Raw genomic sequence first — 288,358 nt, 5'->3', positions numbered from 1 at the left:
CAATAAAACTGTGAAGTAGGTTCTGTTAATATTCACATTTTCAAAGTTAAGAAATTAAAGCAGGAAACAGTGGTTTGAAATGTTACTAAAGAGACCAGTAGGGCACAGTCACTCACTAATCAGAACAGATGCTAGCTCCAGGATGACCTTCCTGGTATGTACAGAACCAGTGTTGCTGAAGAGGAATGTAAAGAAAGGGTGAATCAGTATTGTATTTAACAGCGAATGGCAGAAATTTCAAATAATAACATAAATAAAGAATTCTTTTTTTTTTATCCTCACCCGAGGACATTTTTCCATTTTTTGTTCAAATAGAGTGGGAAGGAGAGAGAAAGAGAAACATCGATGTGAAAGGGACACATCAAGTGGCTGCCACCTGCACAACCAGGGCCAGGGACAAACTGCAACTGAGGTACATGCCCTTAGTGGGAACCAAACCCAGGTCTCTCCGGGCCACAGGCCAATGCTCTAACCACCGAGCCAAATCAGCCAGGGCAAGGATTCATTTTTTTTTTCACACAACAATAACTCAAGGATTAGACTGACCTTGCATTGCATATGTCTTCACCATGATGTATCCATACTCTGTTTATCTTCTTGCTTTGCCCATGGCTGTTGTCCTCCTGATCACAGGATGGATACTGAATTTTCAAACATCAGGCCCAAGAGGGAAGAGGAAAAATAGTGAAGAGCAAGGGGTTAGAGAGATAGGTTTGTACCTTTTATAAAGTTGTTCTTGATTCCATCTCCTGAACACACTGACTAGTGATACCACCAGACCGCAAGTGCCGCCTGATGTGATACAGCACAAAGTATTTACACAGATCTATACATTATTTTTTATAATGCAGTGGGCCGATTTAACAGTGGGGTTGCCCCGATGCCACATGATGCACACACTTTAAGCAGAGACAGAAAGAGTTCTCGTGGCACCTGTAACAAAGAAAGATACTCCCACACAAGGTGGTAAGCCAGACACAGGCTGTGTAGGTTCTTTATCCCTTGGTAAGGAAGTGTTCCAGGCCCGAGGCCCATTCTTATGTGGCTGAGTGGGGGTAAAAAGACTGTGCCCCTGAGACTGCCATTCCCAATACTTCATATACTATTTTAATTTTTATTGTATGTGTTTTATGTTTGTGTGATTGGAAATTTTACCATTCTTGTCTTTTGTCAATTCTAAAGAAAAACAATGTTCTTATAGATCCTTTGTTATTGTCCCTCACCGTGGAAGATAGATTAGCGATGTTCTCTTGTCTTCACAGTCTTTGCTTTGATTGCTGGGACAATGTGTACTCAATGATAGTCTGAGCTGTGATAATAATATTAAATTGTAATGCTGGGTAAGAGGCCCTAGGCTTCTGTTGCTCCGACTGTAAAAGGAAGGCTTTAGGATGAATGATCACTCGTGACCCCCTCCATTTAAGTTAGCATTTGTTTTCATTAGCATTTGTTTTCTTTCATTTTCTAAGTGAGGGAACTCAATAGCATATAAAGATTAACATCTCAATATAATAATAAAAGCAAGGTAAATATTGATATCTGTTCTCTTGATATATTTGCCTAAGAAGATAGAATTTTTAAGGTTTACTTTTCCAAGTTACATCCAGATTTTGTTTGGAAGGCAAACTCAGGTATAGACGTTATGGACTAGCTTGCTTGCTTCCCAGAAGTGATGCACAGTATTAAAACTTTTGTATTCACAGACAAAGTAGGAAATGAAAAGGTGCTTTTTCCTTTTGGAATGAGTGACTATAAAGAGACAGCAAGCTGGAGATGAAAGGAAGACTCTATTAAGCGGTGGTAATGTCAGACTTCAATGCCTTTAAAAGTAAAATATACACAGACTTTGAATAAATCTGCCTGAGCAGCATCACCTATGAGCTCTAACAAATGCAGGTGGAGGACAAGTTTCCCATCCACAGTGTCTTTGCCTGCACTGAGATGATAATTAATGAAACACTGCTGGGCTGGAGATGTGTAAAGAGTGGATGGCAGCAGGATTCCCAAGGAGCTTTTGAATTGGAATTGAAGAGGATAAGTTCAAGCAGGGAGAGCAGAACAAATGCTTTAAGGATGAACAGAATTGCAGCTTTGAGCAGTGCTCCCTAGATATGGATTGCTAGGAAACCATGAAGAATGGAGTCATTCTTTTTGATCAACTCTTCAGGTTGCCTAAGTCTTAAACTGCAGACCCATGACTAACAACAGGCTAAGTGGATACACTAGAAACACATGGATTTAGACATGTAACATAGAATACAATAATAATTTCAACAGTATTAACCTCATGTCTCCTTTTGAACAACCTGTGATAAAAAAAATATTTACTTAATCAATTGCAAGATAAACACACATTCCTGAGACTTCACAAGTTTCTGTTATTAGAATCAACAATTTTAAACAAACAGTTGCATAGTTAGTCATTACAAATCATTCTTTTTACAGATAGTATATAGTAGGTTTCTCAATGTATTTTAACTGGGAAACCACCTATTAACTGATATATTTTATAATCTTGAATCAATTAAATAATATTTTTATGGTTTAGATTCCCACTTAATTGAGAATTATGTTTCTACATTTGCCTTAATTGACTATAATTTATTTATGTTGAAAATATAAAATAAGATTTATCATGAGCTTACTATGTACCACACACTGGACCAAGTACTTCATTATTATTTAATATGAAACCAATTTATTAAATACGTTCTGTATTTATTTCCATTGATATAATTGAAGAACCTGAGAGTGAAGGTAACTATTAGTAAATGGTAAAGCTGAGTCCTAATTCTACATCTCTATTTCCAAGATTAATTATCTTTTAGTATTTTATATACTGTATGAAAGCACCCACATCATGTCTTACAAACCCAGGAACTCCATTACTCACTGATTTTTGTCCACTTTATTAACTTGCAATACAAACAGATTTTAATCCTTAACCGATCAACATGAATTCAATGAGTTTCAACTAATTTTAGCATCCCTAACATATTCTGTGTTTGAATCTGCAATATTTATTCCACCCCAGTAGAAAATATGAACAAATCACTTTACACTTAGTCCTCTTGCCTGGACAGTGAAAGGAAAAGCAGGTGGGTTGGCCACTTTGAAGAAAGACATGAACACAGAAACATGAGATCATTCTACTCTCTTGTGAGCAACTTGCCTTAGAGTGAGGACAGTGGTGTGAATGAGAGAAAACGCTGGAGTCATTTAAGCCTCTGGATCTACTGACTCTGATTCCAGTCCTACTTATTAGCCTTTGTGAATTTATACTTTTAATATTGTTAAGCCAGCTTGAGTCAGTTTTCCTGTTATTTGCATATGAAAAGTAGGAGTAGTGAAAACTCAGGGTTGATCGTTATCAGGATAAAATTAGAATAAATTTGAAAACAAGGCAAAGATGTATAACTGGCTCTTTAAGAAAATAAAGAACCATTCTCAGTTTCAAAATGAAGACAGGAAGCCAGTTGTCATCAATACTGTTATGCAGTATAGATTCCTTAGTGGGGTGGGGTGAGACTTTGCCTAATGTTAAAGGTATAGAGGTGCATAGAGCTTGTTTTTGAGAGAGAACAGCAGAATGAACCCTTGATGTACTTTAAAATATATAATTTGTATTTATTTATTAGCTAGATTGTTGAGATAAAAAAGTCAATGACAAAGATGAATATGAGTTTCCTAGTTTAGATACCATTAACACTTATGTAGAGTCTTTCTGTGTGACTGTTATTCTAGGTTGTTACATATATTGACTCTATTAATTATCAAAAAGCCTTAAGTGATAATTATCATTATCTTCCTTTTAGAGATGATAAAACAGAGTCACTTGCCCAAGGCCATGTAGCTAGTGAATGGCAGAGGTAGGTTTAAAATCCATGTAGATAAATGTTAAGTGTGGGGCTTTGGGAAAAAGACTACATTATTGGGAAAAATAGAATGTCTGGAATTATTGGGTTTGAGATGATAATGAGGCTTCTAGATATCCAAGACCAGAGTTCAGGTGAATGAATGGTCAAGGCAATGAATAATCTTAGCACTTTTAGATTCCACGCCAGTGAACCATAAAAGCAGTAACCTATAAGATCATATCAATATGAAGAGTATTTTTCAAGACTATTCTTAGCAAGAATTCAAGCGACATACTGAATTAGTATTCTTTTTATTTATATTAGCAATATAAAGGGTACAGATTTTAAAACTACCAAAAACAACAACAACAACAACAACAACAACAACAAAAGTTGGTAGAAAAGTTGCTCTTACTTTGATGGTAATAAAAAAGAGTATTTCAAACAGGAATGGGGTTATTGTATAATTAACTTTTGCCACTCTATCTCACTATTATTTTATTTTTCTAACCAGTTTGGTAGAAATACCAAGCATTAAGATATGACCATATTTTACATATACTCAAGCAGCCCTCATTTTTCTTCCGGGTTTAGAAGTTGATCTATCCTGCTACAAATGATTCTCTTTTCTTCAATGATTACTGTACTTTTACGGACTTTCTTTAGATAAATAGTCACTTACAACGAGGGGAAGAGGTCAGGTATGTGATATATTATACTTCTGTATTTTATTCTGAGGTTTACTCAGATATATATGGTGGGAAAGGAGAAGGAAGTGCCTACAACCTTATGGGTGAAGAAAAATGCCTAGAGTTACGATGGATAAACATCATTTTTTACTTTATCAGTTGGAGACCTTTTAAAGTCTTCTTTTAGTATGATTAGTAAGATTATCAACCTATTATTGATTCAAATCTGAGTCTTATCTGATTCAATTAGACTATCAAATGGAAATCTAAGTTACTTGGCTTTGATTTAGTGAGAAAATCAGAGAAAGAAAGAAAAATAGGTCAGCATTTATCTGTTGTGGACCCATATTCTACACTGGCTGTATTACACTACCATTTTGATTTTAGAACCTATTTTCCCATATGCATATACACAAATAATATAAATATAAAGTAATGAGCTTTATCAAATGAAATGTATACAGTGCACATCATAATGTATACATGACCCAGGAGGAATGTCTAATCTTAAGACTAATGTTCTGTCCAGACAAAGTTGTTTCAAGATAAACTCTTCATGCTGTTTCCTTAGCATCAAGTCATTTCAGGAAAAGGTAGAGCTATTGAAGTTTAGTCCTAACCAACTAAAATATTTAAGCCATTACAAGATTATTATACAAATCTGATAAGTTAACATCACCAACCAATATTTAATTATTCTAGTTCCAACTTTAGATTAAATTAAAACAAGTAACTAAATAAAAAGAAGAATATATTATATAAAATATTATCTTTCTCTTTTATATCTTCCTCTTTCCCCCATATTAGAGTGGGGGTATTCCATTGTTACCAAGAACTAAGTTGAAAAGAACCCCAGTCATTCATTTGAATCAGACATCAGTTGCAAGTTAATATTTATGTGTTTTAGGAAAGGATGACTAATAAGCCTTACACTATAGCAAAATGAATACAAGAGATTATTTTTATCTGAGCATAAAAACAAATATGCAAGAAATAATTTTAAATGACATACCAGCTGCCCAGTTAAGCTAAATTGTAAAGAAAATAGTTGTAAAGTGTAATATTTGTTTAAAATCTTTGAGAGTATGTTCGGATGCAGCAAGAAGGATGTGCTCTTTCAAGGCTTTCGCTCTGCAGCATCCAGCAGAGCGATTCATGTCAAAGGGGAGCTAATGAACGTGTGTGAGAGAATGAATAAAAATGCTCTTATTGGAGAGAATATGACTTAGGTCATGTTTCTTTCCCTTGCACCCCCACTATCTGAAAATGTAGCCGAAGGCGATTCAATTTGCGTTTTATCTGAGGTAATGCACAGCTATACCTCCACTCCGGATGGGGAGGGGGCGCCAAAGGGGTGACTGAGGCCGAATTAGACTAATCAAGTTTCCGGTTCCATTTTTCCATTCCGCCTGAGGGGAAAGATGACACCTGCTTGTACAGCTTCAAAGTGTTGAAATCCTTTCTGCTTTCCTGTGGTTACTATGCATATTCTCTAGTGGGTTCGATGAGGGGAATGCATTATAGTTTTAAACCTTGATGGCCCATTAAGATGAATATGCACCTAATGAACTGAAAAATTACCAATGCTGCTTCCTCCCCCACTGTCATGGGGAACTAGCTGACCAAGTTTTCTTGTGTCTTCTGTGTTTTTAGACCAGTGACTATGAAATTTGGCCAAGGATCATTTTCAAGCACATATTTAGTGTATTATAAGCAATAAGTAATGCTTCAACTGATAGCAAAGAAAGAACAGTTTGTCTTTTAATAATGAATGCAGCAGTCTCATGCAATCTGGATATAAACGGGATAGTATAGACATAAAACCCAGTGAATATTATTTATAGGCCAAATGTACTCAATACTGTCAGTGATTTGCCACCCCAGTAAATATCCTTCACATATACACCTTACCAAAACATATAGAATATTTTGAAAAACAAGCAATTTTTGTCACCTCAGTAACATTTGTTGTTTATTTAAAAAAAAAAAAAAAAAAAAAAGCTATAAGAGCAATTTAGGCAATCTGAATTTAAAATATGTCCTTGATGCTTAGGTCAGGTGACATAGAATGAAGCAATTTCAGGGGACAACACCAAGAGCTGAAGCCAATTATATTTCAGTGTTATTCACTGATATTCCTACCTGCCAAGGTGGTGCAGCTCATTGTATTCACACTGTGATCTATGACCATGGATATGAAGCTCAATTTTTTCTTGAGAGAAATCTTCAGACAAACATTTCACAGAGCAAAACACAGAAAGGAACAAATGAAAAATATAACAAATATCATAAAATATATTCTTAAACAAGGCACTGTTATTCAAAGCAAAAGTTCAGCTTCTATGTAAAGACATTGTTGCAGGAAGCATGACAATATTAATTCTGAGAAAAGTTTACTCATAAATCTCTTGCTTTGAGTCAAAGTTGTATCTTTTTTATTTGCAGACTTTGAATATATAAAATGCAATTCTATTAAGTTAGGTATTATATTTTTAATTAAAATAATACAGTTGTTAAAAATGTATGTTAAATACTGAAATAGTTTTGTGTCCTTGCCACATGTATAATTTAATTCTTATTCAAGAATATTAATTTGTTGATCTCAAAGAGATAAATTAAAACTGATAATAGTTTATTTAAAATTGTGTTTAACTTCCAGTAAATGTCAGAGCAGAAGGCAAAATCTTAATTCAGGGGTCAGAGCTCATTCTTCTTTTAGACAAAAATATCAAAAATGTTGTTGTATATACATATAAAAATCTCATGTATATGGGATTATAAAAGCATGAAAAATAATGTGCTATTTCAATAATTTTGGAGTTAATATTTTCCAAGACTTTAAGTAATGCATGAGAGGCAATATTTTAGAATGTAATTACAACAAAAATGAAGATGAGACCTAACCATGAATTTTCAGTTGAATTAGTAAATGAGTTGAACTTTATATTTTCCTAAACCAAAATTTTTATGATGAAGTTTGGTGAATATAAGCACTTCAAATTACCAAAAATTTATGTAGAAATTTATTTAGCCCAAATTTAATATTTCCTAGATTTATGGAAATAAAACAAAATGAATATAACTTCAATAAAAATATGTGTCTTATTTTTATAGCCTGGGGCATCACTCCATATAAATTATTTATAACTTGTTGGAAATTATTCATACATTTACTCTTAGTATAATTTTCTTGCTACACAATAGCCTGGTGCTGTCACTTAATAGAGGTTTTCATCATTGTAAAGATTCCTGGTCAATTTTTTAATTTTTTTACTCACTGAGTTCTGTAATCACTATGGTTAAAATGAAAAAAACTTTTCTTCTTGACAATAATTCAAACTATTAACATTTTAGACACTATCTTAGTTGTCAGTAATTTCAAAATAAATCCAAAAATAACTAAGGTTCCTTTTTGGTCACTTAAAACATTTTTAAAAAGGTATTTTCTTGAGCATTTTTTTATTCATTCTTGGTTGTACAAAATTTTTATAATGATAAGCTGGTATTATTAAATCAACAACCATTTTTATCACATAAGAATATTATATTTGAAACTTAAATCATATACTCCACTTTTTAAAAAATTAGACACCTTTTCACTTTGATTTTATACTCAACACAAGAAATTTATCTGTATGCAATTTTTGGCTTCAAATTCCTTTTTATGACAATACAGTTTATGTTTGACAGAAAACAGATATCAATAGATATGAAAGACATTCAGACACATATATGAATATGTTCAAAAGACTTCTGGCGAATTTGCGAATGACAGATCCATAGAGTTGTCGAGAGACCACTGGCCATGCTGTGGGCAGTGATGAGCTCCCCTAGGAAATCTTCTCCAGTGTGTGTGAATGTAGTCATTGACATTTACTTCTGAATTTCATGGAATATTTTCTCAATTATGGATTGTATTAGCTATGACAAATAATATCTACTCTTATATATTAATTTTTATTAGCTCTTTGGTTGTTTTTATTTCTCATCCTAGCCTTTATAAGAAAAATGTTAGCCTGTATGAGATGTTTTGAGGAGCTGATATTGCTCTTGATTCAGAAAGTCCACTTCAGAGAAGGAAGCACCGGTCTTGGCATAGCCAATTTATAATAAACTTGTTAAAGCCATTAAGAGATGTGTGAAAGATTTGAGAAAATGTAACTGTATACCACTATCGCTGTGCTTGTCAGGGTAGTCCTTTATTTTTCCAAGTATAATTGATTTAGGATGTACATGAAGTCCTCCTATATGCCATTATCATAGGTCATATTTCAGTAATTGTTTCCATTTACTGAAATACCAGTAGAGACAAGATAGACAGTGACCCTTCCTATACTCTTTCATTAAAAAAATATTATTAGGAAAACACCAACTATAGTCTACCAGCAATTTGCATGGACTCCAAGCGTGGGAACATGTTGTATTTCATGCAAGTATATGAAGAAGTCACTGTAGTCTGCAGCGCTTGGAAGTGAGAGCAGGCGGAGGAACAGACACAGACAGTAAATGTTTGCTTGCTCTACACCAGAGGGAAAAAGCAGGATGAAACAACAGATTTTATACAATTACCTTACTCCTTTGAATTTTATTTATGCCTCGCACGCGCGCGCCTGTGTGTGTGTGTACGTGTGTGTGTGTGTGTGTAATTACATTTAGGGTATCTAAAATGCATGTGTGGAAAACCAATGTATTATGTGCAGAGTGAAATAAAAACTGGGAATATCAGTGATAAGTATAATACGCTTCATTTAATATTGTTCGCATAACAATGTAGTTGTATGTTTTCAATATAATGGGAAAAACCTCTACCAATTCTTTTTTTTTTAACGGTCAAAATTCTCTTTTAATGAACATTTGTAGACTATTCTGTTTTAGTTGGGTGAACAGAAACTTTTAGGCGGGACCTAAGTCTGATGTATTTTTGATTCTTTCATAGCTCTGCACATCTTTCAGTTACGGTGACACGATGAGGTCACCTTGCGTGGGTCCAGAGCTCCAGGCTTGTAATACTCTCTCCTCACGACTCTAAGTCACATCACCTACCAAGATTAGTTTTGAGACATGTGAAAGACAACTCTTAAGCCTACTTCTGGCATATTTTTCATCAATTTGTCCCCTCCCCAAAATTCCAGCAGGTAACGTGTGAAAGGAAAGGATATAGAAAGAATCACAAGGACATAGATTCAACCAGTGTGTGAGTGTGAGTCTTTGGGATTCCCCCACCCCAGCCCCAGCCCACCCTGCTGCCCCTCAGCGGGCTCTCAGGCTCCTGGTCCAAACCTCGGGAAGCAGCAGCGGAAAGCGCCCGGGCGCACGGGGGCGTGGGAGCTGCTTTCCGGTCCAGTCCTCTCTCTGCCCCCTTCTGTAGACAGCCAGGCGCAATTCCTTCTTGCCACGGAGAATTCTGCGTTTGGAACCAAAGCTGAGAGATCTGGTGCGTCCCCTCAGGGCTCCTGTCCCAGGACAGTCGCTGGGCTCTTTCATGCAGGGTGTCTTCTCTGGCCCCTGCGGCTCCGCTGTCACAGCCTGCGGTGACGTCTCCCAGGTAACCTAGAGCCCTTCATCCTTGCTCGGGCGAAGCTAACCAGCGGGCCCTGTTAGGGAAACGTTTGTTCTCACTGACAATGTATGAAACAGGTTAGCACACATGTTCTAAAACACTCGTGATACGTATTTTAATCCATCGCACTAGCAAAATATTTTCTGGAGTCATGGCGAACGATGATACAGAAAGGGCATTCATATGCGCACCAAACAATAGCCAATCTGTTGAACTTTATTAAAAACGGTTGGGCAAGAGATTTAAGAACGTATTGCTATCCTTTTCCATAATTCCCCATCCTAGAACGCATTCTAAGAAAGTAAATGAACATTCTACAAAATCTTGACACATAAAAATATGCATTTTACATTATTTGCAAACATATGGGTTGAGGGTCAACCATCAGATGTTCAACAAACGGGAATTAAGTAAATTCCAGTTAATGAGAATATTATTGCACTTGCTATACGCAAAACGGTTTTACAATACCATGGAGAAATTCTGTGTTATGATATTTACTAAAAAAAAACCCAAAAAACAGAATCAATAGTATACATGCATGTATACTACATATAGAATCTAGCTATTGAAACAGTACACAAATATTTAAAAGAAATAAACCAAAATATTGAAAATGGTTGGCTTTCCGTGATAGCAGTTATTTTCTGTTTCTACTTTTATTTGCATGGTTCAAATCTTCTAAAACTTCCCGTGAAATCCCAGCTGATCTTCGGGGCCGTCGCTTGCTGCAATAGAAGCACCAGGTGGGGCAAGCTGCTGGCTCTCCCTGTGTGCGTGCCTGGCCCTCGCTGTGCCTGGCCCTCTACGGATTCTTCACAGTCCTGTTTAATATCAGAGCGGCACTGATAGTCTCTGTGGTGTCATTCCGTGAGGAGAAAATGATGTTCAACAGGGATTAGAATCCAGGATTTTCTAACTCTGTCTGCAAAGTGAGTTCAATTGCATGCAGTGCCTCCGACATCCCGGTTAATTTGTAATGATTCCACTAAGTGCTGACTTGAAAAAAGCCTTCGATGACCACTAGCACTCTTTTTTCCCCAATGGCTCTCTACAAATCATCTCATCCACCACAGCACAAGGCTAGAAGCTAAAAAAACGAATACACCAGTAATTTCCTTTTGACAATGATTTGACACCCGGCTGATGGGAGTAGCTAACAGTATGACCTCCAGACTGTTAGCTCTGCTAAAAGAGATTCACTTGAAACACCCATGGGGTTATGGATTCCTGCTAATAGCAGCAAATAGAATGGATGATAAAATTATGACAGGGTAGAAATGCTTTCTCAATTAATTTCCCATCATGTTAAGGCCATTATCATTGGATGTCATCTAATACAATGCGAGGAAACTCTTTAGTACTTCTGAAAATTCCTTGGTTAGAACAATGTATAAAGGCAGGTAATAGCAAACCAGGCTCTTAGAACTGCTTACCTTCAAATAGAACTTTTATAATATTGATCTACAAACACTGTCAACTGAGTCTGGGTTAAAAGTTATGCATGTGGGAAGAGACAGAAATATGCACTTGTGGATGAGATAGACTTTAACATAAAATTTTAAAAACGCAAATGATAAATTAAGTTACTGGCTAAAGCAGCAAAAAAGGAGACATACATATAAGTGTAGTGCAGTGATGTGTTCTCTTAATAGTTTCTTATGGCTTTAGATAGTTCCACTTAGGCTGCTGTATTCTGATGAAAAAATGTAAGCAGAGAAAGAATATGCTTTATATTAGGTCATCTTCATTTACCAAACTGCTTGTACAAGTAGTATTACTCAGCACAGTACTTTACTTCTAAGACTAATTATGAAACCACACTAAAAATCTAATGTGACAAAAGGAGTTTTCTCTATATTAGGTAGGCAAATGAGAGCTATGATGAACAGGTAAGGTGTTATTTTATATACATAAATATGTAAAGCCAGGCTGATTAAGAAATTAACTCAAAACTTTAGGTATATAGTAATCTTCCTTCATCTGTGGGGAATATATTTCAAGACCCCCAGTAGATACCTGAAATTGCAGATAGTACTGAACATTATATATACTATTTCTTCTATGTCTATATACCTATGATAAAGCTTAATGTATAAATTATGTTCAGTAAGAGATTAACAACCAAAACCAACAATAAAATAGAACAATTGTAACAATGTATTGTAATAAAAGTTATGTGAATGGCTTTGGGGACATTATTGAGTATGATAAGGGTTATTTGAACACAAGCAGTGGGATACCATGACAGTTGATCTGATAACCAAGTTGGCTACTAAGTGACTAAGGGACAGGTAGCTACACAGTGTAAATACACTGGGTAAAGGAATGAGAATTCATCACTCTACTCAGAATGGCCAACAATTTAAATTTTATAAATTGTTTACATCTGGAATTTTTTATTTATTCTTTTTGGACCACAGTTGACCCCTTGTAACTAAAATCCTGGGAAGTAAAACCATGTATAAGGGGGCCTGCGTACATTAAGTTTTATCAAAGTGGTAAGGTGTTTTATTTTTCAACAAAAATGGAACTTGGTTAACTTCTAAAGCACAGATTATTTCTTCATCAGCAGCAGCACTTTTGTCATTGCTTATTTATATAGTATGAGTGTTGTGTTAGTATTTAGTAACAACCAAAATTGTATTTGTAGATGTCTTAAATGTCCAAATTGAATGTTATATCTAGTTAAGAACTAATTTAAATATCATTTTTATGGGTCAGTTTCATTTGAAATTCAAGAAATACTTATGCCTAGAATATACTTTATTTTTTTTAATGTCAGAGTTAGATAAAAACTGTAAAATGATTTTTGAAATAAAAAAATAAATGGCACAGATCCTGTGCAAATCATTTAAATAAGCCCTTGACACTATAGCATTCATCTAGTGCAAACAGTCTTGACTTTTTTCATTCTTCATATTGGGCTATCCACATATTTGTCACCCTCTCGTATCCCTAAAGAGATTATTATAAAATTTAATAGATCTCCTAAGAAATAACAATTATGATACTAACTGTATTTTTTCTTCTTACTTAAACTGGTATGTATATACAGGTGTCACTCAACCATAGTAACTGGAGCAGATAAATATACACGGGCTGACTGCATTTTACATATGCATTAATGCTATTCTAGCCGGCACTGTTATTTTAATAATATCCCCTCTACCTCCAGCTATTTTATAATTAATTTTTGTTTATACAACAATATTTGGTACTAAAAAAAAATTACAGATAATCTAAGCTAACTCAATATATTAACCAGAACTTCACATCTCAAAGAAAGCAATGTTATTTGACCCATGTTACTTAAGCTTGTTACTAACAGAAGAGACTAAATTCTTGATATATAATACAGTTGTGTTTCAGTTAAAATGTTGAACACTATTAAACCAACATAAACTATGCGAATTAATGTCTATACTTAAAGTATGTTGCATGTTTTATATTTCAATTTTTACATTAAGTTGTATCACTATATAATAAATTTTAACTCCTCTTTTTATAAAATTAATTAACTATTTTAATCATTTTCTCAGTTTTTACCATGTACATACTATGTTCTTCTAATATATGTTTAAATTTTGTATATATGTGGTTTCAGGATACCAAGTCCCCAAAAAGACAGATTCCTTGAAAAAGGTGTACATTGAAGACTCTTCTGGGAATTTCAAGCTAACAATAGTTAGGGCAATATTTTCTTGTAGAGAATTCAAAGAAAATATTAACACAATAGTAAGGTTCTTTCAGTTATAGATTAAATTTCTTACAGGAGAAACAGTAGCACAGAGATTAGGCAAGAAACATTGAATATCATGGACTGGAACAATGAGAAAATACCATTTAATATAGACTATGGGTGTATATGTGTTGAAGTGTGTGTGTGTGTTTGTGTGCATGTGTGTGTGAGTGTGTTTCTTGTGATGTTGTGCCTATAATTAAAAGAGGATCAGAGTGGCAAAATGAAATGATGTAATAAGTAAGATGGTCAGCACTAGAAATAGATAACACACTTGAATCCTACCTTTCTTATTTGCTAATTATAAAACTAACCAAATTGCTTTAAATCTCCAAATCTTGGTTAAATTATTTGCAAAACTGGGACAATAATTTTTTTTTTCAAATCTTTATTTTTGGATGTAAAATGTATTACAGATGTTCCACATTTTCCCCCCATTGACCCCCTCCTCCCCACTCCCGACCCCCTTCCACCTTTTCCCACACTATTGTCTGTGTCCATTGGTTATGCATATAAGTTCTTTGGTTTATTTCTTCCCATCCCCCCAACCCCTTTCCCTTTGAGGTTTGTCAGTCTAGCAATGAATTTGTGCTTCTTAATCCCTTCACCTTTTTCACCCATTCCCCCAACCCCCTTCGCAGCTGGCAACCAACAAAATGTTCTCTGTATCTATGAGAATGTTTCTGTTCTTCCTGTTCATTTTGTTTGTAGATTCCATTGTTGATAGATATGTATTCATTGCCATTTTGTTTGTCCATACATTTTATCTTTTTCTTCAAAAAGACCCTTCATCATTTCATATAATAATGGTTTGGTAGTGATGAACTCCTTTAACTTTTTCTTGTCTGGGAAAGTTTTTATATGTCCATCAATTCTAAATGACAGCTTTGCAGGATAGAGTAATTTTGGTTGTAGGTTCTTGGTTTTCATCACACTGAATATTTCTTGCCACTCCCTTCTGGCCTGCAAAGTTTCTTTTGAGAAATCAGCTGACAGCCTAATGGGAACTCCCTTGTAGGTAACTAGCTGCCTTTCTCTTGCTGCTTTTAAGATTCTCTCTTTGTCTTGAACCTTTTGCATTTTGATGATGATGTGTCTTGGTGTGTGCCTCTTGGGGTTCATCTTGTTTGGGACTCTCTGTGCTTCCTGGACTTGTATGTCTGTTTCCTTCACCAAGTTAGGAAAGTTTTCTGCCATTATTGTTTCAAACAGGTTTTCGATTTCTTGTTCTGTCTCTTCTCCTTCGGGCACCCCCAAGATGCGAATGTTGGCATGCTTGAAGTTGTCCCAGAGGCTCCTTACACTATCCTCATTTTTTTGGATTCTTTTTTCTTTTTGCTGTTCTGATTGGGGATTTTTTGCTTCCTTATGTTCCAAATTGATGGTTTGCTCCTTGGATTTACATACTCTATTATTGAAGCTGTGTAAATTATTCTTTATTTCAGTTAATGCCTCCTTTAATTCTAACTGTGTATCCATGATTTCTAACTGGTCCTTTTTTTATGCTCTTGAGGCCCTCCCTAAGTTCACTGAGGTTCTCACTAAGTTCATTGAGCATCCTTATAAGCAGTATTTTGAACTCAGTATCTGTTAGGTTGCTTATCTCCCTTTCGCTTAGTTCTTTTATTGGGGTTTTGTTCTGCTCTTTCATTTGAGACCTGTTTCTTTGTCTCCTCATTTTGGCTGCCTCCCTGTGTTTGTTTCTGTGTATTACTTAATGAGAGGTTATGGGGCTCGCTGAGACCCGATGCTGCTCGTTTGAAAGAATTTAGGAAAAACCTGAAGCAGGATCCAAGACCGGCCTATCCTATGGTTAAGCAAGTGGCAACAGCTTGGGTGGGCCTGAAAGTTGGGTGGGGCGGGGCAGGGCCTCAGGGAGTCAGCAGGGTGGGGCTACCAGTGTGAGCCAGGTTGCTGGAGTCCCAGATATGGCTTCTGTCTGCCGCCCCCGGGAAGGGCTCACCAAAGGAACAAAGGCCTCTTACAGCACGTTTGTCCCCGAGGAAGCCCCCTCTCCAGCCCTCGCTCCAGTGCCAAACAGCTCAGTTCTTCCCTGTATGTCTCTGGCGCCCCTCGAGCTGCCTCCCCTCCGAGCTTAGAGGGAGAGAGTCCGATAAGTCCGTGTGTGGGCCCTTTAAGGAGCTGCCTGGGGCTCCAGCCGCTTCAGCTTCCCTGAGCCTCAGTTCCCGCTGGTTTTTCCAGCCAGAAGTTATGGGGACTTCTCTTCCTGGCACTGGAACCCTGAGCGGGGCACCTGGTGTGGGACGGGGACCCCTCAGTCCTCAGGAAGGACCTTCCCAGCCGCGGGAGCCTCCTGATTTTTATCCACCACGCTTGGGTGTGGGACCAGCCCGTCTCGCCGCCGCCACCCCTCGCATCGCGCGCCGCCCGTCCTACCGGTCTGGATGTAGCTGCTTTTTTTTTTTTTAAATTCCGTAGTTGTACGACTTCCATTCAGCCTGATTTCAGGCGGTTTTGAATGATGGTTGTTCTGTAGTTTAGTTGTAACTTTGATGTGGTTGTGGGAGGACGCGATACCGCGTTTACCTACGCCGCCATCTTGACCGGAAGTCCTGGGACAATAATTTTTAATGCCATACATTCTATTATTATCTTCCCCCTCTCCACTGTGCAGTAACATATAGATCCTTGATCCCTGACTTGAGTTTGGGTATTGTGACAAGAGACATAACGCACAGAGGTTTTAGACATGGCCTGTGCAGTAAGAATTACCCTCTATTGTTCCCAATATCAACAGTAGAAAGAACATCCTCAAGTATCACTGGACCAGAGAAACTAGCAAAGTAATTAGAGAACACCTGCACCAAGTTGGTGAGAAAGTTCAGGGAATGAAAACAAGAGGCATGGAAATAAGGAAATAGCCAGTGAGGTGTAAGTACTTTAATGCTTTTGATTTGGGGCATATATTTGGAGTATTATTATTTTTGTCTCCATGCTATGTTGCATTTGATATTTACTATCTAATTCTTTCTTGACTTACTTTTCTATACTTGGGCTCTTGCAAAATGAAAAAAAAAAAGTCTCTATTGAATATATTTTCTCTGAGGGATTTACTTGTTTTTCTTCATGAGGAATCAAATTCTATCTCTTGACCATGTTGTCAATTATCTTATTGTAATATCCTTCCCAATACTTTTTTCTGAAATCCTTATCAATTTTATTTAACTTTCCTCTTATCCCATTAATTCCTGGCTGAGCATGTTCAGTGAAGCACAGCTATCATAGGTAGTAAACACTTGTCATTTTCTTCCTGCTGCAAGGAGTAATTAATTTACTATAGCTCTGATACATAAAGACTATTTTGGTTTTTAAAAAATCAATTAAAATTCTTTGATGTAAAAAGTAACCTTTAGCTGTTGTTATGTAGCCACTGTGGTCAACTATTAACAGGAAAATAGTAACAAATTTATGTATGCATAATTTAACAAAAGCTGGATTGAAAATACTACTTTCCAAATATCCATAACTCTGTTTATTTTATTTCATTTTAGGTAAGACATTGGTGTTATACCGATGAACATTTTCCTTTCTGTCAGATTTATAGATTCATTTATTTTTGTCATAAAGTTGGAAACATCAGAAAAAAAAATATCTAGAAGGTTGTATTGCATCACATTAAATTATTCTATAAAAATTTTAACTCTAGAATTATTTTTAAATTGTAAAACAATGATAGTAGATATAAAAAATTTACAGTAAAATATAGAACACATTTTCACTATATTTGCTATATTTTAATACATTAATTATCATAAACATATTTAATACATTTATAACATGTGGTCATACATTTAATTTATTTTATCATGTTTTCCACTTGGAACTCTCTATCTTCCCTACTGGAAAAGAAAAACTAAATGCTTAATTTCAGTGCCCTAAAACATTATGATATCCTGCATAAACCACCCATGTGAATTAGCATAATTGATAATCATGTTTAGGGAAATAGCCTATATTTAAACTCATTATCCAATATGTAAAATGAAACCTATAAAAAAGTTACCATAATTAGATTTGAGCATATTGGGGAGGAATCTAGAACAATATTAAAAAACAAAAAATTCATACTTCTCTGTGAAGCTACTGTGTTAGTGATTAATGAATGGATAATGAAGGATCTTCATGAGAGAGAGAGAAAAAAAAAAGTTGATTGATAACTCTGTGTTTTGTTTGTTTTATCCTCACCCGAAGACATTTTTCCATTTTTTGTTCAGACAGAGAAGGAGGGAGAGAGAGGAAGAGAGAGAGAGAGAGAGAGAGAGAGAGAGAGACATTGACGTGAAAGGGACACATCGAGTGGCTGCCACCCACACAACCCAACCAGGGTCAGGGACAAACTGCAACCGTGGTACATGCCCTTAGCGGGAACCGAACCCAGGTCTCTCTAGACCGTAGGCTGACACTCTTATCGCTGAGCCAAACTGGCCAGGCTGATAACTCTGTTTTAAGGCACAAAATATGAACCAATTTTAATCAATTACAACTAAATTCAGTCTTAAACCAGTTTTAATTGAAGATCAATCATACTGATAACAAATGGCACTTTCAAAAATTTAAGAATGAAGATGTGTGTGAAACTGTACATACAATGCCTCTGACTTCAGTAAGGTACCGTTCCAAAGGAAGAAACCACAAAGACTGATATTTCTTACTATAAAAATCCACAGAGATTTTGGACATACTTTAAATAAAGTATGTGACATTTTGTTTTGAGATTCGTTTTTATATATGCCACTCTCTCACATCAGCCTCTGAAATCCTGGAGAACAAATATTACACCTGGAATCTGGCACCACGCTTGCCTAGAGTAGGTAGTCAAGGAAGGTTTGTTGAACAGAAAACAAAATAGAATTATGCTTGGGTTTGATTCATGCTGGTTCTCTCACATCAAAACTTGACTAGCTCCATAAGGAGGAGGAGAAATAAGTTGGAAAATACATAGAGCTAAATATTGTAGATAGTTTCATTTTGTCTTCCTTTTTAGGCAGTTTATAATTGGAAGGATTTTGAGAGTAGGTTATCCTATTTTTAGAATAAGATGATCTGAAGGAAATAAAAAGCAAAAGAAAAAATGGAAAGAGAAGGTAGCTGAAAATAATATGAAGTGAGTTCTTTGAGTTTTCTCTTACTTGAATCAGTAATCAAGTTTAAACATTTCTCAAATTGGCATAGGGAGATTTTAGGTTTCTACAAGCATCTCAGACTTGTGCATGTAAAGAAGTAGACACAGGGTGCATGTAGAGAGAATAAGGTGAGATCTAGAAAGAAATGACACTGAGTTTCACAGCTAAAGCAAGTCTTTGCTTGATCGATAATCAGGTTGAAGATCTGAACACACAGGATTATTGATTCATAGAGGACAGACTTTTTGATTTTTCTGATGTATTTCATCATACATTATTTATAAAGGTCAAAGGTGTGGATACTTAAAGCCATTGCATCAGTTTTTCAGTTCCCGGGGGACAGGTGTGAAGTTTGCCATCCGGATACCACCATTCTGCGCTTGGCACTCATTGGAGGAGAACAAGCAGGCATGTTCCTGTGTTAGGTCACCTGGTTACAGGAGAGCTGGGACCACTGAAAGCAACACATTTGTAGTTAGCCTTGGATGGAAAAAAATGTTTGCCGAAGCCATAATTCCACCGCACCAAACTACTGCGTGCTCTTATTTTGAGTCAGGAAATTGTTCATTATTGATAAAGAAAGTAAACAATATGTTTGAATTATTCACCATCCTGTAATTCAAACTAGTTAACATGTGCATTTCCAACATCTTTTAAATCTATTTCATTTTTCACTTTTGCTCCCTGACTTTATGTCATTTGGCTAAGTACTTGACATGGTCTGCTTCATGTTTGCAAATAACTGTATGTGTATATGTGTATTTCAGATCCAGATGTTGGACATGAACTCTGCAGTCCTCTCTTGGGCTTGTACTGATGTTACTCTAGTGAATAATTTATCAAACAGAATCTTAGTTAAAAAATTGTTCTTGGTTTCCTCAGAGCTTTTATAGTTATCCTTTCAGGATATGTATAAATTACTTATATATAGTAAGTATATTACAAGATAGAATATAAATTACCCCCACATTAGTAATTTGTGAGTTGCCTGAGGACCAAAAACAGACGATTTTCTTCTTACTGAGCATGTATTCAGATGGATTAATTAGATTTACTCTTGTGTTAATTGGAACAGTTGCTGTAACTGAGTCATCACCAGGACAAAGGCTAAATGTAGTTGACCCTTGAACAACACAAGGGGCTAGTGGCGTGGGCCCTCGCACATTTAAAAATCTGCATATAACTTTTAATTCTAAAAAATATAACTACTAATAGCTTACTGTTGAATGGATAAAATATACTACATAAAATATACTGATAAAATATATTACATATTCCATGTATTATATACTATATTCTTATAAAAAAGTAAGCTAAAGAAAATAAAATGTCATTAAGAAAATTATAGAAAAGAGAAAACACATTTACAGTATTTATTGAAAAAATCCCAATGTAAATAGACCCCTGCAGTCCAAACCATGTTTTTCAAAGGTCAACTTCAGAGGCTTTGTGTTCTTAAGAAATTACAGATCTTTTGCTGTCGGAATTTGTGTTTATTTTAATTTTTAGTGACAGCGTATGTTGATCAATACAGGATTCTAAATAAAAATATTATTAGATATCTAGTATAATCTTTTTCTTTCCAGGAATCTAGTTATTTTTCTTAAAACACTTATTTTTAGCAAGAATTATGGCATTGGAACAATGATAAAAATTAAAATTAATGTAAAGCTGGAAACTAACAAATTAATACAATATTGACATATTGCTTTAGTCTTCTTTTTTTTTTTATGATTTGAAGTTTGAGATATTTCCTTGTTACTTCAAGTTCATACATGAAGAGTAATAAGCATTTTACTGCGACACAGTTGCACCATTATGATCTCAAAGAAAGTTTGCCTGTCTGAAAAAACTACTTGTCTTGAAGAAAAGTGCTATGAAATAAATAAAAAGCAATAAATAATACTGAACTTCAGTCTTCTTACCTAAAACTGGAATAATAATATTTATCACTTGCAAATTTAAGTGACAAGACTTCTTTAACTAAGGAACACTATCTTTGTATAGTTTTCTCTTTCTGTTGAATGCTAATGAATACATTATTTGTTATCAAATTATATTGTATTGTATTGTATTATGTATATTATATTATATTATAATGTTATATTCACAAAAGTTTAATCTAGGTTTTACTGTATACTCAATAAATGCCAGACATACAGAAGTGTAATTTCCGTTGTTCACAGATAATATGAGGTCTCAGAAAAGAAGGAGAAATGGATCCTTGTCTTAATTTTCTCATGTAGTATCTATGTCTCAATGCCAGGAAATTGTTTCTCATCTGAAACAGTACCCTCAAGGGCCTGCATCTTGTTTGACATAATAGAAGGTAATTCAGACTGCCCTTTGGGGGAACCCTCTGCAACTGGAAGCAAGCCAATGAGTCTGAAAGTTCCCTTGGGTTACCTGTGAGAAATGGCAACAGAAAAGTTTTACTTCTCCATTTTCCTAAGAGATAGGAGGTGTGAAAATTGATCTCCTTCTGCCAGTCATCACAGAGCTCATTCCCCACTTTCTTCAAAAGCTTAGAGTGGTTATCTCTCTCCCACCAACTCTTTGGGAATCTAATCAGAGGAATTAAGTAGATGTGTAGGATTTCAATGATAATTAAAAGAAAATTTTGATAGTAACTTCTGTGAAATAAAATTTTATCTATTATATGTTTGGTTATCTATTATATCTAGGCTTGGTTTGGATTGGTGTCTTTTGGATATATGAATTTTCTTGTTCCAGGGAATTAGCATATACAAGAATAGAATTTCAACTGCAGATAAAATCTATTTGCTAAACATATGGATTTAATTCTGATTAATCTTTATCCAGACAACCTTGCTTAAAATAAACCTTATCACAAAACCTAGATCATCATCAAACACTAAAATGAATGAGACTGAACAATCAATCAAGTTCAACGAATCGTTTTTAAAATACTGGTTTTACAACAATTTGTCATTTTTGTAATTTCAAATTAATGGTCTTAGGGGCTTCATATAATGGGAATATCTTATGAAATCCTTTCACAAGCCATAGAAGTACAGTGAAGTATCTGACAAAACTGATAGAAAATTTTGATGAATAGAGTATGTCAGCTTTATAAATTTCTTTTTATGTAAATATACACAGAAAACACCATAGTAATTAAATTTTTGATTTGTAAATAATACTGTCATTTAAAAAATAATGATTGACTATTAGATTCTATCTGATTTCTATGAATAATAGTTTGAATATTTATTTTCCTTCTGAAAAGTAGCAGAGGTACGTCTTGTGAACACACTGACATTTGCTTCGGTGTCTTTTCCTACAGAAATACTACTTTAATCCCTTCTTTTTTATCTCTCAGTTCTTTTATTGCAAGGAGACAGGTTACTGACAGAAAATGTAATCTGATACAGATCCTCAACTATTCATCAAGGTACAAAATTCAGGATTAACATTACTTGAAACTTACTAGTTGAGGCTAAAAATGCTTCTATCATGTTTGGATTTTTTTTATAATACTGCTCCAAATTCAGATCTCTGGAGCCAGATAAATTTGGCCTCTACTCATGAAATGCTAAGTAGTTTAATTGACTACACTTAAAACAACCATTTTAACAAAACAGGATAAGAAAATACAATAAAATATGAAACACACATCTGTAGTCAAAATTTAAAAGTTTCAACCAGCAATATGTCTCCCAACTTTCCCAAACTACTTGGTGCCAAAGGCCTCAGTGAGTTTTTGTTTATAACCATTTTAATTTCTCCAAAGGGGAAAATTATCATTAATCTTTAATTTACCATCTTGTGCATTTTTTAATAGAACACTTCAAACTTTTCTTAATGGAGAAAATTTACATGTTAATTTATATTCTCAATGCCTTAGGACAGGAAGAAGTGCAAATTAAGAATCAGAATGTTAGTTATGAAAGTGGTTTATGTAATCCAGACTTAGTTTACTGAACCATGAATTAAAGTTACTGGCTTATATTAAATACAGTATTAGACACTTTTTCCACCTCTTTAGTTTTATGCTAATATTATATATAATTCTAAAATTATTACCACTTATATGTACACATTATATTAACAAAAACCATAGGACATATTAGAATGAACCATATAAAGTGGCTGTGTTTGATGAAGAAAAATGATCAAATATTGACAATTTGGATACATGGTACAACTTAATACAAAAATAAATTATTGTAAGTATATATGGCTTTCTAACTTAAAAAAATATTTCACTGAGGCATTTTCTCCCTTATGAAAAACAATACTTATAGGTAAGTTTTTTGAACCCTTAGCCAGTACGAAATCCTCTCTGTGAATTAAGCATTTAATCCTTACCATAAAGCCTATTTGCTGGAAACATTTATTGGCTCCATTTTACAGATGAGGAGTGTGACACCCAGATCTTACACAAGTGTCCGAGATTATACACCAAAGAGGTGAGAACAGGAATCTGAACCTATTCAGTTGGGCTATAAGATCTGTATTCTCACTCACCATAGTGAAGACCATGCCCGTGGTAGAGTAGTCAGTTTTCCCACATGTTTGTTTTTAAAATGCAAATGTATCACAATGCAGTTGATATATTAGAAAATGATTCGGACATAATACAAATGTCAGGTTGTTTATGCATGATTTTAACTGAGAAACTCTAGGTAAGTGCAGAGCATGGCACTGCGCATAGCTAAACCAGCTCCGTAGGAATACACTGCACACACGCCCAGACACTGATCATCTACCTCTAAGGTTACAGCATTCCTTCCAGTTCCAGTTGGCCCTCTTTCCTTCACCACGTCATGATAACTAACAAGCTTCAACCCTTCCAATGACAACTACCACAGCAATCTCTAGGCTTTTTTCAAGGTAAAATGCCATATTCTTTATTTTTTGCAATTAAATTTATTGAGTGACATTGGTTAATGAAATTATATAGGTTTCAAGTGTATGATTCTATAATCCATCATCTGTATGTTGCATTGTGTGTTTGCCACCTAAAGTCAAACCTTATTCTGTCACCGTATATTTGATCCCCTTTACCCTTTACTGCCCTCCACCCTCCCTTCTTTCTGGTAACTACTGCACTGTTGTCTGTGTTTGTGACTTTTTATTTATTTGTTTTTCTTGTTTGTTCATTTGTTGTTTTTAGTTTTCTATCCCATGTATAAGTAAAATCATATGGTTCTTGACCTTTTCTGTCTGACTTACTTTGCTTAGAATGATATTTTCAAGATCCATCCACATTGTGGCAAGTGGCAGTATTTCATCTTTTCTTATGACTGAGTAGTATTCCATTATATATGTACCACATCGTGCTTATCCAATCATCTATGAAAGGACCCTTCAGTTGTTTCCAGTTCTTGGCCACCATGAATGATGCTGCAATGAACATAGGTGTGCATATATATTTGTGAATAAGTGTTTCAAATTTGGGGGTAGATACCCAGAAGAAGGGTTCCTGGATCATATGGTAACTCCATTAATTTTTTGAGGAACATCCATAGTGTTTTCCGTAGTGGTGTACCAGTTTACATTCCCACCAGCAGTGAATGAGGGTTCCCTTTTCTCCACAACCTCTCTAATATTTGTTATTTCTTGTCTTCTTGATAATAGCCATTATAACAGGTATGAAGTGATATGTCATTGTAGTTTTAAAGTTAAGTATATGAAGTTGAGCCTCCTTTCATATATCATAAAAGTATTTCTTAATTATTTAATAAGTATAAAATTGTACTATAATTTTTATGATTTTATGTCCACACCTTTTTTTCTCTTTTATTTGAAAGGTGTCACTAACTCCATTTTCCCCATAAAGCCTGTGATTTTTATTGGCTAACCTTGTATAGTGCTGTGATTAGTAGGAAAACATATGACCTATTATATTTAAATGACAGCATCCTATTTCATGATCAGAAGAATGAAAAGGTTATTTTCTTGATTTCACTTGAAGCAAGGTTTTAAAATCCATTTCAAATGCAGAAATATTTCTACTACTTCTGGCTGATCTTTATATATAAGAAGTAGTAAAGCTAAATTGACATATACAAATTAGAAATGTTATTTTTTTAATATTACATTTATAGCCTTATCTAATACCTTCTATATTGTCTATAAATTAGAATTCATAATTCTAGAAGCATAAAATTTTTATATTAAGAACAAAAGACTGGTATATAAAAATATTTTTTAAATTATTTTACTAGGTTTTTGAGAATACCTAAAAATTCCAATTTGGACTGTCAATACATTTTCTTTGTTTTAGTATAGATGATCACTGATTTTAGAAATTAGCTATTATATATTTGACCAGTATCTTGAGAAGTTGGCATATAATAAAGAATCAAAGTCTTTTTCTGGATGTTTGACTTGATGACTTTCAATTCCCATTTCTACCTCCTATCCTCTTGCTCCATTTCTGGGCCAGCCATTCTGAAGGCCCAGGAACTCCTCCTTTGGAAGTACTAGGAAATTCAAACTACTCAGGCCCTGGTCCACACATGGAAACCTTCACACGTGGGGCCTTAAGATGGGCTTATTGAAAATAGAGTATCGTGCTGGCAGGTGTTGCTCAGTGGTTAGAACATTGGCCCATGGACCAAAGGGTTGCGTTGCATGTTCATCTCCTGGTCAAGAGCACATACCTGGGTTGCAGGTTCAATCCCTGGCCCCAGTCAGGGTGCATGAGGGAGGCAACCAATCAATGTGTCTCTCTCACATTGATGCTTTTCTCTCTCTCCCTCCCTCCCTCCCTCCCTTCTACTTTCCATAAAAATCAATAGAAAAAAATATCCTTGGGTGAGGATTAACAAAAAAATAGAACATCAATTTAGAAACATAAAGAAGTGTCGGTCAGAAGAATACCTTGTACTTGGGGCAGGAGAATGTTGCAGTCACAGTTGTTAGGAAGTCTATTAAGGTGTATGTCAGATTGTGGCCAAGAACTTACTATCAATGCAAATTAAGACATGAAAATTTGTAAATACAGAACAATGAAAGAAAACCCTGTTATTTCTTTAGAGATCAAAATAACTCCAAAGCTCATCTGTGAACTGCGAAGGTAAACTGAGTCTAATTCTAATATATACCACATATATACATTCTATAAGTACATATGTGAAAATGGAAAAAGAAGGAAAGAAATGGAATGTAACAAGGGAATTGCCATAAATCAGCAGATAACTGATCAGTACAAACTTGTGCACCTAACTCAATGTATTCAATCAGAGTCTATTCCATTGCAATATAAAGATGATCCATTTGGAATAATAAAATATATGTTAAGCTGAGATAGCATATTTTCTCTGAATATTAGGGCTAAGAGAGAGAAAAGGATGGAGAAAGCTAACAAAAAATACCTTAAGCCATAGCATGACAAGTCTTTTGGTAGCAATACAATGAAAATAGGCTCAAAATATCAGCTGTTAGATTCAAGTTAGATGTTCACAATTAAATTATTAATATTCAAAACTAGGAAAATATTTTTGAGACTAGTTATCTCCTGGTTTCGAGAATATATGCTCATAGATGGTGTCTTAGAAATACATTTCAGTATTAGGTTTGTGTATTATACATTAAAATTGAATACCACTGGTTTGAATAAAATCTAATTCAAAATACTTACGACCAAATCTATGGCTAATCCAAAAGGATATTAATCATTGCCACTACATGACAGGCAAGTTGCAATCATTAGTAAGCCCACTTTGAATATGGTAAGTAAAGACAATACCACTTGAGTGTTTTGGAAACTCTTTACAGGACCAAACACTTGAACAGAAAGAACATTAGAATACTTCTTTACTTCTAGTGCCACTACTATGTTCAATTTGTTTTCTTAAAACTGGTATGACTTGGTAACTATCAGGATGTCTGAGTGTCAAGTGTATGAAAGTGATAATGACCCCTCTGAGTAGTTTCCAACACTACTTCTATTCCAAGAAAACCTATGTTTTGAGAAATTAGCATCTCATAATACCAAAGTTAATTCACTCAATAAATTTCCTTCTGTCCACAATATAGAATTTAAAAAAATAGCTTTAAAATAAATGAAGAACAAAGTTTTATTTTAGTGTTTGAGGCCAACTAAATGTGAATTAGCACAAATCAAATATTACAAATCACCCTCAATTTATTTTATCCAGTGTTATCTTTTTCTGAAACTCATTTATTTTCCAGTTGATGAATATTTCTAAAAATAGTACTTTTCCCCTTTGTTTCATTTTAGAGTGAAGTATTCAGAAACATACATGTTTCATATCTTGAAAAATATTTGAACCAGATAAAACTATAGTTAGGCTTGGAACAGCAAAAACTTAATGAGTAGAATGTTGTAATTTTTCCTTGTTCATTTGTTTTTATCAAGAATAATTTATTTTTTATTTAGCAAAGGGGATATATCACAAAAGCATTTCCCTTTTGATGATAATCTAGAGAGTAAGTGGTTTACCAGTTGTTCAATATTAGAATAAAAGAGGGGCTCCTTTTAATGTTTCTTTAAGCAAATTTGACTCAATCCTTAGTATGAGGAGCTACTTGAAAGGAAGAAAGTGGACTGGTATGTAGGTGCTACTTGATTTCTACACATAGTTCTCTCTAAATCACCTTTGTATGAAAAAATTATTATGAAATACTTTTTTTTTTTTTTTTTTTTAATCCTCACCTGAGGACATTTTCCCATTTTTTGTTCAGGTAAAGTGGGGGGGAGAGAGAGGAACAGAGAGAGAGAGAGAAACATCGATGTGAAGGGACACATGGAGTGGCTGCCACCCGCACAACCGACCAGGGCCGGGGACAAACTGCAACCGAGGTACGCGCCCTTAGCGGGAACTGAACCCGGGTGTCTCAGGACCGCAGGCCGACGCTCTAACCGCTGAGCCAAACCGGCCAGGGCTATGAAATACTTTTAAATAAATTTAAAAAAACATTGGGTATCTTCAACAGTAATTAGGTAATATGTAATACACCTTTCTGATTTTTTTGGTGTTTCTACACCTTTCACTGATTCTAAGCTTTACCACTTTGGAAAATGTGAATGAATGCTAGAAATGCAAATTATTCTTGTCCCTAGACATGCAAATGAATTTTGTCTCATAAAGTACCATTGATTTCCCTTCTCCTTTGTAGAAGATGCTTGCTTTGTATCTACTAAGTAAGTTCATTGTAGCAGTACTATTTCTTCCCCAGGTGTCTGCTGTTTGGGTGCTCCTTTGAACTGTTGTAACATCTTATTGGTCTTCCTGTTGATTAATGAGTTAAATAGATTCTCACACATGTATATTTTATATAAGCATGAGAATCAGGATTTTACCTATATTTTGTAAAATACCCTTTAACACCTTATATTTGAATCAAGTCTGTACCTGGTCCTCTTCCAATGCTTACATGTCAGAAGAACCAACATCCATTGTTTTGTTTTGTTTTTTTAAGGGGTTAATATCCAAAAAAAAATTTTAAGTTTTATTTTATTTAAAAAAATTTTTTTAATTTATTTTATTTTTGTTACAGATGTTTCTCCTTTTTACACCACTGATTCCCCGCTCCCCATCCCTCCATGCCCTGTTCCCGGCCCCGTTGTCCATGTCCATTGTTCAGGCACACATGCACACAAGTTCTGTGGTTTATCCCTCCCCCAAGACCACCCCCCTTCTGGGGAATGTCAGTCTGTACCCCACTTACATGTCTCTGGGACTACCCCATTCCTCAGATTGTTATGTTCGATATATTCCACAAATAAGTGAGATCATGTGATATTTTCTTTCTCTGTTTGGCTTATTTCACTTAGGATGATACTTTGTAGGTCCCTCGATGTTGTCTCAAAGGATAAAAGATCTCTCTTTCTTACAGCTGCATAGTACTCCATTGTGTATATGTACCACTGCATTTTTATCCATTTGTTTACTGAGGGACATTTGGGCTGTTTCCAGATTTTAGCTATTGTAAATAGTACTGCTACAAACATGGGGTACCTATATTCTTTCTGATTGGTGTTTCAGGCTTCTTAGGGTATATTTCTAGAAGTGGAATTACTGGGTCAAATGGAAGTTCAATTTTTAATTTTTGAGGTAACACCATATTGTTTTCCATGGTGGCTGCACCAGTCTGTATTCCCACCAGCAGTGTACTAGAGTCCCCTTTTCTCCACACCCTCGCTAACACTTGTTTGATGATTTGTTGATGGCAGCCATTCTGACAGGTGTGAGGTGATACCTCATTGTAGTTTTAATTTGCATCTCTCTGATGATTAGTGATATTGAGCATTTCTTCATATGTCTCTTTGCCATTTGTATGTCCTGTTTGGAGAGGTGCCTATTTAGTTCTTCTGCCCATTTTTTAAATTGGATTCTTTGTCTTACTTTTGTTGAGTTGTATGAGCACTCTACATATTTTGGAAATTAACACCTTATCTGATATATCATTAGCAGTTATGCTCTTCCATACATTAGGTGGTCTTTCCATTTTGATGATTGTTTCTTTTGCTGTGCAGAAGCTTTTGAGTTTGATGTAGTACCATGGGTTCATTTTCTTCTTTGTTTCTATTGCCTTAGGTGATGTATCAGTGAAAATTCTGCTGCGTATGATGTCTGAAATTTTGTGGCCTACATTATCTTCTAAGATTTTTATAGATTAATGAGCCACATTTAAGTCTTTTATCCATTTTAGTTTATTCTTGTGTATGGTGTAAGTTGATGGTCTCATTTCATTTTTTTTTTTTTTTTTTTTGCATGTAGTGGTCCAATTTTCCCAACACCATTTATTAAAGAGGCTGTCTTTACTCCACAGTATGCTCTTGCCACCTTTGTCAAATATTAATTGAGTATATTTCCTTGGGTCTATTTCTGGGTTTTCTGTTCTGTTCCACTGGTCCATATACCCGTTCTTGTGCCAGTACCAGGCTGTTTTGATTACAGTGCCTTTGTAGTATAACCTGATATCTGGTATTGTGATCCCACCTACTTTGTTCTTTTTTTTCAAGATTGCTGTGGCTATTAGGGGTCTTTTTTGGTTCCATATGAACTTTTGAAGTATTTGTTCTAGTTCTATGAAATATGTCATTGGTATTTTGATGGGGATTGCATTGAATCTATAGATTGCTTTGGGTAGTATGGACATTTTAATGATGTTAATTCTTCCAATCCATGAACAAGGTATGTGCTTCCGCTTTTTTATATTTTCCTCTGTTTCTTTTTTCAATGACATGTAGTTTTCTGTGAATAGGTCTTTTATTTCTTTGGTTAAGTTTATTCCTAGGTATCTTAATTTTTTTGCCGCAATGGTAAATGTGTTTGTTTTCTTAGTTTCTCTTTCTGTGAGTTCATCCTTGGTGTATAAGAATGTCATCGATTTCTTGACATTAATTTTGTATCCTGCTACTTTACCAAATGCATTTATTAAGTCTAGTAAATTTTTGATGGAGTCTTTAGAGTTTTCTATGTATAGTATTATGTCATCTGCGAATAATGACAGTTTCACTTCCTCCTTTCCAATTTGGATCCCTTTTATTTTTTCTTCCTGTTTGATTGCTGTGGCTAAGACTTCCAGTACTATGTTAAATAAGAATGGCGAAAGTGGGCATCCTTGTCTTGTTCCTGTTCTTAAGGGAAATGCTTTTAATTTTTGCCCATTGAGTATAATGTTGGCTGTAGGTCTTTCATATATGGCCTTTATTATGTCGAGATATGATCCCTCTATTTCCACATTGCTTAGCATTTTTGTCAGATATGGATGCTGAATTTTGTCGAAGGCTTTTAGGCATCTATTGATATTATCATGTGGTTTTTATTCTTCATTTTATTTATGTGGTGTATCACATTTATTGATTTGCAAATATTGTACCAGCCTTGCATCCCTGGGATGAATCCCACTTGGTCATGGTAAATAATTTTTCTGATGTATTGCTGGATTCGATTTGCTAGTATTTTGTTCAGGATTTTGGCATCTATATTCATCAGGGATATTGGCCTGTAGTTTTCTTACTTTGTAATGTCTTTTTCTGGTTTTGGAATTTGAATTATGCTGGCCTCAAAAATGAGTTTGGAAGTCTTCCTTCTTCTTGAATTTTTGAAATAGTTTGAGGAGAATGGGTGTTAGTTCTTCTATGAATATTCGGTAAAATTCCCCCATGAAGCCCTCCTGGCCTGGGCTTTTGTTTGCTGGGAGAGTCTTGATTACATTTTCAATTTCTTTTGTTGTTATCGTTCTGTTCAAGTTTTCTATCTCTCCCCGTCCAATTTTGGAAAACTATATGTTTCTAGAAATTTGTCCATTTCACTTAGATTGTCGAATTTGTTACCATATAATTGTTTGTAGTAGTTGTTAACGATCTTTTGTATTTCTGTGGTGTCAGTTGTTACTTCTCCTCTTGCATTTCTGATTTTGTGTATTTGGGTTCTCTCTCTTTGTTTCTTGGTGTCCATCAATCTCGTTTATCTTTTCGAAAAGCCAGCTCTTTGTTTCATTGATCCTTTGAATTGTTCTTTTGGTCTCTATGTCATTTATTTCTGGTCTGATCTTTACTATTTCTTTCTTTCTACTTGCTCTGGGATTTTCTTTTTGTTTGCTTTCTAGTTCTTTAAGTTGTGAGGTTAGATAGTCTATTAGAGATTTCTCTTGTTTCTTGAGGTAGGTCTGTAGTGCTATGAACTTCCCTCTCAGAAATGCTTTCACTGTATGCCATAGATTTTGAGTTGTTTCTTCATTTTCATTGGTTTCCTGGAATTTTTTAATTTCTTCCTTGATCTCCTCAGTAACCAAGTCATTGTTCAATAACATGCTATTTAGCCTCCATGTGTTCAAATGTCTTTGCATGTTCTTGTTGCAATTGATTTCTAGTTGCCTGCCATTGTGATCTGAGAAGATGCTTGATATGATTTTAATCTACTTGTACTTGTAGAGACTTAGTTTGTGACCGAACATGTGGTCCATCATTTAGAATGTCCCACGTGTACTTGAGAAGAATGTGAATTCTGTAGTTTTGGGGTGTAATTCTCTGTAGATATCTATTAAATCCATTTGGTCTAATGCTTCATTTAGAGTCTCTGTTTCCTTCCTAATTTTTTTGTCTAGAGGATCTATCCATTGATATCAACAGGGTGTTGAAGTCCCCTGCTATGATTGTACTGCTATCGATTTCTCCTTTGAATTCTTCCAGAAGATTTTTAATATATTTTGGTGGTCCTATATTGGGTGCATATATGTGTATCAAGGTTATATCTTCCTGTTGGATAGATCTTTTCAACATTATGTAGTGGCCTTCTTTGTCTCTAGTTATGGCCTTCATTTTGAAATCTACTTTATCAGATATGAATATTGCTACCCCAGCTTTTTTTTCCTTTCCATTTGCTTGGAAGATTTTTTTTCTATCCCTTCACTTTCAACCTATGTGAGTCTTTTGTTGTGAGGTGGGTCTCTTATAAACAACATATAGATGAGTCATGCTTTCTTATCCAATCAGCTACTCTGTTTCTTTTTATCGGGGCATTCAAGCCATTTACATTTTATGTGATTATTGATATGTACTTATTTATTGCCATTTTTGTTTAGTATGGTTCTATTTTTCTTCCTATTTCTCCTGCTAATTACAGTAGTCCTTTCAACATTTCTTGCAGTGCTGGTTTGGTGCTAATGTATTCCCTTAGCTTTTTGTTGTTGTTGTTGTTTTGTTGGAAAGCTGTTTATTTGACCTTCTATTTTTAATGATAACCTTGCTGGGTAGAGTAGTCTTGGATTCATATCCTTGTTTCTCATGACCTTGATTACTTCATACCACTCCCTTCTGGCCTGTAGTGTTTCTTGTGAGAAGTCAGATGAGAGCCTTATGGGATTTCCTTTGTAGGTAGCCTGTTGCTTATCTCTTGCTGCCTTCAGGATTGCCTGTTTGTCTTTATTTTTTGGCATTTTGATTACTATGTGTATTGGTGTGGGCCTGTTTGGGTTCTTCTTACTTGGGGCTCTCTGTGCTTCTTGAATTTGAATGCCTTCTTCCTTCACCAAATTAGGGAAGTTTTCTGACACCATTTCTTCGAATATATTCTCTAACCTTTGCTCATTTTCTTCTTCTTTGTGGACTCTTATGATGCGAATATTATTACATTTCTATTTGTCCCACAGTTCTCTTAAACTGTCTTCCTGTTTTTAAATTTTTTTTTTTGGTTTTCTGATTGGTTGATTTTTTTCTACCCTGTCTTCTAATTCACTGATCCTGTCCTTCGCTTCCTCTACTCTGCTGCGTAGACCTTCCAATGTTTTCTTTATTTCTGATATGTCATTCTTTATTTCTTCTTGGTGGTTTTTAATTTTCAAATGGTTGATTTTCAACATTTCTATGTCTTTACTCATGGTGCTCATGTCCTTACACATGCTGTTGATCTTCCTCAAGATCATGGCTCTGAATTCTAATTCTGTTAACTTGCTTAACTGCACCTCATTTATCTCATCTTCAGTAGAGATCTCTTGTTCTTTCATTTGGCTTTTGTTTCTATATTTCACCATATTGGCTATCACAGTGGGCTTTGGAGCCTGCCAAACATTCCTTGTGGGTGTTGGTGTTCTGCTGTTTGTGGCTCCCTCTCCTGGGTTTGGATGAGCCAGGGAGTACCCATGTTAAACACCACTGTCAAGTCTTACTTTTCTGGTTAGAGTTTCTAGCCTAGGAATGGTACGGTTATCCTTTAGCTTTTTGCCTGGAGGCTATCAGTAGTGGTTACTTGAAGAGTGTTGGGTTCTCAGTTGAATGAAAAACTCCCTCAGGTGTTCAGCACAAGGGGATTTCTTGAGGGTGGAGTAGTTGCTGGTTGTTAATGGGCCTCAATTTGCATTTCAATGTCCACCGGGTGGGGTTGAATCTGCCAGGGAGGGGCTGCTGCCTCTCCCCAGAGCCCTGGGAAGGAGTAAGATGACCGCTGTCCTGTGTCCCGCATCCTGAGTGTCCACAACTCAGCAAAATCTCTGAGCACCCTCCAAATCCTGAGTGTCCCCACACAGTTCCAGCCCAGACTGCCCTCCCTCTGCGGGAGCCCAAGATGAGTGGCTGTGGCTATGTTAGCTTCTGTCTCAGCTCTGCGCTGTGGAGCTGCTTGGGAGTTTAACCCGAGGGTGCTGCTAACAGCAAAGGCCACTGCTGTCAGTGGGCTACCAGCCCCCCTCTTGTGTCTTTGCAATCCTACCAGGATTGAGTCAGTGTCCCTGGTTATGTGGTCCTCCAAGATGCTTTTCTGTTGCTTTTTCCTGACGATCTGTCTTTATTTTAGTTGTAATTCCAGTTTGGTCCTGGGAGATGATCTGTGTAGCTTCCATTCACTCTGCTGCCATTTTGGAATCTCTACCATCCATTGTTTTACTAATGTGTGCATTCAGGAACTTTAAAGACATTTTCAGATCCTTCTTTATGTTATTCTACTCTCCTCACTCCATATTAAGTATATTTTCAAGTTCTTTCTTTGTAGGTCTCCTGTTCAAATACATTGAATTCTAATGAACAGTGTATCTAGGTTTCCGGCAGCATGCATGCATTTATATCCTGTCTTTTCATACCATACAATATCATTTAGAAACCTTTAAATGGATAATATTCCACATAGACATCTTCATATTCAATCAAATTCTAGGCTCAACATATTCTTTTTTGTTTTTCTTTTTAAAATCCTTTGCTAAGGATATTTTTCATTTATCTTCAGATAGAGTGGGAGGGAGAGAGAGAGAGAGAGAGAGAGAGAGAGAGAGAGAGAAATTAAAAAAAAAGACACCAATGTGAGAGAGACACATCTATTGGTTGCCTTCTGCATAACCCTGACCAGGCAGACCAAACCACAGGTACATGCCCTTGACAGAAATCGAACCTGAAACTCTTTGGTCTGCTGGCAGATGCTCTAACTGCTGAGCAAAACTGGCCAGGGCCATATTCTTTTTTCTAAATATCTCTTCCAATCATATATTTCGTTCATTTTCCACTGTTATTCTAGCTGAAGTATCAAAAAAGGTTGATTTGGACCACTCTAGGAGGAGATGGGTCAGCTGAGAGAAGAGAAGAAGTGAGTGTTAATTCTAGAGAAGACAGGCAGGCAAGGTGTGGTAAGGATTGCCATGGCATAAGGTCTTGCCTGTGGCACGACTGTTGTCTCCACTCTACTAGAATGTCATGTGCTTGTGCAGAGGTGCTTGGAGGACAACTGAAAAGAGAATCAGTAGAGTATCTAGCATTTGCTTGGAAGCGAACCATTCACTAATCCATCAGTTTTTGTGCTCCTGGACTATCACAACAAAAGCAAGGTGGGTTTTTGTTTTTTGTTTTTTTGTTGTTTTTTTTTTGTATACTGACACAAATATCCTTTATTTGATTACTTTGACAGAAACCAGCTCAACCAATACTCGGAACACAGTGGATTGCTGTCTATATTTGTCTCTGTTCTGAGGAGTAACCGAATGCATTATCCTGTGAGAAGCTCAAAGAAAAAAATTTAAAACACTCATAGAATTTTGCTGTGGAAGTTTTTGAAATGAGAAAATAAATTTTTAAAAAATTGAATTAAATTTGCTCTTCATGCAAATCCATATTTCCCTTCCTTGGCCTATTATTAAAAAACAGCTGCCACTAGCTCTCTGCTGCCCACGTGTCAGAATCTTCATCAGCAAATACTCCAGACCTTTCAAGCTCAGATTCTTCATCTCATGAAAAAGGAGAAGAAACAAGAAAGACTGGAAGAGTGGAGACTGAGGTGTTACATGATGATACCATATACCTTGAGTGTATCTTTTGATTAATGTACCTAGTCATGAAGTCCTTGTTATTCTTTTAAAATAGGTTTTTAAAAAATGTATTTGTGAGTTTTGTTTTGTTTTATTTTGTGTTTTCTTGCTTGTTGGGGAGAAACGAAAAATAAACCTTCCCTTATGTAGGTTTAGAAAAAGCTGACAGGCTTCTGCGATGGCTAAAATTTATAAATAATATCACTCAATAATATAATTGTGTTATTTGAAGGGAACTACCAATCCAGCAACATAGAGTATATTTAATGAATCAAGCAGACTCCTTGAAAACATTCCTTTAAATAGACAAAAATTTGAGTTTACACATTCATAAGAGATAGTTCATGATCATGTGTGGATAATTTTCCCAATCATTCACCACTTCTTGTCTCTGATTTTGAACAAGAAAAGTGCACATGTTATGAATTTAAAGTGAAAAACTTTCTGAGCAAAGCTATCAAGTGGAGAGGAATTGCAAGATCACAATTATAAGTTTCTTGGCTGATTAAGAAAGACAAGGTAGCAAAGTATCAGCTTTTGATTCATTGCCAGTAAATATTGTAAGGCAGGGCCTGCACTTGTGGTTCTACTAGTCTTTCCCTCTACGAGGCTGTTCAGGCAAGGGGAGTGAGTGGTGACCAAAATCCAATCTATGTTGTGTTTGCCAAGTCACGGATCCTGCTTAATGAATGTGTGGTCCTGGAAATGAGTAGACACTTTTTCTTTCATTTGTGCTCAGTCTCCCATCAGTCCTGTTTCAAGCTTAGCACTATGTTTTAAGGAGCACTCCTGAACTCCTGGGAAATAGATCCAGGTTAGTATCGATATCCTCAGAGGACTTCCTCTGAGAAAAGACTCAGATTAGTTTATGCTCTTTTAAAGCCAGATTGGTAACAGTGATGTTTAACTCAATTAGAGCAATTTTAAATTAAGTTTTAGCATGACATAGACTTTTAACTTTCTATAGGATTGGTGTTTCCTTAAATTCTGCATTTAGTTATGCATCTTTTTAATTATACTCACTAATGAATAAATTAGTTAGGTAGCCATGTTTTACTTGTGGTCAAAAATTATGCAGAGAAGTATGCACATAGCTGCATTCTTTTAGTTAGCATTGCCTGGACATCCCTGGTGCTGCTTGTTTGATGGACAATGAGGGAGCAGTACCTTTGGCTTACCATACCTGCCTTACAAGAATACAGAGTTGATACTGAAAATCCAACTCTATGCTATAGTAGCAATATGAGAAATATATAAAACTTCACAAGTTCTAGTAATTGTATTCTTTGCTTGAAAGTACTAATGAATTTCAAGCCTTAAAATAGAATAAAACATAAAAGTTGTGGTTTTCAAAAATGTAAAGAAATAAGAAATATTGCAAAATATCATGAAATTACTCAAACATTTGTTTTGAGTGTGTGCATGCTCATGCCTGAGCCTTGACTGATTAGGAACACTGTTTGTATGCAACTTTAGCATTAGAGGTGGCTTTCTGGACTGGTTTCAATGATTCTTCTCTTCTGGAGTCTACAGTCCGTCAGATAAGCACATTCAGTAGTGTTAGCTTTCATGCTTCCTTTTGAATATGCCTTCTTAACTCCAAGAGCGCCTTGCTACATAGATGTAAAAATGCATTGCTCATTATTTCATATTGCACAAGACTATTATTTAAGTAATTATTAGGCTGACTTTATCTGGAAGAAGGGAAGCTCAAATGCATGACTGGCTGTTGGCAGAAGTGCCAATTTAGATGAACCTTGTTCTCCTTGACCTTCTTCTCTTTCAATATCTGTTCTTTCCTCCTTCCCCTCCCTCTAAATGAGTCCTCATGTCAAGGTGATTCATCATTTCAGGCCTGCATAACAATATCATACTGTCTCAACACCGAAATGTTCCCACTTAGCATCGCACCTCTCCTGCTGCCCAGCGTAGACAGGCGTCTGCCTGACAGTCATCTCTGTAAGCCTGAGATATTTCTGCTAAGCAATAAACTAATCCTTGCTTGTGCCTACCAGCAAAATGTGCTCCTGCTAACACGTATTTTAATCATACCTTTTATAAATTGTACTCTTTTTTTTCACTAAATATTTCATTATACCAATGTTGGGGTTTTCATGTGTGAGAGAGACATTTTTTGAGCTTCTAGGATCAGACAGCATACTTAATTAACCATATAATTTTAGAGTTAATCTTAGAAGTGAAACACTCATCTGGGAGTCAAAGATTTGGCATCTGGTCGCAGCTCCAGCACCATGCACCTGTCAGATCTTGGAAAGGCACGGAAACCCTCTGATGTTCACACTCTCTATTTCTAAACTACCGAGAAAGTTGGAGCCAGCCATTTTTACAATCTACACTTTAGTAGCACTTCAGGTATTTCTTTATAAGTCTATAATTATATACTAGTCCATCTCTGTAAGAAGGGGATTTAATGTAGACTCATCATCATTTCAGTCCATTCAGCTCAATTCAAGGATCAAGGGATCACATGTTCAAATCCCATTTTTTAGGTAATCAGGATATTACAACATGCATATTTAAATGAAACAAAACAAAGCTCCGAAATGTTACAATGTCTTTCAAACGTGCATAGCTAGTAAATTTTAAATGATAAATAGGACTTGAGTGTTCTGATTCCTAATTCAACTGAGGTTAAAATGAAAATGTTATATTCTGGGGCAGTTTCTCTGCAAGAATTAACACATGAGCCTGCTTAATGATTTGTTAATGCCAAATCCTTCCACTATACAGAACATTCAGTAGTGCTCACTCTACTATAAGCAGTTGGCTATTGTGCTTGTGAAGTGCATTGTGGCTGCTCTTACCAGCATGTCCTGGCACTCAGACTCCCTTGAACAGATTCAGTGTTTGCCTGCACTAATTACAAAGAATTCTGTGCCCACAGAACATAACTTGCTCATTACTTTTATTCTCTTTATACTGGTTGAGGCCAAGATTAGGAGGGAGGGAGAGAGTGAGAGACGGACACCAAGAGACTGTCTCCAGGTAAATAAATAGTTGGGGGGGGGGGGCATAAGCTTTATAGAGGAATGAACAGTAATTAGAAAACCAAGCTGAGTCTGATCACTTCACAGTTGAAACATATAACAGCACCAGGAAAATCATTCTCTATATTTCTCCAAATGGGAAACTCCTTTTTCACCAATTTTATGAAAAACTGTAAAAGTCAGTGATTTCAAAAATGGGCTATAAGAATAAAAACAATACCCCTCTGTTTTAATTTTTGTTTTTCATACCTGGAACCACAGTTCACTTGATTCCACATATCATGGTACATTACTCCCATTGTTTCAGACAGCAGTCTTCTCTTAAATACTTATCGTACTGATGAAGTTTTTTGTTTCACTTTATCACCACTCCCTTCCCATCTTATAGGCAACCATACCAATATAGTTAATGACATATGTTTTTGGTCCATGATCTTGTAAAAGGTATATTATTTTGAGTATATAATGAATATACTTAAGTATATAGGTATACACTGAAGTGGCATTGTGTTATATATTATTCTATTTATTAATATGAATCATTATTATTTTATATGAAACTATTTTTTAGTTCTGCATATTATGCATATACCTAGTTCATTACCCTTTGACTGTGGCATGCTGGGCATCCCCCACATACAGGGTGGGACAGATGTAGATTTGATACAATAATTTAAAAATAATAATAATATAAGAATAAACTCTGTGTTTCATGTACTCACAGATATAAACCTACTTTTGCCTCATCCTGTGTTATCTATCCACTTCTCCGCACAGGGACACCTTGTTTCCATCTGTGTACCACCATGCACAAGACTGAAACAAATGTCCTTGTACATGCCCTTACAGACCATGGCGTAATTCATTTGGGAGTAAGAAGCCAGAGCCAAATGCTACCTGGTAGACTATGCATCTCCTTGCTTTGCCAACACCAATCCCACCTATATGGTGTGAAGCCCATGCCTCCAGACACACCTGACATTTTCCAACTTTCTAATTACAGATTACCTAAAAGGTGTAAATTGATCTGCCCTTATGTTAATTTTCATTAATATGAACAAATTTGAACATTTTAATATGCTTGTTTGTATGTTATATATGTTTTGTGTTAACTTTTTAGTTATAAATATAGATATATAAAATTATACAATTTAAATCTGTAATCCATGTAGGATCTAATTTTTATGTAATATTAAATGGGTATCTACTTTTATTTTTCTCCACACCACCAGCCATTCAGCAATCCATATTTCCCATTGATTTATGTTGCTCACTTAATGAAGTTTCTATAACACCATGGAAGTGAGCTCTTTACTTTCATGAATATTTTGTTCTTTTTTTTTCCACTGGAATTCCTTATCTTTGCCCTCCCAGGACCTTGTAGTGTTCTATCAGTATCCTCTAAAATATATTCAATTTGCTAATAAAATTTCAAGAAGCCAGGGCACTGGAAGAAAAACACCTGTGAATAGTTACCTGCTATAAATTGGGGGAGTTTCCTGGGTCTTAGCAGCTCCTAAACATGGCATCATTCATATAAATGTAAAATTACTTGTTCTCAGAGGATGTCTTGTTCGCTCCAAGCACCTTTTCAATATTTACTTCACTAGGTGGGAGTCATTCAAGCACCTTTACTTCTGACTTGTTTTTACAGTCACATATCTTCATATATATATATAAAAAAATTGAAAACATTGAATAGCACAAGAGAACAGCAGAAAAAGAACATGATTTGTATTTATATCACTATCCTTTGTTCAAAAAAAGTGGTGAAGATTATTTCAGTGTCGAAGAGATTGAGAGGACAGAGAACAGGGGAAAGAATGGTCTCATTCTCCTTTCTAACTGTGCTGGGTTCACCTTATCAGCCCAGCATCCGTGGCAGCAGGAGAGGTTTTATACGATGCTTCTCTTCACTATTTATAGAGGTGTGGTGCCTGGAGCATTTCATGATCATTTTTATTTGCAGCAGTCAACCCTCATTAGCCTACTTTCCTAGGACAATAGAATTATAAAATCACTATGTCAGTCTGCCCTATCCTTTTCCACTAATAACTTTTGATCCCAGAGGCTAATTTCAACCAGATCTGATAGAGTGGCAAAGGGCTTATCATTTCTGAAAAAACAAAGGCACTCCCAGAGAAGTATGACAACCCGCACACCTCCACCCAAGCACAGACCTAACAGAGGCAGGCTCAACGGAAAGGCCTGAAGTATGCAAATAGTTTTCACACAAATTTGCAGGGTAAGCTTGAAAATAACCTAATTTCAGTCAAGGATGTTCAATTGAAATAGTCTGTTGAAATAGATTTAGTAAAAATCAATCTAGCAAACGCATTGTTAGTTAAGAAATATAAAAATATTTTAGCATATTTTGTAAGCTACCTCAGTTTTCTCATTAGCTAAAATAGTATATTGTAAGTATTTTTATGTAAAATATGAAAAGAAGAGGAAATATAAAATCATAATTCATTCATTACTATTTTCATTTCAGAAACTACTAACTTTAAAAATCAGTAGTGACTACGAATCCGTCTCCCAACCACTTTTTCACATGTATTTACTCCTTTTCCCACCATGTTTTCCTTAAAAAAAATGTTTCTGTTTTAAAAGTTTTATGACTGTAGGTCTCTAATGAGTCCATTTGACAAATATTTTTCACATTTTCTTGTTTTTCTGAAATTTATTGTGAGGAATCACTTTTCACTGATCCTTTTTTTTTTTTTAATATTTACTCCCTAATTTCTGATATTTCTACATTCCTTCTTGCTCTGCTACTGTAATGAATTATTAGAAACTTATATTTGCACAGTAATCAATAATTTCCTTGTAAAACAATGGTATTTTAACCAAGACCACTTCTCCCATACAAAAACACTAATCGTAAGAAGTAATACTTTGAATTTGGTTTATATTTACTTTATGAATATACTTGCTTTAAATTATACTTTTTGTTTATGGAATAGGAGATGTTGACTGAATAAGGCCTATAGATGATCACTTCTCCATTTTACCTATATAATGGAGGTTGACATATTTACTAGCAAGGTATTGAGGCAATGTAATAGATATATAGATATATAAATATATATGCAAAATCTTCTCCTGGGGAGAACTGATGGAAATGGCTGGCCAGTTGAGTTACAGTTTCAAAGTTATCATAGCATGTCAGACAGCTAGAAGAGTCTCTAATGGGACCAGACGCCAAGAGAAGGTCATGAAACTGCTGAAACAGAATTCAACAAGAGTACAGAAGGGACACCTTCTCCACTAAAGACTGAGGTCTAATGGAACCTCAATTCTGTTTCTGCATCCTTTAAACCCACACTCTTTCTGACGGAAACTTCCTAACCCGGCATAGGAATGCCTTTGGGAGTGACTATGCTATAACACTGACATCCGTGTTACACATAAGCATGCTGATTTACGGATTCTTCCTTGCTCACAGAGCCCTGCGTCTCCATCAGGGAGTCACCCCAGGAGCGGAGGTATCAGCAACACAAGGAGAACAGCCTGAGTCATGGCAATTTGGCTTTCAGGAGTCCACCAGATAGTGTCGCTCTGCTCTGCCTCCACGAGAAGACAGGGACAGGGGCATTTCTTAGGAAGAACCAGAGTTTTTCATTTGTTTTTATTTTAAATTTGTAACCCCGAATCATCTCTACTAATAGTAATAGTAGTACAGCCCAACTTCAGGAATCATTTTATCAATAGGTGCAGAGGTGATAGATTTATCCAACTTTTATTGGCTAGGCAAGAATAACTACGCATTCTCTAGAATGCTTTTTTCCCCTCCCTCTTTCTCCTTCTCTCCCTTCTTTCCTCTCTTCCTCCCTCCTTCCTCCTTTCTTTTGGTTTGTGATTTTCTTTGACTTAAAAAGAAAATTCTCATAGAGGTAATCTAAGTTAGTTTGTCATATTTTCATAATATTTGAATTTTTACTATATATACCTGACTCTTCAACTAGATAGCATTGTTTTGTGTTTAAAAGTTTAAATAATGTATTATAATTTTACTAAGTTATTATCAAGTATCTTGTTTTAGGCCTCATTGTGTTGTTGTTGTTGTTTCACATTTCTGTGTTGCTGTATTTAGAGATAGTTTGTTTATTTTTACCTGTGATATTACATGACTTTAGTGAACAGTCATAATTTTTGTCAATATCCTTACTTAGAGACAATTAAGTGATCCATCCCTTCCTTCCTTCCTTCCTTCCTTCCTTCCTTCCTTCCTTCCTTCCTTCCTTCCTTCCTTCCTTCCTTCCTTCCTTCCTTCTTTCCTTCCCTCTCTCTCTTTACTACTACAACAAATGCAGCCATGAACGTTTTTGTACATATTTCCTTATACCTGGTGTCAGCAAGTTTCTCCAGGGTAGACATAGGGTGAAATTGCTTTGGCAGGGGTATATGAGTCTTCAAATTTCTAGGTATTGCTCAATTGCCTTTTAAAGTGACCTTAATAATTTAGACTCCTATTTTTCTTAATGTTATTAAATTATAAACACTCTTCCAGTTTTAGATATTGTTTTCATTATTAGAGCTAGCAATCTTTTCCAGTATTAATTGACCAGTTTTCTTTCTCAAGTTATATGTGCATATTCTTTTCTTTTCTTTTCTTTTCTTTTTTTCTTTATTGATTTTTTGAGAGAGAAGGGAGAGGGAGAGAAAGATAGAAACATCAATGAGAAAGAACATCTATTGGCTGTCTCCTGCATGCCCCCCCCCCCCCCCCGGGGATTGGCCCCACAACCTGGGCATGTGCCCTGACCAGGAATTGAACTGGTGACCTCTTGATGCATGGGTTGATGCTCAACCACTGAGCCACACCGGCTGGGCTCTTTTCTCTCTCTCTTTTTTAAAAAATCAGATTTTTGCTTTATAAAAATTATTTGTGGGATATATGTACATGTTCAAATAGCCCCCACAATAACCCATCTCCCCCAATATTCACATCCTTGAGTCGTCTCCTATACTGAATCATTGACACATGGTGGGTCCTATTCTGAGTATAGATCATAAAGGCTTTTATCTTTCACCTTAGTCTCTTGAAACACACCTCTTGGAGCTGTGAGCTGCCATGCAAGGATTCACACTGCTCTGAAACTGCCATGCTGGAAACACCAGGCAGAGAGACTATATGGAAATTTCCCCAAAATACATTAAGATGCCCATGGAACAAGGAACAGAAACAAATTATCCCTGGCCAGTACTGTCTATAGTGCAAATTAATGAATAAATTTAATGATTTTGTCACTTTAAATCTCTTTGTTTTGGGGTGATTTGTTAAATGACAATATATAAATCTATCTATCTATCATCTTTTCTCATCTTTGTAGCTATCTATTTATCTATCTACCTATATACATAAATACACATATATATCCCTGTTCTGGAAACTAATCTTTTATTATTTATATGGAATGCAAATTTCTTTTACTATATCATTTTTTTCACATTGTTGTTGTTTTTTCAAGTCTCACATAATGTTTTTATTTTACACACATGTGTGTGGTATTTTTTTCTTCATGGTTTTTTTTTTTTTTTTTTTTTAAACATAAATTCTCTTGCCCTGGCCAGTTTGTCTCAGTTGTCAGAGCATTGGCCCAAGGACCAGAGAGTCCGGGGTTCGGTTCCTGCTAAGGGCATGTACCTCGGTTGCAGTTTGTCCCCGGCCCTGGTTGGGGTCGTGTGGGTGACAACCACTCGATGTGCCTCTCCCATGTCAATGTTTCTCTCTCTCTCTCTTCCTCCCTCTCTCCCTCCTGTCCTATCTGAAGACAAATGCAAAAAAAAAAAAAAAAAAAGTCCTCAGGTGAAGATTAAAAAAAACATAAATTCTCTCTTATTCTAGTGATAAATAGATATAGAAGTTTTTCAGTTTTATATTTTACCTTTAGTGATTAACATTTATGGAAATTCTTTTTTTAGTATGGTGTGATTTAATTTTATCTTTTTGCATATGGATAAATAATTTTCCTAGCATGTTCATTAATTAACTCCCAGTTGTTGTTGTTGTTGTTTTTTTATATTGTCACTTTTTCTCTTGCCACTTGCATTATATATGAAACTGTTTGGGGCTCCTTATTTTATTTTGTTTTATTTGCTTGTCAATTTTGTAAATGTCACCAGCATTCTATTAATATGATTCTTATATTTGATAGTTATCTTCTTAGTTAATTCTTCGTGCTATCAGTTCTTTTCTTAAATATTTTCTAACAACTTAAGTATTTCTCTTACTCCAAGAGATTGGACAGTTAATCAACAGCTGTAAAAAAACTTAGGATTTTTTATTAGAAGTCTATTATTAATGATGGAGATGAATGGCATAGATGTTGTGTTTTCTAGTCTATGAAGATTCTTTGTTTAAATGGATCTTTACAACAGGGATATTTGAAAATATCAAGAATGAGGGAAGATTATATTTTATTTTCTTGAGATGCTGCTGCAAGACCATAAGTGTTGGACACTATTGTAGGCAATCCAGCACTAGGTGAAAAGGTGGACAGCATAATCCTCAAAGTCTCTTTTAATTTTAAATTTCTAGGTAGTAAAATGAGTTATACAGACTAATGTTTGAATGTTATTTCTAGCCCTTTCTAATTGTAAAACTTTAGGAAAATTGTTGCCTTTTTTTATTATCTGAAAATTGAGGTTGACCATACTTACTACAAAATATGCTTGGAACGATTAACCAAACACCCACTATAGTACCCATTTCTCAGCCATTCAACACATTTAGTTCTCTTTTGTATCTCAGTAATAATTTAAAATGCCCTAAGAGATGAAGGTGCTCTTTATAAAGTAATAATGGTCACAAAATTATTAATGATAACCTTAAATCAATGTGATAAACTATCAAAATCAGTTCTCAAATTTTACATTAAAATACATATGTTTCTGTCATCTCAAGAATAGATTAGTTCAAATTATTGCACAGGCATGCTTTCTGAGGGTTGAGGGGTCTTATTTCTAAAAAGGCCAGTTCAGACTACTTTTTTTTTTTTTTTATCCTCACCCGAGGACATTTTTGCACTTATCTTCAGATAGAGGAGGAGGGAAAGAGGGAGGAAGAGAGAGTGAAACATCGACGTGAGAGAGACACATCCAGTGGTTGCCACCCATACGACCCCAATTGGGGCCCAGGACAAACTGCAACCGAGGTATGTGCCCTTAATGGGAATCAAACCCCGGATTCTCTGGTGGGTGGGCTGACGCTCTAACCGCTAAGCCAAACTGGTGAGGGCCAGTTCAGACTACTTTTAAAGAGTTCTTGTCAAAAACTTCCTCTATGCAAACTCTGTGGGTTTAAAGTATGAGGTGATGTTAAAGTCCAGGAAAGTCTGTTTATCTCTTTTCTTTAGAAGCATTCTCTATCAACATATTTACAAAAATAAACAAAACAGCAACAAAGAAAAACATTTGCAAATCACTACAATGAATATAATGAATCTCTGGCAATTTTTTCTGCTTCAAGTGTGTCAAAAATCCAGAAAGAGGAAAATTAAAACCATTAGATCAATAAAATAGAATTTAGCAAGAGTTTATTGTATGTATTAAAACAGTTCCTGAATAGGGACCTTTTAAACAAAAACTGATAGAAAGCTCAGAGACATAACATTACAGGATGGCTTATAGAGTAAAAATGAGGACTTTTTAACCTTTGCAATGACTGGTTGTTTCAATGGGGTTTCCAGATGGCAGGGGATATGTTAAAAGTGATTATCTTATACAATTTTTAGAAAGGTTCTTTTATGATTATGAGAGAGATTTACAAGAAATAACCCTAGTTAAGTTTCAGTTATGTTCATAAAATAAGCTAGATGCAGTTTTGCTTGAATAGCTTAAATTTATAGAATTCTCAAGTCAGGTCTTCTTTTGTATTTAATTTTAACAAGTGCATCAGGCTTGTCACTTGTGCCAGAGCCATTTTCTTTACCTCTTTTCTCCTGCTGTCTCTTTCTCCATATCTCTGCCTCTTTGAAGAAAAGGACACAGGTAAGTATTCTCACACCAAAACTGCAAACACATTTCCAATCTATTTTCCAATGTGCAGGTTCTTCTATTACACTAAACATGTCTTGATGAACTGATTATTATTGGCATACAAAATCCTAAATTAGGTTGAAAATATTTTTGGCCATTTTCTTTTATTCTTAAATCCTCTTTTCTTTTTTGCTTTTTCTCCCCACTACCACCTTTTTTTCTGTCTCTCTAAAAGTTGGTTTCTATCCCAAAATTTATTTTCTCTCTGTTCAGACACTCACAGAGAGAAACATATACAAGAATGACATAAGTCCTGATTTAGCTTTGTGGGATTTACAGAGAAAACAAATTATACTTGGCTTTTCCACAGATGAGCTCACACTCTTCCATTTTTCCCATTAGAAATGAAAAGAAAAAGTTAGGGAAAGAATCCAAATCAGAACCTTTATCCCAATGCCAATAACTTAATTCCAACTCTTTTGCCTCTCCAAAGAATCCTTTCCTTCAAACTTCTCATCGTTGCTTTCTACTCAGAAACAAAAATACACAGAAACAGAGAGTCAAGAAGAAAGAACATAGCTAGATATTTTAAATCCATGACAATAGCTGTCAAAATATTTTATTTCATTTTAAGTTCATTATTGTGACTCCTTTTTATTGCAAATAAAAATAGAATAGGAGTTGTGCCACTTTGTGGTGTTAAAATCAGTATGTAAACCTAGTAAAAATCCCCAACAGCTTCTTATTACTTTTGGAATAGAATTCACACTCCTTACTATGAACTGCAAGGCCCTCCTGATGTTACTGAACACTTCCTGTCTTTCCACTCACTCTCCACATCCAGCACAAAGGCCCCCTTTGTTTCCTTGGACGTACTTCCCCTGTTCCTGCCTCAAAGCCACTTACTGTCACTCTGTCTAGAGCACAATACCCCCAGTACCCCCAGATCTTCACAAGGCTGGCTCCTACATATCAACTACTAAATATTCTCCTCATCTAACAGCCCACTCCCATGGAGACACTGCCATATTATTATTCTTTTATTTTCTTCAAAATATTTATCACTACTTGAACTAATCTATTTAATTATTTACTTGCTATTTTCTTTTTTTTTTTATCCTCGCCCGAGGACATTTTTCCATTTTTTGTTCAGGTAGAGTGGGAGGGAGAGAGAGGAACAGAGAGAGAGGAGAGAAACATCGATGTGAAGGGACACATCGAGTGGCTGCCACCCACACGACCAACCAGGGCCGGGGACAAACTGGAACCGAGATACGTGCCCTTAGCGGGAACCGAACCCGGGTCTCTCCAGACCGCAGGCCGATGCTCTAACCGCTGAGCCAAACCGGCCAGGGCTACTTGCAATTTTCTGTGTAACCCTACAGAATTTAAGTTTCCTGAGAGCAGGACATCAGTTACTTTTGTTCTCTTTGTTTATAACACTTAGGTGAGTTCTGTCATTATATAGGTTCTTTTTCTTTTTTTTTTTTAACTCATTTTAGAGAGAGAGGAAGGGGGAGAGAGAGAGGGAGACAAACATTGACTTGTTGTTCCACTTATTATTGCATTCATTGATTGATTCTTGTATGTGTTCTGACCAGGCACTGAACCCACAACCTTAGCATATCAGCACAACACTCTAACCAACTAAACTACCTGGCCAGGGCCTGTATCAGTTCTTGATAAGTATTTTTGAATGTATGATTGAATGAATACTTGCCTTTATTTATTTGTGTTCTTTATTGATTTTATATAGAGAGAAGGGAGAGGGACAGAGATAGAAACCCTGATGAGAGAGAACCTTGATTGGTTACCTCCTGCATGCCCCACACTGGGGATTTGGCTACAACCTGCGCATGTGCCCTGATCAGGAAGCGAACTGCCAACCTCTTGGTGCATGGGTCGATGCTCAACCAGTGAGCCACACCAACTGGGCTGAATACCTGCCTTTAATACAAGGGTGGCATTTTTAACACTGTCTGTAAAAGACACTAAGAAGCAAAATTTTTCATAAATAAGTTACATGTTCTTCCCACATATATTGGGTTATGTTAATAACCTGTTTCTTCCAGAAATGATATATTTACTCTTTCAAAAATTGATGTAAATGAAAAAGAAATTTTTTATTATGCTAATATCATTTAATTGAGTAAAATAATTATATAATTTTTATTTTTTAAATAAATTTTTATTGTATATATATTAATATGATTTATAAAGGAAAACGTGATGTTTTAACAATGATTAAAACAAAACCTAGGGGAGAAAAAAGAAAACTAGAGAACATGGAAATGTGAGTTGGTGATGATGGGGTGATTAAAAGTCTTGTTCTGCATTCTCAGCCAATGAAGAAACTTTTATCCCAACCCTGGCGTTTCTCAAAGGCCACTCAATGAGACATTCTCAAGTTGGTGTTTTCCAAGGCTTTACTCACAGGTCAGAGATTCTTGTTGCCATTTTGGTATCAGGTGTTTTACCCTCTTCCTCTTCCCAGTGGAAATTTAGGGGCTCTTAATGTAATTTGATGACAAATATATACTAACTTGCTAATAAGAGATGCTTAAGCCTGGCTGGTGTGCCTCAGGGAACTGAGCGTCGCCCCATGGACTGAAAGGTCCCGATTCAATTCCTGGGTTGTGGGCTCTGTTCCCAGTAGGAGGTGTGCAGGAGGCAGTCAATCAATGTTTTTCTCACATAGAAGTTTCTACCTCTCTCTCCCTTTCCTCTCTCTAAATAATCAATAGTAAAAATAAAAACAATAAAAGAATGTTTAACACAAAGCATTTTGTTCCAGGGTCCTTCCACTTAAGTTTACAATTTAAAAAGTGACATAGGTAAATGTCTCTAATGGTGGAAATATAAAAACAGCTGCAAGGGACAATTGTTTGTTCTTTCTTTATCCTCATGGACTGGGTAAGTTAGGGTATGCAAAGGCTCATGGGGCAACATGGTTTTCCTTTCGAATGATCTCTTATATTCTGTTCATTTGTTAATTTATCTGATAACTTGCTATCACTATTCTTCCTAATCTTTCTGTATGCAGTGTAAGAGAAGGAGAAAGTCACTAAACCTGAGAAAAATCACCCTTTACTAGGGAGAAAGCCATACAAACCCATTAAGAGTGCTTTTTTTTTTTTCTTTTTCTCATTTTCAGTTGGCTTTCCATTAGTTATGATTCAGTTGTTACATGCTTATATTAAATTTCTGTTACATATTTTCAAGTGGGTGAATGTACACAAATAATACTAGGTCAATTATATATGGTTTTAATAAGGAAATCAAGTTATTTGAGGTTCTCAGAGAATGTTGGTCTCCTAAAGGATCAACATCTTTGATATGATCTGACTTCCTGAGAACACTGGGTGACACAGAAAATCTTGGACATATTGCATAAACTTTGTTTTGGTGATATGACACGAGGGAAATGATAAATTAATGAAACTTAATGGAGTCTAATACTGATTTCAAGTTCTATGTTATTATTTAAAATAAATTTTCAAAGCTAATAGTTATAATGTATACATGTTGGATATATATTGTTTATATATACATATGAGTAGAAACATAAATGCCTAGTCAAGAGTATATCTGCACACTGCAGGCTCTTTAAATATGAGGAGATTTTGAAGAGAGACTTGTGACGCAGCTTGATAGAAAAGTTAACTAAAAGAAAAGCATAGCATTGTTGTCTATGTCCACTGGTTATGCATATGCATATAAGTTCTTTGGTTTATCACTTTCCACCCTCCCTCCACCCTCTTCCTCTGAGGTTTGTCAGTCTGATCCCTACTTCCATGTTTCTGGGTCTATTTTGTTCATCACCTTAATTTGTTCATTATATTCCACAAGTAAGTGAGATCATGTAGTATTTATCTTTTTCTGTTTGGCTTATTTCACTTAACATATTACTCTCAGGTTCCTCCATGTTGTCTCAAAAGATAAGAGATCTTTCTTTCTTACAGCTGCATAGTATTCCATTGTGTATATGTACCACAGCTTTTTTATCCACTCATCTATTGATGGACACTTGGGCTGTTTCCAGATCTTAACTATTGTACATAGTGCTGCTATAAACATAGGGGTACATATATTCTTTCTGATTGGTGCTTCAGGCTTCTTAGTGTATATTCCTAGAAGTGGGATCATGGGGTCAAATGGCAGTTTAATTTTTTTATTTTTTGAGGAAACTCCATAGTGTTTTCCATAGCGGCTGCACCAGTCTGCATTCCCACCAGCAGTGTACTAGGGTCCCCTTTTCTCCACACCCTCACCAGCATTTGTTTTTTGATGATTTGTTGATGGCAGCCATTCTGGCAGGTGTGAGGTGATGCCTCATAGTCGTTTTAATTTGCATCTCTGATGATTAGTGACGTTGAACACTTTTTCATGTCTCCAAACCAAAGAACTTATATGCATACACACATAACCAAAGGACACAGACAACAATGGGGGACGGGAGCGGGGATGAGGGTGTCAATGGGAGGAAAAAAGAGAAACACCTGTAACAAAAAGTAATTAAATAATTAATTAAAATAAATATTATGTCCACCAATACATAAATAAATAAAATAACCTTTGAAATGCAAAAAAAGGAAAGAAAAGCACAGTGAAGCATAGTGAGTATGGAAATGAGTAAGCAAATTAGCCTGAAGAAGTAGGAAAGCAGGTAGAACAACGGAAGTCCTGGAGCTGGGACGAGGTGGAGAGGTGGGTGGGGAGGAGGGTGGGAATTAAACTGTTCTCCGGTGTGTGGAAAAAGTGCATGCCATTTGTCCTGCCTAGGGAAGGGAAAAACCTGTAACTCAAAACAGGTCATTTGGCTAACAGGACTCTAGAGAAAGCCCAAGACAACCTTCTGAGCACCGAGCAGACAAAGGTAATTAAAAAATATATCATTTAGTAACAAGTGGGCTTGCAAAAGCAAATACAAAAGAAACCAACTTATACATAATTGAATATGTAGTTTTATCTACCAGCTGCTTCTTCCTAAAAAGAGCAATGTAGTTACATGCAAGACACACTGAATATAAATCGGTATTAAAAATTGATGTCCCTGCTATATACAGAGGTTAACTTTTTTCCCACTATAACAAGGAAGAATGTCTGCACATTTCAAATGCAGCCCAGCTTACTTTTCCCAGACAACTGCAACCTGACTATTCCAAGGTGCTTGATTTCCGGCACATTGTAATTATTTATCTTCCCCACTCAGGGTTAAATATACCTTAATGGATCTTAAATCTGCCCAACAAAGAGGCTGGCTTAGAGACTCATCTTACCCATGACATACAATTATTAATTAATGAGGTCAGTGGCATGCAGGGATTGCAGCTGATAAGTGTAATGAGGGAAAGAATTGCAGGCTGATTTATGCAGTGTAGAACAGGAAAGAGTCCTTTTTGTTAGAATCATCTAAATTTCCTGTTGCCAAACTAATTAAGTTAACTCTTTCTGTAGTTTAAGCAAATTGTGTTTGTGTCTTTCAGGTTGCGGCAATTTCCTTCTAGCAAATAAAATGCCTGTGTCTTTTCATTAAGAGCAATACGCTTCCTTCCTACAACAGTTAAATTCCATCCTGGCACCACGGTTTATCCTTTTCACTACTGGGTGGGGGTCAAGTAGAGGGTGCATTGTTAATCTTAGAGGCTTTAGTCAGTGCTGGCAGCCCGTAGTGACTGAGAAGCTCACAGAGAAATCTCTATAGGCTCCCAGTACACTTTCCAACCAAAGAAAAATGCCTTATGACAGAGTGACAATTAACTTAAACCTGCTTTTTCCCTTTTGGGACCTTCTTTCCACCAGAACATAGTCTGGTTATCTAATATTATCTGAGACTTTATTTGAGAATGTTCATCTCATGAGAGTATTCTTTTGAAGTTTGAGATCTTATTAAAACAAAGGATGTCTGATGACCTTAGCTTCAACCAACTGAACTATATCACAGAGCAGATGTGCAGAATCTCTTGGAGGAAAGATGTGTTTGGAAAACAAAACAAGAATCACAGTGTTTCAAGCTTAATATACTGACTTGTTTCCATTAGGGATATCACATTTGTCAGAATGCATTCTTCATATGAATATATAAGGTCTTCTGGTCCAACCACTGCTTCTAACCAGATGTATTGATTAAGAGTCTCACACTGGCTTTCCCTTTAGAAATAATTAGAGGAGTAATGTGGACTTAGCTAAGCCTCTGCTGAAACCTATGTTTGTGTTCTCCCCAACACAGGAATGGGGACAGGGAGCACCCTTATTGAGGCATGTTTCACTCACTTTCACCCTGTGCTTTTCAGTTAATTTGTCGCCCATTAAAATGTAAAATCATGGAGGTTAGAGATGGTCTACTTAATTTGTTTTGCATGGTAGCTTCCTTATATGCTATATATATTAGAAATTAAAAATCACTTGTTGATAATGTTGATAAAATAAAATGGAGTAGTCTCTGTAAATGTCCTGCTCCAAAAATATGCCTTTATAGATAGAACATTGAATAAAATAATTAATAGCAAAATTGTTTTTATTGACTCCTAGAATTCACTTTTTTTAGTCTAAATACTTGAAAATCTCATCTGTGATAGTTTCCTTCATCTTTCCTTTGGCCTATTACTCCTCTGTGTTTGTCTCTGAGGTCTGCTCCACCGTGAGTATTTCCACTTGTCTGTTCCAACAATCTCGAGATCTGTGATCTGGACCCAGGCAGAAACATTCTCAGGATATAAAAGCACCAGTGAACCCTTAGGTCTACCTTAGCTCTGTCTGTCCATTGTCTGTATTCCTGTGTTTCTATCTTCCTTCTCAGCAAAGGCATCCAGACATCTGATTTTTAAAAATACAATAGGAATCGGTGTGGTTGGAAATGGAGTAGAAGAATTGTCCTGAATTTGGAGTCTAAAATGTCACTTAACATCCCCAAATCAGCTTGGATAAGTTTATGACAATAGTTACCAATTTGTTTGCAGATTTTAAGTTAAGTAATATGCATATCTGAAGTCAAATGTCCTTTTTGACTAGCAAACAGTGTATACATAGTTTATTGATAAAAGCTCAGGCAAGATTATTTACACACATAAAAATCATTATTTGAAATGTAGACTATGAAAACTATAACATCATTTTAGAAAAATTCATCTAGTTAATCTTTAAAAGTCTGTGAGTGCCAAGTATCAGATACATAGGTTTCTTCAAAGTATCTTCTTTTCTCTCTCTTCTCCCAGGAGGCTTAATGTCAAGAACCGAAGTTGGCATGCTAAGTTGATTCAGCATGCAAGTTTCAGAAGTCTTTGTCTGTTGCCTTCACACAAGTTAACCTTATTGCAGTTCAGCTGATTAGAGTAAATGTCAAATGCAAATTAATTTTTGGCTAACCTACAAAACGTAATACAAAGTTGGTGCTAATTCTTTAGAAACAGATATAATTCTATAAGGCTGGCCCCAAGTCTTATTGGTGAATGAAATTCAATGTGGTTTTAACTTCTCTTCTTTCATGCTCTTTTCCAGTTTACTCTCATTATAACATCTGAGTCCAGCGTATGGAACTTTAAGTTATGCCCTGGGTGGAAGAAAACTTTGTCTTGGCACACCATCTTGGCTTATCCAGGGCAGGCTGCACTGCCAGTCTTAGTATGTCCTTTGTTACATCTCCATACAAACCTGAAGACCTATTTCCAGAAACTACCACACAGAGTGCTAATGTAAAACACGAAGCCCTTAATCTCTCTACTTTTCATTTTCAAATACTGGATAGAGCATGCAATTTCTAGGGAAGGAATAAAAGCCAGCCTCTGTTTTAATGTCAATGTTTCAGTTTGGAACTTGAGATGATCTTGTTCCATAATCAGTTAATTCTTAGCAATCTTTCTTTTCCACATTTAGACATTAAGCAATTCCATATTTTTCCTCCCCAAATAAATGATACTGTGTATAAAGACTGGCTCTGTTTTAGGGTAACACATAGAGCCTGCTACAGTGTTTTGCACATAGCAGATATCTGAAAAACAACTTTTTATTATCAACGAATAGATATCTACTCCAGTGTTTTGCACATACTAGATATCTGAAAAACAACTTTTTATTTTGTTGTGCTAACTTTCTCAAAAATATATATATGCTTTTCAATAGAGGCTTAGACTATCTAAACATTAATGAATGGCTTTGGTTAATATTCCAGTCATACTGCAAGTTTCTTCAAGAGATATCTTTAGACAAGGAGCAATTTTGTACATCTCAATCACAGCAGGGAGAGGTAACTGATTTCAAAATAAACTGTGCAAATGAGACATGTTTAAATAAACTGGCATTTAATTTTAGGGTTACAGTTACTTAAAAGGTAAAGAGTTATACATATCACTCAATAGTTATATCAACATGGACATATTATTTGATTAATTCTATCAAATTCCTAGTATGAGGGATTATATTATTTTCTCTTCTCCCCTTAGCTTTGTTTTTATACTTACCAAGCCTTTAATCAATAAGGCCCACCATATTATTGAAATCTTTGAAAAAATGTCCACACTATTGCTCAGCTATTGTTGTTCTGATCATGGTAGGCGTGAAAAAAGTACACAAGAGAGCAGAGAAACTTGTCACCTTAATGAAAAGCGACCTTCATGAAAGTGCTTCTCTCTTTGCTCATACTAAATTTGTTGGTAAAATCAACTGAGGCAAAATGCTATATATAATTTTCCTTGGAAGTTCTTTCATTTTATTTTCTTCTTTGTTCAAAAATAACAAAACAGTTTAGTTATTGGGCATATGCTAGTGAAGATTTATAAGTGCATTTTTTAAATGAATTTATTAGGGTGACGTTGGTTAATAAAATTATATAGGTTTAAGGTGTACAATTCTATAATACATCATCTGTATATTTTATTGTGTGCTCACCACCCAAATCATGTCTCTTTCCATCACCATTTATCCCCTCTTTACCCTCTCCTGCCTCCTTCACCTACATTGTCCTCTGCTAATGACCATACTATTGTCTATATATGAGGTGAGTTTTTGTTGTTGTTGTTAATCCCTTCACCTTTCTCACCCAACCCCCCTTACTTCTGATGGCTATGTGTCTGTTTCTGTTTTATTTGTTAGTTTATTTTGTTCATTAGATTCCACATATAAGTGAGATCATATGGTATTTGTCTTTCTCTGACTGGCTTATTTCACCTAGCATAATACTCTCCAGGTCCATCCATGCTATTACAAATAACAGATCTACCTAACACATAGGAAAAAACACAGAGGCAGCTGAAATAGGGAAACAAAGAAAGATGCCTCAAATGAACGAACAGGAGAAATCTCCAGAAAAAGAGCTAAATGAAATGGAGGCAAGCAATTTACCAGATATAAAATTCAAAACGATTGGTATAAGAATGATCAGAGAACTTAAAGGAAGAAGGGATGAAATTAATAAAAATTTATCCAAAGAGATAGTAAACATAAAAAAGGACATAGAAACCTTAAAAAAGAACTAGTCAGAAAGGAAGAATACACTAGAAGGAATACACAGTAGGTTGGATGCAGCAAGGGATCAAATCAGCAATTTGGAAGACAATGTAGAAGAGAAATAATAGATACATTTTAAAATACATAAATGAGTATTATAGGCCAATCAATTTTTAAAATTTTTGTTTGATTTTTTTAGGGAGAAAAGAAGGGAGAGAGAGATAGAAACATCAATGTGAGAGAGAGACATCGATCAGCTGCCTCCTGCTCACCCCGCAACCGGGGATTGAGCCCGCAACCCAGACATGTGCCCTGACCAGGAATGGAACTGGGACCTCTCAGTCCATGGGATGATGGTCAATCCACTCAGCCACACTGGCTGGGTGAAAGCCAATCAATTTCAGTAACAGGTTTAATATTTCTGAAAGTAATTACTGATTACCAATAACAAGTAGAGAATGACTATTATTTTATTGTTACTAACACAGTACTTTGTACTTATAGCTCTTTGTCTTCTTTTAATTTATGCCATTAAGAAGGATTTTAATGGTTCTCAACATTCACTCATTTAATCACTCAAAAAACGCGTTTCTTCAGTTCTTACAATGTGCCGGGCACTCTTCTTGGCACTGGAAGCCAAAGGAAAGCAAGAGAGGCAGGGCAGCGGGAAGAGGGGACTGTGAACTACAGTGTATTCACTAGCATGTCCTCCCTTAAGATGGAGTAGTTTTACACAAACTAGATATTGACACTAACACAAAAATATGACACACTTCACATTAAAACATATCTTGAACCTAACTTTTTTTTTTACATGTAAGTCATCAAATTAACTGATTGTTTAAATTGTGTATGAAAATGAATGTCAAAGGGATGGCACCTTAGTTTGGGAAAGGAATAAACGCACTATATACTCATCATATAATTGTGTTTTGAATTGGAAATTGTGATAAATATAAAATCCTAGTAAGTTATAAATTAAACAATGTGAGTTAAGCTGTTATAGAAACGCATACAAGCTGTTCTTAGCTTCATAAATCACTACTTTGGAATTGTGAACAGAATAACTAAATAGTGCATATTGATTTAAAACCGGGTCCTTTTTTGAAAGTTGAATTTTAATATATAAGCTTAACGATAATGAAAGATAAAAGGTAGTTTGCCAAATATAAGAAACTTTCCAAAGCAATTTTCTGGGCTAAGAATAGCTCCTGGTACCAAGCCCTTTGTACTAGGGATTCCTCTCACATCACCTCACAGCTGATCCCCAGACATGCTTTCACGCAGTGTCCATTTGCTTGATCTATAAATGACTAATTAGCTCTTGTTGTCCTTCTCTTCAATAACAATGACAACAACACACACACACATTTTTTTTTCCTGAAGATACCTAGAATTTCACTTAAATTGTTCATTGAATATAGCTTCAACTCTATTCCCACAGTACCACTTCTTTTTATAAATATTTAAATTTTCATATATAAAAGAGAGAGAGACCGAAAGACAGAAGGAAACAGAAAGGCAAAGAGAGAGAAAGTGTGTGCAGTTCAAAGATTTTCAAAGAGGATATTTATGATCTATGGCAATATTATGTATGCCTTGACATAAGGCAAACGTGGGAGGGCTTCAGAAGGCCTACCCGTGAGTTCTCTTCCCCATGGAAAAGACAGCCATGAAATGGATCAAGTGCAGTTCCCATTTATCTCTGAGTAGCAAGTTTCGGTTCACGGACAACTGGCAGAATTTTCAAACGAGCCAATCACATCCACCCACAGGAACCAGGGAGGAGCTCAACCTTTTGATACTACAAAGCTTGCCTCCCACAGCCTCTGAGTTTTCACTCTGTGTTGTTCTGTAGGGTTCCTCCTTTGATCCTTAAGTATATGACTAATAAACTGCTGCTGTCTATCTAATTTGTCTAGAGCTGGGTGTCATATGTTTGACCAACCCTATAATCCTAAGTGAGAATCCCTTTCTCACCAAGGGTGAACAGAAGGCAATAACACACTATTGCACCATGATATGCATAAGAATTTTAAATGTGATAAAGGCTGTCTCAAAAATCTGGGCATGAATATTTGGAAACAATCCACTTACGTTCTTACATCACACATAAAATACATTAAGGGATTACATGAGGGGAAAAGACATGTATAAAATTAGAAGAAACTAGTAACAAGCATTTTCAAATGTCTTGAGAAGAAAGAAGACTTTTAAGTGTAAGTGATAGAAGAAATAAAAAGACATGATTTTAAAATTTCTATATTTAAAAATGAATATAAATGAAGAGCAGTAGAGGGGATTTAAAAGGCATAATTTAAATTTATATACAGACGAAATAAAAATAAATAGAAAAATATTTGAACATTTGAGAAATTTTGGAATAAATTTTATAGCATAATGGATATTTTTTAAGGTATCTTGTGAATCAATAACAAAAAAACAAATGCCATAAAGAAAAAGCAGAAAATGTATGTGAATATAAAAGTCACAGTAAAATAATTATAACTGTTTTATAAATGTATAACTGTCTGGTTCATGAGTAATTAAATCTAGTATTTTCTCTAACAAGATTTCATTTTGCTTGCATGACCACCAGATTTTAAAAGTGAATATATATTTTTACTAGTTAGTCTAATGAGATAGAGAGTCTCCTAATGAGAATATGTGCTAAATCATTACAGAAAAATAATTTTACATATTAAACTTGAATATGTTCATACCATTTGATTGATTAATAAGGTACATGGACAAAAATAATGCAAAAAGATGTTTATCAGAGTATAATTTATGACAGTGAAACAATGGAAATAGTCTTATTTACAAAAAGGGTCTATTTGATACCATACTGAGATACATACAAATGATAGACCATTCAGGCATTAAAATTTATATTTTATGAATAATTTTGAATTCAGTAACGTTATATGTTATAAAAATTACTATAAGGAATTTTGTATGAACAACCTATTTTTTTTTTCTTTATTGATGATAGAGAGAGAGAGGAAGGGAGAGGGAGAGATAGAAACATCAATGAGAGAGAACATGGATTTGCACCCTCCTGCATGCCCCCATGTGGGGATCAGGCCCACAACCTGGGCATGTGCCCTGACTGGGAATCAAACCAGCGACCTCTTGGTGCATGGGTCAATGCTCAACCACTGAGCCAAACCAGCCAGGGCTAAACAACCTATTTTAACTATGATGATGAAATATATCCCTAGATAGAATATTGTTAAGAAATTACCAAAATTCTAACAGTTATTATGTCTAGATGGTACATTTGAGATATTGTTCATTATAATAATTTTTGCATGGTGTACTTTCTCCAGTGAACATGTATTATTACTATAGAAAAGCCAATTAGATAACCAATATCTATTTTTTGAATTAAAAAAAAATATATAGCATTGGGTCAATGATTCAGTAATTTTCAGGTGGTAGAAGATAGACAATATGACATTTACTTTGCCAAAGACAAATTAATTTGCTACAAATTAATTTGAGAACTGACAGAAGAAAGTCAATGAGCATAAACTATTCCAAGAAGTTTCTAAGTAAAAAGTAAAGAGATTTTCTTGAATTGTTTTCTTAAATTTTGCTTTTTTTTTTTTTTTGGTCTTGTTTTGTTTTATTTTTTGAATACAGAAGTGTTGAATAAGTTTCTAGGTAAATTAAAAGAGCCAAAGGAATAGAAGAACTTAAGATATTTCATGAAGCACAATTTTGGAGGAAGCAGAGCAAATCCAGAGCAAATGCACAAGTCAAAGATCAAAGCCTAAATGGAAGAATAAATGTTTTCTTCTTTTTTTTTTTTAAATAATATTTTTTTCTTTATTGATTCTAGAGAGAGAGGAAAGGAGAGGGAGAGAGAGATAGAAACATCGATGAGAGAGAACATGGATTGGCCACCTCCTGCATGCCCCCCACTAGGGATTTGGCCCACAACCTGGGAATGTGCATTGACCGGGAATTGAACCAGTGACCTCTTGGTGCCTGGGTCGACGCTCAACCACTGAGCCACACTGGGTGGGCTAAATGCTTTTTCTTAAGAAAAAAAAGATGAAGATGAATAAGATATAAATAAAATTTTCATTGATGAATAAGGATAAATAAACTGTGTGGGGGACACCCTCTACTTCATGTCAAACCCTCCAACTGTACAATCTCAGGTCATCATCACAGAGAGTGAGGAAGGTGGGGTGGGCAAAGGTCCCTCTAAGGACCTCAGATTTCAATAGGTGCTATTGGGATTGGAATAAGAGCTGCCTACTGGTTTATGAAAGGGTTGTGAAGGCCTAATTGACATGAGAATTAATGAAAGCCTTTGTCTTACAATCAACTTTTTCTTCATCACTATCTAGATATAAGGAGGGGTGCAGTGCCTACAGAAGGTTATTTTTAGACTTAGAGAATTTTCAAAGTGATTGTGTTAAAATTTCAAAGGCTGATGAAAATGTATTCAACATGTACACCTGAGATAAGGCTAGGTAGTGAGAGAAGTAACTCTAGAAGGAATTCAATACACTGCATATTGGAAAAGGCAGCCAAGGGTTGTGTGCCATGAGACAAAGGAAGAAATACCGTGAGAGCATGAGAGTGAGGGAGGAGGCGGTTCTTTCCTTGTCACTGGTTGCCTGAGGAGACAGACTCATTACCCAGCCTTCTTAACACTAGCACATACCCCCAAATCTGATATGTAGTCACGTTCTGAATGAATAATGATTTAAACATCCCCAGGTATATATTTAAGATATTCAGAAAAGTTCCCCATTTAAACCAGTTCTTTATATTAGGCAAAACTTGTTTTTCAACTGTTTAGATCTTATATTAGTAATTATTTTTCTTAATTAGCACCAAAGTTTTGAAAGTCTGCAATTATTATAAAATGGAAGATTATGTCTTTAGAAGAATTGGCCCTATTTACACTAGTGTTTATAACCTCAGTGCCCCGCAATATTTCTGAGTATTAAGTTTTATGACAGTAGTTCCTGAATGGGTGTCAGTCCTAAATCAAAACCTATTTATTGTTTCTATTACCAAGCCATTTTTTTTTACAGAAATCTTTATTACTTTAATTATCTGCAGTCAGTAAAATAATTTTGTCACATGTAGTAATTTCTTTAAAAAAAAAACAAATAAAATATGAGTGCAATTTAAGAGAATAAATGAAGGGAGAAATGTAATCTTTCTTCGATTAATATATCAAGTTTTATAAATCCAGTGATTTCTGAAAATGGGTATCTGTAAATGGTTTTTAAATGACCTAAAAATGTTATTTATAATGACTAAGGTCACATTTGGATTTAGATGCCAAATTTCTATATATGGGAAAGAACTCTTTACCCATGTACTTAATAAGATACTATTTAAATTTCTATTTCAGCAATCAAGAATTTATTAATGCGAAACAAGTCTTTGGAAAGTACTAAGAATGCATTGGTTGAGGCTGGGCTTTGGCTGAGAAATTTAAGAATTTGCCATTATGATACCAGTAAAAATTCATGCATACTATTTCCTTTTAGTAATGATCCTAGTGAATAATTCTATAAAAAAGGTCTGAGTTAACCCAAATCTTTACTGTTAGTGTAGGAATGTTAATAAAATTTTAATTAATCAATATGCCAATTGAGCATACTTATAAAAATTTAAAATAGATATTGAGGCTTGTATAAACATATGTATCCATGTAGGTGTGCATTTTCTTCTACATAGATTTTGTTTACATAGGTTTAAAATAGTATTCATGGTGACATTCAAAGTAATATTTCCCAACTGTTATGGACTTCATTGCTTGTATGATTAGCTTAAACAAATTCCATTTCACTTTATTTTTTAAATCTAAAGCTGCATATAGCTGAGCTATTGAAAATAGTAACTGTCATTTGTACATGATCTTTACGTAATTTTTACCTTTAATTATTATGTGACAACCCTTTAAGTGACTTGAACCAACTTAAAATTTGGGAACTCACATAGTCTACTCTATGCACAGAATCATATGTAACAAATCCCAGTGTAGGACTAAAAAGTAATTTTAAAACTGTTTTTAAAAGTTTTATTTTTCTAAGAATTTTAGAGAAAATTCACTTCATAGTTCACAATATTGCCTAATAAAAATGCTGTTTTTGTCTCCTCTGTGGCCTCCCTTTCCACTTTTAAAGCCCGATCTTGCTGTGAAGTTCTGTTTGTTATCCTTTGCCTCCTATCCACCTGTTCTCGGTCCAGTGTTTTGACTCAGAACCATCAGATACACACTGAAGACTGGCAAACTTTCTTTGGATTGGGATAGTAGTGGGGGAAAGAAGAGAATTTGAGTTAGTAAAGATAAAATAATTGGAAATGTGGATAGAGTGGAAAATTAGGGACAATCATCATATTAGACATTGAAATTCTCATTTTTCAGATTTGGAATCTGAAGTCAGAGAAATTGAATTACTTAACTAAGGTGAAACAAGAAGGATGTGAAGTCAGTGCTCTTTCACACTTTTTTTTAATCCCCCCTTATCATAGAGATCTTGGCTAGTCCTTTTTCAAAAAATATCATTAAAATAAGAAGAAAAATATTTTAAATAATCATATCCTGAAACTCCTTTACCTCTTCGAAACTTATTATACACAAATACACAGTTATACATAAGCACATATGTGCATATACACATCTTTCCATTTCTTTTTTTTTTCTTTATTGATTTTAGAGGGAGAGGTGGGAGAGGGAGAGAGAGATAGAAACATCAATAAGAGAGAACATCAATTGGCCACCTCCTGCAAGCCCCCCACTGGGGATTTGGCCCACACCCTGGGCATGTTCCCTGACTGAGAATCAAATTGTTGATCTCTTGGTGCATGGGTCGATGCTCAACCACTGAGCCACACCAACCGGGCCACATCTTTCCATTTCTATTGTTAATTAATTCTTTGCTATCAACCACAATAAAAAATGGAATGATATTTATTCTAGTGTCTGTGTTAACTCCATCACTGAACTTAATCCCTAACCCCTGAATATTTCTGAAAGACAGACAAAATAAAAGAAGAAAAGCCAGAAAGAGTCACATGGTAAGTAGATTTGTGGCAAAGACTGCTAATGTTCACGTATATCTCATTGATTTTGCTTCCTGCTTATATAACTGGGCTCTAGGTTCTGCCATTCCTTATAATCAGATGTGACCCTGTGCTGAATTTTGATTAATGAATTGTGAGTGAAGGTGACACATATCATTACCAGGACTGACTTTGTAATCTCCCATGTCCAATATCAGATGTCTTAACTATCTTCCAGCTGAATAGATGGGGCTTCAAGGATTCTGGGCTCCTAAATAAGCCCACAGAAAAATGTAAATAAAAAAATAATTATTCATTTTGATAAGCCACAGACAAATGAGAATTTTATAAATTAGTTAGGGTAGATAAAGCAGGTGTCCAAAAAACAGTGCTGACATGAAAATACAGAATAATATTTGGGAAGGATATTTAAGAAGAGAAAGGGTGGAAAAGAAAAATGTTCATCCTTTCTGTCTCTGTTCTTCCTCACTTTTTAAATAATATTTTCTTCAATTCCACTAATACATTCTTACTTCTTCACTTCAAATCTTTATGATGATGGCCTCAAAGTCTAATTAGTCTCTACCTTCTATTGTTTATGTTATCATTTAGCAATTTAAAGTTCTCATAAATATTGTTTGTTCACTGACAGTCCAACATGTAATAGCTGTAAGGTTATTAGAGAGAAGAATTGGCAGAATTTAGTTGACCAAAAGATATCAAGAAGATGGATTAGAAAATCTTGAAGGGAAAAGGGATCTGCTGGAGAGGTCTCTCCCAAAGAACATGGGAGCCCAAGAGGCCCTTGAAAATATAAAGACACAGGCAGGGACCGAGTCCAGTGAATGTATGAGGATCCAGACACTTACATTCAAGAAGAATATTGCAGAATGTGGGAGCTGACATGAGGTGAGAATTATGTTTCTATGTTCACCAGAAATAAAAGTATGACATAAAATGAAATAGTTTTTATATAAATACCATTATGAGCAGAGACTCAGAAAGCAGATCTAAACTTATATCACAGATTGCAAGACACATTTAGGCTAAGGATTAGCCTAAGAGTTTGACTACAGCCTATGTACACTTATGTCTCTTTAAAGACATAACAATTGAGACAAAACAAAACCCAACCAAATATTGACTTCACCTGAAAAACAAAATCAGGGGATATTTTCAACCTGCCTTAAGCATGGCCAACTCTCTTCTTCCACTTGTACTCTTTTGTAATAATAATATTATTAGCTAACAATTATTGAGTGTCTACAAGGAAGTAGGCATGGTAAACCATTCAAGGCTAGTCTTTTAGGATTAGAAAGCAGATTTAAAATATGGTTGCTGTGTACAAATTAATAAAAATATAATGTACTCAATAAAATGAGATGAAGTGTTGGTAGATTTTTAAAAATAAAATAATAATCTTTGAAAACCTGAAGTTTCTGGAAACATCTGACTTGGCCAATGGACTGATGAATCAAATTGAAGGAACAGATTCTGACAGGAGCCAACTGAAGCCTCATTGGTGGTGTCACACCTGCTCAGGAACACAGCCTTCCTTCCTTATGGTCAGAATTCAAAAAATTCCCAAATAGAGCAGTCAAGCACCCCATAGACTATTCCTCACAGTGTCTGGTACATGCTCAGGGGGGATTCATGCAGAAAGTGTTGGCACCACAAAATGTTACTGGGCTACATGAGGATTGGGCTTCCAGCCCAGTCACACTAAGTACCAGGAGGCAGGAAATGGGAACAGCTGGCAGCTGTTAGTCCACATGCATTATTCTCTCCCTCCTTTGCTCTTGGAGGATGAAAACAGTCTTCTTACATCTGGGACAGGCAATGCCATCACAGCTCATGTAGCCCTGTCAGGGGGCTACATCTGGAAGAATACAAATATCAACAGGGGTTTTCATCCAGAGACAGCTCAAAGCTGTCAAGTTAAAAATGAAGAGGGTACACAGGTATTCAAAGTACTCAACGAAGCATGTTTCTAGATTATATCCATTTTTGTTATCAGACATGGTGAAGCTTGAGAAACTCCTGTCCCACAATAAGACCTGATCATAAATATTGTATATTAGAAACTTCACTCTAATGCAAATTTCTTATTCTTTTACTTCTCCAGCATTAATATGATTCTTTTTTGAAGCATCTCACTTTACGTTTTTTACTTTTTTTAAATTATTTTTATTAATTTGTTTTTGTTACAGATGTTTCTCCTTTTCCCCACATTGACACCCTACTCCCCACTCCCCTAGCCCCTTCCCCAGCTTTGTTGTCTATGTTCGTTGGTTACGCATACATGCATATAAGTTCTGTGGTTTATCTCTTTAAAAAATTTTTTTCCTCATTGATTTTTAGAAAAAGAGGAAGGGAGAGGAAGAGAGAGATGGAACCATAAATGAGAGAGAATATTGATTGGCTGCCTCCTGCATGACCCCCACTGGGGATTTGGCCCACAACCTGGACATGTGCCCTGACTGAAAATCGAATTGGTGACCTCTTGGTGCATGGGTTGATGCTTAACCACTGAGCCACACCAAACAGGTGGTCATTCTTAATTTTAAGAAATGGCTTATTTTAAATAGATTTATTTGAACATTATTATACATACATATGTTAATATTACTCATTAATATGTGTGATTATTTGTTTAGAACAAAAGTGGATATATATAAGGCATGCATTTTATGTCCATCTGAAAAGTGGGGCTACTTCTAATTATATTAGAGTTTGATAAAATAATTACATGCTGTAAGCCTTTTAATCGGTCTTTGAAAATAATAATTTTTAAGTGTTGCATCTTTAAGCTGCCTATCTTTTCAGTATTCTGACAGATCTTGATCCATATCACAATCATTTTTCATAGTCTTTGCTTCTATCTTTTCTATTTTTAAGAAAATAAATTTTGATAAATGAGACTTATCCCCCAAATACTAAAACAAATTCAATTGTTATAGGTCTAAGGGCTCTTCAGTTTTTAAAATGTTCAGAGCCTTTCTCAGATTTATGAGCTAAAGATGTAACATTAATATTTGGGCATCTCTTACTTAGTCACTCATGTTTTCCTCTCTTTATTTCTATATTACTAAAGAAAATTGATGTTTTCTATTTCAAATAAAGAAACCACAAACATCTTAATCATTCAGGCATAAAATCTTAGCATCATAAACTTCATTTACTGCAGTCATTTCCATCACTCCAAAGTAATGGCTGGTAGATACAACAGACCCTATCTTGATAGTGCCTGTTAATACTCTGTAGATTATAAGGTAGGTATACCTGTCAGAATAGTCAATTGCAAGTAATAGAAAAGTAGCCACAACTGGCTGAAATATAAATATGATCTATTGGCATATATATCTTCAACTTCCAGAGGTAAGGAAGTTAGGGTAGTTTGGCCAAGGTTTCTACTTTATCTCTATAATTTTCTTGTTCCTTTTTTCTGTTGTAGGTTTTTTGTCTTCTTTTCTATTTTTATTTTTGCTCAGAGTGGCTATTCATACAGCAAGAAAATAGCTATACAATTTACAGTGTCACATACTCAAACCATAATACCCAGAAGGTGAAAGGATTTGTTTTCTCAGTGATTATATCAATATATTGTTCTGCCTTCTGATTAGTCTAGTTTAAGTCATATACCCATCTCTTAACAAACCACTGTGACTAGGTAAATGTCATACACTAATTGGCTAAGAACTGGGTTATATATCACTCCTGCTGATGTATCCTAGACAAAGTTTCAATTTTTTACCTGAGGGTGGGAAAATTTCATTTATCTCTAGATATACTCAATAAATGACTAAAGGTATGTTGATGCTCACCAGCCAAAGACCACCAGGGACACACATGCAGTCAAACAGTTATATGTTTCTTGCTGCATCAAGGGAGATTGCTCACCATGAAGAACCATGAGATGTCTTGGTAAAAGAGTGTTGAGAGAGGAATGTTATAGGAGCCAGGATTGTGTTTAGTGAATTTGGTAAGGTTTCAAGGAAGTAGGGGGCTCCTCTGGATTGAGTATTGTCGTAAAGCAGGGACATTTCAGTGATTGATATCTTAAAATTTTGTTATCTAGTAATGGCAGTGCATGAAGCTGCTTTTATTTTCTGGTGGAATGAATTCGGGGAGTTAATCACATAGTTTACTATATCCTACAAATTTGCAAGGGTATATATATTATATTTTATTAATTGTCTAAATCATCTCCACAATATTAAAATTGCTACATAAAGAGTAGGTGCTCAATTTACATTTATTGACTCATACTGAAACTTATTCTTTAGATGAATCAAGTAATCCTATAAAATTTTATGTGAATTATTTGAGATTTAGCCTGATAAAAAAAAACATCTGTTTTTTATAAAATGTTAACTTTGACATGATGTATAGACTTTATATATAATATAACATTTAGCTCCTCCCCAAAGCTAATATATATGTATTGTTTTCCTCATTCTGTGAATGAAGAAACAAGGTTGAATGAAGTCTAACACTAATTTATGTCAAGCAAATAGCATATGGCCATATCTGCATTTTTCCACTAGGTACCACTTTTTGTTTGTTTGTTTTTTAAGAAATATGCACTTAAAAATTCTGGATTTCCAGAAATCTGGTTTCACACAAGTTTTAGTAGCAGCAGAACACAAAACATATGATTTTCAAAATAACAACATTTGACTTTAGTATAATATTGGGAACTATATTCAATTCAGTGTTCTTGATGTGATGGGAAATATCATTCTACTAATCATCACTCATCTTCTCTACCATTGATGTATTACAATAGAGATCAAATCTATTTCATTATAAATAGAAAAACAAACAAAGCAGAACAAATGGGATATTATCTTTTGTTACCCAATATTGTAAACTACTGCATTTTTCATGACTATAGTCTCAATATTAATCTCTGAAGTTATTTTATGTATAAGTTTACTGTACTTATTTCTTTGGTTAATTCAATTGTATTGCAATGCAAATGGCATGTGTCAGGGTTGACCCTGTGATAACATAGTTTGTATTGGTTTTAATTTAGCCTTTGTGAATAAGTCTTTATAACATGAATGCTAAGGTGGAATCTGAGCTTTGCTGGGCAAATGAATACAAATGCACACAAGTCTTGGGAAATGGAGATGCTCTAAAATACAGGAATTTAAAATAAGAAAGTTTATTACTAGTCAGGTCATAAAATTGTTGAGATATTTTTGTTTTGCCAAAGATTGAGAATTATAGAAAAGAAAATGCTGCAGAACTCAGAGAAGAATTACCATAACTTTTTTTTCTTGCAGCATGCTATTTTTTGTTGAAATGTAGTGTAAACGTATTCATTCTCCTGTCCCTTATGATCAAGAAATGGTCTATGGTCAATATGGGAAAAGATCACTTTATTTTTAAACTTACCTTTATTGTTGAATGTATTTTTTCCCCATTGACCCCCTCCTCCCTAATCCTGCCCCCTTTCTGCCTTCCTCACATTGGTTATGTATATATGCATACAAGTTCTTTGATTTATCTCTTCCCTCCCTCCCCTCTTCCCTTTGAGGTTCATCACTTTAACAGCCTATTTCTACTTCTTAATTCCTTAATATTTTTCACCCATCTCCCCCAATCTCCTCCCATCTGGCAACCAACAAAAATTTCTCTCTATCTATGAGTCTGTTTTGTTCTGCTTATTCATTTGGTTTGTAGATTCAGTTGTTGATAAATATGTATTTATTGCCATTTTATTGTTCATATTTTTGTTCTTCTATTTCAAGAAGACCCTTTAACATTTTATATAACACTGATTTGGTGGTGGTGAACTCCTTTAGCTTTTTCTTGCCTGAGAAACTCTTTATATGGTCATCGATTCTAATTGATAGCTTTGCAGGATAGAGTAATGTTGGTAGTAGGTTGTCGCTTTTCATCACCTTGAATATCTCTGGCCACTCCTTTCTGACGTGCAGTTTCTTGTGAGAAATCAGTTGACAGTCTTATGGGAGCTCCTTTGTAGGTAACTAACTGCTTTTCTCTTGTTGCTTTTATGATTCTTTCTTTGTCTTTAACCTTTGGGATTTTGATGATGGTGTGTCTTGGTGTGGACCTCTTTGAGTTCATCTTGTTTGGGACTCTGTGCTTCCTGGACTTGTTTGTCTGTTTTCTTCACCAACTTAGGAAAGTTTTATGTCATTATTTTTTCAAATAGGTTTTCTTTCTTGCTCTCTTCTCTTCTCCTTTTGGCAACCCCATGATGTAAATGTTGGTACACTTGAAGTTGTCCTGGAGGCTCCTTACACTATCCTCATTTTTTTTTTATTCTTTTTTCTTTTTGCCATTCTGATTGTGTGTTCTTTTGCTTCCTTATATTTTAAATCGATGGTTTGATTCTTTGCTTCACCTACTCTACTATTGATACCCTGTAAATTATTCTTTATTTCAGTTAGTGCATCCTTCATTTCTGACTGGTCCTGTTTTATGTTGTAGATGTTTTCACTAAGTTCCTTGAAGTACTCACTAGTTCCTTGAGTATCCTTATAACCAGTGTCTTGAACTCTGCATCAGATTGATTGCTTATCTCCATTTTGTTTAGTTCTTTTCCTGGAGTTTAATTCTCTTCTTTCATTTGGGACATGTTTTTCTTTTGTCTCCTTATTTTGGTTGCTTCCTTGTGTTTGTTTCTATGCATTAAGTAGAGTTGCTATGTCTCCTAGGCTTTGTAGGGTGGCCTATTGTTGTAGGTGTCCTGTAGGGTCCAGTGGCTCAGCCTCCCTGATCACTGCAGCTGGGCCCTCAAGGTGCACCCCGAGTGTGGACTGTACACCCTTCTGTTGTAATTGAGTCTTGGTTGCTGTTGGCTGATCATGGGAGCGATTTACTCAGGCTGATCAGCTGAAAGGACTTGCTTTGCCCACTGACAACTGGCCTTGACTCCCTTGTAGGATCAGCAATGTTGTGGCCCAACACACAGAGCAAGACTTACTTCAGCAGGGCTCTGGTACTGACTGAGTCTGCTCATTGAGTGTGTCACTTGTGGAGGTAGTTGGGTGGTGGTACTTCTCTGTGGTCTGAAGCTGTCCACTGGATGTGCTGACTCTAGAGCAAAGTCAGCCACTGCCTGTGTTCTACCTGGAGCCACCAGGCATAAGCTACAAAGTGATCTGCCAATGGCTACTTCTTGTGCTGGGCTTGGAGGTGTCCAGGAAAAACCAAGTTGTGTACCAAAGCTGGCTGCTTCTAGTACCAGGCCTGGGACCACTTAATGAGAGGTATGGGGCTCACTGAGACCAGATGCTGCTTTTTTTGAGAGACTTTAGGAAATGCTGAAGCAGGATACAAGACAGGCCAATACTATGGTAAAGCTATTGGAAACAGCTTGGGGGGATCTGAAAGTTGGATGGGGTGGGGCCTCAGGGAATCATGAGGACAGGGGAAACAGTCTAAACCAGGTTGCTGGACTCCCAGTTGTAGCAGCCATCTGCCACGCCAGTGAAGAGCTCACCAAAGGAACAATGGCCTTTGTCAGCACGTCTGTCCAGGAGAAAGCTGCTCCTCCAGCTCTCATTCTAATGGCAAACAAGTCAGTTCTTCTCCGTATGTCTCTGGTGCCTTCAAGCTGCCTCTCCAATGCTGGAGCCCAGAAGGAGTGAGTCTAAGTAAGTTCATTCATGGGCCTTTTAAGAGGAGCTGCCTAGGGCTCCAGAGCCTCAGCCTCCCTCAGCCTCAGTTCCCGCTGCTTTTTACAGCCTAAACTTATGGGGACTTCTCTTCCTGGCACTGGATCCTGAGCTGGGACCCCTCATTTCTCAGGAAGGACCTTTACAACCGAGGTAAACTCGTGATTTTTCTCCACCACATGTGGGTGTGGGACCAGCCCATCCACATCTCTGTCTCTTCTACCATTCTCAATATGGTTTCTTCTTTAATTTTGTAGTTGTAGGACTTCCATTCAGCTCACTTTCAGGCAGTTCTGAATGGTGATTGTTCTGTAGTTTAGTTATAATTTTGATGTGGTTGTGGGAGGAGGCAATACTATGTTTACCTATGCCGCCATCTTGAACGGAAATCAGAAAATATCATTTTAAAGAGTTTTATGGTGTCTTCTAAATCTTGGAATATATAGCATATGAATAGGTAAATTTTACCTGTTTTCTAACTTTCAGGAAACTTCTTGTCATAATTCAAACTTCCTTTTAAAGACCTAATTTCAGATCAGACTGCTGTAATCTTCAGTGGCTTTGCATGTTACATCAGGGAATAATAAATGTAAATGTAGCATTTAAACTACCAGTAATTCATTCTGTAAGAGCAGTTCAAAGGGAACACCATATTGAAGCTATGGATTGAAACATGAAATTGCAGAGACATTACACACAACTTTAACATCTTTCTATTTAAGAGAAATTTGTATGAACATAATCAAGTGGTGTAACCATATAGAACCTGAGTAACTATTTAAAATTTAATTTTTATAATGCACCTGCCAGAAAAAAATGATTGTGATATTTGTTTTCTTATTCCATCATGGTTAAAATTAAGGATACGGCACACTACTCAGTCAAAATAAGTAAGTATGCTAGTATCTGAACCATGGTCTATAATCTGAACTACTTGTCTGTTAGAAGGGAATCTCATTTGTAAGCTTAGCTACTAAAATAATTAAGTTTCTTTTAATATATGTGACAAAAGAAGTACTAATATATGGTTTTAATTATAAGATTGTAAAATGTTTCCTTTATGACATTAATAGCTGTTTATAAAAAAAAGTAAAACAATGGGGTGCAAGTGTGTTTCATCCATTACTAACAAGAAACAGGATGCTTATAGAAACATTTTAATCATGTAAATTGTTGATGTAGTTTGATGGCAAACTGTCTCTCCAAAACATGTGTTTTTCATTGTCTGAATCATATTTTTCCATCTCGGCAGGGAATTAAATTGAGCTGATATTACCATAATAACAGTGAGGTTTATTTATATCCATTTTTCAATAAACAGATGTTGACTTCTATAGATGTCAATGTAAAAAGTACCTAAAAGGTAAATTGCAAGTTATCTATGCTAAGAGCTATCAGATATTAAACAACTGATGTAATTCAGAGCAATTATTTTTTAGAAATATTTCTGCCTTGACTGGAGCCTGTAATTGTCATGTTTGTCTAATCTTTAAGCCATTGCTTGAAAAAATATGATAAATATACACTGTTATTAACAGAGGTTTATTCCCAAGAACTTAGACATAGCATTTTAATACTACTGTAAAATGAGTAGATTCTTTTGCTTGAACTTTATTTTCAATACTGTATGCAAAGTGTATTGTGAATATGGCACACACTCTTAGCCTTGCCTGAAACAAAGTTTAGATTTTTTCATCATCAAAAGCATTTATGAAGTTTTCATGTGTATAATCTTTGGCAAGCTACTGTACAAAATGATTCAACAGAAAAGTTGCCCTCAGCTATAAATAGGCTATCTGTGAATTAGTGTCACCTCTGAGCTATGATGATCATCAAATAGAAACCAATTATGAAGGCCTGGAGAGTAGCCCTTAAGATTGTTCAGGAGAAGTCATCTACTTCCTACAGAACTGCCAGGCTAAAAACACACATGGCAGAGATCACCACAGTACAGAAAGCAATATCTATCACAAATTATGCGAAGCAGTGGCTGCTTACTGGAATACGTAGACTTCAACCCACAACCTGCAATGTCTGAAAGAATAAGTCTTTTTGCGTCAAGGAATGTTTATATACTCTGACAAATATCTTTGTGGGGACCTGGATGGAGAAGAGAATTATCTAGAGTATTCCAGAAAGATATGACAAAGAAGTAAACACCCAAAGAAAAATAAATGTGCTTGACATTTACGAGAAATAACTGGAAGAGTAAGCTAAGAGTGCACATGGTGACTAAAAGTAAGTATGCTTAACTATGTGAGATGGGGCATGACGATGATTATGGAAAGCCAGGCAAAGGAGTTAGGACTTTAATTTACAGATCTTGGAGAGATTTTCAGATATTTCAAATTTAACTTGCTTAAAACGGAACTTTTCAGTCTTTGCCCCAGTTAGAAATAGAAAACCCAGCTCAAGTCAAAACCTTGAGAGTTATTCTTGAAATCTGCATTGACCTTATACTCACAAAATACTGTCTTAATCCTTTTAGAAATTTCTCTTATATATCTTTCCACTTCTCTCCCTTTCCACTGCCAAGACTCCAGTCAAAGCCAGAATCAATTTTTTCGGTGGTCATTGCCATAACCTCACAACTAATCTCTCCATTGGGTCTCTTGACAATTCTTCAATCACCTCACTATACAGAGCAGGATTTTTTTTAAATATATAAATTTGAATATGTAAATCCTCATATTAAAATCCTTCACTGGCCTTTTATCTTCTTAGAATAAAATTCTAACTCTTTATCACGGCCTCTAAGGTCCTGCATGACTTTGCTCTGCTAACCTTTGCAACACACTTGTCTCGCTTTTCTCACTCACAGCGTCTAAGACACTCTGGTCCTCTTCCTGGTAATAAGAAAACTGAGTTTTGTTGCTGTTTTAGGACCTTTAAATGTCCAGGTATCTCCGCTTGGAATCATTTTTTTCTTTTTTACCTAATTGATTTCTTCTCTACTTAAAATTCAATTATTCAGAAAAGAGTCACTGTTATTGCCCCCAAAATTGTTTATATCTTATTATATTTCATATTTCTTATTTTAATATGAATCGAAGTTAAAAGCACTCAGTTTTGTTTGCTTATACAATTAATATCATTATTTTCCAAATATATTTTATTACTAGCTAGGATAAGGGACATACCTGTTTGTTCACTGATTTATATGTAGGTCTAAGCCTAATATTTAAAGAGATCATGCTTTTATTATTATTTTTTCTTTATTGATTTGAGAGAGAGAGGAAGGGAGAGGGAGAGAGAGATAGAACATGAATGAGAGAGAACATTAATTGGTTGCCACCTGCATGCCCCCCACTGGGGATTTGGCCCTTTACCTGGGCATGTGCCCTGACCTGGAATCAAGCCAGCGACCTCTTGGTGCATTGGTCCATGTTCAACCACTGAGCCACACCGGCTGGGTGAGATCAGGCTTTTAAAACATAGTCAATAAAATATAACTAACCTTTGAAATTCCTTCATTTTTCAATTGAGAAAAACGGCATTTAACAATGATAACTTTATAAAATCAAATGTTGAGTCAATGTTGAAAACATAACTCCTAGGTACTAACCAAGTATTAGTTTTGTTTACTTTACTACACATATTTACAATATTAGGTAATAGGACATCACTGTGGTTCTTACCAAGGTGGTGGAAGTAGAGGTAGGGTAAGGGGTACAGATGGTGGTGAGGAAGGGTGTATATAGCAGGATACTAATTTTGGAAGGTGCAACATATTCTGTGAAGAAATCTCTTTGACAAAACCTACTCCATCAGGTAATTTGGCCTCTGCTAAAATATTTCCAGTGTAGGGGCTTTCACTTATTTCATGAAGCAGCCTACCTCTTTGCCAGAGAATTTTACTTTTATAGAACATTTATTTGTGTGAGCTAAAATCCATGTAACTTAATTTTTTCTACCTCTGTCTTCAGTAATAGAATATAAAATAAAGAGCTCTTGATCGCAGGGGCCCTATTCAGTGAACTGCATCCATCATATACTGAAGATACAATTCTGAGTTTGATAAACTGATACATGTTCATGTTAGATCTAATGAGATGGAAATTAATGTCTATATTGGTAGATATATATATGAATAAATATATATCTGTCTATCATTTAGGAGGATGAATCTCATAAAAACATTTTGTAAGAGTTCTTTCCATTAAAACAATTAAAATGGATCCATGTAATCATCAAACAAATAAAAACTTTCAATATAAAATTTATAAGAGAAAAAGAAAAAAATGAAAATTTACTATCACAAATCATCAAAGATAAAATAATTTCTTATATTAGTATTATTTATAAAGTTAAATTTTATATAAATAAATTTTATAATTTCGTAGAAGACAATAATATGAAGCAAAAATATATTTCAAAATTCCTGCACTATTTTTGTATTTAAATTTTAAAGTTGGCTCAAATATGTATATATTCAACTTCAGAAGGCTGATGACTATATTTGAATAAGAATAAAAATCAATTGTTTTCCACAGTGGCTGCACCAGTCTGCATTCTCACCAGCAGTGTTCTAGAGTACCCTTTTCTCCACATCCTCACCAGCAGTTGATGTTTGAGAATTTCTGTATGGCCACCATTCTGCTAGGTGTGAGGTGATACCAAATAGACGTTTTAATTTGCATCTCTCTGATGATTAGAGATGTTGAGCATTTTTTAAATGTCTCTTGGCCATTTGTATGTCCTGTTTAGAGAAGTATCTTTTCAGGTCCTCTGCCAAATTTTTTTTTTTAATTTATTTTTTTGTTACAGATGTTTCTCCTTTTTATACCCTATTGGCACCCCCCTACCCATCCTCCCCGCCCCCTCCACGGCTTTGTTGTCAATGTCCATTGGTTATGCATACATGCATATAAGTTCTGTGGTTTTATCTCTTCCCACCCCCACTACCCCCTCTTCTGAGGGTTGTCAGTCTGTGCCCTACTTCCATGTTTCTGGGTCTACTATATTCCTCAGACTGTTATGTTCATTATATTCCGTATATAAGTGAGATCATGTGGTATTTGTCTTTTTCTGCTTGGCTTATTTCATTTAGAATAATACTTTCTAGGTCCCTCCAAGTCGTCTCAAAGGATAACAGATCTGTCTTTCTTACAGCTGCATAGTACTCCATTGTGTATATGTATCACTGCTTTTTTATCCATTCGTCCACTGATGGACACTTGGGCTGTTTCCAGATCTTAGCTATTGTAAATAGTGCTGCTATGAACATGGGGGTACATATATTCTTCCTGATTGGTGTTTCAGGCTTCTTAGGGTATATTCCTAGAAGTGGGATCACTGGGTCAAATGGAAGTTCAATTTTAAATTTTTTGAGGTAACACCATATTGTTTTCCACAGTCTGCAGTCCCACCAGCAGTGTACTGGAGTCCCCTTTTCTCCATACCCTCACCAACACTTGTTGTTTGATGATTTGTTGATGGTGGCTATTCTGACAGGTGTGAGGTGATACCTCATTGTTGTTTTAATTTGCATCTCTCTGATGATTAGTGATGTTGAGCATTTCTTCATATGTTCCTTGGCCATTTCTCCTGTATGGAGACGTGTCTATTCAGCTGCTCTGCCCATTTTTTAATAGGGTTCTTTGTCTTGCTTTTGTTGAGTTGTATGAGTACTCTTTATATTTTTGAAATTAACCCCTTATCTGATGTATCATTGGCAATGATGTTCTCCCATACAGTGGGTTGCCTTTCCATTTTGATGATTGTTTCTTTTGCTGTGCAGAAGCTTTTTAGTTTGATGTAGTCCCGTGTGTTCATTTTCTCCTTAGGGGATGTATCAGTGAAAATTCTGCTGCGTATGATGTCCAAAATTTTGATGCCTACATTTTCTTCTAGAATTTTTATAGATTCACGGGTCACATTTAAGTCTTTTATCCATTTCGAGTTTATTTTTGGGTACGGTGTAAGTTGATTGTCTACTTTCATTTTTTTGCATGTAGCTGTCTAATTTTCCCAACACCATTTATTAAAGAGGCTGTCTTTACTCCACTGTATGCTCTTGCAACCTTTGTCAAATATTAATTGAGCATATTACCTTGGGTCCATTTCTGTGTTCTCAGTTCTGTTCCACTGGACTATATGCCTGTTCCTGTGCCAGTAACAGGCTGTTTTGATTACACTCGCTTTGTAGTATAACCTGATATCTAGTATGGTGATCCCACCTACTTTGTCCTTCTTTTTCAAAATTGCTGTGGCTATTCGGGGACTTTTTTGGTTCCATATAAAGTTGTGAAATATTTGTTCTAGTTCTGTGAAATATGTCGTTGGTATTTTGATGGGGATTGTATTGAATCTATAGATTGCTTTGGGTAGTATGGACATTTCAATGATGCTAATTCTTCCAATCCATGAACAAGGTATGTAATTCCACTTTTTTATATCTCCCTCTATTTGTTTTTTCAATGTCCTGTGGTTTTCTGCAAATAGGTTCTTTACTACTTTGGTTAAGTTTATTCCTAGGTATCTTAATTTTTTTGCTGCAATGGTAAATGGGATTGGTTTTCAGTTTCTCTTTCTGTAAGTTCATCATTGGTGTATACGAATGCTGTTGATTAATTGACATTAATTTTGTATCCTGCTACTTTGCCAAATGCATTTATTAAGTCTAGTAGATTTTTGATGGAGTCTTTAGGGTTTTCCATGTATAGTATAATGCCATCTGCAAATAATGACAGTTTCACTTTCTTCTTTTTAATTTGGATCCCTTTTATTTTTTCTTCATGTCTGATTGCTGTGACTAAGACTTCCAGTACCATGTTAAATAAGAGTGGTGAAAGTGGACATCCCTGTCTTGTTCCTGTTATTAAGGGAAATGTTTTTAGTTTCTACCCATTGAGTATGATGTTGGCTGTAGGTCTTTCATATATGGCTTTATTATGTCAAGATACGGTCCCTCTATTCCCACATTGCTGAGCATTTTTATCAGAAATGGATGCTGGATTTTGTCAAATGCTTTTTTTATCATCTATTGATGTGATCATGTGGTTTTTAGTCTTCATTTTTTTATGTGTGTATCACATTTATTGATTTGCAATTATTGTACCAGCCTTACATCCCTGGAATGAATCCCACTTGGTCATGGTGAATAATTTTTTTGGTTTATTGCTGGATTTTGGCGTCTATGTTCCTCACGGATATTGGCCTGTAGTTTTCTTTCTTTGTAGTGTCTTTTTCTGGTTTTGGAATTAGATTTATGCTGGCCTCATGGAACAAGTTTAGAAGTCTTCCTTCTTCTTGAATTTTTTGAAATAGTTTGAGGAGAATGGGTGTTAGTTCTTTTTTGAATGTTCTATCAAACTCCCCCGTGAAGCCATCTGGGCCTGGGCTTTTGTTTGCTGGAAGAGTCTTGATTACTTCTTCAATTTCCTTAGTTGTTATTGGTCTGTTCAAGTTTTCTATCTTTTCCCAGTCCAGTTTTGGGAGACTGTGTGTTTCTAGAAATTTGTCCATTTCACTTAGATTGTCAAATTTGTTGCCATATAGTTGTTCATAGTAGCTGTTAATGATCTTCTGTATTTCTGTGGTGTCGGTTCTTACTTCTCCTCTTTCATTTCTGATTCTGTGTATTTCGGTTCTTTCTCTTTGTTTCTTGGTGAGTCTAGCTAAGGGGCCATCAATCTTGTTTATCTTTTCGAAAAACCAACTCTTTGTTTCATCGATCCTTTGAATTGGTTTTTTGGTCTCTATGTCATTTATTTGTGCTCTGATCTTTACTATTTCCGTCCTTCTACTTGCTCTGGGGTTTTCTTTTTGTTTGTTTTCCAATTCTCTAATTTGTGAGGTTATACAGTCAATTAGAAATTTTTCTTGTTTCTTGAGGTGGGCCTGTAGTGCTATGAACTTCCCTCTCAGATGCTTTTGCTGCATCCCATAAATTTTGTGTTGTGTGTTCATTGGTTCCAGAAATTTTTTAATTTCTTCCTTGATCTCCTCGGTAATCCATTCATTGTTTAATAACATGCGATTAAGTCTCCATGTGTTCAAATGTCTTTGCATGTTTTTGTTGCAATTGATTTCTAGTTGCATGCCATTGTGATCTGAGAAGATGTTTGACATGATTTCAATCTTCTTGACTTGTAGAGATTTAGTTTGTGTCCTATCTGTCGTCTATCTTTGAGAATGTCCCGTGTACACTTGAGAAGAATGTGAATTCTGTAGTTTGGGGGTGTAATTCTCTATAAATATCTATTAAATCCATTTGGTCTAGTGCTTCATTTAGAGTCTGTGTTCCCTTGCTAATTTTTTGTCTAGAGGATCTATCCAGTGGTGTCAGCGGGGTGTTGAATTCCCCTGCTATAATTGTATTGCTGTCGATTTCTCCTTTGAACTCCTCCAGAAGATTTTAAATATATTTCTGTGCTCCCATACTGGGTGCTTAAATGTGTATCAAGGTTATATCTTCCTGTTGGATAGATTCTTTAAATATTATGTAGTCGCCTTCTTTGTCTCTAGTTATGGCCTTCATTTTGAAATTTATTTTATCAGATATGAGTATTGTTACCCCAGCTTTTATTTGCTTTCCGTTTGCTTGGAAGATTTTTTTCCATCCCTTCACTTTCAACCTATGTGAGTCTTTTGTTGTGAGGTAGGCCTCTTGTAACAACATATAGATGAGTTATGCTTTCTTATCCAATCAGCTACTCTGTGTCTTTTTATCGGAGCATTCAATCCATTTACATTTTAAGTGATTATTGATATGTACTTGTTTATTGCCATTTTTGTTTAGTGTGGATCTATTTTTCTTTCTATTTCTTCTACTTATTACAGCAGTCCTTTTAACATTTCTTGCAGCCCTGGTTTGGTGCTAATGTATTCCCTTAGCCTTTTTTTTTTTGTCTGGGAAGCTCTGTATTTGACTTATTTTGAATGATAGCCTTGTTGGGTAGAGTAGTCTTGGATTCAGATCCTTGTTTTTCATGACCTTGATTCCTTCATGCCACTCCCTTCTGGCCTGTAGTGTTTCTTGTGAGAAGTCAGCTGAGAGCCTTATGGGGTTTTCTTTGTAGGTAACCTTTTGCTTATCTCTTGCTGCCTTTAGGATTCTCTCCTTGTTTTTAATTTTCGTCATTTTAGTTAGTATGTGTCTTGGTGTGGGCCTGTTTGGGTTCTTCTTACTTGGGACTCTCTGTGCTTCTTGAACTTGAATGCCTTCTTCCTTCACCACATTATGGAAGTTTTCTGTCACTATTTCTTTGAATATATTCTCTAACTCTTGCTTATTTTCTTCTTCTTCAGGGACACCTATGATGAGAATATTATTACTTTTTCAGTTGTCCCACAGTTCTCTTAAGCTGTCTTCTGTTTTTTAATCTTTATTTCCTTTTGGTTTTCTGATTGGTTGATTTTTTCTACCCTGTCTTCTAATTCACTGATCCAGTCCTCAGCTTCCTCTACTCTGCTTTTTAGACCTTCCAATGTGTTTTTTTTATTTTTGATATGTCATTTTTGATCTCTTCTTAGTGGTTTTTAATTTCCAATTGGTTTATTTTCATCATCTCTATGTCCTTACTCATGCTGTTGTGCTTCCTCAATATCATGGCTCTGAATTCTAGCTCTGTTAACTTGCCTAATTGCTCCACATTGATATCATCTTCGGTGGAGGTCACTTGTTCTTTCATTTGGCTTTTGTTTCTGTGTTTCACCATTTTGGCTATCACAGTGGGCTTTGGATCCTGTCAAGTTTTCCCTTGGGTGTTGGTGTTCTGCTGTTTGTGGCTCCCTCTCCTGGGTTTAGATGAGTGAGGGAGGTCCCATGTTAAACACCACTTTCAAGTCTTACTTTCCTGGTTAAAGTTACTAGCCCAGGAAAGTTACTGTTATCCTCTAGCTTTTTGCCTGGAGGCTAGCAGTCGAGGTTACTTGAGGAGTTTTGGTTGTCAGTTGATTGAAAAACTCTCTCAGATGCTCAGCATAAGAGGATTTCCTGAGGTTGGGGCAGATGCTTTTGTTAGTGAGCCTCAATTAGCATTTCAATGGCCCACAGGGTGGGGTTGGATCTCGGAGGGAGGGGCTGCTGCCTCTCCCCAGAGCCCTGGGAAGGAACACGATGGCCCCGGTCCTGCATGGCAGCAACTCAGCAAAAGCTCTGAGCCCCCCTCTAAATCCCGAGTGTCCCCACACAGTTCCATTTCAGTCTGCCCTCCCTCTGCCGGAGCCCAAGGTGAGTGGCTGTGGCTTTTTTAGTCTCTGTCCTGGCTCTGCGCTGTGGAGCCACTTGGGAGTTTAACCTGAGGGCGCTGCTCCCCGCTAAGGCCATTGCTGTCTTTGGGCTCCCAGCCCCCGTCTCATGCCTTCGCAATCCTACCAGGATCGAGTCAGTGTCCCTGGTTATATGGTCCTCCCAAGCTGCTTTTCTGTTGCTTTTTCCCATCAATTTGTCTGTGTTATAGTTGTAATTCCAGTTTGGTTCTGGGAGACGGTCTGTGTAGCTCCGTTCACTCCGCCGCCATTTTGGAATCCTCTCCTCCTCTGCCCATTTTTTAATTGGATTGTTTGTCTTCCTTTTCTTGAGTTGTATCAGTAGTCTATATATTTTGGATATAAAGCCCTTATCTAATGTATCATTGGCAAATATGTTCTCCCAGAGAGTTGGTTCCCCTTTTGTTTTGATGCTGATTTCTTTTCCCGTGTAGAAGCCTTTTAGTTTCATATATCCTAAGAAGCCTGAAACACCAATCAGGAAGAATATATGCACCCCTATGTTCATAGCAGTGCTATGTACAATACCTAAGATCTGGAAACAGCCCAAGTGCCCATTAGTAGATGAATGGATAAAAAAGCTGTGGTACTTTTACACAATGGAATACTATAAGAAAGAAAGATCTCTTACTTTTTAAGAGAACATGGAGGGAGTTGGAGAGCATTATACTGAGCAAAATAAGCCAGTCAGAGAAGGACAAATACCACATGATCTCACTTCTTTGTGAAACATAGTGAACAAAATAAGTTGTCAACTAAAAGAGATCCAGAGTCATGGAAGTATGGAATAGACTAACAAACCTCAGAGTCATGGGGAGTGTGAGGGGTGGGAAGTGATAAACCAAAGAACTTATATGCATACATGCACAACCAATGGACACAGACATTAGGTGGGGGAAAGCAGGAGGAGGGTGGGAGGAGAAAAAAAAGAGGTCAATGGGGATAAAAAGGGGACATCCGTAATACTTTCAACAATAAAAAAAATCAATTGTTGATAAGGTTTTTAGTTATAGTAAATGGAAGAAGATGAGAAAAGATACCCTGAAACTTCTTAAAATGAAAATTTAAAATAGCCCTGGTTCATGTGGCTCAGCAGTTAGAACATTGGCCTGCAGACTGAAGGGTCACAAGTTTGATTCCTAGTCTAGGGCATGTACCTGGGTTGCAGGTTTGATCCTTGGTCCCAGTTGGGTCCTGCAGAAGACAGCCAGTCAATGTGTCTCTGTCACATTGATGTTTCTTCTCTCCCTCTCTCTCTCTTTTTCCTTTTCACTCTATCTTAAAAAAATAATAATAATAGAAAAATATCCTTGGGTGAGGATTAACCAAAAAATTTAAAATAGAGTTGACCCTTGAACAACACAAGATCAAACTATGTGGATCCATTTACTGCAAAATTTTTCAATAAATACTCTAAATTTTTTTTTTCTTTGTGACTATCTTAAAAACATTGTGTGTTAACTGGTCTACTTCATTGTAAGATTAAAGTATATAATACATATAACATACAAAATATGTTATTGTTTATGTTATTGATAAGGCTGCCAAATTTACAAATAGTGTAAAGTTTTTTCACATTATCCCATATATTTAACTTTTACCTTAATACAATAATCTTAGCGTAGTTTCATTACCATCTCACCTCTCCTCCTTTATATGCAATTTTATTTTACACAGTTAAATGTTATACCTTGGGTGGGGAATGTCTGGCTAAGGCCCATGAAATCATTTGGTCTGGCCCTGCCAAGGCAACCACAGGCTGGACTCAAAATTCTATAAATCTAGGAAATTTTTCATAGCAACATAAATTTATATTAAGTGAGTCATAACAGTAATGTAAATTCTGAGGGACAAGCAAGGAGCTTCCATTATGGGATAAACAAGACACATACGAGTACAGGACAGGACAGGCACATGTGCTACTCATCAGTCACCCGTGGCCCATCTGTCTGTATTTTGGTGACTCAGACGACAGTGCCAGGCAGGCTGGGAGCATCCATGTTGTACAAGTGTTAACACACTGGCGAAACTATGGCGATCCAGTGATGATGGGAGGAGATGTGATAAGATGATTCTTGCAACATTGATGACTTTGCCTCCAATAATTGACGATGATGATTTCTTTGTAGACACATACTATAACTCTAATCCAACCTTTATCCATCGGTATATGATCAACAATCACTGCAAAAACTGAATCTCAGATGAAGATTAAGGAAATTCCAGTACACAAGAGTTGATGATACAAACACTGGATATATTTCATATCCAAGATGCATGATTAGAACAGCAATCAAAGCAAAATAATCATGTGTCTGGCGACACACACATTGGATAGTTATTAAAACCTAAGTTGTATGATATCCTACAAATGGCAAATACAAAGAAAAGTTTATGTAGAATGTCGATCTTTCCAAGAGAAATTATGTTTTTTGTTGAAGTCAAGTGCAAATCTGTGTGCCTAATTTGTGGCGATGCATTAGCAGTAATGAAATAAACCAATCTGGGGCATCATTACAGCTAAAAATATGCTAAACTCAGTGAATTTGGGAGGTCAAATGTATCTGGATAAAATCAATGCTCTGCAACTGAGTTTGGAATCACAGCAAGTCGCTTTCATCAGGCCTTGTTGTGACAGGGACAACATTATTCAGACGTGTTATGTAGTGAGTGAGCTAATCACATAGAAGCTGAGGCCTCATAGTGGCTGCTGCAGTGTTGTTACCACCAAAGTAAAATTGTTTCAGAGTTTTAGGTTGTCTTGGAGAACCATTTTAAATTGGATTACTGATTTAGCACAAGATATTGAAAAAACAGTGAAGGTTTCTGCAGGAGATTTCCAATTTCTCTCTGGCTTGTGATGAGACAACAGACAAGTCACATACTGCCCAACTGGCTATTTTCGTTCATGGGATAACTGCAGAGTTTGACATGCGAGAGGAATTGCTGTCACTGAAAGCCATGCAAAGCACTATAAGAGGTGAGGACTTGTTGAGAGACTTGTTTTATCAATGAAAAAACCTGAGCTAACATTTGAAAAGTTAAGTGGCCTTACTACAGATGGAGCTCCAGCCATGGTTAGCTCTCAAAATGAGTTAATTGCAGTTGTCAAAAAAGAACCGAATTGTCTCAGTCTTGATCCCAGTGATTTAATTATATGCCACTGCATCATACACCAAAAAAAATCTCTGTGCACAGTCATTGCAGTTCAACAATGTGATGTCAAGAGTAGTGTCATGCATAAATTTTGTCAAAAGCAGAGGGTTTTACAGCAGCCAATGTAAGGAGTTAGTGAATGATCTTGACTCTGAGTACGGTGATCTTGTTTATCACTGTGAAGTATGGTGCCCGAGTCACTGGAACATGTTCATGAGGTTTTAGGAACTGCAGGATGAAGTCAAGCAGTTCATGGAGATGGAGGGAAAACCTGTCAGGGAACTCAATAATGGCAAATGGCTGTGTGATTTAGCGTTCATGGTGGACATTACCTAGTACCTCTCAGAGCTGAACATCAAGCTGCAGGGCCCCAACTAACTTCTCAGCTCCCTGATTTCAAACATGAAATCATTTGAAGCTAAATCAAGGCTGTGGAAAGAACAACTCAATAGAATAACAGGGAGCATTTTCCCACTCTGGAAGGACAAAAGACTTCTAGGACATTTGAATATGCTTGTGAATATGAGAAACTAATTGAGGCATTGTATGAAGGATTCAAGGATGTGAAGAGTAAACAAGTGGAATTGAACATCTTTGCTACACTGTTCAACGTGGAACCAGTTGATGTGCCTGATGACCTACAACACGAAATCATTCAGCTGCAAAGTGATGATGAGCTGAAAGCTAGGTACAACCACCTCCCACTGCTTGAGTTCTATAAATGTTCCATAAGCAATGATGAATTTCCCACTTTGAGGAGACAGGCTTTGAAATAGGCATCCGTGTTTGGAACAACACTCTGCTGTGAGAAGTTTTTTTTAAAAACTTACCATCACAAAATGTCGACTGTGCTCCAGACTGACTGACTCAAACTGGGAAAAGCAGCTGTGAGTAGCAACATCCTCAATACCAGCTGACATCACATGCCTCACCAAAAGAAGCAGTTCTAGCCATCACATTAGGGGTGAGATAATTAAATGTTTGACCAAATATAGCAAGCTAGTTTTTTTTAATTATAATTTAGTTTGTTGAGCTATAATTAACATATAACATTATATTAGTTTCAGGTATACAACAGAATTATTTGATATTTGTACATATTGTAAAATGATTTCCACAATAAGTCCAGTTAACATCCATGAAAAGGTACAAACTTGGCCCCGGCCAATTTGGCTCAGTGGTTGGAGCATTGGCCCATGGACCAGAGAGACCCTGGTTTGGTTCCCTCTAAGGGCACCTTGGTTGCAGTTTGTCCCCAGCCTGCTTGGGGTTGTGTGGGTGGCAACCAGTTGATGTGTTTCTCACACATTGATGTTTCTCTCTCTCTCTTCACCCCTGTCTCCCTCCCTCTCTGTCTGAACATAAATGCAAAAAAAATAACCTCAGGTGAGGATAAAAAAAAATAAAATAAAATAAAATAAAAGGTACAAACTTGCCTGGCTGGATGGTTCCATTGGTTGAAGTGTAATCCTGTGCACCAAAAGGTTATGGGTTTGATTCCCAGTCAGAGTAGCAGGTTAAGTTTTAAGTTGATAATTTTGTATGGCCCCTGAATGATGGGCCATACATATGCCCTTAGCAGAAAAAAAGGTTCCCCAGCCCTGCTTTATATACACATATATAATTCTATTCTGTTTTTTTGTTCATCATTCACTGTTTCAGTTTACATCTTTTCTGTGATCTATCTATCTATCTATCTATCTATCTATCTATCTATCTATCTATCATCTATCTATGGAGAGACAGAGAGGAACAGTCTAGTCTGTTGATAGTGAATTTTCTCAATTTTTATCTGCAAATATCCTCACTTGCTTCTATTTTGAAAAATTATTTTTTCGTACTTTCATTTTTAGGATACTCTCTTTTCAGCTCTTGAAAAGAATTTTTATTACTTTACTGGTTTTCAATCCTTTTTATTGAATAGTCAGCTGTAAGATATTTTCCTTTTAAAAGGTAGTTTTTCTTTTATCTCTGGCTCTATTTTAATATATATCTTAGTTCATTAGCTTTTCAATTTTAATATAATGCGTCTAGTTGTAAATGGTTTTATTCAGCTGAGTCTGAAGATTCACATCTTTTCTCAATTTTGAAAAATTTAAGTAATTTTATCTTTTAATATTCCTGTGCCAGAGTTTCTTCTTTCTTTTTATTTTGTTTCTTTTCTTTTCTTTTTTACCCTCTATGAATCAAATGAGAACTTTATTGTCTTTGTCTCTTAAACTTACTTTCATGCTTTCTATTTTTTTGTCCATCTCTATTGCAATCTGAAAGCCATTCTGTACTTCATTAACATTCTTTTTAGCTGTGTATAGTTGCTTTATATTCTATTTTTTTTTATTATATGTTTTATTTTTAACTTTTTGGGTTTCTTTCAAGTTTGGTCAATTTCTATAATTAGTTTTCCTTCATTGTTCATAAATTTCTTATTCTATTGTTTCAAATACATTAAACATGTTTTATTATAATTGCACCTTATAAATTCACTACCTCCTTTCTCTGTGAACTTCATTCTTTAATTTATACTTTTGTTAATTCTCTCTCTCTCTCTCTCTTTTTTTTTTTATCCTCATCCGAGGACATTTTTCCATTTTTTGTTCAGACAGCGTGGGAGAGAGATAGAGGAAGAGAGACAGAAAAACATCGACGTGAAAGGGACACATCGAGTGGCTGCCACCCACGCGACCAACCAGGGAGAGGGACAAACTGCAACGGAGGTACGTGCCCTTAGCGGGAACCGAACCCCGGTCTCTCTGGACTGCAGGCCGACGCTCCAATCACTGAGCCAAACCGGCCATTCATAATATGTTCCTTAACTTTTTAATATTGTAGTCTCATGTGCCTTAAAAATGAATTTGAGAAATGTTTTGAGATCTCATTTTTGAGAGTGTCTTCAGAAGAGGTTTATTATTTCTTCTGCTCACAGTGATTGTAGACCTCAGGATGGATTTTTGGTTTTTAGGTGACATAAGTACTAAGAATTCTAGCTCCAAACTTTTGTGAGTAAGCAGTTGTTAAAAGTAAGTCTCTGTGCAGGCTTATTGATTGTTCTTGTCCATTCTATAAACAGCCAAGACTAAAACAGACATTACCCTTCTGCATTGTGGGTTTATCATTTTTTGTTTCATTGTGGTTAATGATATCCATCCACTAAAGGTAGAACTGAAGTTCATCCACTAAAAGTTGTCCTTATACATGGATCTTCAATCTGACCTCTTATGCTGCTCAGTTTTGACTTCTGGCCAATATATGCATGTGGGTCATTTGAATCTGGAATCTATGCCATCAGGAGCCAATAACAAACCGCATGTTCTCATAAATTCTGTCCTCCTTATTTCTATTACTTGACTGGAGTAACTCTTTTTACTCCTTCACCATGCTCCATTTGTCCACTGTTACCTGTGTTTTAATAATAAGTTTAAATACAACCTTCTTTCTAACTCTTTAATTGATCATTTTAGCTAGAAGTATTTTTTCATTTCTGATTTCCTATAAATTATATTAATATATTTTATTTCGTATTAATTAATATCTATTTTTAGTTCAAATGTATGTGTATATGTCTAATATTCCCTTTAAGACAATAGGCTATTGATTTGTGGAAAGACAATTTGTTTTATCCTCCGTTATATATGTCAACACACTCAGCACTAAGCTTCTCTCATTTAGTTAGCAAACTGGTATCTCATGGATCTCTTATCATTAAAATAAAATTAAAGAAAATATATTAAAATATAATTAAACTTTATTCAAGTGTTTTATGAAGATTTTACTTAGCATAAATTACCTTTTATAAAATATTTTATAATCCGTTTTTTAGATTTCGAAGATGGTGGTGGGCAGGACCGGAGGGAGGGTGAATGTGAGAGAGTGAGAGAGTGTGTGAGAGGGTGTGAGTGGACATGAAGGTGGACGACCAAACGCGAGCAATGCAGAGACACGGAGCAGAAGGCCCTGTGCTGTGGACGGAGCAGCCGGCTACCGCGGTAAGCGGCCCTTCAGGGCGCTTCTCCCTGCACCTCGGGGAAGTCCAACCATTTGGAAGATCCCGGGTCTTCCCTGGGAGGAGGCAGTGAGAGCGGCTAGGGCCCAGCCACCTGAGCCACCAGTGCACCTGGCACCATCGGACCAGTGGACACTCTGTGTCAACACAGACCTGTGCACAGTAGTGGAGCTCCCAAGGTGCCGGTGGAGGAAGCCACGGACAGCGGGAAGCCCAGTACCATCCCCCATAGTAACAACCCAATCAGAGTCAAGATACACCCCCAGCAACAGAGGCTGGGGAGCAGACATCCATCCCCAGGCAACAGAAGCACAGACCAGCAGCTGAGACCCATCCCAAAACTGAGCAGGAGCTGAACCCCATGGGGCAGCAGCACTCCCCAGCTGCCAGCGGTGGGACCTGGGGCTCCACAGAGGCCTGTGCGGTCCAGCAGCTCACAAGAGCAGTGGGAAGCTGGAGCCCTAGAGGGACTGGTGCGATCCAGCTGCCCATGGGTGTTGCAGGGTGCTTGGGCATCAGAGAAACCTGTGCAACACACACAGTATCCTTCTAGAGCGGTGGGAAGCCAGAGCCCGAGAGAGATTGGTGCAATCCAGCTGCCTGCCCACGGGACCTGCAGGGTGCGGGGGCACTAGAGAGGCCTGTGCAACCCAGCAGGGACTGTGCAATCCAGTTACCTGCGGGACCTGCAGGGTGCGGGGGCACCAGAGAGGACTGTGCAACCCAGCTGCGCACAAGATAGGCATAGAGGATGTGAAAATGGAGGTGGAGTGAATGAAAGCTACACAGATGATCTCCCAGGACCAAAAGGGAATTACAACTAAAATAAAGACAAATCCTTGAAAAAAAGCAACAGAAAAGCAGCAGGATAGGACCATATAACCAGGGACATTTGTAGGATCTGCGGAGGAGGGAGAGGGTGGCTGGCTGGGAGCCCACAGACAGCAGCAATCTTAGCTGTGAGCAGCGCCCTTTGGGGAATAAAAACCAAGCCCGCTCTACAACACAGACAACCAGGACAGAGTGCTAAAATAACCACAGCCACTCACCTGAGGACTATGACAGAGGGAGGGCAGACTGGCTGGAACTCTGTGGAAACAACCGGGATTTGGAGGCACTCAGAGTTTTTGCTCAGTTGCAACCACAAAGGATGGTGGCCAATGTGCTCCTTCCCAGAGCTGTGGGGGAAGCAACAACCCCCACCCCCAGAGATTCAGCTTTTCTCAGATGAGGCAAAGAAATGAAAATTAAAGCTCATTAACAACCAGCATCTATCCCACCCTCTAGAAATCCTCTTGTGTAGAAACACTAGGGCAACACTCCAAGGCAGTGAGTTACTGAGACTATTAGACACCAGAAAAAAGCTAAAGGATAATTGAACCTTTCCTGGGCTTGCAAATCTACCCAGGAAAGTAAGACTTGACAGTGGTGTTTAACATGGACCCACCCAGGCTCATCCAAACCCAGTAGAGGGAGCCACAAACAGAAGAACACCAACACCCACAAGGAAAATTTGGCAGACCCAAAAACCCACTAAGATAGCCAAAATGGTGAAACAAAGAAACAAATCCCAAATGAGAGAATGAGAGAACTCTATCTAAGATGAGATCAATGAAATGCAGTTAAGTAAATGATCAGAGGTAGAGTTCAGAGCCATGATCTTGAGGAAGCTCAACAGCAGGAGTAAGAACATCAACACCATGAGTAAAGATATAGAGACATCAAAAACCAACCAAGTGGAAATGAAGAATGTCATAGCAGAAATAAAGAACACAGCCCTAGCCAGTTTGGCTCAGCAGTTAGAGCATTGGCCTGTGGTCCGAAGAAACACGGGTTTGGTTCCCATTAAGGGCATGTACCTTGGTTGTGGTTTGTCCCTGGCCCTGGTGGGTCATGCGGGTGGTGACCACTCGATGTGTCCCTTTCACATCAATGTTTCTCTCTCTGTCTCTTCCTCTCTCTCTCCCTCTCACTCTATATGAACAAAAAATGGAAAAATGTCCTCGAGTAAGGAAGAAAAAGAAAGAACACATAGGAAGGACTAACCAGCAGAGTAGATAAAGTTGAGGACTGGATCAGTGAATTAGAAGACAGGGTAGAAAAAACTAAACCAATCAGAAAACCAAAAGGAAAAAACAATTAAAAACCAGGAAGATAGCTTAAGAGAACTGTGAGACAACCGAAAATGTAAAAACATTCACATCATAGGAGTCCCGGAAGAGGAAGAAAACGGGCAAGGGTTAGAGAATATATTTGAAGATATAGTGACAGAAAACTTTCCTAACTTGGTGAAAAAAGAAGGATTCAAGTTCAAGAAGCACAGAGAGCCCCAAGTAAGAAGAACCCAAACAGGCCCACACCAAGACACATACTAACTAAAATGCCAAAAATTAAAGACAAAGAGAGAATCCTAAAGGCAGCAAGAGATAAACAATAGGTTGCCTACAGAGAAAACCCATAAGGCTCTCAGCTGAGCTCTCAACAAAAACACTACAGGCCAGAAGAAAGTGGCACGAAGTAATCAAGGTCATGAGAAACAAGGATCTGAATTCAAGACTACTCTACCCAGCAAGGCTATCATTCAAAATAAAAGGTCAAATAAAGAGCTTTCCAGACAAAAAAAAAGGCTAAGGGAATACATTAGCACCAAACCAGCACTGCAAGAAATGTTAAAAGGACTGCTGTAATTAGTAGAAAAAATAGGAAGCAAAATAGAACCACACTAAACAAAAATGGCAATAAACAAGTACATATCAATAATCACCTAAAATGTAAATGGACTGAATGCTCCGATAAAAAGACACAGAGTAGCTGATTGGATAAGAAAGCATGACTCCTATATGTTGTTTACAAGAGACCTACCTCACAACAAAAGACTCACATAGGTTGAAAGTGAAGGGATGGAAAAAAAATCTTCCAAGCAAACGAAAAGCAAATAAGAGCTGGGGTAGCAATATTCATATCTGATAAAATAGATTTCAAAATGAAGGCCATAACCAGAGACAAAGAAGGACACTACATAATATTGAAAGGATCTTACCTTGATAAACATATATGCACTCAATACAGGAGCACCAACATATATTAAAAATCTTCTGGAGGACTTCAAAGGAGAAATCGACAGCAATACAATCATAGCAGGGGACTTCAACACCCGGCTAACATCACTAGATAGATATTCTAGAAAAAAAATTAACAAGGAAACGCAGACTCGAAACGAAGCACTAGATCAAATGGATTTAATAGATATCTACAGAGAATTACACCCCCAAACTACAGAATTCACATTCTTTTCAAGTGCACATGGGGCATTTTCAAAGATGGACCACATGTTACGGCACAAACTATGTCTCTACAAGTTCAAGAAGATTAAAATCATATCAAGCATCTTCTCAGATCACAATGCCATGCAACTAGAAATCAATTGCAACAAGAACATGCAAAGACATTTGAAAATATGGCGGCTAAATAGCATGTTATTGAACAATAAATGGGTTACTGAGGAGATCAAGGAAGAAATTAAAAATTTCTGGAAACCAATGAAAATGAACACAAAACCACACAAAATCTATGGACGCAGCAAAGAGCTGGTTCTTTGAAAAGATAAACAAGATTGATGGACCCTTAGCTAGAATCACCAAGAAACAAAGAGAGAGAACCCAAATACACAAAATCAAAATCGAAAGAGGAGAAATAACAACTGACAACACAGAAATATAAAGAATTGTTAACAAATATTATGAACAATTATATGGCAACAAATTCGACAATCTAAGCAAATTGGACAAATTTCTAGAAAGACATAGTCTCCCAAATGTGAACCGAGAAGAGACAGAAAACTTGAACAGACCAATAACAACAAAAGAAATTGAAGATGTAATCAAGACTCTCCCAGCAAACAAAAACCCAGGTTCGTATGGCTTCATAGGGGAATTAACGGAACATTCAAAAAAGAACTAACACCCATTTTCCTCAAACTATTTCAAAAAATTCAAGAAGAAGGAAGACGTCCAAACTCGTTTTATGAAGCAAGCATAATTCTCATTCCAAAACCAGAAAAAGACACTACAAAGAAAGAAAACTACTGATCAATATCCCTGATGAACATAGATGCCAAAATCCTGAACAAAATACTAGCAAATTGAATCCAGCAATAAATCAAAAAAATTTTTAACCATGACCAAGCGGGATTCAACCCAGGGATGTAAGGCTGGTACAATATTCACAAATCAATAAATGTGATACACCCCATAAACAAAATGAAAAATAAAAATCATGTGATCATATCAATAGATGCTGAAAAACCATTTGACAAAATCCAGCACCCATTTCTGATAAAAACGCTCAGCAATCTGGGAATAGAAGGATCGTATCTCTACATAATAAAGGCCACATATGAAAGACCTACCTACAGCCAATATCATACTCAATGGGAAAAAACTAAAAGCATTTCTCTTAAGAAAAGAAACAAGACAAGGATGCCCACTTTCTCTACTCTTATTTAACACTCTTATTTACTGGAAGTGTTAGCCACAGTAATGAGACAGGAAGAAAAATTAGAAGGGATCCAAATTGGAAAGGAGGAAGTGAAACTGTCATTATTAGCAGATGACATGATATTATATGTAGAAAACCCCAAAGACTCCATAAAAAATAACTAGACTTAAATGAATTTGGCAAAGTAGCAGGATATAAAATTAACATCAAGAAATCGATGGCATTCTTATACACTAATGATGAAATCACAGAAAAGAAACTAAAAAAACAATCCCATTTACCATTGCAGCAAAAAAAAATTAAGATACCTAGGAATAAACTTAGCCAAAGAAATAAAGCACCTATTTGCAGAAAACTACAGGTCATTGTAAAAAATATATATAGGAAGATATAGAAAAGTGGAAGCACATACCTTGTTCATGGATTGGAAGAATTAACATCATTAAAATGTCCATAATATCCAAAGCAATCTATAGATTCAATGCAATCCCCCTCAAAATACCAACAACATACTTCACAGAACTAGAACAAATACTTCGAAAGTTCGTATGGAACTAAAAATGACGCCGAATAGCCATGGCAATCTTGAAAAAGAAGAACATAGTTGGAGGGATCCCATTACCAGATTTCAGGTTCTACTACAAAGCTATAGTCATCAAAACAGCCTGGTACTGACCCTGGAACAGGCAGATAGATCAATGGAACAGAACTCAGAACCCAGAAATGGATCCAAGACAATATGCTCAATTGATATTTGACAAAGGTGGCGAGAGCATACAGTGGAGGAGTAAAGACAGCCTCTTTAATAAATGGTGTTGGGAAAATTGGACAGCTACATGCAAAAAAATGAAAGTAGACCATCAACTTACACCATACACAAGAATAAACTCAAAATGTATAGAAGACTTAAGTGTGACTCATGAATCCATTAAAATCGTAGAAGAAAATGTAGGCAACAAAATTTCAGACATACGCAGCAGAATTTTTACTGATACATCACCTAAGGCAACAGAAACAAAGGACAAAATGAACACATGGAACTATATCAAACTCAAAGCTTCTGCACAGCAAAAGAAACAACCACCAAAATGGAAAGTCAACCTACTCTATGAGAGAGCATAATTGCCAATGATACTTCAGATAAGGAGTTAATTTCCAAAATATAAAGTGTGCTTATACAACTCAACAAAAGGAAGACAAAGAACCCTATTAAAAAATGGGCAGAGGAGCTGAATAGACACGTCTCCAAACAGGACTTACAAATGGCCAAGAGACATATGAAGAAATGCTCAACATCACTAATCATCAGAGAGATGCAAATTTAAACAACAATGAAGTATCACCTCATACCTGTCAGAATGACCACCACCAACAAATCATCAAACAAATTTTGGCGAGGGTGTGCAGAAAAGGGGACTCTAGTATACTGCTGGTGGGAATGCAGACTGGTGCAACCACTAAGGAAAACAATATGGTGTTACCTCAAAAAATTAAAAATTGAATTTCCATTTGACCCAGTGATCCCACTTCTAGGAATATATCCTAAGAAGCCTGAAACATCAATCAGAAAGAATATATGTACCCCCATGTTTGTGGCAGCACTATTTACAATAGCTAAGATCTGGAAATAGCCCAAATGTTTATCAGCAGACGAATGGATAAAAAAGCAGTGGTACATATACACAATAGAGTACTATGCAGCTGTAAGAAAGAAAGAGCTCTTTTCCTTGGAGACGATATGGAGGGACCTGGAAAGTATTATCCTAAGCGAAACAAGCCAAACAGAGAAAGACAAGTGTCATATGATCTCACTTATTAGTGGAATATAATGAGGAATGGGGTAGTCCCAGAGACGTGGAAGTGGGGTACAGACTGACAATTTCCAGAAGAAGGGATGGGGGGGAGATAAACCACGGAACTCATACATGTATGCATGAACAATGGACATGGATAACAAACCTGGGGACAGACTGGGAGGGAGGAGGGAAGTCAATGGGGGAAAAAAGAGAAACATCTGTAACAAAAATAAATTAATTAAAAAATAAAAAAAATATTTTATAATTACATATAAAATAATTTTAAACTAATTCAGTTACCAATTAAGAAGTTATTTAGCAGAGAAACAAGTACTATAGGAACTAAGCATGAATAGTTTTAAAAAAAGTAATAAAGAATTTGACACAGTGTTCAAAACTTTGAATTATAAATCTTTCAGTGACTAGCCCAATTTTAAACTCTTGTGTGGTACCTAATGTGGCTACTGTATAAATTTAGAATCACAAGAGTAGAAGCTTCGAAACATCCTTCTATGCAGCACACTCTGTGTTACATTTAGGCATTTCCATACGGTAATTTCTAACTATATTTTAAAAACAAGATTGTAAATTTGCGTGTACAGTAATTCTGGTTCCAATGGGACACAATTAAATCATATAAAACATGTTTTAGGTTAGAGGTGAGAAACTCAAGCAGGCAATGTTTTAACTTTCACCTACATAGCTTTATCTTATTTTTTGGTTGATTTCCTAGCTGATTTTAAGGACTTCAGAAGAGACACAGAGGTGCAAAGAATTCATCACCTGCAGAGGTCATTTCAACAACAAACATGTCTCTACCTCTGGGTTTCCTAGCAGTTCAAATTTACCTACTAGGAAAATAAAATGCTTCTTGAGATTTTCAATTGAAACTTTAAGGTGTTGCCTTAAACCATATATTTTAATCTATATAAAGTGTATTTTTCTAATCCATTTGTCCACATACTAATTTATGTAATCACTTAAGGGATATTGTATGCATGAGTAAGTCAGAGAGCTGGCTGCTAGCACATGTGAACTATTCAAACTATACATATACTGTCAATACTACGTGTGGGGACTTCACTAGAAATCACATAACATATCGCCAAGGGCAATATTGTTTAGTGGATTTTTAAAAATCCTTTTATTGGGGTATAATTGACATATAACATCACATTAGTTTCAGATGTACAACATAATGATTCAATATTTGTGTATAGTGGTTCTCTTAATAAACATTTTTAGTTCCACCTGAGAGCAAATTGTCATAGAAAATGGTTGTAATGGTTGTCTGTTTTTTTCCATGTTCACATTCCATGTTTTAAAAACTGGGTAAAATTTTACTGCCAATATCAAATAATGACCATTTATAAAACTATATTGTTTGTAATCATAACTTTTATATGCTGTGTCATATTTTCTTTTTCAAGGGGGCAAGTATTTTTTTTTTAATCCTTTAATCCTTTAGAATGAGAAGATTTCAGTTGCATTCAAATAATTAAATGGAATGTTAGGACAAGTGCTTTAAATGTACTGTTGCAAACCTCCTATTTCAGAAATAAGAAAACTGAGATAACGTTTAAAATAAATGATTGATAAACATAGAACTCAAAGTTGTAAACTAGAAACTTCTTAAATATGATCACTGTTTTAATCCTTCTCTTTCCTCACATTATATATGGAACATGATACATACTGAAGATATAAATGAAAGCATAATTCCAACTGCATCATACATACTATATCTGAGATCTTTAAGGTTTGCTTCTGTCTTTTATTAGAAGCTTCTGTTAGGCAACAGGAACAAAAACAGAAGCATTAAAAAGAAATCTTTGGGTAACTTTGGCCTTAAATAACCATCTTGTGCATAGATAATTTCTCCTTTTTACCCTGAAATAAAAGATTATAAATTTAAAGTGAAAGCTAAAGCTTTAAAGCACTGTCCTAGGATAACTCTGTTGAGGAGGCTCTACCAGGGCCCTGGCCCTGGACCCAGCCCTTTACGTAGATGGTGCCAACCCTCCCCCACAGGCAGGATTCAATCTGAGCCTGAGCTGTTTTGTACACAGCCTTTTTGTCTTACTCAGTTTGGTGTTCTTGAAGGTTGTATGTCAAAAACATCACCTTAGTGCCCTGGCCAGGTGCTCAGTTGGTTGGAGCATTGTTCTGTACACCAAAAAGTTGCGGGTTGGATTCCCAGTCAGGGCACATACCTAGGTTGCAGGTTTGATCCCCAGTCTGAGCTCATAGGGGAGGCAACTGATCAATGTTTCTCTCTCACACTGATGCTTCTCTCTCTCTCTCTCCCTTCCCTTCTCTCTAAAATCAATAAGACCATATCTTCAGGTATGGATTAAAGCAATGGTTCTCAACCCTCCTAATACAGTTCCTCATGTTGTGGTGACCCCCAACCATAAAATTATTTTTGTTGTTGCTCTTTCATAACTGTAATTTTGCTACTGTTATGTCTTAGGCAACCCCTGTGAAAGAGGCGTTCGACCCCCAAAGGGGTCACAACCCCCAGGTTGAGAACTGCTGGATTAAAGGAAGGTGAAGGGATTAGCTAAAGAACATACATCATAGCCTATGGTTACAGACAGTAGTTTGGGGAGAGCCAGTGGAGGAGTGAGATGGGGCTGGGTGAAGGCGGGCAAAGAGGGGTGAAAATGGGGGACATCTGTAATAGTGTCAAAAACCAAAAATTTAAATTTAAAAAATATACTACTTTTCAAAACAACAAAGAAACAAAAAACCTTACTTTTGCCATCTGCATCTTCTGTTTTCAATTCTCTTTAATGTTTTTTTTTTTCTCCCCACAATAATGCACTAGAAATATTTAAAATCTTGTCTTGAGTCATTATTTATTAAAACATGACATAAACTTGGGCTCTATCTTTCCTTCATATTTTCTGTAATTTCACATGATGGAAATGTGTTATACTTTAAAACATCACACTGATAATTATGTAATAATTAAGCATTCTTAAAATTAGATATAGATCAAAAACACATTTTTGTTACTAATCTGAACTCAATGTTTTCAGAAATGTATGGATATGAATATTTCCAAATTACATAATTTTTTAAATGAAGATTTTCCCTTGAAGGGAGACACCAAGGTCCTATTAATAGTCAACATATTTAAAACACAAATTAAAACAGCTATGTTTCCCATAAAATTGTTGAGATCTCCAGAGTTTCTGAAGGTCTTCCAATATACCCAGTTTGCTGTGATTCAGGGTATTTGAAACAAGTTCATACTGCTTGAAATAGTAAACTGATTACAGCATTCCTATGGTTTCCATCCATATAGTGAAAAATCAACACTATACTTTAATGTTATAATCTTGTTATATTTCTCAAAATTTTTTCTATAAAATCTTATCATTTTATTGAAGTATTCTTAGCTAAACTGAAAAAGTTTGCATTGATTAAAGGCCAAACTCTCCTAATGCTTGAGAAAAATGTAATTTATATATTTTTCCTCTGAACATCCTGGTTGAGAGTTCAAAGTACGCATGTAAAATAATTTGATAATGATCATTTATGCTATATATAACCTTATATGATAACATCATTTTGCTCTGTCTTTGGTAGATGTACAGAAAAACAATCCAGCCCCTAGTCAATATTGCCTCAGTAAAGAATGATTTGAACTCTGAGTGGAGACATCTCCTCTCTCCCTTGAGTTTGGGAAACTGAATATAAATTCAAATTTTTACTTATGTTGGATTAAGTTTGTTTATACCCAGCTTGAATAGGAGAAGCATACTAAATTTGTGGAAATAAGTTCTTAGTAGATAGTTTTGAAATCAACTCTAAGAGCTCAGGGGAATTCAAGACTGAACATGATGACTAGTCCCAGAAGCTGGATTTGGGTTTCTTTTAAGAAGCCTGACCTAACATCCACCACCTTTTTTTCCCCTTACGCCCTAGCCATATTAGCATCACTCAATCACTTTCTTGTGCCTTATTTCTATACTAGCACCCAAGTACCTGACTTGCATGTATTCACATATCTGTCTCTAACATTAACTGAATTCCGTGACATCTGTAGTGTATCTTTTTTCTTAGCATGCTGGAATTTAGCAGCACCCTTCAAATTAAAAAAATTCACAAAAACAGTCTGGTGTGTGTGTATGTGTGTATATATAAAAGCCCAACTCTTAGATTTCTAATTAATCAGTACAAATGAGCTAAGAAAATGTTATATAGCGTTTGTAAAACTATATTTATGGAAAGCTGTTAACTTGCATAATTCAGACAGGTGGTCTTTGCATATCTTATAGAGCAGGAGATGCCATGCATATCTTGATGAATTATAAATCTGTCCACCCATTTCTTCCTTGTCAGCATGTCTGCTTCTACTTTCTCCTTTCATACTACTATTGGTACTTGTACTTTCTGTCAAATTACTAGTTAAAGCTTAAAATGTTCATTTATTAGAGCAAATATGAGATACTATCAATATTAAAACAAAAACAACACTGTATCTGTATGTAACATCTCTCTCTCTCTCTCTCTCTCTCTCTCTCTCTCCCCCCCTCTCTCTCTGTCTCTCTCTCACACACACACACACACACACACACACTCCATGTGTTTGGTACAAAAAAGAGGATTAATAAAGATCAAAGATATTGTGGCTAGGAGGCAGAAGGTATGTATTTTAGATATCAAAAGGAGAATTAATGTGAAGGTGTTTTTTGTTTTGTTATTTTAATTTTCATCCAAAGCCAGAGACAAAATACACTCTAATTTCCACATCCCTTCTGTCCTTTAATTCAGTCTTCTCATGTACATACCATAGATTCATTTCCCAAAGCCTGTTAGGGCAATTGCATTGCACTTGCCGTTGTCTTCTGTGTACTGACCATGTGTATCGTCATCTCTATTTTTTCCTAAATTATATATTTGTATTAATCCCTAGACCTTTACAAATGGTGCTTTTACTTGGTCCCACAGTTTTTCACTTCCATCCTTACCCAGTGTATTTGACTTAGCTCATCCTTCTGATGTGTTATGTTACAGCTTGTTTAGAGCAAAGCTCAATCAACCTTTCTGTAAAGAGCCAGATAAAAAATGGTGTAGACCCAGGGCCAGACAGTCTCGGCAGCAGCTTCTCAACTCTGCAAGTAAAGGGAAAAGCAGCCATTGACCATGTGGAAATCAATTGGTATATCTGTGTTTCATGAAATCCTGGCTAAAAATCATTCAAGAGTTTAGTACTGAAGTCATTCATTCAGTCAAAAAAATGTATAGAATGCATTATGTGTTACTAATTTGTAGGCACATGGATACACACATGAATAAACAAAACTGGTACTTGTCCATCAGGATATTAAAGATATTAAAAAGATAGTTGTAATAGTATGTCAAAGGTACTATGATGGGAAAAGAAAAGTGTCTTAGGTAAGGATACCACATGGGGAAACAACTTGGTCTGATGAATTTGGGGTATCAGAAAAGTCTCCTCTGAGTAACAGCTGGGATTTAATGGCTAAAAATGAATAAACCAGTTAATTACTTTTCTAACTGAATGATGCCTTCAAACTGGTTATTTTCTTTATAGATGTGTTACATTTTATACTACATAAATTTAGACATCTGTTAGTTTTTTTTATCACTTTTTTTTTAGTCAGCAAACCTGGTGTATAAGTCAGAATAAGCTACATTGTACTGCTAGAACATACCAACATGAATGTAAAACATACATACATACATATATGTAGAACACACATTCTTTTTCCTAATGACAACACATAACACTGTGTTCAAAACTCATTGTCCAGAACTATTTTCATGTTGCCACCCAACCCTAGGGAGCCTGAAGTGAAGTCATATACCTGGAAGGCAGGATTTCAAAAATACTCTGTGAGACATATTAGTGACAAACACATTACCTGGTTTACACTTTTTTGGGAATTATCTTCTTAGCACATCCCATTTTTATGCTACTTAGAGCATGCTTCAGTTGACTATTTCATACATTCTCAGAAATAACTATATTTTTGGAGTCTATAGCTAAAATAATTTTAAAAAGTCTGAGTTCTATAACTGGCAGCAGATTAGCCTGGAGAGTAAACCTAAGAAAATAAGTATTGTAAGAGCATAAGATTTTATATTCATTGATATCATCACTATAGAATAAAACATATATGTTTTAATTTTTCAAAAAATCAATAAAAATTAACCTTGTAAAATAATCAAAGGTGTAAAACAACACTTTTTAATGGGCCTTGTCACAGTGTGTGGTCTATTTTTAAAGATAAAGCTCCGCTTAAATGGAGCTTTTAGATGTGTGAGCACATAGACAAAGAATAAGATTTGCATCATAACTTTCATATTTTAACACTATAAAAAAGTTAAATACTATGTAAAATATATGTAAAAATGTATATTAGGAAACAAAAATTTGTCATGCCCACACACTTAAACGAGAGCACTATTAATATTTTGACATATTGCCAACAATTATTTATTTAAAAACACCACATTTTAATATATTTAAAGGGTGTGAACTAGCCTGGGGCTGCAGAAGCTGGCCTGAAGGCTGGGTTTGTGGGGACTGGCCGGGCTCTGCAGGAGGACTGGTGCCCAGTTTACTGTTTTTCCCCAACAGGGAGGGTCTCTCCTCCACCCGGCTGCCTGGGCTTGAGTGAGGTGGTGAGGGTGATGTGAAACTCTTTCCCACCGTTTTCAATGCCTCCCTTCTTATTTCTTTGTTCCACCCAGGTATTGTAATTCTTCACCTGGAAACTTTCACTTTTCTGAAGGTAATTTTGTGCATTGACTGTTGTTCAAATTGATTTTCCTGTGAGGGGATGAGCCCTGCAAACTCCTGTACAGCCATCTTGCTGCTGTCACTGTCTGTGCTTCCTTGTATTTTTAAAGGATTGCTATGTGACCAACATTTATAGCACTGTGTTGACATGTAATAAGCATTTATTTTGCTCATGGTTATTCCATTTGTCTAAAGGAGCTCTGTTTCAAGTTAACATGGCTGGAGATTTCCTGTTTATTCCCAGGACCCCTGGGGAGGTAGCGTTATCACCCTGGGAGGTCTCTCCTGGTAATGCCAGCCACACAAGAGAACAAATCCTAACATTAAGGTCAATTTCAAGCCTTTGCATTTTCTTCTCAGCCAACATTTCACTGGCTAATCAAGTTATATGTTGAGTCTTAAAGTCAAAGGACAGGGACCATACTCTTCCCAAGAAGTTGGGGAGGCAAGAGAGAATAAATTGTTTTCAACAATAATCTAATATAACACAGTGTTCATAAATATGCACATTTCATTTCACGTGAAAAAAAATACCAATCCTATCCCAAGTTCCCAACAAATATTAGCCAAAGATGGCATATGACCCGAATTCCAGAATCTGGTAATCTATATCAATTTTAAAAGTGGCTCTTTTGCCCTGGCCAGTTTGGCTCAGCGGTTGGAGCGTCAGCCTGTGGACCAGAGTCCCGGTTGTGTTCCTGATAGGGGCACGTACCAAAAAATATAAAATAAATAAATAAAAGTGGCTCTTTTTTATGTGAAGACCGCTAAACTCAAATCAAGTTATCTCTTCATGTAGTCTTCCACATATTATCGTAAAATGGTGAAACATGCATAAGAGAAAAACAAGAACGTTAGAAAAGTGGGAGATGTAAAGAAGAAAATGGTCTACAACACTTTTGAAATCACATGGGCATATATTGCTAGCTCCTTCTATCCTGTTTCTGCTCTGTGGAGTGACCTAAGAGTCTGTTATTCTCTATGTCTCTTCCCTTTTCCCTATGAAAGCTTTATTATTTTTTTCATTTTTAATGTTCCTCCTAGGCCATTGCTGAAGAAGGCATTACAAAATATACTTTTTATTTGTGATACTGTGCATCTTTCTAACCCTGCTTCTTACTGTAAAAAGTTTCTGGACCAAGGGTCTTTTTAATCTCAAATACTTCTATTCTTGTTTCTTCTTCTCCTTCTTCTTCTTTTCTGAAAGGATCCTAAAACAATCAGCTAGCCCGTTGGTTCTCAACCATGGCTGCACATTTTAATCACCTGTGGAGCTTTTAAAAATTTCAGTGCCTGGGTCTCACCCAAGATATTTTGATGTAAGTCATCTAGGTTGAGACCTGGATGTTATGATTCAAATACATTTTATTCTAATTTAGTTCAGGCTGACAAAATTTTTTCTAATACAACTCTCTCAAAGCTATGTGGGTCTTTAACATATGTAATCCCATCAGATCTATGTGCCATAAATTTTGTTGTTACCTTCCTTTTGTTGTTTTCGGGTGTAAGGTGTGAAGGGAAGAAAGAGGAATTAGGACTAGGGAAGGGACACATTTAACCCTGCCCCAGACTCACAAAGGCTCACTCAACTCAGTGAAGATATCTAAAGTGGACATTGTCCAGTAGAGTTGTCTCCCATATGGGACAAACTAAATCCATTTACATTTACACTCCTCTTAGCTAGTGATCGTGGCCTCCTCGGGAGAGTGTATTCCCTACTGAGGCAGCACGGCAGCTGATTCACATCCTGAAGCAAATGACGAGTGGAAGCTGTCTGGTGACAGAGCTCCCCACAGCTGGACACTGTCTACCAAAGATGTTCACACATGTCTCATACCTATGAAATATACTCAGTATCACTATTAACCATTATAATACACATTCCATATAAGTTGGACCTATAATTGAAGAAAAATACATTCTCCAAAATTCCATCAAGTTATATTATATTAAATTAAAAGAACAGAAATCTTATAAAAACAAAACTCAAAATGAGACTAAATGAGAGTTTTCAAACCTATTGAAATATATTGAGAACCAAAATTACACCATTTCAGAATTGGTATAGGACAAATACATCAGAATAAATAAATCAGAAGCAGTGAGGTACAGAATAAAAGCAAATAGTGATAGAAAGGAATGAATTTTGATAAACAAACAAAAGACACCAAAAAATAAAATAATTGGAGAAAATCCTTAAAAAAATTCAGGCAATAAAATGTAAGGAATTTTGACATTCTGATAGATAGAATACAAAATAAAAAGTGATACAGTATTATATTTAATAAAATATTAATTTAAACATCTTGGCAAAAAGTAATTCTAAGAGGGGGGCATCCATCCTATTCTCAGATCTTTCCAAGGTCATGCTGAATGCCAGAAAACAGGTAAGAATAATGTTCGGTGGCAAATATACTATGACCCAAAAATATTTATGCCTAGCCAAAATTCCTACCCAATATAAAAGAACATAGCAGACCTTCTCAAACATGAAAGAACTTGGGAAAGCAAACATTCATGAGTCCTTTAAAACATACACACATGCATAAACACACACACACACATACATCATTTCAGGGGCAGAGTAAAATAGAGAACTTAAAATGTAGAATTCCTGGTAATGAATTTATGGTGGCTATTCAATCAAATAAAGAAAGAACTAATACTAAACAACTATACTTTATAAATAGAGGACAAATAGAAATAATAAAAACATAAATGATTCAATAGTGTTTTTAAATAATATTTGATTTTGAAATAGTTTAAGACTCATAAGTAGTTGCAGAAACAGTACAGAAAATTCCAAGCTACTCTTTATCAAGTTTCTCCCAATAATAACATCATATAACATTATCACACATTACCAAAAACAGGAAATTGACCGTGGTACAATACTAAACGACAGATGTATTCAAATTTCACCAGTTTACTCATTCACTATGTGTATGTGTTTAGTTCCAGGGAAAAAAAAATGTTATCACATATGCGGATTTCAGTAACCAGCACTACAATAGATACAGAACTCTTCTATTACTATGAAGAAACTCTTATGTGTTTCCTTAATAATATCGCACCCTCCCCTAATTCTAACCCATTATAACAACAAATATATTTTCCACCACTCAATCTCCATTACTTTTTGGATTACCATATAGTGCAATGTGCTAGTATATAACTCTTCAAGATTGTCTTCTCGTCCTTGTGCCCTTGCTTCAGGATAATGCCCTTGAGATTTCATCCAGGACGTCACATCAATAGTTGTATCTATAGTTGTCTCCATTATTGATGAGTAATATTACACGTTATAGAGGTACCACAGGTAAAGGACATTTAGTTTTTTTCTAATTTTCAGCCATCATAAATAAAGATGATATAAACATTTGTGTACAGGATTTTGTGGGAACGTGTTTCTGTTTCTCTAGGATAAATACCCACTGGTGTGATTACTAGGTCATGTGGCAAGCAGCACATATATAACTTTATATAAAATAGACAAACTATTTAAGAATAACTATAATATTTTACATTTTCTCCAACAACGTGTGAGAGATTCAGTTGTTTCACATCCTTGCCAGCACAGGTATCATCAGTATTTTTTATTTTAATCATTCTAATAAGTGTGTAGTGGTATCTCATCACAGCTTTAATTTGTATTACCCTTATGACTAATGATATTGAGAATTTTGTATTGGCTCATTTGCCATGTATACATTCTGTTTGGAGAAATATATGTTCAAATATTTTACCCATTTTATGATTAAGCTGATTATTTTCTTGTTGAGTTTAAAGAGTCTCTAAAATACATTTTGAATACAAGTCTTTGGTCAGATTTGTAATTAGCAAATTCTTTCCATTCTTTTAACAGGATTTTAATTTTGATGAAGTCTAATGTGTCTCTCTCTCGCTTTTATTTTTTATGAAATGTGCCTTTCTTCACATAACTATAGGTTACAAAAATTTTCTCCTAAGTTTGCTTTTGAAAGTTTTATATTTTGTGTTTTACATTTGGTTCTTTGATTTATTTTGAGCTATTTTTTGGCAAGGTGTGAGGTTTAGGTCGAGATTGTTTTATATATTTCTTTATTTTTAAATATTTTTTGGATAACCAATTTTTGTCCTAGCGTCATTTGTTGAAAAATCTCTTCTTCCATTGGATTGCATGTGTACCTTTCTCAGAAACAGTTAGCTATGACTGTATGAGTCTAGTTCTGAATTATCTATTCTATTTAATTGATCAATGTATTTATCCACCCAACAATACCACACTCTCTTGATTATGAGAGCTTTCTAAGTACAAAAATCAGGCAGTGGGAGACCTTCAATTTTTCCCCCCAAATTTTTGGCTATTCTTGCTCCCTTGCTTTCTCATATAATTTTAGAAACTGCATAACTGTGTCTAGGTAACTCCTACTTGAACTTTGGTAGGGATCAAGACAAATGGACTAGGGTTAAATTGATATCTTGATTGTAAGAATTAATATTGTTACGATATAAGTTCTCCTCAAAATTATTCATGAATTCTACATAAAAAGTACTAGTGTTTTTTGTTTGGTTGTTTTCTAGGTAATGAGCAAACTGACTCTAATATTTGGGAGGAAAGTTGAAGAAATAGAATAGTCAAAATGATTTTTAGAAAGAACAAAGTTAGAGGGCTTACACTACCTGATTTCTTAACTATCATCTTACTATCTTATACAACTATAACAATCAAAATAGTGTAGTATTAGTGAAAGGTGAAACATATAACAAAGAAACATAATAAAAACCTCAAAAGTAAATGCAATTATATATGGGCAATAAATTGTTAGCAAAGGTTCTAAAGAAATTAAATAGAAAATGGATAATTTTTTTAAAGAAATTTTGCCGGAAACATTGGACTTCCATTTTCAAATAAATGAACCTTGACTCACAACATGCACCTTCTATAAAAATTACTTGAACTGCATTATAAATCTAAATGTTAAATACAAAGCTATAAAACTTCTAGAAGAAACCATGAGAGTGCATCTTTATGAATTTGGGTTAGGTAAAGATACCTTAAGATACAAAAAGAAGACATTAAAAGAAAATTGATAACTCAAATGTCATGAAAATTTTAAAACCTCTGTTCTTTTCAAGACACAGTTAAGAAAATGAGAAGACAAGTCAAATACTAGGAAAAATAATTGCAATTATTTATCTTATTAAAGACTGGTTTCTAGAATATATATAGAAATTCCATAGTTCAATTTAAAAGAAATGAACAAAACGTTTCAATACATATCTAACTAAATAATAAAGCTATTATGTAAGAACATGGCAATGTTTTTCTGTCTCGTTAGTCATTAAGGAAATACAGAACAAACTCAGATATCACTCTATATATTAGAAGGGCTAAAAAACAAATTAAAAATGTGGGCCACCTATAATCCTTTTAACAATAAATATAAATTTAAAAGAAAAATGTAATAATACCAAGTGCTGATGAAAATGCAGAACAAGTGGAATTCTAAGTTGTTGGTTGGAATTCAAGATAGTGCAGTCATTTGAAAACAGTTTGGCAGTTTCTTATAAAATTAAACACATACAATAGAAAATAGCAATCTTATGTCTGCATATTTATTTTAGTGAATGAAAACAAAGTGTAAGTAAAAATCTATAAGCGGAAGTTTATAGAGATTTTTTATTATTTTAAACTGAAAATGACCCAAGTGCTCATTGATTGGTAAATAGACTAAAAATTATTTATATTTATATAATAAAATATTACTCAGTGATAAAAACATATTATTCCTGATTCATGCAAAACCTTGTATAAATTTCAAGCATATTATTCTAAGAGAAAATGGCTGTGATTTAAAGCTATAATGTATGCATTTTACTTCACTTAGAGGACTATATTTCAAAGGAGATCTTAGATTACCAATAGCTATATCAATGCTTGATAAAATGCACTTTTTGATTGAAGTATGATCTATCAACAGGTAATATTAGGTCAGAGATCTTAATGGTATTCCCTAATAAATCTGAGTGAGGTACAGAAAGTTTTATAACTGAGGTCAGACAATTATAATGTTCCTCTTCAAGATTCAGAGTGTTGCAGTAAATATTGACGTGAAAGGGAGAGAGTAACAGAATCTCTAAGTGGGTGATTAACTGTGTGAAGAATATTGTGTGTTCTCAGTTAGTAGTAATACTTGTATATCATGAGAAACCATATGATCAAGTGTGAAGCTAGCACTAAATCAACAGAAGCATCAACAAGCTTTGCATCAGCAGCTATCACCCTAGAAAGGGGGAATAAGCCTTTGCATCTGGTCAAGGATAAGGCTGTACTAAGTGACGGATTTTGATAGTTCCCATAAAATTAAGTTAAGCCCCAAGGACTTATCTGGATTACTTATGCACAACTAGATAAATTATTTCTTGTCGTTAGAGATACCTACAGAAGGAGGTTGTTGAAGAGATTTCTTCAGGTTATAGATGGCTTGTTCCTATTTGGGTTTCCACAGGTGAGGATCTCTTACTGAGGACTTAGTCGATTCATAAGGAGGCATTGCGGTCTCAGAAATCTTTGTGGCTTGTTGTCTGCAATATTATCTTAAACGACAAATTCTCATAATTGTCCTTTTGTGAGGAATCTAAGATAAGTTTGAATACTCTTTATCAGAAAGGAATGTTTTTTCCTCATTGGACAGGCCATGTCCTAAATAATGTATTGTATCTTGGCAAAATTGTAATATATCTTATGAAACTTCCCGGCCCCTGTCTCTTAAGACTGAGAGCAAGTAATTGAAATCTATTTATAAGCTTCCTTGTTATCTGAATAAAGTAGAAGATCATTTACATTTTATATTAGAATTAGATCAAAGGTAAATTTAGATCTTTTAAGTCTTGATTGAAGACTGGACAAAATAGGAGGTGGGGGGGGGGTGTCTCGTGAACCTATGAGACACAGCTATCCATCCATGTATATTGTGTCCTCAAGGCTAAGGTAAAAGATATGTATTCTCTTGGTCAAGAGATATACTGAAAGTGTAGAGAAAAGATCCACCACAGTGAAGCAAATGGCTTCAAAGGAAATTGACAACAACCTAGTATTTGGGTTAGGTACTACCAGAAAATGCAAGATAATATACTTGTTGATGACGCCAAGGTCTCAGACAAAATTAATTTCCTCATCCATTTGGTTTCTTTTACAACAGGATAGGTGTGTTACAAGAGCTAGTATAGGATATTAGAAGACCTTTGGTATAAGACTTTTATAGGTTTGAGCCCTTTCTTTGCTTCTTCTTTATGAAATATTAGGGAATTTTGAGTAATCGTTTAATAGGATTTATCTGAACATTTTAAGGTTATGCTTCAATTATTTTTTCTAGGGTAGTGGAGTCTTTAGTCCATAGAATGTCAGATACAATGTCAGTATCAAATATAATGGAGACATCAAATGTATATCTAAAAGAGACACATTTGATTATAAATGAAAAAGTACTAAGGAACCTCAAGGAATAGTCCCTTTAGTGTGTATTTAATATTACAATTCAATTTGCAAAATAACTCTCTCTTTATTAAACTTACAGGGCTGGTATCACAAAACAGGAGGAAATGTTTTTCAATCAATAGGCCAAACATTACAGGCAAAGGTTAGAAGATAGAGAAAATTTGTGGATTATTTGCAATACCTATTACCTATATAGCATGCTCCCTCTAACACAGAAGTTGAAAGAGTAGGAACCTGTGTCTACCAAGAAATGTTGAGGATGACCATCTAGATTTATAGTTAATTTACCTTTAAAGCTTAAGTGTAATGTAGGCTTTTGGGCAAGTTTTCTTTATTTGAGCACCCTTACTGATTTTGTTGCTGTTGTTGTTGAAGTATTATATATGCCCCCCTTTTTATCCCCATTGAACCCCTCCTTCACGCTCCCACCCCCCTCCTGCTTTTCCCAACCTAATGTCTGTGTTCATTGTTTGTGTACGTATGCACATAAGCTCTTTGGTTTATCTCTTCCCACCCCTCCCACTCTCCATCCCTCTGAGGTTTGTTAGTCTGTTTCCTACTTCCTTGACTCTGGATTTCTTTTGGTTGACAGCTTATTTTGTTCCACAAATAAATGAGATCATGTGGTATTTGTCTTCCTCTCACTGGCTTATTTCAAATAGCTAATACTCTCCAGCTTCCCTCCATATTATCTCAAAGGGTAAGAGATCTCTGTTTCTTACAGCTACATAGTATTCCATTGTGTAAATGTACCACAGCTTTTTTATCCATTCGTCTACTGGTGGACACTTGGGCTGTTTCCAGATCTTAGCTATTGTAAATAGTGCTGCTATGAACATGGGGGTACATATATTCTTCCTGATTGGTGTTTCAGTCTTCTTAGGATGTATTCCAAAAAGTGGAATCACTGGATTAAATGAAAGTTTCATTTTTAATTTTTTGAGGAAACACCATATTGTTTTCCATAGTGGCTGCACTAGTCTGCATTCCCACCAGCATTGTGCTAGGGTACCCTTTTCTCCACATCCTTGCCAGCACTTGTTGTTTGAGTATTTGTTGAAGACTGCCATTCTGGCAGGTGTGAGGTGATATCTCATAATAATTTTAATTTGCATCTCTCTGAATATTAGAGATGTTGAGCATTTTTTCATATGTCTCCTGGCCATTTGTATGTCCTGTTTGGAGAAGTGTCTATTCAGGTCCTCTGCCCATTTTTTAAATTGGATTGTTTGTCTTCCTTTTGTATTCAATATATTTTGGGTATTAACTCCTTATCTAATGTATCTTTGGCAAATATGTTCTCCCAGAGAGTGGGTTCTCTTTCATTTTGATGTTCGTTTCTTTTGCCATGCAGAAGCTTTTTAGTTTGATGCAGTCTCATTTATTGTTTCTTTGTTTTTCTTACCCTATGTGATGTATTGGTGAATGTTGTGCTATGTATTATGTCTGAAATTTTGCTGCCTACATTTTCTTTTGGGATTTTTATGGTTTGTGGGTTACATTTAAGTCTTTTATTCACTTTGAGTTTATTCTTGAATATGCTATAAGTTGGTGGTCTAGTTTCTTTCTTTTTTTTTTTTTTTGCATGTAGCTGTCCAGTTTCCCCAAGACCATTTATTGAAGAGACTGTCTATTCTGTATTGTATGCTCTTGCCTCCTTTGTCAGATATTAATTGTGCATACTGTCTTGGGCTGATATCTGGGTTCTCTGTTCTATTCCACTGATCTATATGTCTGTTCTTGTGCCAGTACCAGTCTGTTTTAATTGCAGTGGCTTTGTAGTATAACTGGATATCTATTATTGTGATCCCTCCTAGTTTGCCTTACATTGGGGCTTTAATTTTTTTTTTTAATTTTTAGGAATATATTGGAAAGAAGGATTCTGAAGGTCATTTTCTGGCTCAGCTCAATTATCTTTTGCCATCCAAGAGTTAGCTTCTGAGGTTCTGAATAGCATGTGTGTAAGTTGATATACATCACGGAACCTTGAATTCTATGCACCCCTCAAAATTCAAAATTCTTCTATGAATATAGATTATCTTGTTTGGGTTTAGGGAAGTCTTTAATTTTAGCTCAAAATTCAATTCAGGAGCCTTAGGAAATTTAAATTCTATAATTGTCTGCATATCTTGCTCATAAAAGGAATGAATCTTTTGAGGCAACTCTTTTTTTGGGGGGAGGGGGTTGAGAAAAGATAAGGAGTCCAGAAAGGATAAAATGAAGGCACCAATAGAGGTCCAGAAAAAGAAAGATGATAAAGGAAAAAAAAAAAAAAAGAAAGGTAAAGGGGAAGAAGGAAAGATGGAGAAAAAGAAGCCATTGGAGGACAGGACAGGGAGAACTCCCTAGAAAAATGAATCTAGTTTGTTGTTTTTCAAGATGATCGAATTGCTCAATAACTTTGGCCAAATAATCTGTTAGTGAAGCTAATTTTTATTCAGAGATTTATTTGGAGCCCGCTACATATGAATCAAAAATTGCTGCTCATTGGGCCTAAAAAATCTTATTTCTTGTATTTTCTATAGAGTATCTGAAATGACCAATATTGTTTAAATCAAATGTTTCCTAGAATTGACACTGAGAACCCAAATCAGCTTTGGTGAATTTATGCCATTTAGAAAGAGAGGAATAAGAATGAATATTGTGTGGTAAGAGTCCATATAAAGAAAAACAGTTTTGGGATTTTTTGTTTTTTCTAGAAGAGGAAAGGTTTTAGACTTAGATGACAATGAGAGCTGGCAATAGTCTGTGAGAGTATTATGCTTCTTTACCTTTATCTCAGGCCCTCAACCTGACAGTTGGCCACTTCTGAATGCAGTCCTAAAACCTGTGCCTTTTGGCATGTAGAAGACCAAAATGAAAGAAAAAAAAAAAAAAAACCCACCAAACTCTCTCTGTGGCTGAAAACTGAATTCTCAAAACATGAAGTCTAGATGAAGAAGAACCTTTCTCATTTTATTGGTGACTCAGGAAAGTTTGTCCAAATAGATGTCAGTCTGGTAGAAATGTAAACTTATTGGCCTATGAGGCCAGTTTAGACAATAAGGCTTGTATGACCTATGCCTGGGTTCTACTCTGTGATTTACCATTTATGACAAACAGCAATTTTAGAGAGCACAACACAAAACAATAACAAAAAAGACACTGAAAGAAAGAAAAAATAAATAAAAAAGGAAGAAAAAAAAAAGCAGGGGAATGGCCCGCTTCCACTAAGAATACCAAGCAAATGGGAAGCAATAACAAAATCCAGACACCAAACTGCGAATAGAGCCATGGAACTCAATGCAAAGAGAGTGGAGTTCAGACCTGGTGCTACCTTACAGTATCAGCGCAGACTCAACAATCCTCAATCAGCAACGCAGGAAACCTCTGTAGGTACCACATCTGCTCAAAACTTGGGGTCTGTGGTCACAATGCCTTGATGGGACCTCAAGGAAAATACTGAAAATAAGAAAGACCACCCAAATGAGAACAAGTAAAGCCTATCTATTCAAAGCTTGTTATAGCAAGGAAATTGGTCAAATGATTACTTAACTTTGGCAGTGGCTCAAAGGCAGACTAGGAAGTTGGAAATCTGTGTTGCGGGAAAAGAGGTTTCAGGTATGCCCTGACTAGAGGTTTTGGCATTCAGAAACTGAGCATGAACTATCTAGAATCTGCAATTCTATGCAATTGGTTATGGGAGCATAGTTAGCTTTTTATGGTTGACTCTAAGTTTAAAGCAGAGGCAAAAATTAAGGAAGCTGGCAATTACTGATCAAGTCCTGGCTGTTCTGCACTGATTGCTACAGAGATTATGTTTTGGTTTCCTGGACTGATTGCTGCAGATCAAGGGTCAAGTTTAATTTTATATATGATCTGGCTGTTGTTAGTATATTCTGTCTATCAAGTGCTTGCCAAGGTTTGGACGTGGGGGAAGATGATTGACTACAAAGGAGCAGGAGGGAATTTTCCATATTCTGACTGTGGAGGTGGTTTCCAAACACAAATACTCTTGTCAAAATCATAAAATAGTACTCCTAAAAGGGATGAATTATATTTTATGTAAATTGTAGCTCAACGAACCTGACTTAGAAAAGTCAAATTAGACATATTTGTTCTCTGATTTTCTCCAGCAAAGTTCATCTGTGTTTATGTGAGTATAGAAGTACATTATGAGTTATATTTAGAACAAGTAAAATGGAAGGCAAGAGAACAAAGAAGTTAAAAGAATCTGCAAATCTGGATATGCTACACTACAAAATTAAGTCTGTTCAAAGAGGAAAATAAATCCAAGAAGGGACTGATAAGTGACAAAAACGTGGTGCGATTAAGGACCTCAGTGAGAGAAGTCATTAATAAGGCTAATTGGGCCAATGAACTAGAAGGAAAGTCACTGGTAGTCAGGTGGATGTTTGAAACTCTGATTTTATAGATGGTGGTATTTTCATTAGTGACAAATCCTAGGCTTAGCTATAGAGTAGTTTAAGTAAAGTAATTGATGCCCTGGCCAGATTGGCTCAGCTGTTAGAGTGTTGGCCTGCGGTCCAGAGAGACCAGGGTTTGGTTCCCGCTAAGGGCATGTACCTCGGTTGCAGTTTGTACCCAGCCCTGGATGGGTCGTGCAGGAGGCAGCCACTCGATGTGTCCCTTTCACGTTGATGTTTCTTTCTCTCTCTGCCTTCCTCTGTTTCCCTCCCACTCTATCTGAACAAAAAATAGAAAAATGTCCTCGGGTGAGGATAAAAAGAAAGAAAAGTAATTGAAAATAAGTTCATGAAGAGGAATGGATCATTTTGGGGGATAGTAAGAGTAATATGAATGACACAGTAGCTTCAGAGGAATTGAAGAATTTATTTGCAAATATTGTTAATAAATGAAGGAAAATTTCCACAAGGCGGTAATGATCAAGAACATTTTTTCCACCCTGGCTGGTTTGGCTCAGTGGTTGGAGCGTCAGCCTGCGAACCAGAGAATCCTGGGTTTGGCTCCTGCTACGGGTATGTACGAAAAAAAAAAAAAAAAAAGAACATTTTTCTCCTGTGGAAATGAAATGGGAGAGGCTTATGGCATCGGATTACACAAGCCTCAAAGAAAAATTATTATTTTCACCTTATTTTTTAAAATGACAGAGTCAGAACTTTAAAATGGAAGTTACGTTGATTACTGTACAAGAAATGTAATCAACTTACTACCCAATTCTGATAGAACAAGAGTGTTTGCGAATCAGCAGCCTCCCCCAGAGACTGCTATAGTGCCCTCAGGAAGCAGTGGTATGGCAGCTACCAGAAAGAGCTAGGAGACTTGAGCTTCAACCGCCTCTGCATCATTCTTGTTGCTGGTTCTGTTATTCTTCATGATGTTTTGTCTTCTGTGTGTCTAGAATCTATACTTCTCATCTCTTATCTCTGTTGTCTTGACTGTTTTCTATCTCATCTTAGTCTAATACACTCAACTCAAACTCTCTCCTTCTGCCACCAAAGGCGTGGATCTAACCATTTAATGAGGGAAAAGGACCAGAAGGGAGAGAGGGAGGAAAAAAGCAAAACAAGTATGAAACAAATATTTTATCTCTCATTTAAGATTATCAGGTTTATTTCCTCTTTTCTTCTATATGCCATTTGTTCTGGTTTTGTTGTTGTTGTTTTTCAACAAGGCAGTGGAACTATTGGTAGGTTTTTCTTCTCATGCCCCTCAGGCATCTTGAATGTACATGTTGTTGGTTATGTAACATATACCCAAATCTATCAATAACACACTATAAAATATTTAAACCTGTTGCTTAATTATTTATTACCATTTTAAAAGTAAGGTGAGAATATAAACATGAGAGAAGCATGTTTTTTCTAATAAAAGTCATGAATTAACCTCAAAGAAATGTTTTTCTGTTTCTAAGTGTTTTTTTTTAGAGATTTAGGCTTCTCTGTCAAATAACTAAAATGCCCTGAACCATGATTTGTAGCCTCTTCTCTTGCCCTCAGTTCCCAGAATGTTAGTGAAAAAGTAAAATTGAATAGGTAAAACAAGAATTAGAAAATATGAACAGATATCATATCTTGCTGCTTAGATGACTAGGGATATGACAACAATTTGGGACATACTCATTGTACATATATGACCTTTGCAATGTTACAGTGAAATTCTCAATATCACAGTAGCTTTTTAGTGCACTAATAATCAGAGAGGTCGAAATCTTGTGATATGTATGAATGTGTATATTTTTAATACTCAAGATATTAGGAGAACATTTCCTCTAGTCTCTGGAAACACAGCTTTTTATATCGAAGTTAATTATATTTTCAGCTCTATTGAAAGCAATGATAATTTTTGGCAAACAAACTAAGGTTGCTGTCTTTTGACACAGCTACTCTGAAAAACAAAACAGCCCTCAGACTCACTTTCTGTGTTACTTTCCATGTGTCTGAGTCCATAATTGATTTCCACAAAAATTGTTACAATGCTGCATTACTTCATGGTTTTATTTACTGATTGTTGTTATTATTTACTGATTATTACCCTCCTCCCAAAAGAACAAGAAAAAAATAAAGGAAACAAGGAGAGAAGGAAGAAAGGAAGAAAAACATGGTGATATCTAAGCAAAGATATGCCTTTCTTAATATTATTTGTATCCCTAAGGTTATCTGTAATGGACTTCCCATGGGACATCATGGAACTGAGTGACTATTAGTCAATTCAAACAATATAATTTTTTTTTCTTGCTGAACTCTTTTATTCAAAGTGCATTCAAAATCTACAGTGGAATTTACATTTTGGGTCCTAAGCTCTGGAAACAAGATTGGCATTTGGTTGCACAAGAATATTCCCCATCAATTTACAATGCGAAACCTGTCATCTAACTTAAATACAGTATTCAAAACAAGAAATCAGAATTCTAGAGACAGTAAGGATGGGTGATAGCATGTAGTAGAATTACGTGACAGCTTCTCTATTTTCTCTCAAGACAAAACAGCCTTCCTACCAGCAAGGAAGTTACATGGGGATGATAATAGCCATAGCTATATATCAATTTATAGTCAATGTAGTTATTTTTCTCAAACTGAATTTAAGGTATACACTTGTTGATTTAAAATGTGCTCCTCATATTATTGGAATTAGGTGATTAGCTTTTATTGATAGCAAAATACAATCTTCATTAGGACCTAGGAGCATGAGCAGCACTAGTGAAAGATCTCTATTAGGCACAAAGGGAAGCTCCGCATTCTTACGTGGAACGAGAATAATTAGGCCCTGAGAGTGCTCAAATTCTCATCAGAATGGCCTCAACACATGTCTGTCTACTTGCTGGGATGACATTTCTTTCTTCATCTTTCTGTCAAACTCCTGTTCATCCTTTGAGCACTGGACCAGAAGTCACTTCCTTTGCAAGAATCCTCTTGATCTCCCCACAAACAATATAATTTATATGAAAAAAAACTTTTCAAAATATATGATCATTGCTGGTCAACACACCTAAAGTAAAAAATATATAAGCCGTATTGATTCCTTTTGTTAAGAGAAAAAAAAAATTAAAAGTGTGAATTTATATATCAACATAATCTCATATACATCCCTGAAAGCAATTTACTTGATAGTATCTTTTATTATTCTTAGATAGGTCCCAAATATGATGACTAATCAGCCAACTGAAGTGTACTTTATTATTCATGCAAAATAACCATTAAAAACACAAGGTGATAAAAAGAGCTATTAGGGATTATACTTTTGCTCCATTCCAATAATTATTGTGACAGTAAAGTATAGAAAAGTAATCTTGGTTGACAGTTTTGTTTTTTTATCATAATAACTTAAAAGTTTAAGGTAGTTTTAAACTAGATATTTAAGTTCTTAGAAAGAAAAAATAACTTTGTTATCTAATATTGCTGTTTTTTAGGTAACTGAAAGCTGTAGTCAAATAATATCAACAAATGAATTGCCTAGTCTGGGAAGCAAATCCTGTAAAATAATAATTTCAGGAGCTACATTTATACAATAAAAGTGGCATGTTCATAAAAATCACAAAACTGCGTATAATGTAAACTGAATACTATCTTATTAAAATTAAATTATTAAAATGTATAGGCTAATTCAGTTTGAGATGTAATCTCTTACTAAGCAGTCCAGTCAGTGTGTTTCCTACTGTCTCATCTTGTCAGTATATGACAGATGCTCAGTATCAGATCCCCAAAACAGTAATGTCCCTTTAATTGGATTAGTTAAGATATGTACAATTTCTAAATTAAATTTGGGTTTTCTTTGCCTGGATTATTCTCTCATTTGGAGACACTATCATTTCTCTACCAAAATCTAATAAAATAAACTTTCCATAATCTTGCACAGTTTACCCACTCAGGACTCACAAAATCAAGTGGCATCTAATGTGAACAAATTTCTTAAAGAGAACCAATAACAGGCATATTACTTGAGACTGGTGTATTTTATTAAGTTTTCTCTAAATATCCTCTTTTCCCTGTCTGCTTCTCAATCTCTACTCCACAAGCCCCCACGTTCTTAATCTCCCATCAAAGAAACTGGAGGCCAGAATTGCCTCCAGTTTGTTACTTCTTTTTTCTGTTTCTCCTCTGCCGAAATTGTTCATTAAAGTTGTGTCTATTTCCATTCTTATTTTCTATCAACCCATAGTTACTGGCTACTTTGACCACCTGGCTTCCACCATCCACCTGTGACTTTGAATAGTAGGTCCACTTTAACAATCACGTTGAGAACCTACTTAACACAGTTACCTAAAAGAATCTAATTTTTCTCTGCTTTAGGACAAGGGGAGAAAACCAACAGCCCCCAGGCCAAATCTGGCCTCTTTGTTTTTGTAAATCATATTTTAATGGAATCTAGCCATGCCCACTTGGTTGTATATTGTTCTATGGCTTTTTCTGAGGGCAAAGTTGGAAATAGAGACCACAAGGTCAAAAATATTTACTATCTTCCCTTTATGGAAAAAGTTTGCAGATTCCTGTTCTAGCATTCTCCAAAATCACTAATCATAAGGATACTGTTGTAGTTAGCTAATTATTAACAACAGGAAAGGAGCAAAGGGAAGGCCAGACATTATAGGTATAGTATTGTTTGGGCAGCTTCACCAGGAAACTGCAATTTCACACTCCCCAGGGAATCACTGGCCCATTCCCTGAAAATTACTGGGGGAAAGGACTGGACAAAAGGGAACATGGGTGCATGCACAGTGAGTTGGGGTGACACAGGGAAATTGCCTATCAATCAAGACTGGGGAATTACGAATTGGCCAGACTAGGCGCGGCCATCACAAACCCATGAAAATTTTGGAATACGTAATTTCACAGACAAAGTTCACTTTCTTGGCTCTTGGCTCTCTGGTTCCTTTGGTTTTGTTCCCGCTTCTTTGCATTTGTCCATGTTTCCTCCACAGCCATGGGCTCTGTGAACCCCACACACAATGTACTGATGGACCGTAACTGGGAATACAAACTAAGCTAGGCTGATGCTGGATTGGACAGTGCCCTAACATGGAATGGAAACTCTAGACACTGACTTTGATTTTAGCTTTGCTAACAGCAAAATGGGACTTCTTTCTTGGCCAAACAAAAGGAAATGGAACCTTGGAAGCTCAGGGATATAAGTCCATAGAAATAAAGCTCTCTACTATATCTCATCCTCCTGTGTGAGTCTCAGAAAATTCCCTCTCTTGGGATATCACAAGAAGCCTACTTCCACTCGCAGCCGGTGGAGATGAGGCCCTCTCCCCACTGGTAATGATAAGAATTATTGTGAGCAATCAGTATCTTCAGAGTAAAATCGGTGAACCCTCTTTTAACAGCCCAGGGGATTTTTATAAAGTGAGTTTTTGAGTGTTTCTTTTACCCTTAAAGACCCAAAGACACAGGAAAAGAGCACAAGCTTTGATTCCCCATAGTCTAAGCTGGTAGTTCTCAAAGCCTGGGCGCTGAAGTAACACAGTCAGCCCGACCTGTAACATTCTAGAAATAAAAATTCTCACACTTTGTCCCAGACCCACCAAATCAAAATTTCCAGGGGTTTGGGGGGGCAGTATATGTGTTTTAACATCTCTTCCTAGAGATTCTGAAGCATACTTATATTTGAGAACCACTGCTCTAAGTGGTACCTGAGAAAACCTTTCAGGAAATCACCCAATTTTTTTTCTCTTTATCTCTGACTATATATACATATACATAATATTGTTTTGTAGCTGTCCCTTTGTGTTTCAAATAAGATATTTGTGTGCCTTTGTAAGACTAACTCCTCCACTAGTCTAGATCCTATATCTTTCCAACTTCTCCAGTTTCCAGTACTTTCCTCCACCAATCCCTTATCTAACCAGCTCACGCCACCCTCCTCTTCTCTTTACAGAGTATAGACACCAGCTGTGTTTTTGCTTACAGATATTCTCAAGGCATATTTCTTGGTTAACATCACCCTCCAGCTAGCTGTCTAAGCCAGTAAACAACAACAACAAAAATCATCTTAACTTCTTTTTTTTTCAGAGGTTTTATTTCTGATTACTGATTAAGACTTGCTGATGTTATCTCTTAATTAATTTCTATATTCAACACTTCTCCATTTCTATAGTACCTGTCCCAGTCTAAGCCAAAGAAGGCAAATGCATGGTTCTGAGTTTATAGCAAGTGGCGCTGATTGGCTATGTCTCTCTAGCCCAGATTTAGCCTTACAATCTTTCACAATTTAGCAGTCTAAATCAGTATTGCTAGTTGATTGCTTTGATGGTAGATCATTGGTTCTCAAATCCTGGGCTAAAGATGGATGTCTGGGCATTAGAAACACCTAGGCAACTTTTATGGCTACAGATCACAAAACCCCATCGGACTAAATCACTTTGTAGGAGGACCTGAATATGTTTTCTAAAAGGTCCCTAGGATATCCTGATGGGCACACTGGTTTCAGAGTCTTTTTTATTTATTTTTTCCTGGATGAGACCCATTGATTCTCCTGATCTAGTAATATCTCATTTGGCTATTGCAATAGTCTCCTGAATGGCATTTGTATCTCATATCTTGCTGTATTTATATTAGGGTAACCCTTAACAATGTTTTTCTAAAGTAGTGTGGTTATCTAGTTCTTTTACTAGATTTTTATGTTTTCATTAATAAAGAATAACTTAAAACTTTTAACAATATATCACCCTATATTTCCAGACACATATTTTGGATAGTCTTTCCCTGACCCATTGTCTGCAACACTGTGGCCTTCCTGACAATTCTCTCTCCTAATAGGTGGTGGAACCTCACCCCTCTATGCCTTGATGCTACCCTCTCTGTCTAAACTACACTTCTTGTAAAATATACTTCTTTTTCTTACTTTGTTGACATTGCTCTCAAATCTGGCTTCCTAGAAGTGATGGGAGGTTTTGAGAGTAAAAACAAAATTATTTTTTAAACTTTGAATTCCCAAATCAATGCCTAGAAATGAATAATCTCTTTATTAATGTTTGCTGACATGAATGTATTTGAACTGACTTGAATTTAATATATAAGGAGATATTCTAGGTGCAAATATGACTGTCATTATACACCCATTTATATAATTTTGATAAAATTCATTAGATAGTAAAAGTTTTTGTTGCTTTTTTCCCTCAGTGGCTCAAAGACCAAGTAGCAAGGACTCTAATTTCTAGTCTCTGTTTTTTTCCTATCAACCGACCATTACAAACAAATAAAAACTAACTTTTTATTTCTATTTCCAAATCCATGTCTTTAGTTGAATTTTAAAAAATCCCATATTTCTTTCTGAGAATTGTATTTGTACTTAGTAGATGATCCCATCAATCTTTGCCGGAGTGAGAATTCCACACGTAGAGAAATAGGAGCCTACTGTGAAATACTTGGAGTGATAGCAGAGAACAGATGGGACATTCTGATCATTTTGCAGAACTAATTGAGAAAAAAAGTATGACTACAATATAATAATGTGCATGGGAATATTACCTTGAATTGTGGAGTTGTCACGAGATCAAAGTTGTTTAAGGGAACAGGGGGATTTAATTACATTCAGGAATAATGCACAGCTAGGATTTGTAATTGTAAGTATATTGTCATATGCAGGCACCAATTAAAATATAATAACTATAAACACCAATTTATCAACAAAATTCCTCTCTCTTTCTATTTCTCTCTTTCTATTTCTCTTATAGAGCTGACAGATTTCCTAAAGCCTTTCATTTCTTATCCATTCCCTGTAATTGTCAGTGACACATGTGTGAGGCTATTGCCCAGATTTAGAAAGGTGGCCTAAAGTCATGGAAAAGGGCAAACCTAATCACGATGACGAGCACCGATAATTTAATCTAGTTCATTTACATCATACCTTGAGTACTCATTATCTTTAATAGATATTTCCTCTTGTGATTCAGAATATTCTCATGTGGTAAGAATTTCTGTAAAATCTAAACTAAAATCATATAGCTATTTGAGTTAGAACTAGTACTTTTTTTTTTTTTTTTTACTGTTCTTCTATCACCTTGTTCTATTCAGTAGAATTAAATAACAACAAAAACAATAATAACTATTATACTAAGTAAACTGCCTGAATACTTTGTAAAATTATCAGTGATTTCTATAATAATTAAGACAACATATATGTTGCACCAAAAAAAGTGTTATCAGCAATAAGTTAAATTTATTATATTAATTACAAAATTTAGCCACCTAGAAAAAAATCCAAATTATCTATGGAAATACATTTTTTTCTCAGTATCAGAAAATTATTTTTTTATTTTCTATTTTTGTTGTTTTATCTTAGTTAAAGTTGATTTCTTCAACTTGAATCTTTAAAAAAAGAAAGAAAGAAAACTTTGGTCTGTTTGCGAATGCCAGTTGCCAAACCACTAAATATCAATCATTTAAACATGATAACAAATGGATCACAATTACTGAAACTGAGTTTTGCTTGTTATGTCTAAATGTCACGGACAGATTTTTTTCTATTTTATTTGTCCAATGTCCTTGCCAATGATTATTTAACCTTTGAATGCCCTGAACTGTAATACCAAGGAAAACTCAATACTTGGCATGAAAGATGTATTTGCTATTGTAAGCCCCCAAATTTAAAATCCAGTTTTAGATTACATATTTGGCTGTAGATATCATGATTGGATATGTGGATATGTTAATATTTTAGAAACAATGTCATAAGCAATAGTTCACCATGCTTTCCAAAAATTCACATATGATCCCTATAAAAATGGGAAAATATGCTATAACACTTGCAGAAATGAAGAGAAATTAAATTATAAATGTTAATTGGCTCTGAGTCTCTGCCTAAGGGAAAGCAGGCCTCATCATACAGGAATGGAGAGTTAGCTAAATACTTTCTGAAGCTTCTGAATAAGGATGTTTTCAAGAGCTTTAAAGGATTATGTCCCTGTTTACGATGTGTATAGTTTAATCTCCAAATGTAACTTTTTTTTCTTAAAGATGTGTCACTTTTTATATATAAAACAACTATCCGTGACTGATAAAATAAAATAAGGAAATATAAAGGAAATAAATCAAATCAATCTATAGAAAAGATACCATCAAATAAAAGAACAGAGAGATAGAAAAATATTATAGGGAAGGATTAGAAGAATTATAAGAGAGGATAAGGTGAAAGCCATCAACAGAATATCTTCAGACACATTTTTAAGCTGATTGCCATTGGTGGAGTTAACCAAGCTTAATGGACTCCTTGGTGATGTTATACTTGTGTGTCTTCCTCATGGACAATATCTCAGTAACTGATTCTATCCCAAAAGGTAGAAACAATGAATACATTATATCTGTGATCATCCCTAGTACATTGTCTAAAGGAGATATACATTATATAATTCTGATAATGAAATAATAGTCTAGCAGGTTTCTACATGTTCTTTCAAAAGGGAAATTTGGTAACTGTATAATTTATTTTATTGTCCTAATTAAAAAGTGTACCTATTATATGCAGAACATTTATCATGGTAACTGGTTAAATGAGAAATATTAAACAAGTTTATTGTCCTTCAGAATAAACAGATATACTTAGATATTTATTTTAGAACTTGAAGTTTGTACCTCTTGACTCCTTTCACCCATTTGCTCATTGGCTCACCACCACCCCCCCCTCGGCTTCTGACAACCATCAGTCTGTTGTTCTCTGCATCTGTGAGCTGTTTTATTTGGGTTTTGATTTTTAGATTCTCCCTATAAGTGAGACTGTATGTGTTTGTCTCCAAATATTATTTATTTGGTGTTTGTCTTTCTCTGGCTTCTTTCGTTGAGCATAGTGTCTGCAAGGTCCATCCTTGCTGTTGCAAATGGAAAGATTTCATACTTTTTATGACAAGAATATTTTAGTATATACACATACACACCATATTTTCTTTATTTATTGGTTCATCAATGGATTATTGTTTCCATAGCTTTGTTATAAATAATGTTGCAACGAACATGGAGGTTCATATATCTGTTCAAGTTTATTTATTTATTTATTTATTTATTTATTTATTTATTTATTTATTGTTTCTGTTCAAGTTTAGTGTTTTTTTCCTTTGGATAAATAGTCACAAGTGGAATTGCTGCATCATATGGAAGTTCTATTTTTAATAGTTTGTGAAACATTTATATTGTTTTCCATAGTGGCTGCACCAATTTATATTCCCACCAACAGTGCACAAGGATCACCTATCCCTACATCCTCACTGTCACTATTTCTCCTCTTTTTGATACTAATTATTCAACCAGATCCTTGGTGATACCTAATGGTGGTTTTGATTTTTATTTCCCTGGATGACATAAGTTGTTTGCAGTTTCTCCATATGTGGAAATAGAATGTAGCAATTATCGCTAGGAACTAACATAATGAGCCTATAGCCCTGCAAGGTTTTAGATAAGGAGGTTCAGAATGGCAGTTCTGAACCTCTTTGTCTATTATTTTTCTCAGAGGTAGAAATATAATAAATATATTAACAATTATCCCAATATATAAGAAATTCTGTAAGAAAACAACCCCAACCGAAAGAATTTTGATAATTGGGTATACAAAGTTCTTCACTCCAGGATTCTAATACATAGTCATTAGTTAAGTAAGTGAAGTCAATAATACCATGTCCTTCCAATGATATATCTATTGGTTTATCAACCAATATGGGCCAAAAATTTGGGTGAATTTGTTCAACCAGTCATTGGTAAAAAATTTCACCTCTTTGATTCTTTCTTATTTATGTCACAGACACTTTTGTCTCCAAATATTATTTATTTTGTAACCAATGAAAATTACAATCCTTCTCATTAAGACATTTGAAGGTGACATGATGCATATAATTAACAAAGAATATTCACCTTTACAATATTTTGTTTGCTTCTTGGATATTTTGGTTTTATATTTTTGGTTGTCACTGCTATTTAAATTTTTTGTTCATTTGCCTGTTGTTTTGTTTTTCTCTTCCCTATGTGGCCTAGTAATGTCAATGAGTGGAGAGCTGACTTTCAAGCTTTCTCCTCTGTGGGTATATACTTCATTATTCATATAGTTACTCTGCTACTATGGGCCCTCTAACTATAACACGATGTCTGTGCTGCTTGGCTGATGACAAAACCAAAATAAAAATAAAAACAAACAATCAAAAACAACCACCTCAAGGAAAATGTGAATTGCTATGAGGGACAAAACCTGGAATACATTCTGAACATTTTATACTGCATAATGGTCTCCTCCTGCAGAATCTCTAAACAGCATCAGGCTATAACACTCTGTAGTCTGATAAAGAAAAGGAGTGTATGAAATGATTTAAAGATATTGAGCATTTATATATCCTGCATTCTGCTGACTTATTTCTTCACTCAGGTTTATTTCTTTGTTCTAGCTACACACATCTGAACACACACAACCTTGCAGTCACTGTGCTAGGTAGACCCTGCAAAAATAAAACATGTATAAAATATATCCTGTTGGTAAGAGCTTTTTATCCTCTAGTATGGGTAGCACAAACATTAAAGGCAATTTTCTTAATTCCTGTTAAATATAGTACTGCAATCTCATTAGTAGTGCTATTTAAGATCCAGTGTAAATGTCGATGTATTTCCATTAAGAAGCATCATTGAGGAGTCATCACATGTCCATAGGAGGATTTCGTAATTCTATCAGGATATGGAAACTATGGCAGTGATTCCACAGAAAGATCTCTGCCATGATAAACCTTCAGTTTCAGTGAATACCATCTAAGACAGACCGCAATCCTTTATGAAAACGTCTTCATTCAACTATTGACTGGGTATGGGTCAGACTTCTGAATAATAACTCACAACAGGAATCCAATCATCTTTGACTTTCATAGATTATAAAGGACACAATACTCTTCTCTGTAGGAAATTATATTTTTTTGTTTTTCAAATAGAATAATTTTCTAAAATATTAATCCCATGAAGTAAAAAGAGCATCAGCAACTTGTCCCCAGTCACTTGTTTTAAGCACAACTCGGCCCTGTCTTTGAGAGCATGTCATATTGTATTGCTTATTGGTATTTCCCAGGAATTGCAATTTCTTATCTATTGTCAACTGTCTTGTAGAAAAAAAGCAACAACCCAGGAATCTTATTTATATCACAAGAAACTCACCAAATAAGCACTTAGAAGAGAGCTATATCATCCATCCAATAACTATTTCCCCTCTCTTCTCTGCACACAGAGATGTGTACACACACACAATCACTAACTAAATGTTCTTTGCAAATCCCAAAGAACCTGATGTTTCTACTTTAACTGAACTAAAACATTTTTTAGACAAAAGAGTTAGATACCTTTGAGATAGTATACTAGGCAAAATCTGTCTGTATAAATTCCTGAAACTCTCATATTAAACCATTTAATCATTCACAGACCATTTTAGATCGAAATTCAAGACTGTCTACCATAAGGTTTATTTTATATTGATATACACAGTACATTTTTAACAATATTTTAAAAGGTGGATATTTAATGCCAAAAGATATTTTACATAACAATTTAGATATGACAACAATGAGCACATAGTTTTCAATGTAGCCATTGCCTTCCTTTAGTAAGGGAGTTATTTTTCCAGTGTGTTCCCACAAATCTATATGTTGCTTTTGTTCCAGTTGCCATGTTTCATCTTAAATCTGTCTGGGGTCATTCATTTAAGCCCTTTCTCTGGTATTTTAAGATAGTCATAGGATACCACCCAAGATTTTAGGTAATAGAACATCTCCACATCTGCTTTTTTCCATATTCCAGTCTTCTTTTATCATTTATGATAAATTGTTTATCCTCTCTTTTATTGAAATATACTGGATTTATTAACATACTTTTCCTTTTGTTTGAACTTACATTTTTATTATGCTGACAAGATTCAAATAGAATCTGATAGAAGTTTCTTCCCAATGCCTTATGATTTTCCACGTAGCTTTTAACAATACCTGAAACTTATATTACTAAGCATCTCCTTTCAACTGCCAACATTTTCATATATCATGCATATTATTCTGATTTCATTCTTACTTTTGTTATAGATGATGGATAGAAACCTTCTTTATGAAGGTATTGAGATTTAGTTACTATTTTGCCAAAGGGTTTTGATGATGAAAAAGATTACATTGCATATTAATGAAAAAGTCAGTGCAACAACAAACTCTGCTAAATAAAGGTTTTTACTCTGTTTTGCCTTCAGGATTTTGTTGCACAGCATAAAATATGTTGATACATTATCTGATAAAATTACTGTTTGCAATGATACAAATTAATAGAACAGATTTATCTTTTTTATCAAGCAATAAAGGCAAGTACCCTCCTGAGAAATAGAACTTATCTCTGAATTAAGGCAATTAAAATTATGTCACTGAACCACACAACCTTAGTCTTGTGAGGTTACTTAAAATTGCTTCTGGTCATCTGAAATACATTTTTAATGAGTAGCATAGAGGGATGGAAGTACTTAAGGATATAAAGACTCCATGGTAAACATCATTTTGAATCGCGTTCAAGTATATTACATCAAATGTAATGCCATTATTTATTTCTGATAGGAAAGTTATACTTCCACTACCGTCTGCAGCTTTTCAGAATAGGATCTTGTGGTATTCCAAAAATATGTAGAAGAAGTAATTGTTTCATGGCTTACTATTTAAAAAAAATTTTTTTCTTTATTGATTTTTAGAGAGATGGAAACATTGATGAGAGAGAACATTGATTGGCTGCCTCCTGCATGCCCTTCACTGGAGATCAGGCCATAACCTGGGCATGTGCCCAGATCAGGAATTGAATTGGCGACCTCTTGGTACATGGGTCCATGCTCAACCACTGAGCCACACCAGCCTGGCTCATGGTTTACTATTGATATACATTTCTATTCTTTTATAATTATATATGGGTACAGTTTAATTCATATGTATAAGTTGTTCATATATTCTTAGGAATGTTTCTTTATATAATTTAGGGAGTATGCCTACTGGTAATTTTTACATTGAAAACTAAAAATTTTACAACCTGTCTAGTGACTAAGGACATTAGTGATTATTCTAATTATCCTGTCAGTATTCTGTACTATAAAAATATGTAAATTAGGAAGAAATATATGTGGTTTAAAACATCCTGAAAAAGGCTACATGGATTGAATTTTGCATGAAGATACTATACGCATATATTCACTGAATCATAGAGATAAACATGAAATAAAGTCACTTTATAAAATTTTAACAAAAATTTTACATTCATGGTAATGTAAAATATTTTATATAATAGGGAAAATAATGCTATCTGTATTCTATATTCAAATTGTCATGATATTAATCATTTTGAGAAAATATATTGTATTACAAAATTTTAGAAATAATCTTCTGAAAGTCAGACAAAAACAGAAATGAAAATCATGTTAATAAATGAATAATTGTACAGTATATGTATATCTTACTCCTTGAATTCCTGCCAAGAGAGCCTTGTGAAAGTTAAGTGTGATGGTTAATTTTATGTGGCAATTTGACTGGATCACAGGGTGTCCAGATATTCAGCTAAACATTATTTCTGGGTATATCTGTGAGGGTATTTCCGGATGAAATTAGCATTTTAATTGGGAGGCTCAGTAAAGCAATTTGCCCTCCCTGAGGTAAATGGCCATCATCCAACCCATGAAAGGCTTGAAGAGAGCAAAGAGGCAGAGGCAGCAAGAATGTGGCTCATCTTGCCTGACTGCTTCAGATGCGAGTTGGATCTTGGTGGGCCCTCCATGTTCCTGTTCTCGGGCTTTCAGACTCAGACTGAATTACTCCGACCCGCTTTCCTCGGTCTCCAGTGTACAGATAGCAAGCAGACGTGAGACATCTCAGTTTCCACAACTGTATGAGCCAGTTCGTTATAATAAATATCTTTCTATATGCATATTCTATTATTTCTGTTTCTTGGGAGAACCCTAATAAATGAAGTAAATACTGCCAAGATGTAAACACATTCTTTCTCTGTTCCCTGAGTTGGTAGTAAATGGTAGATAATTTAACTGGAGTCAATAAAAGCATATGAAAAAATTTTCAAATGATTATTCCAATAGCTATCATTATTATCAACAGAGTACAGGCCATTTTGTCTTTATACATTGACACACCTTTAGAAAAGCTTGCTGCATATTTATTATAACAAGTCAATGAGACAAGTGTTACTAGAAAATTAAAGCGTTAAAATTACAATAGTAACAGTGCTTTCAATACTTAGCGTTAGATGTCTTATATATATATATATATACACACACATATATATATATTTGTTTAAATAAGATTTTAAAAATATGGTAAGAGTATCCAACATAGCTTTTTAAAAAAAATATATTTTCTTTTGTTTTAAAAGCCATGTTATTGCCTTGGCCAGTTTGGCTCAGCGGTTAGAGCGTCGGTTGCGGTCCAGAGAGACCTGGGTTCAGTTCCCACTAAGGGCACGTACCTCGGTTGCAGTTTGTCCCCGGCCCTGGTTGGTCATGCGGGTGGCAGCCACTCGATGTGTCTCTTTCACGTCGTTGTTTCTCTCTCTCTCTCTCTCTCTCTCTCTCTCTCTCTCTCCCTCCCTCCCACTCTATCTGAACAAAAAAATGGAAAAATGTCCTCGGGTGAGGATGAAAAAAAAAAGCCATGTTATTTATTTGGGTCTCACAAATCTAGATGCCTAGTTTTCTCAAAAATGTCTGCATCTGTGCCTTGATATGTCAGCTTATAGAATAAATCTTTGACAGAACCTTCTAAGACAGACAACTATTCTTTTCTTCTCCCTTTTTGGATTCTGATATGCCATAATTGTGATAAGTTCAATTAAGTGGTCATATAAGAATGATGATATAATTGTGAAAGTCAAAATTACATTTAAATGATAGAAAGTATCACTGCATCTTAGTCTTTTCTATGATGAGAATAGGAAGCAGTGCTTTGACTTGATGATTCTATTGAGACACCATGAATTAAATATTTAAAACATCTTCAGGGCCACAATTTCAGTCTTTGCATGCAGAGCACTTGGAGTGTATGCAAAGAATTTCTTAATTGGTATACTCCTAATTAAAGAATTATCTTAACTTTTTGTAAATTTAGAAAATATTGTATGTCCAAAGAGAAGACTCAGAAAGAATTCCACTTAATCACTAATGAAAGGTATCCCCTAAATGGATGAAGACAAATAAAGGGAAATGGAAGAGAAAGCTAGGGCTAAAGAGAGTTTAACAGTTTATAATTTTGTCCTCAGTGATGTGACTTGGTCACTCTTCTCTCACGAAGTGGGCCTGGCTCTTCATCCCTGGCATCTGGTCATGATCATGTGACTTGTTTGGCTAAGCAGCTGTGTGTGAGTGAGACACAAGCAGAGACTTGGGAAATGTGAGCGCACTGATGCTTTTTCTTGTGGCTTCTTGAAACACAGCCATTGCTGCACATCCTATTTTGTTGCTTTTAGAACACAGCTGCAATCTCAAGTTCACAGTTGCCTTTTAGATGTTGGATACATGTGGTTAAGATGTCTCCATGCCCTATTCAACTGCCAGTTGACCTACCAGCAGATGAGAGCTGTATGAGTGAGCACAGGCAAGAGCAGCCAAGGAAGCCCCAGCTGAACCCAGGTCAACTTTACCACCCACAGGATTATGACCTTGTTGGTTGTTTTAAGCCACTAGTTCTGGGGTTGTTTGCTGTGCAGCAAAAGCTAAATGATATAAATGGAGTCTCTTTTTTCTCTTTCTCTTATCTGTATTTAATTGATTTTAGTAAGAATCAGAGGACCAGTGAAGTCATCTAAAAGTCATCCAGTATTTTTACTTGCTTTCAGGAATTCCTTCTCTCATAACCATGCCTGGACAAGCCTGAAATATATTTGGCAGCAATGTTACTTAAAGAATTCTAGGAAAAACAGCAATATGCCTAGAGAAAAAATATATTTTCCAGTTGATTTAAGAAGTAGTGCGTATAGGACTTAAAAATTGCTTTCTACTTTAAGAGCAGAAGGATTTGGAAGAATAATCAGAGTAAAATATCTGCAATACGACTAAACTAAAAAATAGGCACACAGCAATATAAAGTGCAGTTAAAATTATTAGACTTTGGGCAGAAATAAAATTATCTTTTTGGAAATACAGATATGTAGTAAATGAAAATACCTGATAAGTAAAAATACCAAGAGATCTAAGCAAACACAGCAGACAGTTATTAGACTTTTAAAGGCAATGATAAAAGACTAATCCAACAACTGGAAAATTGTCCTGGACTTGTGTTACAAGAGAATTTTTGAATTGATTTTGATGATCATTTCAAACTCAGATTCAGGAACAGGAAAATGGGAGGGAATAATGAAAAGATTCTTAAATATGATTAAGGAATTGAAGCACTAATTTATGAAAATGATTAAAAAATATAAATATAGAGGTCTTGGGTAAAGGTAAGTGGAGAAAAATAAGACAGCAGTTTCTAAATCCATAAAATGTATATGAATAGTATTTTTAAAATATTTATTTATTTATTTTAGCACTCAGAAGAATTCTTTGAAAACATGACTTCATATTATATTACATTAAAAATTAAGCATTTTTCTCTACATATAGGGAAGGATGTTACTTAGAAAAGAAAACTGAATAAAATATAATTATTGGTTCTAAAAATAGACAGAAAGATCATATGTTTAAAATTCTAAACATGGGCTAGGTGGTAATGATAACAATTGCTTATTGTTTCTGATTAAAGCACAAAATAAGTTATTGAAATGCTGCCATTGGATTTATCTCCACAGTTTGCTGCTGAAAATAATTGAAATTATATTTTATAACACACATATAAATTAAAACCAAATAAATTAGAAATACAATACCAAAACATGGTACACCAAAACAGTTTTACTTCATATATTTGTTGAGTTTAAGCATTAAATTTACCTCTCAACTTGCTGTTATGCAAAACAACACTTCAGAGACGTCAAGTTTTATAACTGTGTACTCAAATGAGACAAATCTATTCATCCAAAGAGATATATAAAATACGAATAAAGTCAGAAAGTTCAGAAAAGTAGTTCCTCATGCATCCCTTACATGTATGTTTCTGATTTTATCAGAGTTTTATTGTAGCACCTTAGGAACACTACTTGACATTCTCAGCTTCATTTTCGTGGCCTGTACAATGACAGTTACTGGACTTATTTTATCTCAGGCAGATGTTGTGGGGCAATTCTTTGATGATTTAACTTGAACTCCAATGAGAATTGTTCTAACCCAAGTTAATAAAATATCCTATTTGCAATGTTCTCTGCAATATTTTTTATTATTTATTTTCCACAATAACAGCAGAGGGAATTTTTTAGCTCAAATACCACTGCAATAAATATTAAACCATGTCAGTATACTAGGGAAAAAGTAGAATTTAGGGGAACAAAAGCAGAAATTTCTCTATAATTTAGGATGAAGATAATAAATTAGGTTTCATCTGAATAGGTACAGAAACCATATTTAGGCAATTTGAATACTCTGAAAACGTGACCTGTGTACTTATAGACCATAAAGGAGCGATTCAGAAAAAATCTGGGAACAATAAGAGCCTTGTTAATATTTCTCAACTTGCCATTTCTGACCACTTGTGGTTATGATGATTTATGATTGGTTTATGTTCTGGCTTGACATTGGGAAATGTCACTTATAGCAGTGACAAGTGTTCCACAGGGTCTGTGCTGCCCAATCAAGGGAATGACATCATTCTTATACAATCAGCTTGCACATGGTTGCTTGCCAGTTTGCCATCTTTTCATTTTCATAGTCATCATTATGAGTTATAAGCCTCTTACCAATAATTTGAATGACCTCAATTTCTCTCCACATTCTTCTTTAGTGCATGATATGTTCATTTCACTTTTTAACATCTTTCATGTTTCAGCAAAGTAGTCATTTAAAATGCATGCAGAGTTAGAAAGTAAATTACCAGGGTAAAGGGCATTTCAAGATTATTGAAAATATGGCTCATAAACTGTTGCCTTTTCTATTTCACAGAGTCACTGCAAAAGTGCTAGAAATGAGATTTCACAGGTAAATATATATGTACTGTATATATTTGCTATTTCAATGTACGCTTCTTTAATGTTTTTCATCATGCTTATTGTAGCTAAACCTTATCTATGACATAGACTTGTAGGATTTGATATCTTGACAGATTTAAAATACTCAGGCACTTAGTTGAAGTTTTATATTTAAGATTTCACTGGAAATATGCACCCCTTATTCGTGGTTTGCTGATATTCTTTAATGTGTTGTTTACAGAGAGTAACTAATTTTACATGCATTTTTCCCATATGTTACCTGAACATATATATCATCCAGAGTTACTTGGAACAACCATTACTTTTGTTAGAATAAAACAAGTAAGAATTTAGATTTTGAAAAGCAAAATTTACCTAGCCGCGGCCAGTAGGCATAATAGTTGACCACATTTACAACAATGTAAAACTTAACAATGACTATATTTTTAACATTTAATTCTAAGTTACCTCTCCCTTTGTTCTTTGAAAAGTTTTTCTGCAAACCTAGTGCAATATGGTAAATATAGTCTGTTTTATTGTGTTTTTTTATAAGTTGAGATTTTTGCAAAATATGATTTCTCCCATTTCTCAAAGGATGCAGTTTTTAACGTTGCCAATGAATAGGTAAAAAAAATTGAAACTGACAAAATGTTCAAAAATTAATATATTTTATTAAGTTACTTTTATGACAATTTCAGCCATTATTTACTTAGACCTATCTCTGTACAGACCTTTGGAAAAGTGTGACAAACAGCATAAAATCTGAGGGACACTGAAAAGATCCCTTACAGAAATATATCTCTACAATAGCTCAGTCATTTCTTCCTGAAACATCATTCCATTGGCCTTCACTGGCTTCTGTTCAAAGGTAAATAACCCGAATTGAGTTCTAATTCATATGTTTTATTAGCTGATACTTTCTTCCAACAGACACATAATTGTAGGTCTTAATATATGTGAAGAACTCTCTTCCATATATTGTCTCATTTTTCTGTTTATAACAACCTGGCATTATTTTACTCTTTTTACAACAGAGCCGACTTATTCTCAAAGAGTTGAAGTAATGTATCTACCATCATTGAGGTAGAAATTGATAGCATTGTAGTCAGCAGGGACCCTTTCCCTGCATAGAAAGGGAGTAGCAAGGGAGAGGAGGAAGCTATGGGGTTGAGGAATGCAGAGATAAGATGCCCTAAGGGATGTGGAAAGGGGAGAGGGTTCCAAAGATAAACTTTAAAAATTATACCATTTAGCTCTGGTCCAATGTAATAGGTGTCACAGGTGTAATCTCTGTGAATTTGTCAAAATTATATTTGTACCTCAGAGAATATAACAGTATTATATACCTGGAATCCAGAGTCCAGAGGAGAAAATCTACATCGGATATTAAATTGTTTGACCAGGTTTCATTCAAAATGATCAGAACTGATTTTAAAACGTCACTTTTTATTACGATTCACTTAATAAAATTTTTGATGACTACAGAAGACCTACTAAATATAGTACTGTCTATTAGCAGACATTCTCAGATTGCCATGCTGTACTTTAATATAAGGGGAAAAGGAACATATGGTTTTCTATAAAAATGTGTACAATTTCTGGGCAGTAGACCTTACACTTAGCAATACCATTGCCTTCAGAATGATATGCCAGATAGTTTTATGAGAGTAAATTAAAGTAAAAACACATATATGTATCAGTGTGAAATGAATCTGTCCATTAAAAATCTGTCAAATGACTGTTTTGCCCTAGACTCCCACTATATTAAAGCAAAGTACAGCAACTGTTAGCAACTGCAGTTTTATGAGTCTAAATATTTTCTCCTTGACTAAGGTCTTAGAAGTTTCACATTTTAACAGCTCTATTATATAGCAACAAAAATATCACAAAGTGCAAATTGCAATAAATTTAGCTTTATCCAGTGACAACATTCTGTCTTTGGAGAATCTGGGCTTATTCATCTTACCTGATGAAGATACAAACACACCTTTACCTCATGTTAACAGAACAGGTAATTTTAATCAAGAGTTCATGGGTGAACTGAGTCCCCTGAAATTTTATGTAAAAATTTGGATGCATAAGCATTTGAATGCATAAGCATTTGGATTTTTCTGGGAGAGGATCAACAGAGGTTAATTACTTTGAAAAAATATATGTTTTATTGATTTTAGAGAAAGGGAAGAAGGAAGAGAGAAACATCGATGAGAGAGAAAAAAGAAACACTCCTCAGCTGCCTCTTGCATACCCCCTACCTGGGCCTGAAGCCACAACCTAGACGTTTGCTCTGACCAGAATTAAACCTAGCGACTCCTCGGTGCATAGGATGATGATCAACAAACTAAGCCACACTAGCCAGGGTGGTCAATGCTTTTTAAAAGGATTATAATTTTTACTCATATAAAAATTGTGTGGCAATAAAAATATAATCTAATTTATTTTTCATATCTTTGTTTAAAAGGAAGAATTTTTTTTAGATTGATAGTTCCTTTGCATTAATACACATTAAATTTTGACACTTTTATATTAAAAAAGTGGACAGTGTTCCATATTCTAAGAACGATTAACAAAATGTTTTTAAAAATGCAATTTAAAAACAAAATTACATTTGTGACATCTATTCCAGAGATTAAACAAATAAATAGAATCAGGTTTTACTTATACAAAGTGGACTTATTTTCCAAGAAGGAAATGCCATTTGCCAATCTAAGATTCATTGCTGCTTAAGAAGATGGATATTAAATATGTCTTATATATCTTAAATATGTCCTGAAATCATAAAGAAAAACTTGATTGTACTTGAGTGCCAGGGGAAGGGAGGTGGGAGAGTGTCCAGTGAACTTTCAGCAGAGTAAACTTTGATCTTTTTTTATTTTCATTTTTTTACGGAAACTGTCACATTTTAGAGGCATTTCTATAGTATTTAGCAACACCATTCTGAGACTTTTTATCTCTGATTTTAGTCCTGATTGGTGTCAACTGCCTTTATATTTTAGTATAAATATGAATTGTAACTAAGTATAAAATTACTCTTTCTTTTGAGGGGCTATGTTTCACTTATACAACTTCTTTGCAGGAAATAATATTTGAAATCACATCCTTGTAGGACGGCTCACCTTGGTGGTTGTACCCCGAACTTAATTTTCCTAGTCCTTTTATCACTCCTTCCGCTGACACTCTTATAAAAAGTTCCAGTTCCCGAAGACTGACAAGTTGAGAGTACAAAGATTAGAATAGTATTTCCCTCTTTACATGCTAAGGACTATTTTAGTCTAATAAGTTATCAGTTAAGACAGTGAGGATTATAATTAACTTTAAATAACATGCTTTGTTACAACTTTCAATTTCCTAATTGCATTTCAAATAGTTAAGAGAACATCAAAATGTCATGTTCGAAAGTTGCCAAACTCTGAATACTTAAAACGCGAACAACAGGAAGAAGAAAAATTTTCACTCACTCTTATCCATTTCTTCTATTTCATAGCCCAAAATGGCTTTGACTATATTTTAAGAGTTACAGCACCTGGGCTTTGAAATAAGACAAACCGTCTCATTAAATATAAATGCTAGCTATGTTTTAGTCTAGCACAGAAAGCGGCTGAACAAACTGTCCATAGAATTGACAATGTCATTCTTTCCCAGAGCCAAAGAGTCCAAACAAGATTTGAGCAAATTATTCTTTGAACTTTCAAGGACCTGTTCTGTTAGTATTTTCTGTACTTAGCCAGAAATAACAGACTGTGCAACATTTTCAATATTCCTCAGAAGAGAAAGAAGTAACAAGTGGAAAAAGAGAAATATGAAAAGATACAGGCAAATTAATCTTTGCAATTATTTGAAAGACTAACAAAAATCTAATATAATACACTATGCATTTTAATTTTATTTCCTTTGTATATAGCATTTGAAGAAATGCTTAATTGTTAAGGCTCTTTTGTTTTTGTTTGTATTAATGAGAGAAATACTTTGTATTTATAATAATAACCAATATTAGCATAAACTACTAGTGAGTCAAGTATTAATCTAGTGGTTTATATTTGTCCTGAGTTATTTAATACATGTAGTGATCTATAAATTAGGTACTATTTTTAGTCTCTCTTTTACATAAAGTAAATGGCAGCCGGTGGGCATCCATTAGTAAATGTTGAAGGTAGGATTTGAATCCAGACAAGTGAGCTTTAGACACCAGCCTCTTAATCATTTGGGTGTGCTGCCTCTCAATATAAAATTACTCAAATATGACAATTAAGTTGTGTAAATTTTTATTTAAAATTATTTTTTTACTAGAAGCATTTAAGAATTCATATTTATAAGCTATTTAGATTTTGACTGACCTGTATTATAGCCAACTGCACAAAAGAAAACATTTAAACTATTTTTACATGATTACATGTTGAAATAAAACTATTTTAGAAATACTGGGTTAATAAAATACATTGTCAAATTAAATTTTACCTGTTTCTTTTGAATTTCATGAATGAGGTATTAAGCATTTAAATTGTTATTTGCATTATATTTTTACTGAACAGTGCTATTATAGACACATTTAGAGCATCACATTTCTTTAGTTCTTTTAAATACATGAAATACAAAGTATTTCACATCATTTCTCAAATGAATAATGCAAACATATGCCATAGCTACTCATTTTCAGTGCATTTCATTCCCAGTGCATTGGATTGTGAGATATTAGAACTTAATGTGTCATCAAATAAAGTTAAGTAAGGGACCATTTGTTCAGGTATAAAAACAAACAAACATTCGTAAACAACTTAGCCAGATTTTTCTAAAGATAATTATTTGGTTAAAATTCTAAGGAGTTTTGATGGCATGACACAGGCAGAAAAGTCTACTCTATAAAAATATCTGTGACTCAAGATGAGAAGGCACTGTACTATACCAATTATCAAACTTTGGTTTGTATTGAAACTCCTGTTAAATGATATGTGCTTATAAACAGAATCTAGATTGTTGAGTTCTATAAATTTAAAAAATTTAAAAATTAGAAAAGAGTCACATTTTCTCACTGATAGTGATTGTATTCACGGATGCATTTTAATGTGAAATTCAAGTCACTGTTTTATTTTGTTTTAGGTCAATAGCATGATGTATATAAGTTTCTCCCGAAAAGGCATGTGTGTGTACTATATAAAAACGGATACATTTTTTTTGTTTATGCTGTCTCATTTATTTATTTAATTTTTAACGTTCATTGTCCTCCATTCATGGAAGTGTATGAGAGAGAGAGAGAGGCAAGGGGAAAGGAGAGAAGAAAAAAGAGGGGGCAGAGAAAGAGAGGAAGAAGAAGAATGGGGAGAAAGAGAAGGAAGAGGAGCGGGAGGAGCAGGAGGAGAATACATTAAAGGCAAAGAAGAGATGACCCAGTGATCCCACTTCTAGGAATATACCCTAAGAAGCCTGAAACACAATTCAGAAAGAATATATGTACCCCATGTTCATAGCAGCACTATTTACAATAGCTAAGATCTGGAAACAGCCCAAATGTCCATCAGTAGATGAATGGATAAAAAAGCAGTGGTTCATATACACAATGGAGTACTATGCAGCTGTAAGAAAGAAAGATCTCTTACCTTTGAGACATCATGGAGGGACCTGGAAAGTATTATTCTAAGCGAAACAAGCCAAACAGAGAGAGACAAGTATCATAGGATCTCACTTATTTGTGTAATATAATGAACATAACAGTCTGAGGAATGGGGTAGTCTCAGAGACGTGGAAGTGGGGTACAGACTGACAATCCCAGAAGAGGGGGTGGTGGGGGAGAGATAAACCACAGAACTTATATGCATGTATGCATGAACAATGAACATGGACAACAAAGCTGGGGACAGGGTGGGGAGGTTGGGAGAAGGGGGAATCAGTGGGGGGAAAAGGAGAAACATCTGTAACAAAAATAAATTGATTAATTAATAAAAAAAGAGATAAGACAAAAAGAGAGAAAGAAGAAAGAAAAATATAATTAGGCTAGTTGCAGTATAAATAGATCTATTGTATTCTTGTATCTATGGAAAAACTAAAGGCATAATATTTAAGCTGTAACATTTATCTAATCTGTTATTGAAGAAAAGAAAGGTAAGAATGATCATCAATAACCTGCAAACATGAAATTGTAAGGAGATGAAAAAATCATTTTTACATATAAGTTTTTTTATATCGTGATATATATAGTTTAAAGGTTTTAGCTGAAGTGAAAAGATGTTGAAATATTAAGATTAAAATCACATCAGAATCCCAAATGTGTAAATGCATTCTACATACTTAGTATATGACTACATATTATATTGCCTTTTTTATTAATTAAGTTTTCAATATATCAATGCTCACTGAATCAGCTCTTACCCAGAATACTAAGTAAATCTTCATTGCCCTATTCCATATTACAAATTACATAAAAATGTATGTAAAAAGGAATTGGAAAAACATTTCTAATAATGTAATTTATATGTGGGAAAATAATTAAGTAGACAGTATCTCAATTGTTAAAATATTTTACACTTTTGGAATCTATCTATCTATCTATCTATGTATCTATGTATCTATCTATCTATCTATCTATCTATCTATCTATCTATCTATCTATCATCGTCTATCATCTATCACATTCCCATGGCCACTGCATTTCATGTAAAAAGTGTTGATTTAATGTTTTACTTTACCAAGAATGTTGTTTCATTACTGCCATTGTTCCATCTACTCACCAAAGTTAGGCATTAGAAATCTATATAAAAAAATAAATGTTTCAAATTCTATGAAGGCAGAAAAAGTAGACTCTTTCGTACCTGGATCCAATTTCAAAATGTGTGGGATGGGGGTATGGGAGGGGAGATTTCCCCACACAACACAAGCAGTGTATCTGAGAATTCCATTCTGTTCTGACACTGTCTACCAGGAAATAGTATCAGATTCCACAGTCCTACAAGGTTCAGTCCTAGAAGACTACCAGCCATCCCTCACTTCAGACACCAGTCATAAGTCCAGGTTGTTACCTATACTTCTTAACAGCCGCCTATAAATCATAGGTTTCCACAACTCCCTCCTTCCTTTGGTTTGATAAATTCACAACTCAGGAAATGTAGTCAAGTGAAAGCTCATTTCACTTGCTGCATGACTGCCAATAAGTCAAGTGAAAAGGAGTTGGAGCAAGGAAAGCAATTTTATTTGGAAATCCAGAAAACCAAGAAGATGGAGGACTAGCATCCTAAAGAAACATATTGAGAAAGTATAGAATTCAGGCTTCTTTTATGTCCAGCGAAGAAGGGTACATGAGGGTTTTGAGATCAGAAGGCGATTGATGACCACAGACATTATCAAGGGTTCAAGGCGGGTGGTGAAACTTCAAACTCCAGTTGCTTTGGTCTTTGTCACAAGGTTCCCATAAATCTTTTGATAAACAATCATTATTTTTGTACATGCCTTCCTTATTTCCTTGGGGTGGGTAGTTTTGATCAGGGAGGTTGTTTTAGTAATTTCTAAGCTACAGGTTAAATTCCTGTAATGATTAGCATATTTATATGCAGGAGTAAGCAGAAGTTGCTAACTGACATGTCAGGCTCCAGTAAGATTGGCCCAGAAAGACTATTTTTTAGTATTAGAGAACTACTTAACTTACTGAATCACTGTTTTATCATAAAAGATTATAACTGAGGAAGAACATGCATAGGACAAGGTGAAGGGGAAGGGTGAAGAACTTCCATGACCATCTCTCATCACCTTCACATTCATAACAACCAGGAAGTACCTCAAACCCTGTCCTTTGGGTTTTTATAGAGGTTTCATTATGTAGATATGATTGATTAAATTGACCATTGGTGATTGAACTCAGTATCTGGCCCAATCCCCTCAGCAGGGTGGGACTTGAAGTCATGGTTGTCCTGGCAACCAGCCCCATTGTAAAGTGCTTTCCAAAAGTCATTTTATGAACATAACAAAAGACACCTTCCAGACTCTCATCATTTAGAAAATTACAAGGGTTTTGGATCTGTGAGAAAGCTGGGTGAATATCAAATACATATTTATTACTATACATTACAATTACACATAGACCAAATGTATCAAAAGTTAGTATAGCAAAAAATGTTAAAGGTAGCAAAATATGTGGGGAAAAACATTAGTAAGTCAATGTGACAATCACATTAAGGAAAATGCCCACTAGGTAGTTCACTTGGGTGGTTTGCATCTTTTCTTCTAAATTCTGGGCTATCTTTAATTAAGGCTTAAGTTTCCAGTGTTCATAGCATCTCCAGCAAGAAAATAGTTTCCCTTTAAAAAACTTGTTTTCTAGGGAGAAAAGAGATTCTTTTGTTGAATAAGAACATCTATCATAGTTTAAACAGAATTCCAGAAATGACAGGTAACTTATTTAGATAAGGTGACACATTACAGCTTTCTTTCCCTCTCTTTTTTCTTATACAGTGAGATCTATATGGAGACAAAATTACTCTATCAGACCAAGTAAGTATCAAAGTCAGACCTCATCTTCTGAGTTTTACATTTCCTATCCCCTCAAATTCATCTTGTAGCTATTTGAAGGACATTTGAAGTGGATTTCTGGTTTCTGTTGGTTACGTTGAGTGATAATGCTGACTGAAATTATTTTTTGGTGAAAGGTTATTGGCAGAAATTGTAGTGCTTCTGAAATGCTGCTACAGCCTGTTGAGAATCTGGATTAAAAAAGAATGAAATAGCTCAGAATGTCAATGTTCACTATTAAAATACATTTCAAATCTTTTTGAAGTTCTAATTCACAAGGAATTTCATACATTGTATAAAAATATTTCATTCCTGGTGTTTTACTTCCTCTATAATGCTTTTATTTGCAGCAAAAACCTCAACATTTAATCAATTAATGAAGTGGAAAGTTAGTGAGCATTTCTCTCCTCTAAATTCAATTGTTCAAGTTGATGTGTTCATAAAATTTGAAAATAATTTAACCCAGAAAATAAATAAATGTTTAAGTATTTTAAGATATAAAATGAAAACAAAATTGATTCCTGAAAAGAAATTGTAATGGGAGAATACATATGTATGCATAATAGGATATTGGTGTGTTTTTTGTTTTTTCATATTAATAAATGGTGCTGCATTCAGCACAAAAGAGATAAAACTTATCTTTTTGTTTAAAACAGTCACCTATAAGGCCTGATTAAAGGGTTACAAAAAGTATGCCAGCTCTCAGATGACAGCATATGGACTGTCTCATTGCCACTGACGAGACAATGAGACTCCTTGTCTCATTTCCAAATATTTACATGCTACATGGCTTTTCATTTCACATAGTTTAGTACCATTCAAATTTCTCTAACCTCTTTATCCAGCATATTGATTGTGATTATGTAAGTCATTTTTCTTTGGAAATAACTTGATATTTATTGGTGCCTATTCTGTTCATTCCTGGTTTTAATTTATTGATTGATTCATTAATAGTATTTTTAGTCTATTCATTTGGTCTTTAATTTCTCCTTTTGTTTTATATATCTCTTGATATGTTGAATTTAATATTTATTAATTTATCCTACATGAATAAATTATGACATTTCTTAATATTATATATATATATGTATATATATATATTTTTTTAACTTTGCCTTTTGCACACTGATTGTGAATGTGTGTTTAATTGAGTATGTGGTCATAGTGATACCATTGTAATTATCTACTTATTAATAATAGAAAAGGCTTGAAGGAACTGAGCCCTGACAGCAGTCACAGGGGCCACCTGCAAAGTGCCTCCTCATTGAGCCTTGGGATGATATCAGCCCAGCGGATACCTTGTGAGAGACCCTGAATCATAAATTCAGCTACTCTGCACCCAGATTCATGACCCACAGAAACTGTGAGATAATAACTATTATTGTTTTAAACCAATATGCTTTAAGGCGATTTGTTACTTTGCAATAGTAACTAATATACAAATAATGAGAAAAACAGGTAAGTCATTTGTTTTTAAATAAAGCAAGGCATTTTTCTAAACTCAGTAGAATAACGCCATCATACCATTGCAGTCTGGCCTCTTAAAACAGATATCTACAATGACTTTCTAAAACTCAAATCATCACAGACTCATCTTCTAAAGTCTTTGATTTTCTGTGGGCTTTATCAAGGAGAACATTGTCAAAATGAACTATCTAAACAGCAGTTCTCAACCTGTGGGACGTGACCCCTTTGGGAGTCGAATGGCCCTTTCACAGGGGTCACCTAAGACATAACAGTAGCAAAGTTACAGTTATAAAGTAGCAACAAAAATAATTTTATGATTGTGGGTCCCCACAACATGAGGAACTGTATTAAAGGGTCGCAGCATTAGGAAGGTTGAGAACCACTGAATTCTAAACAGTAGATAACCCTTGTATTTTCACCCTTTAGATCATTCCAGTGCTATGTTTTGTTGTTGTTTGTTTGACATTCCTCCCTTTGCAAAGGGGCTAGGGACATATATATTCTCTCCCACTGATTCTGGTTGCGCTTCTGAGCATTTTGATTAACAGTGCGGTGGAGGTAAGGCTTTGTAACTTCAAAGGATGTTAAAAGGATATGTAGGTTCTATGTGATTTTTTTGTGATGATCTCTTTAGAAAAAGCCATAAACCATGTAAAAATGATCATCACCATGAGCTCACCATGCTGGAAAGGCCATGTGTAAATGATCTGTTAAATAATTCCAGCTGAGCTCTTAGCTGTCACTGAGCCCTAACTGCCAGGCCCTTGAGTAATCCTTTGGGAGCTCAAACATTGAGCTTTCAGGTGACTGTAGTCCCATCCAACATCTGCACCACGAGAATCCAGCAGGAACTGCCCACTGCCCCATTCCAGGATTTCTCAGTCACAAAATGGTAAGCAAGATAAAATGGTTGTTTTTAGCTGCTAAATTTTAAGGTCATTTGTTTTGCTGTAATAGTAACCCAAGGAAGTGGCTTGTTCTAGCAGCTTTTATATTTGTCTGTGGATACAATTTTTTTTTTTTTAATTCAAGCTGTTTTAGTTACTTTTTTTCCATCCGATCTTTAGTCTCTAAGATGGCGCACACACAGTCATTAGAAACCCCACAGATAAAAATAACTTAAAGATGCAGTATTTTTTTTTAATTAATACAAAACAAATTAAGGATATTTTCTTTCTAAAACTGAGTCCACTTGTGATGGAAACTCAGCTATCATCATATAATTATGAATAAGTAGATTAGCTGAATCAAACTTTTAAAAATTAATGACATTAACATGACTTCAGAGGTATGCTTTATCTAATTAAAATTTTCTCTTTATTTTCTACATATAGCTCTTCCACAATAAATTTTATTTTTCTTCTGCCTAATTATAATTTTACCATTTCTTTTTGTATTAAGTTATAATGCCCCTTTCTTACTATAAAACACTCTCACTTTCTAAACTGGCAAAGACCCGGACAGTGTGTCCCTACATGGATGTTCAACACACCATATTTTACAATGGTGTTTGAACAGTTGTATATAAATTTTAAAATCTTCCTACTATATACTTAGAGTTGGTACATTTATTATATGTAAGTTATGCCTCAGTAAAAAGAATTTAAGCTCCAGAAAAAAAATACAATAATATTGAATACAAATAATAATATATTCCTACCTTGGTATATTTTTCTAAATTGATTTCTGTTGAAGTTTCTTTGTCTATTACTTGAAGTTTGCAGTAAACAGGTGACAGTCTAAAAAAGGAGGATTAAAGTGTGTGTGTGTGTGTGTGTGTGTGTGTGTGTGTAATGAGTTATCCACAAATGTATGGGCTTGGTTAAGAAAAAGCAACAGGATAGTGTTTTCCCCAAATCCACCCCCAAATCCCAGGTTTAGCAATAGTTGAAATCTATTTGGAAAAGGTGAGAAACAACAACAATAAAAAAGCAGAAGTACTCATAACAAAAGTAGAAGAGCCTAACAGAGGTTATGGCCATTGGGGAAAGAAGACAGAAGGAAAAATGCAGTGGCATCCCATGATCAAACAGGGAGTGAACAGGTGAACGAATACCAGAACTTATACTTCTTTCTTCTTATATCCTTAGTCTCAACTTAGCATTGACCCCAGTCAACCAGGTCTGGTAGCCTGTCTTCGAGATAAATGTAATCAATCTGTTTATCCTTTGTTTTTTAATTCCCCCATCAAGAGATGGAGTATGTTTCTGCCATCTTTTTTAATCTGCTCTGGTGTTAGTGACCATCTTCACCAATAGAATGCTCCAGAAATAACAGACCTTTAAGGCTAGGTCATAAAGAGTCTTGAAGCCTCCCTGGTGGTAATTTCTTTTTTGAGATAAAAAGAGAATTTCTTCATATTATTTCCAATAAGGACATACAATTATATATATTTTTGAACATCATTGAATATGTAGCCTTTGGAGTCTGAAATAATTGAATTAAAATCTTAGCTCTTCAATTAATAGTTGTGTGGCGAGTGGGACATTTATTTAAAATGTTGGAGTTTCATATTTCTTGTTAATGAAATTAAAATGAGAATAATTACTTCATAGTGTTGTTCTGAGGGCAAAATTAATTCCCTATGTTAGTCTTAGTCTAAGAAGCAATCATTTTTTATCTTCCCTTAAACAAAATCATCCATAAGCAATGTTTTACATTGCACATTTTACTCTTTAAAATCTTTTTCCTACTTGAAAGATGGGGCTGGAGACATATATCAGTTTCTTATTTTTTCCTTCATATTGTTTTACTGGTAGAATACTTGGCATTTTGGTAAATAAAATTTTAATTCAGTTTTTCATACATGTACAAATTATGTGCAAGGAACCCACACAGTTTGCTATAAATCCTTTAAAATATATTGTAAAATTTGCTGTGACATAATTTTTCTTTTCTTAGTACAAATCCATTCAAAACTTTTTATTTCATTAGTTTGTTATAAAGCATTACATGATGTAACTGCACAAAAATACAAGTATATACTAAATAATTCTACATGAAAAGGATTAAATAAAATATGTTACATATAGCATAGTATACCATGCAACTGTAGACAACATGATGTTTTCATGAGTGGTATTCAGTTAAATTCACTGCTAAGCCACATCAGTTCCTTAGTACTAATATTTGTTCTTACTACACTGATCCTATGTTAGATGTAACCCTGGGTTATTCCACCTAAATGTACATAATTGACAATTTATCCATGTTAGATATAAAAATAAAGGAAGTTATTACATATGTTTTTTGAAAACACTAAAAAACAAATCTTAAGTACTGTATATATACATTCACATGATTAAATGTACCTATATAAAATTATTGAAGGTTTCTCTGGCCGATGTGACTGAGTTTGTTGAGCATTGTCCTGTGCACCAAGAAGTTACAGTTTGATTCTCAGACAAGGGCACATGCCCAGGTTGCGGGCTCAGTCCCTAGTAGTAGACATGTGAGAGGCAGTGATTTATGAATCTTTTTAATTGATGTTTTTCTCTCTCCCTTTCTCTCTTCCTTGGTCTTCCCCTCTCTCTAAAGTCAATTAAAAAACATTTAAAAATTGTTGAAAGAGACACACTGATTTGATTAGGTTGTGCTAATTTTCAGTATTTTTTAATTGAATTATGAATAGTATATATTAAAGTTCCACAGAGTCTCATAATGTTTTTCTTTTCCAGAGTATTTAATTGCCTTCTGCAGTCAGATCATTTTTTCACTTGTAATCCTGATCTAGTAGAGGCTGGTCTATTTCTGGTCTGCTCTTAGTTCTAGGGGCTAACTTTTCTGGTGTCACCTTTGGTTTGGTTCAAGGCCCACTGCTGTGCAGTCATATCCTTTTTAATTTTTTTGCAACAATATCCTGAGATTATTAGATTTTCTGATTATGTTTTATATTAGTTTTCTATTGTTGCATAAAGGTTACCACAAGCATAATAGATTAAATAATATACATTTATTCCACAATAAGAAACCAAAGGACCCCACTGAGTTATAGTCAAAAGGTCTAAAGTGACAACACACCAAAAAAGATAATGCTCAACATCATATTTCATTAGCTAGTTACAAAATAACACTACAGTGAGACACTACTACACACTTATTGTAAGGGCAAAATCCAAAACACTGACAACAAATGTTGGCAAGATAGTGGAGCAACAGGAACTGTCATCATTGCTGCTAGGAATGCATAATGCTACAGCTGCTTTGGAAGACAGCTTGGCAGTTTCTTACTAAACTAAACATACTCTTACCATATGATCCAGCAATCGTGTTTCTTGGTGTCTAATCAAGTGATTTGAAAACCTTATATCCATGCGGAAGTTGCACATGAATGTTTATAACCACTTTATTTACAAATTGCCAAAACCAACATATTCTCCAGTAGGTCAATGTATGAACAAACTGTGGTACATTCATGCTAAATAATATTATTTAACATTAAAAAGAAAAGAGCTATCAAGCCATAAAAAGACACAGAGGAAACTTAAATGCATACTGTTAAATGAAAGAAGCCAAAGTGAAAATGCTGTGTACTAGTTGATTCAAACTATGACAGTCCGGAAAAGGCAAAAATTATGGAGAAAGTAAAGATTAGTGGTTTTCAGGGGTAGGACATTGGGAGGGATGAGTAGGTGAAGCATAGGAGATTTTTAGGGCAGCAATACTATTCTGTATGATACCGTAAGTATGAATGCATGTCATAGAATGTTACACAAGGGGTGAGCCCTAATGTAAACTGTGTACTTCAGTTAATAATAATAATAATGTGTCAACATTGTGCCATCACTTGTAACAAATGCACCACACTACTGAAAGTTGGTAATAATAGGGAACGATGAGGGAAAGGCTGTGAAGGAGTATCTGGGAACTTTCTGTACTTTGTGCTCAAATCTTCTGTATGCCTAAAACTACTAAAAAATAAGATATATTTTAAAATGCACATTTATTATTTCATAGTTTTTATGGGTTGGGAGTCTGAGCACAGCTTGTTGGTCCTAATTGGGGTTTCACAAGGCCGAAATCAAGATATCTGCCAGGCAGTATTCTCATTTGGAAGCTTGACGAGGAAGCTCCACTTCCATGCTCATTCAGATTGCTAACAGATTGCTAATTCATTTCTTTGTGGCAGCAGGACTGAAAGCCCAGCTGCTTAATGACTGTTGGCTTTTGGACTCTCGGTTTTCCTAGAAGTTCCTTAGCATGTTAGAATCGCCAACATGACCATTTACTTCATTAAGCCAGCAAGAAAGTCTCTCGAGTAGGTCTGCTAATAAGACAAAATTTTATATAATATGAAATAATTATAACTGTGACATCCTATTACCTTTGCCATCTTTAATCATGTAGGAAAAAGTCATAGGTCTCACCCATATTTAAGGAAAGAGCTTTTATAAATCATGAACATCAGACCATGGAATCATGGAGCAGAGTAACCTCAGGGTCTGTCTATAACAGTGTTTAACCTTTTGTCAGTGCCTTCTTCTTGGTTTCTCTCTCATTAGTTGTTTTCTAATTCTACAGAAACACAAATTAAGGATTGTTTTATGTCTTGAGGGGAAATTGTGTGTAAAATACTGAGGTTGTTTCTCTACAGTCTCCTTTCTGTGTGATATCAGACACTCAATTCCTGGCTTCCTTGGTAACACAGACATCTGGCTTGTCTATCCAGCCCAAAGATGATGCTAGAACTATAGGTTGCCCAATTCTGTTTATCCTTTAAGCAGCTAACTGTGGGTCTTAAGATTCTGAGTGCATTTTATGCTGTGCAAGGTCCAATATCAAGAGTAGGAAAAACAGTGGTGTATATGCACCTCATCTCAATGGCTCCTTAAAGATGTCCATTTGCTAATTCTTAAACCCATGCATATGTTTCCTTTTGTGGCAGAAGGAACTTGGAGGTGTGAATAAATTGAGGATTTTGAAATCGGCGATGATCTTGGACTACATGGATGGGCTTAATATAATTATAAGGGTATATGAAGAGGGAGGCACAGGTATGAGAGTCAGAGAGGGAGACGTGCAGACAAAATCAGAAGTGAGAGGGATCTGGTTGCTGAAAGGATATCACTACTGATGGAAAGTGGCCGGCCCGTGGGAGCCGGAAAAGTCAAGAAACGAGATTTTCCCTAGAGCTTCCAGAAGGAATACCGCTCTGCCAATGCCTTGATTTTAGCCCCATAAGCTTATTTTGAACGTATCTCCAGAACTGTAAGATAGTACATTTTCATTGTTTTAAGCTACTACATTTGTGGTAATTTGTTATAGTGGCAATAGGAAACGCATACGTACTCTGTCTGGGATCTTGGCTCCTCAAGTCCAGTCCAATTATTCTATTTCTCTCTCTCTCTCTCTCTCTCTCTCTCTCTCTCTCTCTCTCTCTCTCCCTCTCCCTCTCTCTCCCTCCTTTATTCAGATTTTTAGTTGTTCACAGCAAGTTACTCAAGTACCAGTTGCTCCCTCCCACTGAAAGTGGAAGTCTCAAATACACTCAATATTCACAAATGATCCATCCCATAATCTTTGCAATATAAGTTTTCTTGCATTATTCATCTACAAAAATGAGGATAATAATAGATGTTTCACTGCATGACACTGGATTAAATGGGTGCGCTTCGAAGCCATGGCCACTGTGCAGCATAGAGGTGTGACTGCAGAGACGTTAGTTTCGCAGTTAGGCTTGTCAGTGAAGTGGCATACCTTGTCAACGCTTGGAAAATTAAAATGCATGCCTTAGTAAAATGAAGAATGTCTACCTACTCATTGTCTTCAAAAGACATTTGTGAATAGATGGTAGCAAAACTGAGAAATTACAGAACATAAAGAATACTAAAAAAAATATTATGAAGCTTTCAGGACATCAAAGACTGATACCATGATTTGATTCTGCAATAATGTAAAAAAATGTAATAGTGATAAATCACTTTGGAGACTGTATCTTTTTCTATATTAAGCATATATACTTTTTTGTATTTGTAATTTTTACTGTTTTGAATTTCATTATATAAAACCAGTACACTGTATACTTCCTGAGGAAAAAGAGAGTGACTTTAAACACTCTAAATTATTGCCATGAATATTCTAAACTTTGAACAAATGATGATTAAATTAAGTAAAATTGAAACTCTGTACATATAAAAAGTAGTCATTTTTCTTAGTATCACTTTAACGCTGAAGTAATTTTATAGTATGGTACTTTGAAAATTAGTAATCCATATGTGATGCAGATGAGAACCAGGAAATTTGAATAATGAGAACATAACAGTTCCCTGCCAAGCTAGATAACAGAGAACTGATTGCAATTGGGAAGAATAAGTTTATGGGTGAACATGGGGTGAAGATCGTTGCATTTAAAATTATGTGAAGATGAAAAGATGAAAAGCAGAATATGAACAAACTGTCATCTAAATAAAAATATGTGTAAAGTGCTTAAACATATTAGGAATTAAAATGTATATAAATATCCAATAGATTAAATATTTTAAAAATTATTTCCTGTACTTAGAATACTATTCAACATATTATGTTTGCATTTGCCTGACTCATACTCAAAAGTTCCTGTTTTTCCCTCTCAAGTCACCTGTCTCTTTTTGCAGTTCTTGATCTAAAAAGGACATCAAACATGTTCCTATAACTAGAAATATGCACAATAAACAAACTCTTTAGTTTTCCTATGAACACATTTTCAGAGCGAGAATAAGTAAGGTTTATGTTGTTAATTATTGCTAGAAAGCATTTTTTAAATTGAATTTTATTGAATTAATTGAACTACATTTTGAAAAATATTCCCCGTGATGTATATTTTGTACTCATGGCACTGCTATCCAATATATGAAAAAGTAAAAAAAACTCCTTTTTCTATCTTTTTATTGTATGTAATTTACGGTAGTCCAGTGTCCATGTGACTGCACTCTTCCCAAATGCAGAATTCTGTCAGAGCATGTCCTGTACCATCAACTACTCTTAAATTGTAACTATAAGTCTGATAATTCTTCACAAGAACCACTACTTCAACTTGTCTCCTATTAATTTCCTATTCATATCATGTATTATTTTTACAATTTGAAAAATTTTTTCTTAAGTCTCCCATTTTGCCCTTAATACAGACACATGCATATGATTCATGTGTTGACTATCATTCCTACTACAGGTCTCTCTACTAAGGTCATTGTCATATTTTTAAATTAAAATGTGTGTATTGATTTATTTTTGACATAATGATCAAAGTTGTTTTACTTGTAATTCTACCTGTACAGGTAGTAAATGTCTTGGTTCCCATTGTATTAACAACGAGGTTTAGTTTATGAACAAGAAATCTCTTTATATGGACTGTTGTTGCCTGGCAACATCTGGAGAAAGCTATCTGTGAGCTAGTAAAAACACCACGTGCAACATTGTCTGGTAAGGCCCCTTATATTCTACATTTTCTGAATTAATTTGCAATACAGATGGCTTTCATAGCATAATTTCAAAATCTGGGCAATAAGATTTTGATTAATAAATTACAATAGGGTTTACTTCTCCATAATAAGATACCAGAAGAGTATGCTCTTCAGTTTTATTTAGTTTCCTTTAATTCAGTAAATAATGTGAACATTGTTTAAAAACATCCACTCTATGGAAATGCCATTTGCATTGACATTTGGAAAGCTTAAAAACCTGACACAACTTGTGTACATTGTCACAACAGAAAATAAAATGACACTTGGAAATACCTTTTCAAAAGCATTAGAAACTAGAAGGTCATAAGGGACCTTCAGAGATTAAATAACTCATCCTTTTGCCATCTGGTATATGAATCTGCATTCTGCTTCATACAGATGAATACATATTCTGTTCTATACAGAACATATTCTAGATTCCACATAAGAAGATGCATAATATTGTTTTGCAATCTACTTTAATAGCAATTTAACACAACATTTTCACCGGTAACAACTTCTTATAACCAACTTCAAATTTAGAAATGTGCATCTGTTTCTCTGCTCTCGTCTATGTATTGCGTATCATATATGTCATCTGCCTGGGGGGTATAGGAGGAGCTTCATAGAAAAAGAGAATATTTTAAATGTATTCTGAATAGTGTGGCAGAGAATATTTACCAAGACTTGTTTCTTGTTCTTCCTATGTACATAGCCAGGTAACACTGCCAGACTCCATTGAAGGTAAGTGTAACCATGTAGCTAACCTGTTGACAAAATGTTATGTGCAGCTCCAGGTCTGGCCCATTAAATTCTCCATATTTCTTTCCTTTCCACTGATTTGATACAAATAAGCATGGTAACCTTAGAAATTATGATTGAAAGTGATAGAACCACATGACTGAAGGAAACTGGGTTCTTGAATGATCTTGTATAAGAGAGCTCCATCTAAGCAAAGTAACTTATTTCAGGGCTTCCCATGAATAAGAAATAAACTACTGACATTTGGGGGTTTATCCTCTGCAACAGTTGCCTCAATGTGACCAGAGCTGTGGGAAGGATTGGGACAGGAGAAACAAACATAAGTGGAAAGGAGAGTAAAGATAAGAGACAGGTTCAGCTCAGCACAAGAATGATGCAGAAGCAGAAAAGCACAATTCATATGTGTAGATCAAGGAAGGTAAATAGACCAAGGAATGGAATATGGCATTGCTGAGGTAGGATTCATAAACGTGGCAACTGATTAGATGTAAAGGTACAGGGAGAAATGGCAACAATATTAATAATTTCATAATCTGTTACGTTCTTACTGTAAATTCACTATTTCATATGGCTTATTTCCCTTAATCTTCACAATGACTCTATAAAGTAAATACTAGTATTGCCCCTATTTTACAGAAAAGATATAATTTAGAAAGGTTTTGCCTATTAATTTAAATGAAACAACTGGTATTTGAAATGAAATGAACAACTGGTATTTGGCTCTTAACAAGTCTAATCTCAAATCCAAATTATGAGAAGTATGGAAACGCATACTTACAGATATGTGAGGAAAAAAAGTAAAAATTCAAATGACATCTGTTTGTTTGGGTAAGTTCTTATGTTAATATAGTTTCAAACTCATAGTCAAGTTGCAAGAATAGAACAGGAAACTAGAACACATTCCTCACCCAAATGCATGTTATTTATACTACACACACACACACACACACACACACACACACACACGTGAGCAAGATGCACAGAATAAGTTGTCATTTTTTTTTTTTTAAGTGAAGTGACTAGCATATTTATAAATTGACACCAGAAGTCAATTAGAATTTGCAATTTGTAACTGACCTTTCAAAAGCAGTTCAGGTCTGGAGATAATGGTATGAAATATATTAGTTTAGATAGAAATAAACAACATTGGTAAAATCAATCATATTCCTGAATGAAAAGACAGAGAAAGAAAAGGACAATTCATTAGAAGTAGGATAATCGTGTGTAACAAATTTCCGGAGAGAAAAAAAAAATTACAGAGTTACAATCATAAGATTAAAATTTTCAGAGAGATCTAGGGGAAGATTAGATTTAGTATTCAGAAGGTCTTCCTTCACTGATCTTCAATACATTTTAGGTAGCATGTAGTAAAAGGAGACTAAATGTAAATGTTAAGGAGAACAATCAGCAAAGAAATGAACATAAATTTGTTAGAAACACTTTGGAGTGCCCAGGCAGGGCATTTGGGGTGGTGCTATACACAGTGGTAGCCTTCCCAGTGATCACCCTTTCCATCTTTAAGAAGCCAGGTTGAGGCAAAGGGAGGATTCATTTTTTTGAGAGTACACAGACATCTCTGGGTGCTGCATTAACCCTGGGGAAGGTGATATAGGAGCCGGAGATGAATTTTTACCAGAAACATATCACTTCTATTTAATTGAGGAAAATAGCATTTGCTATTTAGAAACTAAAATAAACTATGATATTTGGAATGTGAGATACATTGGGGATACTGATGTCCCTTGACTTATAAGCCCAATGTAAATTGAAAATATTATTAAGTCAAAATGCATTTAATACACTTAACCTGCTGTACATTAGCTTAGCCTAGCCTATCTTAAATGTACTCAGAAAACTTTCATTAGCCTACATTTGGGCAATTATTTTGAGTTTCTTCTCAAGAGTAATTGCCTTCCTCTTCTCACCAGAAGCAGGAGACACAGATGATCATTTTGTAGACATGATTGGATGTGAAAACACAAAGCACTATATCCATAAAACACTGTTGTTTACCCCTGTGAGCATGTGGCTCACTGCCAGTGCCCAGAATCATGAGACAGTATCATACCAAATATTATTAGCCCTTGGAAAAATCAAATTTCAAAATTTGAATTATACTTTCCACTGAATGTGAATTGCTCTTGCACCATTGTGAAGTCAAAAATTGTAAGTAGAACCATCTTAAGTCTAGGGGCATCTGTAGTTGAAACATATATGTAAACAAATAGGTGAATATATTTTATGAATATATTTATGTATATATGGGTAGACATATGTATTTTACCTTGTATTTTGAGTCTGGTTAAGAGAAATCTTTTATTCTTTACATCTCATTTTAAGTCATTGAATTCATTTTATGACTCTGGTGAATAAATTCTGTTTTATTTAAATATTTTTAATTTCACTAAACAAGCTCAATTTCCCTTATAGACTCATTTTACTTGCATTGTATTTATTACAGCAGTTAATTCTGTGGGATATAAAAGAAAAGCTTTGGCCCTGGCTGGTTTGGCTCAGCGGTTAGAGCACTGGTCTGCGGTCTGGAGAGACCCGGGTTCAGTTCCCACTAAGGGCACGTACCTCGGTTGCAGTTTGTTCCCGGCCCTGGTTGGGTCATGTGTGTGGCAACCACTCCATGTGTCCCTTTCACGTAGATGTTTCTCTCTCTCTCCCTCCCACTCTATCTGAACAAAATATCAAAAAAAAAAAAAAAAAAAAAGAAAAGCTTTGTATATAAAAAGCTGAATAACCCAGAGGGTTATTGTTCCTTATCATAAGAACATTAGGGCAAGAATCTGTAAGTCACAATGATAATTATTATATATTAATATATAATAATTATAATAATAATTTCATACATATATTTATAAATGTAAGATCTTTTCCTTCATCTGGTTATGTTTTCAAAAGAATTCTTCATCTATAATGCTCCCAGAATCATTAGAATACAAGTATTCTGGCCCTGACCGGTTTGGCTCAGCGTTTAAAGTGTCGGCCAGTGGATCGCGGAGTCCTGGGTTCAGTTTCTGCTAAGGGCATGTACCTCAGTTGCAGTTTGTCCCCGGCCCTGGTTGAAGTCATATGGGTGGCAACCAGTTGATGTGTCTCTCTCACCTCAATGTTTCTCTCTCTTACTCTCTCTCTTCTTCCCACTCTGTCTGAAGATAAATACACACACACACACAAAAATGTCCTTGGGGGAGGATAAAAAAAAAGAGAGAGAGAAGTATTCTGAAAGTTTTCTGCTTCAGTCTCCTTATTTTTAATTGGAAATAATATTTGTAGCTAATTCCAAAGGTTGTTTTGAAACTGTATCTTCTGCCATCTCCAACTCATGATAAACATCTTCCTTCCTCAGGTATATAAAATAATATTTTAATTGAACAGTAGCAAAAGCTCAAGAAGGAATGATCTATTATCCATATTGGTAAAACTAGTGATGCCTGTCTTATGATCACTCATGAAGGCTAATTCACTTTGCAAAGAAGAATCAATTAGAAGTTTTACTTACTTTTACTTGAACTGATACATATATCACTGTGTATGTTATTCTTTCCCACCCTGATAATATGGAAACCACAGAAGTGGTAACTATTATTTCTTTTTATTATTTCATAATTTTAGATGAAATGTTATAGTGATATGAAGTAATTTCAAGATGTCATTCAAATTACTACCATGAGGCTGGCTCGAAAGAGTTATAAAGCTATCGTCTCTGTCTTTCACTCCTGTGGACTCCAGAGAAGTAGGGGGCACCATAGGAATTCTCAGTAGCCTTTTCCATGACAACTCAAGTCAAGAACTCTCTTATTAAGAAAGAAACAATAACATTAATAACAAACACAATGTTTTGAATATGGCAGTCATCATTAGTTTCAATAGATCTGTGTTTGTAATTGTGTCTGTTTCTTTATTTAAAACTTTGACCAGGGAAAGATATGTACTCTCAGTAGTTGTCTAGGTTTTCTTTCAATTTTTCTTTCTTTTCTCTTTCTTCACTTTCTTCCTCACTCCCTTTCTTTGTTCCTCCAATTTCTCCCTATTTCTTTTTCTCCCCATTTTGTGTGAAAGAGGAGCACTAGTTTGAAGACTATTTTACACGTTGAAATAGGGATAGATTTTTAGGCTTTCTTGTTGATTCTGGTTCTATGTAGCAATGTATGGGTATGACTGATAAATATTGAAGCTCTAAAAGATTACATTTTATTTGAAAAAATCTCTATATTATCCTCTATATTTAAAATGCACTGAACAAATATAAAAAATAATTGGATACATAATAAGGATACAGAAAACTTTACCAGTCATTACCTGAAATTTTAATTTCAAATACATTTTAAACCATATTTATTTGCAAATAAGATTTGCCATTTGCTGCAAGCTGCAAATAAAAAGAGTGCTGATAAATTAAAATACCTTAATATCAGATTTTATTATATAATAATATTTTATGTAATGTACCTAAATACAAACAATAAAAACATGTTGCACTTTTGACCCCTTAAAAATAATAGTTGATCTCAGATCATCAAACCATAGTTTGTTGGACTCTTTCCTATAGGGTAAATTCACAAATGTCAGAATATTCATGGCATATTTACTACAAAGAGGAAAGTTGTACTGATAATACTATGTAAAAAATTCTGCTAACATTCCTTTCATACAGAGACTCTCATTGGGATTAACACATGTCACAATTCAAAGACCTAAATAGAATTCTATTTAAACCTGCTGGTTCTGAAGGAGAAAGTGTTCAGGTGTTTATTTGTAGCACTTCTGGGAGAAATGCCAAACGCCTAGAACATTAGTATTCTTGCAACTTTACATTTGCTTCTTAAAAATTGCTCTTCTGAAAAATGTACAATAGTATTAAAATGTTAGATAATTAGACTATACATGTCATATGTGTAATGATTTATCAGTAGATAAAAATGTGAATGAGCAGGTGGGCAGTAAACATCTAAAATAAAAAATAAACATGGTCTTATTGTGCTTTCTAATTTATAGGTGTATATTTTGCATCATTGATTTGCCACTATGATTGAAATACCTAGATTAGTATTAATAATAACAGGAAAAAGATAAATATTAAATCTGATTATATGCTACATGTTTTACATCCATTCCCAGATTTAATTTTTATGGAGACAAGCAATGCAAAAATTATTAGTCCCATTTTAAAATTGTGATATATTAATTTTTGACAGATTAAGTAATAAGTCCAAGGTGACTAATAAAACAATCTGCATTGTTTAACTTTGTATCCCCAGTATCTGTAACAAGTTCTGCTTATAGTAAATATTAAATAAATATTTATTTTTAAAAATAACCATGTAATGTCTGGGAAGTAAATAACTCCATCCACAGCATGGTATAGATATTACCTTGAACTATAAGGCTCATCCACAAGGATGAGGGGATTGAAGTCTCTAATCAGGGTGTCATTAAAATGTATGGTCATAGGAATAACAGAGTCTGGGGTGAATTACAGCACTAGAAGAATGAAGAGAGGTGAAGAGAGGAGATGCTTCATTGAAACTGAAGAATGGGTGTTTTGAAATGTAGGACAATAAGGGTTTGAGGCACTGGGAAACTACTTGGCTTTGTGGGTATATTACCAGGTGTATCTGTGGGTCTAAAATTGGGGAGATAAAAATGTAATTGCACACATTTTTATATTATATTTTCATTATGAGGTACTTAATCTGCTTATGTTTAAATGAACTGTGAGCTCCTCTAATTCAGGAACTGAGTTTTAGAAAAGTTCTTTACTTTTGCCAATGTCTGCCCAGTGCCCGACACTACCTGGTTGATACTCAACAGTGGTTTTTAATGCATCATTAAAGAAAGCCGAGAATCAAATGACAATTTCTATGGTAATAAAAAACAGAGGGGCAGAACAGAATTTTATGTTCAGAGAGGGAAGTTACAACATTTGGGAATTACAAAGGTACAGATATTTTGCTTGATATTGGGATATGGTCATATTGATGAGTGGTTGAAGTGGACAGCATTTTCTCATTACCGTTTTAAGTTCCCAACAGAAGTAAGGAGAGGAACAGTATATACTGAGTATCTTTTTTTTTTTTTTAATCCTCACACGAGGGCATTTTTTATTTTCTCTTATTTTCAGATAGAGTGAGGGTTGGGGGAGAGAGAGAGAGAGAGAGAGAGAGAGAGAGAGAGAGAGAGAGAGAAACATCAATTGGTTGCCTTCTGCACAACCCCAACCAGGACCCGGGACCGAGCAGCAACTGGTACATGCTCTAGACCAGAATCAAACCCACGACTCTGGTCCATGGGCCGATGCTCTAACCACAGAGCCAAACCAGCAGGGCCTGAGTATCTATTTTTAGATAGATGTCAAGGCTCTGCACTTACTTCATTTATTTGTCATATCAACTATACAAGCTAAGCATTAATAATCCCATTTCATGTGTGTGGACAAGAGATTGAGAGGATTAAATGAGTTTCCAAATACAATTTATCTAGTTTTAGTTCAGATACAGAATTGGAAGCAGTTTTCCCCTTACCACAGTGACCAGTAAATGTGTCTTTTTTCTCTGGTGTCCTTTCTCAATATATAGCAGATTTGACTGTAAACATGAAATGGATGTTATTAAGTTCCTCAATTCAAAATGAGGCCTTCCTGCATTGTGCTCCAAAAAATGTGGTTCTTTTATTTTAATATGTAATCAGGAGTTTTCTGGGCCTAGTAATAGATTGAGCATTGGTAAATTAGTCTCATAATTACTTAAAGTGGAAAAAATCCTTTCAAACCCATATTATATTATAATTGACTTGTCACTTCATCTTCTTTTCTTGCACTCGAGTAAAGCCCTAATGAATGCATTTTGGAAATGGATTTTCCTCAAGAGCTATTCTCACTCATTTGTCACAGGGGAAAAAAATGCAGAAAATATCCAACTTAAATATCTGCTTCATACTGAAGTTAAATTTTGCTTATTTTTATTTTTTGCACATTTGACCACATTTCTAAAGGGACCCAGAAGAATTTAGGACACTTTCTAACCAGATAACACATTATTTTCTTTATACTCTGAACTGGTTATAATTTCTAAACCATCTAAACCAGTGTGTGTGTATGTGTGTGTGTGTGTGTGTGTGTGTATGTGTGAAAGATATACATCTTTCACTAAAGGGTTACGGAAACTTTGTATATTGCTAGTGGTTTCATTTGTTGACTGTTAATGCCTTTGATTTAGTTAGCAATCATTAAAAAGCCTTAATCCATTGCTATCACAAAATAATTCTTTCCTGACCTGTAACTGTGCTTTTAATCCTTTCAGTCAATGGTGGCTCAAGTTTTGTTTTTACTATGCTGCTCCTGTTTCCAATTTGCCCTTAAAGCAATTTGATTCATTTCCATTTCTTAGTAGCTTGTTTTTCTTTATTCTTCAAATACAGTTTTAAAATGCAATCAAAGAATTTTTCAAGGATCTTATAAGAGCACTCTAGAGACAGGCAAGTTTACCAGGTATAATAAACTTTATTCAATGAAGCATCTAGAGACATAAATCTTTGCGGGTTCCAGACGGTTGATGAACCATTGTGAGGGCATTAGCACCTGTTTTCACACTATATGTAAAATGTCCCTGCATTTTCCAAAAGCAAGAACAGTTATATATGTATGTTCTTGAAAGAACAATGCTCTTAGAAATATTATAAAAAATGAGCTTAGTACTCAGACATAGTTTTTTTTTCCTTTCTATGAAGAAAATAACCTAACCCATTTTTATATTATATAATGTCCTTTAAGTTATTTTTCAACATGTAGAAAACAACAGTTTTCAACATACACCTTTATAATGCCAGGAAAAACGACTTCCTCAAGACCAGCAAAAGTCATGAGAGCCAGACCCCACGTGGTTCTGTTGCCTGAAGGAATTCCAGGGGCTCTCTATAACCAGGGTTCCCAGGTTTTTTTCTTTTCAGGGATGTGGTTGGCTGGAAGAACTTCCCTGATCTCGCGGTAACTGGCCTTAGGGTAAGCCGCGTCTCTGTGTAGAGCGGAGCTCGGAGTTTGGTAGAGACCCCGTGTCCTGGGGACCCTTGGCCAGGCTAAGGGCACTGGTGGGTGACGAGGCTTGCATGCACGTACGGTTCGGACACCACATTGGGCCATCAGCCCCTGCCTTGCAGGACTGTGGAGCCAGGGCCTCTCTCCACCCCAATGTGGACGGGCCTCAGCCCATCAACAGGGCTAAGAGGTAGCTCCCCTGACTATTTGAGTTGGAAGTTAGTATTTTCCAGCCTTTGGACTCAGGCTGAAACATCCACTCTTCCTGGTCTGGAGCCTGCAGGGCTTTGGGATTGGAACGCTCCTGGTGTTCAGGCCATCAGACTACACGCTGCTCTCCTCTTCTCCAGCCTGGCCAACTGCAGATGTCGGGGCTTCTCGGCCTCCACCGCAGCGGGAGTCAGTTCCTCATCACCTGTTTTCTCTGGAGGACCCTCACTAATGCAATAAGCATGTATCAGTATTGGTTCATTGGTGCTGATAAATGTATCACACTAAATATAAGATACAGTCATTGGAAATCTAGGTGTGGGATATATGGAGAGTCTGTACTGTGTTTGGAATTATTTCTTTAAATCTAAAAATATTCTAAAATAAAATTTTATGTTGAAAAGAAGTTATCAGGTTTTGAGCCTGAGTAAATGAATGTTTGTGTGTGACCTTCATGAATTTAATGAGTGGGCGTTTTTAAAACATCAGAGTATATAGAATATATAGAGAATGGAATATGTTTTCTCTATATTCTTTATATTTAAGTATATATAGATATTATATATATTTTGTATTTGCTTCAGTTTTCAGAAATCTTAAAATTAATGCTCTTATCAAAGTTATTAACATGTCTCAAGTAACATACACATAAATTCTTTTTTGCCTTCATATAGATATTTATAACTTCATGTTTTAGTATTCAGTTTTATCGATGGGTAATTTAAAAATGTTCTTCAGATTATTTTGGAGTGGTTAGGATACCAAACATGAATGCATAATATTGATTAAGGAAAGGAAATTAGGTTCAAGTGTCACTTTTTATATATCTGAATGTCATGTAGCATTAATCCTCCCTATTGACAGCAGTTTTTACTGCTATGACAATTTTAGTATTAGACGAGAAAATACTAAATACTAGTTGAGAAAATATTTACTGGATGTAAAGTGGTTTATGGACTGAGACTGGTAGGGTTAAGAATTTTTGTTTGTTTTTGGTTTTGTTTTACTTTGGACAACTTACTAGAAACAAAATGTACATCAGCATTTTAAGCACTTAAAAATGGATTTAAAAAAAAAAGGCTAACTCTGTTCATCCTGCTTAATGAAGTGGTTGTGACTATATCCTTATGAGATAGATCTGTTAGGTAATCAAGCCTGGGAAACAATTTGAAGTATAGCTGACTGACACGGACAAGCCAAGTTCCTTAAGAATCCCCTGATGGAGTGGGTCCTAGTTGATTGAGGTCCTTCTAGCAGCAGTTAGTCACTGGATATGAATTTCTAGTCGGCTCCATTCCATGGTGGCTTTGGTATACACAGTGAAGCTCATGCTTCTTTCCATTAGCTCTAAGGCCAGTGAGTCATTGCTATTTCACTGTTCCTGCAAACAAGGTAAGAAAAGAGACAGTGTCCCTTCCAGTTATTATACAACCACTTTGGGATGAGTTGCGGAGGGACTGGCTCAAAGGCATTAAACTGACACAAACTTACTTTGTGCTTTATATCACCAGGCCTTGACAACATTGTTAATTGTCCAGGAAACTTCATGGTCCACCTTAGGATAAATTCCCTGCCAGTTTGGGATATTCTCCAGAGAATTTTGGCATGACCTAAGAGGAGGTCCCACTTTTCCCGCCGTGGTCTATTCCTGAAGAGAGTCACAATGTAAACTTTTTACCTTGTGCTCTTTTTTGATATCTCTGATTCTAAAGTGAGCAGGCAAATTATGATTTCTCCCTCCCACTTAACATTTTTCATCACGAACCAACAAAGAATATGAATAAAACAACCAAATCATTTATATTTTCCATTATTTTGTGGTATGGGCATCACAAAGCCTTGTTAGTCTCATTTTTAAAATGTCACTGCAATGAGAGGGAGCAGCCTCATCACACTAATCACCATGCAAGAGGGCTGCCCTGAAGAGATGATGTATAAATACTGGACTTTGCATAGAGGAAAATAAACTTACAACGGGGAAGATTTCTCTGTGATATTTCCACATGATTTGCTTGTATAGCAAACAGCCTTGGAAAATGGAGATAGTACCTCCCCCTGAGTAGAGGCCAGGTTGTTTCTTGACCAGCGTAGTAAACATACTGTCTCTGAAAGGGAATTGGCTGGAGTGAGTGGTCCTCTTTGAAAGATGAGGGCTTTCCTGCCCTGGCCGGTTTGGCTCAGCGGTTAGCGTGTTGGCCCGCGGACCAGAGAGACCAGGGTTGAGTTCCTGCTAAGGACATGTACCTCGGTTGCCGTTTGTCCTCGGCCCTGGTTGGGGTCATTACGTCAATGTTTCCCTCTCTCCCTCCCGCTCTATTTGAAGATAAATGCAAAAATGTCCTCGTTTTGTCCTCGGGTGAGGATTAAAAAAAAAAAAAAAAGATGAGCGCTTTCCTAAGCTTGGGATTCTTCTGCTGTGGCAGGAACTCACTGCGTGTACAACATCCACCTGTGTCCCCATGGGGTTTGTGGAGCCAAGGGAACCCATGTAAATCTGAGGTGTGTGACACCTGCTGTGTCATGAATACTAATGTCCTTTGTTTCTGATACAGAAATCCTTTCTATCTATATAGCTGTGGCATTCAAAGTGTTTAGTTAGAAAAACAGTAAAATCTGACCCTCGCCTGGACTGTTTGGCTCAGCGGTTAGAGCGTCGGCCTTCGCTCTGGAGAGACCCGGGTTCAGTTCCCGCTAAGGGCGTGTACCTCAGTTGCAGGTTGTCCCCGGCCTGGGTTGGTTGTACCGGTGGCAGCCCCGAGATGTGTCCCTTTCACGTCGATGTTTCTCTCTCTCTCTCTCTCTTCCTTTCTTTCCCAACCACTCTATCTGAACAAAAAATGGAAAAGTGTCCTCGGGTGAGGATAAAAGAAAAAAAAAAAAAAAAAATCTGACCCTTGGCAGTTGTTGGCCACATCTGTGGATTAAGCTACTGATATTTCAGGCTTTACTTATTTTTTCAATATAAACCTATCTCAATAAACACTGACATGGATCTTTACTCCAAAATTGAACTGATTTTTTGCTTCCCCAAACTATTCTGTCATCAAGTGTTCCCTAGTCTAGTACATTTTGCTGGGAGTTATCCAGAGTAGAAAACTGGAAAGTGACCAACAGCCACTTCCAATCAATTGTTGTCTTATTCCTGCCACTGCACCCCCAATCGGTCTGCTTTTTCTGTTATTTATTCTCCTCTCCTCTTTTCTTGAACCACAGAAAGATTACAAAAAAGGAGATCAATTATGTCAATTCCTAATTTAAAATCTTTCAGTGGCTTCCAATTGACCTTAAATAAAATCAAAATACTTCAATTTGGCTTCCAATACTGCTGTTTCTACACCTGGCCTTTGGGTCTAGCCTTACCACCATTCCTCTTTCATGAAATCTATGCTCCAGTTGTATTAAACCTCTTTGAATGACTCCTGTGTGTTTTGTTTTACCACAAATGACCTGACCATGTAGTTCCCTTAGTTGGGAACATTTTCTTTTGTCTTCTTCATCTGCCTAAAAAGGATGCAGCAACACAGAGCATTGAAGAATCCTCCTTCCTCACCAAGGAATAGAAATAGGTAATGTTATTACAGCTTAATTAATAGTTTCTAGAATTAACACATTCTGACATTTGCTTTTCAAATTCATAAAAATTAATTTCCTCCAAACAAAGGCATCAACTTATAATATATAGAAACTAAAGAGAGAGAGAGAGAGAGAGAGAGAGAGAGAGAGAAAGAAAAATTACACTACACTAAGCTGATGAGATAAGCATTTGTATGCATGTATAAGTGTGTATTCTTTATGAGTACTTAGCAATGAGGATATATTTATCTGTGAAGAATAAATAAAAGTATGATGTGGTGATATATCTTCAATTACAGGCGATGCTAAATTAAAATATAACTTACTCTGATTGGCTAAGTTAAACATAAGACGTTACGTCTTACTATAATTAATAATAAGGATATTTCAAAACTTATTTTAAATCAGGCACTGAGTTAGGTTCTTTATATATATTATCTTATTTAATCCTGACAGTATTCATTTGAGTGGGTATTATTATTAACACATTTTACAGATTATGTAACTGAAATTTAGAGGGTGTCTTTGAGCCAGATAGACACAAGCAGAGTATGAACCCTGGTCTTCAGATTCCAGAGCAAGCCTCTGTACAGGCTCAACTGCATGGTATTAGCTGAGTCGAAATGGAAACATAAAGTGCCCTCTTTGAAACAGTGATATATATGATGAGTGAAAATAGGCTACTTTTTTTATGTGGAGTTCTGATATCACTGTTATCTTGAACACCTGCCTTCTACACAAGTAAAGATATCTACAAGTGAATTTGGGTATGCTATTAAAGGAAAATGTTTTCACCAATATTGCTAAGCAGAAAAACTGAAATAAAGTACTGATTTCTCAGTGTGTCTCATTTAAATGTCAGTTCCAAATCCTCGGTACCTCGGGATATGGGGCTTTTCCATCACCACATTGCATAATGCCCAATGGACTGTCCTGAAGACACTTGGAGACTGAAATCTTAGCGGACAGCACTCCTCTGAAAATGTGTGTTCACTTTGGAACCAAGACTGAATTGCACTTTGAATGAAAACTTAATTATTTAGAGAATATTCATCTGTTAAAAATCAGGCTTTGTGATTGAAATGATTAATCCTAGAGGATGAAGATGCTATCTTGTTGCTAAAAATATTGCAACTAGATAATTAGGATTAAGTCTTAAAGTAATTAATTACAAAACTCACAAGGAAATGTTCTTTTCTAAGGCTGCACTGACTTGCAAAGTTCTGGCACAAACATTTTCAGTTGTGTATGCAGCTTATTTTGATAAATCATGAAAACAACACATATGATTAAATTTATATGACAAACTATTATAAAACTTGCAATTTACAGTATCTATATTTATTTAGAAAGGTATTTGTCTAGTGATTACTATAAGAGGCAGTTAAGAGTAGAGATTTGGAATAAGAGCTCTAAAGTTACACAAGCTAGTTAACCTAGGCAATACTACTTTCTTGCTGTGTGATTTGACAAGTTAGTTAATCTACTTATGCTTTGGCTTCCTCATCTGTAAAACGTGGATGATCATAATACCGATTCCATAGCATTTTTGTGAAAAATCAATGAGCTAGTACATGTAAAGAGATAAATATTCTTGGAATGTAGTAAGATTTAATAAATACTAGCTATGTCCATGTGTTAAAACACTGTTCTGGGTATATATGCATTATATCACATACTAAAACTGTTATGTGAGATATACTATTATTCTCATTACATATAAGGAAACTGAGGTCTTGTGAGGTTAGGTTATCTAGTTCATAGATAGATTACTTTCTATTACTCATAATCAGACCTTTTATTTAGTAAGATTTAAACAAAACAATATTGCACCTAAATGACTTAACATTGATTTTTGATGTATTTGTGCTTGTGGATCACAAAAATAATTTTACAATTATAAATGTACTTAATAAGTAAAATAGCAGTAATCATTAACATGCTACGGAGATATTACAATATTTTAAACCAAAGCTAAATTCTTACAATATTGCTCTCTGTCTAATTACCAAGTTTAATTCCCAATTTTATTTCAACTTTTATTGTAGCTTTATATGAATGTTGGTTTTGGCTTTCATAAATTTTTGTGTGACATTAGCACTGTGTACCCGCCTCAAGCTACTTATATCTGGGTTGTATCATTTTTTATATTGTGTCTACTGACTTAATAGCTTTTCTTTCTAAGTACAAGATCCCATGAGTGTAAGGAAGCAGGTATTAACCAGCCAACACTAGCTTCACAGACAGTAATTAACATGTGGCCATATTTTATTACTGACACTTTCATATTTAATAGGGAATATACTTTCCTGGAGATAGCACTCAAGGACTAGTCTGAAAAGTAGTGAAATCGTCTTCCTTCCCTGCTTAATTGAGAAAAAAAAGTAATAACATATCTTTATAATTATATTTGTGCTTTCAGAATATACTAATAAAAATCATTACAATTACACATATTTTGTTAACTGTATAAGAAATATTTAAATCATTAAAATAATTGAACAAATTTAATGGATGTTCATTGATATATGGATCAATAAAAACAACTGTACTATTGATGAAAACCATTTAGGTTTCTAATATTGATAATTCTGTTTTATTATTAACCAGTTTAGTATGTTGCAATATAATGGCATGTTGTTTCTGTTTTGAATACTAAAAGGAAAAGCAGATTTTGTTAGCTTGACTGAATTTTCATACTTTTAATACAGTGAAGCCCTATTTTACGTTAAATGATTTCTTTTTTAGTTTACAAAGTCCTTTACCATTTTGAATTTTTTTTATTATGAGTAAGCCAAATTCAAGTTATATTACTTAAAAACAAATACATGACTTAAAATGTTTATTTTATGAGAGTCATTTTGAAATCTAATGCCTGATTTTAGTATTGTTTTAAGTATATTTTAAATAGAAGAAATGAGTATCACATTTTTTAGATATAAATATAGTTTAAAAACATGGATTTAAAAAATATATTTTTCTTTATTGACTTTAGAGAAAGAAGAAGGGAGAGGGAGAGAGAGATAGAAACCTCAGTGAGAGAGAACATCAATTGGCTGCCTTCTGCATGCCCCCCATTGGGGATTGGGCCCACAACCTGGGCATGTGCCCTAACTGGGAATCAAACTGGTGACCACTTTGTGTTCTATTTAGCATGTACTACTATGAACTAGTAAAACAATTATTACTGTTTTTGTTGTTTGCATGCTTATTTTGGGAAGGGCCTTTTACTCTATAGCAGTTTCATGACACAGAATATGGGACAAGGGTAAATGTATCCTGGGTATGTCTTGCTAATATAAAAAACAATCCTTTGGTCTTATGAAAGTCATTTTTAAAAGGTCATATTTACTATCATGAAATGCAGAGTATTGGTTTGGGCTAATCTCACTCAGTATTTTGAATAGAATTCGTTAACCACTGGTATTACAAAAATTTTTTTTTAAAATCATTTCTATTTTGGAGTATGAGGTACAGTTCAAAGACAAGGAACTTCAGTTTAGAATTTTAACTTTTATTGGAATTTTTAAATGGTTTATGGATCTCCTGTTTTCAAAGATTTGCAAAGAATATCACATTTTATAATTTTCTGATGAAATAGTAAGCTAAATTTAACTAAGAGAAGAGATTTAAAAAGATTTAAATAACTTTAAGTAACATGTTATAGATACATGAGCTAGATGGAAAAAGAAAACTTTGATGGCATAAATTTTAATACCACTTCTATGAGTACTTCCTTCTGTCCCTCTTATTTACCTAAATCATGGTACTGTATGAGCAAATTTTATGCAGTTACTTCAGAAACAAAGTATGCCCTTTTAAATATTATGGTAGAATTCAATTTTTCTATGTTTCTCAACAAAAGAAATCCATGGCTGAACTATAATTCATTTTTAAAAAGTATTCTTTATGGTTGAAATGTCAGGTGTATGCAGAATAATAAATTCTCATTTTCAAACTTATCTAAGTTTATTTTAATGAACAACCATTGTCTGATCTCTGATACTTCACTATATTAATGTTGAAATTATGCTTTTTCCCACAGAACCAGAGGACAATAAGTCCTTACCACTCAAGAACATCTCCAGAACTGAACACACATTCATAAAGGTATTCTGATTTTTATCATGATTTAAAAAATTAGGAAATATCTCTATTTTTGTGCTTTTATACTATATATAAGATGTTTGTTTGGAATACTTTTAAAAAATAAAAGCTACATCTGTATTTATTATTATGCCATCAGAATACAAATGTACAGTCTTTGTTCAATACTTGGGAAAACATGGAAAAGCTAAACCCGCTGCTGTATGGCTGGTGCTTTTGCCTCTGTTACCTCCAGTGACTAATGCATTACTGTCACTGAAACTTTTTAGTGTAAACGATTAGCTTCAGTCCAATCAAATTGCGTTAATTTTTTTTAAATCCTCACTCGAGAATTTTTTTTTTTTCATTTGTCTTCAGATAGAATGGGAGAGAGAGAGAGAGAGAAAGATAAATACAAATGAGAGAGAGACACATTGATTGATTGCCTCCCACATGACCCTAACTAGGGCTGGGGACCAAACTGCAACCAACGTACATTCCCTTGACCGGAATGGAACCCGCCTCTCTTTGGTCCACGGGCTGACCCTTTAACCGCTGAGCCAAACCGGCCAAGGTGATATTGCACTTTTAATTGCCTTGATTTTGAGAATGGCTCAGGTCTAATAATAGAGAAAGAAAAAGTTAGGTATGGAAAATAGACTAATGAATGAGCTAGAAGATAAAGAAAAATCTTATTTTTTCAGGGGAAGCTTTTATAAAATGCAGTTAAACTCTCTGCATGAAAAATAGCAATTACTCATTTAAATGTCCAAACTCTGAGTTAAATCTGATGAACTGGATAATGATTACATTAAGAAATATAAAAAGTATTGTATTATCTGGCAAATTACTCATCATTACCAGGAAACTTAATTTTCTAGGGAATGTTATGAAGATACATTTTGTTAAGAACCAATCATAATTTTTAACACTAAGTGAAACAATTTTATTTTGATAGACACCTTCCTAGGGTGCCTCAGTATGTTCTAAATTTTAACTAAAATATCTGCTCCAATAGCTTAGCTCTGAACATGTTTGTATAGCAGATATAAGTGTAATTCAAATGTGTGTGTTTAAGGTTGGTCATTACAAAGTGTTTGTGATAACAAATTAGTGAAAATAATCTTAACATCTGTCAGAAGGTTGAGGTTAAATAAATTAAAATACATACTTACAATGAAATATTTTTGAGAGAAATAAATTTGAAGGGTTTTTATATGCCATGATTGAATAATATATTGATACAAAAAAAGCAAGAAATAAATAAGCAAAATATGTAAAAAATGGGGAAAATTATGTATGTGTTCATGTATGTTCATGCATTATTTATATATGTATATGATACAGCTTCCTAAGAGGATCCCTACTGGTAGGTTGAATATGAGGAATTGGAGGGAACCTATATACTCATCCTTTTAGAAAATTTTGAATCATATACATGAATTAAATAATATATAAATTAAAATTGCAAATAATATGCTTTGGTTTATATGTATCTTGATTTCATTTGATTCTTTAGAAACAAGCCTGTAGCCCTGGCCAGGTGGATGTATCTCTCTCACATTGATGTTTCTCTCTCTCACCCCCTTCCCCCAACCCCCCCTCCATTCTATTTGAAAGTATTTGAGAAAATATCTTCCGGAGAGGATTAAAAGAGAGAAAGAAAGAAGCCTGTACGTAGCTGCAAAGGAATTTTGTATCCTGGCACTTTCTCACACAGCTAACATATGGTCTGAACAAAATCTAGAATAACATACATATTAAAAAGTTAAGAGTAATAGAAATGTTTTACTTGGGAAAACACCCCCCCCCAAAAGTCATGTATTTCCCATTAGCATATCTTTTAAAGTATTAGATACTACTAATCAGGAAAATAATTATGAATTTGCTCAAATATTGTAATATCCAATTTTAAAATGTGCAAATTATTTTAAATAGTTTTAAAAATATAAACTTACTAATATCATAGTTATTAGGGGATTTTTTTGTCTACTGAAAACAAATTGAGATTCATTTTATTTAATTAAACTATTTTTATTGGTTTCTTTGAATATAAAAGTGCTTTATATATTTCATAGTCAATAATATAAAATATATTAGGGATAATATAAAAATGTTCATTATTTTTGTAAGCTAATTATTTGGTGAGCATTTCTCTAGGTATGTTTATTTGCAAACATACATATACATTTGTAAGCCTCCATGAGATTTCTTTACAATGGAATTATAGTATAAATATTGGCCATTCTTTTTCCTACCTATTTTAAAAACAATTTTTTCTTTATTGTTTTTTAAAGAGAGAGGAAGGAAGAGGGAGAGAGAAAGAAACATCGATGTGAGAGAACATCAACTGGCCGCCTCCTGCATGCCCCCCACTGGGGATTTGCCCTATAATGTGGGCATGGGAATCGAACTGGCAACCTCTTGGTGCATGGGTCGATGCCTAACCACTGAGCCACACAAGCCAGGCCTTTCCTAACTACCTATATTTTGAACATTGTTCCACGTTAATAAATTTAGATATAAACATTATTTTAATAATTACCTTATTTTCCATTTTTAAAATGTTTATGTATGCAATGATCAATGTAAGCAGTTTCCAACTATTAGAATTTTTTTTCTTAATCCTTACCCAAAGATATCTTTCTATTTATCATTAGATAGAGTGGGAGGGAGTGAGGGAGAGTGAGAAAAACATTGATGTGAGAGAGACACACTGGTTGGTTGCCTTCCACATGACCTGACAGGGCTGGGGTTAAACCCAACCGTACGTGCCCTTGACCAGAATCGATCCCATGACTCATTAGTCCGTGAGCTGATGCTTTAACCACTGAGCAACCAGCCAGGGCTTTTTTTTTTTTTTTTAAATATAGTTTTGCTATTTTAAACTACACAAAACAAACATCCGCTTAAAATGTTGCCTTCTTTTCTATACCATGTTAGAATACATTGATAAACAAGTATAAAACAAGGCATATCATATTACAATTCTTATCCATTACTGCAGCATGTGTTGATATAAAGCCTTATATTTTAATTTAAAATTTTAGGCTAGACGTACTCATTATTACAGGAGTAATTTGGTAGACAGCATTCTAATTTTGAATATTGTGTTCTTTAAAGTATTTGTTGCTCATTTCTATTTTCATTCTGAATTCATAAGAATTTTTATAGTCAAATAGCAGCCTGGTTTCGCAAATTTTTTATGGATATAAGAACTATACATACACTTTAATTGCAGTATACACATTTTTTTACATTTCTATTTAAGTGAGCTTGTTGGTTGTTCAAATCATCTATTTCCTGTCTCAGTTAGTACATTTTTGCTTAATCAAAAATATACTAAAATAAACGCACACACACACAATAAAATATTTTGATTTTTTTTATAGGAAAGAAACTAAAAATGAATGTACAAGCATGCTATGCAATATTAAAAAGGCACATTGCACAGTGTTTGTATTGTCTAACCTTATGCATACCAAACAGTGAATCAAATAGAGAGCTGCACGGAGACAATCAGGGATAGAGAACATACTCCTCTGCTCCTGAGAAATTAGCAGTTTGTCAGAGTACTAGTGAGTGCATGCATGTAAGGAAACTTCTGGGTCTGGGAAAAGAGGTATCTGAAAGAATTAGTGGGAACCGTAACTTAGTGGTCACTCAGGACTGGGAATATTATCTGTTCCCACTAGCCAGATTCAAACTAATTTAGAGGATACTGCATGGACTGTTCAGGCAGGTCTTGACTCAATTGTGCAGAATAATAAGCCCTAGAATGAGATCTCCTCTGGTTCTGTGCAACACGTTTTTAAAAGCAAGATCCAAAATTATTAAGTTTTCTAAGTAACTTAACTATGTCCTGAATAAAGCTCAAGAAAAAAAAAACAAACAAACATTAAAAGGTCTAATTTATAATGTCTGACATCTAGTCAAAGGTTACCAGGCATGCAAAGAAGGAAGAAATATGACCCTTAAGAAAATAAAAATAAATTAATCAAAAACAGTCCATAGTTGATATCGATGCTAGAACTCATAGATGTGGATTACAAATGTATTATAATAGTGGTATGCCTTCTGTTTGAAAATATAAGTAGACATATGAAAGATAATTTTCTATAAAAGACCAAAATCTAACTAGTGGAGGTGAAAACTGCAATGACAGCTGAAAGCATGTTTGGAGGTAATTAACAACAGATTAGACATGGCAGAGAAAACATTAGTGTGCTTAATAAGTAAACCAGTAATTTATCTTAAATTTGAATCTCCCTCCAAATGTACATACATACACTAAAGTACACATATATACTCATAGCAGTAGTATTTATAATAATAATCCTCAGACAAAACCTAAATGTTCATATATATATATATATATATATATATATATATATATATGGTAAACATTTTTTTTCTTTATTGATTTTTTTAAAGAGAGAGGACGGAAAGCGAGAGAGAGATAGAAACATCAATGAGAGAGAACATTGGTTGGCTGCCTCCTGCATGTCCCCCACTGGGGATCAGGCCCACAACCTGGGCATATGTCTTGACTGGGAATCGAACCAGCGACCTCTTGGTGCGTGAGTCAATGCTCAACCACTGAGCCACACTCGCCAGGCATGCTCATAAATATTAAAGTGGGTCAATAAATTATGATACATTAAGAAAATAGAATAACACACAGAAACGGAAGTGAACAAAAATATTCATCTCTAACAGTATGAATTAATCTCACAATGTCCTCAAAAGTATCCAGATCCAAAACAGCATATACAGTCTGATTCTATTTATTTGCAGTTTGGAACAGGCAAACTACTTTATTTTAGTAGAAATCAGAGTTGTGAGAACATTTGGGAGGGTAGTTGTTTTGAGAGAGCATAAATGGGAATCTGGTGTGCTAGAAAAATTCTATTTCTTGATATAATTGGCTGTTGCATGAGTGTAATTACTGTGATGAAAATGGACTCTGGGGTATTTCTGCAGATGGGAAAGAGGTAGGAAAGCCCATGTATTAGAGGAAAATGAGAAGTGAGAGAATATGCCAGCACCAGGAATTAAAAAGCCTCTTTTATTTCTCATAGATCCTTTGTTTGAATAAGCAGAAGACGCTTGGTAGATACTTCTTGAATTTTTACCAGTATTAAATTTTTTTAACTTGCAGAAATATAAAATTTACTCCTGGGATAAGCATACTGAGAGAATCTGTGAAAATAGAGTTAGTGATATTTCTCCAAAATTTTTATTTCACCAATAATATTTTTATTTTTGTATCATCTGGTAGGCATTATGCGTCTTTGGATACCTTTGCATTTTACATAAAATATCAGATGCCGTACTTCATATTGTTCCTACCGAAGAGTCAATGTCATTCACAATTGTGCAATGTCATATTTAGTTTGCTAAATTAAAAAAAGATGATTGTTAACTTCTGACAGGCCAGAATTTTGGGGGAGAAAATTGTCACACTTTAAACAATGCATTCAATTAACATCTACATCATTTACATGCATTTTAGAAACATGCCTACCTGCAGTTATATTTGCACTGCATTTGCCCAGTTTATAATTTTTCTCAGTGTAACAGGAATTGCTGTTTTGGGCCGACAATCCTTCTTGTTTCTAAGGCTCTTGTGACAGTGCTCACGATACTTGACCCAAAAGTTTCGACACTCCACGATTTTTGTCCGTATGTACAGACTCTTCCAGCTGAGTCTTTTACTAACCTTTCCTGTCTGAAAAGAACTTTTGTATTATTTTTTCTGCACAATTATGAGAAAGTATACTTTTGTGTTTTTCCCCCAAAACAGAATATAATATTAACTATGTCAGTGACATCGAATTGGTTAATCTGATTGATTTATCCCAAACTTGATTGCTGCTATTTTTTTTATCCTCAAGGAGGAAATTTTTCCATTTTTTGTACAGATAGAGTGGGAGGGAGAGAGAGGAAGGGAGAGAGAGCGAGAAACATCGACGTGAAGGGACACATCGAGTGGCTGCCACCCACACGACCAACCCGGGCCGGGGACAAACTGCAACCGAAGTACGTGCCCTTAGCGGGAACCGAACCCGGGTCTCTCCGGACCTCAGGCTGACGCTCTAACCGCTGAGGCAAACTGGCCAGGGCGATTGCTGTTATTTTTCAATCCACCATTATTAAGAAATTCTAACCACAAGTTGTTATTAATGAATTTATTTACAAGATGTAATTATACGTTTAGCTCCCCACCACACCACACACAGGCACATGTATGCGCACTTTATGAGGAGACCAAGTTAAATCTCCATAAAAATATTCTAGGTTTCTCCATTAGCATAAAACATACTTCTATCTTTTGTTTAATGAAATGCTTCTGGAAAGTATAATTTTCTTCCTCTGATTTTGTATAGATGATGATGCAGAGTTCTGAATCCCAAATGAATATTGTACTATTTTAAAAACATATTAATAAAATTTAAAAGAAAAGGAATAGAAATTTTGTGTATAATTTCTGATCAGCATTTACTAAATGTCCTTTGCAGTATACACTGTTACTCAGAGTAGTGCTTCTGTGATTTTTGATACCAATAGCAGCCTCAAAGATAATGACGTTACAGGGTGACACTGTGTCCTATGGAGTTATCTGAGTTGATATTGATATTGATATCAAGGCTTCATTTTTTTCCTAGTGATATTCCTCCCTCAAAAAAAGGTTTAATGGCAGGAAAATAGTTTTAATGGCAGACTAAACATTCACTTGATTTGAAAAGTCTGGGACACATTCCACTTTCCACCCTATCCCCTGCTATTTTTTCTCATTAAATATAGTGGATATTTGAGCTAACATTCCTGAGCACCACGTCTTTAAACTTACCTATAAAATAGAGACTGTTTTCCCTGCTGGTTTTGTAAATTGTGTTTTACTGCTTATTTCTTAGTATGTAAAGGAAGAAAATTAGTATGAAAGTGCCTAAATCTGAAAAGTGTTAACTAACTAGTGTCTGCATTCTGAGTATCAAATGATCAAGTCATCTTTGAATATTCTTTACATAAGTGTTGGAAATGGGACGAGAGCACTGTTCAGTATTAGTTCTCTCTTCTCTGCAGCATATTAGAATATTGGAAAGGTACAGTGCTTCAAAAGAAAAAACATCATATTAGAAACCCATCAGAAATTGTCACAAAGTCTGTGAGATAACGAATATTTCTGTATTCTTCCTATTGAATATCCTTTACGCAGCCACAGGCTTGGGTGGGTGGTGGGATATCCCGTAACCCCCGGCTTCCCTCTGGTTCTCTGCCTCCCACACTGCTTCACTCCTGTCCTCCCTCAAAGTCCTCTTTTGATGGAGGACAGCCCCTTAGAGACAATCTCACCTACTTATCTCTAAAGTAGGTTGGTGACTTTGCCTTTCAATTCTTCTAAGACTAGGTTTAATACTAAAAATTTTAGAACGGAGTATCTATAAGAAAAACAAAATTTCTCCTACTTATACTGAGTATTTCATCAGAATAAAGTCTATGTGTTACTAAAAAACGAGACCCTTTTCTATCTAAACAAGGATAAAAAGGAATAAAGAAGAATGGAGGTAAAAAAAAAAAAAGTGTGCAGAACATGCTTGTTAGTCAAATGTCTGATTTATTAAGGGTTTCTGGTAACCTAAATTTCAACCAGCGTGCACTAGGAGAGCTACTCATCAGGAAAGAGTTTCTGCACTGTTTTTCTATTTGTCAGATACTCATCAGCCACTTTCCCTGAATTATTAGTTCAATACACCAAAAGCCAACATTTAAGATTGAGTCATTTGTCTTTATACTCCCATAAGCAGAGCAAACAGTCAGATAACAAAATGACTTTGACAGCTTAAAGTGGTAATAATTTTGTTTTGGAGATTATACTTTTAGTTTCTAAAACAGATTTCTATGCATATTTGTTCCAAAATTTCTACTGAGTCCAGAATAAGTATTATATCCCAGAAAGCCCCAATAAAGTGACTTCCACTCCATGGGGTCAGCCCCTGCACAACAACTTATACCATGTAGTCAAGGCCAGGCCTCATGGCCAGTCAGTCTAAAGGTCATTTCCACCCAATGATGTGCCAATAGCAATCAAGACTCAACTACAACAGGAGAGAACACATAATTCACACAAAGGACTCTCTGGAGCACCTGGCTCAGGTTAATAGGGAGACTATGCCAATGGGCCCCACAGGACACCTACTACATAAAGTCACTCAGTCTAGACTGGGAGATGTAGCATATCTACCTATTACATAGAAACAAGTACAGGGAATCAGCCAAAATGATGAGACAAAGAAATGTTCCAAATGAAAGAACAGAACAAAACTCCAGGAAAAGAACTAAAGAAAGTGGAGGCAAGTAATTTACCAGATGCAGAGTTCAATTACTGATTATAAGCATACTCAATGAGTAAGAATAGAGGATCTCAGTAAGAACTTCAACAAAGAGTTAGGAAATATAAAAACGGAGATAGAAAATTTAAGAAGGAACCAGTCAGAAAGGAAGACTACAGTAACCAAAAGGAAAATATATTAGATGGAATCAACAGCAGATAAGATAGAGCAGAAGATCAATGATTTGGAGACAAGGTAGTAGAAAACACCCAATGGGAACAGCAAAAAGAGAAAAAACAAATGAGGATAGTTTAAGGGACCTCTAGGACACCATCAAGTATAACAGCATTGGAATCATGGATGTACTTATCCCCTTGTGTTGTTAAAAGTATGAGAAGAGTTAATATTTGTAAAGCATTTACAACTGAGATAGCAACTTAGTAGGCATTTCAACAGTGTGCTTTATAAAAGTAAATGAAAATATCTTAGATTTTAATTTCAGATGTAAAGTTATTTAAATAAATTATTTCCACTTAGCTATATTATCTAAGAATGATCAATCAATTGTTCTGATACTCATGTCCAGAATATGCAAAAGAGATATTTCTAATCTTAAGGTTTATAAACTATTCAATGAGGACTTCTATAATTTATAGTTTTGAACTAGTTATATTGGACTTTACCTTGAATTGTGAGACACAAATTCTGGGTGACATATAAAATACTTCAAGGTACCAGAGGATAGTAAAGAAAGTGAGTTAGCAGCAGGTCATGAATTGGAGGACAATGTAGATACAGGAAAATGAGCTTAGAATTTATGATTGTTCTTTTGTTGGGAGAAATTGAAGGTTTCAGAACAAACATTTTGAAAATTTGGGATAAAGATGATAACTGTTGGCTGCTTCACCAAGTACAGAAACAGTGATTAGATGTTGCTCGCCCTCAGAGTATGGGTAACCTGGAAGCAGAAAACCACATGCAGAAGCTGCAAGCCAGCTCCAGATTCTTCTGATTACTGAAATTATGCTTTTCTTCTCTTCCCTAGAGAAAAATAACACCATTCTTGTATTAAAATGAGTTCTACACCTACTACAAATATAATGTCTGGCACACAATAAAAGATATCCAGGGTCATAAAACAAGGTAGGAAAACATGAAATAAAGCCAGGAAAAATGCAGACAATTGAAACAGACTCATTGGGGAACTATATATTAAAGTTGTCAAATAGAGGATTTAAAATAAATATGGTTTAATATGTATAAGATGATAAAAACAAACAAAATTTGAGCAAAGTAGAAACTATTAAAATAAATCAAGAGAAAATTATGGAATTGGGTATATAATAAAAGTTTTAAATCAAGATGGGTTTTTAGCCCTGGTTGGTTTTGCTCAGTGGTTAGAGTATCGGCCTGTGGACCAGAGAGTCCTGGGTTCGGTTCCCATTAAGGGAACGTACCTCGGTTGTAGTTTGTCCCCAGCCCCGATTGGGGTCCTGTTGGTGGCAGCCACTCGATGTGTCCCTCTCACATCGATGTTTCTCTCTCTCTCTTCCTTCCTCTCTCCCTCCTGATCTATTTGAAGATAAATGCAAAAGTGTCCTCAGGTGAGGATAAAAAAAAAAGATGGATATTAAAAGAAAAAAAAATTATATATATATATATATATATATGATTAAAGAAGAATTAGAGATAAAAAATGTATACAGATTTAACATTGGAAGACATAGAAAAAAATTAAAATATCATATAAAATATAGATTATATAATAATAAGGTCTTATTAATGTGTGAATGGAGCCACAGAGAGAAAATTGTAAGAAATGCATTAAAAAAGTTATTTTTGAACAGATAGTAGCTGCAAACATTTCTAAACTGGTGAAAGATGTATTAGTTCTCCAGAGAAAGAACCAGCAGGGGATATGTGGATGGATGGATGGATGGATGGATGGATGGATGGATGGATGGATGGATATAAGATATAAGAAATGTCCAAACCTATAGAGAATTTTTATGAGTTTGTTTCAGCCAAACTGACAATATGTGCCTGAGAGTAAGATTTCAAATGACAATTTTGTAGCTTCTTTTATGCATTTGAAATTAAAGAGGAATGTAAAGATTACATGGAGGTGGAAGAAAGCAAGGCTGTGATTGCATTGCAGAAGCTAAAAAGATTATGCACTCTCTTGAGAGTGGTTACAATTTATTTCAAAGGTATATTTCTAGATGCATAGAAACAATGGACAGAGCTTGCTTAAGGCAAAGATAAACCTTTTACTAAAATGTTATATTCCTGGAGTGTGACTACTCACCATGACTGACTTTCCCATTTAGGAATTTATGGTTCAATCACCCTCTGAGGTTACTCTTCATAGAAACCTTTTTGAAATCCTCAATAAATAGATAGGTAGGTAAGTAGATTAAAAACTAGATAGGTGGGTAGGTAGGTAGGTAGGTAGGTAGATGAGATAGATGATGATAGATAGATGATAGATAGATAGATAGATAGATAGATAGATAGATAGATGATAGATAGATAAGTGATAGATAGATGATAGATAGATAGATAGATAGATAGATAGATAGATAGATAGATAGATAGATAAGTGATAGATAGATAGATAGATAGATAGATAGATGATAGATAGATAAGTGATAGATGATAGATGGAGAGATTAGATAGATAGATAGATGGATGATAGATAGATGAAAGATGAGAGGAAAGAAAGAAAGAAAGAAGAAAGAAAGAAAGAAGAAAGAAAGAAGAAAGAAAGAAAGAAAGAAAGAAAGAAAGAAAGAAAGAAAGAAAGAAAGAAAGAAAGAAAGAAAGAAAGAAAGAAAGAGGAAAAATAGATAGGTATGGATACTTATAAAGAATTGGTTCAGCCCTGGCCGGTTTGGCTCAGCAGTTAGAGCATCGACCTGCGGTCCTGAGAGACCCGGGTTTGGTTCCTGCTAAGGGCGCGTGTCTCGGTTGCAGTTTGTCCCCGGCCCTGGTCGGTCGTGCGGGTGGCAGCCACTCAATGTGTTCCTTTCACGTCGATGTTTCTCTCTCTCTCTCTGTTCCTCTCTCTACCTCCCACTCTACCTAAACAAAAAAATGGGAAAATGTCCTCGGGTGAGGATAAAAAAAAAAAAAAAGAATTGGTTCAAATGATTACAGAGGCTGAGAAGTCCCAGCTAGAGACTCAGGAGAGCAGATGTGTTGTTCTCGCTGATCTATGTTCCAAGAACAAGGAGAGCTGATGGTGAAAATTTCACTCTGAAAGCCAGCAGGGTCAAGATGCAAGAATAGCTGATATTTCAGTCCACATCCAAAGTCTGGAAAAGACAGAAGTCCAAGCTAAAATAAGTCAGACAGTAGTTCTTACTCAGCCCTTTGTTCTATTCAGGTCTTCAATTAATTGCATGAGGCCCACTCACATAAGGAAGAGCAGTGTGCTTAACTTATTCAAATGTTAGTCTCATCTAGACACACACTCATAGACACACCCAGAATAAACTTAGGTCAAATTTCATTCAAATATATACATAAAATTAACCATTATAGACTTCAAGTCACCAATTCAAAAACCCTGACAAAACAAAAAAAGATAACAGATATTCAGAACTACACATTTTAGTAAAGTTGCTTAAAATCAAAGACAAATAGAACAATTTAAAAACAACCAGACAAAAAAAAAACACACACTAAAACATTATATTTAAATAAACAACAATAAGATTGGTAGCTATCTTGTAAACAGAAATAGTAAAAATCGGAAGACGATGGAGTCCTCTCTCCAAACGACAGAAAGAAAATAATTGCCAACCTAGAATTTTGTATTTGAAAACATATTCTTGAATGACAGTTGTAACTCTGAGAGGATGGTGGTAGTGGTGTCATAGTTTACCTGAATTTACCCATAAAAAATGAGTAAGCTATGTTAAAAATTCAAAGTTGATAAGAGCTTTTAATGAATCTAAATATGTAAACCTATGGAGCCAGAACAACAGCAGCTATGTTGTACATGCAGTAGCCCCCACCCCCTCTCCTTAACTGCGGTATTGCTTTTTGCTGTTTTAATTACCTAAGGTCAGCCACAGTTTAACATTTCAGAAATGAACAATTCATACATTTTAAATTGCATGCCGTTCTGCCTCGTCCCAACCAGGACATGAATTATCCCTTTGTCTAGCATTTCCACCTTTATCTCATCATGTATCATCTCATATCACAAGAAGGATAAATACAGTATAATAAGATATTTTAAGAAGAGACCACATTTACATAACTAACTTTTATTATAGCATATTGGTATAATGGTTCCTTTTTATTATTTATTGTTAATCTCTTGCACTGCCTAATTTATAAATGAAAACTTTTTAAATTTTAAGTGTAGTTAGTATGCAGTATTATGTGAGTTTCAGGTGTACAACAGTGATTCAACATTTATTATCATAGGTGACCTGTATTTACAAAAAAAACAATGTATAAGAGTTTGGTGCTATCTGCAGTTTTAGTCATCCACTGGAGGTCTTGGAACATATCCCCGCAGATAAGTAGAGACCACTGTATATTTTTGTTCACTTTGAATGCTGGATAACCTGTACATTTTCAGCAGATATATTTGGAAATCACTATTGGACCATAGAGACTATTAATAAAAGCTGGGAGGGTTTCTGCTTGTTCCAATTTTAAGGCGAATATGGGGTTATGTGGGAAATTCTGAATGAACTGAGTGTCTAGAACCTTATCTTTTCAAAGTAAATTAACAAATAAAGTAAGTCTCTTTTCAAATAGAGCATAAAATAATGGCAAAGAAAAAGAGGATCTAGATTTAAAAAGTAGAAAAGTGATCATGGCATGAAACCTAGAGACAGTATAAATCACAATGAGAAATATGAGAAACAGGTATTTGGTGAATGGAAAAACTGGAGATTTTTAAAAAAAGAGACAAAGGAACATAGAGGGAAGATTATTTCTGAATATATGTGTATATGCATATATACTAAAGTATATATCTTACAATCAAAATTCTGAGTAGATGATATGTCATCAATTGAATATATATATTTGAAAATACACATATGTTTTGTGTACTCACAACTGTAAACCTACTTTTGCCCCTCCTATATTGCTTTGGGTAATATGGCCATTTAAACTATGTTCTTTCTTCTGATCCATGAACACAGAATATCTTTCCATTTCTTTGTGTCTCTTTCTAACTCTTTTAATAATACTTTGCAGTTTTCAGTATATATGTCCTTCACATCCTTTGTTAAGTTATTCCCAGGTCTTTTATTTTTTGTTGCAATTGCAAAAGGAATTGTTTTCTAAATTTCTTTTCTGAAATTTCGTTGTTAGTATGTACAAATGCAGTGGATTTTTAAAAAACATTTATTGTGTATCCTGCAACTTTACTATATTTGTTTATTGTTTCTAATAATTTTTTGGTGGAATCTTTAGAGTTTTCTGTATAAAGAATCATGTCATCTGCAAAAAGTGACAACTTTACTTTTTCATTTTCAATATGGATATTTTTTACTTCTTTCTCTTGCCTGATTCCTCTGGCTGGGTCTTCCAGTTCCGTGTTGAATGACAGTAGTGAGATTGCACATCTTTGTTTTGTTCCTGATAAAATTGAAAATTTTAAGAGGTTGCTTCTGATATTCATATAGATAATAGGAGTTCTTGAAGAATAAAACCATAACAGTAGAGCAAGATGAATGCCAGAAGTTATTCTTCAAGAAAACTTTTCTGACATTAAAATTTTTAAAAAGAAAAAGAAAAGAAAAACAGAGAGTTGAACCATAAATTGCAAGGTAATTTCAAAAACCTGAGACCATCAATCTAGAATGGCCAACACTTTAAACTTGAAAGAAAAATTAAAATTCTTTTGAGTATCATGAGAAGTGGGAGGAGATCAATATACAAGTTTCTAATTTTGTTATAATAGAAACAAAATGAGATTATTAGCAGACCTGACAGTAGTACTTTACCAGAAACCAAGTGAGCAACATAATTAAGCTATACAAAGAGAAAAAATCTGGGTCAAGCATTATATATCCATTGACCTTCAAGTGTAAATGTCTCAATCAAACTGTTATGAACATGCAAGGCCTTTAGAAATATTGATTTATTGTCCTTGGGAAATGTAAAGAACACACTTTATATGATGGAGATGGCTAGAAATGCAACAACATGAGGATTAATGGTGAGCATTAAGTATAGGTTTTAATAGAGAACTAAAGGTAGATAATAGTTATGTGTAAGATATGCAACATTGAATGGCTATATGGCCCAATTAGATGCATCTCAATTGTCAAAAATGTGAAAATATCTGTAAGTTTGAATTTGTGACAAAAAAAAAATGTTTTAAAAATGGGAAGTACAATCATCTTACTCTCAACCCTATATATTAATTGGAAGTAAACAAATATTATTTCAAATTAAGTGCTAGCAAAGAGAGACAGGAGGAAAAAAGTGGTCACTAGTTAATCTGATGTTCATAGAACAAGATCCGAAGGTAAGTTTAAGTGGAAGTAGGATAACATTTAGGTAATAATATCAACAATGAAACAAAAATATAAATGCTCCTAAATACTAAAAGCTATAACTACAGAGAGAGAGAATAAATACATTTTACTATGTAGTAAAATATTCATCTAGCTAGATGAATCTTTAACATATGGATAAAAAGGGTTAATAAGACATATTTCTACCTCTTGGAGAAGAAAAGTGAATGGAAGACTCGAAAGTAGCACTTACATTTCGGTGAGTAGCTCAAGTTTTCTGGATTTGACTTCCAAATTGGAAAATGGTTTATATAATTACAAAACAAAATTAAATTTAAAAGTAGCCTCCAAAAACTCAGAAGTAAATAATATAAATGAGACTGGATATCCAGTTAGTGGCATGAGCATAGTGTGAGGAACTAACTATTCAAGGTGGCTTTAAAACACAATAATTGGACTTTACAAACCAAGTGAGAACATTAAGAACAGAAAGAATTACCAAAAAATTGAAAACCGTTTTCAGTAGTCATAATTTAGGATAATGAGAGTGTTGTGATGGAAATTTGGAACAAATCAATAAGTAAATTATGTTGGTGTTTTTTAATACTTGATAACTGGCATTTTATCAGGATAGAGTGGTTATCTATGCCTGTCTATCTGTTTATCATCAATGAATTGAATTAACAACCCTGTGATTACAAGTAACATTTTCTATTTAATTCCACTGAAATTGGCTGGAAACCATAACCAACTCAGTAGTATCAAACATTAATAATCCAATGAAATCTCTAATACCATATCATTTTTTCCTAAATGAACCCAGGGTTTCTTGGAGAAATGGCTTATTCCAGGGCTGGGTCAAGGAATATGCAACAGGAGAGTCACACTATAAAGTGAAACACTATTAATTACTACTAGAGTCATGTCAAATAGTGGGAACTTTATAGTATCAAATGCTTACATCATGAAAGAAGAATGTGCTCAAATTAGTAACTGCCTAAGGTGATACAGAGAAAAACAGAAATTCAACTTATACCTAAGGCCAACAGAAGGAAGAAAATAGTAAAGATAAGGGCAGAAATTGATACAATTGATAAAAATAGAGAAACATTTAAAAAAATGGTAGCTCTTGGGGAAAATCAATAAAAATGACAATCTTCTAACACTAAAAAAAAAAAAAAATGTAAGATTAAATGACCAATATTAGATTTGAAAGGGAGAACATCACTGAATGATGGGATTATTCTATATGGAACTATGATTGTGGACACGAGACTCAATGCATTTATCAAAATTCATAGAATTGCCATCATAAGGAGTGTATTACTCTACATAAAATTTTAAAAACAACTAAGATATGGTGATGAGAAAAGTCTCAAATAAAATATGCATGTGATAAAAGGAAACAAATTGTATTATAAATGAGATTTACAGTCACACCTAAGGGAAAAGGAGAGAGAGTTAAACCAAGTTGTTTGGACAATACTTTGAATTGATACAGCAAGTCTGTGGGACACAACTAAATGTTTACACACATTGTACTCTAGTTGGTAAATTTGTTTCACACTGGATTGTGGATTATAGATCTATGGATTATAGATGCCAATGTTTGCATGGGTTAATATAGGTACATATTTACCAGCTCTGTCACCTGAGAGGGTATAGAAACAGTGAAGTGAGACCCCGATATCACATATTGTTATATTTTTACATTTACAAATTTGAAATAAAGAACTATTTAGGTAAAAGTAAAAAATAAAATGCATAGAGAATTTCTCAACAAAACTCAGTAAAAACACATTTAAGGGTGTCATTTTATATAGGGAAACATGATCCCAGATGGAAGGTCAAATATGCAGGAAGCAATAATAATCTCAGGAGTAATAAAAATGGTAAACATATTTATATTTTCAAATGAGATTTGACTATATAGATAGGATGATAAAGAGAATTAAGGGATCAGAGGTGCTTGGTTTTTCCAGGCACGCAAGAAGAGATGAAATTGCCAATTAATATTAAAGTTTGATAAGTTAAGGATGCATGTTGTAATCTCCAGGGTAATCACTAAAAGAATATTAAACTAGTGTACAACAAACAAACCTATAAGTAATAAAATTTGAAAAATCAAGTTCATAATTCAAATAAAGTAAAAGAAAGATAATTGAAAAATAACATAAAGCAAGAAGGACAAATAAGAAATAATAAAAGTATACATTTAAATACAAGTATATCAAAATTTATTAATTATAAGTGAATTAATGAAATTAACATGTAAAGATAAAAAATGGAATAATTACCAATACTATATGAATTATAAAAGGGACACATTGAAACAAAACTATACATTTTTAAAAAGAAACAGTCATGAAAACCCAACACCCATTTCTGATAAAAACCCTCAGCAAAGTGGATTAGAGAGATCATATCTCAACACTATAAAGGCCATATATGAAATACTTATAGCCAACATCATAATTGATGCAAAAACTAAAAGCAATTCCATTAAGAACTGGAACAAGATAGGGATGTCCACTTTCACCACTCTTATTTAACATGGAAGTCTAAGCCACAGTTATCAGACAAGAAGAAAAATAAAAGACATCCAAATTGAAAGGAGAAAGTGAAACTGTAATTTTTCAGATGACATGATATTGTACATAGAAAACTCTAAAGTCTCCCTTAAAAACTACTAGAATTAATAAATGAATTTGGCAAAGTAGCAGAATACAAAATTAACATCCAGAAATTGATGGCATTCTTATACAGCAATATTGAACACTCAGAAAGGAAAACCAAAAAAAAAAAAAAAATCCCATTCACCATTTCAACAAAAAAATTAAGATACCTGGGAATAAACTAACCAAGGTGGTAAAAGGCTTGTTCTTAGAAAACTACAAGACATTGAAAAAAGAAATAGAGGAAGGTATTAAAAAGTGGAAGCATATACCAAGTTCATGGATTGGAAGAATCAATATCATTAAAATATTTAAAATTCAATAAACAAGGAATATAGAAGAATCTCTCAACTTGATAAAGACTGTCATATACACTCATGCTCATAATATTCAACACTATCCAATTCTTTTTCAGAAGTACAACTTTACTGGTAAAATTAAAAAGCTGACAATGGCTACTACTTAGTATATCTTACATGAATTAAACCATAAGGAGTTTTAACACAAATGGAAATTTTACATAGAATAAATGTGGAAGCTAAAGAAAGCTTGAGGAAGAGATAATAGAATTTACTTAAGTGGTTAAGGTGATAAAGGTTAATGCCCTCTATGCTTTACAACCTGACTATTGACCTGCGTTTGAGTATACAGTAATATAATGAATCAATCCGATCTTACATTTCAGCTCAGCTGGTGGAAGGATAATAATAAAATTTGTGGAACAAAACTGTCCTATTGATCTCTTCTAAATCTATTCTCCCTTGTAGTATCAACACATCACTAGGTTTCTACCCCTGCAGGACTCTTGCCCTAAAGCAATGACAGCTGGGGTTGCTATTATGTCTGGAATGTTCTCATTAAGCCCTGTCATCCATTATCTGAATGCAGTCATCAAAAACATGACAGCAAGTGCTTCTCATGAGTTTGAACCATTTTTTAAGTATAATATAAGTGAGCTCACACACACACACACACACACACACAAACACACAAACACACACTTCCTGGTCTAGGTTTATTAATAGGAAAAGAGATATGGGCTGAATCAGATAAGAAAAACACTTCAATTCCCTCTCTCTATATCAGTCAAATTAAAATAACCAGGAGTTAGAACTTGGAAACAAAGGTGCTTCTTACTTTCTAGTTAAAAAAAAATGTATTTAAGACATTGATTATCATTTTTAAAAGGAAGTAGACACTTTATGTTAGTAACAGCATGACTTTCAATAATACCCAAACTTCTGCTGCCTCTAACATGGCTTTTATGTTTCAAGGGGATCTCTTTTTTCTCCAGCCAGTATTTTAAAATGCAGAGGTGATGTCCAAATAAAAATTAATTCAATAAATTTAATTAAAAGGAAAACATAAAAAGAAATTAAAAAATCAATACATAAAAAAACAGAGGTGTGAGAGAAAAATGGTGGCGGAGTGAATGGAAGCTAAACAGACAATCTCCCAGGACCAAAGGGGAATTACAACAAAAATAAAGACAAATTGTTGGAAAAAAGCAATAGAAAAGCAACAGGAAAAGACTATATAACCAGGGACACTGGTAGGATGTACAGAGCTGCAAGAGGGGGCGGGCTGGGAGCCCACAGACAGCAGTGGTCCTAGCTGTGAGCAGCGCCCTCTGGGTTAAAATCCCAAGCCTGCTCCACAGTGCAGAGGCCTGGGACAGACCACTGAATTGGCTACAGCCATTCACCTTAGGCTCTGGCAGAGGGAGGGCAGACTGGATTGGAACTCTGTTGGTACACCCAGGATTTGGAGGGCGCTCAGAGTTTTTGCTGAGTCACAGCCACAAAGGATGGTGGCCAGCTTGCTCCTTCCCACAGCTGTGGGGAAAACCAGTAGCCCCTCCCTCGGAAATTCAACCCCTTCCAGGTAAGCCAAAGAAATGCAAATTTAGTCTCATTAACAACCAGCATCTGCCCCACCCTCAGGAAATCCTCTTATGCAGAATACCAGAGGGCTACATTCCAATACCCTGAGTAACTGAGACTAATTAATAACCTCCAAGCAAAAAGTTAGATGATAACTGAACCTTTCCTGGGCTTGCAAATCTACCCAGGAAAGAAAGACTTGACAGTGGTGTTTAACGTTGGCCCTCCCATACTCATCCAAACCAAGCAGAGGGAGCCACAAACAGCAGAACACCAACACCCACAGGGAAAATTGGGTAAGCTCCAAAACCCACTGAGATAGCCAAAATGGTGAAACAGAGAAACAAATCCCAAATGAAAGAACAAGAGAACTCTACTGAAGATGAGATAAATGGAATGCAGTTAAGCAAGTTATCAGAGGTAGAGTTCAGAGCCATGATCTTGAGGAAGCTCAACAGCATAAGTAAGGACATCAACACCATGAGTGAAGATATAGAAACATTGAAAATCAACCACTTGGAAATGAAAAACAACCAAGAAGAAATGAAGAACGACATAGCAGAAATAAAGAACACATTGGAAGGACTAACCAGCAGAGTAAAGGAAGCTGAAGACTGGATCAGTGAATTAGAAACAAATCAACCAATCAGAAAACCAAAAAAAAAAAACCACACAAGAAGATAGCTTAAGAGAACTGTGGGACAACTGGAAACATAACAACATTTGCATCATAGGTGTCCCTGAAGAAAAAGAAAATGAGCAAGGGTTAGAGAATATATTAAAACAGATAGTGACAGCAAACTTTCCTAACTCGGTGAAGGGAGAAGGCATTCAAGTTCAAGAAGCACAGAGAGCCCAGAGTAAGAAGAACCTAAACAGACCCACATCAAGACACATAGTAATCAAAGTGCCAAAAATTTAAGACAAAGAGAAAATCCTAAAAGCAGCAAGAGATAAGCAATCGGTTACCTACAAAGGAACCCCCAAAAGACTATCAGCTGACTTCTCAACAGAAACACCATAGGCCAGAGGGAGAGGCATGAAGTAATCAAGGTCATGAAAAACAAGGATCTGAATCCAAGACTACTCTACCCAGCAAGGCTATTATTCAAAATAGAAGGTCAAATAAAGAGCTTCCCAGACAAAAACAACAACAACAACAACAAAACAACAAAAAAGGGCTAAGGGAATATATTCACACCAACCCAGCACTGCAAGAAATGTTAAAAATGACTGCTGTAATTAGTAAAAGAAATGGGAAGAAAAATAGACCACACTAAACAAAAATGACAATAAATGAGTACACATCAATAATTACCTTAAATGTATATGGTTTGAATGCTTTGATAAAAGGACACAGAGTACCTGACTGGATAAGAAAGCACGACTCACATATATGTTGTTTACAAGAGATCCACCTCACAAAAGACTCACATAGGTTGAAAGTAAAGAGATGGAAAAAATATCTTCCAAGCAAACGGAAAGGAAAAAAAAAAGCTGAGGTAGCAGTACCCATATCTGATAAATTAGATTTCAAAATGAAGGCCATAACTAGAGACAGAGAAGACCACTACATAATATTGAAAAGATCTATCCAACAGGAAGATATAACCTTGATACACATATATGCATCCAATATAGGAGCACCAACATATATTAAAAGTCTTCTGGAGGACTTCAAAGGAGAAATCGACAGCAGTGCAATCATAGCAGGGGACTTCAACACCATGTTGATATCACTGGATATATCATCTAGACAAAAAATTAATAAGGAAACACAGACTCTAAATGAAGCACTATATCAGAAGGATTTAATATATATCTACAGAGAATTACACCCCAAAACTGCAGAATTCACATTCTTCTCAAGTGCACAAGAAGATTGAAATTATATCAAGCATCTTCTCAGATCACAATGACATGAAACTAGAAATTGCAACAAGAATATGCAAAGACATTTGAACACATGGAGGCTAAATAGCATGCTACTGAACAATGGAAGGGTTACCAAGGAGATCAAGGAAGAAATTAAAAACTTCCTGCAAACCAGTGAAAATGAACATACAACATGAAATCTATGGGATGCAGGAAAGAGAGAGAACCCAAATACACAAAATTAGAAATGAAAGAGGAGAAGTAATAACTGACACCACAGAAATACAAAGGATTGTTAACAAATATTATGAACAATTATAGGGCAACAAATTGGACAATCTAAGCAAAATGGACAAATTTTTAGAAACACATAGTCTTCCAAAACTGGAATGGGAAGAGTAGGAAACTTGAACAGACCAATAATAATGAAGGAAATTGAAGATGCAATCAAGACTATCCCAGCAAACAAAAGCCCAGGCCGGGAAGGCTACACAGGGAGTTTTACAGAGCATTCAAAGAAGAATTAACACCCATTCTCCTGAAACTTTTCCAAAAAATTCAAGAAGAAGGAAGACTTCCAAACTTATTTTATGAGGCCAGCATAATTCTAATTCCAAACCCAGAAAAAGACACTCCAAAGAAGGAAAACTACAAGCCAATATCCCTGATAAACATAGACACTCAAAACCTGAACAAAATACTATCAATTCAGATCCAGCAATACATCAAAAAAATTATTCACCATGACCAAGTAGGATTCATCCCAGGGATGCAAGGCTGGTACAATATTCGCAAATCAATAAATGTGATACACCACATAAGCAACATGAAAGATGAAAATCATATGATCATATCAATAGATGGTGAAAAAGCATTCGACAAAATCCAGTGCCCATTTCTGATAAAAAATATCAGCAATGTGGGAGTAGAGGGATCATATCTCAACATAATAAAGGCCATATATGAAAGACCTACAGCCAACATCATACTCAATGGGCAGAAACTAAAAGCATTTCCCTTAAGAACAGGAAGAAGAAAAGGATGCCCACTTTTGCCACTCTTATTTAACATAGTACTGGAAGTCATAGCCACAGCAATCAGAAATGAAGAAAAAATAAAAGGGATCCAAATTGGAAAGGAGGAAGTGAAACTGTCATTATTAGCAGATGACATGATATTATACATAGAAAATTCTAAATTTCCATCAACAATCAACTTCACTTAATAAATGAATTTGGCAAAGTAGCAGGATACAAAATTTAAAAAAAGAAATTGATGGCATTCTTATATACCAATGATGAACTCACAGAAAGAGAAACTAAAAACAATCCCATTTACCATTGCAGCAAAAAAAATTAAGATACCTAAGAATAAACTTAACCAAAGAAGTAAAGGACCTATTTGCAGAAAACTACAGGACATTGAAAAAAGAAATAGAGGAAGATATAAAAAAGTGGAAGCAAGTACCTTGTTCATGGATTGGAAGAATTAACATTATTAAAATGTCCACATTACCCAAAGCAATTTATAGATTCAATGCAATCCCCAACAAATACCAACAACATGCTTCACAGAACTAAAACAAATACTTCAAAAGTTCACATGGAACCAAAAAACACCCCGAATAGCCACAGAAATCTTGAAAAAGAAGGACAAAGTAGGTGGGATCATAATACCAGATATCAGGTTATACTACAAAGCTACTGTAATCAAAACAGCCCGGTACTGGCACAAGAACAGGCATATAGATCAATGGACTTGAACAGAGAACCCAGAAATGGACCCAAAATATTATGCTCAATTAATATTTGACAAAGGGGGCAAGAGCATAAAATGGAGTAAAGACAGCCTCTTTAATAAATGGTGTTGGGAAAATTGGACAGCTACATGCAAAAAAATGAAGCTAGACCATCAACTTACACCATACACAAGAATAAACGCAACATGGATAAAAGACTTAAATTTGTCTTGTGAATCCATAAAAATCCTAGAAGAAACTGTAGGCAACAAAATTTCAGACATCATACGCAGCAGAATTTTCACTGATATATCACCTAAGGCAACAGAAACAAAGTAAAAAATGAACACGTGGGACTACATCAAACTCGAAAGCTTCTGCACAGCAAAAGAAAACCATCAAAATGGAAAGACAACCCACTGTATGGGAGAACATAATTGCCAGTTATATCAGATAAGTGGTTAATTTCCAAAATATATAGAGTACACATTCAGCTCAACAAAAAGAAGACAAAGAACCCAATTAAAAAATGGGCAGAGGAACTAAATAGACACATCTCCAAACAGGACACACAAATGGCTAAGAGACATATGAAGAAATGCTCAACATCACTAATCACCAGAGAGATGCAAATTAAAACAACAATGAGGTATCACCTCACACCTGTGAGAATGGCCGCCATCAACAAATCATCAAACAATAAGTGTTGGCGAAGGTGTGAACAAAAGGGGACTCTAGTACACTGCTGGTGGGAATGCAGAGTCGTGCAGCCACTATGGAAAATTCTATGGTGTTACCTCAAAAACTTAAAACTTGAACTTCCATTTGACCCAGTGATCCTGCTTCTAGGTATATACCCTAAGAAGCCTGAAACACCAATCAGAAAGAATATATGTGCCCCCCTGTTCATAGAAACACTCTTTACAATAGCTAAGATTTGGAAGCAGCTCAAATGTACATCAGTAGACGAATGGATAAAAAAGCAGTTGTACATATACACAATGGAGTACTATGCAGCTGTAAGAAAGAAAGATCTCCTATGCTTCGAGACAACATGGAGGGAGTTGGAAAATATTATCTTAAGCGAAACAAGCCAAGTGGAGAAAGACAAATATCATAGGATCTCACTTATTTGTGGAATGTAATGAATATACCTGTCTGAAGAACAGTGTAGTCCCAGAGATGTGTAAGTGAGGTATAGACTGACAATCCCCAGAAGAGGTGTAGCGGGGAGAGAGATAAACCACAGAATTTATATGCATGTACACATAACCAATGGACATGGACAACAAAGCTGGGGACAGGGTGGGGAGGGAGGGGGGGATGGTGTCAATGGGGGAAAAAGGAGAAACATCTGTAACAAAAAAAAAAAAAATACAGAGGTGAAGTCAGGTGTCTTACAAGGAAGACATATCTAAGGAGGAATAATAACTCCAGTTGATGAGTAAACACTAAGAAAATTATTTGCATGTTAAATCACTGTGAAAATATTATTTATGCACTCTTTATTTTTTATTTTAAAATAATTTTTTTTTATTAATTTGAGAGAGAGAGGAAGGGAAGGGCAGAGAGAGATAGAAACATCAATAAGAGAGAACATTATTTCGCCACCTGCTACATCCTGCCCACTGGGCATTGGACCCACAACCTGGGCATGTGCCCGAACTGGGAATCAAACCAAACTGGCGACCCCTTGGTGCATGGGTTAATGCTCCACAACTGTCACACCAGCCTGGCAATTTCTGCAGTCTTTAATAGAAGAATGTAGTAATTTGACTTAGTGGAAAGTAAAGCTGTTATTTAATTATATATGTATACATAATTTATAATAAATATGGATAACAATTGATAATGTGATATATTCCTCAGTAAAGATGACTTACCATTTTAATGATGACTGGAAGAAATTCAGGTTTTTTTTGATGGAATGTAATATAAAGAATCTTAGTTAAAGATAATATTAGCATTCCTGAAATCTTTGAAGATTTAAAAATAATTAAAAACATTTCCTTACCTCTTTTGAGCCTAGCTATCAAAGGTGCAATAAATAGAATGAAAATGGGCTAATGACATCCAGGCATTTTACATCATCATTTTAAAGACTTTTATGAACTATAATTAGATAATTACTGCTAATTAGTATGTTAAGATAGCAGAATTATTAGAGTGTATATGAGAGTTAGCAATATGTTGAATGTATGACATTCATCCAGGGATCAGTGAGGCTGACATTTTCTTTGCTCTTTTTTTGTTAACATTGAATAAAGAACTGCTCTTGGTCTTTATTAACTCCAAATGTGATTTTGCTTACAATTTTTGCATGTTTTGTATTCATGTTTGTATCTTTGATATATTGCTCTTTTCTGTAGCACAAAGGAGTTTAACATATTATTCAGAGAACAAATCTAAAAGCAGACATTTTTATGTTTTCAAAGTTTTTCTTTACTCTTAAACACTGAATCTGCTTTTTAATAACTTTTTATAAATATAATGCTTAAAGTCTCAAATCCTTTCTGAGAATATGACCATTATATTGATGCTGTCATGATCTCAAATGTAAAGGCAGACTGGTTTATGTATGAAAAGTAAAATGAAGATAAATAGATTTATTTAGAATAAGCAATGGCAAAAGTTAATAATGAAAACAGATCTTTACCAGTGACATTAAACTGTTAAAAAAGGACATTAAAATCTCAAGAAGTCTGACTATGTTTTTTAAAAAATGTATAATGCTATTTAAATCATTTGAAAGAAGAAGCTAAATAATACAAATGAATATATTTTTATGGGCTCTAAGTTACAGTTACATGGTTAGAATATTGGTGTAAGAACAGGAAAATAAATACAAACACATCTATTAAATATATTCTTAGACATTCACTTTCTCACATATGAACCATATAAAGGAAGCTAGTCCCTAAAGGTAGTATTAATAGTTGCTAATATTTATGTGCTATCTGAACTATAATATTAAACATTAGAATTTTCTGGAAAACATTTTATTTAACCCTGGTTTTGCCTATATATAACACACAAACACACATATACACACACTTTTCAAAACTAATAGACTAAAATTCTGAGATACCATTTTGCATGTTGCTCAAAACCCAAGAGCAATTATTTACTCCAATGTTAAAAGACATATTAGACCAACAGTAACTACTTTATGCTCTGTCAAGCAAATTGTCCTTTAGAGTTATCCTAATAGATCTTACCTCCTTGCTGTTTATCTGTAGCTACTAACACCATTAGAAATGCGGTGCCCGAAACATGGCAATAAGCCTGAAGAAATTTGTACTTGTACCATCTACCTTTCATTCACTCATTTATTCACTTGATTGATTGATTGATTGATACATTTTATCATTCAATTAGTGATGCAAGCACGTGCACACACACACACATATATATACTTTTTTTTTTTTTTTTTTTTAGCGAGAAGAAGGGGGCGAGAGAGAGAAAGAGAGAGAAAGAACCATGATGAATATGAAAGCAAAACATTGATCGGCCGCCTCCTGCACGCCCCCACCAGGGATCAAGTCCACAATCTCAGTGTGTGCCCCTCCAGGGAATCAGCCAGCAACCTTTCAGTGCACGGGACGACACCCAACCAACTAAGGCACGCCAGCCTGGGCAGTGGTGCACATATTATGATGTATTTTGTCATAGGTCATTAAAACAGCTATAGTTTTTGAAAAAGTGATTTTACCTCATAAATTCAAATCTGCCACATAGCTGTTGCATTCAAATTATTTCTTCTTTCTGGATCTGTGTCCATTTGTCTAGATGAGCAATGGTTCTCTTTCTCTCCTAGAGGTACACCATTTATGGAGCCTTTTTTGTCTCTCTCTTTTTTAGACTGGAGTTAGGAATGCACTTCACTAAATGAAGAGCTTCTGGACTGAGGAATAGATTTCAGTATGTTTTTAAAATTCCACAATTGTTTTTCTTTTCATTTAAAAGACCAAAAAAGGCTTATTTTATTCTTGCTAAAATTTTAGTTTATTTTTGTTAAAATAGTAAGAAACAAGAAGAAATGAGAGAATTTGTGAAGACGTCACCAGAATTTGCTCCAGTCTCTAGCTCCATAGATTAAAGATCTTATTTGTCTAGACTTGCAAACTATTTCAGTACATTAGCACAATAAATGTATCTGAACATACACATGTATAAATGTGCACATATAAAAATATGCATGCCTAATTACATATATGTATATGTGTGGATACATACATATGTACACACATACACTTATACACATAGACTTATAGAAACAAACATAGGGTTATATTAGTCATATATCTTGTGTCTTTTATTCTCCAATATCTTCATATCTTTATGTTTTCCTCTTTCCTTTCTCTAAGAAATATGTATTTTTAAGTCCCCTGTACTACATCCAGTAAATTAAGTAGCAATCGCCTCATCTTCTTCCTAGACAACACCCACACCCTGTATCCTTGCCTTCTCTGTTGAGCCTCTGTAAAGGGCAGGGCAAACCCAGGTCTTCAGTTCCTGCAGTACCAGTCACTCCTCTTCTTGCTGCAATATGCCGTGATAAATTACTCCACAGAAATTACTCTCGAGAGAGACTGATGGTCTCCTAATGTACAATTCTAATAAATACTTTTTTGGTTGTTTATCTTGGTATGAATTAAAACTAATGAATGTCTTATTGTGTCAATTTGTTTTTAATCTTTGCCCAAGCATATTTTTCCATTGATTTTTTTTTTTTTTTACATAGAATGGGAGGGAGAGGGAGTGAGGGAGGGAGGGAGGGAGGGAGGGAGGGAAGGAAGGAGGGAGATAGGAAGTGAGAGCGAGAGAGGCAAACCTGCCAGGCTGTGTCTAATTTTTTTTTTTTTTTTTTATTTTACTTGATGTTGTTTTCTCGCTAGTATTTATTCTGAGTCTCTTTATTGAGTTTCTTGTTTTGCTTTGATAACCTTTAGTGTCTTCCATAAATCTTTAAAGTATTTTCTCTTTATATATACTCCTTTTGGGTGCTCTCATCCCCTCTCAGGGTTTAAACTGTGATTATGCTAATTGACCCAACTCAAATTTTCTAAGGCTGGCTTAGTCTGAAGCTAAGGATGCTCACTTGTCTTATGAATCCTTCAAATCTGTTTTACTCATACTGAGCTCATCGCCTCTGTGTTTGCCCCTACCCCACCCTTCTCAACAGCGTGGTTTCCCTTGTATTCCATACTGGGAAGATGTAGAGAGGGCGAAGTTCAAGTTATCACTGATAGGGCAGTTTGAGGCCAAACAGAGGCTTACTGTTGTCAACCTGTGGAATTTAAATTTTATTTTAGGATATGGCTGCCATTGAAAGATTGTTAATAGAAGAATGTCAGGATTAGAGTTATGTTCTTTAGTTGTTAATCTGGCCACAAGCATTGTTTCAATTGGAGGACAAACATCTGGAGATGGGAAAATCAAGTAAGAGAATTTTGAATAAAATTATAAGTAATGAAGGTGTGAATTTATTCCAAAGGGAATAAAAAAAAGTAATATATCAAAGGACTTTTTATGCTTCTAACTTAAGGTTGAGAGTTTATCAAGAATAAAGTGAGAATTGTTTTAAAGTATGGAGAGATTAAGTAAAACAGTAACATTTACATTTTCTAAAAACATGAATTCAATCAGTCTGCCTCATCCTGTATTTAATAGACAATGTTCTGTGAGAAAAATAGAAAGTTTAGATGCATTAGGGAAACAAATACAAGTGTCAGCTCTTTGCACGCACCATTACATGCTCACCTAGAGTGGACAGTGAACAAACTGACATCGATCACCTTTGTCTTGTAAGATACATTCAAAGTGTTCAAATGCATTGGTTTTGTTGCTGTAAATGCTGTACAGTAAAATTGCTGCTTGCCATACCTGCTATGATATGACAGTAAATAGTATTAGGTACTTAATAAAATCAGTGGTGTTAGAAGGCTTAGCTGCTGTTTTAGGACATGAATACAAAGCTCATTATGAGTGAATGTTAACACGAATTTGTCATTTTTCTCATTAATTTTTTTCTTCTTGATCTGTCTTGTAATTAAAGGACCAGTGTACAATGGTTTGACTATGGAGAGGCTTCTATAATATGATACTTTGGTTAGGGCATTTTCTATGCAGACTGTCCGATTCACAATCTCCCTGTCTTGGACTTCAGCTTTAGAAACTTTGTAATTCAAAAAGCCTCAGGAAAAAGTTCTTGGCCTGATACATTTTGAAACAGATTATCTTCATAAAAATGTCTCTACATTAAATTTTGGAGTGCCCATGGCAATAATTAAGCCTATCACTTTGTATCTCTGTAACTGTTGATAGTTATTTCCATCATCCGTTAGAGAAAAAAGGCTGGAATTTGTTGTTTCTCTGAGACAGAAAAAAAGTTTGGGTTTCCTGTTATATCCTTAATCACAATTGTGTGACCATTATGGACACCCAGAATTGATCATTTTATTTATGTCCAGAAATGAAAAAAATAAAAGCATATTAATGCTTTTAATTATTACATGACATATCTAAGCAAGAAGAGCATGGGATTCCGAATTAGACCATCATAATCCAATCCGGGTTCTGTCAGTTTACTGGTTATCTTGGCAGGTGACCTAATGTCTCTGAATCTTAATTTCATCATGCATATGTAAAACTCATCAAATGTTATGGAAATCAAATAAGTAGTACATAACACATAGCCTGGTTTACTTTAGAACTTGAGATTCAGGACTTTAGGGATTAGAAAAAAAAAATTAATTATATTTACTTAATCATATATTAGTTCACTAACAATTTTGAGCAATTTAGCAAAATTTATGTTTTTTACCATTTTAATAAATATTTATTGAGTTTCTACTTTGTATCATGTACTTTTCTAGGCACTAAAACAATGAATAAATTCCCAGCTCTTATAGAGTCTATGTTCTGGTGAGTATAAACCAACTCTAAGGTAGTAAACTAACAAATATATAGTATTTCGGGTGGCAATATGTTTTACAAAGAAAGGTGAAGTAGTTTAAGGAGAGAGTGGGAGACAAACTGGAGATAGATATTATTTTAGTGATGTTAAGGAAATAAACTTGGATGAAGGAAAATTTAAGCAAAGACCCAAGTGAAGCAAGCATTGGGATTATTGGAGTTCATTCTCTAACATGGAAATTGGAAGAAAATTTTCCCTCAGGTGATAAAAGTCTTAGTATGTTCATCCCCATTGAATTCTATTAGATACTACATTATTCCCCACAACAGGTCTTAAAGGTGTTAAGTAAAAAACAAGTATATATGACATCTAGGCCAGAAAAATGTTAAGAATGTAATCATCTAGAATTTTTCTATATAAGGGGCTGAAAAACAAGGTGAAATACAAGATAAAAAGTCTTATATACAGCATATTTACATGTAATGATAAGTAAAGTTCATTAGAGAACACTTAAGGATTTAAATGATGAAACAGTAGAGAATCTAGAAGTGATGTTGAAGGAATTTTTAACTTTGAAATTGTAATTAATTCAATTATGGAATGTGTATTTAAAATTCATTTCTTTTGAGGCTCTGGCTGGGTAGCTCATTTGGTTAGAGCCAAGACTGTGGGTTTGATCCCCGGTAAAGGTACTTATAAGAAACAACCAGTGACAGCATAAGTAAGTGGTGCAACAATTCAGTGTCTCTCTCTCTCTTTCTTCCTTTGTCTCTCTCTAAAAAATCAATAAAAAATAAAATTTCTTTGTTTTGAAAATATTTTTTACAAATACCATCTTCCTCACTGATGTATATTTACCTTTTTTGTTTGTTCTGTGCATATTTTTGTTTTTGTTTTTGGTTATTGTTGGCTTTTGTTTGTTTTAAATTATTTTATTGGATTTATTGGTGTGACATTGATGAAATTATATAGGGTTTAAGTGTACAATTCTATAACATATCCTCTGTATATAGCATCACATGTTGACTCCTTTTACTCTTTACTACCTACCCAAATCCCCTTTTCATCTGAAAATCATCATACTTTGCCTGTATCTATGAATTTCTATTTGTTTGTTCATCTATTGCTTTTTAAGTAGTAGGGATATAATGACCTACAAGATGAAATCTGAAAAAAAAAAAAAAAGTGCATATATAATTTGTTAGAGGTAAAGTAACACCTTCCTGTGCTCCTAAAATTTAAAATCTCTATTACAATCTTTTTGTGAATGTGTGAATAATTCATTTTTATAGAAAATATTTTGTCTGGTCACATTTGGCCTTAATTTGTCGATTTTTATGTGGTGTATGTAAAAACGTAGAATTGGTCCTACTCAGTTAATACATAGCTTTGTGGCTAGCATCTTCCCCCACCCCCAATATGACCTCTTTTTCTGGTTTTGAAAACAAATCAATTACATTTTTTTTCACTCTATAGGATTGAGGGTGATAGAATAGTGCTTGCATTTTTGTGTTTCCAAAACCTATATAATATTATGTGTACCTTCTAAATTCGACAGCATTCTAGTGAAATACATTATAGTTTTGTTGAAACAAGGCTGGCCTTTAAATCAGGGTCTTGATTTGTTTGTTATATTTGCTGCTAACTGGCATGGTCCTCTTGGGCAGTTAATACCTTTCTGGGCTTCAGTTTACCTACCTGGAGTAGGAACCGGTTGAAATGGTTCCCAGAGTATTTCTGTATCCCAACCATCTCAATTCTGTAATACTTTAAAATACCCATAGTAATTAAATGCTATATGTAATTGTGCTGTTTTAACTATTGTTTCAAATACTTTCAGAAACTCAAACATAATGTTGAATATCATTTATCCATTGACATTCTCAGTTTCATATCCAGAGTGAACTTTCAAAATATGTAAATATTTTAAACTTTTCCAACATACTTCCCACAAGCAAATGCATTTTCTGTCCCCATATTTTACCATTTATTTTATTAGTATGAACTCTTTTATCTCTAGTTGTTATTTTTTTCTATACATTTATTATGTCTTTATTACTAGGTTGTAAAGTTTATGAAGATAAGGAATGTCATATTGTTATATCTTGTGATTTTTAGCATAATGTGCAAAGCAGTCAAATATAAATAAATACAATGACGGATGCTTTCTTATTCAAGAACAATAGAAAATAAGAATGATTCTTAAACTAGTCTTACTGAGACATTGATTTATTATTGTTGTCAAGCAAAAGAATCATGTACAGAACTCCAACCACAACAGCTAGTGATAAATTTCCTTAGACATCTTACATTCAAATTCAAACCGTGCCCTATTAAATTAAGAGAAATAAGTCAGGTAATGCCTTGTCATATAAATTTCTGATCTGACCATTGTTTCCATAGCAACTGTATTTAATGTAAATATTGTCATGCAATAAAACTAGATTAAATCAAATAAAAATGGGATTAGAGAGGGAAAAAAAGGACTTTATTTGAAACAGAAGTTCCACTTCAAGAGACACAGCTCACAAATATCTGTCCTTTGTTAGAGTAAGTTTAAATTTACTCACTTAATTGTTTTTCTGCCACATTCCATCTAGACTCTAGGGTAAAAGTAAGCAAAGTCCTTTATTTTTCTAATATACGTTTCTGTTTTAGAAATTCTTTACTAAAAGCAGAAGCTGAGTTCATATTAGTCTTGGCATGTTTTCGTTTTAAAATCTTTAATGAACAAATTGCAAGACTCATATTGACACTAAGAAAGAAGTAATACTGTTTTGTTTCATTTTTTTATATCCATAAACTGTTTGGCAGTTAAAACTCATTTTAAATTCAATTTTGTTTCAGACTGTCATTGCAGTTAAAAGTTTAGGAGACTTTAAGTTAAACTTTTGACCACTTTCCTTTTATGAAAAACAGGAACAACTGCTAGTATACATTCACACGACCAGAGATTATGTTAACAGCAACAAAACAGAAAGTTTCAATTTAGTCATTCATTTTATACAAATGGAATGGAAAATTTCTTGTAGGTAATTGTTAGCTATGAGCCAGATGTCTTCACATGGCTGAAACAGCTGCCAGAAATTGAATTCAAAATATTTCCCTGGTACTTTCTGTGATTCCTCTTTCTGTTTTGTGTGTGGCCTAAGGTTTAAGCATATGTGAATTACTCACCTTTTGAACTGGTGAGGTTCCTGTTATAATGTTTGTTTATCTCTTTAGTACATGATCTTTATTTAAAGCTTATTCAGAGTCAATATCTCTATTAGTAATACTAACACTTGAAAAGGGTCAATAACAAACAAAAATGTTTATTTAGCACATACTAATTACATTTTTATAGTTGGAATATTATACTGTTCAATTATAAATGTAGTTGATAATCCTATAAATTAAGTGACTCTATAGTCATAACTTATGTACTGCAAATAATACGTTAAAGAGAAAACATTTCATAAAAAGTGACTATAAGTAAAATTAACACTAGAATTAAATATACTCTTGGAAATAACAATGTGACAGCCCATATCTTTGTTTAATAGGCATTTTGCTAATCTTACTGTATGTCATAAAATAGAATAGTTTGAACGTTAATCAAATTAGCCAACTTTTATAACTCTATAGACTATGCTTTCATGTATTTATTTTTCTGTTCCTTTCTAGTTACTCCAACCTTCCACTTTTCTCTCCCATAGTTTACTAATGGCAAAGAATATGAAACAATAAAGTCTGGATAGAATGAAAAAAAATTGAGTGATATATAATATGTTATTCCCTGAAATACAGTTGGATTCTTTTGGGTATACATTAACTCATCCCATCAAGAATTTATTCTCAGAGTCATCCCCAAATTATGGGCTCTCTGTGTCTTATATTCTTCTTCATCAAAATGGTGATGCGAATACATTCTCATAGGTTAACTATAAGGATAAGATAACTCATGAGAACTTTAAAACTGCTTCATTTATTTATTAATTATTTGTATTTATTAATGCTTGTAATTGTCTTCCTTAGTCTTCCTGCTAAACCCTTATTTTGACCACGAATACTTTTCTCTTCAATACAGAGAAGTCAATGTAGAGAAGTCAAAATGCTAACTATTTCTAAAGCAGTAACCATATTGAGTTCTTACGACTTCGCAAAGCTTGCTATAAATTGCTGACATTAATTGTAAGGATTAACTAAGAAAAAGGAATGTAAAAAAACAAACAACTACAGAATTCTGACACGGGATGAAACTGAAAAATCTAGTAACACATGTAACCAAGACTGAGTGAGAAAAAGTATAGACCAATTTAAAAATCAATATTTCAATAACCTGACTTTTGGGGTAACAATTGTTTTGTATTTCAAAAGTATTGAGTTTAGAGATCAATTGTGTGATAAAGTCTTTGTATCTCTTTTTGATGTATTTTTAAATAATTAACTATAATATGATTTTTCTTTGGTGTAAAAAAAATCAATAAATAGTAAGTACTCTTGGATATTAGATAGATCATGTAAACTGGTACAGTGACTATGGAAAATAGTATGGAAGCTTCTCAAAAAATTAAAAATAGAGTTGACCATCAACCTCTCTTCTGGGTATTTACCCCCAAAATTTGAAAACATTTATTTGCAAAAATATATGCACCCCTGTGTTCACTGCAACATTATTTACGGTGACCAAGACATGGAAACAACCAAAGTGTCCTTTGATAGATAATTGGATAAAGAAGATGTGGTACATATATACAATAGAATTCTACTCATCGATAAGAAAAAAATGAAATATTACCATTTGTGACAACATGGATGGATCTTGAGAATATAATGCTAAGTAAAATAAGTCAGACAGAAAAAGTTAAGAACCACATGATTTTACTCTGTGTGGGATAGAAAACTGAAAACAACAAATGAGCAAATAAGAAAAACAAACAGAAATTCATAGACACAGACAATAATATGGTGGTTAACAGAGGGAAGAAGGGTTGGCGTTAATAGAGGGTAAAGGGGTCAAATATATGATGACAAGAGAAGATTTGACTTTGGGTGTTGGGCACACAATGCAATATACAGATGCTATTTCATAGAACTGCACACTTGAAACCTATATAATTTTATTAACCAGTGTCACCACAATAACTTTTATTTTCAAAAAAGGAAAAATTCTCATTTTAATAGGAGGCTGTGGTTTTAACCAAAAGAATAATGGGAGAGAAATAAGATTTTTTAAATGACAAAGTTGTTTAAAAGATGGAGAAATATGCAAGGTATTTTTAATATATTATATTGATGGGATTGTTTCCCCACAAATTTTTGTCTACACCAAATCTGTAACTGTGGTCTTATTTAGAAACCGGGTCTTTTCAAATGTAATCAACTTAAGATGAAATCATATTGGATTAGAGTGGGACCCAAATCTAAGATGACTGGTGTCTTTAGCAGTGGTTCTCAACCTTCCTAATGCCGTGACCCTTTAATACAGTTCCTCATGTTGTATGTGGGTGTATTTGCGTGTGGGCGGACCCGCCTGGAGACGGATAGAGGAGCGGTGTCTCGGTTCCTAAGATCATCAGAAATATGTTTTCCTGTGAAAGGGTCATTTGACTACCAAAGGGATTGCAATCCACAGGTTGAGAACCGCGCTTTATAGGAAGAAAGAAATTGAGCACTGACAGAGGCACACAGAGAAGAGAATGTCATTTGGCCATGTAGACAGAGATCAGAGATTGGAATTATGCTGCCACAAACTAAGAATGGTAAAATTAACAACAACCACCACAAGCTAGAAGAGGTGTGGGTTTTTGTTTGTTTTTGTTTTTAATGGCATCCCTAGGTAATGAATACATCGACTATCTCAGAATCCCAACCAAGGGATTTTCGGAGAAGTGAGAATAAATTTTGAGAAATTAAATGATTTATTCTAAATTATATAGTTTTGTAAGGAGTGATACTGTAACTTTGACTTAAATGTTGTTTTCTGAACATAGTCCATGTTACTACCATTGCCCTAGCTGGCTGATATATTTTGAATATAGAGGGAGCTAAATTTATTCCTAGAACTTTTCTGAGTAATCCATTCATTCCTAAGTGTATGCATGCATGCATGTGCACACAACACCCTTTCAAACTAGTCACTTCATACCTAATAAGTATGAATAGTTTAGCCTTATTAAAGGACCATGTTTCATGATCACAAAAGAAATCATTAGGAGAAAGAAACCAGCATCAGACTATAAGATGAAAATAGTTGAATAGCTGACATACGTTATAGATTTTTTGGGTAAAGTGAGTGGTTAGAATTAAAAGAAAATTAGATCGATGCCAAACTAAGTAATAACACAAGGGAGCAGAGTTGATGTATCTGATTTATGTTCATTATAATTAATCTCAGGGTTTGGTGGCTAGAATGATGTGTCTGCCATATTTAGGCAGCAACTTTCATAGTAAGGGGCAAGAGAGAGAAATATTGAGAGAGAGAGAGAGAACATATTTAATTTTTAAAAATGTTTTTCTTTATTTTATAGAGAGTGGAAGGTAGAGGGAGAGAGATATAGAAACATTGATGAGAGAGAACATTGATTGGCCGCCTCCTGTATGCCCCCCACTGGGGATTGTCCCACAACCTGGGCATGTGCCCTGAGCAGGAATCAAACCAACGACTTCCTGGTGCATGGGTCGATGCTCAACCACTGAGCCACACTGGATGGGCAGAACAAACTTGATTTAAACCACAATTATAAAGGTGACAGGTACGCTTGGTAGCACTTGATAATTATCTGAGAACAATGATTGGCATATATTAGGTACTCAATATAATTGTGTTGAATAATTTAATTAAGATTCTTAAGGTTCTTAAGGAGTACACACTGCAAATTAAAAGCTAGAGCCCTTAGTAGCTTTATTGCTGGAAATTAATACACACATAAGGCTTTCTCAGCTGTCTATATTTGTTTCCTGGTGTGCTGTCTGTTCTGTTGTTGGTCAAATCCTCTTAGTATGTTTCTATTAGTTGTATAAGACTGCTGATTTTTAATGCCTATTGGGCTAACACCACTTGAGTGTCAGTGGAAGGAACTGGGCCCTGCTATCCCTTTATCTATTTCATGACTGACCAATCTACAGTCAACACAAAACGGGTTGTGCTGTTTATTGATTATGTATATAGTGGATGTGAGAAATAACAACTACTACATAGATACAAAAATTCCTAAGAATTTCTTACCAGGACAGTTTCCTACTCCATCACTCTTTTTTTCATATGATCAAAGCCTGCTTATTTTCTCAATAGATCAGTTTTCTGGAGCATATCCATGATTTATAATCCAGAGCAAGTGACCCTTAGCCCCAGAGTTGGTTGATTGTTTTTAACGCTCTGTACTCCATATGCAGTAAGAAAATCATGCAATAGATTAACAGCACATTGCTCAAAGTTTTGACTACACAATTTAAAAATTTCCAACATTGTATTTTAAATTTTTTATTTTTATTGTTGGAAGTATTACAAATGTCCCTCCAAACATCATATCTTGTCACCAACAGCCTGTCTATTTGATCTGCACCAAAATTAGCCAGTTATTTTTAAGTTCTTTTCATCAAGGGATTTAAAAAAACATGGAGTTCAGGGACTGTCTGGAAAGTGAACTACAGCTGTTTCAGAAAATAAAACTCAATAAAAAATCAAGATTTACATTACTAGAAGGTGACTAAATGTCCATGAATAAATTAAAGAAGTGCTTGAGGAAAGCATATGAGGTGATTGGCATTAAATTAATGCAAAGAGAAAGTGAAGTTTATGCAAATAGTAGTGAGGAGAAAAAGAAAATATTGACTAAGCAACTATTATTTACTTGCTTCTTGTACATACAGTATTTCATATAAATATTATAGTGAATCTGCAGAGAAATTGTAATTATGATTTAACACCAAATAGATCCTGACACTTGAAAGGGGAAAAATATTGATGTGAATGAGGGAATAAAATGGCTCAATGGTTTCCGGAAAGGCAAAGTGTTTCAGAATAGGTGGAATTGGTCGTTTAATAACATGAACTGCCCTGGACTATAATTATTTAAGATTCCCATCAATATCACTGGCACATCTTTCAGAAAAAAGGTAAAGACATTTAGATGTGGCAAGCATCAGTACAGTTATTTTCAGGGTAGAGATGCTCACAGAAGAAGGAATATTTTAGGGTTTCTGAAGAGAAAAACAAAGTTAATGAGTATTTTGAGTCTTTATTTGAAGGGTGGAATGAAAGTCTCAGGTAAGTTATAGAACCATAATAATTTGGGGCACAAAACAAGTCTCAATAAACTTAAGAAAATCAAAATTATATCAAGTATTTTCTTGACCATAATTGTGTGAAACTAGAAATCAATGATACGAAAAAAAACTAAAAAACACACAAAGACAAGCAGCTGAATAACATGTTACTAAACAATGAGCGGGTTAACAATGTGATCAAGGAAGAAATCAAAAGATACCTTAGAAGAAATAAAAATGAGAACAAAACAATCAAATTGATGGGACACAGTGAGAGCAATACTAAGAGGGAAATTCACAGCACTAAAGGCCTATCTCAAGAAATCAGAAATATCTGAAATAATCTAAATTTACACTTAAAGGTACTAAAAAAAGAACAACAAACAAAGGCTAAAGTAAGTAGAAGAAAAGACATAATAGAGATAAGAGTGGGGATAAACAAAATCAAACTAAAAAACAATTCAAAAGAGGAATGAAATCAAAAGCTGTTTCTTACAAAGATAAACAAAATTGACAAACCTTTAAACAAACTCATCATATAGATGATGGTGATAAGAGGGGGGGAGGGGGAGAGAGAGAGAGAGGGAGAGAGGACCCTAATAAATAACATCAGAAATGAAAGAGTATACGTCACGACTAACAACTCAGAAATATAATGGATTATAAGGGAATATTATAAACAAGTAACTGCCAACTAATTGGACAATCTGAGTGAAGTGGATGAATTTCTAAAAGCATACAATCTTTCAAAACTGATCCAGGAGGAATCAGAATATCTTAACAGACCAATTACCATTAATGAAATTGAAATAATAATTAAAAATTACCAACAAACAGAAGTCCCTGACAAGATGGCTTCACAGGTGAATTTTACAAACATTTAAAGAAGAATGAACAACTATTCTTTCCAAACTGATCCAAAAAATTCAAGAGGAGGTAAGAATCCAAAGCTATTTTAAGTGGATAGCATTATGGTGATTCCAAAACCAAATAAAGCCACTACAAAGAAACAAGAGTATAGTACCATATCTCTGATGTACATAGATGCTAAAATCCTCAACAAAATATTAGCAAACTGGATCCAGCAATACATTAAAAAGGTCATGCACCATGATCAAGTGAGGTTTATTCCTGGAATGCTAGGTTGGTACAATATTTGCAAATCAATAAACATGATACATTACATAAACAAAATGAAGGATAAAAACCACATGATCATATCAATAGATACAGAAAGGCAATTCATAAAATAGAGCCCCCATTTATGTTAAAAACTCTCAGCAAAGTGGGAATAGAGGGAACATATCTCAACACAATAAAGTTCATATATGACAACCCATAGCTAATATATTCAGTGGGCAAAAACTAAGTGTTTCCCTTATGATCAGGAACAAGACAAGGATGTCAGTTTTCACCACTCTTGTTTAACATAGTACTGGAAGTCCTAACCACAGACAAGAAGAAAATGTAAAAGGCATCTAAATTGGAAAGGAAGAAGTAAAACTGTCATTGTTTGCAGGCAACATGATACTATATATAGAGAACCCTAAAGATTCCACCAAAAAATCATTGGTAATGATAAATAAATTCAGTAAAGTAGCAACGTACAAAATAAATATCCAGAAATTAGTTGTCTTATTAAATGTCATTAATGAACTACCAGAAAAGGAAACTAAGAAAGAAATTTCATTTACAATTGCATTAAGAAAATTACTTGGAGGTAATTTAACCAAGGATATAAAAGATCTGTATTCAGAAAATTATAAAACAATAAAAGATGAAGATACAGATAAGTGGAAGCATATGCTCGTAGACAGGATGAATTTACATCATTATAATGTCAATACAGCCTAAAGCAATCTATAGATTCATTGCAATTCCTATCAAGATACCAATAGCATATTTTACAGAACTAGAAAAAATTGTCCAAAAATTTATATGGAACCACATAAGACCCAAATAGCCACAGCAATCTTGAGAGAGAAGAACAAAGTTGAAGGAACACACTACCTGATATCAAACTACATTACAAGGCCATAGTAATCAAAACAGCCTGGTGCTGGAATAAAAACAGACTTATAGATTAATGGAATAGAATAGAGAGCTCAGAAATAAACTAACTCTTTTATGGTCAATTAATATTTGACAGAGGAAGCAAGAATATTCAATAAGGTAAAAACAGTCTATTCAATAAATATTGTTGGGAAAATTGGACAGATATATGCAAAAATCTAGATTAGACTACCTTCTTACACCATGTACAAGAATAAACTCAAAATAAATTAAATGCTTAAATGTAATAATTGAGACAATAAAAATCTTAGAGAAAAATATATGCAGTAAAATCTTGGACATTTTTCATAGCAATATTTTTTTCCTGATATATCTTCTAGGTGAGGGAAACAAAAGAAAAAATAAACAAATGGGACTACATCAAACTAAAAGGTTTTTTCATAGCCAAGGAAACCATCAACAGATTGAAAACACAACTCATGGGATGGCAGAACATATTCACCAATGATATATCTGATAAGTGGTTACTACTCAAAACTCATAAAGAAGTTATACAACTCAATACCAAAAACAAACAATCCAATTTAAAAAATGAAGAAAGGATCTGAATAGACTCTTCTTCAAAGAGGACATACACATGGCTGATAGACATGAAAAGATGCTCAATGTCATTAGTCATCAGAGAAATGCAAATTAAAACTGCAGTGAGATACCACCTCACCCCCATCAGAATGGCTATCAGTAAATCAACAAATAACAAGTGTTGGCAAAGATGTGGAGAAAAAGGAACCCTCATGTAATATGGGTAGGAAAATAGATTTGGTGCAGCCACTGTGAAAAACAGTATGAAGTGTCTTCAAAAAGTTAAAAATTGAACTGCCTTAAGACCCAGTGTTTCACTTCTGGGAATATATCTGAAGAAACCAGAAACACTAATTTGAAAGAATATATGTACCCCTATGTTCACTGCAGCACTATTAACAATAGCCAATATTTGGGAGCAGCCCAAGTGTCTATCACTAGATGAGTGGATAAAAATGTTGTCGTACATTTACACAATGGAATACTAATCAGCCATAAAATAGAAGGAAATCTTACCCTTTGCATTGCATTGTTGGGCCTGGAGAGTATTATGCTAAATGCCATAGTCTAGTCAGAGTAAGACAAATACTATATGATTTCACTTATGTGTGGAATCTAATAAACAAAATAAACAATGGGATCAGACTCCTAGATATAGAGAGCAGACTGACAGCTGTCAGAAAGGGGTGGGTGTTGGGGCTAGGAGAAATAGGTGAAAGGGTTAGGCAAAAAAGAAGGAAAAACTCATAGGCAAGAATATGGTGATTACTAGATGGAAGGGGTGATGGGATGGTAGGTAGAAGGGGGTAAAGAGGGAATAATGGTGATGGAAAGAGATTCGACTTGAGATGGTGAACACAGCACAATATACCAATAATGTATTATAGAATTGTACACCTGAAACCTATATAGTTTATTAACCAATGTCACCCAATAAGTTCAATAAAAATTAAAAATGAAATTATGCAGCAATATGAAAATTCACTGACCCATTACTTTTTTATGTGAGTCCGAGTTGGCTTTTCATCCATGAGAGTCCTGACTGATGTAAAGACAGGCTTTGTTTGTTTGTTGAGTGAATGTTGACTAAGTAAAAGAAAAAAAAATTGCCATGGAAAGAGATAGCTGTATTTTTAAATTATTAAATTCTAGGACAGCAGTATTTAATCTAGTATCTATGAATCTACATATGTTTCTAATGCTCTACTACATACCTCCTATCAGTTATATGCAGAATTTTGAGAGGGAATGCTTATTTGCACTTTTCTCTAGTTGGGGACAAACATGTTCATACAGTTTCATAGAAGTCTATGACCTGTAACTTTGAAAGGAATTGAAATGCAGAAAGCATAAAATTAGATTAGATCGGCATTTGCATGTTACATATATCTATAGGATGGTTGAAATGCAAGTTTCAAAAATTATTAAATTTGAATGCTAGAAGGTATATTAAATATCATCTCCCTCATTTTTAACCTGAATTCAAAATGTGACACTTCAATATATTGATATTTAAGAGATATAAGATATGCAGACTTAATTGACTTTAGATCATTACAAGATCAATTACCTCCTTAGATTAAGACAGCACTGCCACTTGGAGTTGTGGTGAAATATGTACAATCAACTTTTGATTCAGGACATATACAATTTTTTTGAATAGTAACAAATTAAAGGTCAAATGAGACGTTTTACATATGGGAATCTTTTTAGAAATACACTCAAGTTTATTCTAAAAATATTTTGTAAAGGTATAAAATATATTTTATGTTTAGTATGACTCTATCTTGTTTTCTACCTAAATAATTTATAACACAAAAAATTTCACTTTGCAAATATGCTAACTGTTCATCTTAATATTTATGTTTTTATGGGACTTCTTTGGATCGATTTTAGTCACTGATTGATTAAATTGTGTAATGCAGACTGCTATTAAAATGTTTACATGAGGATAATTTCTTCATTTTTTTTTTTTATGGTATCTGTATGCACCATAGGACAAGGGATTTTTAACAAAAGAATTCAGTCTTATTTATACATTTGGGACATGCAATTTAATGGAGGAAAACAAAAATAACTCCTGTTACCAGTTTGTCCTTCCTTTCAACACAGATTGTGTTACAAATTGTACTCAAATCCAGTTAAATAATTAAGCAATTGCATTTTGTTCAAATATATTTTTCATAGTATACTTTTTTGATATAACATAGTTACACTTGTAACATTTTTAATGCACTACAAGAGACAGATATCCCAAAATGATGGTGTTGTGTGAATAGTGTAGACTGTAGGTATAGTTTCATGTTTTCCCCCATTTGTAACAGCTCAAAATGACTGAAGGCTGGTGGGAGTTAATAAATGAAAATGGCTGGAAAGACTTGATTGTTCACCGATTAAATCTTGATTAGTACAATGGACACTTTCTAGGGGGTGGTAATAGATTTCTGGGAGTTTTGCAAACCAAATAGAGAAATGTATACTTAGAGAATTGAGAAGATTTTAAGTTAATTCATAAGTAGTGATTAGACTAACAATATAAAATGGGTAGTTAATGGCTTTTGGAAAAGCATGAACTCTCCTCCTGCAGCATCCTGGACAAGCTGAGATAATGAATTCTTCACAACTCACGATTCTAGGAATTTCCTGAAAATAGACCCTTCAGTCATCAAGAAGGATGCTAGTTATTGACTCGATTCTGTCTCTCAGGAATTTGGAACAGAATAACGCAAAATTGGTTAGCTGGTTAGAAATGAAAAATGAGGTAAAAAGAGAGAGAAATATTGTGGGTATCTGATTTGTGCTAAAAGCAGATTACTAGAATAGAGATCTTGATTTAGATTGCTTAGGGCCCCAGTCAATGAAATAACTCAAGTGTTAGAGCTGAAATTTCATTTTTCTAAATTATATTCCAGCTTCCATAAGCATTATCTGCCCCGAGTTTCCATGAAGTGTAAGCTTCTATTTAAGGAATAAGCAATATATAACTGATTTAATAGGTATTCTGATTGTCTTCATCCCTTGAAATTAAATGAACACAATGACAGTCAGGGCTGATTTCTACTACCCCTCGTGGTAGTGGAATGAATGTAGTGGGGTATTTCATTGAACTGTGATCTCCTTGAGGGAAAGTACTACTCTGTATTCTACTTCAAAACTTGGTAAATAGCAGGTGCTTAACACATATTGGTAAAATGAATGTAGGAAACAACTATATAAAAAATATGAAAGTTGAAAAAGGAAATAGAAAAACTAAGGAGTACAAATAAAAAAACTTAGTAGTCAAGTAGTAGACTATAATGTCAGGCCAATTTTGGATAACGGATCTGTATTGAGGATTTTTTAAAACAAACATTTGTAGATCTCTGTTTGTATTAAAATAATACTCAGTATTGTCTCAAAATATTGTTTAGAGTTTTCTTAAGAATTGCATTTTGAGTACTGCATTTAACCTAAAAGATAATTTATTTTTCTGAATAAAATAATATGCTTTTTTTTTTGAAAATGTGAAATATGGAGACTTAGGAAAGTTTGAAAAAAACGAACATACAATTTTTTTTCAAATAAAGGATCAATATTCTCCCAGATGTTCTTAACATATAATATGTATAAAGAAGATATTTAGTCTTAAATTTCAGTATTATTTTAAACTGAAAATCTGTTGCTTGCCATCAAGTCTGTATATGTACCACACTTTTGAAAGCTATTTATTTTTCGCATTTTTAGTAGTATTAGAAAACCTCCTTTATACCAACCCCAGCAATGATATTTTAAACTACCTAATCTTGATAGGGTTTGTTTTTGTGAGTAGCCTGAGAATTTATCTTCAGCCAAAAGAAGATATTCCTGGAATCTTATTTTTTCTTTTTATTTGAGAATTCAGACTTAAAGATTTGTTTTGAAATTGATTCCTCTCTATGTATTTGACTTATCATTGTTATATGCATGCAAATTACTTGCTGTTAACATCAATTTTTTATTTACTTTAATTTTGAAACTAAATTCTGTGTTCTTCTTTAATTAAATGTATAGATTATAGACTCAGACACTGCAAATGACCTCTAAAGTTTATAAGTAAAGTGCATATCTTCAAGCCTTTACTGCATTTTTATATTCCTTTGTCTTTGACAATAATTGTTATTATACACATATATATGTTATATATATATATATATATATACACACACATACACACACAGATCCACATATATATGTACATGTATGATGCTTTCATTCATTTTTTATTTTATATGATGGATTAACATGTGACTCTTATTTTATCTAAATTATGCCATATATTGCTCAACTTCTAGGTTTTAGGCAACGTCTCTGAATTTAATTGTCTTATTCTAAACAAGACAGAAAAGCATTGAAAAGGAGAACAAATCTAGTGTTGACATACATTGAGAACTGTACACATCCTTTTATCTTGATTTAAATGAGATATGTTGTTGAATTTTTGTTCAATATGAGAGTTTGAGAATACTTGTTTTCTGTCCCCCCATCCCTCTCCACCTCTCAGTTCTTGTTGAAATGATTTAAATTATATTTAAACTAGATCAACGATTCCTTCAAAACAAAACAAAACAAAATAAAAGGATGCCCGATGATTGGAAGATTTTCTGTGCAATAGAAAGTAAACAAAATTAAATTTACTGAGACCTTCGTAGTGAAAAATTCCAGCTGTAGAATTAATTGGGTCTTCCCTAGGCAGCTCCAAAAAGATTACCTTAGAGCTAGTAAGTACAAAGCATAGGAATGAGTCATTAGAAAGTCATTAGGGACTGTTTTTGGCGGCGGAGTGAACGGAGCTACACAGACCGTCTCCCAGAACCAAACTGGAATTACAACTATAACACAGACAAATCGACGGGAAAAACCAACAGAAAAGCAGCTTGCGAGGACCATACAACGCGGGACACTGACTCCATCCCGGTAGGCTTGCGAAGGCGCGAGACAGGGCTGGGAGCCCACGGTCGGCAGCTCGGCAGCGGCCTCAGCTGGGAGCAGCGCCCGCGGGTCACACTCCCAGGCGGCCCCACAGCGCAACCGGGACAGAGGCTGAAACAGCAACAGCCACTCACCTTGGGCTCCGGCAGAGGGAGGGCAGACTGGACTGGAACTGTGTCGGGACACTCGGAGTTTGGAGGGCGCTCAGAGCTTTTGCTGAGTGCAGCCACTCAGGACGGTGGCCACATTGCTCCTTCCCAGGGCTCTGGGGAGAGGCAGCAGCCCCTCCCTCGGAGATCCAACCCCACCCTGTGGGCCATTGAAGTGCTAATTGAGGCTCACTAACGACCAGCCTCTGCCCCACCCTACTGAAAGCCCCTTGGCTGAGCACCAGAGGGAGTTTTTCAATCAACTGACAATCCAAAACTCATCAAGTAACCTAGACTGCTAGCCTCCAGGCAAAAAGCTAGAGGATAACAGTACCTTTCCTGGGCTGGCAACTTTAACCAGGAAAGTAAGACTTGACAGTGAGGTTCAACGTGGGTCCTCCCTCGCTCATCTAAACACAGGAGAGGGACCCACAAACAGCAGAACACCAACACCCACAGGGAGAACTTGACAGGCTCCAAAGCCCACAGTGATAGCTAAAATGGTGAAACACAGAAACAGAAGCCAAATGAAAGAGCAAGCCACCTCCACCGAAGATGAGATCAATGTGGAGCAATTAGGCATGTTAACAGAGCTAGAATTCAGAGCCATGATCTTGAGGAAGCTGAACAGCATGAGTAAGGACATAGAGACACTGAAAATAAGCCAAATGGAAATTAAAAACCAACAAGAAGAGATAAAAAATGACATATCCGAAATGAAAAACACATTGGAAGGTTTAAAAAGCAGAGTAGGGGAAGCTGAGGACCGGATCAGTGAATTAGAAGACAGGGTAGAAAAAATCAACCAATCAGAAAAACAAAAGGAAAAAACTATTAAAAAACAGGAAGACAGCTTAAGAGAACTATGGGACAACTGGAAACGTAATAATATTCGCATCATAGGAGTCCCCGAAGAAGAAGAAAAGGAGCAAGGGATAGAGAATATATTCAAAAAAATAGTGAGAGAAAACTTCCCTAATTTGGTGAAGGAGGAAGGCATTCAAGTTCAAGAAGCACAGAGAGTCCCAAGTAAGAAGAACCCAAACAGGCCCACACCAAGACACATAGTAATTAAAATGCCACAAATTAAAGACAAAGAGAGAATCCTAAAAGCAGCAAGAGATAAGCAACAGGTTACCTACAAAGGGAACCCCATAAGGCTCTCAGCTGACTTCTCACAAGAAACCCTACAGGCCAGAAGAGAATGGCATGAAGTAATCAAAGTCATGAAAAACAAGAATCTGAATCCAAGACTACTCTACCCAGCAAGGCTATCGTTCAAAATAGAAGATCAAATAAAGAGCTTCCCAGACAAAAAAAAGCTAAGGGAATACATTAGCACCAAACCAGCACTGCAAGAAATGTTAAAAGGACTGCTGTAATTAGCAGTAGAAATGGGAAGAAAAATAGAACCACACTAAACAAAAATGGCAATAAATAAGTACATATCAATGATCACCTTAAATGTAAATGGATTGAATGCTCCCATAAAGAGACACAGAGTAGCTGATTGGATAAGAAAGCATGACTCATCCATATGTTGTTTACAAGAGACCCACCTCTCAACAAAAGACTCACATAGGTTGAAAGTGAAGGGATGGAAAAAAATTTTCCAAGCAAATGGAAAGCAAAAAAAAGCTGGGGTTGCAATTCTCATATGTGATAAAATAGATTTCAAAATGAAGACCATAACTAGAGACAAAGACGGCCACTACATAATATTGAAAGGATCTATCCAACAGGAAGATATAACCTTGATAAACATATATGCACCGAATATAGGAGCACCAAAATATATTAAAAATCTTCTGGAGGACTTCCAAGGAGAAATCGACAACAATACAATCATAGCAGGGGACTTCAACACCCCGTTGACAGCACTGGATAGATCCTCTAGGCAAAAAATTAGCAAGGAAACAGAGACTCTAAATGAAGCACTAGACCAAATGGATTTAATAGATATCTACAGAGAATTACACCCCAAAACTACAGAATACACATTCTTCTCAAGTGCACATGGGACATTCTCAAAGATAGACCACATGCTAGGACACAAACTAAATCTCTACAAGTTCAAGAAGATTGAAATCATATCAAGCATCTTCTCAGATCACAATGGCATGAAACTAGAAATCAATTGCACAAAGAACATGCAAAGACATTTCAACACATGGAGGCTAAATAGCATGTTATTAAACAATGAATGGGTCACCGAGGAGATCAAGGAAGAAATTAAAAACTTCCTGGAAACCAATGAAAATGAACACACAACACCACAAAATCTATGGGATGCAGCGAAAGCAGTTCTGAGAGGGAAGTTCATAGCACTACAGGCCTACCTCAAAAAACAAGAAAAATTTCTAATTGATTGTCTAACCTCACAACTTAAAGAATTAGAAAGCAAACAAAAAGAAAACCCCAGAGCAAGTAGAAGGAAGGAAATAGTAAAGATCAGAGCAGAAATAAATGACATAGAGACCAAAAAAACAATTCAAAGGATCAGTGAAACAAAGAGCTGGTTTTTCGAAAAGATAAACAAGATAGATGGACCCTTAGCTAGACTCACCAAGAAACAAAGAGAGAGAACCCAAATACACAAAATCAGAAATGAAAGAGGAGAAGTAACAACCAACACCACGGAAATACAAAAGATCGTTAACAACTACTATGAACAACTATATGGCAACAAATTCGACAATCTCAGCGAAATGGACAAATTTCTAGAAACACACAGTCTCCCAAAACTATTCCCGGAAGAGATAGAAAACTTGAACAGACCTATAACAACTAAGGAAATTGAAGAGGTAATCAAGACTCTCCCAGCAAACAAAAGCCCAGGCCCAGATGGTTTCACGGGGGAGTTTTACCGAACATTCAAAAAAGAACTAACACCCATTCTCCTCAAACTATTTCAAAAAATTCAAGAAGAAGGAAGACTTCCAAACACGTTCTATGAGGCCAGCATAATTCTAATTCCAAAACCAGAAAAAGACACTACGAAGAAAGAAAACTACAGGCCAATATCCCTGATGAACATAGACGCCAAAATCCTGAACAAAATACTAGCAAATCGGATCCAGAAATACATCAAAAAAATTATTCACCATGACCAAGTGGGATTTATTCCAGGGATGCAAGGCTGGTACAATATTCGCAAATCAATAAACGTGATACACCACATAAACAAAATGAAGAATAAAAACCACATGATCATATCAATAGATGCTGAAAAAGCATTCGACAAAATCCAGCATCCATTTCTGATAAAAACGCTCAGCAATGTAGGAATAGAGGGATCATATCTCAACATAATAAAGGCCATATATGAAAGACCTACAGCCAACATCATACTCAATGGACAGAAACTAAAAACATTTCCATTAAGAACAGGAACAAGACAGGGATGTCCACTTTCGCCACTCTTATTTAACATTGTACTGGAAGTCTTAGCCACAGCAATCAGACATGAAGAAAAAATAAAAGGGATCCAAATTGGAAAGGAGGAAGTGAAACTGTCATTATTTGCAGATGACATGATATTGTACATAGAAAACCCTAAAGACTCCATCAAAAATCTATTAGACTTAATAAATGAATTTGGCAAAGTAGCAGGATACAAAATTAACGTCAAGAAATCGACGGCATTCTTGTACATTAATGATGAACTCACAGAAAGAGAAACTGAAAAAACAATCCCATTTACCATCGCTCCAAAAAAACTACGATACCTAGGAATAAACTTAACCAAAGAAGTAAAAGACCTATTTGCAGAAAACTACAGGTCATTGAAAAAAGAAATAGAGGAAGATATTAAAAAGTGGAAGCACATACCCTGTTCATGGATTGGAAGAATTAACATCATTAAAATGTCCATACTACCCAAAGCAATCTATAGATTCAATGCAATCCCCATCAAAATACCAACGACATATTTCATAGAACTAGAACAAATACTTCAAAAGTTCATATGGAACCAAAAAAAACCCCGAATAGCCACAGCAATCTTGAAAAAGAAGAACAAAGTTGGAGGGATCACAATACCAGATATCAGGTTATACTACAAAGCGACTGTAACCAAAACAGCCTGGTACTGGCACAAGAATAGGCATATAGACCAGTGGAACAGAACTGAAAACCCAGAAATGGACCCAAGGCAATACGCTCAATTAATATTTGACAAAGGTGGCAAGAGCATACAGTGGAGTAAAGACAGCCTCTTTAATAAATGGTGTTGGGAAAATTGGACATCTACATGCAAAAAAATGAAACTAGACCATCAACTTACACCATACACAAAAATAAACTCGAAATGGATAAAAGACTTAAATGTGACCCGTGAATCCATAAAAATTCTAGAAGAAAATGTAGGCAACAAAATTTCGGACATCATACGGAGCAGAATTTTCACTGATGCATCACCTAAGGCAACAGAAATAAAGGAGAAAATGAACACATGGGACTACATCAAACTAAAAAGCTTCTGCACAGCAAAAGAAACAATCATCAAAATGGAAAGGCAACCCACTGTATGGGAGAACATCATTGCCAATGATGTATCAGATAAGGGGTTAATTTCCAATATATACAGAGTGCTCATACAACTCCACAAAAGGAAGACAAAGAACCCAATTAAAAAATGGGCAGAGGAGCTGAATAGACACCTCTCCAAACAGGACATACAAATGGCCAAGAGACATATGAAGAAATGCTCAACATCACTAATCATCAGAGAGATGCAAATTAAAACAACTATGAGGTATCACCTCACACCTGTCAGAATGGCCGCCATCAACAAATCATCAAACAACAAGTGTTGGCGAGGGTGTGGAGAAAAGGGGACTCTAATACACTGCTGGTGGGAATGCAGACTGGTGCAGCCGCTATGGAAAACAATATGGTGCTACCTCAAAAAATTAAAAATTGAACTTCCATTTGACCCAGTGATCCCACTGCTAGGACTATACCCTAAGAAGCCTGAAACACCAATCAGGAAGAATATATGTACCCCCATGTTCATAGCAGCACTATTTACAATAGCTAAGATCTGGAAACAGCCCAAGTGTCCACCAGTAGACGAATGGATCAAAAAGCTGTGGTACATATACACAATGGAATACTATGCAGCGGTAAGAAAGAAAGATCTCTTATCCTTTGAGACGACATGGAGGGACCTGGAAAGTATTATCCTAAGTGAAAGAAGCCAAGCAGAAAAAGACAAATACCACATGATCTCACTTATATACGGAATATAATGAACATAACAGTCTGAGGAATACAGTAGACCCAGACACATGGAAGTAGGGCACAGACTGACATCCCTCAGAAGAGGGGATGGGGGGTGGGGGGGTGGGAAGAGATAAACCACAGAACTTATATGCATGTATGCATGACCAATGGACATGGACAACTAAGCCGGGGACAGGGTGGAGGGGGGGTGGGGTGGGGGGTGCCAATGGGGTAAAAAGGTAAAATATCTGTAACAAAAAAATAAATAAATAAATAAAATTAAAAAAAAAAAAAGAAAGAAAGTCATTAGGGTTATTAATTTAACAATGCATTGAAAATGGCTGAACTGTTAATACCCCATGCTGTGGTCTGAATGTCTGTGTCTCCTGCCCCCAAATTCATATATTGAAATCTTAATCCCCAGTGTGATGATAGTAGGAATTGAGCCTTTTGTAAGTGATTAGGTCCTGAGTGTGAATCCCTCTTGAATGGAATTTTCTTTATAAAAGAGACCTCATATTGTTCCCTAGCCCGTTCCACCATGCGAGGATACAGGGAGAAGTGAGCTGTCTGTGACCTGGAAGATGTCCCTTACCCAGTCCAGCTGGTCCCTGAACACCAGCTCCCAGAGATGTGAGAAACAGATTTCTGATGTTTGTAAACTACCCGTCTTTTGTTACAGCAGCTCAAACAGATGAAGACACCATACCCTCTTATTCAGGTCTGTTGTTAGAAATAAATTCTTCTCTTTAATGTAAAGCACTTAATGTAAAGCACTTCTCCCTCTAAAATACGTATACATTTTACCTAGGTGTTTTCTTGTAGGGTGAGATTTAAAAAATGATTTGAGCACACCTTGAGGTAATTCTGTAGCCTCACCATAGAAAGGGAGGGGATTAAAGGGAGGAAAAGGCAACTTTGTTTAATATGGAAATTTACTAAACAGATCCATTCCCAAATTAAAGATTTCTTTACCTTGGAATTTACAAGGGTACTCAGACTACCTACCAGTTTCCTGCTTAAACTCCCGAGAGTAAAAACTGACCTTAGCTTTCTATTTAAGAGAAACTGTTTAAAAGATGGACCTGCTGAACTATAGAGACAAAGATACCGTTGACTTCTTATAGTAATAAACTCAGTCCATCATTAAAAACCAGTATGTTAGTAGATAACAAGAATTGCTGCTACGAAAGACAACACAATGAACCAACAGGAGTCTTTACAGACAATTATGAATAATTTAGTAAAAAATCCTTAAAACTCTACTATCATGATTGAGATTATTTTTAAGCCAAAGAAAGAAAGTACTACAAAGCAAAAGAAACAAATAAAGGAAAAGTATCTTTGGAAATTAAAAAATATTCATTAAATACAATTGTATGTTATAATAAAATATTGTCAAACTAGAAGCCTAGAAGATAAAGTCAAAGGAATTCTGAGTAAAGACTAAAGGTACATGCAGCAGTATGTAGCATAGATAATCTTCCATCATCCTAAAAATAGTAATTTCAGACAAAAGAAACAATGAAAAGAGAAATAATTTAGACACTAATGAAGTTCTTGAAATATTTTATTTTGATGGAAAGAGTGTTTTTAAAATCTCCCAGAGAACTAGTTGACATACAAAGGAGTAAGAATCACATTTGAAGTAACCTATCATGAGCAATAATGAATGCTAGAAGTCACTAGCAGCACAAAGTTCCCTATGGCAAGTGCTTATGAACATGGTATTAATATATTTCTTATCAAGTGAAAGGTAAACAAAGACATTTATTGACCTTCAGGACATTGACACAAATCTGTTTTTTTAAGCACACACACACACACACACACACATACATGTATGCATATTATGTATATATGTATGATAAAGCAAAGGGAAAGCTTGAGTATATTATTTGAACTTCTAAAAGCAACCCCAAAAGGGAACTTAAAAAAAAATTGTTCATAGTTATTATTTCTGGAAACCGTCATAGAAAGGTTTAGGAGATGCATTTAACTTTTCATTTAATATAGTTTTATTATAATTAATTTTTAAATCTATGAATATCAATGATAATATTAATAATAAAGATTCAAAAGGGTGAAACAATATATTTCTTTGGTTTATTATTTTTATGAAATACATATTTATTGAGTGCCTAATTTGGGCTAAGTTTGGTGATAGGTAGTAACCAAACATACATTTTGTCTTCACTCACAATACGAATATGGTGGGCAAAAATGAAAACTTTAAAGTCAGACTTTGGGTTTCTATTTCTTTTTCAGTACGTAATCATTGCCTGATTTTAGAGTTGATTTATCTCTTTGTTTCCAGTTTCTTCCTTGGAAGAAGAGTAACAGTACAACCAACTTTCTTAAGTTTGTTGTGAGGGTTAAAATAGTCAATGTATATAAAAGCATTTATAAGACTGCTTGCTGGTCACATGGCAAATGCTATAAAAATGCAAACTATTCTTCTTTTCGTTATATTCGAACGGGAAGAACATACACTTCTACATATCTACACAATAAAGTGAGCTAAGCCTATGACTTTGATACATTGTATGTCATGGGAACATCTGTCTAACGGAAACATATGGCTTTATTTGTAAAACATTGCTTCTAAGAGAGAAATAATAACTACTTTTTAAAAAACTAAACACTTAGATGATGAAGAATGTTGTAGAACTACACTTATCCTGAGAGCTCAGAAACCTAGACTCCAGGCACCATTCACATTTTCTCTAGTCAATTACATGAACCATCTGGAATCTGGCAGTATTTCAGACTCATGATTTAGAGCCTTATGAGTTTTGTAGAAAGCTCTAAACCTTTGCTTTGTTTTTCACTAAAGTCAATTTATTTTAGGGTGTTATCTTCTGCAATATAATTATATATTCTTATTTTCAGATATTTTTCTGAGTAAATGAAATGTTTTCTTTTTTATGTCATAATTATTTTTAGAAATGACTTTTATTCTACACCTACTCAGAGACATTAAGAATTGTAGTGTTTCTTAATTTATATTTGAGTACTCAATGGATAGATTCTTTGTTTAATGATGATTTCTGTATTAACTTAGCAACAGGGAATTCAGGTTTTTTTTTCAAGTCCCTCAATTTGGACATTTTCATACTTGAAGAATAGGCTTGAATCAGATGAATTTTTCCTGAAAGGGTGGCATTAGATTAGCAGATTCCTGTTCTAGTCAGAGTGGTCAGAGGGGAAAAAATAAAACAAAAACGAAAAACTTTACTCGGAAGGGGAACTAGAAATATCAAGAAGAGTCTATTCATGTTTTAAGTAGGGTATCAAATCCAAATTATGAGATGAGAATACAAGCAAAATAATTAATAATAAGGCTGGCAAATAAGAATTAAAGCTAGATAAAAGTAGATGTAAAAGATGTACCAAAGAGAGTGGCTCGGTTTTTAAAACAATGAAGTCCAAGTGTGTAGCAAAAAAAGTGTTAAGATTATGGACTCTGAGACGTCCTGCAGAACTATAGATGCCATTTTTATCCAGGCATTTCACTGCTGCTAGGTTAGTATTGATTAAACATCATTTTCACACTTACAGACAAATAGCGTTAAGTTAATATGAAGCTTAATCTACTTTGCTCCTTAATTTGTTTGTACCTAATATATGCATCTTCATACAACTATTTAGTAGCAATACTCTACACTATTTAATACAGAAGTCCAGTTGACTGTTTGCCACCCAGCATTGTGCCCATTTTATTTCTGAATCTTTGCTTTTGTTCATATTCTTAGTTGGAATGCCCCCAACCTCTGTTATGGCTGTTATGTAACCAACTGCTGTATATCTGTTCAATTCTTAACTCTTTAATGTTCTAGTGTAACTTCTCTAACTTTTCTGAGCTCTATTTTAAAATTCTTTACTAGATGTATATATAATACAATTTTAGTTCCCAAATATCTATTTTTATTCATTGAAATCAAGTGCTTTTCTCTCATGTGTTTCTTGATAATTCTTCAGCAAAGGATAAGAATCTCTATTCCCTGACAGAGTTAACATGAAAATTGTTTTTTATTTGCCTTTTTGTTCTCTCTTTTTCTGTTTTAGTTATCAAGCAACACCTTTTTGGTAGACAACAATTTTGTTTTCATGTTTTACTGTTGTGGCTTGCTCCTCACCATATTATTAACCGATTAGAATAATAATGGACATCTTTGTCATCTCACTTTAATGAGAACATCTCTAACATTCACTATCAATATAATTTATTTTAAAGAAATAGATATCTATAATGTTTCTTTAGATATTCAAACTTTGAACTGAAAAGAACAATATTTTATAGGTTACATTGCTTACTAATCTATTAAGTATAGAAGTTATAGCTTTACTAAGTGGCTATCCACTTATTTTTATTTGGGGAAGATGGAAAATCATTGTAGAAAAAGATAAAAGAGGATCACTAATCTAGGAAAAAATAAGTACCACTTAATACCAAGATAGTATACTAAAATCAAGGGAATTGAATGAGTTTGCTTTTAGTATTGATAGTCCTGTCTTCCCCTTTGAGCTTACAGAATATGGGTAGCCAGACTTACACCCTTCAGTCAGGAGACTAGAAGAATCTTCTCCAGGAAATCTGAATAGTCCAATTAGAAATACCTAGAAATACTTAAACTGATGTGTCTCCAATGACAAACCTCAGTCAGGTTACCCCATGTTGAATCTCATAACTGACAAATCTTATTCATGTCCACAGAACCCTGTTCAGCACCTGTTCTGAGGGAATTTTCTAACATAAAATACAAATACAAACTAATAAATAAAAAGAAATAGAACTTAGAAGAAATACATATTATGTACATGTATGAAATCTTTAATATCTTTAAGAAATAAGAGAATTTACTGCATTCCTGAACAAGAACATGTTGATACTGAAAAAGAATGTCTGAAACATATAAGTGAGCTTTTCAAAATTGGAAGAAAATGGTATAATTTAATTCAAAACATTTCAAAATGATATATGTTTATTGCAGCATTATTACCAATAGCCAAAATATAGAAGCAACCTAAGTGTGATAAAGGGATAAAGAAGATGAGGTATATATACATAGTGGAATATTACTCAGACATAAAAAAAAATGAAATCTTGCTATTTGTGAAAACATGGATGGAGCTGGAGGGTATTATACTAAATTAAATAAGCCAGACAGAAAAAGACAAATATTATATGACTCTGCTTATAAGTGGAATCTAAAAAATAAATAAATAAAAGGACAAATAAAACAAAACAGAAATAGACTCATAGATATAGATAACAAACTGATGGATGCCAGAGGGGAGGGGAGTGAGGACATCTGGTGAAAAAGGTGACGAGGAATAAAAGGTACAAACTTCCATGTACAAAATAAGTAAGTCATTGGGATGTGATATACAACATGGGAATATAGTCAATAGTATTGTAATAACTTTGGTGATAGATGATTACTAGATTTATCACAATGATCACTTAGAAAGGCATGTGAATGTTGAATAACTACATTATACACTTAAAACTCATGATATTGTATGACAACTATGCTTTAATAAAAATACTACATAAATAAAATAGTTTTAAATTATGTAAATCTCAAACCCGAAAGTGTATAGAGGATAAATTGAGATAATCTTCCAGGGAGAAGAATATTAAAAATGGAAAATAAAAGATATAATAATTAGTTCTCTGTCAATTTCCAAATAATATGAGTTACATAAAGAACAAAGGACATGTAAAGGAGTAAATTCTTAATGAGAAATCAAGAAATTCTCTAAACTTGAAAATGTGTGTTTCCAAATTGAAAGAACCCCAAGAAATGAATGGAATTGGAAGCTGACCAAGGTATATTGTGTTGAAATTTCAGAATATTGAGGGTAAAATCTGTCAAGTTTCTACAGAAAAAAATAAAATCATGTCATATACAGAGGGTAAAGAATCAATTAAACTATATGGCAACAAATTCGACAATCTAAGTGAAATGGACAAACTTCTAGAAACACATAGTCCCTCAAAACTGGACTGGGAAGAGATAGAAAACTTGAATAAACCAATAACAACTAAGGAAATTGAAGAGGTAATCAAGACTCTCCCAGCAAACAAAAGCCCAAGCCCGGACGGCTTCACAGGGGAATTTTACCGAACATTCAAAGAACTAACACCCATTCTCCTCAAACTATTTCAAAAAATTCAAGAAGAAGGAAGACTTCCAAACTCGTTTTATGAGGCCAGCATAATTCTAATTCAAAAACCAGAAAAAGACATTACAAAGAAAGAAAACTATAGGCCAATATTGCTGATGAACATAGACGCCAAAATCCTGAACAAAATACTAGCAAATCGGATCCAGCAATACATCAAATAAATTATTCACCATGACCAAGTGGGATTCATCCCAGGGATGCAAGGCTGGTACAATATTCACAAATCAATAAATGTGATACACCATATAAACAAAATGAAAGATAAAAATCATGTGATCATATCAATAGACACTGAAAAAGCATTCGACAATATCCAGCACCCATTTCTGATAAAAACATTCAGCAATCTGGGAATAGAGGGATCATATCTCGACATAATAAAAGCCATATATGAAAGACCTACAGCCAACATCATACTCAATGGGCAAAAAATGAAGCATTTCCCTTAAGAACAAGAACAAAACAAGGAGACTCACTTCACCACCGTTATATAACATAGTACTGGAAGTCATAGTCACAGCAATCAGACATGAAGAAAAAATAAACGGGATCCAAATTGGAAAGGAGGAAGTGAAACTGTCATTATTCGCAGATCACATGATAGTATACGTAGAAAACCCCAACAACTCCATCAAAAATATACTAGACTTAGTAAATGAATTTGGCAAACTAGTAGGATACAAAATTAACATCAAGAAATCAACGGCATTCTTATACACCAATGATGAACTCACAGAAAGAGAAACTAAAAAAATCCAATTTACCATCGTGGCAAAAAAAATTAAGATAGCTCGGAGTAAACTTAACCAAAGAAATAAAGGACCTATTAGCAGAAAACTACAGGTCATTGAAAAAAGAAATAGAGGAAGATATAAAAATGTGGAAGCACATACCTTGTTCATGGATTGGAATAATTAACATCATTAAAATGTCCATACTACCCAAAGCAATCTATAGATTCAATGCAATCCCCATCAAAATACCAGCGGCATACTTCACAGAACTAGAACAAATACTTCAAAAGTTCATATGGAACCAAAAAAGACCTCAAATAGCCACAGCAATCTTGAAAAAGAAGAACAAAGTTGGAGGGATCACATTTCCAGGTTTCAGGTTACACTACAAAGCCACTATAATCAAAACAGCCTGGTACTGGCACAAGAACAGGCATATAGACCAGTGGAACACAACAGTGAACCCAGAAATGGACCCAAGGCAATATGCGCAATTAATATTTGACAGAGGTGGCAAGAGCATATTGTGGAGTAAAGACAGCCTCTTTAATAAATGGTGTTGGGAAAATTGAACAGTTACATGCAAAAAAATGAAACTAGACCATTAACTTACACTTTACATAAGAATAAGTTCAAAATGGATAAAAGACTTAAATGTGACTCATGAATCCATAAAAATCCTAGAAGAAAATGTAGGCAACAAAATTTCAGACATCATATGCAGCAGAATTTTCACTGATACATCATCTAAGGCAACAGAAACAAAGGAGAAAATGAACACATGGGAGTACATCAAACTCAAAAGCTTCTGCACAGCAAAAGATACAATCATCAAAATGGAAAGGCTACCCACTGTATGGGAGAGCATAATTGCCAATGATATATCAGATAAGGGGTTAATTTCTGACATATATAGAGTGCTCATACAACTCAACGAAAGGAAGACAAAGAACCCAATTTAAAAATGGGCAGAGGAACTAAATAGACACCTTTCCAAACAGAACATACAATGGCTAAGAGACATATGAAGAAATGCTCAACATCACTAATCACCAGAGAGATGCAAATTAAAATGACAATGAGGCATCACCTCACACTTTTCAGAATGGTCACCATCAATAAATCATCAAACAACAAGTGTTGGCAAGGGTGTGGAGAGAAGGGGACTCTAGTCCACTGCTGGTCGTAATGCAGACTGCTGCAGCCACTATGGAAAACAATATGGTGTTACCTCAAAAAATTAAAAATTGAACTTCCATTTGACCCAGTGATCCCACTTCTCAGAATATACCCTAAGAATCCCTAAAACCAATCAGAAAGAATATATGTACCCCCATGTTTGTGGCAGCACTATTTACAGTAGCTAAGATCTGAAAACAGCCCAAATGTTCATCAGTAGACGAATGGATAAAAAAGCGGTGGTACATATACACAATGGAGTACTATGCAGCTGTAAGAAAGAAAGATCTGTTATACTTTGAGATGACATGGAGGGACCTGGAAAGTATTATCCTAAGCGAAATAAGTCCAACAGAGGAAGACATGTTTTATATGATCTCACTTATTTGTGAAATATAATGAACATAACAGTCTGAGGAATGGCATAGTCCCAAAGATGTGGAAGTGGGGCACAGACTGACAATCCCCAGAAGAGGGGGTGGTGGGGGAGAGATAAACCACAGAATTTATATGCATGTATGCATGAACAGTGGACATGGGCAACAAAGCTGGGGACAGGGTGGGGAGGGAGGAGGAGGGGAGAATCAGGGAGAAAAAAGGAGAAATATCTGTAACAAAAATAAATAAATTAAAAAAAAATAAACTAAACTAAAGATTATCGTGGGTTTGAGCTGTGCTTGAAAATTATTAAGGAAAGATGATTTATACTAGAGTCCTACACCTATTAAATATAAAAGCAAATATGAAGATATGTTCAAATATTCAAATGTCTCAGTTACCTCCCTTTTGATCTCTTTCTCACTTCCAATCTGTAGATGTGCCACTAAAACCGTGAAATAAAGCAAGAGAGAACCAAAGCATGATGCAGGAAACAGGACCCAATACAAGAAAAAGCCAAAAGGAATTTCCTGGGTGGTGGTAAAAGGAGACTAGACCTAAGTAATAAACAAGCCTGATAGAGAAAATTAACAGGTTGGAGCCATGTCTTTGAGAACATCAAATTGTTAGAATATCTGAAGTGGTAAATGTAATGAGAGACATTTAGCAACTGGGCAACATCATTTTGAATGGTAGAAAAGGCAGATGATCTGTGCATGCGTGTGTTTGGGGTGGGGCTGAGGAAGGGGAGAGTTAAACCTCAGCTCTCATGTTACATGGTTGTTAAACACTCCACTGTATGTACATCTGAAACCAGTACAAAATAATATTCAATTAAAACTGTAATTGAAAAAAGTTTAAATCAGGTAATTGGCAATAAAAAAATTAACCTTGGTCAAAAAAAGTAAAGAAAAATTACTATAAAAAATGAATAGGAGCCCTGGCCAGTTTGGCTCAGCGGTTAGAGCGTCGGCCTGCGGTCCGGAGAAACCCGGGTTCGGTTCCCGCTAAGGGCACGTACTTCGGTTGCAGTTTGTCCCCGGCCCTGGTTGGTCGTGCGGGTGGCAGCCACTCGATGTGTCCCTTTCACGTCGATGTTTCTCTCTCTCTCCTTCCTCTCTCTCCCTCCCACTCTATCTGTACAAAAAATGGAAAATATTCTCGGGTGAGGATAAAAAAAAAAAAAAGAATAGGAAATACCTAAAACTTGATAGTTAGAAGCAGTAGTGAAGCATATTATTTAGATATAGAGAAAAATTTTAAGACGAATAACTCATTTTGAAAAGTTTTTTTTCGAATGTAGATATGAAAAGAACTTTTTTTCTAGTAAGCATTGTAGATCTGTATGACTCTCTAAACTTTATAAATTCATTGCATTGATAATAAAAGCACATAAAAGGGATTATTAAAATAAATATCACTGCAATTATATTTGACTAACTGGCGATATGTAGGTCCAATGACAGAAATGTAGGCATTTGAAAGAGTGATCCTTTGGGGAGAAATTACATTTAATTTGGAATAAATCAACATTGGGTGATTATAGGACATCCAAGCAAATATAAGCTTTAAATATTTTGATAGTAGTAATAATTGTTTAATAATTTCAACACATATAAAATGTTTATCATGGTAATGTAATAAATATTTTGCATGTATATTTCATTTAATATTTGCAATAAGTTTACAGAGTATGTCTAATTCCTATCCTCTTTTAACATATAGACACAGAAATAATGGGTAAACTGCCCAAAGTTATAACTTCCACAGTACTAGGTCTAGGATTTTAGAGCTTCTGTATCTACTCTCAAAACCCTGTTCTTAATCTCTAAGCCATTCAATAAAATGAGTCATAACAAAATAGAAAAGCACTTAGAAAAGAATATGACCAACAAAGAATACATTCTTAGAATTCTAGTAATTTGAGGGGAGCCTCATATTTCCATATGGAGGGTAAAATAAAGTAGTCATCAAAGGTTAAAAACTTTGGAAAAGCAGGTAGCTTTCCTTTTCTCCTTTACATAACTGTGCTTCTAAAAGTGGAACTGAAGCTACTTCAGAGCTTTGTTAAAGGCCATTAGTGTTTAGACTTCCCCTAGGACTTAATTTATACATTGGGTTTGGGTTTTATAATAAATAAAATTTTCAGGTCCTTTTATATTTTTTAACATGGGAATGCTATGAAGATTTTTAAATGCTAACACTTTTAAGAGGATTTTAATAAAATACAAAAAAATTAAAATACCAGAAAAAAAAGTTTCTAGGTGTAAAGATATAACATTCTTAGTTCTTTTCCATCTTGCAAAGAAAATTATATAAAAAAATAAAATATATGCACATATGCATATGTGTTTAATTATTTATGTTATGCCCAGTGGAAACAGAATGGAGTTTTATACAAAATTGTATTAGCATGTGTCCTGTTCTTTTTTTTCTACATGAATATAGAGTATGTGCAATTTAATAATATATGTATAAGATCTTGTAATTTAGGAAAAATTCACACCAAAACTTCAGTATCCATTCGGTTCACTTATACATTATATGCATTATATGATAAAATCCATAGAAAGTGTTACTTTTCAATTATTTTTATTGTCATATTTTATGATTTATTAAATTAGTGTAATGAAAGATATTGAAAATGCTATTTCAATCTCAATAGAAAATAAGTTTTAATCAAGATAAAAAAGCAAGTTTTCAAGAAAAAACAGTGCTATAATTAAACAAATATAAAGAAGTGAAATTATTTTAAATAGTCAGGGACTGAATGAGGAAAATATCTAACAATAAAGATTCTGCCTACTCTTCCTTCCCAAAATTGCACTTTCTGGTGAGATAAATCTAATATTTGAGAGAAATAAAATATATATATAATCTTAGTTTTGGCTGGCCACTCCAAGGTAGTGTGATTTAATTTCCATAATCTGTTTTTTTTGTTTGTTTTTTTATTTTTATGGGATCTTGACCTATGTGTCTTAGGCTTATTAAGAACTTTATTCAGAATGAATGCCCCTTCAAAGTCCAATTTGTATTTTTGAATATATGCATAATGAGTATTCATGTGACTGGGCTTAAAAAAAAGGAAAATAAAAGCTGTATTTTCCTGCATAGTCATGTTTTCTATTTCATAGTCTATTTTATCAATTTATTAGTAAATTTCTATATGTCCACCAATATTTTTGGAACTCTATGTATAGTATTTGTTTCACTAAACAGAATCTTTTCGTTTTGTACTAGATAGTGGAAGAATCAGTTTATTTTATATGTTTTTGTTAACTTTTTGAATTCTGGTTAAAGTGAGAACATATCTGTCTAAGGATTTAGTTCTAGATAACCTCCACTTGTTCCTTATAACGTCATTCTCCCCATACATTCCCTCCTTAAGAAGAAAGGATTTATTCTTTTCTTAAGCTCTTATGTAAAGGCAAAGTCTGATGTAGGAATATTTTTCAATGTAGTATTTTATGTATTCCTTTTTAAATGACTGATCAAATAGAAGTTGAATAGGACTACATTATTTTCACTCCAAAGAGCTTTAGGGAATGATATATATTCTTTGTTCAAATTTTAACTTTCCTCTATTCTGAGGTCTCTGAGAGCGATTAATCTAATATGTCATACATATAAAACTATGCTTGTGTCTTGTATAAATCCCAATCCATTTGACTTTTTTCCTGTAAGGTAAAGGAATGCCAAATTTGAAGTATTAAATTAATAATGATCAATATATAAATAATTTTAATGTTTTGCTAATATAAGAATAATTGACATTTTATCCTGGGGTAAGTAAGTTGAGATGTAAGTGCTACTAAAGAGAATGTGTTACACAGTTTCTTAAAAACCTCTTGTATATAGACTTCTTTTTTATTCTAAAGAATCCACTCATGGATGTATTGAAAATTATACCAACCCAAATGTGTTGTTAAGGATATGAGGAAGTGTTTAAAACATAAACAGTGTCTTGGTAGAAATAGAACAAGATTTAAAAAATATATTGTTACAAAATTTTGCTTAAGTATGTTTCTATATCATAATATAGTGTAATATTTTATTATATTTCCTCATTGTGTTCAACAATAAACACTGAACATATTTTATTCCCATTTTAATAAATGAAGATTCTAAAATCCTAAACTTTCAATGAATTGTAAAAAGTCACACCATTAGTAAGTAATAGATCCAGTGTAGTACCTTAAAGACCAATTTGCCATCTTAAAATTCAGTCACAATGTTCCTTACCTCAAATATATATTTTCTTCTTCTTCTCAGTGTGTCAATTTTTAACTTGTCAGTTACAGAACTTGCTATCTACAGATAGCAGGAAAAAGTGAAAATGTAGACATAAATATGTAGATGTTATAACTAAGAATTAATATGAACTCAATGAATATCTTAATTTTAGAAAAGAGCCTACAAAGAGAATAGCTGCTACTTAATGATGATTAAATTTTAACCTGAATATAAAAAAGTTTTCATTTTTTATTATATTTTGCTGTTCAACCTGTTTCCTGCATCTACTATCTGAAATAAATTCACCATACTACTTGATGGTTAGAAAAATTTATTCCTGTCCTCTAAAGGCTCATAATTCTTTTCTTTTAAATTTATCTTTGTTGTTGAATTACAGATGTCTTTCCTTTAAAAATATTTTTTTCTTTATTGATATTAGAGAGAGGGAGGGAGAGGGAGAGAGAAATCAAAACATTGATGAGAGAGAACATGGATTGGGCACCTCCTGCATGCCCCCCACTAGGGATTGTGCCCACAACCTGGGCATGTGCCCTGACCGGGAATCAAACCAGTGACCTCTTGGTTCATGGGTCGACGCTCAACTACTGAGCCACACAGACCAGGCTATCCCTCCTTTTTTAATGGAAAGGAAGGGAAATAGCTGAAATATGTCCTGAAATATGTGCTTTCTACCATCTAACTACCTTAAACATTCATGCTTTTTTCCTTGCTCATCTCTCATTATTAGTGTTTTCCTTTAAAAGGAATAAGGTACATTAACATTGTTTACTATTTTTATTCCTCATTAATATAGGGAAACTATTATCTTTGTTATTTTACTAGATTATGTCAAGATGAAATCTTTAAGGAAAAAAAAAAGGGACCAAACATTTCTAGTCCCTGACTTACAAACTTAGTGGTTGCTAGATAAACAGATGAATGGGAAATCCACGGGTAAAAACAAAGTTGTCTTTCTCCACAGCATCTTTGTAAAACTCAAAATGTCTTTCATTGATGTGCAAAAACTTTTTTAATGCCAACCATTAATCTAAGCAAATTAATGTCATTTTGATTAGCACAATATGAAGTTAGAATAAATTTCCAGGCAAATAAATTCATTACATTATCAAAGGCCAACAAATATGAATGCTTAAATAAGCTTATTTGAAGTCACCCAACATATAAAAATAAAAACACAATTAAGATACAGCTAGTATAGAAAGATAATGATGAAAAATTGTTGTGGTGGATGTTACAAAACCAGTTACAAGGGTGTTCAAGGCTAATGCTAAATACTATTAATTAAAATAATCAAAATTGCTAACAAATAAGGTGTTAATGTATTTTCTAACAGAGGTAATAATATTTCTCTCTAGTGAAGTATTTATCCATCCATCCATCCATTTCTTCATCTATAATCTGCTTATCCATCTATTATCTATATATCTGTCTATCCTAAAATACTCTGAAAATAATGGAAGAAATATATATGCATATATATTCAAAAGGAACTCCATATCATTAACTTATTGTTTTTTCTCATCTTTTGGTCTATAAAACATCAAATTGTGCATAGGTAGAAAATAGTAAGTGGCAGAAATTGATATTGAGCAGGAAAACTACAAGGAAAACATCTGTAGTAGAACGGTGTTAGGTTCTTGACTCCTAATAACAAGGGAAGATGGATCACCACGCACTAACATGAGGTGTCTCAGTAAGAGAGTATTATAGGGGTTAGGATTGTGTTACTTGGTTTTGAGCAGGATTCAAAGTAGCGGTTTTGCTTTTTTCAGTTTTTTGTTTTGTTTTGTTTTTTTTAACTTTGCTTAAGAAACAAATATAATTCTGTTATTGAGTACATTAATTGTTGTCTAGAAGTGGTAGGAATTGAGAAAAGCTAAAGTGGCTCTTTATAAAGAAGCAACAGTCAATCATTTTAGCTAAGATAGGGGGTTCTTTGGACATTCCTGTGGTTTATACAATGTATTGTTTATGTCTGTGTTCAGACTTGATTATTGAGTGGTCTTATTTTTGTCTTGCTCTATCATGGGGAGAGAATAACCTTGTCTGATGATGTTTTATGATGCTGTTTTTGTTCAATAGAACGTCTTGGTCCATCTAGTTGGGAGCGCCAGGCTTAGCTTGCAGCAAAAATGCAGTTGTAGCTTTTTATCAGCTTCTGATTCTCAGAAGCTGCTCCTCTCTTTCTCACAGATTTTCTCAAATATTATATAAGTTCTTATCTCACTCCCCCACTCTCCTTGTTAAAAATTACACACAATGAATGGCTCAAATCACTGATACGAAATATATAAACCTCTGGATCTCTAATATCTCTCAGAAGCAGTACTTTTTGGAGGATGGTGATACTTCAACATCAGAAAAGTGAAATAAAATGAAATATAATGATAACACTGGTTTTAAACCACAAAGTTTGTGGTAAGTTGTCTGTGTATATGAAGGAATATGTTTTTGTTTTTGTTTTTTCTTTTAAGGAAGAATGTTACTATACAGATTGTAATGGTCATCTCTTTTTAAATAGCTTATGCATTTTTAAGAAAGAAGCTATATACTATAGTGAACCTAATAAAATATATTCAAGTTCAGAGAAACTCAATTTATATAAATTAAGTGCATGAAAACAGACAGAAATACTATTATTTGGTATGGCCTATGTCTATTATCTTTAAGACAACATTAAGTAAAAAGAGGCCTCTTTTAGGAAGCAGTAAAATCTACTTCTGATCTGACTGGATCGAGGTAGTGAACCAGACAAACACAATGTTGGTGACACATATATGTGTATTTTGAGTTGTTAGAGAGACTGCAGTGTTTAAAAGGTATTTCTCTACTAATTTTAGCATAATTAATTCATTCTAAGTGAAAACATTAAGTTTATATATGCAGATATGTTCAGTGGAAGACATTGAATGACATTTCTGATTCATAATAAATAATTTAGTTAATAATTTAATGTTTGAGAAAAACATGCATTTTCTTTCATTTAAAATATATTAAGATGAGAAGAAAATAAAAGTGTCCTGAGAATAAAGAGAGGCTGTGTGTGGTCAATAGTTTTTTATTCACATTTCAAAGAAAATTAGAGCCAAACATAAGAGAATAAGCAATAAAAGGATTTGTTGTTGCAAAAATCCAGATGGTCTGACAGTTTAAAAAATACATACTTATTTCCTGACACTTCTGTCTTACTTTCTTTTTTATTTATCTCATTGTGGAGAGAGCTACTTATTGCTTAGAGATTGTGGATAGCAACTATTATTTTATTCTAACAATAGGCATTTAACTAATAAAATACAGATTCAGTTAAAAGAGTTAAATTTTGAAATTTCATCCTTGCTCTGTTAGCATTACCAAAATAAAGTTTTAAAAATATTATTAGTTCTTAAAATGCATGCTCATTTCATTGTTATTTCTAACTGAAGGAACTTGACTAATCACTATGTACATCAATTTATATTTGTGGGCCTTCAAGTTGGTGTAATTATCTCTTTTTTTTTTTTTTATCCTCACCCAAGGACATTTTTCCATTTTTTTTTTTTATCCTCACCCGAGGACATTTTCCCATTTTTTTGTTCAGGTAGAGTGGGAGGGGGAGAGAGAGAGACAGAGAGAAACATCGATGTGAAAGGAACACATCGAGTGGTTTCCACCTGCACGACCCAACCAGGGCCAGGGACAAACTGCAACCGAGGTACGTGCCCTTAGCGGGAACTGAACCTGGGTCTCTCTGGACCACAGGCCGACGCCCTAACCGCTGAGCCAGACAGGCCAGGGTAAGTGTAATTATCTTATTCTTCAAATTTGTTTAAGAGCAAAGCTGACTTCTTGAAATATTATGAAGATCTGGTAATGCTAGTGTCGCCTTGATGCTTTTTTTTCAGTGATACTTTCTCCAGCACACAGAAATTTGTAAGATGAAGAGATAACCTTGTTATACCCACTTCTCAGAGATAAAGGGAAGACAGTGCTCAAAAAGGTTGGCATTTTAAGCATATATTATTTTTTTTAATTATTGTTTTTTTAATAAGTATGGAGGTTTTTGTTTTTATTTTTAATCCTCACCTCTTCACCAGAGGATATTTTTTCCATTGATTTTTAGAAAGAATGAATGGGAGGGAGGGGGGAGTAGAGAGAGAGAGAGAGAGAAAGAGAGAGAGAAACATCAATGTGAGAGAGACACATTGGTTGGTTGCCTCCTGCACACCAACCGAGGCCAGGGTTGGAACCTGCAACCCAGGTACATGCCCTTATCAGGGAATCAAACCTGTGACCCTTTGGTGCACAGGCTGACACTCTAACCACTGAGCACACCAGTCCAGGCTATGTATACAGATTTTTAATGGAATGATCCAGTATGTGTTCCTCTGTGACTAGCTTCTTTCACTTAGCATAATGTTTTCATGGTTCATTCATGTTGTAGCATGTATTAGCACTTCATTTTTTTTATATTGCCTTCTATGGCTATATCACATTTTATCCATTCGTTGCTGGATTTGGAGATATTTCCACTCTTTTGCTATTGAGAATCATGTTTCTGTAAAATTTGTGTATAGATTTTTTGTGGATGTACATTTCATTATCTCCCTCAATATTTGATGTTTCCAATATTTGTTGTTGTTATTTAAATACAGATAAGTACTGCATTTGTGACTGCTGGTATAAGTTCTTTCTGTTTTACTTGTAGTCTTTTAGTATGACAAATCATGTTTTACTTTCAATTAAGCATTGGAGTATCTGGTTGATAGCTAGGAAATAATTCTGTAACTGAGTTTATACTCACTGCACATGGAGCTATCCTCATGTGGAACCGATGATAACTATGTTTAATTGTTTAAGGAACTACGAGATGGTTTTCCAAAGCAGCTATACCATTTTACATTACCACCAATAGATATGAGGGTTCTTATTTTTCAAGATCTTGAACAACACTTGATATCTCCCATTTTGATGATAGCTGACCTAGTGATGAGTGTGAAGTGGTATTTCATTTTGGTTTTTATTGCATTTCCCTGATGGCTAATGATGTTGGGTATCTTTTCTGATACTTAATCATATATCTTCTTTGGAGAAATATCTATTCAGATAATTGAGTTGACTATTTTGAGTTGTAATCGTTCTTCATATATTATATACGCAAGTCCCTTGTCAGATTTACGATTTGCAAAAATGTTTTCCAAGTCTGTTTTCTTGTTTTCTGTCTTGATGGTGTGTTTTCAAACATAGAAATTGTTTATTTTTATGATGTCCAGCTTATCTGTTTTTTCTCTTGTCACTCACTTGTGTGTTGGTGTAGTTGTTTGCTTTTTACTATAAAAGTAATATGTGACCAGTGTAAAATACTTGAAAATCACAAAAAATACAAAGAAATAGCCCCCATATGCTTAACCTCACCATTCAAAGGCAACCACTGTTAATATTTTAACATTTCTTTCCTTAGTTCTTCTGTTCGTTTTACATAGTTCATATTGTTGTAAATACAAATTTTACCATGCCTAGTTTTCAATTAATATTATAGTCAAGGTATTTTCCAACACTTACTTCTCCTTTAAGCCATGGTCTTAATAATGTTTAATTGCATTCACTGACCATAGCTTAAGATAAACATTCCTCTAGTGTGATATTAGTCATTTATTGATGTTTTCGTTATTTCCATACCTTAATTTGTTTTGTTGGTTAAGATTCTTCAGTGTGGAATTATTATGTAAAAGAGTTACGAACGTGTTTAAAACTCTTGATTAAATTGCCAAATTGCTTTCTAGTAAAGACAGGCCAATATTACTGTGGTTGTGGTTGTGCCTGTCAGTGCTTTTTCTCTATAACTATACTTATCTGTTTTAAGTTTTAGTAGATGAAAAGGTTTTGTATTTAACATGTGAATTTAAATTTCTCAACTTTTATTTCATATCATGGATTTTTATAAAAATAAATTATTTCATAAAATAAGTAAATGTGCTTTCAGAGGTTGAGGGCTGGGCTACTTGAAAGTCTGTATGTTTTTCCTTTATATTTTTAATATTAGACTACTTGTTAATTACTTAAAGGAAGTTTGAAGGCTAGTTTTTGCTTTTTATAAGGGTATTATAGTAAGAGGTATTGATTTTCTTGACAGAAAGAAAAAAACTATATTTTATCGCCTATAATAGTTTCAATGCCCTCATTAGCACTTTGCATAAAATGCTAATGACTTAGAAAATTGAATGGAGATAAATCCAGTGGAATATATGATTTTTGTATATTATTAAAAAAGTTGAATGAGTGACCTGGAGCTCTGAAATATGAGATCAACATTATGAGACAAAATGATAAGAATGAAAGTCAGATGCTCTAGATAATTGCTGTCAAATATCACTCCCAGAATTTGCTTCATTTAATTTCTTTATAAATTACTGACAAGAATGATGTATTACTTATTATCTTAAAAGATTCCTCAATAAACCAGAAAAGTGATGAACAGCTTTTTTTTGACCCTGAGCCCAGAAATAATTATCATCATCTGCACTATTTAGCTTGAAAAGAATCAAAGACTGTTCATGGTCCGTTACTTCTACTTTGGTACTTGATAATCCATACATACAAGTCATTGAAGGTCACTCAACCTTAGAATGCTTCAAATGGACTTAGTCTTAAATGAATAATCAAGTATATGTGCTACTTTTTTATTGCCCACCTGTCTTAAATCTACCTAAGTATGAATTCCTGAAAGATGAACGTGATGATTTTGTCTGACATTGATAAAACTTAAATAATTCAGTTATTTAGGATTCGTAAATATACTTTATTGAATAGAATATTATAAGAGGAAATATGTAGATATTTCAAACACAAAGATATTTGCTATCAAATGAAGCTAAAATCATATTTTAAAATTGTCATTTGTCTGTTATCTTGTTTAGGATGAGCTATATACTATGGTTGTAAAAATAATACAAATTTTTCTATGGGTCTCATGGCATTAATGTAGATTTTAAATAATGTGAAAACAAAACATTTTGAAATTTATAAGCATATGATTACACATTAATTTGAAAAGCTATATTATATAACTTCAAAAAAGTCCTAAAATAATAATTATACACATTCAGTTCACAATTATCTTTGGTCTTACAGAATATATTTTACTATTATTTTCTATAATTCATTCGGTTCTTCACTGCCAACCAAAGCTTGAATGTTCTGTTTCTTACACTTTACATTAGATCTTTATTTCACTTCTAATAGAGGCAGGAATCATGGTAAATTTTCTGTTGTGAATACATTTTAATTGATACTAGGGAAAGAGGTGGTGATGAGGGTAGTGAGTCCATCTTTAAAATATCAGAGACAAATGAAACAACTGTGTGCCTAATTATTATCCATACACCTAGGCTCAGGCAGTTGTACCTTATAACATTCTCTAATGAGTAGAATGAGGCATAACTACTATACATCCTGATATTCAAACCTAAGCATCAAAATTTTCTACTGTTGATCTTGTCTATTTTTTAACAGGAACATGTTAGTAATGAGTTGGACCATTTCCTAGTTCTTAGTTACCAATTAGGAACATAATTTAATTAATAGGTTGTGGTTAGGAAAAGTGGCCTAAAGGTAAAAGAGAGACTGCTGTGTTACCTCCAGTTGGTACTATAAATGGACAACAGGTGGCTCTTGACCACAGTTGTGGTTAGTGAACTGTCTAAAGGCACATAAAGCGTCCAGCCAGTGTGGCTCACTGATTGAGCATCAAGAGGTCACCGGTTCAATTCTTGTTCAGGGCACATGCCCCGGTAGTGGGCCCAATCCCCAGTGGGGGGCATGCAGGTGACCAATCAATGTTCTCTCTCATCGATGTTTCTCTCTCTCTCTCCCTCTCTCTTCCTCTTTCTCTCTAAAATCAATGAAGAAAATATATTTAAAAAGAAATAAAGACACATAAAGCAATGGTGTGGTTGTTTAGCTGGAAATATAGTTTCTTGCTTGATATACCCTCCTGATGATCTAGCAGAATGCTAGTTATGATCAGGAATTAACATAATGGTAAAGAGCACTAATTAGGCAGTCAGATTTCCTCATTTGCATTCTTGCTTTATTACTTACCAAGTGTATGATTTGGGGCAGGTTACTTAAGTTGTTAGTTCTTCAGTTTCTTCATTTTAAATATGTTTTTCTTATTATTTATTTTTTAAAGAGAGATAGAAACATCAATGTGAGAGAGTAACATCAATCAGCTGCCTCCTGCACACCCCCTAATTGGGATTGAACCTGCAACCCCAGCATTTGCCCTGACTGGGAATCAAACCGGGACCTTTCAGTCCATGGGAGGACACTCAATCCACTGAACCACACCGGCTGGGCCAGTTTCTTCATTTTAAAAAATGAGAAAATAATAATATATCATGTGCACTGACTAGATTAGATATACAAATAAAATACATAGAACTGTGCCTGGCACATAAAAAGCTCTCACACATGTTAGTCATTATTCAAATATGAGTTATTTGTGGATTTGCTGTTATCAGTTCAATAACATTGAGAATCCCAGATATAAAATTAGAGATAAGCTTTAGTTATAGAAGGAATTTGGAAACCAACAAAATGTTATCTTTTTTTCTGGCATTAGAAAATAAAATAACATGACAAATGGCATTGGGAATAAATAAAAATCAATTAAATATAAAATATTTGCAAATGAAAGAAAATACCTTTCCTTCTCTATCACTTAGTTTTTTATCTTAAAATATATTCAAAATTCCACATACTCTGGGGAAAAAATAATGCATTCATTTGAACTAAAGATTTGAGGTGGTATTTTATTTAGTTAAATCAAAATAAATCGATAAACAATTATTTTTATACAACCTCATCCTCCTTTGAATACCACTATTAATCTTGAATTAATTTTCTCATACAATTGTTATAACAAGTAACAGCATTATTGGTTTTTATATTCCAAATCCTGTTTTTTTTTTAAAAAAAAATATAAAGTTCAGGAAGAAATATATTCTCTCCAAAACAATATTAAGGAAACAGATTAAAGGCATATTTCATTTATACAACCAAATAGCGAAATTGACTGTGCCTGGTTAGAACAGATTTTCTATAAAAAGTAAACACAAAAATAGTAAATTTGCTTCTTTGCATTCTTACATCTAAACATTTTATTATATGTTTACTCACTAACTTTAATCATTAAAAATTCACATATGGCCCTGGCCAGTTTGGCTCAGCGGTTAGAGCGTCCGCCTGCGGTCTGGAGAGACCCGGGTTCGGTTCCCGCTAAGGGCATGTACCTTGGTTACAGTTTGTCCCCGGCCCTGGTTGGTCGTGCAGGTGGCAGCCCCTCGATGTGTCCCTTTCACATCGATGTTTCCCGCTCTCTCTCTTCCTCTCTCTCCCTCCCACTCTGTCTGTACAAAAAAAAAAAAAAAAAAAATTCACATATGTGTACTATGAAGTCTAAGTAAGGGTACCATCATCCTACAATGGATTCTGGTCAATAAATGCATTTTCCTAAGACTTCACTATTACATAATATTCATCCTTATGCTAGCCTAAAATACACACTAGGTTCCAGGCTCTGTAAATTCATTTATTTTATGACTTTTCTTATTTTACCTATTAGTTTTCTGCTGTTAAATTTCAACTATAAGCTCTTGGTCTCTGTCTTCAGTTCCATGAGACACAGCTACAGATCATCTCACTAGTAAGGTTGCATGTGTTCAAGCTTCATATGTTCAAAATGAAGCTCATGTTCTTCCTTCTAGTATAATATCGACTCCTACTTGAGACAACATGCAATGTAAACTCCTTACCATCCACACAGTACATGTCTCAGTAGTTTCCTACTTCTGTAGACATATTTAGGGGACTTGATTTTAAAAACAGATCTTTTTTTTCCAGAGTCAGGAATTTTTTTTTTTTTTTTTGCTGGAGTTTTATTTCTTATTCTGGTTGTTTGTTACTTCTCATTCACTGGCCTTTATTTTTATTGGAATTGTGCTTCAGTCAATAGTTGAGGAAGATAGAATAAGAAATACTAGAATAAATTCTGTGAATAGTTCAGGCAGTCCATGAAGACTGACATGTTTGTTTGTCGTTTAATGTTTTTATTGATATTTTAGAGAGAGGAGGGGAGAGAGAGAGAGAAACATTGATGAGAGTAACATCAATCAACTGCCTCATGCATGCCACCCACTGGGGATTGAGCCCACGAGCCAGGCATGTGCCCTCACTAGGAATCGAACCAGGACCTCTTCACCCATGGGACTATGCTCAATCCACTGAGCCACACTGGCTGGGCTGATAGACTGACATTTTAACTACAGAGGTAAGAAGAAGGCATGGTTATTCTGAAAACACAAAAAGAGATTTACAGTATAGGTACAAGTTCATGGGAAAAAGAAAAAGGAAGAGAGGAAGAACTATCATGTAAAGTTGCAAATAGAACCTGAGCTTCAAGAAGTATGGGTTCAATAGATAGGGCTGTGGTGGTTGAAGTGCATTTACTCGACAATTGGTAAAGATCTAAAAGGACTGAAGATGGAATCGAAATGTTTGGTAAGAGGTCCAAGGGGCAACACAATTGGAGGACTAAAATCCATAAACAAAAATGTGATCACATGCCCTGGTGGTTTGGCTTACAGATTAGAGTTCTGCCTGTGGACTGAGGGGTTGCGTGTTCGATTCTGGTCTAGGGCACATACCTGGGTTGCAGGTTCAATCCCTGGCCCTGGTCAGGGTCATGTGGGAGGATTGATGTTTCTCTCTCTCCCTTCCACTCTCTCTTTCTAAAAAAAATAAAGGAATGTGGTCACACTTGTGGGAAGAGTCAGTGTTATCTGGTGATTGTTGAAAAGTCTGAGGAAGGGAGATGGAAAGATAAACCCTACTAATAAGCTGATATATAAAGATAAGGACCAGTTATTGGGGAATTTAGGCACAAACCTATTATTGAACATTGTAAATCAAAGCAAAAACAGTTATTAAAAAACAAGCTAATAAACTTAAAAAATAATAAAAATTATAGTTACTATTTATTGAGTGATTATTTTAAGTTAAGAACTGTACATATAATATTTCTAATCTTTAAAATAGATAATATTGATCCTGTTTTGCTGGAACAAAGAGAGAGAGAAAAAAAATAACACATAACATAAGCACTGGACCTAAAATTGAAACCTATATTTTCTTGAGTTCTAAACTCTTACTCATTTAATTTAAAAATATTACCCCTCGGGAGCGTGCACTGTGTGGCTCGGGCGTCTTGGGCTGAAAGTTCTCACTCCAGTTTCACGACTCTGTTTTAAAGGGGGTCGGGGCCAGTTCCACAAGGAAGCCCCTGAGCACTGCCAGAGTTGCACCTGGCGCTGTGTGCAGAGGTGGCACGTGGCTCCCCTTCCTGGACCTGCAGCCTGGGGGGCCCAGAACAAGTGCTACATCTGGATGGAGAAGAGGCACCTAGAACCAGGCCTTGCCCCAGCGGCTCTACACATACCCTGCAGCTGCTGTGGTTACGAAGAGAGGATTGCCCCCACCCAGGATCCAGTGCTGTGGCTGCTGGGCATAAAACCTGAAGTGGAGCTGCCCCTGAAGGGTGGGTTCACCTCAGAGAGCATCACGCTGGAAGCCTTGCTCCGAGGTGAGGGGGTTGAGGACAAGGTGGACGCCAGGAGGAGGAGAGCATCCAGGAAATACAGTGTGTTTTGGAAAAAGATGAAAATATAGAAGAAAATGAAGAAGAAGATTTAGAAGAGGATATTTCTTAGGAAAGAACAGGACAAGAGGAAGGCCATGGCCCTGCAGGTGGCAGGAGGAGGCATGACCCCCCTCTCAGGAAGACCCGACAGGCCTTACGTCTGTGACATCTCTGGCAAGCGCTCCAAAAACCGGCCAGGACTCAGCGACCACTGCGTTCACACTCACCTGGCCAGCGATGGGGGGAAGGTGAAGCCCTAGACCAAGAGACCCAGTCCCCACCCAGCCACAGAATTGAGAACCACAGATCCCAGGAAAGACCAGATGGGACAGTCATTCCTAATAACCACTGTGACCTCCGCTCGCGGGCTCTAACATGAACAAGGAGAGTGGACAGCCTGAAGAGCCGGCGTCCTGCGCGGACTGTGGCCGCTGCCGCAGCAGTACCATGGAGGACTTACTCGGCTCCGTGTCAGAAAGGGACACCCCAACTTTCCATGGCTTTGATGAGGGCTGTTGGGAAGAACCTCCCTGCCAGGACGCAGCAGTGGCCAGGGTTGCTCACAGCAGGTAAAAAGGGCAGTTGCCAAACCCATGAACAGACTCTCTGGGCAATTAGCCATCACTCTCTGACTTTGGTCACTGTTCTGGTTCTGATAGGTATGTATTTTTAAATGAAAGATAACTTTAGGTTTTCCCTTCATCCTTGCTTTTTCCTCTTACCTTCCAGCATCCTTCCCCCTTTTCCTCTATTTTGAATATGTACAGCAAAGCCCAAACTACTGAAAGAAACAGAACCAAAGAGCAAAATAGTCCTTCAGTATTTTCATTTTGCTAAATCACTTGAACTTTTCAGTTGTTCTACTACCATTTTATTGAAGTTATAAGATTTCATTTATTTGTTGAAAACTAGTTTCTACAAACTAAGGATGGTTAATTCTTATAGCAAAAATTATGAATCATCAGATTTTGATATGTTGACTTTTATTGCCATGGGATCCCAAGGGATAACTTCTTTAGTACTAGATAGTTTCTAGTCTCTGATCTCTGCCTGTCTCCGTAAAGGGGACAAAATCAACCAATGGTTTTATCTCAAAAGGAATTTTGTGGCCCTTTTTGCATAAGAAAAAAGTAAAATCATGTAACTATTTTAGACTACCATATGCTCATATGTTTATTTTAGTTCTCAGAATCTTACTACTCTATTAATATTAAGTTTTAAAATGCCAAAACATGTTCCTCCCCCACCCAGGCATGGGGCACAGTTTCACTAAGGAAGAGTGAGCACTATATTTTTACATTTCATTTACATCTTTTCTAATCCTGTTAGTCTTTGCAAGGCTGTGAGGAGAGGATTCTATCTGAGGGAGAGACTCTGGGCCCATATTATAGGTAGATCTGCATGAAAGGACAAAAATAACAATGTGTACTATCAAGGAGAATGCTCCAAATGAGTTACAATAATTGAACTGTTCTATTTATATTCACCTTAATTTTTCCACTAAAAGCTACCTTCCCTAGCATGGAAACCCACTTATATGCTTAGCATTGACCCATAACAGCATTCCTGCAGCTTGGGAGTCCTTTGAAATATGAATTTGAATAAAACAAATTAATCTTGAGCTCCTCACAGAGGTTAGATCATGTAACTAACACATTGCTCGTGATGTAATGGTCAAAGAAATAATTCTGGGTGACTTTGTTTTTACCTCTCTTCTGTATGTCTATTATTTTGATGATAGGGAAACCATTTTATATAGCTTAATAATATTGCTGTTTTTCCTACTGTTTTGATGAAGAAGGTTTAATATTTGTAGGCATTCAGAAACAAATTTTGACCAACTTTAGATCCCTTCTACTTAAATAAATTACTTCTAAGTACTTTTTCTCAGAAATTTATGTCCTTTATATCTATTCAAATTATTTGTATTTGAATATCAATAGGCATTATCCAATTATATATATATTAAATTAATATTAGTACTTACCGCTCTAACCTCACTGTGGCCCTATCTATACTCCCTACATTTCTTACACTAACTTATATTATTGATTTAAAAATATTTAGGTATTTCTCTGACTTTTAAATAATCTACTTATTTTCATACACTCTTTTGAGATGGGGATCTTGTGAGAATTACCTTCTAAGAAACAGGCATGGCAAATGAGAAATGAGACAAGACAGTAATTAAGATAGACCTTCATTTTGCTGTTATTGGCAGTTAGATGTGACAGTCACAGTGAAGGCTTCATAACAAGCCATCCTCTAGACATCAAGACTGACATTTGTAAATAGTGAGTAGGTATTTTCTGATTGTATGACTGATAAAATAGCAATAAAACGTATCCCAATGATACCCTTGTGCCCTCAAAGTTTTCTACTGTGGCACCACTTCTAACTCTGATTGAAAAAGGCCAGTGAAGTCCACATCACACTATAAATGAGTCAATGATATGCTACCTGAGTATATTGTACTATATGGAACCTCTCTATTTATTCTTACTATCTTGCCATTATCTAAGAATGAGAACAGACTCAACCACTATATAGATTCTGATATTCACAGAATAAAAGAATGTTGTGAACAGTCCCATATTCTCCTTCCATACCTCCAATTTTTATTTTATTATCCATAAGTTGGTTTCGCTCTTCCTATTCCCCTGTACACTAGCATTCTTTAGCGATAACTCTGGAATCAGAAGTGAAAAGAAGATTATATAAAAAGATAAATAAATAAAGTCCAAACCAACTCTTTCTGATCCAGGGAATTTTGGGAAGGAGAGGAGGACAGATATAGAAGAGAGAGGATAGTGAAGAGAGGGAACAAAAGCTCTGGAAAATTTACCGTAAGAGATGGAGTTACTTGAAGTGATTATTTGAATTATTATTTTTAAAATATTTTTTTCTTATTGATTTTAGAGAGAGAAGAAAGGATAGGGAGAAAGATAGAAACATCAATGAGAGAGAACATTGATTGGCTGCCTCCTGCATGCCGTCCACTAGGGATCAGGCCCACCACCTGGGCACTTGCCTTGACTGAGAATTGAACTGGTAACCATTTAATGCATGGGTCTATGCTCAACCACTGGGCCACACTGGCCGGGCATGCCTATTTAAATTATTAAATTGATATTAAATGAGTTAGCATATTGATTCATTAAACAAATATATATTGGTAACCCACTGTGTGTCAGGTATTATTGAGGTGCTAAGGATACAGCAGTGTTAGACATCGGGACTATGACTTCATGAGGCCTATAATCTAATGTGGAAAGATCACCAATAAACAAATTCAAAAGCCTAATTACTATACTTTCAGATAGTTATAAAGGCTCTATAGAATCATAAAGTTAAATACAGCAATAAGGAAATGATGGCCTTTCAGGAGGAGATTGGGAAGAAGTTCTACATATAACTGTATTGAGGGGGCCAGTCCCCTTCACTCTGTGTGTGTGTATGTGTGTGTGTGTGTGTGTGTGTGTGTGTGCATTTCATCAAGAGCATGATGATCCGTGTAGCTCCTACTTCAGTTCTGCCCAGGGTAGCTTGAGACATTGGGCAGTGTGGTCCTGTCAGGAGGTTCATGCCTTACTCTGCTTCACTACCACTGAACATAGCTTTGAGGCTGGGAAACAGCAAGTTTGCCTGAAACACAAGTGTCTGCGCCCTGTTACCCTACACACACATTTACACACATACTCACATATGCACACATACATTGATTCATCTCAGAGCAGTTTTCAGACTTGGGGAGAGGCAACTTTTGTCAGGAGCACCGTGAGAAAACAGTATTGGGCAGAGGGAGAAGTCTGACTTGGACACAGATTTGACGTGTCTTAGCCAACAAAACATTGAATTCTGGAGCATATCAGACCTGTGAGAATTGTTCTGTGGTGTGCTGAAAAGTATAAACCTGTATTCCCTCATGGAGAAGACCTTCTGCTGATACCTCAGCAGCAGAGACACACCCCACAAGTGTTGATAGCTTGGGCACCAGGTCCTTCCTTGAATGGTACATCTCTTTGTCCACCTTATCAGGTATTTATAGAAAAGTCACAGTTACCTTTTCTTAGCAAATTTGAGTAGTATCCATCTGAAGCCTTCCCCTCAATATATAAAATTAAAATAATAGAGTTTTGTGTTATGGTTAGACCGCTGTTAGAATTATTATTGCTTTTTTTCTTCATTGAGTCAGTTTTATTATCTTCTTTTTTTGATACAGGTTTCTTATTTATGGTTTGTATTGGAAATAAAGGATTTTTTTTCTAATTACAAATTAAAAATACCATTTAAAGAAAATTTGGAAAGTACAGTGAGTTATAAAATAGAAAATAAATGTAGCCATAATCTATCACCTAGATATTAAATGCTACCAATATATTAATGTATTTTTCTCTAATACTTATTTAAAGAGAAAATATTCAATATGTTCAAATAAGATAATATTTTATATACAGTTGTTTTGTATATTCCTGTTTTGTCTTGTTTTTAACTGTGTCCTCATTTGTATTTTCTTATGATCTGTTAGAATGTAAACCTTTGTTTATTATTTTCACTGATAAACTCTTCATCCTATAATAATGTCAAGTACACTGTAAGCATTTAAAACATATTTTTTGAATGGATGAAATATCTAAACTTTATGAAAACATGATTTTAATGACCATTGTCAGGTAACATCAGATCTTTACTCCCAACCAAGCTTGCGTTTTGGAGAAGAGGAAGAAATTTTTATACAAGAAAGCTTTGTAGGAGTCCCCTGAAATAATCTAGTTCTTCCAATTTCAGATGCCAGGGAAGCTTAACATTTCCAGCTGTTATTCTAAATTTCCAATTTTGTGATCTGTTTTTGTTTCTACTGGTGACAAACCCTCTCTTAGTTAATAATGTTCTTAAAGAAATAAACTCCATAATTTATAAATTAACTCATCAGTAGTGAATCATTGGTTACATATTGAAAAATAAGACCTCCAATTCTACCCCTTAATTCCTAGACTCACAAAAATTTTGCAGTCTGAGAAGTAACATCATACATTGTTTGCCACTTAGGAATATTTATCAGTGATGTGGAAATCCCTAATAGCTCAAAGCTTTCATTACCTAGATTTTCAGGTGAAAATTCTATTATTTTCTAAGAGTATCGTATTTCTGAATGATGTGATATACGTCAAAACTAGAAAATTTCATGAGTATTAGTCCTGTGTCTTCTTAACTGTTAAGTAAATTTTCTGTCAGAGGAGCTGCATGGTGGGAAGCTACAGGTAAAAGGCATTCAGTGAGTGGAATTTTGAAGGCAGAGGCATGGTGGGTAAGAAATAGCAACTCATGAGGACAAATCATTACCTTCTATAACAGAAATCTTTTACTGAAGCCAACTCTGTGTGCTGGTGATAAGAATTCCGTGACTGTACCAATGTTCTATTAGCCTTTATTTTGCCTTCATGGCTACATTTGTTAGAGCCCTCGAGCAAACACTGAACTGGCTGGTTAAGGAGGATGCCTCCTTCTATAGAGCAGGTTTCTTTGACTAACTGTTAAATAAAAACCTTCTAAGAATTTTTACCCATTCCAAGAAGTCTGTTTAGAAGTCTTGTTCTTCTTTGTCCCAAGTTCCTGTCTCAGATTCTGAGCCTTTCCCAGGAAATCAGTGTAGACTGTGATATCAAGCGTCTCTCCACACTAAGTGTATAAGGTGCCCTGCTTTGAATTTTGCCTTCTTGGGTGATTGCCATCTTTTACTCTCCTTCAGGATCAAACCTGAGAGGGATTATAATGCTAAAACACTTTGGCTAAGATTGTTCCACACCACACAACAGCATCTAAAATAGGACCTGAATTGTTCCTCACCTGTCAGGTGATCACAGGGAATTCTCTTTGAGATCATAGTTAAGGTTGAAACAAGATCAGCGATTTTGCAAGGGGAAACACATTGCTTGTTTGAGAAAACTGTTCATGAAACACATCTGTGTCTTCAAGACCTCATCAAGCTGAGAAGAAAATATAATACTAACAGAGGTTGGGATGTTTGGAAAATACAATGGTGTGACTAAATGAATTGGACAGACTAGTTGAGGAAGTAAAGCAGATTGTGTGGTCACTTGGTGGCTCACCATTTGGCATTTTGTCTTCACTACAGCCTAGTAGCAATCTGATGCCAGTTTCTCAATGGGAGAATAGTTATTTGCTGGGTTGAGATGTCTGCCAGCTCTACATCAAGTATCCAGAGGCCTCTTATTCATTTCTGCTGCAGAAACTTTAAATATCATTGGCTTCTCCAGGTCATAATGGCCACTGTCAGAGGCATTTGTGCCATAACCTGAAATAGCTGGGACTCTTCTCTTATTCTTTGTCACATTAAATATTTTAGCTTTGGAGTTACCTTGTAAATAGAACAGATCAAAATATTCAAGTATAGAAACTTTGCCTACCCAATACAAAGTGGCCCGCCTGATAGTTTTCTTCTTAAAGGCAGAGGATGCAGGATACAGCCAAGTGTCTATTGTTATGAGGTCATATTCACGCTCCTGGAATATTATATATCTCAGTGAAGTTTGTTTTGTTCCATTCTCTGTCATACATCTGTCTTATTAAGACAAATAAGGATAGTTACTACAGTCTTCAATCCAGGTGTTCTGAGGTAACTGTCATGAATTTAGTACAGAACTCTGATATTCTTTGTATCAATGAAGCAATCTGGACCCATGAGGCATGAAGACAGAAATGAGATATCCCCGAACAGGATGGCAAGTGTATTGGTGTTTTCATTCTGGTAATCCTTACATATCAAATGGTAGAAAATGCCTTTGGAAGATAAAATGCATTACAGATAACAGGACTTGTACATTTTCTCCAGCAAGGAGACTACAACTGGAACAGAATGTCCTTCTCAGATTCTCCACTTGATTAAATTTAAATAAGCACTTCTACTATCTAGAAGTCTTTGTTATTTGTTAAGATAGAAAATTGAATGTAATGAAACATATTATACTTGCATATGTTAAGTGTTTGATGCTAGCATTAATCTTTGTAGTTTCTCCAAGAAGGTAATGCATTTCATTTTCTAATTTGGTAGTAATTGAGATTTAGAGCATTTTTAACTCATTGTAATAGCTCTAATTCCTTAAATATGAGATGAAATAGGATTTAGGAAAGATGGTGTTAAGGGAAACTCAAGGGAACTAATAAACATTCTGTGGTTCTATTGTGAAATAATTTACCTCCAACTAATGCATCTCTCTCTGTGCATCTCCTCTTCAACTTTAAAATTCCCAAAGTAGATAATCCCATTGATCTAGGTTTGGTCAGTTGTCTCTACTCAGATCAATTAGGCATGGCCAAGGGGCAAGAGGAATAAGAATGAGAAATGCAAGAGAAGAGTCACTGTTAGTCTGGCTGCCAAACAAATCTAAATCCAAAGTTTTAGTTTGCTCATTACACTAAGGAAAAGAAACTTTATGATTTGAGACTTTAGGTGCACTTTAAGAAAGTTAAAGTTCATTGTGAAGCAGAGCATCACTTTGTATATGAATGGGGAAGTGGTAAACACAGATACTACAAGTATCTTCTCTATTGCAATTCATCCAGTTTTAGGCAGCACAGCAGAGAATTTTGGTATCTGGATTCAGGCTTAGATCCCCCTATTGAATTCTGCCTCTGTGCCACATCAGTTAACCCTCTGTTTCTCAGATTCCTCAGCCGAAGATGAAAATAATAATAGAATTTACCTTATGGTAGTTTTGAGGGAGAAATGAGTTCATGTTGGAGAGTGTTTATGCCTTACATCTGACACAAAGTGAGCACTGTAAAAGGCTTACTAAATAAGAACATGAAGCTGCACTTACAGTAAGAAAAGTGAAAAACTCAGTTAAACAATTTGAAGGGATCTGGTAAGTACTGAATTCAAAAAGACCATGTGTATATTTGCAGAGATTCTTTCAGTGTAACATAAAGCAAATGGAAAAGTTCAAAAGACGATAGGAACAAAATGATTAAATCAGTAGGTAGATTCTATTAAGAGAAGAATATTAGATGTTTAAATGACGTGCAAAAATTTTAACTGAGAAAGGATTTAGAAAGTCTAAAATAAATGACAGGTACATTACTAAGCATAATGCATAACAGCCCCTTCCTCAGTCTCCCTTTAAGATTTTTCCGTTTGCCAAGAGCATCCATATTTTTTTTACTATCTACCATGTTGTAACAGGTGGCCCTGATCTTTCATAGATGGGCAAAATGCCTGATTCTAGAGTGAAACTTTTAAAACCACATTGTTACCACACAATTAAACCATGATTACCAGTATTTAATCTCCACCTGCTTGAATATTTTTGTCTATCTTTATGATGGTTCTGAAATCAGGCTGAAGAAAGAGGTGTTATTTATTCTCAACATGAAAAATAAAGGGGAAAAAGATCTCCTTTTTCACCACAAGCTAAATGTTAAAACAAAATCACTCTGGCTATGCTTGGGCAATCAGATATTCACCCCTGAGAGTTTTGCTCTTGAGTGATCATACAGCAGTGCAGGCACAGGGATCCCAAGGACATGGTGCTGGTGACTGTCCAGTTTGTTGGTGTGTCTGATGGCTCTAGAAGTGTCTCGTGGTTGCAGTGACGTATGTTGTGATGGTGGTTTGCTACCTGGCCCATCTGTGTTCACATCCTTTTTCTGGGTTTGGCTCTTAAGCTTTGCCATATTTTTATTCTTTATTGTAAGTCTCTCTTTGTAGTGATGCCGAGTTTTAAATGACTCTGTGGTAACACAAAGGGGTGAAATTCTAGTGATTTATGAGAAAAATAAACCTTTTAAAAATATAACTATAGTGTATGTTAGACATTATAATAGAGACTCTTCACATGTTAGTAATCATTTGTGAAATTTCAATTAAAGCAGTTCATCTCAGAGAACAAAGGATATTTAAAAATTAGTGGGAATTTTGACCTAATTATCTCTGCACCGAAATTAATCTCAAGAGAGCAATAAAACTAGGTAAGTAAATGTAATAAATTCACTTTTAAACCAAATTTATTCTATATGTTTAATGAATTTGTTTATAGAAATTATTCAGTTGCTGACAATTGTTACAAATAGAACCCTTTTATTTACAGCTTAACTATGATTAAACATGAGTAGGACTACATTGGGAAAGTATTATTTCATGTTTTTTGAATGAACAGCACTTTGACAATTGAAAAGAATATGATCTAGTGTCAAGGATTGTATAGTTCTGTTCAATGTCACCTTCACTATGTGTGAACAAATACCTTATATATCTGGAAGTTATTACTTCTCTTATTTTCTACATTTGTACTTTATTAGAAATCAATCACCCTCAAAGAATGCAACAGAATATCAGGAAGAGGCATTTCCAAACTCATAATAAATTTTTCAAAAGAAATTGAAGCGGTCCCTTGTTTAATTCATAACTATGAAATATGAGGTAAAGTTTAAAAGGCAGGGTAAATATGAATAATACTCCAGGTTTTGACTTTGAAAATGTTCAGGTAATGCAAAATGTAAAATGATTCACAAATACTACCTTAACTTTATTGTACCACACATCATATAGTGCATGCTCTATTTATCTAAGCATATATACTTCTAAACTGAAACTTAGCATTTTTTTTTCTGTACACTAAATGTATACTGAATTTAAACACTCTTGCCTATACACCAAATTCTTGAAACACTGGATAATAAAAAAATTGGTATTTATTAATGTAAATAAAGCATATCATTTCAGTATATATATATATGAAACATTTATATGTGAAAATTTTAATCAGAAATAAAGGCAAGTATCATATTCAACCCTCCTCCCCACCAAAAAAAATGAGTGAAAGTGAGAAAGGACGAGAACAACCATAGGCAGTTTCTGACTGTATTTATTAACATCAGGAGAACGAATAAACTCCTCTTACTAACTTACCCATTTGGTGATATATAAGGCAAATAATATTCAGATATGCTGTTTTCCTGATTACCTCTGCCAGGAATCAACCCAGTCAGTGCTGATATGCATATAGATGCCTAACAGGCTGTGCTGTGCACAGAGGTGCCTAACCAAGGATTGAAATCTAGCCTCTTCCCTACTTGCCAAGCCATGGACCTTGGCACAGGGCTGTGTTAATCTGGAAAGGCTGTCTTTCTAGAGACACATACAGGCACTATGTGAGCTTGCCTTGATACTGATACACTTTTTAACAGTCTGTCTGACCAGCAGTTTTGATGTTGGCCATTGGATGATTATGAAGGAAAGAGTAGATGTCCAACTCAGTAATTTCGTCTAGAATAATTCATCAGTCAAGGATGTACCATATAAGCAAATGAGTCATATACACATAAAAGTCCTCTTCTGCATAGACAAGCAGAGAACATTGGTACTTTGAGGAGTTCAGGTACATTAGATATCTGTCTTTTGTGTGGGAGATTACTCTTTCAATGTTGAATGGAGTTTGCCTTCCTCCACCTCCAGAAGCCATGCACCTAAAGTTCTGGGGCAATATATACTAAGACAATGCACTGGCTGGTCCAGCTTTGTGTCATGGGAATCAAACTGACTCAGGCAACTTCCCTTGTCTCAAATTTCATATCCTTTTCAGTACGATATCATCACTTCCTTATGGGAAAAAAAAGGAAGGTGGTTCTGCATTCTGAACAGCTTCCGGTCCTATGTTATCACAGTTGCTCCTGGAAATCACTAGCTAAAGCTTCTGCCCCTGAGTGCTGGACTTGTTTTCCCTCCATGGGACTCCTCACTCCAGCTCCACGTGCCCCAAGATATCTGTACTGCTAACTCTTGCTCCAAAGTCAGTTTCTCAAAGAGTCCTTTCCTGGCCACCCTGTCTAAAATTGCATTGCCTCACAAACTCCCTCTTCCATTTCCCTCCTTTATTTTATTTCTTATCACTTATCACCTTATAATACACAAAATATTTATTTGAACATCTTTTTTTATTGTCTCTGACTCTCACTGGACTTGCTCACTATTAAATCCTGAGGTCTGGAAAAGTGTGTGTTATGGTGACACTCTGTACGTATTTGTTGAATGAGTGAATGGGTGAATAGTGAATTCTCAAACTTTCATGCTCAGAGTCAATTAAACTTTAAAAGAAACTTAATTTTTTTCTAGATAATTTAGTGTTCCATACCAAACTACAAAAACCTAAACTGTACTTCTTTGTATAGCTTTGTTGAAATTAGTGCTATTCATAAGCAGAAGCCTGGAGTTAAATTAACTATTTTTTTTTAAGTTCAATCACTTTGGAGGAAAAGGAAGAAATAACAGGGCATTCAGAACCATCCTACTTAATAGCTACGTTACATCTCACATAAACAATAATTTAACCCTAATAACATTTGTGGTCTTGATACTGGAATTATTTTTCATCACTGAATTATTTTTGAGTAATAGTGACCAAATTTTACGTATGATTTATTATTGTATATAAGAATTTGTTCACTGATTTCCTTGCCCTGTTAAATCGAGTGCTTTGGGCTAAGTGATAATGCCTTATATTTATCTGCAGCGTAATGTACACATTAGAAGAGCTCTGTGTCTTAAACTAATTTATAGTCTAATATTATTAGTATGATTATACTTTCTTAAGGAAGATTACTGTATGAAAATGTATGAGTATCTTTATTTAAACTTATATACTATATCCATATGTAGAGAGATACTTAGTATAATGTTTCAAATTAACATAGAGAAACACATGCAAAGATATGTCCCATTAGCTATTTTAATTGGAAGAGGGTAAGGAGTGATTATTAACATTATATACCTCAAAATTGCTTGACTTATAACTAACAGGATTCTCTGTATTAAAAAAACAAATAAGCAAATTAAAACAATCTCTTGAGTTAGAAGAGTAGAATCATCTTTTTCACTGATTATTGCTTTGCTAAATGTAAGGAAGTGTTCTTATTTATTTATTTTTTACAGTGGAGAGAAATTAGTTCTGTGTTAATATTTTAAGAGTACAGAAATCTTTAAAGATTCAGCCAACATTTTCATACAAACTTGCTTCACATAAGCTGCAACATAGAAATTATGTATTTTTTGTTAGCAAGAGGCTCACACTCGTCATTATTTGTGTATCTATAGATTTACATCTATAACTATATTTGTCTATATCTATATATCACCAAAATGTTATTATCGATGGTTCTTAATATGTCTCAAGGTAAAAATGGCCAAAAGACAGAAAATCAAACATAATTTCTTCTCTAATACCCACAATGGTGGTGAAAAGTATATTACTCAAGCATGGGTGTGATCATTAACTCTAGACCATGGCACTGACCTTATAATATTTGTCTAAGAAATATTTACCTCTCATTTGAGAGTGCTAGAACGTGGGACCTGCTGTTATTTTTTCCTAGTTGTGTGTAGCCTATCACATTTTACTTGTGGGTTAGACATTTCTCAATGCACATATTCATTTGTAACTATAAAGTTAAAGCTGGAGGAAGAAGCTGTCAACCCCTTTCTTCTAACTCTGTATACGAATGAAGATCTAGGAAGTTTAACAAAACCAAAGCTATCAACTGTGTACTCCTTAGGTAGTTGCAACTCTACACATGTAATTATGGAAGATAGGCAATAGGAGCTAGCTATTAGAATTGAGGCTGTTTTGTGATTTCTGTAGTTGAAATAATATGATCTTCAAGAACAGGCAAGCTTGAAAAAATGGCCCATATATTCCTGGTGAAATTAATCAATACCTAATTATTTAGAAGCTATAAATGCTATCTTTGGCTGACATGCTCACAAAATGTGTTTTCTTTTGTCAATAAAGGACAACAAATCAGAAATCTAGCATAGGGAGGTTATTACAGAGGACAAAAAACTCACCTTCATTTTAGCACTTAGCTATTTCATCAATTTAATGGTATTTATGCCACTTTAAAAAAGAGAAAGAAAGAGCTTTTGGCCTTACAAATATAATTGGAAAGTAGTAACAAACGGTTAATACCTGAAACCTTATAAAACAATACTCTAAAAAGAACTTTTGAATTCAGGACATTAGCAAAGCCACTCCTGATATGTATCATGTAACCTTAAGAATATATTTAAAATGCTGTGCATTGGTCTGCTTTGTTATTTATGTATTTATTCTTTAATCTGAAAATTAGTTTTTATTGATTGTATTGGATGCTGGAAGGCCCCTTTCAAGTCCAAGGCATATTCTCTCAGTTGCTGGAAGTTTGGCTGTTAATGGCTCAGAGCTAAATTCCTCTGATGAGAAATCCCCTCCAGAACTCACTATGGGATCACCTGCTGTGGACTCCTTTGTTGTGACTGTATCAAATATTTACAGATTAGTTCCTTCCTCTGCTCAATCCCATTGTCTTCATTTCTTTATAGGTTTTCATTTTAGGTTGCTGAGGAGGTGTAAAAATATTTCTCCTCCCACCTCCTAAATTCTTCTAGGTGGGCTAAAAATCAAAGTAATAGAGACAGGATAATAGGAGAATATGTCCCCTATTTATTTTATTTTTTCCATCACCATCTATCCCCTCTATGCCGTCTTCTACCTCCACCCCCTCCCACAATCGCCACACTGTTGTCCATGTCCATGAGTTCTCTCTTTTTTTTTTTCTTTTTTGCTCAATCTTCCAAACCTCCTCATCCCCAACTCCCCCCACCCCTGCCACCATGGGCTACCTATGAGTCTGTCTCTATTTTGTTTGGTAGTCCGATTTGTTCATTAAACTCCACATATGAGTGAAATTATATGGTACTTGTCTTTCTCTGGCTTATTTTACTTAGCATAATTTTCTTGACAACCATTCATGTTTTCTCAAAAGGTAAGATTCCTTTCTTTTTAAAAGTTGAGTAGTATTCCACTGTGTAAATATACCACAGCTTTTTTATCTACTCATTTATGGTTGGACACTTGCACTGCTTCCAAATTTGGTTATTGTAAATAATAAACATAACATATAATGGACTAAAGATAATCTATTCAATAAATGGTATTGGGAAAATTGGACAAATTTGTGCAAAAATAAGTAAATAAATGAAACTAGATCACCTTCTTATACTGCACACAAGAATAAACTCAAAGTGGATTAAAGAGTTAAATGTTAGACCCCAAACCATAAAAATCCTAGAAGAAAACATATGCAGTAAAATCTTGGACATTTCTTGTAGCAGCATTTTTCTAATATATCTCCTTGGGCAAGGGAAACAAAAGAAAAAATAAAGAAATGGGACCATCAAACTAAAGAGTTGCATAGCAAAGGAAACCATCAACAAAATGAAAAGATAACCCATGGGATGGCAGAACATATTTGCCAATGATATATCTGATAAGGGGTTAATATTAAAAATTTATAAAGACTCATAAAATTCAACACCAAAAAAACCCAAACCATCCAAATTAAAAATGGGCAAAAGACCTGAATAGACACTCCTCCACAGAGGACATGCAGATGGCCAATAGACATATGAAAAATGCTCAATGTCACTAATCATCAGAGAAATGAAAATTAAAACCACAATGATATGTTACTTCACATATGTCAGAATGACTGCCATTAATAAAACAAGTGTTGGCGAGGATGTGGAGAGAGGAGAACCCTTGTGTACTGTTGGTAGGAATGCAGATTGATACAGACACTATGAAAAGCAGTATGGAGTTACCTCAAAAAATGACAAATGGAACTGCCTCATGACCCAGCAATTCCACTTCTGGGAATTTATCCAAAGAAACCAGAACCATTAATTTAAAGAAAATGTCCCAGGTTTACTATATACAGTGTCCATTCCAAAGGGCAGGTAATCAATCCAGATGGAAATGAAAAAGCTAATGTTGTACATGTATGTTCATTGGGCCATCTTTAACAACACGACTAAGAGAAAACTTTGAACAAAGGGGCCTTGCCAGGTTTCCCTTTTCTATCACACACGAGTATATATTAAACTAGAGTCATCCATTATGGTATCTCCTTTTCTAGAGCAAGTCTTCTATCTAAACACCTTTTAGGCAGTTGTGGGAAAGTAAAAAGATCTTTCCAGGTCTTTTGTTTCTTAAAAACCAGCTTAAAATCATATTCCATAGTAAAATCTAGATTCCATATTTCAAAAGACATACTGTGGGTTTGCAAACGCTGCTTCCCTTCACTAGTCAGCAGTTAACTTCTTGCACGAAAATCTCCCGCAGAGTTAGTTTTCTGTGGGACCAGACCTACAATACTGATCAAGCACAACTGTGTACTTAGGTTTTAAACTGCATCACACAAAAACACTTTTATAGTGAAATTACATGACAGAAGAGCATCCTTTCCGGTACTTATATTTCCTACCATTTTTTCCAACCAATCCTTAAGCCATACACATTTTTATACTTTGCCGTAAATTCAGATTCTTAGATTTCCATTACATTCCCATCAGTAAGAACGAGCTGTTACTACTAAACCTATTATTAATATTTTCTGCTTCTAAGATCACTCTGTTTGGATTGTTAGCATTACTAGAACTTAATCTTTAGAGACTTAGTTGAAATCAACCTACACTTGGAATGAATCATTAGGTTCACTTTCTATCTATCTATCTATCTATCTATCTATCTATCTATCTATCTATCTATATCTATCATCTATCATCATCATCTATCTTTCTTTTATTGTTACATACCTGGGCATTGAATAATATATACACTGGATTGCTTTTGCACTAAACCTGTTCATTGTGAAGACATCATTCTACGGTATCTTTTTTAAAAAATGTTTTCTGCTGTACCCATCTTAGTATTTTCTAGATTCCATTCTTGTACTCCAAACATAAATAAAATCACATTTATATAATTATAAATTACATATAAAAACTTGTACTTACAGATGAACATTAATAGCTCAGAATGAAACCAGTCCATTAAACTCCTGAATTATAAAGGCCAGTAGTGCTGGCATTCCCAGAAATAATGTAATTCTAAATTTATCTTTAAAACTTTTCTTCCTGACAAATATAATGCACCAACTGAAAAATGCATAAACATAAATACACAGCGCAACAAACATCGATAAAGAAAGCACCTGTGTAGTCTATGATATTAGCCATGAGCTAGAACGGTGTCAGAGACGCAGAAGGACTTGTTATGTCCCTTCCTGACATCACACTCTTCCCTCTCTCCTAGAAGTGACCGCTATCTTCACTTTGCTTTATCATTTTGGTTAGTGATGTCTTATATACCCTAAAATCAACATGTTTATTCTGATCTTCTTGAAGATCCTGGACTTCTAACTTAACTGCTCACTGGACATTTTGATGCCCTCTTGAACCTAAAACATAATATGCCCCCTATAAACTTAGTTAGATTCTACCCCTTCCAGACTATTCTCTTTTAGTCCATTGATACATCTTTTATATTTTATTGATAGCATCAACTTCCACACTTCAAATCCCAAACCTGAAGTTGATTCTTTATACATTTTTTGTGTAAACTAAATTTTTTGTGTAAAATATTTCCACAGCCTGTTTACTTATTGTAGTTCTTTCCTAATTTTATCTGTAGTGCTGTGACCTTGAACATTGCAGTGGCCACTTACTTTCCTCCCTGCTCTGATGCCAACACTTTTGTTCCTTTCCTACCCCAACAACAAAGACACAATTCTAATTATGTATTGCTCTCTTCAAGTCTCACTGCCTCCCTTTTACCTAAGAAATAAAGTTTCAGATGTTCCGGTGTCATACAGATACATTTATATGCCGGCCATATTCAGTCTCTCCCTCATCTCCTGCCATGTCCTCTTTCACTTTATACTACAACAATCTGAATGGTATATTTCCTTGAACACACCATAGGGTTTGCTAATAATACTTACTCCTTCTATTCACCAACCTATATTTGCTTCCCATGCACAGTTACATTTTTTTAGAAACTTTAAAAAAATAATTATTTACCAGGAAGTACTTGATCTCCCCCTGGGATAACCTTCATCCCAGAAGAGTCAAAGTTCTTTCCTTCACACTACCTTTGTAGTTTGGATACATACTTCTATTTTTTTTTTTTTAACTTATCACAATGTCACAACATATTGCAATGCATTCCAGTGACATGTCTGTCAATCTTACCAGCTTTGAACTTGAAATTAAGAGAAAATGTAATGTTTTTTCTATATATTTAGAAATAAGCATAGACCCTTACATAGATCATCTGCACAGAAGATGATCTCTCAATACTTGTTTAATTAACTCTTTCTTTTAACTCTCTGTTTTCATGTTATAATAATTTACATTTCTTGTGACAGTACATGAGCATTTTGCCTAGCTTAATGTCTGCACTGTTTCAATGTTTCCTTAAAAAACTCGATAGTGACTTAAAGGGCCCTTGCACAATTATAAGGACCCTGGTCTACCAGTTCAAACAACCACTAAATGAACTATTTATTTATGTGTCTCTACAAGACTAAAATAATTTAAACCTATATTTATGAATATACTTATTTTTTATTGCTTATTATATTATAAACTATTATAAAAAACAGTGGTCCTTTCTTTGGCTTTAAAATATGACTAGAGCTTATTAACCAGTTATTTTATCCAAGAAGCATATATATATAATGTAGATTATTAACATTTGCAAAATTGAGATGGCAAAGCCATGTTTTATTTGAATTTTCTCTTAAAATCTGAAATAACTTTTTATAAATAAAAATTTTGAGAAACTAAGTTTTTTTGAATCTTAATTCTACTCTTTTTCTTTCCTAAAGGCAAAGAAGAACAAACCCCTTCATTTTTCTGCATACTGAAGAAAGAAAGTAATATTTAATTGTGTTTTGACACCAAATTGCTGTAACATAGAGGTATTACATTCTTTCTTCTAAGTGAATGTTTTTCTCATTTAGGAACTATCATGTATACTGCCTCTTTTTCCTTGATCCCACTCACTAAATTTGATTGTATAAAACTGCTAGTTTATTATGAAAATTATGATTAAGCATTGCTAATTTGTAAATTATGTTCACTAGTTGGATGTAAGTATGTAAATAACAAAATTCATAGGAATGGAATAAAATAGCCTGTCAAAATTGCCATTGTTTTCTTCCTTTAATAGGTAGCACTAATATTTTATGGAAGTAACTGATATTTTAGGGTTGATTTACTGCTGCTGAAGTGGTAAATACCTGAGAATTGCATATTAAATATTGTTAAAGATTTCAACTTGTAGCTCAAAATGGTTTATACGTAATTGTCCTCTGTGTTGTACAGGGAAGAGATATAGGGCAATGCACTTTTCATCACATTTTGTGAATTCATATTCACCTAAGGGGAGACTTTAGGCAATGTCAAAGATAAACAGCTATACCTTTGCTAGAGGTTGAGCAGTGCATGAAGGTTCTTGGAGCTGGTGTTGTGGGACAACACGGTAGTCTTTGTTTCACTTCTGTTTTATTTATCCTTTTATATAACACCTTATACATTTTACATTGCAGTGTCAGGATACAGCCAGCTGTTCTTTTGACAGTAATGTAGTAACTGTGGTCTTCTGTTCTTCCTTCTCCCATCCTTTTCTCTCTTTGTTATTTATTTATTATTTAAATTATTCTTTCTAGGAATTGAGCTATGGTTAAAATATAAAAATTGAAAGGCTTACCAAAGTTATAGATAAAAAGCATACCATTCCTTTTGATTGCACTTCTATAAACATATGGATACCTAATAAATAATTTGTTGTAGCATACCTCATTACTAAGGTAAAAACTGTAAGACACCCTTTGCAACACGGTCAGATTAAATTTCCAAATGCACAATCTGAATCATATCCTTTCAATCCTTTCAAATGTTCACTAGTGTTTTACTGACTATAAACAATGTGCTACTCTCATTGGCATTTGAGGCTTTCAGACCATTGATCGAAACTGTCCAAATATATCCTTGTCCATTTACTAGATCCTCCTCCACACTCCAGCCAACTAGAGCTCACAGTTCCAGATCATGCTCCACAACTTTTATTGGTGTGGAGCTTCCTAGCCTACCATTTTTGCTCTGTGCTTCATATTTTTCCATCACTGTGATTTACCTGGAAATAGTTTCCCCATTCTATAGACTCTCCAAAGCCTAATATAAAATTTAGACCACTTCTCCCTGAACATGAAATATGTTCTCTTTTCCACTGTTTTTCTTTCTTAATTCCTTTAACTATGACCTTATACTTCCTGGAATGTTTCTGAAATATGAATAATTTTAAAAAAATAAATCCTCAATGATTTTCAGATTTGTGTTTTTATGAGGGGCTCTCATATTTTATTTAAAATATATAGTTAGGCCCTGGCTGGTTTGACTCAGCAGCTAGAGCATCGGCCCACGGACCAGAGAGTCCTGGGTTCGGTTTCTGCTAAGGGCACATGCCTTGGTTGCGGTTCATCCCAGGCTGGTTGTGGTTCATCCCAGGCCCCCGTTGGGTTCGTGTGGGTGGCAACCAGTTGATGTGTCTCTCTTGCATCGATGTTTTTCTCTCTCGCTTCCTCTCTCTCTCCCTCCTGCTCTATCTGAAAATAAATGCAAAAATGTCCTCGGGTGAGGATAAAAAAAATGTTAAATATATAGTTAGTATGTACAAACATAAAGTGTATTTCTTTAGTGGAATACTCATATAACTATTATATCTAAAACAAATAAAACAGAACGAACCTATAATATTACTGATTTCAATTGACATTACTACTGTACTATAAGGATAAGATTGTTTTGCTCACATTCCTGAAATAAATAAGAAAAATAAATGGTTGTATGTTCATTGATCTATATATTCGACTTAATTCCTATCAAAATTCCAGCTTTTTGCAGAAATTGATAAGTAAATCTTAAAATTTATACAGACCCAGAATGTATAAAAGTCTTGAAAATGAAGAATAAAAACCTCTCCAATGTTATAACTTACTACACAGCTGCAGTAATAAAGATAGTGTCATAGTGGTATAAGGTAGACATATAGATCAGTGGAGTAGAATTGAAATTCCAGAAATATACCCATATATCTTTGTTCAATTTATTTTTTTGTAAGTTTACTGAGGCACTTTGATGTGACAGCAACATACTTTTCAACAAATGGTCCTAGGACAACTGGATATCCATATGAGAAAGAATGAAATTGGAAGCCTTCTTTGCACCACTGACAAATATTTGCTCAAAATAAATTATAGTCCTAAATTTACAAGCTAAAACTGAAACTCTTAGAAGAAAATGTAAGAGTACATCTTTGTAACCTTAGGTTAGCCATGGGTTTCTTTCATATGACAGCACATGTGCAGGTGACAAAAAAGGGGAAAAAAGTAGGTAAAATAGACTACCTCAAAATTAAATTCTCTGCTGCCATTGAGTGTATAAAAAGGAAATCAATATAATAGGAAAAAATATTTGCAAATCATGTATACTATAAAGGTATCCAGAATATGTAAGAATTTTTACAACTCAATAAAAAGACAACCCAATAGAAAATTGGACAAAAGATTTAAACAGAAAGTTTTCCAAAATGGTTATAATAATGACCTATAAACATAAAAAAAATACATTCAACATCATTATTTAGAGGGAAATGAAAATTAAAGTCATAAGAAAATGCTTCTTCAAAACAATTAATATTGGTTTAATAAAAAAAAAATAGACAATAACAAGTGTTGGTGATAATGTGGTAAAATTGAAACCTTCTTTCATTGCTGAGGATGGAAAATGGTGTAATTGCTTTGGAAAACAGGTAATTCCTCAAATTGTGCAGCTGAGAGTTACCATATGACCCAGCAGTTTTACTCCTAGATATATATATCCCAGAGATAAGCTCGATTTTTATTCTATCCTCTGATTTAGTCAGATGGAAATACTCGCAGTTGCTTGACTTATAACACCATTCTGTTCTCACCACAAGATGCCCCATTTATCTGAAATGGTGTTCTTTGGTCCACGGCCATACCACCCTGAATGCGCCCGATCTCGTCTGAAATGGTGTTCTTTGGTTGGCTAATGCTTACTTGTTACATAATATTTAACTCACATATGATTTGCTTTGTAGTGTGTCCTCTATTTCGTTTTCTTCCTCAGAATTGAACATCCTCTTTATGCTGCTTTAGCATACTGAACACACCTCCACGATATTATTTTCCTATTATATTTAAGCTTTTGCTATATTATTGAATAGATTGTGAGTTCCATAATGTATTATGTCTTGTCTTTGTTTTCTTTCTTTTTATATATGTTTTTATTGATTTTTTTTTTTTTTTTTGAGAGAGAGAGAGGGAGAGAGGAAACATCAATGAAAGAGAAACATGAATCTACTGCCTCCGCATGCCCCCTACTGTCAGTCAAGCCCACAACCCAGACATGTATCCCGATCAGGAATTGAAACAGGACCTCTCAGTCCATGGGATGATACTCAATCATGGGATGAGTCACACTGCCTTTGTCTTTGTTTTATTTTATTTTTTTAATTTTTTTTTGTGCTCACCCGAGGACACTTTTCCATATTTTGTTCAGACAGAGTGGGAGGGAGAGAGAAGAGAAACATCGACACGAAAGGGACACATCGAGTGGCCGCCACCCACACGACCCAACTAGGGCCAGGGAAAGACTGCAACCAAGGTACGTGCCCTCAGTGGGACCCGAACCCTGGTCTCTCTGGACCACCGGTCAATGCTCCAACCGCTGAGCCAAACCGGCCAGGGCTGTCTTTGTTTTCTTTATAGCTAATGAAGTGCCTGGTCCACATTTGGTCCTAAATAAATAGAATTCTAACAGAACTGATTGAAATATTTTTAGAAAGGAAATTCTTCTAAAAACAACCAATGCATATTTATAAAAGCAAAATCATCATTTAGGTACATTCAACCTAAATAAGCCATGTGTTTCCATTTACCAATAAATGGGAAAAATCAAGTTTACCTATTTGGATACATTTCAAACAAATTTGTGCAGTCTTTGGGGGGTCTTTTAACTTTAAATATTAATTTTGTAGCAAAAATGAGCTTTGGTAACATAACTTGGAAGAGCACCCTAAAAGTTAAACTGTAACTGCTACAATGGAGATAAATTCTATATGTATTCAAGTACCTTAGAAAAATAAAATAAAATTTTGAATATAGGGACAAAATCAAAAGTTACATATTTGGCATTTGAATTTATAAGCACAGGTTTGTATTGGAGCTGTTACTAATGAACAATGCCATGTATTTGGTTATAAAACAGCAGCAAGTATGTTTTAAAAAATAATTGTAATGATTCTTGAAGTTGGCTGAAGAGACTCACCAAAGATGTTCATATCTGAATCTTCAGAATCTATGAATAAGTTAACTTATGTGGTCAAAGGGACTTTGGAGATATAATTAAATTAAGGATCTTGAGATAGGCAGATTGTATCAGGTAGACCTGATGTAATTAGTAGGACCCCTTTAAAAGGGAGGCAAGAGAACAGAAAAGATGCTACCCTTCTGGATTTAAAGATTGAGGAAGAAACATGAGCCATGGAATGTAGGTGGCCTCTAGAAGCTTAAAAACAGATGTCCCACTAAAGTTTTTATAGAAAACATATCCCTTGAAGACCCATTTTAGACTTCTGAGTTCCAAAACTATAACATAATAAATTTTTGTTGTTTTAGTCATTATATTGTGGTAATTCATTATGACAGTATAAGAAAAAAATACAGTTCTCCTGAGTGAGGACAGCTAGTTTGCCAATACATCTACATTTAAGTTCAAAACTGAAATGTGTAGGTAGGAAAACCAAAGGACTTGGTGTACAAGATGAGTTAATATATGCTACAAATAAAATGGTGCAATAATTTTTTATATAACTATTTTTCTCTGAGCAAATAAATCAGGAACATAGGAAAGATTTATCTGGTATTTTTGTAAATTACAGCTCCTAGGATCTTACAATAAAATGATGAAGGGTCCAGCCAGTGTGGCTCGGTGGTTGAACATTGATCCATGCACCAGGAGGTTGCAGGTTCGATGCCTGGTCAGGACACAAGCCCAGGGTCTATCCCCAGTGGGGGCCATGCAAGAGGCAGCCAATCAGTGTTTCTCTCTCATCTATGTTTCTTTCTTTCTCCCTCTCTGTTCCTTTCTCTCTAAAAACAAAAAAAAATCAATAAAAACATATATATTTTTTTAATAAATGAAGAGCTCCAATTAACTGAAAATTTAAGCAGGAGAAATCCTAAGTTCAGCCCTCATCTGGTAGTAGAAAAACTAAGTCTTCCATATGTCTATTATTTTTTTCCTTTTAAATATACCTATACTTTTTAACATCCAGATTCTTAGAATTCAGTTTTTATATTTTTGACCATCAAATAAGCCCAGGAAGGCTAAATTATTCAGTAGGAAAACATGGTTCACAAAGTATACCTCTTCGGTAATGATTTCCTTAGTAAAGCTGATTTAGACATTTCCCTGAATATTGAGTAACTATTAAAACTGAATAGTTATTTAAACTGATATGCCCAGTTTACAATAAAATAATGGAATTCAACTTTAAAAAGTTAGATTTCTAGGAGCAATGGGATTGAGTTTAGGGGCAGTGCTGCATTTATTATGCCATTTAAAACTGTGATAATGCTTATATATTAGGTATCACACACACAAATATTTTCCAAGCCTCTTCCTTTGACAGAACTTAAAAGCAAGTGCAGAAACAACTTTAAAGATTCCCTAGTGACACAATTAGCACTTCCAAGTCTTCTTCTAATTAATCACTAAGGACATGACTAATTTGGAATGAACTCCTAATTCAAAAATGTTCTTTAAGCTATAATACAACTTTAATTTTTTAAATAGTCACTTATTAGATGCACATAGTTCAATAGTACTGAAACTATCTTTGATGAGGTAAATTCATGTAGACATATTACCAGGTAAAATTTCAGCACTTATTAGAGCTGTTGTGGCTTCATTAATATCTACTTTCTCTGGACTCATTTAAAAACTCAGTGTTAAAACGAATATTAATCACACATTCTTTAAAGGATGTGAAAGAACATATGAACTAATTATGATCAAGTTTTTTTTCAAAAGTATGGGGAAATCTCTTAAATTAGGCAATATTTTACCCAAGAGATAGTGCCACCTAAAATACATGCTAAAATATTTGTGTTGACTTATTTGTAGAGTAGTAAAAGAATACAAATAGAAACATATTCCTGAAAATATAATCTACATAATAACAAAATATGATTTAATATGTACTTTTCATTATTGCCCATAGCAGAGGATAATTAGACCATATGTGCATACTTTTGTACTTACAGACTTTTAATCTACTATTCAAAAGAGTTTGTGTAAGTAATTAGGTGATTGGCACCTTATATTAAGAACTTTACATCCTTAACCACTTTAAGGACATTGATTTATTGTGGTTGGGCCTTTATTTTAATACTATATTCTCTCAAGAGTATATACTGAACATTGGTGTATAAAGGATAGGAGTAAGCAGAGGCAGACATAGGTCGCAGCAATAGGATTCTCGTAACTGGAGAGGAGATCATGACTCATCCATGAGACCTCCTGGTACGTGGGACACCACTCAACCAACTGTGCCACACAGGCCAGGTTTTTTTTTCTTTCTGGATTCTTGCTAAGAATTTTAATCCCCATGTTTAAAGTCTTTGTATTTCCAACACTGATAGTTTACTAATAGAGGTGGCTATATCTGATTCAAGGGATTTTTATGTACCTATTTATTTATTTATTTATCTATTTATTATTTATTCTTTGTTGATATTAGAGAGAGAGAGGAAGGGAGAGGGAAAGGGAGATAGAAACATCAATGAGAGAGAACACTGATTGGCCACCTCCTCCATGGCCCCTACTGGGGATCAGGCCGACAACCTGGGCATGTGTCCTGACCAGGAATCAAACCAGTGATATCTTGGTGCATGGATCAATGTTCAACCATTGAGCCACACCAGGCGGGCAGAAGTGATATTCTAAAAAATACTGTAACTCTTTTTTAAATTGATCTTTGACATGTTTCTGGTGAAGTTGGAGGCTTCACTATCCACTGTCCTGAAATCAGTTTTAAACACTGGTTCCCAAAATCTCTCAGGTCATGGCATCTACAGTAGCAGAGCATTTTTTTTTTTAAAAAACCTACATTTCCAATCAAAAAATTCAAATTAAAAAAACAAACTACCAGTTCATTTATTAAGCAGTTAGATCCAAACAAATTAATAGTTGTGATTTGCATGAAGCTCAATAGATGTCATTTTTTCCCCTTGAAATTTTATTTATTGTTTTATTTTATTTATTTTTTAAATGTTTTTATTAATTTATTTTTGTTACAGATATTTCTCCTTTTTTCCCCATTGACACCCTCCTCCCCAAACCCCCCCCCCCGCCCTATACCTGACTTCATTGTCTATGTCCATCGGTTATGTATACATGCATATAACTTATATGGTTTAACTCACCCCTCCCCCCCCACCCCCTCTTTTGAGGGTTGTCAGTCTGTACCCTACTTCCACGTCTATGGGTCTACCCAATTCCCCTGACTGTTATGTTCATTATATTCCATGAATAAGTGAGATCATATGATATTTGTCTTTCTTTACTTGGCTTGTTTTGCTTAGGATACTTTCCAGGTCCCTTCGTGTCGTCTCACAGGATAAGAGATCTTTCTTTCTTATAGCTGCATAGTACTCCATTGTTTACAATACCACTGCTTTTTAATCCATTCATCTACTGATGGACACTTGGGCTGTTTCCAGATCTTAGCTATTGTAAACAGTGCTGCTATGAACATGGGGGTACATATATTCTTTCTGACTGGTGTTTCAGGCTTCTTTGGGTATATTCCTAAAAGTGGGATCACTGGATCAAATAGCAATTCAATTTTTAATATTTTGAGGTAACACCATATTGTTTTCCATAGTGGCTGCACCAGTCTGCATTCCCACCAGCAGTGTACTCTTAACCATTTGTATGTCCTGTTTGGAGAGGTGTCTATTTAGGTCCTCGGCCCATTTTTAAATTGGATTCTTTGTCTTCTTTTGTTGAGCTGTATGAGTACTCTGTATGTTTTGGAAATTAACCCCTTATCTGATATATCATGGGCAGTTATACTCTCCCATGCAGTGGGTTGCCTTTCCATTTTGATGATTGTATCTTTTGCTGTACAGAAGCTTTTGAGTTTGATGTAGTCCCAAGTGTCCATTTTCTCCTTTGTTTTTGTTGCCTTAGGTGATGTATCAGTGAAAATTCTGCTGCATGTGATGTCTGAAATTTTGTTGCCTACATTACTTCTAGGATTTTTATGGATTCATGAGTCACATTTAAGTCTTTTATCCATTTTGAGTTTATTCTTGTGTATGGTGTAAGTTGATGGTCTAGTTTCATATTTTTGCATGTAGCTGTCCAATTTTCCTAACACCATTTATTAAAGAGGCCGTCTTTGCTCCATTGTATGCTCTTGCCTCCTTCATCAAATATTAATTGAGCATAATGTCTTGGGTCCATTTCTGGGTTCTCTATTCTGTTCCACTGGTTTATATGCCTGTTCTTGTGCCAGTACCAGGCTGTTTTGATTACTATAGCTTTGTAGTATAAACTGATATTCGGTATTGTGATCCCACCTACTTTGTCCTTCTTTTTCATGATTGCTTTGGCTATTCGAGGTCTTTTTTTTGTTCCATATGAACTTTTGAAGTTTTTGAGCCAGTTCTGTAAAATATGTCTCTGGTATTTTGATGGGGATTGCATTGAATCTGTAGATTGCTTTGGGTAATATGGACATTTTTATGATGTTAATTCTTCCAATCCATGAACAAGGTTTATGCTTCCACTTTTTTTATATCTTTCTCTATTTCTTTTTTCAATGTCCTGTTGTATTCTGCAAATAGATCCTTTATTTCTTTGGTTAAGTTTATTCCGAGCTATCTTAATTTTTTCCCGCAATGGTAAATGGGACTTTTTTTGGTTTCTCTTCCTCTGAGGATATCAGTAGTGTATAAGAATGCTGTCAATTTCTTGATGTTAATTTTGTATCCTGCTACTTTGCCAAATTCATTTCTTAAGTCTAGTAGATTTTTGATGGAGTCTTTGGAGTTTTCTATGTATAGTATCATGTCATCTGTGAATAATGACAGTTTCACTTCCTCCTTCCCTTTTATTTTTTCTTCCTGTCTGAATGCTGTGGCTAAGACTTCCAGTACAATGATAAATAAGAGTGGTGAAAGTGAGCATCCCTGTCTTGTTCCTGTTTTTAAGGGTAATGCTTTTAGTTTCTGCCCATTAAGTATGATGCAGGCTGTAGGTCTTTCATATATGGCCTTTATTATGGAGAGATATAATCCCTCTATTCCCACATTGCTGAGCATTTTTATCAGAAATGGGAGCTGGATTTTGTCAAATACTTTTTCAGCAACTATTGATATGATCATGTGGTTTTTATTCTTCATTTTGTTTATGTGGTATATCACATTTATTGATTTGTGAATATTGAACCAGCCTTGTATCTCTGGCATGAATCCCACTTGGTCATGGTTAATAATTTTTTTGATGTATTGCTGGATTTGATTTGCTAGTATTTTGTTCAGGATTTTAGCATCTATGTTCATCAGGGATATTGGCCTGTAGTTTTCTTTCTTTGTAGTGTCTTTTTGTGGTTTTAGAATTACAATCGTACTGGCCTCATAAAATGAGTTTGGAAGTCTTCCTTCTTCTTGAATTTTTTGAAATAGTTTGAGGAGAATGGGTGTTAGTTCTTCTTTGAATGTTCAGTAAAACTCCACCATGAAGTCATCCGGCCGGGCCTGGGCTTTTGTTTGCTGGGAGAGTCTTGATTACGTCTTCAATTTTCGTAGTTGTTATTGTTCTGTTGAAGTTTTCTATTTCTTCCCTGTCCAATTTTGGGAGACTATGTGTTTCTAAAAATTTCTCCATGTCACTTAGATTGTCGAATTTGTTGCCATAAAATTGTTCATAGTATTTGTTAACAATCCTTTGTGTTTCTGTGTTGTCAATTGTTACTTCTCCACTTTCATTTCTGATTCTGTATATTTGGGTTCTCTCTCTTTATTTCTTGGTGAGTCTAGCTAAGGTTCATCAATCTTGTTTATCTTTTTGAAAAATCAGCTCTTTGTTTCATTGATCCTTTGAATTGTTTTTTTGGTTTTTTTTTTTTTTTTTTTGGTCTCTGTGTCATTTATCTCTGCTCTGATCTTTACTATTTCCATCCTTCTACTTGCTCTGGGGTTTTCTTTTTGTTTGCTTTCAAGTTCATTAAGTTGTGAGGTTAGATAGTTTATTAGAAATTTTTCTTATTTCTTGAGGTAGACCTGTAGTGCTATGAACTTCCCTCTCAGAACTGCTTTCACTGCATCCCATAGATTTTGTGTTGTTGTGTGTTCATTTTCATTGGTTTCCAGGAAATTTTTCCATGTATTCAATGTCTTGGCATGTTCTTGTTGCAATTGATTTCTAGTTGCATGTCATTGTGGTCTGAGAAGATGCTTGATATGATTTCAATCTTCTTGAATTTGTAGAGACTTAGTTTGTGTCCTAACATGTGGTCTATCTTTGACAATGTCCCATGTGCACTTGAGAAGAATGTGAATTCTGTAGTTTTGAGCTTCATTTAGAGTCTCTGTTTCCTTCCTAATTTTTTTGTCGAGGATCTATCCAGTGATGTCAGTGGGGTGTTGAAGTCCCTTGCTATGATTGCATTGCTATTGATTTCTCCCTTGAAGTCCTGCAGAAGATTTTTAATATACGCAGTTGCTCCTATATTGGGTGCATATATGTTTACCAAGGTTATATCTACCTGTTGGATAGATCCTTCTAATATTATGTAGTGTCCTTCTTGTCTCTAGTTATGGTCTTCATTTTGAAATCTATTTTATCAGATATGAGTATTGCTACCCCAGCTTTTTTTTTCCTTTCCATTTGCTTGGAAGATTTCTTTTCCATCCCTTCACTTTCAACCTATGTGAGTCTTTTGTTATGAGGTGGGTCTCTTGTAAACAACATATAGATGAGTCATGCTTTCTTATCCAATCAGCTACTCTGTGTCTTTTTATGGGAGCATTCAATCCATTTACATTTAAGGTGATTATTGATATGTACTTATTTATTGCCATTTTTCGTTTAGTTTGGTTCTATTTCTTCCTATTTCTTCTACTAATTAAAGCAGTCCTTTTAACATTTCTTGCAGTTCTCGTTTGGTGCTAATGTATTCCCTTAACCTTTTTTTTTTGTCTGGGAAGATTTTTATTTGACCTTCTATTTTGAGTGGTAGCCATGCTGGGTAGAGTAGTCTTGGATTCAGATCCTTATTTGTTATGACCTTGATTACCTCATTTCATTCCCTTCTGACCTGTAGTGTTTCTGTTGAGAATTCAGCTGAGAGACTTATGGGGGTTTCTTTGTAGGTACTTTTGCTTATTTCTTGCTGCCTTTAGGATTCTCTCTTTGTCTTTAATTATTGGTATTGTAATTACCATTTATCTTGGTGTGGGCCTGTTTGCATTCTTTTTACTTGGGGCTCTCTGTGCTTCTTGAACTTGAATGCCTTCTTCCTTCACCAAATTAGGGAAGTTTTCTGTCGCTATTTCTTCAAAGATATTCTCTAACCCTTGCTCATTTTCTTCTTCTTTCGGGACTCCTATGATGCGAATATTATTATGTTTGCAGTTTGTCCCACAGTTCTGTTCAGCTGTATTTCTGTTTTTTAATTGTTTTTTTTTTTCCTTTTGGTTTTCTGATTGGTTGATTTTTTTAACCCTGTCTTCTAACTCACTGATCTGGTCCTCAGCTTCCTCTAGTCTGCTGTTTAGTCCTTCCAATGTGTTCTTTATTTCTGCTCTGTCACTCTTCATTTCTTCTCGGTAGTTTTTAATTTCCAGTTGGTTGATTTTCAATGTTTCTATGTCTTTACTTATGGTGTTGATGTTCTTACTCATGCTGTTGAGCTACCTCCAGATCATGGCTCTGAATTCTAGCTCTGTTAACTTGCTTAACTGCATTTCATTTATCTCATCTTTGGTAGAGGTCTCTTGTTCTTTCGTTTGGGATTTGTTTCTTCGTTTCACCATTTTGGCTATCTCAGTGGGTTTTGGAGCCTGCCCAATTTTCCCTGTGGGTGTTGGTGTTCTGCTGTTTGTGGCTCTCTCTACTGGGTTTTGATGAGTGAGGGAGGACCCATGTTGAACACCACTGTCAAGTCTTACTTTCCTGGGGAAAGTTGCAAGCCCAGGTATAGTTCAGTTATTCTCTAGCTTTTTGCCTGGAGGCTTTAGTGTAGGTTACTTGAAGAGCTTTGGTTTCTCAGTTGAATGAAAAATTCTCTCAGGTGTTCAGGGTAAGGGGATTTTCCCAGGGTGGGGCAGACGCTAGTTGTAATGAGCTACAATTTGCATTTCAGTGGCCCATAGGGTGGGGTTTTATCTCCGAAGGAGGGGCCACTGCCTCTCCCCAGAGCCCTGTGAAGGAGTAAGATGGCCACAGTCCTGTGTGGCCGCCACTCAGCAAAAGCTCTGAGTGCCCTCCAAATCTGGAGTGTCCCCACAAAATTCCAGTCCAGTCTGCCCTCCCTCTGCTGGAGCCCAATGTGAGTGGCTGTTGCTATTTTAGCATCTGTCCCAGCTCTGCACTGTGGAGCTGCTTGGAAGTGAAATCCTTAGGGTGCTGCTCCCAGCCCCACTCTCACACCTCTGTAGATCCTACCAGTGTCCGTCGTTATATGGTCCTGTCCTGCTGCTTTTCTGTTGCTGTTTTCCAATAATTTGTCTTTATTTTAGTTGTAATTCCAGTTTGGTCTTGGGAGATGGTCTGTGTAGCTTCCATTTACTCTGCCACCATTTTGGAATCCTCCCCTTGAAATTTTAAAATATCCCTAAGAGTGCCCATGTTAATTCATTGTGGTGCTTCAGGGCATTTTGGCACACAATTTGGTAACTATAGTTTTAAAAGTTGTAAAGTGAATGGAAATGATAACAAGAGTAGGAGTTCTTTCTGAATAGTTATTGGTGCCTAGAGTAAATCTTTTTTCCCATTAGGCAGCACCCTCTTGGCCCTACGCCATAACCTTGTGTCCACAATTTTCTTTAATTGGAGTGAATAAGAGATTTATTAATGCATATAATAGTTAGGAATATAGTAATGATGACTTCAATAAGGGTTGTTTTTTAACTACTTCTCTTTGGAAGAAAATAAAAATACTTTTAAAAGGGTAGTGGTTATAGTATAAATAACAGAGAATAATAAAATGATTTGATAGAGACACACGGTTTTGTGTAGTTATAAGTACAACTTTAAATCTGATTGCAGAACACAGCCATTACAATCTAGTCTGTATGTAGCTTCCCTGCTGAAGATTTAATTTATTTGGCCTCTTGAGCAACACATTTGGCATTGTAATATGTTTTGCTTCCAGGTTCTATCTCTAAGGATGATTTGATAAAATTACACATAAATTTATTTTTGAAGCAAGCAATTTTTCTTTTAGTGAAGTATCTATATTCATCCCATAGAAATAGAGAATAATACAAAAATAAAATGTAGATATTCAGCAAGTGAGGGCCTCATAGATCTTACACGTGTGGTCACTTTACATGTAATTTTATTAATAACTATTCTTATGAAACAAGAAATTTGGGGAACCTCAACTAGCAAATAAAAATATTGGGATTTTTTCTTATCAAAGATACATTTAAATATCTTATCTATTATTAAATATCTACATGGTGAATCATTTGAAAATACAAAAACCATAAAACTCGGGAAAATACTAAACCAGGAAGAGTTTGTTTTCTTCTAGATTTCTTTCTGATTTAAATTGCTGGCAATTAACCTTGATCTCTTTGTTATTTTTATTTCTTATTGAAATATACAGAATTAGTTAAGCAGATTCACAGAGCTGAATTATAAAATTGTATCAAGAGATACTTTGGGAGTCAACATGACCTCATCAAGTGAGGTGAACCATTCATTAGTTCAGATAATAAAAGCTTTAATAATCTTTTGCTTATGCTATTGTTGAGTATAATCATTTATTCCTATTTGCATATGCATATTGAGATAATATCATTTCATTAATTTTTGTACTGAACCTTAATCCTCATAGGAGTAATTCTGGAAGTTTTAGATTCTAATTATTTTCAACTATATATTTGTTATTATCTTCATATATGCTTGAGTAATTCATATTCAATTGAAACTTTCAATTGCAATATGTTCCTTTAGCAAATTAGTTAATATATACCCATATCTATTAACCATGTTAGATAATTTCTATAAATGCCAGCATAGTACTTAACATGTAGAGGATATTCAAATCCGCTAAATTCCTTTCCTGTCTTAATTTTTTTTTATTTTTTTTGTTTATTTATTTTTAAATATGTTTTTTAATTGATTTTTTTTAGAGAGAAAAGAAAGGAGAGAGAGATAGAAACATCGATATGAGAGAGAAACATTGATCGGCTGCCTCCTGTATGTCCTCTACTGGGGATTAAGCCTGCAACCCCAACATGTACCCTGATCAGGAATTGAACTGGGACCTCTTCGTCCAGGGGACAGTGCTCAATCCACCTAGCCACACCGGCAGGGCTCTTGTCTTAAATTTATATAGTTTTATGTCTACCAGTTTTTGTGTAATTGTTCTCCACACTTCTGCCTCAATCCTCATGATCTGTTTTTCAGATAGCAAGCAGAAGAATATTTCTAAACATAAACTAGATTGTTACTCGATCCCCTCAAAATATTCCAGTACTCTCTATCAGTTACAATGGAAGAAAAAAGAATCATTCAAGAGCCCATAGTGCCTTCGTGATCTGGCCCAGCTTTCCCTGCAATTTTTGTACTTAACAACCAGCATCCCTTTGCTAACTCTTCTCTGATCTCAATGGCCTTTTTGTCCTTTAAGATCAGTTAGGTTCAGTTTTAACTCTAACTGTTTTTTTAGTATTTTGCCTCTGCCTAGACTGCTCTATAAAATATCCATGTGACTTCAGTATCACTTCATCTGTGTATCTTCTAAAACATCTCTTTGTTTACACATCTTTAGTGACCAACTCACCTAACATAACCCCTGATCATAACTTTCCCTTCCCTTTTCTTCAAAGGGCTTATCATTACTTAATAGTTATATTATATATGTATTTGTATATTTTTACGTGTTTTCATTTTTTAATACAAGAGAATTGTGGCGACCATGCTATTTAATGTCTGAAAATAATACTTTGAAGAATTATAGGGGGCATGATAAAATAACTAGAAGTATATATATTTTTGAAATACTAATTAAGTGATCAAAAACTTGGTTTTATTATATTGTTGAATCTATAAAATAGTTCTATTCAAAGATTATTTTCTAAAATAAATTTTTCTAAAAATAAAATTCTTTCTAAAACATAAAATACTTCCTAAAAATACATGTACATTAATATTAACACACATAAAAACCCCAACTTCTATATGTGTCATTTGATGATTAAACTATTAGGAGCAAGTTAAGTTAGTATATATTTTAATGCTTAAATTAATTCTACAGTATTATTTGACTCTAATGTCAATGGTATGGTAGGATTCTTCCCCCGGATTGAAATAATTCCAAAGCAAACTTCACAAAATATCAGATTTAAATCTTGTTCTCCATTTGTACTCTCATTTTATTTGTTTGGTTTTGCTTTTATAAGAATTGTGTTGTCTTTCTGTCTGGAAGCTATGTTTATAATATATTTAATTGGCTAAATTTATCAGCTTCCAAAGCTAAATTTTATGAAGCTCCATTCATGATATGTTTTGATTAAAAACATTTAATTAATTTTGAGAAATGAAAAAAAATTAAAAGACTTTATTATCAATTTAGTTCATTATACTTAGGTTTATTTAAAATTGGTTCTTCAAAATTCAATTGGTGATAACAGCAAAGAGAAAAAGCATACCTTTTCATTTCAAGCTGTTTTTTTTTTTTTTTTTTTTTTTTTGAGGAGAAAAAACATTGGCCTTGACATGAAAGTTATTTGGTTTTATCAGTTTGACTCTGAGTAAAATATGTAGAATAAAATAAGTGTACATTTTTTACAACTGCAGTTTTTTGGGGGATGTAATTGTGAGTTACATGTTGAATTATCACAACTAGTTGAAATTTCTTAATTTAGGAATAATAGTTTCATTGCCACAAAGAGTCACCTTAAAATTTCTATTTATATTATCAACACAAAATGAAATAATTTTATGCTGAAGTTGTTTTTTTAAATTTATCTTTATTATTGAAAGTATTACAGATGTCCCTCCTATTTTTCCCCAGTGACACCCTCCTCCGCCTCACGCACCTTCACCACATTCTTTTCTGTGTCCATTAGTTTTGTATATATGCATGTAAATTCTTTGGTTTATCTCTTCCTGCCCCTCCACCAGCTTTCCTCTGAGGTTTGTTAGTCTGTTCCTCACTTTCATGTCTCTGGATCTATTTTGTTCATCAGTTTAATTTGTTCATTAAATTCCACATATAAGTGAGATCATGTGATACTTGTCTTTTCTCTGGCTGGGTTATTTTGCTTAACATAATGCTCTCTAGCTTCCTACATGTCATCTCAAAGGATAAGAGATCTTTCTTTCTTAGAGCTGCATAGTATTCCATTGTGCATATGTACCACAGCTTTTTTTTTAATCCTCACTTGAGGACATTTTTGCATTTATCTTCAGATAGAGTGGGGAGGGAGGGGGGAGGGAGAGAGAGAAACATCAATGTGAGAGAGACACACTGAGTGGTTGCCACCCACACGATCCCAGCCAGGGCCAGGGACAAACTGCATCCAAGGCACGTGCCCTTAGTGGGAACCAAACCCGGGACTCTCTGGTACACAGGCCAATGCTCTAACTGCTGAACCAAATTGGTCAGGGCTGTACCACAGCTTTTTTTATCCACTCATCCACTGATGGAGACTTGGGGCTGTTTCTATATCTTTCTGATTGTTGTTTCAGCCTTCTTAGGATATATTCCTAGAAGTGGGATTACTGGGTCAAAAGGCAGTTCCATTTTTAATTTTTTGAGGAAACACCATAGTGTTTTCCACAGTGGCTGCACCAGTCTGCATTCCCACCAGCAGTGTACTAGAGTAGCCTTTTGCCCACTTCCTCACCAGCACTTGATGTTTGATCAGTTGATGGCGGCCATTCTGGCAGGTATGAGGTGATACCTCACAGTCATTTTAATTTGCATCTCTCTGATGATTAGTGATGAGCAATTTTTCATATGTCTCTGGGCCATTTGTATGTCCTGTTTTTTGAATTGTCTATTCAGGCCCTCTGCCTATTTTTAATTGGATTGTTTGTCTTCTTTTTGTTGCATTGTACGAGTATTTCACATATTTTGGAAATTAGCCCCTTATCTGATATATCAAAGGGAACCCCTTAGAGTGGGTTCCTTTTTCATTTTGATGCTGGTTTCTTTTTCTCTGTGGAAGCTTTTTAGTTGCAAGTAATCTTGAAAAAGAAGAAAAAAATTAGAGGGATCACAATACCAGATATCAGGTTATATTAGAAAACCATTTTAATCAAAACAGCCTGGTACTGATACAAGAACACGCACATAGATCAGTGGAACAGATCAGAGAACCCAGAAATTGACCCAAGACATTATGCTCAATTAATATTTGATAAAGGAGCCAAGATATACAATGGAGTAAAGATCATTTCTTCCATATATGGTGTTGGGAAACTTGGACAGGTATATGCAGAAAAATGTAACTAGACCACCAACTTACACCACACACAAAAATAAACTCAAAATGAATAAAAGACCTAAATGTAGGTTGTGAAACCATAAAAATTCTAGAAGAAAATGTAGATAACAAAATCTCAGATATCACACATAGCAGAGTTTTCACCAATACATTGTCAAGGACAGGAAAAACAAAGGAAAAAAATTAATAAATGGGACTACATGCTCAAGTTTTTAACTGAATTTATAATAACAGTCACAGTGATATCAAATGCTCTACCTTTTATAGAATAAATTTCCTAGAGCTTTATTAACTTTTACTAATGATTCATGTAAATAATGAACTACAATTATTAAACTAGTTGAGACATTTTTTTGCTAAAAAAATCAACACTTTAATAAGTATCTTCAGTCTGGCCAGTTTTGCTCAGCGGTTTGAGCATCGGCCTGCAGTCCAGAGAAACCTGGGTTTGGTTCCCGCTAAGGGCACGTATCTCGGCTGCAGTTTGTCCCTGGCCCTGGTTGGGTCGTGCGGGTGGCAGCAACTCGATGTGTCCCTTCCACATCGATGTTTCTCTCTCTCTCTCTCCCTCCCACTCTATCTGAACAAAAAATGTCCTCGAATGAGGATAAAAAGAAAAAAAGTGTCTTCAGTTTTCATACATGAACAAGAAAACTTGGAAGCAAAATTTAGTAAACTTCATTTAAAGGAACCAACCTCTCTTTATATGAAAATCCATGCTGCACAGAGTGATATATAAGCGAACTTTCTGAAACTACATGTGTTAAATCATTGCCTTCAGGTAGAGTCTTCTTAAATTTTTTGAAATAGATGCAGGCATTTCTTTAGCAGATTTGTGTCTTGTAATGTTCCATAGTCAGTAATATCATGATGGCCCTCTAAGGTGATGGTAAAAGTACTCCATTGTGTATATGTACCACTGCTTTTTTATCCATTTAACTACTAGTGGACATTTGGGCTGTTCCATATTTTAGCTGTTGTAAACAGTGCTGCTACAAACATGGGGGTACATATATTCTTTCTGATTGGTGTTTCAGGCTTCTTAGGGTATATTCCTAGAAGTGGGATCACTGGGTCAAATGGCAGATCAGTTTTTAATTTTTTGAGGTAGCACCATATTGTTTTCCATAGTGGCTGCAGCAGTCTGCATTCCCACCAGCAGTGTACTAGAGTCCCCTTTTCTCCACGCCCTCACCAACACTTGTTTGATGATTTGTTTATGGCGGCCATTCTGACAGGTGTGAGGTGATACCTCATTGTTGTTTTAATTTGCATCTCTCTGATGATTAGTGTTGTTGAGCATTTCTTCATATGTCTCTTAGCCATTTGTATGTCCTGTTTGGAGAGGTGTCTGGTCCTCTGCCCATTTTTTAATTGGGTTCTTTGTCTTCTTTTTGTTGAGTTGTATGAGCACTCTATATATTTTGGAAATTAGCCCCTTATCTGATGTATCATTGACAATGATGCTCTCCCATACAGTGGGTTGCCTTTTCATTTTGGTGGTTGTTTCTTTTGCTGTGCAGAAGCTTTTGAGTTTGATATAGTCCCATGTTTAACAGGCATCTTTAAAAAGGTTGCTTCTCTAGACTGTTTATCCTAGGAAAATAGGGAGAAAAACTATCTTTATAATATGTTTCCACCTTCAGTGTTTATCCAGGTGAGTGTTAACCCCTTTGAACTTACAGAGTCTGATGAGGAACCTGCCCCTTATACTTGAGCTACAATCTGAAACACAATAGGAAAAAAGGAAGGGGCTCTCAGTGTAGGTAAGAAGTGAAGCAGTCTTAAGACATAGCCAGTGAGCCTCTCATTCTTTTGAAGTGGGGGTGAACACAGAATGGTAGCCTTGCCAGCCATTAGGTGCCACTCCACTCAGAAAGCAAGGCCAGGAAGCAGAGGTGGAGTAATGCATAAGCTAAATTTATTACAGTCTATCCCTTGTGCAACTCAGCTAAGATATTCTTGTAAGATATTCAGTAATCACCATCAATTCTCCCCTGAGAACAAGGGTGAAAGTTATTAGCCAATCCCTAAATGTTTGCTAGTTGCCATATCCTGAAACCAACCAACAACACACAAACAAACTTCAAAATATGTTATCAAAGGAAGCTCCAGCTGCCCACCTTCAGCTATAATCTGGGTTCTTGCTGGATAGGGTCACTCAGATAATGATCTTTAAGAGTTATGATCCCTGTATTACTTTGAGTTTATGGAGCTGTGTTTTATACAATTGACATTTTTAGTTATCACTGGTTACAAAAACACCAAGAGATATCCCAGTGAATCTACTGGGTTTCAGATATATTTCTTTTTTACTTTATTGTGTAGTAGAAACTACATCTTCTCATGGTTATTATGATAGCCAATGCCCACTATCACATTCCAGCTTCATCAGAATTAGGAGCTCAGAGTAGACATACCTCTTTTCTCCACTTGAAAATAACTTCTTTTTTTTATTTTTATCCTCATCCAAGTATATTTTTTGTTCATATAGAGTGGGGGGGGGGCATCAATGTGAAAGGGCCACATCTAGTGGCTGCCACCCGCATGACCAACCAGGGCCGGGGACAAACTGCAACTGAGGTACATACCTTTAGCGGGAACCGAACCCAGGTCTCTCTGGACCACAGGCCGGCACCCTAACCGCTGAGCCAAACCAGCCAGGGAGAAAATAGCACCTCTTAATTGGCAAAGTCTAAGGTAGGATGGGAAGTACAGATTTTAAAAGCGAGTAACTGGGAAAATAGGGAGGAGGTGATCCTAGTACTCCTCAGCTGTTATTTCTGTTCACACACCATACACTGGAGAACAATACCTGGGATTTTGTATCTGAGCTGACTCCTTAATTGAGGATCTATTCTGTCAGTGTAATGCCATGTAATTAGTTAAAATCATGAATCTGGTGGTCACTGATTCACCACCACACCTCTTTTATGAGAAAGTGGGTAACTTGGTCTGAGGTACTGTAACAAGAAATCTTAGGTAAGATGTCAGACATTTTATAAGCCTTCAGATGGTGGTGTTGATGTATGCATTGTAAATAAGTAAAGCAAATTAGTATCTAGATTGCACCTCTCTCCCCCAGAAAGGGATCACCACTGTACTCTCCATGGCAGAAGGGCTCATGTTTAAATGACTTGTCATCACATGGCTGGCTGAACTTCCCAAGATAGTGCCACATGGAAGACTACAATGATGTCTACAGTTGTCAGGTTGGGCATTTAACGATGGTAGCAACTAGACTAGTCTTGGTGAAGAGAAATCCATTTTATTAGACCATGAATAATCTTAATCACTTCTGCTCTAAACACTCTCGTTAGCAGCCCATTGTGCAAACACTGGTATACTCATCCTCTCTACCTTACTAAAGAGATCTTCCCTGAAGGTGCATTCTCTTTGATGGAAATTAACATTACTTACACATATCTACTTGCTTTGTGCCCATTTTCATATGATCATTCACATACTGTTTTGCCTGATATTCTTAATCCTGATTTATCAGTCTTTGTTATTATTTTCATTTCATGTGAGATCCCTGACCAATGAGCCACTGGAACAACCTAGGAATCAATACCTCCCCTTCCACAAGAAGTGAGTGATTGAGTCTGGTGCTTACAGTTCTGCCCATTGGGAGGAATTCCCTTTGCTCTTGACTTTAGGCCCAACCCTGAGTGGAGCTGAAATGTGGCATAGGTCCATTTTAAGCTTGCAGCAACATTTTAGGCTTTTTCATCGGTTACCAAGGTTAACTTCTTTATTCCTTTGATGCCACATGAGGAACTTCCCATAGTACAATTCATCTTCTAACATTATATAATATTTGCTTATTCATATGTATTGCTTTTCTTCTTACAATATAATATTATGAGGGGCATTTTTGTTGTGTTTATCATTGTTAACTGATGGGCCTCACTTGCCTAAAAGATGCCTGGCTTACAGTATGTGTTAAATAAATGTTTGTTAAAAGAACAAAGGAATAAATTAACTGATTTCTCTCTTTGCTTCAATTTTCTGTAGATTTTTACTCCATAACATTATATGTTATAATGTAACAGATTTTTTTTTTCTTTCTTCCTCCCCTCTATTAAATATAAAACACACAAACATCTGTTTATTTTGTTCACAGTGTTATCACCAGCACTTATAAAAATGCCTGGTTAAACAAATCTTTGTTGAATTAATTAGCAAATGGGCCATGTTTTATTTATCCCCTAACTTTGTCACTAATGCCTAGCACAGGAAATGTTTGTTATAATTGGTGTCCAATTAAAAGTTGCGATATAAAGTGTATATATCAATTATAAGCAGCATCAGGGCCTGCACTCTTTTAGTCTTCAACAGGTAGAATCGAGCTGAACCTAAAATGATGGTTTTGGCTCCTTAAACTTGTTTCTTAGGAAGTTGAAAAGAATTCTAATCACTTATTAACTTGAAAGACTAGAAGGGCGCATTTCTTTTATTTATACACGGCTTTTTAAAAATATATTTTTTCTTTATTGATTTTAGAGAGCGGAAGGGAAAGGGGGAAAGAGATAGAAACATTGATGAGAGAGAACATTGATTGGCTGCCTCCTGCATGCCCCCCACTGGGGATCAGGCCCACAACCTGGGCATGTGCCCTGATCAGGGGTCGAATCGGTGACCTCTTGGTGCATGGGTCGACACTCAACCACTAAGCCACACCAGCCAGGCACACATCTTTTATTTCTAATCATATCACTTTATAGTTTGGGTTTTCCTGATCCCTAGTACCTTGTATCTTTGGGATAAAATATAAAACCAAAATCTTGTGAAATGACATGGGAAGCCTTAAAAAAACACTATTGTGTTTTATTATATGCATATTTGGAAAAGAAAATCTGGCAAGAGTGTGGCCATAGATAGTTTTCTCTATACTTGGAAGATGAATAAGAATTTAATTTTCAGTTTTGATACATTATACTGAGATTTTGAATACCTTCTCTGTGAGTTTCATTGGAAAGAGTCTAATCTCATGGTATCACATGAGGACAGCTCTATGAATATTTGTGACAAATGAATCTTTTACTTGCCTTGAAAATTATGATTCAGTTTTATGAAATGAAAAAAAAAATGTGGATAATGTTTAATCGCTACTGTCATATAAGAGCTAAGCTGTCAGCAGGATGCTCTGACACCTAGAGTTAGTCACTTGCAGCTGAGAGAGGATCCACACAGTTTGTAATAGCTTAGGAAGCTGCGAATGATATTCTGGCTCATTTAATTGACTTGTGTTTCATGTTCTGTATGGAACTTGCCTAAATCATTTTTAAATATTTTAATGCTATTTTATTCTTTATACTTCAATTTTTTAAAAAATGAATACAGAAATATATTGCCAAATTTTTAAGACTTTAACTATTGATTAACATGAATAAAATTTTAACCATAAAGTTTAATGAGATAGTTTGTTAAATAAATTAATGTGCAATTAATTGCAGATGCTATCTACCCAGTTTTGTCTTGATTACTGTTATCAATAATATATGATCCTTTTCCACCCTTGAGGAATTTTCTCTTTAGGTAGGGATAGAAAACACTATGTAATAATACAATGTAGCACATGGTATTTATTTGTGAATCTGCTTGGCATTGACTAAAGAATATAGCTTTGATTTTAAGTATAGTGATTAAATAAAATAACTTATTTTACTTTTTTCTCTTTATATTCCAGGAACTTTTGATCTCCTTGCATCCCATTTTTCAAATTGCATTCCCATTATTACCTTGTTTCTTAATAATAGGTAGACATTGGTTTAATTAATTGTGGATTACTTTCAGTTAACTGGCATTCTTAAAAATTTTGTCCTATTCTATATATTGTTTAATATTTTAACCAAAATATAGAGGATAGGCTTATTAACTTTGTATATGCTACAAATGGTAATTTTTACATTTAATAAGAAATGCAAATGTAAAAATAACAGGCAGTTTTCAAGGATTTAAGTAATGAGTAAAATGGAACATTGTAAGAGTAGTTTTTTATTTGTTTACAAATACTAACTTTAAAGGATAATTTTTTAAATAATAGCATTTAAAAATGAATTAAACCTTATGACCTGATGTTATATTCAATCTGAGACAACATTACTTCATGGCCAAACTGAAATAATATTTTTGCATGACATTGTCAAAGTTTTTTTAAATTGTGGTTTTATAATGGGACAATTAATATATTCTACTCTAAATCGTATTTTTATTTTTACCCTATGTTATGTTTTTATTGATCTTTAAAGATAGAAGAAAGGAAAGAGAAAGAGAGAGAGAAAGAGAGAGTGAGGGAGAGTAAGAGAGAAATATCAGTGTGAGAGAGAAACATAGATTGGTTGACTCCCATGAGTATCCGGACTGAGTATCAAACCCTCACCTATGTATGTTCCCTGATCGAGAATTGAACCCACAACATTTTGATGTATAGGACAATGCTCCAACCAGCTAAGCCACCCTCCTAGGACTTCTTCTTTATTTTATATGAAGTTCACATTTTATATATTGTACATTATATGCATTATATACATTAATGCACATATCAATTTTAGTACTGTTAAATTTTAATTTCAACTCTTTATATTAACACTTGAGTCATGTTAGGCCTTCTAATTACTGATCTTCAAGCTGACAATTTAAATTCTTGCTCTTAGCTTATTTCTCCTCACTATACCCCTTTAAATCTACCATTTAAGACACATCTCCTATTGTCTAATTTCCAGATAAACTGGTGATATTGATGCTGAATATTTGTGTGTGTGTGTGAATCTCTGCCATGCTTACTGAAGCATCACTATCTTCGTATTTACTTTCATGTGAGGACCCATAAATAAATAAATTATCCCTGAACTTGACATCAAATTTTAATACTTTGAAATCCACACAACTAAACTGAAGTAGTCATGACTAGAACCCAATTAAAGTATTGAAATTTTCTGTGTGACAGGATCCTCATCCATACAATAAAGTTCTGTTTCAGCTTTTAAAAATATTTTATAATTCTCTTCTGCCTAAGATCATTCTTATATTGTTGACTTACGTGGTTTTTAGAATATAAATTTTTATGAGAATTACATTTTCTTTTTTTTTCTATAATACTTAGCACTTAACTATTCATAGAATTTTTATTTGTGTTTTTTCAATAAATATAAGGTCAAAAATCTAAAATTAACAACTGTTTTATAGTTTCATTTACTGTTTACATTTGATGACATTCTTATATAGTTTCATGTCTCTAAATCATATCAATATCTTGACTTTTAGTTTTCCTTATGTATTTTTTTTAAGACTGTTATAAGATTATTTAAAACCTAAGTCTTTAGATGCTTTGAATTTTTTGTTTAAGGTACATTTTATATATCTTAAACATATTTTTATGGTATAGACAATGGTTTATTTGATGAACTTACCTGTATAACCATGCTGGGAAATAAAGGCATTACATACATTCTCTTACTCATTAATTAAGTGGGTTGCCTTGTAATTCTCTTAAGCCAATGTTTAAATAAACAAACAAACAAAAACATATATTGACCCCTTGAAGTCGTGACAAAAGTTTTGAGCTTTATTGTTTTGGGTAATTTGAGTGGTTATATAACAGAAGATTTTCACAGGTTATAGCTTAAGTTGTCCTAAACAACTTAGAAAGGCCTAGGTGTGTAAAGGTATATATTTCATCAGAGAGCCATGTGTCTAACACATGGAGGTGAGACTTGTTAAATTTTAACTACAGGAAAGATCAATGGGAAGGATTTTTAAAGTTGATCTTAATGTGAGTTGTCCAAGGGGCCTTGGATTAATTAAAAAAGATTAAATCCTGGGACAAATACAGACCCAGTTAGTAGTCTATTTGTCATTTTCTAAGTTAAATGAGTCCTTTGATGAACCTATGAGGTCTCTCAATTAGACTAGCTTCCTGGGACCTATCTGAGAGATCAAAGTTCCGTTGAATGCCCATTTTTAAAAGAGCCCATGTGTATTCTTACAAGGGGAAATATGTGCCTTGCTCACTATCAGTAATGTCCGAGTCTCCAAAGGTGGCCTAGTAAGGCCTTGTATTGTGGCTTTATTATATACATACAGAAAGAGAGAAAGAGAGAGAGTCTCAGAGCATTTTTTTTACCTTAAAAGGGACAACTTTTGGTCAGTGACCTAAAAGTGTGTAGAAATGTGTAGATAAGAGTCCTTTGCTGTCATCCACTATCAAGAAGACTGCCTGAGTGAAGTTTGGCTAAGTACACTGATCCTTGGGTTCCATTCTGCAGGGAAGGGGTGGAAAGTAGCAACATCCCATTGTGCTTTTTCACTAATAATGCTAGCAGAACCACCTGTAGACTACAAACTCTATTGCCATTTACTCGGTTAATCAACTAGGCAGGATTGAGCTCCTCTAACATCATGGCCTCTGGCAAGAGACTGAGGACAGCGGAGTCCATCTCCTTCTGTAGGTGAAATATATTAGAGGAACCGGATTTAACTCCATCTTGTATTAAGGAACCCTGTGTCTGTACTAAACGTGTGTGATAGATACTGCTTCTGTGACCAAAAGCATAATGGGCAGCTCAGTATGGAGGGTTACAGGCTTAGGATCTATGAGACCATCTATTTCCAGGCAAGCCCAGTAATTGGCCAGTGATTTCGTCTCTAATGATACAGTGTGGGGCAAAAGAAGCTTTACAGTTGTTTGTAGGGAAAATAATATAACCAATAAATAATTATACAAAAATAAACTCTGTGTTTCATGTACTCACACTGTAAACCGACTTTTGTCCTGGCCTATACATAGCTTAATGGCAAATAGGGCATTTCTTGCATTGGAAGCCCATAAGGAATTTATGGCCACCCTAGGTAGTTCAGAGACTCTGAGAGGCATGAGAGGAGGTTGCTAAAGCCTCTACAGTGAAGACGTCTCTGAAGGCACAAATATGAGTGCCTATTGATATAATTTAGACAGATTCTAGAGCCCTATCTTTAGAGGGGTAGGCTGATGTGTAAGGTAGACTGATTTGTAAGTACTTGCATTAGTAAGGTTAAGTAAAATTTGTAAATGAGATCTATGTTTCCCGTGGAATCAAAAAAGGAGTAACATATTCAATGAATGTCCTTAATGAGTATGTCAAGTAAAACTCCTTGGAGGAGAATGTGATCATTGTAATATAACCTGTGCCCCTGAAGAAAGGGAGATATAGTTAAGAACGTACATGCCAAGATTGTGTGTGATAGCAACACGGTTGTGCTACTTCATGGGTAGTCTAGTAAAATTATATTTTACCTCTTCAGAGATGAAGGCAAACTTCAGAGGCTGTTGAAACAGACAATGGAGAGAACACATTAGCCAAATCTGTAATAGTAAAATATTTACCAGTTGCTGATTGGATGGTAGTAATTCTAATAATAATATTGGGTGGTTGATGTGGGGCCTTCATGGCTAGGACCACAGCTTTAAAGTTGTAGAAATTCTCCATGAGGTGCCACTAATTCTTTTCAGGTATAGGAACACACAAAATCAGGCTGTCAAATGGAGAAACAGTGGGGACAATCATCCATTCATTAATTAGATCTTATATAATGTTTCAATTCTCAAAGGCCCTGTTTTAACTTATATTGGTCCATATTAACTACTTTAACTGGTAGTCCACAGGGTCCCATTTTGTCAAGCCATTTTATAAATGCCAAAGACTTAATTTAATTTTAATTTATTACTCACTGAGTCAGAGTTTTTATGGGATTCTTTTAGGGAAAGGGCCATAATATCTGTGAAATTTAGGAAACACTAAAGTTATGGGATAACACTTATTTTTACTCTCCTATATTTAGTTATTTTTCTAATGTTATAAAGGGCACTATGCTTAAACTAGTGGCATCTGG

The 288,358-nt window shown here is 34.9% G+C and overlaps 1 pseudogene; it reads left to right on the top strand.

Moving 5' to 3' along the window:
* The first annotated feature begins 241,451 nt into the window (after nt 1–241,451).
* LOC118625010 lies at nt 241,452–243,379 on the top strand (annotated as a pseudogene).
* The last annotated feature ends 44,979 nt before the right edge of the window (nt 243,380–288,358 follow it).

Source organism: Molossus molossus, unplaced genomic scaffold (genome assembly GCF_014108415.1).
Source record: "Molossus molossus isolate mMolMol1 unplaced genomic scaffold, mMolMol1.p scaffold_m16_p_11, whole genome shotgun sequence".
Classification (NCBI taxonomy): Eukaryota; Metazoa; Chordata; class Mammalia; order Chiroptera; family Molossidae; genus Molossus; species Molossus molossus.
The sequence above is the reverse complement of the archived record's forward strand: the minus strand, read 5'-3'. Positions and strand labels throughout refer to the sequence as shown.